The sequence below is a fragment of the Pantherophis guttatus genome, chromosome 12 (genome assembly GCF_059756535.1).
Source record: "Pantherophis guttatus breed Tessera chromosome 12, ASM5975653v1, whole genome shotgun sequence".
NCBI lineage: Eukaryota > Metazoa > Chordata > Lepidosauria > Squamata > Colubridae > Pantherophis > Pantherophis guttatus.
Window position 1 is genome coordinate 25,027,449 of NC_142074.1, and position 278,836 is coordinate 25,306,284.

At 46.1% G+C, this 278,836-nt stretch overlaps 13 protein-coding genes, 1 long non-coding RNA gene and 2 other non-coding genes across 39 annotated transcripts in view; 9 read left to right on the forward strand and 7 right to left on the reverse strand.

Moving 5' to 3' along the window:
- Window positions 1-1,184: 1,184 nt before the first annotated feature.
- LOC148112239 (adhesion G protein-coupled receptor G4-like) lies at window positions 1,185-2,310 on the reverse strand. Its single transcript, XM_087877649.1, has 2 exons — window positions 2,217-2,310; window positions 1,185-1,816 (listed from the first exon to the last, which is right to left on the reverse strand). The coding sequence occupies exons 1-2, from the start codon at window positions 2,308-2,310 to the stop codon at window positions 1,185-1,187; spliced, it is 726 nt and encodes a 241-aa protein (XP_087733775.1).
- Window positions 2,311-8,894: 6,584 nt separating this feature from the next.
- MAP7D3 (MAP7 domain containing 3) lies at window positions 8,895-45,894 on the forward strand. 10 transcript variants are annotated; one of them, XM_034441634.3, is made up of 21 exons: window positions 8,895-9,217; window positions 16,812-16,907; window positions 17,457-17,537; window positions 20,060-20,223; window positions 21,759-21,870; window positions 22,485-22,505; window positions 23,693-23,794; window positions 25,496-25,594; window positions 26,864-26,953; window positions 27,941-28,063; window positions 29,413-29,525; window positions 30,473-30,603; window positions 31,925-32,151; window positions 37,723-37,858; window positions 38,871-39,051; window positions 39,377-39,481; window positions 40,205-40,258; window positions 40,951-41,029; window positions 41,507-41,693; window positions 42,997-43,292; window positions 43,882-45,894. In XM_034441634.3, exons 1-21 carry the CDS (start codon window positions 9,133-9,135, stop codon window positions 43,887-43,889), a joined length of 2,490 nt encoding a protein of 829 aa, XP_034297525.2. In that variant the 5' UTR covers window positions 8,895-9,132; the 3' UTR covers window positions 43,890-45,894. The 10 variants fall into 10 exon arrangements, with proteins under 10 accessions (XP_034297525.2, XP_034297527.2, XP_087733728.1 ...); XM_034441636.3 differs by having other exon boundaries at window positions 37,747-37,858; XM_087877602.1 differs by lacking the exon at window positions 27,941-28,063.
- On the forward strand, window positions 32,877-35,995 carry LOC148112240 (uncharacterized). Its single transcript, XM_087877607.1, has one exon. The coding sequence runs from the start codon at window positions 34,896-34,898 to the stop codon at window positions 35,418-35,420; it is 525 nt and encodes a 174-aa protein (XP_087733733.1). The 5' UTR covers window positions 32,877-34,895; the 3' UTR covers window positions 35,421-35,995.
- A 1,959-nt stretch (window positions 45,895-47,853) lies between the features above and the next one.
- Window positions 47,854-76,540, reverse strand: FHL1 (four and a half LIM domains 1). 3 transcript variants are annotated; one of them, XM_034441640.3, is made up of 6 exons: window positions 76,237-76,540; window positions 53,103-53,284; window positions 52,618-52,795; window positions 51,512-51,681; window positions 50,161-50,347; window positions 47,854-49,615 (listed from the first exon to the last, which is right to left on the reverse strand). In XM_034441640.3, exons 2-6 carry the CDS (start codon window positions 53,256-53,258, stop codon window positions 49,461-49,463), a joined length of 846 nt encoding a protein of 281 aa, XP_034297531.1. In that variant the 5' UTR covers window positions 53,259-53,284; window positions 76,237-76,540; the 3' UTR covers window positions 47,854-49,460. The 3 variants fall into 3 exon arrangements, with proteins under 3 accessions (XP_034297531.1, XP_087733732.1, XP_034297530.1); XM_087877606.1 differs by lacking the exon at window positions 76,237-76,540 and adding an exon at window positions 67,425-67,547; XM_034441639.3 differs by lacking the exon at window positions 76,237-76,540 and adding an exon at window positions 60,856-61,098.
- An 8,011-nt stretch (window positions 76,541-84,551) lies between these two features.
- Window positions 84,552-106,487, reverse strand: SLC9A6 (solute carrier family 9 member A6). The gene is made up of 16 exons (XM_034441641.3): window positions 106,075-106,487; window positions 103,192-103,391; window positions 102,390-102,467; window positions 101,516-101,592; window positions 100,370-100,482; window positions 99,635-99,740; window positions 99,004-99,145; window positions 97,662-97,767; window positions 96,956-97,044; window positions 96,599-96,712; window positions 95,031-95,142; window positions 93,544-93,697; window positions 92,188-92,218; window positions 91,431-91,510; window positions 89,975-90,080; window positions 84,552-88,873 (listed from the first exon to the last, which is right to left on the reverse strand). Exons 1-16 carry the CDS (start codon window positions 106,301-106,303, stop codon window positions 88,601-88,603), a joined length of 2,010 nt encoding a protein of 669 aa, XP_034297532.2. The 5' UTR covers window positions 106,304-106,487; the 3' UTR covers window positions 84,552-88,600.
- A 61-nt stretch (window positions 106,488-106,548) lies between these two features.
- On the forward strand, window positions 106,549-112,508 carry MMGT1 (membrane magnesium transporter 1). The gene is made up of 4 exons (XM_034441643.3): window positions 106,549-106,724; window positions 107,697-107,749; window positions 108,846-108,949; window positions 110,245-112,508. The coding sequence occupies exons 1-4, from the start codon at window positions 106,640-106,642 to the stop codon at window positions 110,405-110,407; spliced, it is 405 nt and encodes a 134-aa protein (XP_034297534.1). The 5' UTR covers window positions 106,549-106,639; the 3' UTR covers window positions 110,408-112,508.
- A 2,344-nt stretch (window positions 112,509-114,852) lies between these two features.
- LOC117679584 (integrator complex subunit 6-like) lies at window positions 114,853-145,771 on the reverse strand. 3 transcript variants are annotated; one of them, XR_004595411.3, is made up of 19 exons: window positions 145,416-145,771; window positions 145,149-145,226; window positions 132,900-133,049; window positions 132,501-132,590; window positions 132,099-132,282; window positions 130,981-131,109; window positions 130,545-130,708; window positions 129,986-130,138; window positions 128,716-128,848; window positions 125,553-125,647; window positions 124,697-124,807; window positions 122,295-122,510; window positions 122,044-122,167; window positions 120,323-120,465; window positions 119,946-120,177; window positions 118,099-118,488; window positions 116,576-116,669; window positions 115,510-115,909; window positions 114,853-115,075 (listed from the first exon to the last, which is right to left on the reverse strand). XR_004595411.3 is itself a non-coding variant. In XM_034441645.3 (18 exons), the coding sequence occupies exons 1-18, from the start codon at window positions 145,524-145,526 to the stop codon at window positions 115,810-115,812; spliced, it is 2,697 nt and encodes an 898-aa protein (XP_034297536.1). In that variant the 5' UTR covers window positions 145,527-145,771; the 3' UTR covers window positions 114,853-115,809. The 3 variants fall into 3 exon arrangements, 2 of the variants coding, with proteins under 2 accessions (XP_034297536.1, XP_034297535.1); XM_034441645.3 differs by having other exon boundaries at window positions 114,853-115,909; XM_034441644.3 differs by lacking the exon at window positions 124,697-124,807 and having other exon boundaries at window positions 114,853-115,909.
- Window positions 145,772-148,546: 2,775 nt separating this feature from the next.
- MOSPD1 (motile sperm domain containing 1) lies at window positions 148,547-156,103 on the forward strand. Of its 3 annotated transcripts, XM_087877608.1 has the most exons (8): window positions 148,693-148,857; window positions 149,449-149,606; window positions 151,294-151,406; window positions 151,577-151,835; window positions 152,311-152,386; window positions 153,311-153,534; window positions 154,155-154,316; window positions 154,981-156,103. In XM_087877608.1, exons 4-8 carry the CDS (start codon window positions 151,682-151,684, stop codon window positions 155,010-155,012), a joined length of 648 nt encoding a protein of 215 aa, XP_087733734.1. In that variant the 5' UTR covers window positions 148,693-148,857; window positions 149,449-149,606; window positions 151,294-151,406; window positions 151,577-151,681; the 3' UTR covers window positions 155,013-156,103. The 3 variants fall into 3 exon arrangements, with proteins under 3 accessions (XP_034297538.1, XP_087733734.1, XP_034297539.1); XM_034441648.3 differs by lacking the exon at window positions 149,449-149,606; XM_034441647.3 differs by lacking the exons at window positions 149,449-149,606; window positions 151,294-151,406 and having other exon boundaries at window positions 148,547-148,857.
- A 1,701-nt stretch (window positions 156,104-157,804) lies between these two features.
- On the reverse strand, window positions 157,805-165,739 carry LOC117679559 (centromere-associated protein E-like). Its single transcript, XM_060683997.2, has 8 exons — window positions 165,478-165,739; window positions 165,211-165,369; window positions 164,224-164,436; window positions 163,331-163,543; window positions 161,971-162,174; window positions 160,696-160,899; window positions 159,491-159,703; window positions 157,805-158,026 (listed from the first exon to the last, which is right to left on the reverse strand). The coding sequence occupies exons 1-8, from the start codon at window positions 165,685-165,687 to the stop codon at window positions 157,931-157,933; spliced, it is 1,512 nt and encodes a 503-aa protein (XP_060539980.2). The 5' UTR covers window positions 165,688-165,739; the 3' UTR covers window positions 157,805-157,930.
- Window positions 165,740-168,086: 2,347 nt separating this feature from the next.
- On the forward strand, window positions 168,087-178,826 carry PABIR2 (PABIR family member 2). 5 transcript variants are annotated; one of them, XM_087877609.1, is made up of 10 exons: window positions 168,087-168,613; window positions 171,265-171,343; window positions 172,276-172,332; window positions 172,811-172,854; window positions 172,933-172,987; window positions 173,175-173,276; window positions 173,394-173,482; window positions 174,332-174,396; window positions 175,374-175,470; window positions 176,781-178,826. In XM_087877609.1, the coding sequence occupies exons 1-10, from the start codon at window positions 168,111-168,113 to the stop codon at window positions 176,929-176,931; spliced, it is 1,242 nt and encodes a 413-aa protein (XP_087733735.1). In that variant the 5' UTR covers window positions 168,087-168,110; the 3' UTR covers window positions 176,932-178,826. The 5 variants fall into 5 exon arrangements, with proteins under 5 accessions (XP_087733735.1, XP_034297541.2, XP_034297542.2 ...); XM_034441650.3 differs by having other exon boundaries at window positions 174,335-174,396; XM_034441652.3 differs by having other exon boundaries at window positions 168,213-168,859.
- Window positions 172,048-172,181, forward strand: LOC117679677 (small nucleolar RNA U109). The gene has a single exon (XR_004595435.1). It is a non-coding gene; the product is annotated as a small nucleolar RNA U109 (small nucleolar RNA).
- On the forward strand, window positions 174,613-174,746 carry LOC117679676 (small nucleolar RNA U109). The gene has a single exon (XR_004595434.2). It is a non-coding gene; the product is annotated as a small nucleolar RNA U109 (small nucleolar RNA).
- Window positions 178,827-191,321: 12,495 nt separating the features above from the next.
- On the forward strand, window positions 191,322-197,953 carry LOC117679588 (uncharacterized). The gene is made up of 4 exons (XR_004595413.3): window positions 191,322-191,394; window positions 194,730-194,795; window positions 195,986-196,053; window positions 196,782-197,953. It is a non-coding gene; the product is annotated as an uncharacterized LOC117679588 (long non-coding RNA).
- Window positions 197,954-204,725: 6,772 nt separating this feature from the next.
- On the reverse strand, window positions 204,726-217,700 carry HPRT1 (hypoxanthine phosphoribosyltransferase 1). Its single transcript, XM_034441655.3, has 9 exons — window positions 217,470-217,700; window positions 213,908-214,014; window positions 211,654-211,837; window positions 210,570-210,635; window positions 209,599-209,616; window positions 209,001-209,083; window positions 207,447-207,493; window positions 206,771-206,847; window positions 204,726-205,825 (listed from the first exon to the last, which is right to left on the reverse strand). Exons 1-9 carry the CDS (start codon window positions 217,512-217,514, stop codon window positions 205,778-205,780), a joined length of 675 nt encoding a protein of 224 aa, XP_034297546.1. The 5' UTR covers window positions 217,515-217,700; the 3' UTR covers window positions 204,726-205,777.
- Window positions 217,701-217,730: 30 nt separating this feature from the next.
- The window catches only part of GPC3 (glypican 3), a 121,116-nt gene continuing 60,010 nt past the window's right edge, over window positions 217,731-278,836 (forward strand). The window contains exons 1-9 of one of the 4 annotated variants that reach the window (XM_087877613.1): window positions 217,731-217,952; window positions 219,338-219,464; window positions 231,110-231,211; window positions 242,950-243,064; window positions 243,987-244,125; window positions 245,325-245,385; window positions 247,092-247,139; window positions 249,616-249,726; window positions 263,825-263,986. In XM_087877613.1, coding sequence (XP_087733739.1) covers window positions 263,878-263,986 — 109 coding nt within the window. In that variant the 5' untranslated portion in view covers window positions 217,731-217,952; window positions 219,338-219,464; window positions 231,110-231,211; ... (4 more) ...; window positions 249,616-249,726; window positions 263,825-263,877. Of the gene's footprint in view, window positions 217,953-219,337; window positions 219,465-231,109; window positions 231,212-241,114; window positions 241,234-242,949; window positions 243,065-243,986; window positions 244,126-245,324; window positions 245,386-247,091; window positions 247,140-249,615; window positions 249,727-254,051; window positions 254,546-263,824; window positions 263,987-278,836 lie in introns of those variants that run through there. The other 3 variants (XM_087877614.1, XM_087877615.1, XM_087877612.1) reach the window with 3 other exon arrangements.
- On the reverse strand, window positions 221,713-232,838 carry PHF6 (PHD finger protein 6). 2 transcript variants are annotated; one of them, XM_034441653.3, is made up of 10 exons: window positions 232,541-232,838; window positions 228,822-229,008; window positions 228,323-228,424; window positions 226,788-226,921; window positions 226,626-226,669; window positions 225,866-226,026; window positions 225,600-225,743; window positions 224,978-225,082; window positions 224,335-224,468; window positions 221,713-223,752 (listed from the first exon to the last, which is right to left on the reverse strand). In XM_034441653.3, exons 2-10 carry the CDS (start codon window positions 228,957-228,959, stop codon window positions 223,623-223,625), a joined length of 1,092 nt encoding a protein of 363 aa, XP_034297544.1. In that variant the 5' UTR covers window positions 228,960-229,008; window positions 232,541-232,838; the 3' UTR covers window positions 221,713-223,622. The 2 variants fall into 2 exon arrangements, with proteins under 2 accessions (XP_034297544.1, XP_034297545.1); XM_034441654.3 differs by having other exon boundaries at window positions 225,866-226,023; window positions 232,541-232,805.

The window sequence follows — 278,836 nt, forward strand, 5'->3', positions numbered from 1 at the left end:
CGTTGTGCGGAGGTTCTCATACGCTTCAGCCAAGATTTGACAGGGGACTCATAAATAAAAGTTTGAAGCCTACAAGAACATTCCCATCAGGGATTCCAAAAGTTCAAAACTACAAAACAGAAAACGATTGAGTCTCCGATATAAAACAGAAAAGCAAGAATTGGGGCAGGAACAACCCGGAAAAAGGAAGTGCCTCTAATATTCCATGTCAACATTTACACAGAAATGATAAGCCATGATCTGCTTTAAACCGTGATTTGTCAAAGAGTCCAGACTTGGTCCCCACATCGTGCTAAGCTGTAATGTTCCTGAACTGTGCCAGTTGTGATTTATTCAAGAACCTGTTCTGCCCCAGCTCCGGATTCCCAAGGATTGTGACACACACCAACGGTCCTTATCAAAGTTATAACGTATCAAAAATAAACAAAGTCCGGCAAAGGTTGGCAACCAGCCCAGAAGACAAGATATGATAAGACACTCACTCTTCAAAAATTCTCTTTAATAATTACACGTTGTTTCCAGCAAGAAATTACTAACTGCTTGCGACTTAAATAGACTAAGGGAGTGGCCAATTATCCTCAAACCTTACTCTCAAGGAGACCTCCTCCTCCTGAGCAGCCACTCCTGCCTTTTGGCAGCCCTACGTGCTCGAGCATTGAGGAGAGGCTCCTCTACTTCGCTCTCTCCACTTGAAGGAGCCCCTGGAGGTTCTGAAGGTCCAGGCTGAGTCTCTGCCTCTGGCACCACATCCTCTTCAGCCTCCTCGCTGTCCGACCCGAGCGCCGGCTGCACAGGCTGCTGACATGACCAGCCTCCTCGTCGTCAGGATCTGCCACAATCCACGCAGGCCGCTGGTGGGCCACAACACTGACATAGAACATTGAATAATGAGTTGGAAGGGACCTGCCTGAGCAGGAAACCCTAGACCACTTCAGACAATTGGGGGTCCTCCAGACCTCTAGCAATAGAGCACCCACAATTTCTGAAGGCAAGCTATTCCTTTGGTTGATCGTTCTCACTGTTCGGAAATATGAATTTACATTTGTTGTATTTTATATATAAAATCGTGGCCAGACGATTTTGGGGCTTTAAATGTGGACTCATCTTTTTTTTTAAAAAAAAATCATATAGTGTATTTATTCCGAATGACAAAGATGAAGGGGGTTTATTTGAAGAGATTATGGCTACTCACCACAACGTTGATGCTGGGCAGACTCTGTCCGTACGTCTTTCAGAAACCAATAATTTTGCCCCCAACTGACCACATTTCCATCTTCGCAACGCTCAAGGTCTTGCTGACCTCTCACGTGATCCCACATCTGGAAGTAGTGCACGATGCCAACGAAGGACGATTGCAGGATTAGTTCTCCGTTATAGTTCTTGTGCAAATGCCCCATCACCAATGTCCCACTGGGCCGAAGACAGCGGTGATGGAACTCTGGAAGGGATTGGTTTACCAGCTTCTTTCCATCCCGGAAGAGCTCCAGGAGATGCCTCTGGCTGTCCCAGACACAGCAGATCTGGTGCATTTTGTAGGCCCCAATGTACTCTCCCAGATCGATGAAGCTGCCCAGGAAGAACATCTGTAAAGTGGAATTATGGAAAGACAGAGCCAGCTCCACCTGGTTAATGTCGGTGGAGAGGCTGCTGATATCGTAGGAAAAGGCTGTCCCGCTCGCCACAGTTTTTTCAGTCTTGTTGAGGTCGACGCACACCGTGAACGCACATAGTCGAGGGACATGCCAGTTGGCCAAGGAAACATATTTGCTTGTCACTCCCATGAAAACCACCTGCTTCCCTTTCAGAGACACGGATTCTGTTTAGGACAGAAGAAGAAGAAGAAGAAGAAGAAGAAGAAGAAGATCTGAGGAAGGGGCATCAATCCCTTGGATCAGAAATCCAAAATTTTTCCCTACCGGTTCTGTGGACATGGCTTGGTGGGCGTGGCAGGGGGAAGGATATTACAAAATCTCCATTCCCACCCCACTCTGGGGCCAGCCAGAGGTGGTATTTGCCGGTTCTCCGAACTACTCAAAATTTCTGCTACCGGTTCTCCAGAACCTGTTAGAACCTGCTGGATTTCACCCCTGCCTTGGATCCTTTGGTTGTGTTTATGAGCCCACTGAAGGGGGAATTTTCAAAAATCATAAAACATTGGGAGAAAAGTGTCTATGAAGAAGAAGAAGCACATCCTGAATTATTGGGAAAACTCATACCTGAGAAAAGGAACAAGGTGGCTACAGCCAAGAAGAGGCTACCGAAGATCTTAGATGGAGCGTATCCAGCAACATCAGACTTCTGACCACTCATCCTTTAGATGAGGTCTGAAAAGCAGAAGGGAAACTTCTCAGATACGTTCTGGAGGAAGAAGACATCAACAGAAACCCTGATTTAACTCCACTGACTCTCTCTACCATCCTGGACTATATTCAACCTCTGACTTCTCTCCACAGCTGATGCCTTCTAGATGTATAAGGCCTGGATGGCCCTCCACAGAGTTCCAGATCTGGGGAGATGAACTCCTTAAACAGCTGAAATCAACCCTTTAGGATATTTCCAAGTCAGTCTGAGACAAGATGTTCTGTGGATCCACCACCAACTTACCTGAGGAAGGAATCATCAAGGAGAGCTTTGCTCCCAGGTTGCAGAATCAAGTCTCTTTCCCATCAGTCTCTGATCTCAAGGAGGAAATTAAAAGATAAATCCTGGACAGCTTCAATCTTCAGGGTCCATCAACAGTATCTCACCAGCTGAGAGGACTTCAGAAAAATTCCCATCAACGTGGCAATCAGCCAAATCAACCCTGCCTCTTTCTCCCTTACGACCTTCCTGATTTGGGCATCTCACTGGGATGATTCCCTCACCATGAGGCTTAGAAACTTGAAGGTTTCCTTGATTTGAAGCAAACGCGGAACATATTTAAAGAAAAGCACCGTGCTCAGAACTGGCTTCCTTGGCTAGAAGTGATCAGCAGGATCTGATGAACTCTGATCTTTAGAACTTTCAATGTCATGGAAATTTCAATAATTTATTGGATCATAAAATCTAATCTTGCTAGAAGGAAAGAACAAAGATTAGATTAACGCAATGCAATCATACATGGGAATGGGAACACGGTTTTGTACGGAAAGTTGTTCAGACACCTGTAGGTCTTTAGAGTTCCTCTCTTTCCCCCGGGGAAAATTGAATTCGGGAACTTTTTCCCAGTTACTGATGGAGAAAAATCTCAAACAACGGTGGGGAAAATGCCATCGGAATTATGAAATATGGGATCCTTTTGCAAATATCGATGTCAACCCTGAAGCTGACCCGACCGGAGCCATCTTGGAGCTTCACTGTTGCCACACTGGAACTAAGGGATAGGAGATTAGAGATAGCTGGGGTTGGATAGCCAAAACAAAATACTTTCTCTTGAGAACCAAGGACATTCTCACACCTGGACTGTGGAAGGAGGAGTAAGGTCACCAGACGACCAGACAGCGCCTTGATTAAATCATGTGACTGTTTGTTTGGGGTTGTGGGAAAACTTTCTCTTTTAATTAGGTGAAAACCATGAGAACCTTCAGAGTCGGTTTTCACCAAATCTGTGCCAATATGATATTTCCAATAAAGCTATTCTTTGAGGAATCCACCTGCTTCGGAGTTTTGCTTGCTATGGATCTATTACTTGGAACCCTGACAACTAAGTTGCAACACTCCCATACAGATAGTCCTTGACTTACGACCATTTTTAGCAACTGTTCAAAGTTACAGTGACACTGGAAAAAGTCTCGCACCTACGACCATCCCTGCCTTCACGTGCTGGAAATCCAGGCATTGGGCAACTGGCTCGTATTTATGACGTTTGTGGGATCGCCATTTCCAACGAGCAAAGTCAATGGGGGAAGCTGGATTCGCTTAACCACGGTAGCAAAAAAAAAAAAAAAAAGTTGTAAAATTGGGTGTGGCTCGCTTAATAGCCCCACTGCTTAGCAATGGAAGTTCTGTTCCTAGTTGAGGTCATTATTCGAGGACTACCCATACTTTTGATTGGGGTGGGAAGAAACATCAGAATGAAGAAAACCTAAGACCCGATTTTACAACCGGGCTCAATTTCCCACTTTTCTTAATTTAAAAAGAGTTCCAAATTCCCTCTTTTATTTAACTTTATTGGAATTCACACTTCATTTTCATGAGTTTTATGACTCGGAGTTCTCTCTGGATCTTTCGAACCATAGATTCGGAAGGTGTCGTTTCTGCTACACAGAGCTTGGCCCTGGACTTTGGAAGGAAGAGCAGTTATCTTTTCTGCGGCCATTATTCTTTGGGCCCGGACACACCCCGTTAAAGACTGCGGAATCCGCAACAGTGGAAAATAATGCCATCATTTTATAGCAAACCACGGGAAATTTCCGTCTTTGAGAAAGCAATACTGGGACTCAGCTCAAGCATTGCTTCTCCGTCTGCTGCAGAAATCAGTGTCCAGGAATAAGTGTTTTTGCACACTTCCTCTGGGAGTCACTGTCGTGCCAAAGAATTGCAGCTTTTGTGAAGATATATGAGTTTTATTAGCTGCACAACTGGAGCTTTGAGCCAGGAAAAATGTATCTCTCTCTCTTTCTCTCTCCTTCTTTTCTCTCTCACGCTCTCTCTCTCCTTCTCCCCTTCTCCCTTTCTCTCTTCCTCCCTCCCTCTCTCCTTCTTTTCTTTCTCTTTCTCCCTCTCCCCCCTCACTTTCTCTCTTCCTCTCTTCCTCTTTACTTCTTTTTTCTCTCTCCCCCTCACTTTCTCTCTTCCTCCCTCCCTCCCTTCCTTTTCTTTCTCTCTCTCCCCCTCTCTCTCTCTCTCTTCCTCCCTCCCTCTCCTTTTCTTTCTCCCTCTCTCCCTCTCCCTTTCTCTCTCCCCCTCACTTTCTCTCTTCCTCCCTCCCTCCCTCCCTTTTCTCTCTCTCTCTCTCTCTTTTGCACAAACCAAATCAAAGGAGAACACTATCTTTTTTAAAGAATATATATTTTTATTAAAAGTTTCTTTTATTAACGTAAGCTATAAATAGAAAGACAGACGATGGAAAAAAGGGAAAAAGAAAGGGGATGGAAGAGACAGAGGGAGGGAGAGGGAAAAATAAATTATAAAAAAAAGAAACAAAAAGCAGTGACTTCAGAATTTTTTCCATGCAGTAAGATACATAATAATAAAGATATAGTATCGGCCTTTTAGTTATGCCAAAGAGTAACTACTATTCATGTCTATAGCAATAGTTCACTTAATTGTCAAAATCCAAAGTTAAACATCTTTTATGGCATTACCGAGAGCCAAATATAATTGGGAACTTTCAGAGGAATGAAACAGTTAGCCTAGTAGCGTTTCCGCTAAAACGAACCTCTGAATTATTTCACTATTTAATTCGGTCCATCATGAACCGTTTGGTTTGTAAGGCCAGTTTTTTTCCAACCTACCATATGTGCCGAGCTTATTTTCAACTCTGCCGGTAGGAATTTTGGGGTTCAGCTCAAAACTACAATAGGGAATATTGGCGTGCAATAAGAAGAATGCAATTCGAGATGCTATTCTAGCGTTTTGAGCAATTAGGACGCTACTGTTCGACAGATGTTCCTCCTTTGAACCTGATTTCATTCCAGTCTGCTGAGTCTGGCACCCATTTAAAAAGCAATGCTTCCTTCACTCACAGCCCTTCGTTAGGCAGTCGTATTAATGAATCTCAACCGGTAAACCAACAGGCAGAGAGGAGTCAATAAACAGTGCAGCAGCTCACAGACATGAAAAGTCATTGAAAATGTGACATTTTCTCCCAGAAGTATATTTTGATGGTTGTGGTGCAGTTTAGAGCAAGGGAAGATGTCGAAAGACATCACAACTAAACCAACTAAACAATTAAACTATGTTTCTTGCAATTAAACTATGTTTCTTGCAATTAAACTATGTTTCTTGCAATTAAACTATGTTTCGTGCATGAACCGGTTTCTGCCTATCGGCTTTTGCAAACAATGGGATTGTTTGGACTGGAGGAAAACCTTTTGAGGCTTGGGGTGTTGCAGGTCCTCCTAATGGCAATTTTTTCTCTCTGTCTCCCAAAAAAATTTCTCCCTATAAACCAAGAACGCTTCTAACATTCTGTATAAAGCAACATCCTTGAGATGCCAAATACATGATTCATTTCCGTTCGGTCTGGTCAAGCTAAATCCGTTTCTTTCTATTCTCTGGATGTAAGCAGGCACGCGCAATTGAGACTCTGATGTATTTGTAAAAACGTATTATATATCAGATCGCTTTGGGAAAAGCAAGATTTGGAACGGTCCTTTTAATTTTAAAGGCCCAGCAACTAGCAATGATTGAGGCCTGGGGGATGGTTTTATTGGATAGGATGGGGAAATTATGCGTCTTTTTGGAGTCCAAGTGGCTGGACTACAGGACCCATCATCCTTGGAGGAGGGGGGGTGTAATTCATCCTGGCTTGATGGGGGGGAATGTGGGCAGAGGCCTCCATAAGGCCTGGGGGAGGGGCTCTATTGGATAGGATGGGGGATTATGGGTCTTTTTGGAGTCCAAGTGGCTGGACTACAGGACCCATCATTTTTGGAGGAGGGGGGGTGTAATTCATCCTGGCTTGATGGGGGGGACTGTGGGCAGAGGCCTCCATAAGGCCTGGGGGAGGGGCTCTATTGGATAGGATGGGGGATTATGGGTCTTTTTGGAGTCCAAGTGACTGGATTTTTATTTTTTTTTTCCTGCCAGTGATGGAGATGTGATTTACTAGGAATGAGAGCCAAACATTTATTTTCTTCTGCCGTGCTGGTGCAAAAGAAAAATGTGCAAAATAGGGCCGCCAGCGCTGAAGAAGGTGTGATGGGAAGTTTGCAAAGCCCAGGATGCCCCGATGATAAATTTAAAAGATGCGTTGGAAGTCCAAGGCGAATCTCCGAATCGAAAGAAAGGAGCAAAATTCTGGGGGGGGTTGGTTGACACAGACGCCTCTTTTATGGCCGCGAACAAAAACGGCTTTGGAGTAAGGAAGCAACGTGACTCCACAAAGCCTCCGTCGGGTTCAGCTGGAGCCGCGGGTGAAGAATGCGCCTTTTATAAGAAGGTCGACACCACGGAGGGACTGGCCTTCCAAGCAGCACGTCCAGTTCGAAGAGATGGGAGATGCTGCCCAATTGCCAGGCAGCCAGAAGGGACAACGTCTTGCGGGTGGGAATCTTAGTACCGATTTACTTTGGGCCAGTTCCAATTTCTCTCCCTCCTTCCCTCCCTCCCTCTCTCTGTCTTTCTCTCGGTCTCTTTGTTTCTCTCTTTCTCTCTCTCTCTCTCTCTCTCTCTCTCTCTCTCTCTCTCTCTCTTTCTCTCTCTTTCTCTCTCTCTTTTTCTGTCCCTCTTCCTCTCTTTATCTGTTTCTCTCTCTCCCTCCCTCTCTCTGTCTCTTTCTCTCTTTCTTCCTCTCTTTTTCTCTGTCTCTCTCTCTCTCTTTCTATTCTCTCTTTTTCTGTCTCTGTCTCTCTTTCTCTTTCTGTGTGTGTTTTTCTCTGTCTCTGTTTTTCTCTGTGTGTGTCTCTCTGTGTCTTTCTCTCTGTCTCTCGCGCTTTCTGTCTTTCTCTCTTTGTTTCTGTCTCTCTTTTTCTCTGTGTCTTTCTCTCTCTGTCTCTCTGTGTGTGTCTTTCTCTTTCTCTCTCTCTCTCTCTCTCTCTTTCTCTCTGTGTGTCTCTGTCTATTTCTCTCTCTCTTCTCAACCTACTTTGCATGATCGTCGTGATTGGGGAAAACAGAAGGAGGGAAGAGGAAGGATTTGGTATGTTTGCCACCTTGAGTTATTTAGAAAGGAATAAAAGGAATAAAAAAAAAAAGGAAAAATAAAAAAATAAAAAATAAATACTATTCATTTATGACTTCTCAATCATTCAGGTCATGGTTGTTGCAAAGGTATTTTATTCCAAAAGGCAACTAGACTTCCTTGGTTTTTTTGCTTTGAAAACATTTTGCTTCTCAGCCAAGAAGCTTCTTCAGTTCAGTTCCATTGACTTAGTGGCCAAAGTTGCAACAGCAAAGAGTGACTTATGACCAGTCCTCACACTTATGACCATTGCAACGTTCACATGACCAATTTTCGGGCACTTGGCAACTGGCAGGCATTTAGGATGGTTGCAACATGCCAGGATCATACGATCATCACCCGTTTGCAACCTATCCAGACCGCCTTCGATAAGCAAAGTCAGTAGGGGAAGCCATTGTGGCTTATGGCTTAGCAACCTTCCATCTACTGTGTTTTATAAACCATCGTGTGTCATTGGGGGCTGATTTGTAGGAATGGAGCCAAGTGACTTACCTGACTTACCTGAAGGTGAAAATGGGGTCTCAGCAGATAACGTAACTTTATCCTTAAGGTTTAATAATATAATAACCTTTATTAATATAATAACCTATAATAACATAACATAAAACATACAATAAAATATTATATATATATATATATATATATATATATATATATATATATATATATATATATAATAACCTAATAACATAAAACATACAATAAAATAATATATATATAATAACCTATATAATATATATATATGTTATTTTATATATATATATATATATATATATATATATATATATATATATATAATTTTATTATATGTTTTATGTTATTATAGGTTATTATATTAATAAACCTTTACTGTCCCTAATAAAATATCCTTAAAGAAGACAAAGGATGGAGCACCCCAGAAAGTTCATGGAGAAAGCGGGAATCGAACCCGCCACCACGAAAGCCCAATTTAAGCGAGCCGCTACGCGCACGCGCGTCGCCGCTTCGGCCAGCCCGAGGGCTCGTTTCCCCCGCTTGGCTTGAGGCGAAATTTCCCCCCCCCTCCCTCACCCCGCACCTCCGAACGCCCGAACGGCGGGTGGGCGCATGCGCTCTCCTCATCACCATCCTCCTCCGCTCCCCCCTCCTCAGAGAAAGGGCTCCGGGGCGTGGCCTCGTGCCGCGCCTGCGCCGTCGCGCCCGCCGCCGTCCCCGCGTCCCTTCGGCAGTTCCGCGCCACCGGCCTGAGGCGGCGGCGGCGCCGGCGGGGGAATTTGTGCCGTTCGTGTGGAGCGAACGAGGCTCCGGTCCGCCTCTCGGGGGCGAAGATGGCGGAGGGGAGCGGCGGAGGGGCGCCTCCCGGGGTCCTCACGCCGCCTCCCTCGACCCTGAAGGGGCTGCGGGAGCAGATGGGTGAGACCCCCCCCGCCCCCCCCAGTCTCCCCCCAATTTTACCCCCTCAAACTCTCTTCTCCCCTTCCTAATTGGGGTGGTCCCCTCCCCCTTCGCATCCCCTCAGCCTCCCCTCCCCCCCATTAACCCCCCTGGACCAATCTGGGTTCCTCTGACCCGGCCTTGACTACAGGACCCATCATCCTTGGGGGAGAGGGAGGGGGTGTAATTCAGGCCGGCTTCATGGGGGGACTGTGGGCAGAGGCCTCCATAAGGCCTGGGGGAGGGGCTCTATTGGATAGGATGGGGGATTATGGGTCTTTTTAGGAGTCCCAAGTGACTGGACTACAGGACCCATCATCCTTGGGTGTGGGGTGTAATTCAGCCTGGCTTGATGTGAGGGGGGGGACTGTGGGCAGAGGCCTCCATAAAGCCTGGGGAAGTGGTTCTATGGATAGGATAGTGGAATTATGGGTCTTTTTGGAGTCCCAAGTGGCTGGACTACAGGAACCATCATCCTTGGGAGCGGGGGGGGGTGTAATTCAGCCTGGCTTCATGGGGGGGACTGTGGGCATAAGGCCTGGGGGAGGGGCTCTATTGGATAGGATGGGGAAATTATGGGTCTTTTTGGAGTCCAAGCGGCTGGACTACAGGAACCATCATCCTTAGGGGTGGGTGGGGTGTAATTCAGCCTGGCTTGTGGTGGCTGTGGGCAGATACTTCCACAAGGCTTTCCGGGGGGGGGCTCTATTTGAGATAGGATGGAGGGGGTATGAATCTTTGTGGAGTCCAAGCGGCTGGACTACAGGACCCATCATCCTTGAGGGCAAGGGGTGGGGTGTAATTCAGCCTGGCTTGCAGGAGTGGGTTGTGGCCTCCACAAGGCTTGTGGGGGGGAATCTATCCGGGATAGGATGGGTGGGCGGTCATGGGTCTTTCTGGAGTCCAAGCGGCTGGACTACAGGACCCATCATCCTGTTAGGCCCCTGTGGGGGGGTTGTAATTGAGCCCTGCTGGAGGTGGTGAGTCTGAGGGGGATTGTGGACAGATGTCTCCACAAATCCTGAGGAGGGGTCTCTTTCTGAGATAGGATCGAGGGGCCTGGGTCTCTGGAGTGCCTGATGGGGCTGGTAGTAAGACATGTCTGGGAGGCTGGCTTAGGAGAGGCTCATGGGGGGTCCCAAGTACCTTAATTTGACACCTTCCTTTTCATCCCACCCGTTTTCGCCCTTTTTTCCCTGCCTTTTCCCCATTGAAAGACCTTTTCCACCCCTGCAACCCCACCCCTTATACTCATTTATCCTAATTTTTCCTCTATTTTATCATCCCAGGAAACCTCCGATCCCTTACCCCAAATTCAGGGCTCTCTCTCTCCCACCCCCTTCATCCCTTCCAACCCCCCCAACCCATTCATCCCCCTCCCTCTTTCCTCTTTCCCAACCTCATTTCTCAGCTCTCTTATTCTCCCCCCCCCCCATGCAAAATGCTGGAGGTTCCCTTTTTCTTGGCTTGAAGGGCCTCCTCTTCCGCCTGGCCTCCCTCTCTCCCTCCCTCCGCCCCTCCACTTTCCTTCCCTTTATTTTGCGGACAAAAGAAACCTTTGCGTTTTGAGGAGATCCAGAGGAGATCTGGAGGTCTTACCGTTTAATCCTTCCACTCTGCCCCAAATATCCTTGGCTTGGAAAAAAAAAAGCATCTGGAAATCTGTTTGCATCCACTCTTTTTTCTCTGCTGCAGACAGAAAAACAGACAGACAGACAGACAGATGAGAAATGATAGAGAGAGAGAGAAATGGATGGATGGATGGATGATAGGAGAGAAATGATAGATGATAGATAGATATGAAAAATGAAAGAGAGAGAAATGATGGATGGATGATAGAGAAACGATAGATGATAGATAGATAGATAGATAGATAGATAGATAGATAGATAGATAGATGATAGATACTATTTCTCATCTATCATTTCTCTCATCTATCAGATAGATTAGATAAATGATAGATAGATAGATAGATAGATAGATAGATGATAGATGATAGATACTATTTCTTATCTATCATTTCTCTCATCTATCAGATAGATAGATAGATAGATAGATAGATGATAGATAGATACTATTTATCTCATTTTATCATTTTATCTATCAGATAGATTAGATAGGTAGATGATAGATAGATACTATTTCTCATCTATCATTTCTATCAGATAGATTAGATAGATAAATGATAGATAGATAGATAGATAGATAGATAGATAGATGATAGATACTATTTCTCTCATCTATCATTTCTCTCATCTATCAGATAGATTAGATAGATGATAGATAGATAGATAGATAGATAGATAGATAGATAGATAGATAGATTGATAGATTGATAGATTGATAGATGATAGATAAGCTATGTACAACCTCTCTTCTCCCCCACCTGCATTTCTGGATTATTTCTGATTTTCCAGGCTTGTTTAGAAATTGCAGCTTTGGGATACAGTTTAATTCCTGCCTGATTAAAGCAGAATTCCTGTTTGCTAATCAATTAATGTGGAGTTGCTGAACAATTCCTTTTCTTGCTGCAGCCCTGATTTCCTGGAAGATCAGACTCCGATCTTAGTTTGCAAGCGTCTTTAACCCTGTGAGGCACCTTCTCACTTCAGGCACGGGGCATAATCACCTGAGTGACATATTTTGATCAGAAAATATCTAGCCGTCTTTTTTTTCTTTTTTTTCTTTTTTCTTTTTTTTGAAGCTTTGCTTTGGCTGTGGCCAGGATGTGCAAATTGCCCAAATTTAGATGTCTTGAAAAGGAAACTATTGAAAGAATACATCTGTCAAGACTTTCTGATCGCTGAGACGGTGATGATTTGGGTTGTGCAATAATACTTGGCATCTAAGGGAAGGGAAAAGGTGCTTCAGAACACGTGGAGTTACAAACATCACACCTACGTGTAGTTCTTTATTTATTTATTCTTTTAAATGGCTTCTAGCAATCCCAGGGCAGCGTGGAAGAGGGATGAGCCCTTCCAGGATAGGTGTGGCTTTGAGAGATCCAATACGCGCCCTGAAGCATCTTTTCGCTTTCAAATCCAGTGCGCAGCCCTGTACATTTCCACCTAAATACAGATAGTCCTCGACTTAACAACAGTTCGTTTAGTGCCCATTCAAAGTTAACAACAGCACGGGAAAAAAGGAACTTAGCAAAATCGATGGGGAAGCCAATTCGCTTAACAGCCGGGTTAACTAACTTGTCAATTGCAGTGATTCACTTATCAACCGTGGCAAGAAAGGTCGTACAGTGGGGCAAACTCTTAAATGTCTCACTTAACTGAAATTTGGGGCTCAATTGTGGTTGTAAGCCGAGGACTACCTGTACAGGAGAGGGCCGCATCCTGTAACACCTAGCTGAAAGGATGCTAACGTGCGGGGGCAAGGTTTTTCCTTAAGGCTACCGTTCTGCCTTCTGATCAGCTTATTAATCTTGCTGTAATACTTGTTAATTGTGCGATGGAAAGGCTGCCGCCACTGCTTACCCCTAATTGAATTAAGGTGTCAGGGTTTTACTCCCATCTCCCAAACAGGGAGCTCAGTCTTAAGAGCAGATGGTTGTGTCTCCATTGTGGTTTTATTCCTGCCTTCAGACTTAAATTGAGTCCAGCCCTTCTTTTCAAAGGCTGGAAAATCTTGGCGACAGACGACAAATTGGAAATTTTTCTTTTCTTTTTTGTGTCTCCGGTGAGAAATGGGGAGGGGGTTGATATTATTTCCATGAAGTCTTCGGCGAAACTGCGTGTGATGAAAAAGTTCTGGCTTGGTTATCCTGGGGTCTTTTTTTATTATTTCATTAATAGTTGCAGAGTGAAATAATGTAGGGTAGAGCCTTTTGGTTCTCATACCGGTTACTGCCTATTCGTGTAGGATGGAATTGAAGCAGATGCCGTGTTTATTCCATTGCTCAAACGTCTCAACTTTGCAAGCAAACTGCAAATGATTCTAGAAGATGGCTTATAAGCCTAAGGGGAGGTAACTGCAGGTTTTACACTGCAGCTAGCCAAAAACAATTATTTTATCTTTCTTGAATAAATAGCCCCTGTTAAATTGTGAATAAGCTTCCAGCAAGATCCTCCTGTCAATCGGGAGACTCACCCATGTCCAATGGGCGTAGAAGTATGTCTCAGTATAGATATTCCTATTTCATTTCATTCCTATTTCTTTGTTATGCCTCGGTAAGGCCCCACTTGGAATCCTGCATCCAGTTTTGGTTGCCACGATATAAAAAAAAGATGTAAAAAAAAAACGATGTTGAGACTCTAGAAAGAGTGCAGAGAAGAGCAACAAAGAGGATTAGGGGACTGGAGGCTAAAACATATGAAGAACGGTTGCAGGAACTGGCTATGTCTAGTTTAATGAAAAGAAGGACTAGGGGAGACATGATAGCAGTCTTCCAATATCTCGGGCTGCCCCAAAGAAGAGGGAGTCAAGCTATTCTCCAAAGCACCTGAAGGCAGGACAAGAAGCAATGGGTGGAAACTGATCAAGGAGAGAAGCAACTTAGAACTAAGGAGAAATTTGAAAGTTAGAACAATTAACCAGTGGAAGAACTTGTCTCCAGAAGTTGTGAATGCTCCAACACTGGAAGTTTTTAAGAAGAGATTGGACAACCATTTGTCTGAAATGGTATAGGGCTGTGATGGCAAACCTATGGCACGCGTGCCACAGGTGGCACATGTAGCCATATCAGTGGGCACGCAAGCTTAGTTCCGGCACGCCAGCTGATTTTCGGGTCGTCTGGGCCCACCAGAAGTAGGGAAACAGGCTGCTTCCTGCCTCCGGAGGGTGTGGGGGGTGGGGAAGGCCTGTTTTTCTTTCTCACCTGGCTCCAGGGCCTCTCTAGGAGTCTGGGAAGGGCGAAAACAGCCTTCCCCACCCCCTTGGAGGTCTTCCAGAGGCCGAAAATGGACCGTTTGACAACATCCGGCTATTTTCGCCCTTTCCAGACTCCTGGAGAGGCCCTGGAGCCAGGTGAGAAAGAAAAACGGGCCTACTGGGCCATTGGGTACCAGGAGTGTGGGGGGGCGCATGCGCGAAGGCGGGGTGCATAGAAATATGGGTATGGCATGCACGCACACGACACATACACCTCGTCCTCCCCCTCCTGGCACGCGATTAAAAGTTTAGCCATCACTGGTATAGGGTTTTCTGCCTGAGCAGGGGGTTGGACTAGAAGACCTCCAAGGACCCTTCCAAATCCGCTAGTCTAGTCTATTCCTATTCTATTCCTATTCCTATTCTATTCGTCATTCTTGAAGAAGCAGCACGAAAAGTTAAACCGCAATCACGGTTTGAACTGTAATGTTATATTGCCTGACATAAGGGAAACGGGCTTATCAAGGAACAAGAGGATCAGGGGTTAAAATGCATGGTACATAATAGAAGCATTATTGAGTGTGTCTCTCTTGGGAGATATGGAGTTGTGGCTGCAGAGTGGCCTCAGAGTGGTTGTGATATGCAGTGCTGGCCTCTATTGTCACAAGGTTTTGGGGTTGGGGTAGTGGAGCCAGGCACATTCAGCAAGTGGTGTGCCTGGACACTGGAGAACAAACATCCCTTAAGAAAAAGGTTTCGGTGGGTTTTCCTGTAAGTGGGGTGAGAGGAAGACAACCCACTTCCACATCCTGAGCCCAGGGAAGTAAAACAAAGTGAGAGGATGATGAAAAGGAACTGTGGTGAAATGTAAAATTGGTTGTTACTGGTTCTATGAGCGTAGCTTGGTGGGTGTGGCTTGGTGGGGATCATGTGATTGGGTGGGCGTGGCCAACTTCTTTTTTTTTTTACTTTTTAAAAGAATTTTTTACTACCGGTTCGGGCGAATAGGTAGTAAAAAATGCTTTTAAAAAGTAAAAAAAAAAAAAAGTTTCCGATGATCGCACGGCACAGCTGTGATCATTGGAACCTTTTTTTTACCTTTTTAAAGCATTTTTTTTTACTACCAGTTTGCCTGAACCAGTAGTTTTTATCATTACCGGTTACTTGGCATTTCAATACTGGTGGCGTTGTAAAAATTTGCATCGAATACATGAAATGACCACGAGTGGATATAGTGCACTTCGCAAAACTCTCAACCGGATACGCATTGCGAACTTTTTGTTTAAAAACTTAACATTAATAGACGTCTGAGTTCAATATCGTGACTTGAAATAATGCAGTCGCTTTGCAGACTTTTAAAGGAAGTTTTGTGAGCAAGATTTATTTTGGTTGGGCTTATTTTGGTCTCTTCAAACAAGCGGTATTGTTTTAGTGGGTACCTTTTCGCTCTCTTTGTGCCTCCACAAAGGAACTTGGTATGAAAATGCAAGCTGTTTTACTTCCCCTCTCTTTGTTTTAACAGAAGTTTAATGAATTTCCTCCTCTGGACAAAGGCAAATCTGGAAAGGGAATTCACTTAAAACAATGCTGTCCTTGGGAATTTTTAAGACCTGTGGATTTTAACTCCCAGAATTCCCCAGCCAGCCAGAAATCTGGGAGTTGAAGTCCACAAGTCTTGAAGTTTCCATGGTGGGACACCCCTGATTTAAAGCTCTCCAGTTACTTGGCAAATGTGAAAATCTAGGAAAAGCAGAAACCAGTCTCTGATTATCTGCTCCGTGTTGCATCCTGGATCCTCAAAATTTCAAACAGGGTTTTTCCACTCTGCTTGCATATTTCCCTTGTCCATTATTACCACCTCTTTTAATTGATTGAAACTTGTAATTTAATCTCCCAGTGTCGTGCAGCTGTTTTATGTTTGGACTCTATACTGGGAGTGAAGTTGGAACGCTTGATTTGAAATAGGAATCTTAAAAACAGATGGAGCGTGAACTCAGTTCATTGCTCTTCCTAATTTCATACAGGGGGGGGTGTCTTTTTTTGAGTGTGGACCACTACACAAGGTTTTTAGTCCTGAATGCTTGGGTACATAATACAACACAGATGTGGATTTTGTAGCAAACTTCCCAAAGGTGACCCAGGAATGAAAAAAAAAGGATAGGTGGGTGTATCTATATAGTGTATATATATATATATTGTGATATATTCGGTGTTTCCAGAACTGCTGTTTAAAAGAAGCCATTGTATTATGAGATTGTCTTTCAATAGAATCAATAGAATAGAATAGAATTCTTTATTGGCCAAGTGTGATTGGACACACAAGGAATGTGTCTTAGGTGCATATGCTCTCAGTGTACATAAGGAGAATAAAATACATTCATCAAGAATAAAAAGATCCAACACTTAGTGATAGTCAAGGTTACTAATAAGCTATCAAATTGTACTAGGAAACAAAGACAATATAAATTGAAAGATACAAGCACATGGTTATAGCAATAAGTGGGAAGAGATAGATACTAGTAAGGAAGAGAAGAATAATAGTAATAAGTAATCAATAAGCAATAAGTCTTAATTTTTTGATCAAGATTGATTCGAAAGACTAGCCACAGTTCAGAGACAGTGGAACTACTGGCCATAAACTCTGGATTTTGAGAGAGTTTCCTCTACAAAAATCAAGATTTGGGTAGTGTAATCCAGAGGACAACGGTTATGTGAATTACGGATTTGTTTCAACCAGGCGTATTTTTCTTAACAGTTGCTGCGGCCCAAGCATTAGCCGAAGAAAGAAGAAACCAAGGTGGGGTTAGCACTGTTTCACTCCAGGCCCCAATAAGTACAAAAGTAAAACCAGGTAAAAAAAAAAATTGTGTTTTTCGTATGACAATTCTGTATTTTGACCTTGGGGGGCAGATCTTTGCATGCAGCTCAAAATGTGCCATTCTTATCTTTAAAAAAAAGTAAAATCAGAAATTAGATGAATGAAAGTCTCCAGTGCCAGGCCAGGAAAAGCATCCCCTTGTAATCTGGGAAATAAGAATACCGGTGTGCGCCCTTTTAATAGCGATGTGTAATGCATGAAAATAAGTGAATTAAGATTTCCTGCAGTGAGTTAGAAAGTACGTTGAAACACAGCCATTCGTGTTGAGCATCATGTATATGTTGAACATGAATGTGCTGTCTTTTGTGCACGGAGGTGGAGGTGTGTCTTTTGTAGGAAATGATCCCTTGTTCCTCCAAATCCATCCAATGTGCTAAAGTCCAGGGGTCCCCAAACTTGGCAGCTTTAAGACTTGTGGAGTTCAACTCCCAGAATTCTCCAGCCAGCATAGTCTTAAAGCTGCCAAGTTTGAAGACCTTTGTGCTAAACGTTTGAATTTCTCTCTCTCTCTCTCTCTTGCAGTGCTGGATGGTTCTCTTTTGAAATCAGAAGAAAGGCAGAGGCTCGCTCGGGAACGTCGAGAAGAGCGGGAGAAACAGCATGGTATGATCCAACTCAGTCAACTGACTTGCATTTATGTCAGTCGCGGTGTCCCAGGGTCACAAGATCCCCTTTGAACGACGTCCTGACAAGCAACGTTAGTGGGGAAGCCAGATTCGCTGAACAGCCGCGTTGCTAACTTAACAACTGCAGTGATTCACTTAACAAAAGTGGCAAGGAAGGTCGTAAAATGGGGCGAAAGTCGCTTAACAAATGTCTCACTTAGCCACGGAAGTTTGGGCTCGGCTGTAAATATCCGAAGCCTGCATTTGGAGCAGCTGATGGACCCTTAACTGAAAAGCCGCCTGAGAATTCTCACCATGGGTGGCATGGATTCCTTTCTCTCCCTTAACAGATGTCTCACTTAGCAACAGAAATTGGGGGCTCGGTTATGGTCATAAGTCGAGCATTACCTGTATTGAATTGCGTGGATTTGTGGCTGAGGCAGCTGGTGTTGGTGCAAAGGATAGGCTTTCTGTGATGTATTTCAATTCGCAGGCATTTGTCTCCTCCTTTCCGACTTCCTAGGATGGTTTGTTAAAAGTCTTGCACACATGCGGATGTGCAAACACAGTTCTAAATGTACAGTCTATTTGGCAAAATGTTCCTAAAGCGCCTTTCATTCAAATTATGCATTGCTGGGTGCATTCCGTCTTTTGCATTTTCAAACATTTTTTTTAACGCCTTGTTAAGCTAAGAACCAGAGCAGCGTGAAGTAACAAACCGGAAGAATAGTTTTATTCCGATGTCAATATTGGTTGGAGGGGTTGCAAATTAAAGCATCTTGGGCTGAGAAAGCCACTTCCATCCTTCATTGGAAGATCAGGAAGGCCCAACTAGGTAACATCATCAGTGCCAGAAGGGGGTGGGAGGAGGAAGAGGACTGTGGGTTCCTTGGTGCTCTCTGAATTTTCTTGCAGACATTTCATGACCCAATTAGGTAACATCATCAGTGCTAGAAGGAGGTGGGACTCAGTACAAAGGTTGAGGCTTCGATTTTCAAGAGCGGGTTGGTGATTGTTCCCGTCGCAAAGAGGAGCTTTCGAAACACGCTTGGTCTCCTTAAAGACTGACACTCCAGATCCAAGGCTAAGCAGAGCTTTGACTGATCACATGGTTCCTGCCATGTGCAGAGTGCTCTTCCCGGATTGCCATGTTCCAGATGCCAGCAACAAATTTCTTCCCATTCCAGTGGGAGATTTGGGACTAAACTCGTGTGCTTAATTGTTGTTGTTGTTTTAAACTTCCTGCAAGTGACCCAAAAAACGCTTTTTAAGAAACCTGTTGAAATATATTTTCTCCTCTCCTGCTGGAGGGTAAGCAGGAGTGATGGAGCAACCCAAATGGCCCCAGGTGTCTTTTGTGAGCTAGTCTTCCCCCATTCTTTCTGTCGTTGCGACTGCAATTCTTTAGAATTGCCTCCGGCCACATTAGCGGAGAATTTCGGGAAAAAAACAATTCCATCCGTTCTGGAAAATCCCAGGTTGAGCTGAGCTGAAAATAAACACCCATGTCCGGAGTCTTCTCTACTGTTGTGTCAGAGGCAGATTAATCAGAATAGAGCTGGAAGGGACCTTGGAGGTCTTCTAGTCCAACCCTCTGCTCAAGCAGGAGACCCTATACCATTTCTGACAGATGGCTGTCCAGTCTCTTCTTTAAAAAAAAAACCCCAGTGATGAAGTACCCACAACATCTGAAGGTTTCTGTTTCCTAACCTGCAGCAACTAATATCACAGCCCATGGTAGCTAATTCTTTGTCCATAGGCCAAGAAGGCCTCTATGAGGTTTAGGGGTTCATGGAAGGTTAACCAACCAACACTTGGACTGCCAGCAGCCTGAATATTCCCTTCAAGGGTTTAATCCCCCCCCCCCGCCCCCGGAAGGAGGATCTGTTTGTGAGACCAGATCCAGACAGTTTGGCTTCCTGCTTCTTCAGTTCTGCACCACTCCATTCCACGCAGAAAAGCGTATTTCCTTCCTATCGCTCTGCAAAGAGAGGCACTTATCAGGATTTGCGGTTTTGGCTTATAGTAAAAATGCATCCTTGGCGTAAAATGAGGCGCTTGATGCTTCCTCTTTTCTCTGTTTTTCCTTGACCTCAAGCAGATAAGGTGGATCCTGGCAAGGCTTGGCTCCAGATGGAGGTGGTTGAACATACAAAATCTGATCAGTGTGATATTCTCTCTCTCTGTCGCTGTCTCTCTTTGTCTCTCTGTTTCTCTCTTTCTGTCTCTGTCTGTCTGTCTGTCTGTCTCTATACTTCTCTCTGTGTCTCTTTGTCTCTCTTTTTCTTTCTGTCTCTTTCTCTTTGTGTTTGTCTTTCTATTTCTGTCTCTTTGTGTCTTTCTGTGTGTTTCTGTCTTTCTATTTCTGACTCTCTTTCTGTCTCTGTTTCTCTGTGTTTCTCTTTCTCTCTCTGATTCTATAAACCTCGGATTTTTGCAATTGCCAGCATAACACATTCCTCCCCCCTTTCTGAGTTCCCTAGTATTTCACTTTTCTGTCCTGTTTGGTGAATTTTGCAGCTGCCAAAGAAACGCAGATACTGGAGAAGGAGAAGAAAGCGAAGCTGCAGTACGAAAAGCAGATAGAAGAGAAGCAAAAGCGGCTGAAGGAGCAGAAGCTGAAAGAGCAGCAGAGAAGAGCCGCGGTGGAGCAGAAGAGGAAACAGAAGATCGAAGAGGAAAAAGTAGCGTTACAGCTTAATGTTGATGTTTCTAAGGGAGGGTCAGCACCGGCCTTGTGCTTGTAGCTGGGACAATGAATAATGACCTCGCTGTCATTATTTCCAGTGTCTCCCTGGTCCATTCTGCATTTGTATCAGTTTCCCTGACAGGTAGTCCTCGACTTACAAGAGTTCGTTCAGTGACCATTTGGTCCTGAAAAAAGTGACTTGTGCCCATTTTTTCACCTAGTTTCCCCTAGTTTTCATCGATCCGTTCCCACTTCTGCGGCATTTCTGTGGGTGATTTTTAACTGACCACTTCAATCATTCAACATGAGCGGTGCGGTGTGGCCTAGAGATGGAGCTCTCGCCTCACAATCAGGAGGCGGTGAGTTCGATCCTGGGTAGAGGCCGATATTTCTCTCTCTGGGCACGTTGAGAATCTAATCTGCTGAACAAAACTCCTCATTGGCGACAGGAAGGGCATCCGGCCATTAAAACACTCAGCTCCATTCAGTTGCCCAGGCTCTACCCTGCAAGGGATTATGGGGTCGTGAAAAGGAGAGGATGACTTTAATCGTTCAACAAGACCGTTTGGTGAGAGGCAGTATCGGGCAGCCTGTGGTTCTTGGTCATATTAGGTGACTAAAAGTTTCCACTGACACGACGACAAAAATGCAGTGGTGTGAGCAATTATTTGCCTGGCCTGGGGAAGATTTGCAGGCAGATTTGAAAGAGGGAGCCTGTATGAGGATTTCCTGTATGTTCTCATATTTGACTTGCATCAAAGGTTGCAAGCCATATTTTCTTTCCTCGGCCAATCAGTGGCATTTCCTAAAAACTTGGTGGTTGAAAATTTCTCCGTGAATTGTTTTCACTCGGGGCGCAGAAGGGAGTCCTGTAAAGCGGAAATCCATCTGATTTGTGACTGAATTAGCCTAATGCTTTTTCCCAACTATGTCAGATTTTTGTATGAGAGTCTTTGCGCTTTAGCGTTCCTTTAAAATAGAACCAATTCTGAACAATTTAAGTATTCTGGACAAATCTGCATTTGGAAGTGAAATCTCTTCCCCCCCCCTCCCCCCCCCAATGCACCTGCTAATAATAATCTTGTCAGGCTGAGGAGAATAAATTTATATATGGAACCATCGTACGGTACTAATGCAAGAAATTATACCAGCGTTTCTCCAGCATGGCCATTTTAAGATGTTTGGACTTCCAACTCCCAGCATGGCTGGCTGGGGAATTCTGGGAGTTGAAGTCCAAACATCTTAAAATGGCCATGCCTGATAAACACACTGAATTTACAGAAAGCACAGAAGTAGGTTTGCTAATCTGCCAAGCCCTCCTGCCACATAGCAGCTGAACATGTGCATCTTAGCACAAAATCCTGTTTATCACCAAGATTACGGCTAATCGGGGTCTCTGGTCTTCAGCTGGTCTTGCATTCCAATTAGTGACTTAAAGTCCTGTAAAAGCTGGTGAATAATCAGCTCCTGCTTTGCTGCAGGCAGCAATAAGTCCTTGCAAACTAATCCCCCCGACGGTTTGATCTATAGGTGCATTACGAAGCGGTGGTCCATCGAACATTGGAACGCAGCCAGCGGTTGGATACGCGGCAGAAACGGTGGTCATGGAGCGGGTCGGTGACAGACACCAGCGGGAAGGCAGGTGAGTCCCTCCCTTGGACTCCAGGATGTCCAACTGGAATGCGCTAAGATTCAGACATTAACATGTTTTGAGCATGCCAGGTTGGGGAATTGGGGGGTCCTTGGCGCTCTCTGAGCTTGGTTATTTTCTTGCGGACATCCTCAATGCTAGAAGGGAGTGGGATTTGTAGGGAGGAGGAAGAGGACTGGGGGGTCCTTAGCGTTCTCTGAGGTGGTTTATTTTCTTGCAGGCATTTCACTACCAAACTAGGTAACATCATCAGTGCTAGAAGGAGGGTGGGATTTGCAAACTAGCATTGATGATGCTGGATCATGAAATGTCTGCAAGAAAATCAAGCTCGGAGAGTACCAAGGATCTTTAACCTTGAGCTCCAAATATTCTCTTCTCTTGGGTTGGGGAATGCTGAGACAGAGTGTTTGGTCTTGGCACACTGGGAGGAATCGAATTCAATATTACATAGTCAAACACTATGACGCCTTTTAAACGCCAGGACAATTAACTTCCCTCCGGTTGCTAACCATTTTAAGACAACCACGTGCCCCATCTCTTATCTCTTTCTTTGAAGAGAGCTGCGATAAATTTGTGACATGAACCTATCCGTTTTTCTTCCACAGAAGCCCCAGCTGTAGCTGAAGGTGGGTTCCCTTGGAATGATCTGCCTGCTTGTCTGCTTTTATTTTAATTAATTTAAACCCCCCCCCTCCCTCCTCCAAAGCATCCTTTGCTTTGAGAATTTCGGAATGGGCAATTTTAGAAGAAGTTTGCTGCTGCTGCTACTATTCTCAAAGCAAAACTGCTTTTCTGCAATGCTCAGGTGTTCAGTTTGCCCCAGAGACATTCTGGGGATCTGACCTCTGACCTTTCTATGTCGATGGCTGGTTTAATCCAGGGATATATTTGTCTTTAAATTTTTTGCACGGTGTCGTGTTTTAGAACTGCTGCTGTCCTTGTGCTGTGATGCTTGTTAACCTGTTTACCTGTCCTAGAAAGATAATTGTACACAATTTTAAAGGATAATTTTATACCAACAGGCATGCCTTTCAGTTCTTTTGATAATCAGGCAATCTGGTCTTCCAAAGAAAAAAATTCTCCTTTTCTATCCTTTCTCTATAAACTCTATTCCAGGAAACCTTCAGGCTTCTAATCCTAATTAATGCTAGATCCTAATTAACACAGCTACAGGCAATCCTTGACTTGAGATCAGAATTTCTGTTGTAAATTGGTATGGTTATAAGTCGAGTCATGGCCAGACCTGACTTTGTCACCCTTTTTAACCATGGCTAGAAGCAAGTTAACCACAACTGTTACGCAGATGTGACAGTCGAGCAAATCCAACTTCCCCGATGGACATTTTGTTTTGCTAGAGACGGGGGTGGGGGGGGGTTGGGGGGGAGATTTGCAAAACACAAATGATGGCAGGATGTAGCAGCCAGTTGCAAATATAAACATCCAAATTGCGATCGCGGTGCAACGGTCATAAGCACGAGACCGTAAATCGCTTTTTCCCTGATCATAAGTCAAGGACTACCTGTAATGCTTGTGGGCAAGGGATTGTCTAAAATACTTAGCAATACTAAGTTACTTGCCTCTGATCTAGCCTGTGATTCCTGCTAGGAACATTTAACAAAATGCTGTAAAATGGGAGAGACTTCCGTGTGTTAAAAAGTCACCTGGACATTCATCACAATTTAAAGACATTCAGAAGCATTACTAGATCTGTCGGTCTCCCTGTCTGTCTGTCACATCCATCTATCATCCATCTACCTGTCTCCTGGCCAAGAAGGCTTTGTCAGAATACTAAAATTATCATTTGTTCCTTCAGCCAGCAAGCGCTCTGCGTCGGCGCTGAACCTCAAACAGCCTGAAACGGCCCTCCACAAACGCCTCTCGTCCTCCGCAGCACTTCTCAATTCTCCCAGCGTAGGTAAGGAGTGGACTCCCAAGACCCACAGTCCTTCCTTCCAAGCCACGGAACTCCTAAAAGTTACCCTCTAAATCCCTTCTGCCCCTTTTGTTAATCCAGTGAGCTCTCACAGCAATGGTGAAATCTTAACTTTTTTTACTACTGGTTCTGTGGGTGTGGTGTGGCTTGGTGGGCGTGGCAGGGGAAGGATACTGCAAAAAGCCAAAGAGCCAGCAATTCACTTAACAAACCCGGCAAGAAAAGTCGCAAAAACGGGGCAAAGCTCGCTTAGCAAATGTCTCGCTTAGTGACATGGGCTCGGTTGCAGTCGTACGTCGAGGACTATCTGTATTGGAGAAATTGGTCTGGCGCAATTGGTCTGCTTTGTGCAGTCAAAGCACCTCAAGTGTACATTAGTAAAGAAGAGATTTTTTTTTATGAACCCCAAGGCCCATGGTGCTGCATCAAATCTTCGAGCGAGCCCACTTTTTATGGGCTGAGCTCAATGGGTTTGCCTAATATAAACCTAGGAATTAACTGCTCTCTGGATTAATTAAAGGGAGTTCAGTTTCTGCATCTTAGTTGTGCCCAGCCTGGCTTAAAAATTATTCCATGAAATTGTTCAAATTTTCTTTAGATCTCAATTTGGTTTCTTCTAATTTTTTTTTTATTTTTTAAATTAAGCTCTTTTACCAATCGTCAAGAAGAAAATAGGCCTGGTTTTAATAGAGAAGCACGCATTTGGGCCTGGTGGTCTCATCACTGTGGGGTCATCGGGACTCTTAATTCCCATTGAGCAGAGGGATTAATGTCTCTCTGTCCTAAAGAATCTCCTTCCTTGATACCGCCTGATTGATATTTGCCAAGCTAACGATTCATATAGATAGATGATAGATAGATGGATGGATACAGATACAGATAGATACAGATACAGATACAGATATAGATATAGATATAGAGCTTCTAAATTGAAAGTAGGGGCCCGATGATGACAAGTTAGAGAGCTTGTCGAAACGTTGCCAAAAAGAAAACTTTTAAAGTGTTGGTTAGGATTTTAGCCAGAGTCTCAAAAGACCTTACAAAGTGTTTTGTTGGGATTTTGGAGGATTTTAAGGTGGGATTTTACCCAGGATTTTAAGTATTTCAATTAACAGACTTTTAATGACGCGGGAAAACACCCGAGATTTTAACTTTTTACATAGATATATAGATATATATATCTGCTCGCAACAGAATACCTTATGCCACCAGGCTTGAAATTTTGGGCTTAGACAACTTAGAACTATGCCAACTTCAGTCTGACCTAAGCATTGGACATAAAATTATCTGCCACAATGTCCTACCTGACAATGACTACTTCAGCTTCAACCGCAATAATACACGGGCAAACAATAGATACAAACTCAAGGTAAACCGCTCCAAACTCGATTGCAGACTTCAGCAACGGAGATGGTCAATGCCTGGAATGCACCACCTGACTCTGTGGTTTCTTCCCCAAACCCCCAAAACTTTAACCTTAGACTGTCTACTGTTGATCTCACCCCATTCCTGTAAGGGGTGTGCATAAGTGCACCAGCGTGCCTTCCGTCCCTGTCCTACTGTCCCCATTTATTCGTATCTATTTCCTGTATTCATAATCATGTTTATACTTACTTATATATGTTATCTTATACATGTTTGACAAATAAATAAAAAAATTTTTTAAAAAAATTTTCCTTGCAGGAACAGCTAAACGGAGTTCATCCCTAAACAGACTGAATAACAAAAGTTCTGTGAGTTCTGAGCAAGGGCTAACCAACGCTTCGCAAGGAGAGCAGAAAGGTGCAGCAAACCAGCATTTTGAGATAAAAATTATTTTGATTTAACGAGAATTCTTTCATTGACGCTTTCATTTAACGTCAGAAATTTTGGGCTTGTGGTTGTAAGTCGAGGACTACCTGTATATAAATAGGGTTATCAAAATAAATGCAAACTGTGTAGGAATCTTTGCTTCCAGAGGAAGGGTTAATCCAGAGTTCAGTTTGGGCCATCTTAGTTGTATCCAACCTGCACAAGTGGCTTAAAAATTATTCTGTAAAACCGTGCAAACTTTCCTTAGATCTCATTTGGGTTTCTACTAATTTTTGTTTTCATTAAGCTCCTTTACAAATCATTACATGGTTGTAATACAAAAGCATGCATTCTGGGCTAAAATGAGCCACAGTGGTGCAGTGGTCAGAGTGCAGTACTGCAGGCTACTTCTGCTGATTGCCGGCTGCCTGGCAATTTGGCAGCTCAAATCTCACCAGGCTCAAGGTTGACTCAGCCTTCCGTCCTTCTGAGATCGGTAAAACGAGGACCCAGATTGTTGGGAGCAATAAGCTGACTCCGTAAACCGTTTAGAGAGAGATGTGAAAGCACCGTGAAGTGGTATATAAGTCTAAGTGCTATTGCTATTTGGGCCGGTGGTCTCATCACTGCACCTGTGCTCTGGGTTTCACTTGAGTTGAAGTTTGTGATTTGCCTTAAACCCGGATTTCTCAACCTTGGCAACTTTTAGATGTATGGACTTCAATTCCCAGAATTCACATATTCAAAATTCAGAAGTTTGGCATGTGATTATGACAGTTTCGTTGTCACAAGTTCATTGGTGACTTTCCCAGCCAGCTTCTGACAAGCAGAATCCATGCGGGAAGCCAAGTTTTCTTAAGGACCACATGATTCACTTTTAACAACTGCGGTGAATCGCTAAACATCTGGGCAGATAAGGGTCATAAAACGGAACAAAACTCTGCCAAAACTCTCTTAGCAACAGAGATTTTGGGCTAAAATTTTGGTCATATGTCAAGGATTTCCTATATTGTAAGACCGTTGATTTAAATTAGCCTTTATTCCGCCCTTGATACTTGAGGATAACCAATCCAAGAAGTAAATACTGGGTGCATTTCTTTCAAACTTGTAGTTGGCGAGCAGAACAAGTAGGTTGTAAGGCAGGATTGTTGCTGTCATTCGGTCTGACGAAAAGATGCTTTTGATGATCTCCTGAAATTGTGAACATCCAAGTCAGCCCGAGCCGCAGTTTGAAAATAATCCGTGTGTTTTGGGCTCTAGGAGAACCAGAGAAGAAGCGGAGTTCATCGCTGAGCAGAGTGAGCAATAAACTTCCCGAAATAGAAAACGTGCAGAAAGAAGAAAAAGCAGGTAGCTAAGAATTGACTCAGTTCGTGATTTCAAAAAGTTGTTGCAAACTGCCCTTGTTATTCGTGAGCAACTTCTGTTCCAAGTTGATTGTTCTCACTGTCAGAAAATTTCTCCTTGTTTCCAGGTTGAATCTCTCCTTGACAAGTTTCCATCTATTGTTCCTTGTCTGGCACTGCCTTTTAATTCTCTTTTTTTCCTTTTTAATAAGGAAATTTATTTATAATAAGAAAAAATATTATTTTAATAATAATAGTTTTTATCCCAGAGTTATAATTGCACTCAACAATGAACTAAAGGGCCACCATCAGTGAGCTGTTGGACAGCATTACTTGGTCTGTTGTGTGGATGTTTGGGTGGTTTAGGGGCGGGGAATTTGTGGTGGGTGGGGGTGTGTTTGGGGGTTGTTATGTGTGTTGGACCTGGTCTTTGGGTGTTATGTGAATTTCGTTGTACGGGCATACTGTGTATACACGTACAGTGACAATGAAGTTCTACTTAATAAGACCTTGTGCCTTGTAGGCAGCTCTTGGCAAGGGTGCTGTTCTTTGTAGTGCCTAATTTTACTTATTTTGATCCCGCCTTTATTCTTTTGATAAACAAAAGGCAGCAAACACAAGTAGTACTCTATCCTCCTCCTCTTTACCCCACAACGACAACCTTGTGAGGTGGATTGGACAGAGAGACCAGGTTAGTCTCTTGGTTTCAAGAAATCAGAAGTCTGGTCGCGCTTTTTCTGACTAACTGGGTTAGTTGTTAAGGCGCTATCTGACTTCTGATTTTGGCGAGCGTGTGTAGGCTTCAGCAGACTGGTCTTAGCTCTGGAATTTGGGTCCTATTTTCATTGATTTATTAAACTTGTGTCTCGTGATGAGACACGTCCTAAGCCTTCTCCCTGGTGTGGACAGCCTTTCATCCAAAAGTGTCCTCCATCTTGCTCTCCTTGGAGACTCCTTGTTGACTCCTACTTCGTTGCTTCCCGTCCTGCAGCTCGCCGTTTGGCCAGCCCCTTGGAGAACACCTCCGTCAGTCGCCTGCTCGCCCCCACCCAGGCCTCTCTAGCCAGGAGTAAGAGCGCAGCCACCTTGTCCGCTGAGGGCAAAGATCCCGCAGGTAACAGCCCGGAGCCATCCAGTATGGCAGGGCTGCTGGGGTTGTTTAGGAGTGGAACCAGATGGGATCTACTGATCTATTCTAACCTTGCCTTTGTCAACTTGCAAAGCATCCCCGTCCTGCTCTCGAGTTGCCATAGGCCGTGGGGGGATGGGAAACCAGTGAAACTGCACAGTAGCCAAAGACAGATGCACATTCCACACTTATCTCTCTCAAGGCTGTATCCCAGGGTTACCTGCAGCAGCCGGAGGGGAGTGACTTCTACAACCTGCGAAATTGCTCTGTTGGCGAATGTGATTGATGACACGCCCTGGGGGGAGGGAGAAACAGGGTCATCATTGGAGTGTAAATTACGTAGGGTCAGAGCTGGCCGACATGAAGCTACTAATAAATAACTGGATTTATTTTGAAGCTTGGCTCCGAGACTCATGATTTAATTAGGGCATCCATTGGAACCTGGACAGCCTTGTTGGGTGTTTTGCCACCAGTAGAAATGGGGACGGAATCAGTTCTGCCCCCTCCCCCAGATATCAAATCTCCTGAATTTGCCCCATCAGGAGCTTTGAAGATTTGAGGCAGATTTTGGGGGTGGAGGGGTGTCTGCTTTCTACCTGGAGATGCCTTCAAGAGCAGCCAACTTGAAATACTTTTTTACACGTGCCTGTAAAGACTTTAAATCAAGCGTGGCAACGAAAGCCATTTTATGGCCTATCAGCTTCTTGACTTGATGAATTCTGTGGGGTCCTTGTTGCTCTCTAAGCTTGGTGGGTTTACTTACCAAGTTACTTACTTGGTAACACCATCAGTGGTAGAAGGGAGTGGAGTTTGCAGAGGAGGAGGAGGACTGTGTGGTCCTTGGTGCTCTGAGCTTGGTGGTTCTGTTGCAGACATCTCATGACCTAAGTAGGTAACATTATCAGTGCTAGAAGGGGTTCTAGCACTGATGGTGTTACCTAGTTGGGTCATGAAACATCTGGAAACCCCCCCCCCCCAACCAAACTCAGAGAGCACCAAGGACTCCACAGTCCTCTTAAGGCTTAAGAAGAAATTTTTAAATGTTTTAATTGGTTTGTGATTTTTAATTTTTGGGCCAAATTTATATATATTTTAATTGTTTTTAATATTTGTATTTCATGTTCTTAATTCTGGCTGTACACCGCCCTGAGTCCTCAGGGAGAAGGGCGGTATATAAATTGGAAATAAAATAAAAAATAAAATAAAATAAAATAAAATCAGCAAAAAAAAACAAAAACCCACCAAACTCAGAGAGCACCAAGGACTCCACGGCTCAATCCTGAGCTGCAAATATTCTCGGCTGTTGATAGATTCTCCCCTCTGTCCTTGTTCAGCTTCCACCACCTTCCCAGCCCACCTCCCCAAAGTGCCATTACGTAGTCGCAGCACAGACCGATTGAAGGGGGCTGCTTCCTCCTCGGAACACGTCTCCTCGGAATCTGCACAGGTAAGTCCACCTTTTGAGTGGCCGGCTGCTGATTTCAGCTTCAGTGATAGCACCAGGACGAGCCCCACGGATAATGGAGACTTCCCTCCCACCCACCCCCAATTCTTTTGATAGGATGGCTTCAGTTACTCCCCCTTGCTTTTGCTGTGTAGCACTTGTAGTGATGAGATAAAGGGTACAATTAAAGTATTAAAGGGGGGGGTCTTGCTTGTAACATTTTTGGCATTGACGTGGTGGCTTGAATGATGACTATTGCAGAGGTTTAAAAAGCCATATTCTACCTCTTAAAAAGGATGTGATGGCTCAGTGGCTAAGACGCTGAGCTTGTTGATCAAAAGGTCGGTGGTTCAGCAGTTCGAATCCCTAGTGCCGCGTAACAGGATGAGCTCCCGTTACTTCTCCCAGCTTCTGCCAACCTAGCCATTCAAAAGCACATAAGAAATGCAAGTTTTTTAGGGACCACCTTTGGTGGGAAGGGAACAGCGTTCCGTGCGCCTTTGGCGTTGAGTCATGCCGGCCACATGACCACGGAGACGTCTTCGGACAGCGCTGGCTCTTCGGCTTTGAAACGGAGATGAGCACCGCCCCCTAGAGTCAGGAATGACTAGCACGTATGTGCGAGGGGAACCTTTACCTTACCTCTTTTAAAACCAAGATTCACTGACAATCCTTCTGTTTCTGACCAGCTTTTCTGCAATTCAATGTATTTTTCAGATAGTCTAGAACTCGTATCTCCCTTTCACCTCCCTATAAATGTGAATTAAAAGAGCTGGGTCTCATTTTTCACCATGTCAGATGTGGAGATGTTTCTATCCAACAGAGTGGAATTTATTCTGTTTTATTTATTCGTTAGCTGAAGCTCTGCAGTGTCTCTCTCAAGAGAAAACCGGTGATGTGACAGAATCTCTCTCTCTCTTTCTCTCTCTCTCTCTCTGTTCTTTTCCAAGAAACCTGAGCCAGCAAAGCAGTCCCCGTCTTCCACAGGGAGGAGAGCTCCTTCACCTTCTCTGCCCAGCTCTAGGCGCTCGGTCTCGCCCGGGAACGTGGGGAAATTCCCTCCTTCTCCAGCAACAATAAGGTTTCTATCCCGTTCGGAATCTCTGCTTTTCCTCCATTGTGCTCAGGATAAAACCAGTCAGTCAGTCAGAATAGAACTGGAAGGGATCTTAGAGGTCTTCTAGTCCAACCCCCTACTCAAGCAGGAGACCCTAGAACATTCCAGACAAATGGAAAACCTCCAGTGATGGAGCACCCATAACTTCTGAAGGCAAAAGCCGCTCCACTGGTCAATTGTCCCCACTGTCAGGAAGCTTCTTCTTAATTCTTGCACCTACTTGGTCCTCCTGAGGAACCCCAAGAGACTTTCAAGAAACCTATTTTTCCTCTTGATTTCATGTTCTCTCCCTAAAGACAGAAGGACTTTAGAGGTCTATGGAGAGTCTCAGTCCTTCAGGTCACAGTTGTCCCAAAGGTGCTTTTTCAAGAGGCAACTGGACTTCCTGTTTTTTCTTCGAAGACGTTTTGCTTCTCATCCAAGAAGCTTCTTCAGCTCTGACTGGAATGGAAGGCTCCACACCCATTTGCACCACTCAGGTGATCCTGAGGACACAGACAAACCTCCAAGCAGCGTCAACGACCATCTAAAACAGCGGTCACCAACTGGTAGTCCGCGAACCACTGGTGGTCCGTGAGAAAATTTTGGTGGTCCACAGAAAAATTATTTGCATTTTTTAAATATTTCACTAAATACTATTTATCATTTTCAAAAAATGCATATTAGTGGTCTGTGGGATTTAAAATTAAGAATTTAGTGGTCCCTGAGGTCCAAAAGTTTGGTGACTCCTGGTCTAAAAGGATCCAAATGACCAGCTGTCTGCAAGGAGTATAAATCCTTCCTTTCCCAACCATCCACTCAGAGCTGAAGAAGCTTCTTGGATGAGAAGAAAAACATCTTCAAAGAAAAACCAGAAAGTCCAGTCACCTCTTGGCCAAGGGTCTCCAGGTAGCAGATTACCTGTGTCCTCAGGATCACCTGAGTGTCACAAATGGGTGTGGAGCCTTCTGGGAACTGTTGAAAGACCCAACACAGTCTACAACACAATCCTTTCAACAGTTCCCATTTGCACTATTCAGGGGACCCTGAGATAAACCTCCAAGTGGCCTCAACGACCCTCTAAAAAGATGCAAATGACCAGCTGTCTGCAAGGAGTATAAATCCTTCCTTTCCCAACTATCCACTCAGAGCTGAAGAAGCTTCTTGGATGAGAAGCGAAACGTCTTCGAAGAAAAAAACAAGGAAGTCCAGTATCTACGAAGGCGGTTTATGAAGGGTCAAGCATTGGGTCAACGCATTTTTTGGCCTTTCAAGCCCCTCCTAATCACTCCCCCTCTCTCGGCAGACGCAGGCCGCAGCCGTCTTCCCTGAATGTCTCGCGGCAGCGGCCATCCTCACCCATGGCGGCCTCTAAACCTGCCCCGATTCAGCGCCCGCCCCTCACCCCGAATGTCCTCGGCGTCACCAAAAAGAAGAGCGAGATGGAGAGCAGTGCAGCCCCTCAGGAGCAGGGAGCCACCGGGGCTCCCTCGGAGAAAGAATTGCCCGCAGGGCCGTCTAAAGCCAAAGAAGGTAAAAAAAGAACTCTTAATATTCTCAACACCCGTGTTACTAGCAATAGCATTTAGACCTCTATACTGCTTCACAGCCACATCTCTTAAGCGGTTTACAGAGTCAGCCCAGGGTCTTTCTTTGAGGGAGGCGGGTGGTTTAGAAAAGAGAAATGCAGTGTGTATAAAAATTGACGTTTTTTAAAAAAATAAATCGGATTTTTTTAAAATTTAAATCGGATTTTTTTTTAAAATCAAATTTAATGCTTTTGGAGTAAAAATCTAAAGATAGTTTTCTATTTAAGGTACATTCATAATTTAGTTTATTCAGAATGAGATGGAGCTTAGTTATGTAGCATGAGGATTTATATATTCTGCAATATTGGGGCTGTCGCTGAGTCAACAGCGGGTCAGAGGAGGAGCTGCTGCGGGACAGAGATGACAGTTGCTCTTTAAAAATTATGATGTAAATCGACTTGATTTAAATCAAATCCATCCTGGTGAAATGTAAAACAAATAAGTAAATATACATTTCTTTTTAAGGATGACATGCCCCCCCCTTCCTGGTCACCATTTCTGAATCTGTCTTAGTACCGGTCTGTTTCCCATGTTGCGCTCAATAATAGAGCCGTGTTTCTCAGCTTTGGCCACGTGGACTTCAACTCCCAGAATTCCCCAGCTGGGGTTGCCTGGACTCCATAGTGGAAAATATAAAATTGAAAATGAATACAGCAATAGAGAGGGATGAAGGAAGGAGAAGAGAGATGGACGAAGGAAGGAGAGAGAGGGAGGAAGGACGGAAAGAGAAATTAGAGTAGAGTGAGGGTAAGAGAGGGAGGAAGAGAGGAGGAGGAGGAGAAAGGAAGGGGAAGTAGGGAGGAGAAGAAGAGGAGAAGAGAAAGTAAGAAGGAAAGAAAAGAGAGAAGTGGTAGGTTTGAGGAGAAAGATTGCTGTACAATAAAAAAAGATGAAATGGAAGAAAGGCAACCCCGAACAAATATAAAGATATTAAGATAAAAGAATGAATTGTTTAAAGAATAAAAGAGAACAAATATGAATAAATAGCAATAATTAGAATTTAAGGGCAAATGAAGATGTTGTTTATGTAAGCAAGCATAGAAACATTGAGACGTGATAAAAGAAAAGGGGAAAAAAAGATTTTTGCCAAAAACTGTAATTGAGTAAAATGTATTTGAATTTGATTAATTGTATAAGATAAGATATGGTCAATACTCTGTTCAAAAAAAATGTGGGGGAGGGGGGGAACCAATAAAACTTGTTTTTTTTTAAAAAAAAAACAGAATTCCCCAGCTGGCATCATCCAACCCCCCCCTCCCCATCCTTTACCCCTCCCGTCCTGAAAAGGAGGCACTCCCCCCCCACTTCCCTGGGGAAGCTCACACCAAAAAGGGTCTAATCCAGGCCACCCTTGGCAGCATCCTTTCACCAAGAGCGCCAGGTGAATCGGTGGCTCAGCCGGGGCCACGTGCATGCGGCGAGAGGTTGCTGCCCCTGCCCTACAGGGAGTCCTTGACTTACAACGGTTCATTCAGTGACAATTCAAAGTTACAATGGCATTTAGGATCGTTTTTCACCCTTACGGCCGTGGCAGCATTCCCACGGTCGCATGATTTATATTCGGATGCTTGACAGCTGTCTCACACTTATGACGGTTGCCGTGTCCTGAGGTCACATGATCCCCCGTTTGCGACCTTCTGACAAGCAAAGTCGATGGGGAAGCCAGATTCACTTAACAACCATGTTACTAGCAAGAGCACTTAGACTTATATACTGCTTCACAGCCATCTCTTAAGTGGTTTACAGAGTCAGCCTGTGGCCCCCAACAATCTGGGTCCTCATTTTAACGTCCTCAGAAGGATGGAAGGCTAAGTCCACCTTGAGCCAGTCAGGATCGAACTGCCGGCAGTCGGCAGAGTTAGCAATAGCACTTAGATTTATATACCATTTCACAGTGCTTTACAGCCCTCTCTAAGCAGTTTACAGAGTCAGCCTGTTGCCTCTCGGTCCTCATTTTAATGACCTCAGATGGACGGAAGGCTGAGTTCACCTGGAGCCAGTCAGGATCGAACTGCTGGCAGTGGGCAGAGTTAGCATTAGCAATGGCATTTAGACTTATATACTGCTTCACACTGCTTTACATCCGTCTCTAAGCAGCTTACAATGTCAGCACCTTGCCCCCAACAGTCTGGGTCCTCATTTTACCAATCTCGGAAGGACGGAAGGCTGAGTCCACCTTGAGCTGGTCAGGATCGAACTCCAGACAGTGGGCAGAGTTAGCCTGAAATACTGCATTCTAACCACTGTGCCACCAAGGCTCTGATTAACTTAACAACTGCAGGGATTCACGTAACCTTTGCGGCCAACAAGGTTGTAAACCGGGACAAAACTCACGTAACAAACATCTAACTTGGCGACAGAAATTTTGGACTCAAGTTTGGTCGTTAGGCCGAGGACTAACTATCGCTTTAAGCAGGCCCCGGGATCCCTTCCTAGCTGCTGAGTCCCACTCGTCCTCCCCTTAACGCTCGTAGGTCTAGCCCCGTAGAGCGAGCTAAGCGTTAAACAGGCCCGTGGGCAGCCTGAGCAGCCCCTGGCTTCAGCCCCCCCGTGTTTTCCTTTGCAGAGTCACCGGCCTCCTTCACCTTCCTTCCTGAATTGCCACCTTGCGTCTTCAGTCCCTCGTCTCCTGCCGCGCCGTCCTTCTGCTCTCACGATGTCCCGACGGCCTCCTCTCTCGGCAGAAGGATGCTATTCGGCTACGATCCCATGTCGCGCCTGGGGGTCTCCTCTCACTCCCTGAACGGCGCCAACCCCAGCCCTCCCCGGGCTAACTTCCCGGGCCAGGGGTCTTCCCCCTGCATCTTCCCGCCTTGCGTTCCTAGCACGCCGAACTCGGGGAGTCCCGTGTCTGCCAAGGGCTCCCCTCCTAATTTTGTGATAGAAGCCAACAGGCACGGCGACGCAGGCAGACTCAGCCCCCTCCATTGCATTAGCTTCCCGTATCCACGCCAGCCCGGCTCGCCCTACCGGCTACCGCCTCCCCCTCCTTTCTGCCGGAAGAATCTCTCCCACCGGCCCATGACGGTGACCACCGACCCCTACGTCCTGAATAAGCTGCTGCACACTTTCCAGACCATGCGGTGCAGCGTGGATAACATCAGCCAGGAGCTCAGGGTGCTAAACACTCACCTGGCCAACCTCTCCTATCACTTTGGGGCCCCGCCCATCCCAGACTATTCTTCCGCGAATGAGCAGGACGACTCGGATTAAGCCAAACGGAAGGCTTAGCTGCTTGCCAGTTCAAGCTCCATTTAGGCCCAGGGTAATAATAATTCTGCTTTGAAGGCAGAAACTTCAGAGGGGGTTTTTTCCCCACACCCATTCCCCTGTCCTCAGCCCACAGCTTCACCCTAGACCTACAGGTGACTAAAGTAACACTTCACCCCTCCATTAATCCCTGCCCTTCTCTTCATCTGCAGAAAATGAGGCAGTAGGAAAGACCGAGCTAAAAGGAGCATCTCCCTATTTAGATATTTATCTATTTATTTATTTATTGGAGTATCTCCGCTCTCTCTTTTTTTGCAATAAACGGTCTCTTGCAATATAGTAGAGCAGTCATTTTTATTTTAAAGATAAACCAACACAAGGGTACATAAATATTAAACCCCTTGGGGTGATCTTTTATTTATCTCGAGCAAAATCTGGAGGATTTTAGAATCGTTGCAGTCCTCGTGGGGGCATTCGTACTTTTCCACCAAACGCTTAACCTGCAGCTTTTTCATTTGTCCCGTGTTTGTATGCGTGTTCGCTTGGGTTAATTTGTATTCGGGGTCAAGGAACAAAAAGAGCATCACACGAAGCCGTGTTTATTGCTTCAAATCTGTAAAGAATGAATGAATGAATGAGTGAATGGGGAGGTCTTTTAATTGAGGATGTGGAATCGTATTTATTTATTTATTGCTACAGAGAGAGAGAGAGAGAGAGAGACTGGTTTAGGGAGGGCCAGCTGGGGAATTCTGGGAGTTAAAAGTCCACAAGACTTAAAAGTTGCCAAGGTTGGACACACCCCTGCTTTAGAGCTATTAAAAAGGCAGATCGTTGAAGAAGAATGGGAAATCGGTGGCCAGAGGAGAATGCCGACCAAATCAAGAAGGCCTTATCACAAGCACAAATGTTGACTTCCCTCTGGATTGTTTTGTGATTCAGGAACCTCCTCGCCCCAAAATAGAACAAAGTTTAGAGCAGGAGTCGGCAACCTTAAACACTCCAAGAGCCACAAAGGTCCTAACCGGAAGCCCCCCCCCCCCATTCAATTCTGGAGCTGACAGGAAGTCCAGTTCCCCCACCATAGAGTCTCCTCCTAGCACGGCGTCCTTTTTCCTCTACCTGTCCTAACCGGAAGCCCTATCAACTGTGGAGCTGACCGGCGACAAGGAGCCACAGCAGAGGGATGAAAGAGCCACATGCGGCTCCAGAGCCACGGGTTGCTGACCTCTGGTTTAGGGTATTATAGCGAGGGGTCCTTGGTACTCTCTGAGCTTTCTTGTTTTCTTGCAGACATTTCAACTAGGTAACATCATTGGTGCTAGCAAGGAGGGGTGTGTGCTGTCAGTTTATATATTCTGGGGTCTTGCCTGTTTCTGTGAGTTTGGGTGGTGTTAGAGATTCTTTCGTTGGGCTGTTCACTGATGGCTTTTTGGCAGTTTCTTGATTGGGGGATTGTTTACTTGATGGTTGGTCTGAAGTTGACCTTGATCTATGCTGTTGGGATTGCTGATTACCGATGGACAGGCAAGACACCAGAATATAAACTGACAGCAAACAGCACTCCTTACTAGCACTGATGATGATGATCCCTAGTTGGGTCATGAAACGTCTGCAAGAAAACCACCAAGCTCAGAAAGGACCCCATAGTCTTCCTCCTCCTCCCTGCAAACCTCCCTCCCTCCTAATGTCAGCGTTCCAGAAAAGAACCCAACTCCAAGTAAAAACTCTGAAGCAAGCATTTTTCAAAGTTCTATTTACTAGAATAGGTAAACTGGGAAAATGGGAATCTGAGAGGTCCGGGTTTTCCCTCAGTAAATCAAAACCCCCAAAACCATCCCCTTCACTCCTCAGCCGATCACATGCTCCATCCGCCCCATCTGGAGACAGCACTCCGGCCACTCCTTCTCCAGATGCAGGATCGCCCTGACCTTGAAGGTATTATAGCGGCTGTCCAAAGGATTTTCTCAGGTGTCCCAAGTCAACCGTCGGTTGTGATCGAAAGAGATGTCCGACTCACTCACTGCTTTTGGTTCCTTTCTTTAAACAATACGATACGTTGCCCAATTTGGGGGTTTAGACTCCCCACCGATCAAGCTGCCTGGGGAATTCTGGGAGTTGAAGTCCACCCATCTCAAAGCAGCCAGGGTTGAGAAAAACTGCCATAGAACAGCGGTCACCAACTGGTGGTCCGTGAGAAAATTTTGGTGGTCCACAGAAATTGCATTTTTTATATTGCACTAAATCAGGGGTCCTCAAACTACGGCCCCTGGGCCGCATACGTGCAATGGTATCTCTTATTTACCAGATACAAGTGGCAAAACTCTTCCAGGGACCACAACCGCTGAAGAAGCAGCAAAGATCTTGGCAGAGAAACGCCGCCTTGCCCGGGAACAGCGAGAGCGCGAAGACCAGGAAAAGCTTCAAAGAGAAGAGGAAGAAAGGTAAGCAAGAGAGGGTTTCCGTCCACCCAGAAAGATTTTAAATCAAAGTTTTTCTAGGGAGATTTAGCAAACAGCATCCTTTGAACCCAATTCCTGATGACCTGGGATAAGAATCGAAGAGGCTAGACAAAGATAATTGAATAAAATAGAAAGGTCCTTCTTTTGCTCCCTTGCAGGTCCTTAACCTTTGGAAATTCTAAATGGCTTATCAATTAAATCTCAGAAATTGCCTCCTTTCTTTAAAAAGAAGCATTCTCTTCTTTGGACTGCTGGCTGGTTGGTTGGTTGGGTTGACTGGTTGGTAGGGTGGGTGGGTGGGTTGATTTGTTGGTATGTTGGGTGGGTGGGTTGATTGGTTGAGTGGGTGGATTAACAGGTTGGTAGGTAGGTTGGTTGGTTGGGTTGATTTGTTAGTTGGGTTGACAGGTTAGGTAGGTAGGTTGGTTGGTAGGGTTGACAGGTTGGTAGGTAAGTTGGGCGGGTTGACTGGGTGGGTTGACTGGTTGGGTGGGTGGGTTAACAGGTTGGTGGGGTAGGTTGGTTGGATGGATTGATTTGTTGGTTGGGTTGACAGGTTAAGTAGGTTGGTTGGTAGGGTTGACAGGTTGGTAGGTAGGTTGGGTGGGTTGGTTGGGTTGACTGCTTGGTAGATTGGTTGGTTGTTGGTTGGGTTGACTGCTTAGTAGATTGGTTAGGTTTACTGGTTGGTTGGTTGGTTGATTTAACATATGACAACATACCCCAAAAGCCTGGGCAAGTGAACCACATCCAAATCTACAATTAAAACAGTGAAAAACATGAAACAAAAGGCAGCAGCCCAGATTCAAAATAACCCTAACCATAAAAACACAACAGGGACTCCACCGACACACCAAGCCCAGGCCTGGGAATAGGAGGTCTCGGTGCTGCCGACGGAGTTGCGAGGCGTTTGCAAACCAGGTTGCACGAGGCTGGCCGGCCTACCCGGCACAAGCCAGCTTTTACCCATCATCCCTTTGCTTTGGGCTCTTAGAATCCGGAAAGAGGAGTTGGCCATCTTAGCCCAGGAGAAGCAGGCGCAGGAGGAGGCCGCCCTCCGGGAGATGGAAGAGCTGAAGAGAGCAGAAGAAGAGGAACAGCAGCAGTTGGCCGAGAAGGACCGAATTCAGAGGGAGCAGGAAGAGCAGGAGAAGCTGGCGGACCTTCAGCTGCAGGTCGGGGTCTCAGCAGGGCACCGTTTGAGGCTTTTTTCAGCCTGCCCCACCCCAACGTTGGGCCACAATGTCCACCCAGGGAATTGCAGTGTATTGCCAAGCGACAGTGGTGGAGTTAAATCTAGGCTTCCCCTCTTGGGTGTGACTCGAACGCAGGACCCAAGTTAAGAATTGGGACCTTCGGCTGTATTGCGCTGTCTTTCGCTGCCGTAACCACCCCTGGCGTAACTTGCTTTCTGTAGCGACGGTCAGTCCCTTTCGCACTGGCTGGGTCAGACAGGCCGGGGCCTGGGGAACTCACCACGACAGTTTTTTCCTCTTTTAGCGGGAAGAAGCTGAGGCGAAGGCCTTTGAAGAGGCCGAGAAACAGCGGCAGGAACGGGAGAGAATTATGCAGCAGAACCTGCAGGAGAGGATGGAAAGGAAGAAAGTAGGAGCGCCTTCTTTCTCCTCCTCTTTTCTTCTCCTCCTCCCCCTTTCTCTACTCCTCCCCCTTCCCCTTTCTCTCTTCTTATTTATTTATTTATTTATTTATTTATTTATTTATTTATTTATTTGGTTTATATTGCCACCTATTCGTCCATGGCGACTCAAGGCGTTTTACAGAATATAAAAAAACCACATTTAAAAAACAGTAAAACTCATTTAAAAAAATCAAATAAATTAATGTAATAAAATCACCCCTGACCTCCCACCCCAGCGACAGCCGATCACACGAGCCATTTAATGGGCCTCCATCCCGCTCTGCGTTCCCCAGGCTCGCTGGCAGAACCAGGTCTTCAGCGCCTTCCGGAAGAGAATTAGGGTGGGGGCCGTTCTAATCTCTCGGGGGGGATGATGTTCCAGAGAGAGGGAGCCACCACGAAGAAGGCCCTACTTCTGGGTCCCACCAGGTGTAGCTCCATTTTTTTGTCCTGCTGCGATTATGGTATCTTCCATTCGAGAATGCCAGGGCACCCGGTTGCCTCCTTCTCCTCTCCCGGTTTGCTCTCTCTCCAGAGCTCTGCGAGGCGGCTGGAGAGGGACATCCTGCTCTTCCTTGCCCTTCCTGTTGGGCAGGGGTTTTAACCGGTGGGCTCTGCTGCCCTCGGAATCCCCCTGAAGCATTCAGGGGTCTGCATTGTGTCCTTTCAATGGAATTTGTCTCCTACAGAGAATCGAAGAAATAATGAAGAGGACGCGGAAGGCCGAACAGAGCGATGCTAAAGTAAGCGTCTCTCTTGTCTCTCATGGGCAGCTGAGCTGCTTTGGACCTTTAAACGTTGCTGGGGTTATTAACCTGCAAGTAGCTCCCCCGAGCCCCACCCACCCTTTGTATTGATCTGCCTTGGCAACAGGCAACAAAGCTGATGCTTTTGAAAGGAAAGGAAAGAGAGGAGGAGGAGGAGAGAGAAAGGGGGAGGAGTAGATGAGAGAAAGGGGAAGAGAAGAGAGAAAGGGGGAGGAGAAGAAAGAAGGAGGGGAAAAGGGGGGAGGAGGACAGGGAGGAGAAGAGAGAAAGGGGGAGGAAAACAGAAGGAGAAGAAAGGATGGGGAGAAGAGAGAAAGGGCGAGAAAAAAGGAGAGAAGAAGAAAGGAGGAGAAGAGGGAATTGGAGGAGGAGATGAGAGAAAGGGGAAGAGAGGAGGAGGAGAAGAAAGGAGAAGAGGGAAAGGGAGGAGGAGATGAGAGAAAGGGGAAGAGAAGAGAGGAGGAGAAGAGAGAAAGGGAGAGGTCTCCGAGGGGCCAGGGTTTCTGAGAGCTCCTGAAAGGTAACGAGAATAATTGGGATTGAGTTGATGGGCGGACTTAATCTCAGGAAGTCCTCATGTAGCGGCCGCCTTGTTTAGCAACATGTGGGGTTGATCTAACATCCCCTCCTGCCCTGCAAAGGATTGTTTTCCATTTCTCTTGCCGCAGAATGAAGATAAGTCGAACGAGGAAGATGAGGACATGGAAGAAGATGAAGAGCACAGCCTGGAAAAGCAAGATCAGCCAGGTAGGGAGCTTCCTTGTCTCTCCTCACCTTGGCAAACTGGGTGTAAACTCTCAGGGTTTGGGGAAGAGTCCAGAAATACAGGTGGTCCTCGCCTTGCAATAGTTCATTTAGTGACCGTTCAAAGTTGAAACAGCACTGAAAAAAGGGGCTTACGACTCTTTTCACACGATAACCGTCGAAGCATCCCATGTGATCAACATTTGGACACATGGCAACTGACTCGTGTGTACAGCAGTTGTGGCATTCCGGGGTCACGTTATCACCTTTTGCGACCTTTTGACGAGCAGTGGGGAAGCCAGATTCCCTTAACAACCGTGGCAAGAAAGGTCACGAAGTGGGGACAAAACTCACTTAACCAGCGTCTCACTTAGCCACATAAATTCGGGACCCGCCTGCAATCGAGCAGTCAAGGTAGTTGAAAGTGTTCGCCACGAGGGGCCCCGAATCCTCAACTCTTTTTTTAACTCCCCCTTACAGAAAAGTCGAAATGCGAGGACTCCTCTCTCGAAGACGTTCCGGAGGCCTTGTGCCATTTTACTTTGCTGCAAGAAGACTCGAAGATGGGAGCAGACGACGTCTTCCTCAATGGGAATAAACAGGAGGGAGAGGAAGAGAGGAGGGAGGATGGGCCCTCCCTGTATTTCGGCCAGTCAGTAGAAACCAGGTAAACGTCTACGGAGGATTCTCTGTCGTCCAGGTTCGTGGTTTTTTTCAAGAGGCAACTGGGCTTTCTGGTTTTTTCTTTTGAAGACGTTTTGCTTCTCATCCAGGAAGCTTCTTCAGTTCTGAGTGAATGGTGAGAAACAGAAGGATTGATACTCCTTGCAGACAGTTGGTCATTTGCATCTTTTTAGAGAGTCCTTGAGGCCACTTGGAGGTTTGTCTGTGTCCTCAGGGTCCCCCAAGTGGTGCAAATGGGGGTGGAGCCTTTTTGGAACTGTTGAAAGACCCAACACACAGTCTACAACACAATCCTTTCAACAGTTCCAAGAAGGCTCCACACCCTTTTGCATCACTCGGGGGACCCTGAGTACACAGATAAACCTCCAAGTGGCCTAAACGACTCTCTAAAAGGATGCAAACGACCAACTGTCTGCAAGGAGTATAAATCCTTCCCTTCCCCACTCTCCTGTCAGAGCTGAAGAGGCTTCTTGGATGAGAAGTGAAACGTCTTCAAAGAAAAAATAAGAAAGTCCAGTCGCCTCTTGAAAGAGCACCTTGAGAAACCAGATAGGTCTGAGGGACACGGCTGGCATTGGAAGAGCGCTAAAAACTCTGCTCTTCAGCCGGATTCCCGCAGAAGGTTATCCAGGTATCTCCACGTAGCTCACAAACGGTTAGTAGCTGCTCAAGAGCTATCCTAAAGAGAGACCCCAGCCCTGAAAATATTTTATTTATTTATTTATTTTTATTTTTATATGCTGCCCTTCTCTGGAGACTCAGGGCGGCTTACAATGCGTTAAGCAAAATATCCCTAAAAATAAGTAAGCCACTTAATTACATACAGGTAGTTTTCGACCTACCACCGGCTGCTTTAGAGACTGTCCAAAGTTACAATGGATCACCTTGAGGCTACTTATGGCTGGATTCAAAGCTCCAGCGATCTCCCTTTTTCCGCAGTGATGCAACCGATTTTCATGGTGCTCGGTACTACCGCCACATTTACAGACACCAGCATCCCACCATCACGTGACTTCATTGTAAAATGGTTTTGCCGACAACCGGCATTTCCTTCCCGCTTTCGGCAAAACGGCCCCCATAGCCAACCATTAATTTGGTTAATGACTGCGACATTCCCTTAACGACAGCCGCAGAAAATAATATGGAGCGACAAGTTCATTGCGGTTGTTGTCATTTTGCCCGGAAAGTCTTGTTATTTTAGGGGGAAACGCAAACCCTAAATTAAGCCAGGAGGAATCTTTCCAGAAACCGGACAATCGGACTGTTCTTCCGTCTTCTCTTCCCAGTATTCCAGCTAAAGGACCGGTCATCGAGAACTCGGAAATCCTGCACGTGAATGAAGCCGATCGCCCCGTGGGATTTATCCCTAACTTTAACGGAAAACCTTCCGCGTGGAACTTCGAAGAAATCATTGATCTCGGGGTGCATCCTAAGACAGGCAGGCTCAGTTCGGAGAGCATGGCGGCTGATGTGCCCGGCCAGAAGTTCAGAGACGGAGCTCCGTTACCAGCAAGCCCAAAGCTGGCGTTTGAGGAAGATGGTGGCATGAATCCCTTGACCAAATCCATCGAGGCGGCATCAGGTAAGGGGCATTGATCGCTGCCGTAAAGATGTTTCTCCTGACCTGGCCTATTTTGTGCGCTAGAGGTACAGATAGTCCTTGACTTAACAACAGTCCCTTTAGCGACTGTTGAAAGATGACAAATGGCACTGAAAAAAGTAAGAACATTTTTCACACTTATGTCCGTTGCAGCGTCCCCGTGGCCACGTGGTTTACGTTCAGATGCTTGGCCACTGGTTCACAGTTATGACGGTGGCAGTGTTCCCAGTCACGTGATTTACATTCGGATGCTTGACCACTGGTTCACACTTACGTCCATTGCAGCGTCCCCGTGGCCACGTGATTTACATTTGAAGGCTTGGCCACTGGTTCACTGGTTCATGACGGTGGCAGTGTCCCCCGGGTCACATGATTCCCTTTTGCGACCACCTTGTCCAGCCAAGTCAAGGGGGAAGCCAAATTCACTTAACAAACAGGGCGAGAAAAGTCGTAAAAATGAGGCAAAACTCAACTTTACAAATGTCTCGCTTAGCAGCATTAATTTTGGACTCGATTCTGGTCGTATGTCCAGGGTTACCTGTACTAAAAGCCGACTCTCACTTTTGAACAGAACTGTGAACACTACAAGCCCGGAAGGCTCCTGACGGTCACGCAAGGATGCACAGGGATCCTCCAGGCAGGAAGGCCTCGGTTTGGGGAAAAAAAAAAAAAGCTGCTTGTTGACTTCACCTCCACGTTTCTCTCCGCGTCACCCGCAACAGCCCCCCCCCGCCCTTGGCCGCCCCGGCGTTGCCCCTCGGAACGTCGCAAAGCAGGAAGGGCGGGGAGTTATGTCGCTGTTGCTTTATCCGCACTCTTTAACGAGATTTTTGCTTTTTAAAAACGAAATAACCCATTGTTCTCCTTTGGATGAATTGTTCCGTCCGTTGCTGTTGGTCCTTAACATTGCTCCCCGTTTTCGCCAGTAAAACACGGCGGTTTGTACCAGGGACTTAACAAGCTAGCATTCGCCCAGGATACCCCCGTCTGCAAGGTAACACACGGTTTAAATCCGATGTATATTTAAACACACACACAAAAAACGGAGCCAATGTCATGCGCTTGTCGCTCTCTCCCTCGCGCGTGTTGTTTCGGGGGAGCGACGGTTACTTCGAATTTAACTTGAATATCTGAAAACGTAGCACCTCACTCTAGAACGAGTCCGTTTTGGGTCAGATCATTTCTCAGCTTCAAAACAAAACAAAACGAATACCAACCTCTTGATTGTCTCGACCAACACTTGAAAACAAAGCGCTTGTTCTAGGACGGACGGGGGATTTTTCAAAACTCAACAGGGCCCCCCGAAGTCGGACAGCGCTCCATTCTGTTGCCTTACGCAGCTCTCTCTGGGGCCAGCCCCCTCCCCCCCTCTCCTCAGTGTTGCATGGGGAGGCTTGATGGAGACCACTCCCAGCGAAGACTGGCTCACCAGCAGGAGGTGGGTGTGAAGAGCAGCCCTAAGACCCAGGGTATGTCTTTGTGCAGGGTGTAAGGAAGGAGAGCAAGTCTAGCCAAGGCCTCCAGCTGCAGGAAACCCCCCCAGACCACATGCTTTTTGGGGGAGTGGGGCAGAACATCTTACCTTATTTATCTATGTTTATTCATTGAGTGCGTCCTAGCAGGTGGCCTTCAGTCGAGTGGCTTTTTCAAGCTATCGCACACCGCAGCATCCCTGTCTGGTTAGCCGAACCAAGCGTCCCTCCTGCTCATTTATTTGCAGGCGTGGAGGTGGCGGGGGGAGAACAAGCCTTGGCAGCCCCCTCTGGTCCCGTTGGGCGGGTCGGTGTCCCGAACCGCTAAACCCATCCCTGCAGTTCTACTGTACGTTGAGCCTCCCCAGACCTGTTAAGTATTACATTTGTGTGTGAACACAGTACCAGTATTAAACCCTTCGAAGGTGCTCGTTCCTCTCTGGGCCGTGTGAATTGCACTCCAGGTTTTTCCTCTTCTAGCTTTAACTCACCGCTTGCCTCCAGCTGAGAGCTTATGTGTTCAGCCCAGCGGCTCAGTTTTTTTTTTTTTTTGTTTTGCCTAGCAAAAGAAGGAATGAAGCTTTCTGCAAACGCGTAGAAAGGAGAACGGTCTTAGGCCCGCGTCCTGCTTCTCTCCCCCACCGACCCACCTCCCCCCAAGTGCCCAATCTCTTCAAAGAGCTGTTCTCTCGAAACGACTGTGAGATCCCCCCCCCTCAAAAAAAACCTGTTCCTTCGCTTGCAAGCCTGCTCCTCAACCCCTTTTCAAGCCCAGATGTTCCCCTTGGAACCATTTCTGGGAATGCACACACCCCTCCCTCCCTCCCTCCCCATTAAATCACCCAAGCCTCTCCTCTCGTCCCCGCAGTCTCCCCCCCCCCTCCCCTCGCCAAGGTTTTAGAATGATTCCCCCATAGAGCAGTGCCTTAGGTGGAACTAACACATATTATTTTTATACGACATCTCTTGGATCCCGACAGAGACAATCGTTCTAACATGCATGCAATGATGACGCTCCTATTTTTTTCTGCGCAAACTGAGGCCCGTTGAATGCTTTGTTAGTTGTATGTAAATACGTATGCACTGTTAATAAACTTTGCAATTGGAAGGGCTTTCCGGAGGCGAGTGGTTCTTGGTTATTTCGGGAGGAAACACCCAAAAATGAATTTGGCTTTTTAAAATAAATAAATATATATATATATTTAAATGGAACTATTATCACTGAATGTCGATGGAGATTCTCCGTCATCCAGATCATGGTTGTCCCATGTTGTTTTCCAAGAGACAACTGCATTGAAAATATTTGAAAGAGGGGTCAAAGACACCATCTAGGTCCAAATTGAACAGCCCGCTCTCAACAGAGGGGAAGGGATACGACATCATCTACCTCCTGTCTACAACACAGTCCTTTCAGCAGTTCCAAGAAGGTTCCACACCCATTTGCACCACTCAGGTGATCCCTGTGGATACCGACAAACCTCCCAGTGGCCTCAACGACTTTCTAAAAAGAATGCAAATGACCAGCCGTCTGCAAGGAATATCAATCCTTCCATTCCCCACCATCCAGTCAGAGCTGAAGAAGCTTCTTGGAGGAGAAGCGAAACGTCTTCTAAAGAAAAACCAAGAAAGTCCAGTTGCCTCTTGAAAAAGAAAGGTGGGGGGAAGCACCTTTGGGGCAGCTATGACCACTGTTTTCTGAGAGCAGTAAATAAAATCAAGGCGGACACCAAGCTTGTGTGGATAGATGTGTTGGCTTCCGTCGTGAATTGAAGGACTTTACTGGAGATAGCAGATGGGAGGGGAGTTTGTAGGTGACAATTGACAATCCTGAACTTGCATCCATTCGTTTAGCGATTGAAGTTACCCCAACATTGCGAAAAGTGACTTATGGCTGCTCCCTGCGCGTAATAACCACCCCCAGCATCCCCGTGGATCAGAATTCAGGCGCTTGGCAAACTGCACGGATTTACGACGGTTGCCACATCCTGCCGTTGGGATGGCCATTTGCAGCCTTTCCGGGGGGGACGAGTCCGTGGGGAAAGCTGGATTTGCTTAACAAACCTCACAAGTTACCGGACAAGTGCAGCCATTTGCTTTAGCTACAAAATAAAAGACGGTGAAATCGGGCATGACTCACATAACAACCTCCTCGTTTAGCGCTGGAAGTTTTGGTTGTAAGTCGAGGACTACCGGTAGGTGGCTGAATCGGTGGCAAGACCAATGGCGGGATGCTGCTGGTTTAATAACCAATTCGGTGAGCATGCGCTCACCTAAGGCGCTGGTGCACAGCGCTAAAAATAGAGCATTTAAACTCAGCTGCTTACCTTCCAAGTCGGCAACGGTAAGTAGAACAGCGAGGGGGGGTGGAATCCGCTGTGCCGCACGATTGAGATGAGCTACAAAGCAGGAAATAAAGGACAGGATAGGGCAGGTGGGCGGGGCAAACTGATGGAGTTACCGGTTCACACAAACCAGTCTAAACCGGCTGAATACCACTTCTAGGCAAGACCCATTTGCTTTTCAGGATTATAAAGGTAAAGGTTCCCCTCGCACATTTGTGCTAGTCGTTCCTGACTCTAGGGGGCGGTGCTCATCTCTGTTTCAAAGCCGAAGAGTCAGCACTGTCCGAAGACGTCTCCATGGTCACGTGGCCGGCATGACTTAACACTAAAGGCGCACGGAACGTTGTTCCCTTCCCACCAAAGGGGGTCCCTATTTTTCTACTTGCCTTGTTTTCGTGCTTTCGAACTGCTAGGATGGCAGAAGTTGGGGCAAGTAACAGGATCTCACCCCGTTACGCGGCACTAGGGATTCGAACCGCTGAACTGCCGACCTTTCGATTGACAAGCTCAGCGTCTTAGCCACTGAGCCACCACATCCCAAACTTCAGAATTATAGAGAGAAGAAAAAAAGGAGAAGAGACGAGGGGGAACATCCCGGTGAGGGTTTTGTGTGATCAGCCTCGTTCTGGATGACGGAAGAGCAAATGTTTGTGCATCAACCAGTTTCAAGTGAGTTGACACCGTATGAATCTCCTGCTCATAACTAGAAAACACCACGCCGAGTCGAAATAAGCAGTAACTTCCTGTTTATTGAAGGAAAGGCCTTGGTACAAGAACAAGAATTGCAGTTTCATCACCCTTATCTTTGAACCTGCCCGGGGAGCTCCTGTGCCACATCTCGGGCTGAGAACAATGCCCAAGTCGACAAAAGGCCCGTTTTGAGGATGAATCAAAGCGACTTGCTTTTCGCTTTCCAGCAGTTAAAAGTATTAAAATCGATGGCTAAATAAGGTTATTCTAAAGTCAGCAGTGGCTGTTCCTGGGAGTTAAAATGCTGGTTAAAATAAGCTACTTATGATGCGCTCATTCTCTGCGCCAGAGGCAAGGAAAAGGGTTTTTTTTTTTTGCAATGTCTCATGTGGATTAACATGGATGCAAACCGAAGAAAAGCACCAAACCTTTGTCTGAACTAGCAGATTGTAGGGTGGAGTCAGATGGCCACTTCGATCTACAGGTAGACCTTGGTTTACAACCAGAGTAGGGGATCAGACTTTTCCTTGCTGAACAAGGCAGTTATTAAATGCCCGGTTTTACAATCTTTTTTTGGCGTTTAAGGAAACCACCACGGTCATTAAGGGAGCTACGGGGTTGTTGAGCGAATCTTGGCTTTGCTTGTCAGAAGCCAGCTGGGAAACGTCAAAACGGTCCCTATAAACGAATGGTTGTAAATCAAGGACTACCTGTATACCTTTCAAGAAAGGTTACTTTCTCTGAAAACTACCTACGAGAAGAGAGTCCAGTTTGCTGCTTCGAGTGACTCAGCACGGACAAATTCAATATTGAGGCGTAGGATGGATATTTGGGTAAAAGACATGGAAATCCTTGAAGCTCTCAACAAACATTTTGTGTTAAAAAAAAAAATAGTGATTGTGTTTACAAAAATAATTTGGGACGAGCACCATCTATTAAAAGGGTCCTTGGACCACAATATCACAGCGGTAGGAACCCAAAGTTAAATTAGCCAGTGAGAAGGCTGTCCCACAGGAGCAGCGTTGTCTCCTCTGTGGGCCAGGAATGTTTTCAATGGACGTCCAAGAGAAGAGAGGTGCCCACAAAGGGGGCTGTAACAAGCTAAGGGCTGGGCACATCAAGAGAAAAAATGGGCACCTCATATCCAGTCCCCCCCCCGAACTTTTGGTTTTCTCCAGCCACCAGATCCTTGCAAGCCTCTCCTTGTTTTCTGTGGCTTTGCAAACGGGGTGTACCCCAGGAAGAAGGAGATGGGGAATTGCTTTGAAAAAAGCAGCCATGTGAATTCACCCTTGCTGAGCTGCTAGCCCCCCTAAACGGCAGATGCACAAAGCCAGGAGCGACTCTACGTGGGATGTGTAAGATGTAGCCCGCCCCTCTACAGAGAGGGCAAGAGAGCAGAGCTCAAGGATGCAGCTAGTCAACCCTTTATTGGACATGACCCGCGGAGGGAATTGGGAGGGGAAAGAGGAAGGGGGGAGAAGAAGAGCCTTAACATCCTTTCAAAAAGCAAAAAAAGGGAGGAGGGAAGCTACAATGCAAATGCCTACAGCCAGGCCACTTGCAAGCTGAAGGGGATCTCCAAGCTGCTGTGCAGGAAAGAGCTGAGCGGTTCCTGCTTCTGCTCTTCGCTTGGCCTTCCTCCCTTACAGCTTCTTGGCACAGTTGGGGCAGTAGACTTGCTCCAGGTGGAAGACAAAAGGCTTGTTGGCCAAGGGGATGGAGCACTTCTTGCAGTTGAAGCAGTACTCGTGCCAGGAGTGGCCTTCATGGCTCACCACGTTGGTGCCTTTTCCAAAGCCTGGAGAGAAGGAGAAGACAAGAGAGCATCGCACTGTTAGGGAAGGGCTCGGGGTGAAATGCTACTGGTTTGGGCCGGTTCGCGAGAACCGGTAGTTTAAAAATGCTATAAAAAAGTAAAAAAAAAAAAAAAGAGGTTCTGACGATCACGTGGCACAGCTGATTGTTGGAACCTTTTTGTTTAACTTTTTAAAAGCATTTTTTACTATCTAGTCGCCTGAACCGGTAGTAAAAAAAATACTTTAAAAAAGTTTTTTAAAAAAAGGTTCTGACAATCGCAGGCACAGCTGATTGTCACAGCTGATCATCGGAACTTTTTTTAAAACTTTTTTTACTTAAAAAATGCTTTAAAAAGTAAAAAAAAAAGTTGGCCACGCCCACCCAGTCACATGACTCCCCCCCCACCACCAAGCCATGCCCACCAAGCCACACCCACAAAACCAGTAGGGATTTTTTTTGAATTTCACCACTGGAAGTGCTGCTTCTCCAGAGGAGGGGAAAACAAGGAGGAACCTGGAATCCTTCAGTGGGTCCTCCGTGGCCTACCTGTAATGGGGTTCCTGCAACCATTGCATTTCTTAGCCACGAAAGATTTGTAGCAGTCCACGCAGTAGAACAGGTCTTCCACCGCGGTGAAGCGTTGTCCACCCAGCTTCTTGGTGCAAGTGGCGCACACAAAGCACTCAGCGTGGTAAGGCTGATCTTGGTAGGAGACGCCTCCGGAAGTGATGGCCTTAAAAATCAACCAGCCAGCAAACAATTAGTGTGGAGTTCGCGGAGTGGAATAAATGTTAGCATTGAGCCCAGAATTCCCCAGCTAGATATGGATGATAGAGTTGGAAGGGACCAGAAGGATCTAGTCCAGTATTTCTCAACCAAGCCAACTTTAAGACTTGTGGACTTCAAGTCCCAGAATTCCCCAGCCAGACATGAATGATAGAGTCGGAAGGGACCAGAAGGATCACCTAGTCCAATATTTCTCACCCTACACAACTCTTAAGACTTGTGGACTTCAAATCCCAGAATTCTCCAGCCACGCTGGCTGGGGAATTCTGGAAGTTGAAGTCCGCAAGTTGCCATGTTTGGAGTTCTGATTAACTAAGGGACTTTCAGCTTCATATTCTCATATTTATTTATTTATTTATTATTCATTCATTCATTCATTCAATTTATATGCCACCCCCCTCCGAAGACCCAGGGCGGCTCACAATACACTCAAAAAATCACTATAAAAACACTTAAAAGTTAAGAACATTAAAGACATTAAAACCCATTCACACCATTCATTGCCCAGATCTCGTCAGATCGCAAAGCGAGATCAACAGCCCCAGGCCTGCCGGAAGAGCCAGGTCTTCACCGCTTTCCGGAAGGCCAATAGGGTGGGGGCGGTCCGGACCTCAGGAGGTAACTGGTTCCAGAGAGCCGGGGCAGCCGCAGAGAAGGCCCTCCCCCGTGGGCCCGCCAGCCAGCATTGTTTAGCTGATGGGACCTGGAGGAGACCAACTCCGTGGGATCTTACCGGTTGCTGGGAGCTATGTGGTAGAAGGCGGTCTTGAAGATAACCTGGACCTGAGCCATGTAGGGCTTTAAAGGTAATAACCAATACCTTGAATTGTGCCCGGAGACCAATGAGGAGCCAGTGCAGCTCGCGGAGAATTGGTGTAATGTGGGTGTACCTAGATGCACCCACGACAGCTCGCGCGGCCTCCCTGCAGTTACGTGGGAGCCAAAAGGGGCCGTGTGGGGACTCCGGGGAGGGGACGAGAGGGGCGGGACCAGCCAGCAATTTAACCACCGGTTTTCCCGAACCAGCTGAATCCCACCACTGGATCAGAAACTGAGAGAGAGGTAATAATTGGAAACAAGAAAAAATGCAGCAACAATGCCCAAGACTTACATTCTTGCACTTCACGCAATTCTTGGCAAACTTATGCTCGTGGCAGGAAACGCAATAGATCTCATCTCCTTTGGGAAAGAAGCTGGCAGTGCCAATCACTTGCTTGCACTGGCTGCAAAGGAAGCATTCCTTGTGCCAGACGGTCTTCTTGTATTCCACGTTCTGATCACCTGGGAAGAGAGAAGGGAAGGTCCAAGATGCAAGATCTCCAGAGCTGTGAAAAAACAAAACCTGGAATTGCCACTAGGTGTCCATCAGATCATTGGTGACGTCCCTGGAGAAGCAGGCCCGTGCTTTTTAATCACAGGGGACTCTCCCACTCCAGAAATTGGAGAGGGGTGGAGTTATTTGCCTGCTTTTCTCACACATCCAAAAATCCTTTGCACTTAGAAAGCCCAAGGGCCTATCGAGAAGGAACGCCAGAAGAAGGCATGGATAGCATCAGAAGATCTCATCCCTGCCTAGAATGAGCAGTGACAGGGCCTCCATGGAGCTCTTCCCATCTAACTTTTCAGGATGCCCAAGTTGGCTTTTTTAACTTTTCAGAGATTCGGGTTCTCATGTTGCACTAAAGCAGGGAAAGGCAATCTACACCAGCTGAAGGACAGTCCAACGTCATGGCTATTCTCCAAATCTGGGTGGAGACAGGTCCCATTTGTGGATGGGGTGTTTTAAGGGGTGCCCTGTGCATCTAGTTTAAGGCCCATTTTGTCCCAGCCACACTCCTAAAACCCAACATGCAAAGGGGGTGTTGTTTGGTCCTATTTACTTTTGGGGCACATGTGGATGACGCCTGTTAATAAATTTAATCCTTGAATGAGACCCTCCAGCAATTCCCAGGTCTATAGGTTATTTGGGGGGGACCAAAAAATAATCGATGCAAATGACAAAAAAAGTTTTCTCAATTTTGGGCACCCAGGAAACCAACCTTAACTCCAAGAGAGCTTACCCTTCCTAAGTCACAGTGGACCAAGAAGTCTTATTAGACCTTCACATGATGGATGAACCAACCCACCTCTCCCCCAACGTAGATTGCTCTGGGATCAAGGAAGGCAAGCCGCCCCCCACCCCCCGTGGAGGAAACTGGCCCCTCCTGGTGCCCTCACCTGCCACAATGGGCTTCAGGCAGCCTTTGCATTTAGGAGCATCCTCGTTGGTGGTGCATTTGTTACACCACACCTTGTTGTTCTCCTTCAGCATGAAGGGCTCGTTCACCAGGGATGTGTAACATTTGAAGCAGCGGAAACAGTTGTCATGCCAGTAGCGGTTCTTGAAGTGCAGCTCCTGCAAGACCAAGAGAGGACGTTTCTGAAAGGGGTCTTTGTCCCAGGGTCAAAAAAGAGAATTAAACAAACCGTACAATTGTAAGAATCGGTTCCAATGTGGTTTATTATAATATCAAAAAAAAAAAAAGTCCATTCAGTAACACACAAGGTCCATCAGCCGACTCAACAGTCAAAAATCTCTCACTCGGACTGCTCTCTTGGTCAAGAAAAAACACACCATTGTCCAAAGGACCCTCACCCAGTCTGTAGTGAGATTTGAGGGGTTGCCCTTTACACTTGGGGGACATTCCAACTTTATTCCCTACCTTGGAATCGGCCCCAATGGGCTTCCGGCACTCGGCACAGGTGTTGGCGCAGAACTTCTCAAAGCACTTGACACAGCAATGGCGTCCTTCCTTCTGCACATATTTCTTCCCGTGCAGTGCGGCGCGACAATAGTGGCAGTCAAAACGCTCGGACATGGTGCCCACGGTGTAGCTGCTGGGACCTGCAGTGAGGCAGAATCAACATGGCAGAGTTGAGGGCCGTGGGAAGCCTTGGGCACCCCAATGGGGGCATTATTCAAAGCCAAGCCATGAAGCCAAGACAACGGTTGTGTCAAGTTTCCGAAAGATGCCCTAATTAATTCATGAGCCATGATCCAAACTTCAAAGGAAATATAGTCATTTATTAGGAGCAACATTCCGGCAATACTGGGATGCAGTTAGGACTGATCCCACATAGATTTACGTTCCCCTATGACCCTGTCTCTCCCCTCCTCTCTGGCCATGTCATAAATCACATTCTCCAATTACCCACTTTGGCTGGCTGTGAAACCTAACACCCTCCTTCTGATTGCGGTCAGAAAAATGTATGGAATTCACTTCAGTTCTCCCTCCCTCCTGCTCATGGCAACTTGAAAACTTTGCAAGTTGACAGGTTGGCCCTGTTGTCACGAAGGGGGCTGGTGCCCGTTGGAAAAAAATGGGCCCAACTGAACCTGGCAATGAAACGCTGATGGCGAGGTTGGACCCCCAAAGAGTCCTGGGAGATGCCACCTTCCCGTAGACTCTTTGTGGCCTATCTGCCCCCCTTTTCCATGTCTGCAGCAGAGACGACATTATGAGAAGGTCCTTCATAAGTCCGGCACTCCAGCTTGTTGGCCATTTCCGTTCTCAGCCCCTGACTCCACTCCACTCCACAGTCACATGGGTTGAAACCAGTGGTGGGTTGCCCCCGGTTCAGACCGGTTCGCAAGAACCGGTAGTAAAACTGGCGGGAGGCTCTGCCCACCACCCGGATGTCATCATCGGCAATCTGCGCATGCACAGAAGCAAGCGTGACCCCTTTGCAAACCTGTAGTAAAGGTAAGTAGAACCCATCCCTGGTTGAAACCTTCACTGTATCTATCTATCTATCTATATATATAGCACAAATGGTATATCCTTTGATTTGGGTCTGTCTAAATACTAACGAAGCTGCAGCTGGTTGGGGTCTTTGCACAAGACCAGCCTTGTATTTTCCTCGTCATGTATCCCATGTTGCTTGTCATGCCGACGGCACTCGCAATTGCCAACAGCAGACACCACAGAACTTCCTGGTGTGATTGTACTCTCCTCGTGACAAGCTTCTCTGGGTGTGACAGGATTAGCTCAGCATGACAAGATTAACATCCTGTGACAGGGTTTTATTTAATTTTTATTTATTTTTTGTTGCTCAAGGAAAATTCATCAGCACCTGGGTTGAGGATCAACCTGGAGGGCGAGCAGGTCCTATCTAGTGAACTGCCCGGCTGTGACTGGGAAGAGGAAGTGGTCCAGAATCCCCACTTTATACTACCGTACTACTACCGTACTTCCCCGAAAATAAGACCCTGTCTTTTATTTTTTTTGAACCCTGAAATAAGCACTTGGCCATATTGCCATGTGCTCAAAAGCCCGATTGGGCTTATTATCAGGGGATAATGTCTTATTTTGAGGAAAACATGGTACTACTACTTTTTTATACTCAGAGGTGGGTTTCAGCAGGTTCTGACCAGTTCTGAAGAACCGATGGCGGAAATTTTTGAGTAGTTTGGAGAACCGGTAAATACCACCTCTGGCTGGCCCTGCCCCCATCTATTCTCTGCCTCCAGAGTCCCAGCTGATTGGGAGAAAATGGGGATTTTGCTGTAATCTGGAGTGAGGAGGGAATGGAGATTTTACAGTATCCTTCCCCTGCCACGCCCACCAAGCCATGCCATGCCACGCCCACCAAGCCACACCCACAGAACCTTTATTTTTTTTTACAGTAGTAAAAAAATTTGAAACCACTGTTTATACTACTTAATACTTTATACTACTTTATAGTACTTTGTACTACTTTATAGTATACAATTTATACTACTACTACTACTACTACATTTTTAGCGTTAAGTGGAGAAAATGAGACAAATATTTTTTTGCATCACCAGAGGGCGCTAAAAGAAACTCCCAGCTCCTTGTCTTCTCCTAATGCTCAACAAAGCCACATCCACACAAGTCAACAAAGCGAGGAGGTTACCTCCATCCAACTGTTTCTGAGTACTAGAGCAGAGCAAAGCTGGCTCTCCCTCAACACACCCACATCCAGGAAAAATGGGGGCAGGACCCAACTGCTGTTAACCACATCCTTCCTCTCTGGTTCATAAGGACCGGAAACTTGATAAAGCTGCTGCTATCATAGATAAAGTTTAAGAAAGGGGAAGTAGCAGAATAAAAAGACTGACAGATTAAAAAAAAAGAAGAAAAGTCCTTGGGCATTAACAGATTAACAGAGTTACATCTTGTGTTATTTGCAAGCACAGAGTTGGGCTGAACTATTTCCCACGGTCTTCCGTGAAAACGATAAGCACATTGAAAGAATAAAAGGGGCAAAGAAGAATGTGGCTGGCTGGAAAAACATGGGAAGTCGCAGCCTCAGGGTTGAGGAAGTTCATTGAATGGTTCCCCCAAACCCAAACTTTGAAAAGTTGGGGATCTCTGAACTTAAGAGCATAGCTGCAAACGTCCTGTAGATGTGCTTCTCAGTCAAGCTTACCAAGGTGCGGACAGCTTCTGATCCCAAGAAATAATTGATGACCTCAGCGTCTGGCTGGAGGTCAGGTTCTAGGAGGACCAAGTCATCCTCCATTCTCTTCATCTGGCCCAAGCTTCCAACCACATTAACCTTGATCTCCCTCTTCCTATCAATTCAGGTGGCCATCCATCACCACCATCACCTCTTCGGTCAAATAAGGAACCCTGGAAACTGCATGGACCATCGGGGTTCCTTCTCTCCCAAGTGCTCTGCCTCCAGCCGATCATAGGGACTGATTTATGCCTTTTCTTAAAGCCTTAGTAAGGCCACACCTAGAGTACTGCATCCAGTTTTGGTCACCACACTTTAAAAAAGAGGTGGAGACTCTAGAAAGAGTGCAGAGAAGAGCAACCAGGATGATGAGGGGATTGGAGGCTAAAACATACGATGAACGGTTGCAGGAACCGGCCATGGCTAGTCTAGAGAAGAGAAGGACCAGGGGAGACAGGATAGCAGTCTTCCAATATTTGAGGGGCTGCCACAGAGAGGAGGAAGTGGGTCAAACTATTTTCCAAAGCACCCGAAGGCCAGAGAAGGAATAATGGATGGAAACTGACCAAGGAGAGATTCAACCTAGAAATGAGGAGGAACTTTCTGACAGTGAGAACCATCAACCCATGGAACAGAAGCTGCCTTCAGAAATTGTGGGAGCTTCATCACTTGAGACTTTCAAGAAAAGATTGGACTGCCATCTCTCAGAAATGGTGTAGGGTCTTGTAGGGTGCAGGGGGTTGGACTAGATGACCTGTAAGGTCCCTTCCAACTCTGTTAATCTGTTATAATCTGTTAAGACTAGATCAGGTGTCTGCAACCTGCGGCTCCGGAGCCGCATGTGGCTCTTTGGGCCCTCTGCTGTGGCTCCCTGTTGGATGACCCCACCCCTCACCCTCCCCTCCCAGTCACTCCTCACCTGGCCTGAGAAGGTAAGGGCGACAGCAGGGGATGGAGAAGTGGCCAGGGCAGAGGCAGAGAGATATATAGATGTGGGGAGAGAGAGAGATGTCAAAAGGGTTTTGTGGTTCCCGGTGTTTTTTAACAACCGGTTCTCTGCCCTAATGACCAATTGGGTAGGCGTGGCTGGGGGGGGGTCATGTGATTGGTGAAAGTGAGTGATGTCGAGTTGGCCACACCCACCAAGTTTTTGTGGCTCCCGGTGTTTTCTTTTCTGTGGGAAACGGGTCCAAATGGCTCTTTTGAGTATTTAAGGTTGCAGACCCCTGGATTAGATCTAGAATTCCAGACGGGGCTCACAGTTCAACAACCACCGTTCCTTCGACCATTCATGGGGTGGCCCCCGGATCGCTCCGGAACAAGCCAGCCATGCACAGCAAGACCAGGGAGGGAAGGCGATGAAAACGGAGCTAAGCAAACGCAGCCAAGGGTGTTAATGGCCAACTCATTCTTTCCCTCCTGCAAGTCTAAAAATAGAGCAATTACCCCATTGTTTCCCTGACTCATGTGCCCTTTCGCTGGATTACTTGGAATTTGGCCTTGCTATATAAAGGGTGTCGTATCATAGCAACCGGTGTGCAGGCACACTCGCCTCGCCACGGACTGGGAAGGGAAGGGCTGATAAGGGGAGCGCCGCACCGCAGGAGGGGTGTGTCCCAGAGATTTTTGCAGGACCCTCCGCAAAAGAATTCCTTCCGGGCATCGGGGCTGGGGGTGAAGACACCACCCAGAGAGGTGGACTTCGTGGTCCTCCAACATGAAGAAGGAGGACTCTGTGTGTGTTTTAAATCCTGGAAAGCACCTGGAGCCGAGTTCACACGTTACACAAATTAAGCGGTGGTTTTGTGAACATCGGTTTATTGAGTTGGCCGCAACGGGGTAGGTTTGCTGTGTGGGTTCAGCCTGGTGGAACATCTTCTAAGGCAGGGGTCAGCAATCTGCGGCTCTGGAGCTGCATGTGGCTCTCTCTGCTGCGGCTCCCTGTCACTCAAAATATGCATCACAACCACCAATGTGTGACACCCGCTGGCATGTGATTTATTGAGTTTTTCAATCCCCCGGTAGGCTAACGGTGGATAAGTCCAAGAAAAGAAAAGTGTCAGAAGGAAACAGAACATTTAATTCAACAACATATGCTAGCTCAAGAAATAGTCAGGCACGGGAAGGGTTTTGTGGCTCCCGGTGTTTTCTTTTCTGTGGGAAACGGGTCCAAATGGCTCTTTGAGTGTTTAAGGTTGCAGACCCCTGCTCTAAGCCAAATGAAAATAGGCCACCAAGCAGGCAAATGGCCATCCTGTTAAAGATCTCTATCGTGGGAATTGAGCTTCTTATGAGATTTCCAAGAAGGCTGTTTCTGCTGTCTGGAATGGTTGATTTTTTTCTTTTTTTATGATGCCCACTGAGATTATGAGTTTTTCTTGTCTGGTATTTTAGCTGTGTTTCTAAGCCACGGGATTTTTTGAAAAAGAAGATTTTAATCGTCTTAGCCATGCCTCTACACGTTTGGAAGAGCATAAGATGTGCGCATGAGATATTTGGGGAGGACAAACTGCAAAGCTGTGCAGACCCAGACTTGATTTACAGTCTGTCTTTGGACTCTCTTGAGGTACTCTGAGAAAAAGAGACAACACTTTCCAAGAGGAAAGAGGAAGGAAGGAAGGAAGGAAGGAAGGAAGGAAGGAAGGAAGGAAGGAAGGAAGGAAGAGGAAAGAAAGAAAGAAAGAAAGAAGAAAGAAAGAAGAAAGGAGAAGGGAGAAGGAAGGAAGGAAGGGAGAAGAAAGGGGGAAGGAAGGAGTGCATGGCAACCTCAGAGAACAAAATATATTCTTTTCTGAGCATCTAAAGATGAAGTATTAATCCTTGTGAGCAGAAGAAGGGATGAAGCAAAGATGCTCACTACACACAGCCCAGGGAACAAAAAAATCCAACTATACATTATACACTATTAATGTTCATGCTAAGACAAGTTTCTAGACCACATGATTGAGACATTTGGTTTGGAAGTGATTAAGGGGGAAGGTGGGTGGCCCTGCAGAAAAGTTAGATCCAGGAAAGCCAGCAGGGTTGATCAATACTCAAATCAATGAATGAAAAGACGCCAATCACTGGGGCCAGGTGCAGAATCCAGAGACTGCTTGCACAAATCAAGAAGAAAGCAAGTTAAATCAAACCGATGTTTATGACCATCGCAAACCAGCATACTCTGGGGCAGGAACACAGTGGTTAAAAGGCAGGCACAGAAGCATAAAACGCACAGAGGGATATCAAACGTGATTTGGAAGACCTATGCAATACGTGGGTCAAATAAGATCAACCCCCAAAAAAACCATCAGCTGCTAGCTGTGAAATGCTTTAGGATAGGAGCATTTGCTGTGCCTCCGTGTTGCTAGTTGGTTGGTGGTTCAAATCTTGGCCATTCAGGTATAGTATTTTACCTGCCGCCCCGTTCGAAAATCCAAAATAAAACATTGTGCAGAAGGCATCACACCCCAACTGTGCTGTGTTGTATACACACCCCGGTTTTCCATTTTAATTCCACACACACACACACACACACCGAAGACCTTTTCTCTTACAAGGTAGGAGGGAAGGAAATCCTTCCATGCAATCTGAGAAAGAGGTGCCTGTTTTCAGAAAGAGGGCCAGCCAGAGAGCAACTCTGTGAGTAAGAGCCTCGGTGGTGCAGTGGACTAAGTGCTGTTAAGTGCTAGCACTTAGCTGCCAGCTGCCTGCAATTAGTGTGAGTTCAAATCTCACCAGGCTCAAGGTTGACTCAGCCTTCCATCCTTTCGAGGTAGGTAAATTGAGGACCCAGATTGTGGGGGCAATAAGCCAGCTTTGTATAGAACAACACCGCTTGGGGGGGGGGGGCGAAAGCCCTAATAAGTATGCAGGCTATTGCTATAATGCATTGTAAGCCGCCCTGAGTCTACGGAGAAGGGCAGCATATAAATTGGACTAATAAATAAATAATAAATAACTAACCAACATGTAAAAAGTTGAATTCATTGCAAATTAACAGTTTTAAGATTAAAATTACAAATTAAGAGTTGGAAGGGACCTTGTCATCTAGTCCAACCCCAAAGCAGGAGATCCTACACCATTTTTTAAAAAACTTTTTCAACATTTGCTGCAATTTGGAATCCTCTCTTTGCTTTTCCCAAATGAAGAGTATTTTATAAGTCTTTCTGCCACAATTGGAATTCTTGGGCCTTTTTTTTTTTCCCCGTCAGAAAATAGGCTCTTAGTTTTATAGATTTGGGGGTGTTAACATACTTTAATATTTTCATGGCCCCACCAGCTGCTGAGGCCATGCGGTTAATTCTTGGATGTCTTAGAGCAGGATGTAAATGAATCCAAATCCTGAACAAGAGAACTTCGGGGATTTTCCACGCCCTTCAACCATGGCTAAGGAATTGGCTTTTATCTGCCTGAATCGGGGCTTTTCTCTCTGAGCCTCAGCTGACCTAAAGTTGTAAACCAGGTAGAATAAAACGGCTGCAGGAAACCTCCCATCCGGCTGACTGACTGACTCTGTCTTAGCTGGGTGCCCCGGTTAAGACAGGACCTCTCCAAGGGCCAGGGGTTGAATTTCGTTCGAGCAAAGCTGCAAAACTTTGAAGCTGCTTCTTCCAAAATCCTCCAGTTGGGCTCGTTTTTCTTTTTTCTTTTTAAAGAGCTGTAGAAGTATTTTAGTTTGTTTGTTTGTTTTTTGCCAAAAGCTAAAAACTATCACAATGCTAAGGATAATCACGGCTGCATTCAATCCCAAAAAGAAATCGGTGCAGAGGGGTGTTTTTTGTTTTTTGTTTTTCTGGCAGCCTTAAGAGCTTCCTACAACTTTCTGAAATCCCCCCCCCCCGGATCCAGGATGGGGAGCATTCGATCAAGGAGGGCCAGGAAGGAAAGGAAACCCCCTCCCCAACTTCTTGTCTCTGGCCATGAAGCAAATGTGCCCCGCAGGGGACTTAAGCAGCTGTGGCTGCATTGTCTATTCCCACTGTGCCACCACCGATTCTGGTGCCCCGTTACCTGAGTGCCGGTGGTAAGCCATGCTGGTGGAAGGGTGAATCGACCTGTGGCCGGACTGGATCGAGAGAAGAGAGCTGTGGAGTGACCTCCCACTCAGATCACCAGCATATACTTAAGGGAGGCTATTAATACGGGGGCCAGGGCTTCCCACACATGTCCACACCCCTCGCCCTGGCCTGTGGACTTCATCCCACTCAAAACATCTTACCATTTTAGGAGATCTCGAGGGAGAAGAATAGAGCCGACGGAATGAAGCGCCCGCAACATATAAATACCTGCCGACTTCAGGCTCCAAAACTCTCAAATGCCTGAAGGAACCTGAGACGCAAGAATTGGCTGCAAAGACCGGCCAGGCTCAGCATCTTGAAGAGGGATGGCTACACCACATAATAAAAAGATTAGTGACGGGGCCATGACAAGAGTCCTGGGACGCTGGCTGTGTGGGAACCATGAGGGGAGGCAGTGGGGCTCCTCAAAGCTCGGGCTCGGGGCCTGAGGGACTCCCCCCACGAATGTCCATGTTGAGATGGCTAAAGCTATTTTCACTCTATTTCGTTTTAGTTTGCTCTAAATGTAAATGAGATGAATTCACCCAAGAGTTTTGGAGGAGCCCAGTGAAAAAAGGGGGATGACTCTGGTAGATGAGACAGAGACATAACAGATGGGGAGATAGAGAGATAGAAGATGGTGGATGAGAGAGAGAGAGAGAGAATGGTGATAAATAAATAATGATGATAGAGATAGATGATAGATAGATGGATGGATGGATGGATAGATGAGGGAAGGAGGGAGAGAATGGTGATAAATAATGATAGATATTAGATAGATAGATAGATAGATAGATAGATAGATAGATAGATAGATAAATAGATATGAGAGAAATGATAGATGGGTTAGGTAGGTAGGTAGGTAGATACTGATAGATACCGATAGATAGATAGATAGATAGATAGATAGATAGATAGATAGATAGATATGAGAGAAATGATAGATGGGTTAGGTAGGTAGGTAGGCAGATAGATGATAGATAGATAGATAGATAGATAGATAGATAGATAGATAGATAGATGATAGATGATGGAGGGAAGGAGAGAATGGTGATAAATAATGATAGAGATATTAGATAGATAGATAGATAGATAGATAGATAGATAGATAGATAGATAGGCAGAGACAGGCAGGCAGACAAATAATGATGATAAATAGATAATGATTGATAGATAGATGATAGACAGACAGACAAACATAGATACATATCGCAAGATTAACTGGCAACAAGGTAGAATACAAACTGAACGTCCATATCCCATAAACACAAGGTGATAACATCTGAAGACATTTGGCCCCCAACTGCTCAGCACAGGCCTTAAAGTTCATCTACTGTGAGTCATCACTAAGATGATAGCTGTCCTCAAAATTTGCTGTGACATCTGAAATTGCCTCTGAGAAACATGGACTTCCAATTGGCCACTGATTAACGGCTTCAAGAGGGCCTCTCAACTCATCCAGGCCATTCTCCGGCTCCCTGTTATTTTGGTCTTTGCCCAGACTGGAAGGGATGCCCACATGAACCCATGCTCTGGGGCCAATTCTGAAACATGACACATAGAAAGTAGGTGGAGCTTCAAAGTGCCATCTAGACTTTTGGGGCCGTTCCCTGTAGACTTCCTGTTTGGGTGCAGCTCTTTAAGTCTTTGCAAACTCTTCCCAAGGTGAGTCCTGGGGAAGTCCTCCAGACTGTCACATTTTACGTGGCTTCATCCCAGAATAATAGTTGGAAGGGACATTGGAGGTCTTCTAATCCAACCCTCTTCTCAAAAAGGAGACCCTATACCATTCCATCCAATTTTTTTGGAAAAACTTCCAGTGATGGAGCATCCACAACTTCTGAAGGCAAGCCATTCCAACTGATTAATTGTTCTCACTGTCAGGAAATTCCTCCTTAGTTCTAGCTTGGATCTCTCTTTGATAAACTTGCACCCATTGCTTCTTGTCCTGCCTTAACCAGAATAACAAGAATTGGAAGGGACCTTGGAGGTCTTCTAGTCCAACCCCTTGCTCAGGCAGGAAACTCTATATCATTTCAGACAAAATGTCTCTCCAATCTCTTCTTAAAAACCTCCAGTGATGGAGCATCCAAACTTCTGAAGACAACTTCTGTTCCACTGATTAATTGATCTGACTGCCAGGAAATTCCTCCTTAGTTCTAGCTTGGATCTCTCTTTGATAAACTTGCACCCATTGCTTCTTGTCCTGCCTTAACCAGAATAACAAGAATTGGAAGGGACCTTGGAGGTCTTCTAGTCCAACCCCTTGCTCAGGCAGGAAACTCTATATCATTTCAGACAAAATGTCTCTCCAATCTCTTCTTAAAAACCTCCAGTGATGGAGCATCCAAACTTCTGAAGACAACTTCTGTTCCACTGATTAATTGATCTGACTGCCAGGAAATTTCTCCTTAGTTCTAGGTTGCTTCTCCCCTTGATTAGTTTCCATCCATCACTTTTTGTCTTGCCTTCTGGTGCTTTGGAGAATAGATTGACCCCCACATCTTTGTAGGAGCCCCTCAAATATTGGAACGCTGCTATCGTGTCACCTCTAGTCTTCTGTTCATTAGACAAGTCCCTCACATCTCAAGGTCATGGCTTGGCCTGCCTGCTGGTTAGGTCTACAGGGTGACACCCCCTCCCCAGTGAGTTTTCCTAGCCAGTGTCTTCTCTAAAGCCTCTTGCTCTAAAAGGGAAAGGATGAGTAAGACAAGGTCTTCTCACATTTCCCCATCACTTGGCATCAGAGAATGAAAACAGTTCCAGCATGGATGAATCATTAGTCACTCTCAGCAAATGGAGAAACCCTGCAGGGGTAAAGAGAGAACGGAAAGGGCATCGCATCTAAACCTTGGAGTAACGTTTCACGTTCAGACAACCTACAAGCACCTTCTTTGACTGTTCAAAGCCAGGAAGGCTTGGGTGCAATTATGGTTTCGTTTGGAAAGAAAGGCTGGGCCAAAGACATTGAGCCTGGTGCTGAATGGGAGAGAAACCCCCAAGAGAAATGTGGATGAAATACAAAAGAGAAGATGGCTTCTGGAGCAGGGGTGGGGCTGCTGGGGGTTCACAGGGGTTCGGGAGAACCTCTAGCTAAGATTCTGTGCAGTTTGGAGAACCCCCAAATCCCCGCCCACCCCACCTCGCCCCTCTCAGGAGTCCCCATGCGGCCTGTTTTGGATGCAGGTAAGTGCAGAGGCTCGGGGACAGTGAAAACCGGGCCTACCAGAAGTTCAGGAAGGCCAGAAATGGGCCCGTTTCCGGCCCCCAGAGGGCCTCCGGAGCCTGGGGAGGCCGTTTTCACCCTCCTACAGACTCGAGGAAAGCCTCCAGAGCCTGGGGAGGGCAAAAACGGCCCCCTCCCTGCCGTGGTGCAGGAGGCCAACTAGGCCACGCCCACCCAGCAACTGGGCAGAGAACCCCTTGCTTAAATTTTTGAAGTTCACCCTTATTCTGGGGTTATCAAGCATGATGACAAAGAGAAGAAGAGGCAGAGTGAAAAATACTGGAGCGTTTCTTTACACAGGAGTCACTCCATCTGGCTCCTTCCTTCTCAAGGGTTCACTTTTCTTGCTTTGGAAAATGTCCCAGGTTTGACCCAGATTAGCAGTGACTGCGAAGACCGTGGGGGGAGAAAGAGAGAGAGAGAGAAGATCGAAAGGTCTGCAGGGCTACGATGCCAGGCTAGAGCTGATTGATGGTCCCCTGTCTTCTCTCTGCCAGGGAGCTTTTAGCAGTGACGTTTCATTGCCACAACAGGTGAGACTTTAGCAGAAGCCGAAGAGAACAGCAAATATTTATGGAGCAGGATGGCGAGTAAAACCAAGTGTAAACCAAACCAAACCAGGATGTGTCTGGTGGATAAGAGCTTAACAAATGCCAGCTGGGAACAAAGAGCTCCTATTTCTCCATTCTTCTTAAATCCTTCCATCAGATCTGAACTTCCCAGAACGACCTCCTGGGAGAGACCCTGTCCTCTTGGCCTCAGCTGCCCCACCAAGTTGTTGGCAAGATGCCTTCCATCATGGAAGATGACCAAAGATGAGGATTCATGAGACTTCTGGGTAATCAAATGAAGGGTGTCACCTGACCCAGATCAGCTCTGACAGCTCTTCAGGGCTGCTCCATAAATGGTTGAACGATCTTCTCCAAGCGGTCCGTGGCTATTGCCTTGGCACCGAATGCCATCCCATTAAAAAAAAAAAAAAATCCATTAAACAATGGCCAACGTGGGCAATGAAGAGCATTGAAAAGATGCAACGGAGAAGATGTTAAAAGTCGGTCTTTGTGAGACACACCACGGCCTGTAGATACAAATACGCTCATGATTGTGATAGACAAAATTGACACCCAACTGATTTTTGTCCTTGGGAGCAACAAAAAAAAAACTCAGGCTTAAAAATAGTATGGAAAGCAATTGTTTCTGCTTGAAAGGCTAGGAGGAATGCCCAGCCGAAAGGCTGTCCTACATCTGGGGAGATCAATTTACAGCATTCTGGAATTCTCAGGGGGTGAATTGTCCAGCTGTTCGAGTTGGGGGAAGTTGAAGCCAACTGTATGGAAGTTAAAAAAAGATCGAGAAGATTGAGAAGGATCACTGTACTGTCATGGCTGGACTAGAGATCCATGTTCAACTCCCATTTCCAGCCATCGGATGACTCTCTCAGCTCAACCTACTTCACCACATGGTTAGGAAAATCAATCAAACGATATATCAATCAGAACAGAGCTGGGAGGGACCTTGGAGGTCTTCTAGTCCAGCGGTCACCAACTGGTGGTCCATGGTCCGCGAGAAAATTTTGGTTGTCCGCAGAAAAATTATTTGCATTTTTAATATTGCAACTAAATCAGGGGTCCTCAAACTACGGCCCCTGGGCTGGAAACGTGCAATGAACATTTGTGTTGCTGCAGAAAGTCTCCCCCTTTGGGGTCTTTTTGTGTGGGTCGGAGGGGGCCCAGAAATTCTGACTTGGGGTCTGCTTCGGCCTCCTGGTTTGGGGCTTTGGGCGAAGGCTGGAGGGAAGCGCTGCTGGTGGCAAAGAGCTGGAGGGCCTCGTTCCAGTGGGACTGCCTCATGGCCTGGAACTGGCTGACCATCTCAGCCCGCTGAGTCTCCAGGTGCTGATACCTGGCCTTGCACTCCCGCAGGTCTTCCCTCTGCTTGGAAAGCCTATGCTCCTAGTCCTCAGTGAGGTGCTTCTACCGAGCCTCCTTCCTCGTCAGATTCAATTTGAACTGAGCTGTTTTGCCAACTCTTTCTCAAGAAAACAGAAGGTTTAATTAAACTACATATGCTAGTTTTGTGGCCGCTCAAGAAACAGTCAGGGACGGGAAGAATTTTGTGGCTCCCGGTGTTTTCTTTTCTGTGGGAAATGGGTCCAAATGGCTCTTTGAGTGTTTAAGGTTGCAGACCCCCTGAACTAGCCAAACCCAGTTCCTGCAAACTATGTTTTAGTCTCCAGACCTTTGATCATCTTAGTTGCTCTTCTCTGCACTTTTTCCAAAGTCTCAACAATTCTTAAGAAAGTCTCAACTGAAGGAGGAAGTCGTGCATGGTTGGAGAAAAGGAGAGATAGAAATCTGGAGCGTGGGGGATGATGGCCAGTGTCCCTCTCCATCTGTCATTGCTCTACGAGAAAAACAAAGCTTTCCAACGACTTGGTGGAGTGGAATCTACTGGAAAGGATTATCCGCAAAGGTTATCCTGCAAAGACTCCGGATGAGGTCTGCTGTCTTTGGCACAGAGACAGACCAAGTGGTGTCCTAAAATTAGTCTTCAGGCCTTGGTCCATCGCCCACCCTGTACCCCTCCAGGAAAACATGCCAAACACACACAAAAATAAAGGCATTCTCAATTGAAGGAGGACCTAATCCCTTTGCAACCCTTTGCCAGCCCAAGGGTTTAATTTCCATGGTGTTGAGAAGACAACTCAACACACACAGAAGGCAGCAACCAGATCGAATGTCCGGGAACTGTTACTCTAACTAGCAGGAGTCCCACCCCCAAAACCGATTGGAGGACTTCAAAGAAGTCAGAATTCAAAGCAGAGTTTAAGCTCTTCATGGGCTGAAATGATATTGGGTTTTCCTTAAAATCCAACCTTTTACAAACTCTCAGCTCTGGATTGTTAAATCTCCTTTTACTTTTATGCAACTCCTGCGTTTGTTAAGAGGCGTTTCCTAAAAAGTTCATCCAGATGCCAGAGAGAGCTGCTTTTGCAAAACCACCTGTGGGTTACCTCGCCATGCTTAACTGAATGCCTCTTTGTCTGGCAATGGATGGCCCATTCCTTCTGCGACCGAAGACACCTCCAGAACACTTCCGTTCATGGTGTTTTAGGAATAATTGGAAGCTCCATGGCTCTTCCTTAGCCCCTTCACCAACTTTCCTATAGTCTGCGCACCAATATCAAATTTATAGAACAAGCCAACCAAAAGTTGTACCCTTTGAGCCAGTAGAGATAAGGCCCCACTTTTCCCCTTCCTCTGTTTCTTATTCATCAACGGTCCACTAAAACTCGCCTTCATCATCATCCTTGAATGTTTCGTCTTCATCCTTGAACGTCTTGCCTTCCTCTTCCCCAGCCGTGCTCCCGTTCATGTGGGCAACTAGAGACCTTCCGTCCTAGGCCACTTCCTGGGATGCTCTCAGGATACAGGAGGAAAGATCTTGTGGTTGCTATGTGCTGAAGGACCACGGAAGTTCTGGCTGTTGCCTAGCAACCTCCCTTGAATTCCAAGCATCTCCCAAACCTCAGAAATGTCCTAATTTGGTGCCCTTCAAAAACATTGGACTCCAGCTTCCATAATCCACAGCCATTCTGGAGTAACGACTTCAGGATTCATCGGAAGATATTTTTATATACCTTATTTTTCGGAGTATAAGACGTACCTGTTTCCCCCCAAAAAGAGGGTGAAAATCTGGGTGCGTCTTATACTCCAAATGTAACCCTGCCCAGCCTCTCAAACGGAGGTTTCAGAGGCTGAAAAAAGCCTCAGAAATGAAGTTTCAGGGGAAAAAAGCCTCCAAACAGAGTTTCAGAAGTTTCAGAGGCTTTTTTTCTGAAGCTCTGTTTCGGAGGCTTTCAGAGGCAGAAAAAAAAGGTTTTTTTCTGAAAGAGAGTTTCAGAAGTTTCAGAGGCTGAAAAAAAAAGAAAGGCACAGAGCTCACAACCAAGGAATCTGTTGCTAAAATTCACTTCTGGGAACAGCTGATTAGGGGTATTCCAATCCACCCGTCAATCAGTTCGGCCGAGCCGGTAGCGGTGACGATGTGACGTCACCGAACCGGTTCTCTGTGACTGGGAGCTGGGCCTTCCCGCCTGCCCCCGGCTTCATTCCTACTTTTATTTCTTGGTTTTTAACCCAGCTGATAGGTGCGGCAGAGTGGATTACCGCACCTCAGCTGGCCAGAAACCTAACGTGCTTGCGATTGCACGCAAAGCGTGCGTGCGAAGAGAACCGTTAGTAACACCGGTTGAAACCCACCACTGCTGCCATGACACCTGAGATGGGACGGGAGCAATGCTTGTGAGGGTGCGTCGTTCAATTGCTTCATTGTCAAGCTTCACACTTTGCAGAAACACTCTGGGTGAAAAGAAACATCTAAACAACAGGCAGGAGGGGGAAACACCCTGAAAATTTAAATGTTTTTCCTCCCCCCAAAAAAGTCACACTGAGTCACCCAGAAACTTTTTTTCATTTTCCAATATACATGATAGATGGGCCTTTGGGTTCCTGGCAGCGGCTCTGTTTAGGTAACAACAATAATAACACAAGCCAGACTTTTATAGTTTAGCGGAGACTTTGCCTCTCTGCATGTCCAAACAGTCTGCGAGGCGGGAAGCGGTGGGGAAACCAGAAGGAAGGCGAAAGATCTCTGCCAACTCTTGCATTAGAAAAAGAAACGCTGCAATTTTTTTCTCCCCTTTTTTTAACCCAAAATTATAAAAAAAAGCTCCTGCATGTTTTTAGCTTCATGCGCAGATCATGTTGTCTCTCTGGCTCCAAAAGTCCAGCCTTCTACATTATCAATCCCCTTGTTAACGCCACGGTACGGATTTATGGTTTAAATTAAGACTTGGCAAGAACGCCAGCCACTCTTAAAAAAAAAAAAAAAGGGAAAAAATTTCCCTATGAGTCATCTGTTTAGAATGGATTTCTTCCTTGGCTCTTTTGACACCAAGAATGTAGATCTCTGGGCTGCGGTGGAGTGGGGGTCAAGGGAAGGGAAGGGACAAAAGGGCACCCGGCTATCGGGGAGGTGTGATTTTTTTCGCACGGCTGAAGGCCTCCGATTGTGGCTGATCACGGAGAATTTGGTTTTTAATTACCCGTAATTTCCAAAACGAGATGGAGTCCATTCATGACCCATGCACCCTAAGGCATTCAATGATTCTTGTTTCTAAGGTATCTCCTGCCAACACCGGTTTAATGCACTGCCTTTTTTTAATTTTATTAATTTTGTACTCTCCACCGTTCGTAAAAATACTCTGAGCTGGGAAAACAATATTACGAAGGGTGCAATAAAAGAGAAGGAACAAAGAAGTGACATTCAACACGGAAATATCCTGGGGGACATGACGGTGGCCACTAATTTAGGAATTTCCCCCTGGAATAGCCTGAGATTTGGCTCCAGGCTTCTGTTCTTGGAGAAGATGTGGCAGAGGAGGGGGTCACCACAAAGAAGGCCCTGCCTGACAGCATTCCCTGAACGACTTAATTTATGGGTGGGGTGAGACGAGACCAGGGGTCGGCTGCTGGGGGTTCGTAGGGGTTCGGGAGAACCTCTAGCTAAGATGCTGTGCAGTTTGGAGAACCCCCAAATCCCACTCCTGGCTGGCCCCGCCCACCCTGCCCCGCCCCTCCAAGGAGTCCCCACACAGCCCGTTTTGGATGCAGGTAAGTGCAGGGCGTGCGTGGAGGCTCAGAGAGGGTGAAAAATGGGCCTACCGGAAGTTTAGGAAGGCCGGAAGTCGGCCCGTTTCTGGCCTCCAGAGGGCCTCTGGAGCCTGGGGAGGCCATTTTTGCCCTCCCAGAGGCTCAAGGAAAGCCTCCGGAGTCCAGGGAGGGCAAAAACGCCCCGCTGCCGTGGTGCAGGAGATCGACTAGGCCACACCCACCATGGCCACACCCACACAGCAACCAGGCAGAGAACCCCTTGCTAACATTTTTGAAGCCCACCCCTGGACGAGACCCCCGCCAGATCATGGGTTACAAGATCAGGCTGGTTCTCTTCAGACGTCCAGCACAGAAAGGTCAAAGACCAACAATTTTTTGAGTTTGGAGAAGAACTGGAATTGCCCAGGTTATTTTTTTTTAAAAAAAGAAAAAAAAGGACTTCCTGGACACTGATTCACTTTTCAGAGATCGCTCACCCATATGTTAAGTTTGACTCCCAACTTTGAGGACAGGGAAATGAGGTTGGAAGGCTTGGAGGCCTCTGAAGGTTTTGGACCTTAGAAAGGTCAGCCTTCCCTAGGGGAGGGCAGGGAGTCACGTCTGGCAGCCGGTGGAGAGAAAAGCCATTCATGGCCCAACCTTGGATGCCCTGAAGATCTCTGGCCACAACAGGTGCCTGCAAAATCGGAGATTTGAGTAAAGATCTTGGGAAATCCTCAGCAACATTTGGGGGGGGGGAGAAAAGAGGCTAGGGATGGAATCAGAACCCCTGATTTCAAAGGACCATCGAAGGTGGATGAAGGAGAAATCTCATTATTTCCTATTTCTTTTAAAAAAAATAAATCAACTTTTTGATTTATATGCCGCCCTTCTCCGGAGACTCAGGGCGGCTTACAATGCGTTAAGCAATAGCCTTCATATTTTTGTATATTTATACAAAGTCAGCTTATTGCCCCCACAAACTGGGTCCTCATTTTGAAGGAGAGACCTCAGGAGCTCTTCCGCAGAAAGACAGAAGCTCAATGCTCCCCCTTTTAAAAAATGAAAATAAAATGCCCCCCACTCCACCCCAAATTCAGTCCTGTCCTCCCCTAACACCCAGGAAGCCTCTGGAGAAACAAAGGAGAAGATAGAAGGAGTCGACGAGTTCATCTCAGCCTGATGAAAAGAGAGAGGGAAAGAAAACAAAAATCAAAACTTCACCCATGGTTTACTCGGACACAAGGCTGGCTGTGGCCTCCCAAACCTTCGACCCGCAGCTGGGTTCAACCAGCTCAATTCAGCTGAACTGGATTCGACAACTGAATTGGCTGCCCGATTTGTGGCTTGGCGTGAGTTGTGCAGGGAAGACCAGGGTCAAGGGCCGAAGAAGATGCGGGGCAGGAGAAGGCCACCCTGGAGACCTCACCAAGCTTTCCTGACTCATGCAAGAGGAGAGGTTGAAGTGTAGTTATCTCCCATCTCCTATCCCTGCCCCAGAGGCGGAGGGGCAGGGCACCCCACCACTGACTTTGGGGGACAGTCGGTGCCAGCTGGTTCAAAATCCCTCATTCCCGGGGTGCGTGTGAATGTTTTGCAAGGACAGCAACTCACATCGGGAAGCAGCAGGCGTCCCCTTCGAGCAGCGATCAGAGCGCCAGCGACCCTCTTCTTGCTAGAGAGGCTCTGGGGTCTGTAGCACGTCCTTTTTTCTCTCCCCATAGAAAGGATTGCAAAGATAGAATCTGGCAGATTTGTGGGGCTGATCTGGTGCCTTATAATTTTACACTGGCTCTGAGGAATGCAAACTATTTTCCCACTCTTAAATCAGATTTATAATTAGAGGAAATCTGGAAGGCTCATTGCAGACATGGAGCCTGGGTTTATTCAGACTCTTGCCTTGGAAATAAAACAGGTGGGGTGGGAGGTGGCTGAACCCCTTTCCCCCCCCTTTTTTTATTTTTCCAACGCTTGGGATGGGGGGAATACAACTGCAGAAATTTAACCCCTGCAGGGTTGAAAATCATGCTGGGAAAGTGTAAAAAAAAAAAATTATTTTACGTGTGCAAACTTCCCACGTTTTTAGAAAAGCAAACCGCATCCAGGTATGGCCAGAGTTGGCTGGGGATTATGGGTACCGGCATCCAAAATCTCTGGAAGGCCCCCCAAGTCTTAATTCCTCTTAATGAAATACAATAGTTCTTATTGGCTATTTGCCTGGACATATGCTAGATGTTTTCTTATGGGAAAAAATTTATTCCTGGGGTGTAAGTTACCCCTTTTACAAGGATAAGCAAGGGAGAAGTTGAATAAATACCATGAAACGAAGGGTTAAAATAACCGCCTATCATTTGGACGAGAAATCAAGAGTTGGGATTAGCAATTTTGGGAATTGCTTGTACGGCTCCAGGGTTCAAAACCAGAGCTTTTCGGGACAAACGCCCTTCGCCCCTCCACATGGGAAGTGAAATAAACAGATTTATAGCAGCTGTTTTCAAGAGAGGCTTGTTATTTGTTCCTCATTCCTGACTTTCTTTTTTTGCTTTCCTTCCCAAAGTCCGTTTTATCCATCGAAAATCCTTCCAGGCACCCGTTTCCCAAAAGGGCAGTTTTGCAATTTGGGTTTTAATCCTCTTCTCAGCTGTGAGGTGAAACGGCCATATAAAAGGGCTTAAGTCAACCTTAGTAGACTTATTAGACTAAGTTTTTGCACAAACTTTTCATTCTGCTCTCTAGCTACTACTCATTCTGCTAAAGAAGCAGGCAAAATCACAAGCTCCCCTTGCCTCTTGTGGCAGTCAGTTCCACTGGTGCTTTTATAAGACAGGTTTTTTTTCTGTGAAACCTGGACTTGGGGAAACTTTATTTGTTGGCCAAAACTTTTAATTCCTGTTCTCAGAACCAGGTGCAAGAGAGACAGGAGGGTCTGTATTATCCGTGATACCTTACCCATGTTCCTGAGCCAACTCAGGTCTTCCCTTGTGCAGGGACTGGGAGGAACAGGAGTTAAATCTGATCTTGATGGCGATTAGATGATGTTATGTTGGTTTAGGAACGGTAGGTGCCAAGGTGAGGTGCACAGAATAAATCACCTCCCCTTGGCATCTTCCTCTTCCTCAATGGCAGCCCCAGCCTTGGAAACCTTGTGTTTGCATCCAAACATTTTGATCTGGATGGATAAATCTCAATTGCTTCATTTCCCAAATAAGCCATGCATACCGGCAACCAACAGAGGGCAGCAGAGGGTTTTTTTTTCCTGAACTAAATTTCTCTGCTGCCCTCCAGTGGTCAATCCAGAAGGCACCTTCCAAAAGACTGAACTCAAACAACTTGTGCAAGTTGTGTGAAGCCAGGGCCTGTACTGTTGTGAAGTTGGGTGTAGCTATTGAGAGGCTCTGGAACCAGGGGTGAAATCCAGCAGGTTCTGACAGGTTCTGGAGAACCGGTAGCGGAAATTTTGAGTAGTTCGGAAAACCGGCAAATACTACCTCTGGCTGGCCCCAGAGTGGGGTGGGAGTGGAGATTTTGCAATATCCTTCCCCCAGGAGTGGGGAGGGAATGGGGTTTTTGCAGTATCCTTCCCCTGGAGTAGGGTGGGAATGGAAATTTTGCAGTATCCTTCCCCTGCCATGCCCACCAAGCCACGCCCACAGAACCGGTAGTAAAAAAATATGGATTTCACCACTGTCTGGAACCCTACTTGGGGGTCTGTCCAGTGCAAAACCCTTTTAATCCCCAGCAAAGAAATTGGAAAGTAATAGCCGATTAGGAACAGTACTCCTGTTTTACAAGGAGTAGTAAACTTAAGCCATTTCCAGCTGTTTCATGGGCAGCTTCCCTGGTCTTTTAAAACCTGTTTTACTAGTATTCAGGAAATGGAAATGACTCTATCAACAAAGTCATAAGGGCAAAATTTATTTGCATTGCCTTCATCCAGAAAAATTAGCCAACAGATCTGGGATTTTCAGAGGGAGACAGTTTGGTCTAGAGGTGAAGGCACCTGACTAGAAACCAGGAGGCAGCGAGTTCTAGTTCTGCTTCAGATATGAGAACCAGCTGGGCCAGTCTCTCTCTCTCTCCCCCCCCCACCTCACAGGGTTGTTGTTGTTGAGAAAATAAGAGGAGGAAGGAATATGAGGTGTGTTCACTGCCTGGAGTCACTTATAAAAAGTAATAAAGGCTGGATAAAAGATAAATAAGATCATAAATATATGATGGCGTAATAAAATAAAGCAGATCTGATTCTTGTTTAGTTTTCAAGATTTTCAAGATAGACAGATCTTTAAGATCTGGTCAACTTTTTTGCAAATCATCCCAAAACGAATACCTGGGCATTTCACACACACACAAACACAGAACTTTTGCTGGCAAAACTAAATCCATAAATTTAGTTGTAGTTGAATCAAGGAAATGATCCAAGCTAGACCGTCTGGGGGATGGTGAAGATTTAGCAGTAAAAAAAAAACAATATAAGGGAAAGAGTTAAAACTTTTGGGACAAATCAGGGTTGAATTTGATGCTGCCCTGATGCCATTAATAAGGTCCAGCATGCTGCCTTATTCTAGAATAATCCGACTATTTATCAAAAGTGTTTATTCTGTGTCCTGGAAACGGGGTTGATTTTGTGAGTTGGGAAATAGCATTGCACTCGTGTGTCTCCTGAAAAATGTCTGCAAATAAACCAGACATGATGTCAACCTTTCTCTCTTTGACAATACCTTGAGCTAAATTCCATCTCTCCTGTTTCATTTATATGCGTTTTTTAAAAAAATGATGGAAGAGTTGTCTTGTTTGTTTCTCGATACACTTTCTGTGAAGGAGATGGGCAGTTTCAAAACTGGATAGATGAGAGAGAGAGAGAGAGAGAGAGAGAGAGAGAGATAGATAGATAGATAGATAGATAGATAGATAGATAGATAGATGATAGATAGATGATAGATAAAGAGATGAGAGAGAGAGACAGATGGAGAGAGAGGAGAGATTAGATAGATAGATAGATAGATAGATAGATAGATAGATAGATAGATAGATAGATGAGAGATAAATAGATGATAGAGATAGATAGATAGATAGATGATAGATAGATAGATAGATAGATAGATAGATAGATAGATAGATACTGTTGTGAATTTGGTCTACCATTTATTTATCTACTTATTCATCTCATTTTTATAGCTCCGGTCTCATCTAAATAATTCCCGGTGGCTCCGATAAAAGCGTGTCACAAAACGTAAGAGCGTGCATAAGAACGAAGTTAGAATTAAAAGATAGGGCTACCGTGTGAAAAGTTCAGAAATTAAAAAGCTAAAAGGGGAAGAGAACAGCCTCGCCACACCAACCGTTCCCCAGGGTTTAGCTGACATTCATGCCAGAGATATCATGGTTCAAACCAGGGATCTGCAAACCATGATTTCATTTATTTGTGTGTGACCTGTGTGTTCAAGTCATATTTTGCCATCTGTAGAACACAAAGCTCAGAGACGTCTCAAAAAGGTGATCACACCCAAATTTAGCTTCTCGGCGTTCGTGCAAGAGACGACAAGTTGAAAGGTTTACGGTGCAAAGACAGATGTTTAAAACCCCTGGCTTCTTATGAAATCAGGATGGGGTTTACTAGCACCTGTTCCAATCAACTTTATTAAAAGACATAATCCCTTGCATTTGAGGAAGCCAACGATAAGCCAGAAAAGTTGGTGCCTTTTAATAAAATTAATTAACGGCAGTTAGAGGCGGTGCTACCAGTTTTCTTCCTGGTCTTTGGCTACTATAGGCTAACATTGTTTGTCTCTTGCAATTTCAGGCCATACCAAACTTAAAAAATGGTCCTAGAAATAAGACCAGGGGTAGGGAAGGATGAAAGTATTATTTTCCCACCTGAACAAAAGAGATTGGCGAAACTACAAAGCATCAGGTCTCTTGACCAAAAGTTTGAGCAGAACCACGAAACAATAGAGAGAGGAACAGATTTCGTGCACCCTCCAGGTTTTGCAAACTTAATTGTGCGAAGCATGCAAAATATGCCCCTTATATTTTCTCCGGTTTTTAAAGATGGGTTAGGAGGACTACACCACCCCAGAAGCCACAGCCCAGCCCTGTGCTGCTATCTGGGAGTTGTGGGACTGGCCGTCCCCACAATGGGAACATCCAAAGCCCGCAGGGAATGGAAAGGAAAGGTTTAATTTGCCTCCTTAGGATGCCAGGGAAGGAAATTAAACGGAAATTAAATCTCCTCTTTTAAGGGGAAGGAAGGAATGCAAGTCTCTTTTTCCTTCCAGCTTAGCCAAGAATGAACTTTGACTCGGCTTGGGTTCTTCCAACTAAACCTCCAGAATGCCTTGCCTTTTCCTGCAAACCCCCTAACTTGCCAAGGGGACCCCCCCCCACACCCCAATCTCAGCTCCTCCACCAGGATGCAGAGGGAGATGCTAGAGTGGAAGGGAGGGGGCCAACTCACCCACCGCCCGGCAGCCTCTTCTGAGCAGCTGTCTGGGTACCAGGAGAGTCTCTGCAGAAGTCGATGTGCAGGAGAGCGAGAAGGCAGGAACTAAAAAGCTAGTAGTTGATACAGGGTGGAGCCCAGGAGGGAGGGAGCCGGGCACGGGGAAAAAAGCAAGAAAGAAAAGGCATAGAAACGAAGCAAGGGGTGGAAACGAATCCAGGGGAGAAGCAACCTGAGAAATAAGGAGAAATTTCCTGACAGTGAAAAGAGTTAACTGGTTGGAACAGAAGTTGCCTCCAGAAGTTATGGGTGCACTCTCACTGGGAGCTTTTAAGAAGAGACGGCACAACCCTTTGTCTGGCATGGTATAAGATCTCCTGCTTGAGACTTCTAAGGTCCCTTCCTCTAAGACAATGTTTCTCAACCTTGGTAGCTTGAAGATGGGTGGACTTCAACTCCCAGAATCCCCCAGCCAGCACCACGATGATTTATTCAAAACGTTTATCTAGAATAGAATAGAATAGAATTTATCTAGCCATCCGTCTCACACACATGTAAGTGTGCACACGCGTGTAGGATGGCAGCCTCATAATGCATGACGTCTACAGGGGCACGTTTTGCCACGGGAAAGCGAAACAGCCCACCAGCAGCTGTGCTGGGGTCCCCTAAGACTCCCCACCCCTGAAAGAAGGGCTAAATATTTCACCCCAAAAATGCAGGGGGGAGGAGAATGGATGGGTTTAAACAGCCATGTCTTCACTGGCTGAGTTTCATAGTTTTTAAAATGATTTTGACACCTAATTTTCGTAGTTCTGTCTCATATCTATGTATATTAAGCCACATAGTGTGGCTGTAGCATTATTATTTATCTTTCTTATTATCTTCCTTACTTCCCCATTATTGGTATTGTTGTTATTATTCTCTCTGTTGCTTTGGTACCAGAGACAAATGCCTTGTGTGTCTACGTCTTCTGGTGGTTGATGGGTGTTGGCCAGAGTCTGTAAAAGGATGGGCTGCTGCCTATAGAAATGTTTTGGATAAATAAAATAGATAAAATAAATAAATAATAAGAAAAATGAATACACGTAAATATACTCTGTTTAGTGACCGTTCGGAGTTACAGTGGCACTGAAAAAAGTGAGTTCTGTGTTCTGCAGACCAGCTGTTCTTCCCAGCTAGCCTATGGACTTCAACTCCCAGAATTCCCAGCTAGTCTGTGGCCTTCAACTCCCAGAATTCCCAGCTAGTCTGTGGCCTTCAACTCCCAGAATGAAGAGAAGAGAAGGGACCTTGGAGGTCTTCTAGTCCAGCCCCCTGCTTAGACAGGTAACCCTATCCCATTTCAGACAAATGGTTGTCCAATCTCTTCTTAAAACCCTCTAATGATGATCTCCTCAGATTGTGTAAATCTTTTGCCTTTTACTAAAAAACCTCCAGTGATGAAGCACCCACAACTTCTAGTGGCAAGCTGTTCCACTGGTTAATTGTTCTCCCCATCAGGAAATTTCTCCTTAATTCCAGGATGCTTCTCTCCTTGATCAGTGTCCATCTGTTGCTTCTTGTCCTGCCTTCAGGGGCTTTGAAGAACAGGTCGACCCCCTCTTCTCTGTGACAGCCCCTCAAATATTGGAAGTCCTCTATCGTATCACCCCCCAGTCCTAATTTTTTTATTATACTAAACATACCCAGTTCCTGCAACCGTTCTTCGTATGTTTTAGCCTCCAGTCCCCTAAGCATCTTCATTGCTTTTCTCTGCATTCTTTCCAGAATCTTTTTTATATTGTGGCGACCAAAACTGGATGACAAACAGATCTTGAAAACTGTTGTTCACCAACCTTTCGGAGCTCAGGGACCACTAAATTCATAATTTTAAATCCCGCGGACCACTAATATGATCTGCCTAATGACCGGCTGGGTGGGCGTGACTAGGTGGTCATGTGACTGGGTGGGCGTGGCCAACTCGATGTCACTCACGTCAACGGGCACCTCGCCGGCCTCTACTCGCCCCTCCCCTCCCGGCCACTCCTCACCTGTCCACCTGGGCTCTTAGGGCCCCAACAGGAAGCAGTTGTTGGAGCTAAGAGAGAGTTGGCAAAACAGCTCAGTTCAAATTGGATCTGACCGAGGAGTCTCAGCAGAAGCACCTCACTGAGGACTAGGAGCATAGGCTTTCCAAGCAGAGGGAAGACCTGCGGGAGTGCAAGGCCAGGTACTGGCGCCTGGAGGCTCAGCAGGCTGAGATGGTCAGCCAGTTCCAGGCCATGATGCAGTCCCACTGCAACGAGGCCCTCCGGCTTCTTCCCCACCAGTGGCACTTCCCTCCAGCCTTTGCCCAAAGCCACACACCAGGAGGCCGAAGCAGACCCCAAGTCGGAATTTCTGCCCCCCTCCGACCCACACAAAAAGCCCCCGAAGGGGGAGACTCTCTGCAGCAACACAAACATTCATTGCACGTATCTGTCCCAGGGGCCGCAGTTTGAGGACCCCTGATTTAGTGCAATATAAAAAATGCAAATAATTTTTCTGAGGACCACCAACATTTTCTCACAGATGACCAGTGGTCCATGGACCATCAGTTGGTGACCTCAGCCAGGAAACTCGATGTAATGTAACTCTATGCAACAGGGAAAGTTGACAATTGTATTATTTTGGGTGCAGAAGGGGCGAGAATGTGGCGGCTGTGCTTGTAAAATCAGCACTCTAAAAACCAACCTTGGCACCTAGAAAAACTGGTCTTTAGTTGCCATAAAAGGCTTGGCAGGAACCAGCTAACCATTCGCTCCAGTTCCTGCCTGCTCCCCACCACATTGTCACAATTCAGACGAATTGACCCACGGCTTATAAACAGTTTAGATAAAATTGCGCTGAAGGGAAGTGACTTCAGCCACCAGGAATTTGGGGTGGGGGTGCGGGGAGCGAGAAGGCCAGAAAAATAAATGCCAGTGGAAAATAGGAGGGGGGGGGCATATATTTCATTGCCCCTGGGTTACAAAATTCCTTTTTTTGAAGAAAAAAAAATCCTCTGCATGAGGATTTAGCACTCGGAAGAAAGTTCTGGTGAAGTTTCTTTCCACTCAGTTTTTGGTGAAGGTGAAACGGTAGAGATTTTCTTAGAAAAAATGTGTTTCAGGGAAGTTGGTGCCAAGGGAGGGAGTGGCAAATGTGCCACTCCTTTTTTTTTTTTTGATTTATATGCCGCCCTTCTCCGGAGACTCAGGGCGGCTTACAATGCGTTAAGCAATAGCCTTCATCCTTTTGTATATTTATACAAAGTCAGCTTATTGCCCCCACAATCCGGGTCCTCATTTTACCTACCTTAGAAAGGATGGAAGGCTGAGTCAACCTTGAGCCTGGTGAGATTCGAACCTGCAGAAATTGCAGGCAGCTGTGTTAATAACAGGGTGCATTAAACCACTGTACTACCAAGGCACTCTTGAATGAAAGGCAAAGGTATTGCACCCCTCTTGGGAGATTAGGGAGCTGGGTGTGATTGGCACCCTCTGTACATACTTGGTTGTCGTTTCTTCCTATGGAGAGGTATCGAGGGTGAGGTTTGGGCAGCCAAGGAGGCTACAGAGGACTGGCAGGCTGGCACCAGGAGGGGCATCGCTGGCAGACTCAGAAGGGCAGCCTGGGAAATTCTCCTCCTCAAGGCATTTCCTTTCTTTCTCTCACCCATCTTCCTTCCTTCCTTCCTCCTCCCTGCCTCTCCTTCTTTCCTTGCATCTATCCATTCACACACTCACTCACTCTTCCTTCCTCCCTCCCTCCCTTTCCTTCCTTCCTTCCTCCTCCCTGCCTCTCCTTCCTTCCTTGCATCTATCCATTCACATTCACTCACTCACTCTCTTCCTCCCTCCCTCCCTCCTTTTCCTCTTCCTTCCTTCTTCCCTCCCTCCCTCCCTCGTTAGTTAACCAAAGATGCAGGATTTTGAAACCAGAAACAAAATTTCCTTAATTTTTCTTTGCCATCCAGGACCTTTCTTAATTTCCATGTTGCCTTCCCATATTTCTCATTTTATTTCCATATAAAACATTTCCTCGCTGCTTTAATGCTTCCGCATAAAGGAGTTGATTCAAACCTGTATCATTTGGTCAATATTTCTTAACTTTAGAGAATGGTCTATGACACGTGCTGGCTGGGGAATTCTGGGAGTTGAAGTCCGCAGGCTGGCTGGGGAATTCTGGGAGTTGAAGTCCACATGCTGGCTGGGGAATTCTGGAAGTTGAAGTCCACATGCTGGCTGGGGAATTCTGGAAGTTGAAGTCCACATGCTGGCTGGGGAATTCTGGAAGTTGAAGTCCACATGCTGGCTGGGGAATTCTGGGAGTTGAAGTCCACACATCTAACATAGCTAAAGTTAAGCAACACCATTGTAAAGGATTAACAGGCTGCTTGCTAAAATTGTTGGACATTTTATAGCAACACTCAAGGGAAAACGGCAAAGATCTCTTAACTGGAAATCCTGTATCTCTAAAGAATGAGCTCAGGTGGCCCTGCTTTTTTAGAAATAACCCTTTTGCTGCATAAATGGTAAAAAGTGATTATTATTTTCCTCTAAAAGAAAATCTCCATCTTAAGTTTGGGAAATGATCGGAGAGGGCGGAAGATGAAGAGCGAGGAGAGACACGGATGGATGCATGTCGCATGGAAGACTCTTCGCTACAGATTTCGGGAGGTTTAAAAAAACGATAATGGTTCAGTTCAACGCCGAGCAAGAAAGCTGGCTGGGATCTTCCAGGCACGTCTCCCTGTCTGGCTAGGATAATGAAGCGGGAGACAAATGAAGATTTGGCTTGCTGTCCAAACAAGAGCTGAGCCGGAGCTGAGCTGACTTGGAAGAGGCTGTTTTATTAGTCACTGATGAAGCAGCTGCAGCCGAGAAAAAAGCTTTATTTGGAAATGTTGAAACTAGAGGAAGGAGGGAGGTGAGAAGCTTTGTTTATTGCAAAACGTGCTCAGAAGGAAGTGACCCTAATTAACCGATTCCAAAGAACTAAATAAGGAAACATCTTTTCTTTTTTTCTTCTTCTTCTTCCTTTCAGCAAGAGCTTCCAAAGCAGACATCCAAGTCTCTGCTTGGGTAAAAAAAACTGCTCGTTTTGCCAAGCGTGAAATTTCTCGGTGGTCTCCCATCCAGAAAGGAACCAAGGCCAACTTGCTCCGTTTCTGAATCCATTTCTCCGGCGCCTTTGCTGCTGCTGCTGCGTCTTTCCTTGCTTAATGCAATCCAGTTTTGAGGCTCCTCCGGCCAAAAACGGTGCCATCGGCTCACCAAACCGGCTGTCGGTTTGCGCGATGTGTCAGATGGAAGTGTGGCTGGCTGGTTCGGTGGCCTGAAGGTTGTGTGTGTGTGGACCCAAAGAGAGGGAAGACCAGAGTTGGTGGCTGGAGAGGAGGAAAGCTGGAGGAGATACCACTTTTGAAGGGCCCCTTCCCAAACCTGCAAGGATGGCTCGGAGATCTGGCAAACCCCGGATATGCCATTAGCTCCATTTGCAGGACACGGTGAACTCACGACTCAAATACTCTTCAGCGTAGCCGGGTTTGTGGATGTAGCCAGAGGTTATGCGTAGAGTGCCTGGCCAACCTCGTCCGTTGGGCTTTGCAGGACATGGCTCTTAAGCATGGGAAAGCATGTGGCGGGACGGTGGCCAGAGAAAGCAGAGTCCGGACTGTTTTAATTTTTGCACTCATGTATCGCAGGAAGAAACGACCTGCGGCTGTTTGCAAAGCCAGCAAGTGGGAAGGGAGACATTTTTGACTGGTGAGCAATTATATTTTGCTTTCCACATTCTCCAGAGGTTAGGTAAAAGGGAAGCGGGGCAAAACATACATCACCTTAAAAATGAGGGTGGGTCACACAAACACCCCACGTTGGGAGACTGCGACCATATATGGCAACTTCTAGCTGGCAAAGGCCATGCCCTCCACCCCCCCCCCCCCCAAGAGTTTGGACCCTTTCCTGGCAGGGAAGGGAAGCTGGATATTTTTGGGAGAAAAAGGCGACTGGAAGCAAAAATCCCTGCTAAGAGAGACTCCTGTCTAAATATTGTGATAAAGCATTCCGAAGTTCGTCTCCCAGCCAAATTCTTGGATTCCAGCATATAGGCATCCATGTGGGAAGTTTTGTTCTCTTGCAATTTGGGTCATAATTCTGTGCCTTTTGTCCTTCACGGATTGATCCTAACCAGGATTTATTCTTCCTTGGAGCTATCGATGGCCCAACACGAGTTTGTATTTTGGAAAAAGCTTCATGCTTCTTCTTTCCCCCTCCTAAAACTAGCTTTTTTTAAAAAAGAGCTGAACTTTGTGAGGTGGTCCCATCAGGGCAGAAGGTTGGAGAGCAAGGAGGCCAATTGGCAACCCAGATTGATGCTGTGTTGCATGTAAACATTTCAATCCCTGCCTTATTTTTTACAAAAGTTGAAGGTAAAAAGTTAGATTTGGGTTACTTTTTTAAGAAAAAAGCCATGTAGCCGTGAAGTCCTTCAGTTGGGGCCATACGTGTTTCCAATTTAACGGGCAGTGTAAATCCAGGTGATTTATAGGTTTGATGGTTCAATTTTTAACACCTGAGCCATCTTACATAGGCTCATAAAGCTAAAACATGCAGAAAAATATCCCCCAAAGAGCCCATTAAAACACACCCAAAGCAATTAAGCTATTAAATGCAATTACCCTTCAAAAAGACCTTGACTGTGTGTGAGATTGGTCTAACAAGTGGCAACTTCAAATCTCAACCAACAAATGCTCTGTCTTGCACATTGGCAAAAAAAATAAATAAATCAAAACATAAAATACAAATTAGATGGACATGACCTTGTAGATGACCCTCACTCTGTCAAGGACCTTGGAGTACTCATTTCTAAAGATCTAAGTGCCAGAGCCCACAGTAACAACGTCGCCAAAAAGAGTTGTCAACCTAATCTTGCATAGTTTCTTCTCTGGGAATATTGTACTACTAACTAGAGCATACAAAACCTTTGCTAGACCAATTCTCAAATACAGCTCATCTATCTGGAACCCACACTGCATATTGGATATAAATATAATTGAGAGAGTCCAGAGATATTTTACAAGAAGAGTCCTCCATTCCTCTACCCGCAATAAAATACCTTATGCCACCAGACTTCAAATTTTGGGCTTAGACAACTTAGAACTACACCGACTTCGGTCTGACCTATGCGTTGAACATATAATTATCTGCCACAATGTCCTTACCTGTCAATGACTACTTCAACTTCAACCACAATACACGAGCACACAATAGATACTGTACAAACTCAAGGTAAACCGCTCCAAACTCGATTGCAGAAAATACGACTTCAGCAACAGAGATGGTCAATGCCTGGAATGCACCACCTGACTCTGTGGTTTCTTCCCCAAACCCCCAAAACTTTAACCTTAGACTGTCTACTGTTGACCTCACCCCATTCCTCAGAGGTCTGTAAGGGGCGTACATAAACGCACCAGCGAGCCTTCCGTCCCTGTCTTAATATTCCTTTTTACTCTTACTCTTTCCATGTATTCAAATTATGTTTATACTTTTACCTGTTGTCTTATATATGCTTGACAAATAAATAAATGAATAAAAATAAAGTCACAAAAAGCCTAACAATATAGCCATTTAGCAGGATTCACACCACCAAAGCTGTCGTGGTGAAAACAACAGGCTAGAAGCCAGGAGGCTGAGTTCTAGTCCCACTTTGGGCCAGTCACTCTCTCCCAGCCCTTAGCAAGGAGGCAATGGCAAACTACTTCCAAAATCTTTCCCAAACGCCAGAAACTTCTCCAAGCGATCACCAGGACTGATTCAAAAGCATCAAAACAAACACAGAATCCCCAGGCTAGATGGCAAAACCAAGTTATTGAGCAAACTAATATGGTTCCAGTAATGTGGCTTAGAGAGCCCATTAGTCAAGAAAGGATAAATAAACAGGCTAAGTCAAATACGTTGCCTCCATTGTCAAAGGACACCCCGAGTTGAAGATCAGAAGAGATTTATTTTCTATTTATATATCTATTTTTCTTTCTTTAGCTAACGCAGGTAATTGGAGAAAACAGTAGAGATCGCCAGATCACACAGCTCGACAAAGAGGCAGTTTTATTTATTTATAATTACGTTACGCTAAGTTATTGTACAGAATCTTGATGCAGCTTCCATTTCCACTTGGCACATCTTCCCTTTTTCAGTGGTGTGATTTATAGCTGCAAGACACAACGTGACTTTAAAAAAACAACAGTAACCAAGTCCACCGATCGAGGAATAAATCACTTTTAAAAACACATGTTCGTGTGGAGTGAAAAACCACGCGGACGCATCCGATTCGAAGAAACTTATTTTATAGGCCCATGATTTCTTTCACAGTGCGAGTAACAATAAAAGACTTGAGTTATCATCAACCGAAAAGAAAGGTGCAATTATTATGCTTAAGGTTATCGTTACAAAGAATGCCACAACTACAGCAGTCAATACCATAAAAAGAGACAATTCAACAGTTAAGTAGAGAACACTAGAACTTGAAAGTACGACATCACCGATGCAGAAGTTGAATCTTTACAGGAGAGAAAAAAAAGCATATTTTGAGGGTTTAACTGATTTTAAACCCACAGTTGGAGTCACAAACTTATAAATCCCCACTGCTGTTTTTGGAGGTCGTGTTAAGAACTGGGCCCCGGAGAAATTAAGCACAAGGGAATTGCTTTTCTTGCGGCATCAAAGAAACACAACACTTATCAACGTCATGTTCAATCTGTGGCAGATCGTGGTTAATCCTGGAGGAACCGCAGTGGGGATCTGAAGGTTCCAGCGTTGAAGGGTTCCCGATTACTGACTGGCCAAGAAACCTGGGATCCACCTCCCAATAGGAGAGTATTAACTCAATCAGCAGTTGAAAACTATCCCAGGCATTCCAAGTCTGGAGTGGTGCAGCGGTTATTATTATGTCTTAACAGCAAACTTGCACAAGTTTGGAGTGTATTATCACTTATAGAAATTCTCAAAGATCCAGGATTTCAGCCTCAGAAGGTTGGTTGGTGGGTTTGTCTGAAGATCAGGTTGCTTTTCCCCAAAAGAACTTGTAACAAACCTTCATTCTTAAATGTAGGTTTCAGGAAAGGATGCATTCAAGGGGTTCCCGTTATGAGGACACCTTTTCAAGAAGATGTTACAAGGATGTCCTCTCCAAGGGAACAGCAAGAACCATCGCCTTGTCTCTTGAAACCAAGAGGTCTATGCCAGGTTTCTAACCAAGAGGCACGGAAACCTACGGTTACATCACAAGTCCTCTCTCAACGCACGTTAGCAAGTTGCTGCTTTAAATAAATAAGAAAACGTGTGAGGTGAATAGTCTTACGGGAATAGTCTGGTGCTGCACAACTGCACTTGAGGATAAAGGACGCACAACCACGGAGTTGGGCGTGGGGACATTTCCCTCTTTTGTCCAGTTTAAAGGCAGCAAAGCAGAACTGAAAAAATGTGGATTCCCTTGGGATCTAGGATCTCCCTAAACTTCTCAGCTCCACTTTTAATTGATTACATGCCGATAAGACATCAAATTTAGACACACAACCGAAAATTGCCAAGGATCTTGTTTTACTTTTGGTCTGGGCAAAGGTCTCAAGCGGGACCATATGGGGCTTTCCAGATGTTTGTTGAAGTACACGTAACAGGATGGGCACAACCTTCAACCTTGCCGATGTTGGAGGACTCTAATTCCCAGCATGCCACCCTCTTGGCCGTGACATTTGAGGCTGCTGGGAACTGTAGTTCCACAACATCTGGAGGACGCAAGGTGTCTTTAGTCAGGATTTACAAAAAAGAAAGAAAAGAAACTTAAGTGTAGAAAAGTGTGCAAATCTTCCAAATTGGAGAGGACAGAGCAGAAGAGGGAATCCACTGTATGTCTCCTTGACAAAATTCTACATTTTCTGATACAGAAGTCTGCAAACTCCGTGACTAATCAGGCTACACAAGATCATTAGCTGTTGCTTAGAAACATTTGAAACCGAAGAGTTATCACACGAACATTTCTCATATTATTATTATTAGCAATAGTACTATTAATTATTATTATTTTAACATCGGACATTAAGATACAGACATTATATAGAAGCACAACATGCATTCACATATATTTAATGACGTTCCTGCATAGCAGGAAAAAAAATAATAATAAAAGACCTAAAAGAGAGGAGAAGGGGGGAAAAAAATCTTATTTTCCAGTGCAGTGAAGCTTTATACTTCTCAAGAATGGGGTGTCACTACAGAATTGGGGTGACTCAAGATGGGTGGGACCCAGTGAAAGCAGAATGGAACTAAGAGGAAAGGAGCAGGCAAGTCCTCAAAATTGTTCTGAAGGAGACTTGAAGAAAGTTAATTCAGACGTGGAACTTTTGGAAAACGAAAAGTTAATCTGTTTTCATGGCTGAAATGGAATTGATTTCTTGCTGGACCAGAAGAAGGACTTGGAGGCAAAAGTCCAGCACAGCCAATCTTTAAAGGTTTAAAAGGATGAAGCAACTCGGTTTTTCTCTTCCATAAATCTTAGCCCAAATGTTCTCATTAAAGAAAATGAAAAAATAAAATAAAATAATAAAATAGCCTGCTTCCAGGGCACAAAATGGTCACAACATTCCACAATTTTTGGAGCGTGTTTTTCCTCCTTTGGTTAGAGGAAAGCATGCCTAGCTGCACGACATTTATTTTAGGATGAGAGATTTCTCTGGTGATTGATTGACGGAGGAGCTAAACTAGACTGCTGCTCGCGGGTCGTGCTAATCTAAAAGAAGGATCGAAACGAAACCCGTTTTTAAAATGGGATTAAAAAGCAGGGACCGTTAAGTCGCTAGAATAAAGCAGGGCATTTAAAAAGTTCTTTCGAAATTCTAACGCGAGAGTTGGCTGTGTGTGTGTTTTCTGCTAAAGAAGAAAGCGATGAGGTTCAGCCGGCAACCGTTACCAGATCTGCCGGTGTACCTGGAAAAGATGCAATGAAAATCCTCAAAACGACGGAAGCAGAAAGTTAGAAGGAAAAAAAAAAAATCTGAATAAACTGAATGTAAAAATCAGTAGGTGGTTCAGAGCTCTTTCGTAGGCAAAGGAAAAAAAAAATAAGGCCAAGAAATAAGCCTTATCGGCATTTTTCTCACTGATTTGTAAACGATGAGACAAAAATCTTCCCCCCCCCCATTATAGACACACACACATACGCATTATCGTGCAACCAATACCAAACAGTGCAACTATACAAATGGACGGATGTTCCAAGTATCTTTAAAAAAAACAAACCCAAAAACCCTGTAGAATCTCTACCTGCGTTTTTTTTGAACAGTCCCAAGTGCTACTGTTCCAGCTGTTTCTTTTTTTGTGTTTGCAGATGTGCACCCATTAAAAAAAAAATCTGCAGCCCCCACCCCACCCCCCCAGGGGTTTCTAGAATAGAAAGCTCAAAACTAACTGGGTGCCTCCCACCTGCTCCGGAAGCAGCGTGCTAATCCTCTGCACGAAAATTAACAAAACGGTAGCTGTTTCGGTACTCCCGTCCTTCGGTCCCTCACCCTAATGCGATGAGATAAGGCGAGAGAAAAATTAAAAGCCAAACAATGATAAAATGATCCACCTTCGGTGTCCGGAGGATAAACCTTCTGGCCTACCGGGACAACCAAGGAGATTGTACCTGTCCACACACACAAAAACTTGCCAAGTCAGAAGCTTGTTAGGTCCACAGCATCCAACATCTGGCTGATTCTGCCTTCAGTGTGGACAGCCAGGCGGCCACAACAGAAGCCCCCTGGACAACTCTCTCCAAATCATCCGTCCAACATCCAGAAGATGTTCTTCAAAATAAAGACTTCAAGCAATCCCCTTCAGTTTTTCTTAGATCTTCTGCCTAACTGCAGCTTGGCCACCTCGCCTAAAGTTCCCCACTGCTCAAATCTTTGCCCCTCCTTCCTTCCTTCCCTGGCATCAGCAAAACGGGCACTGGATGGTCAAAATCCAACCCAAAAACAACAACAACACATCACTCTATAGAACCGGAAGGGTTGTTGCAAAGCTGGCCTCCGTTCCCAACTGTGGCCCAACTGTATCTAAAACAGTTCCGCCGCTATTTGGTGCAAGTCCCATCGATTTCCCAGGGTTGTTTCTAAACGCACAAAATCAACCGCTCGCTCCCTTTGCACAGATAGCGGATGTTTCTCCTGACACCGTATCAATAAATCGTATTTATACAGCTCAGACGTTCTGAGACATGCGGTAGGTTTTGGGGTCATCGATAGCCAGGTTTTCGTCACCATCATCTGCGGATATTTTTGTCGTCGTTTGTTCCTGTGGTTCCTCTTTCTTGGACTCCCCGTTGTCTCAAGAAACCGATCTTAGGCCGGGCCGTGGCGAGCGTTGTCAACCACGCCGGAAGGAGGCTCGGAGTCGTCCATGGGGAGAACGAGGCGTGTCCCCCGGATGACCAGTTCGTGGTCTCCGAAGGCCAGCTCCTGGTCCAGCATGTCCTCGGAACCGTTTCCAGCCACCCGCCTGGAGGCGCCCGACGGCAACGAATCGGAGTTCCCGCTGGAATCCCCGTACGTCAGACTGATGTCTCCATCGTTCAGAATCAGATCTGAGTCGTCGTCCTTCAGCTGCTCTTGATTCTGGAGGAGGAGGAGGAAAAGGAGGAAGAATTGGAAGAGGAGGAAGAAAAGGAGAAAGAACATGAGGAGGAGGAATAAGGGAGAAAGGATGAGCGGGAGAGGGGGAAGGAGGAAGAATTGGAAGAGAATGAATGAGAGGAAGAAAAAGAGAAAGAACACAGGGGAGTAAGGGAGAAGGAAGAGGAGTAGGAGAAGAGGAAGAAAAAGAGAAAGAAGACAGGGAGGAGGAAGGGAGAGGGAGGAGGAAGAATTGGAAGAGGAGGAAGAAAAGGAGAAAAACATGAGGAGGAGGAATAAGGGAGAAGGGACGGAGAGGGGGAAGGAGGAAGAATTGGAAAGGAAGGAATGAGAGGTACAAAAAGAGAAAGAACACAGGGAAGAGTAAGGGAGAAGGAAGGGAGGAGAGGAGGAGAAGAGGAAGCAAAAGAGAAAGAAGACAAGGAGGAGGAAGGGAAAAGGGAGGAGAGGAGGGGAGAGGGAGAAGGAGAAGGAAAGGAAGGAGAAGGAGGAGAAGGAAAGGGAGGAGAAGATTGATGGCTTTATTAAACAGTAGAAGACCAAAAAGGCTTCCATAAGAGAGATGGACAACTTCTTAGTGTCAACAACCACGTTCCCTACTTTTTTTTGCAAGATAGGGTCGCAATCTATGGGATGGCATTGTGAGGGGAGAGGTTTTATTTTGAGAAACAAGTTTGGGGGCCCTTTCAATTATGGAAAGCCGACCTTTCCATTCAACGCTACATTTGGGGTTGGGGGGGGGGTGTCTGCTGCTCATTTAGAAGCTCTACAGTTGAGGGTGAATCCAGAAGGAAGCCTGAAGAGCTTTTGAGGCTGGAAAAGGGGTTAATCGATCAACCTCAAGAAGGAAAAAGCCCACCTCACCACCCAGCAGAAGTTAGAGACCACTTCAGCAAAGGACAACCCAAACCACGTCCTCACCACTTCCCCGAGGTCCTTCCCTCCTTTTCTGGACGTCAACTCTCCAACCAGAAAGAGGTTTCGCCCGGCCCACCTCAGCAACAGTGAGCAGGCCAAGAGGAATGCACCGGTGGGCCAGGGGAGGTCCTTCAGGTTATTTTGGGGGGCATGTCCTGGACTCACCTCGTAAGCCTGCGGACTCGTCAAACACCTTGCAAGGGGTCCGCAGCAGCTGGGGAGCGTGGTGGTGAGGGGGGGACCGCTGTGCGTCAAGAGAGGTTTTAAATAGCTGAGGAAGGGGGTCTTGGTTAAGGAGGCGTCTCTATTTTCGGAAATAGTATATTTTTATCTAAAACCAAGGGACACGGTGGCTCAGTGGCTAAGACGCTGAGCTTATCGATCGAAAGGTCGGCAGTTCAGCGGTTCGAATCCCTAGTGCCGTGGAACAGGGTGAGCTCCCGTGACTTGTCCCAGCTCCTGCCAACCTAGCATGTAAAAGCAGGTAAAAAAAATGCAAGTAGAAAAACAGGGACCACCTTTGGTGGGAAGGTAACAGCATTCCGTGCGCCTTTGGCGTTGAGTCATGCCGGCCACATGACCACGGAGACGTCTTCGGACAGCGCTGGCTCTTCGGCTTTGAAACGGAGATGAGCACCGCCCCCTAGTGTCGGGAACGACTAGAACGTATGTGCGACAGGAACCTTTACCTTTTATCCAAAACCAACTCGTATATGGTTTTTCTAGCACTAACTCTGCTACCCATGTTTCCCCGAAAATAAGACCCAGTCTTGCTTTCTTTGGGGCTCCAAAATAAGCACTAGGGTTTATTTTCGGGGGGGGGGGTGTTTCTTATTTTTATTCCCCATGCACAGGAGGCCCACGTCTTCTGCTTGCTGGTGGCAGAAAGGACTGTGAAGTGGTTTATAAGTCTAAGGGCTATTGCTACTGCTATTATATTAGGCGCATGCGTAAAAAAAACCCTTTTAATTACCTTTTCTGGCCACGGACCCCCAAGATTAAAATCATAACCATTCTTTAATCCTTCGCTGACCTCCTGTGATAACACCGCCCCCTCCCTCACCAGGGGTTGGTAGGCCACAGGTTGAGAGCCCCTGCCATACAGGATTCCTCTACAAATTTCCTCCCCTGTTTTCCCACCTTAAGTCGTCACAACTACTACTATGGTTTTGGTTAACAGTGGGATACAGAGACTGGCAGAAAACCAGTCTGGCCCAACTTCATTCTAAGAAAAAAGTAGCTTGCAGGAGCAGGAGGATAACACTTTGGCCCTGAAATTATAGGTTGCTCGGTATAAGTTTTGGTTTCAGGTTTCTCAAAGGTTTGTTGCTAGTGGCAGGGGCTCGGTCACTTCTGGACACAGCAGAGAGCTGGCCTGGTGTCAAAACTCGGGGGTGCATGGGATACAGAGACTGGCAGAAAACTAAAATAATCTTTTGCCCCTGCAGGCATGGCACATACGACAGGCCTATCGTTCTGCATTTCTTGGTCCTGAGCCCAGATAAATGGCCACGAGAGACAAGAATGCACAGCTGAGGAAGGAAAGGCGCTTCGGCCCTCTCTGGCTGCAGATGCAGGAGCTTGGGTCCCAGGATCACCCGCTGGTCTCTAGGAAGGATACTTATGGTCGAAGTTGTACCAGACTCGGAATAGCCAGGCGCTCTCGGCTCTGGTGCTTCGCCCCTCGATTTCTGGGCCGCCCTGGAAAAGAAGGAACGCAACAGGATCGTAGTGGGGTTTGGGGGCGGAGAGCCACAACCAATGTCCAGTGGGGTCTTTATTTCCTGCGGTGGGTTGTTTATTGTCTGATGTTTGTGATCTGGATTGCGTTAATCAAAAACCGGGAGGAATTTAAAGATCTGTAGTGCTTCAACAAAGTTCTGGCAGAATCCTGGCATCAGGACGCAGGGGAGGCTGGTTGGAAATGAGATCTTTTGTGTGTGTGTGTGTATGTGTGTGTGTGTGTGTGTGTGTGTGTGGGCATATGGATAATGGTTATCTTTTGAGAGCTGAATGCAACAAAATTTCATTTTAATGTATGCTAATTAATGTACATTTAAAGTGACAAAGTTTCTATTCTATTCTGTTTCTATTATTTCTATTTCATTCTATTCTATTATTTCTATTCTATTTCTATTATTTCTATTTCATTCTATTCTTTTATTTCTATTCTATTTCTATTATTTCCATTCCGTTCCACTCCACTCCACTCTATTCATTTTCTATCCTATTCATTTTCTTTATCTTGAAAGCGCTTGGCACTCCAGAAGTTGAGTAATGTCTCAGGCGTGATCCTAATCATTGAAGCCTCGGAAATTCTGATTTAACAACTGCAAGAGTGAGGGAGTGATGACGGAGAGAGGAGGAGAGGCACTTACCACATTATCTTGGTCAGCATCGACACCAACCCTGCAGGGAAGAACACACAAGGACGATTACACTCCCTGTTCAGACTGGGGGAGGGGGAGAGGGGGCAGAGCTCTCTGGCCATCCAGCCGGCACACAAACCCTCCCCCCAAAAGGCTTTGAGGTGTCCGCCTGTAAATACGACCATTGCCCCTTCGTGCTAAAGTAACAGGCGGGCATGGGTAAAAAATTGTGCAAAGGGAAGGAAGGCTCAGATGTTGGGAAAGGTGGAAGGAAAGAGGAGAAGGATGATGACCAGCAGGAAAACACAGGGCACAGTTACAGTGGCGATGGGGCAACGTTAGAAGGTCTGAAGGACATTGTGTATATTGTTATATATTATATATTATGATTCATGTATGTTAAAAAAATGTTAATAATAAAAAAATATGAAAAAAAAAAAGAAGAAGAAGGTCTGAAGGACCAGGTTGGGGACAGGTCATCTTGGAGAAAATCTAAGGCTCAACCCTGAGTTGATGGTATATAATTAATCCACCTCTTCTCCATCTGATGACAGATGGCGGTGCACAAGTGGGTAAATCTAACATCTCTGCTGAGATATGAGCTGTGCTGGTATTCATGAGACTGCACTTTTTTTTTCTTTTTTAAAAAAATATACATCCATATTGTATGTGGACAATGTTGATTCTGGGCATCGTTCATATTAATCCAAATTACAATAACAAGATTAGTAATCTGTATCACATTTATCAAACTTAGGCGATCCTCATAATATTATTTAAACTTAAGATGCCTAACATCTATGAACCTCTAATCTTTCTATTATTTTTGTTTATTCTATTAAAATATACGTTCTAATAGTTGCCCTATCTAATTTCATTTCTGCCTCTATCAGTTTACAACAAGCCCCCTTAATGTTTAAAAGGCAATTCTTTCTATCCGTCATCTCTTCTCCCCTTTAGCGTTTCAATTTTTATCCCTTTTTTTTTTTTTTACTGCATTCTTGGGAGGTTGGCGTGGTTTATTCCTGCCTTCTCACGCTCATCACCCAGAGCAAAGCTGACACCCAGTGGCTAAGAGGAGTCTTTTCACAACTGGTTGTGGCCCCACTCAGTTTGCACGTGGGTTTCTGAAAGGACACCTCACGCAACAGCAAAAAAAAAAAACGCAATTGCAATTCACTCCGTTGAAGCTAGCACCTCCCTTAACCCGGAAAAAGACATAAACCAACTTGCTCAAAATTGCCAATTATCCGGAAAGTGGCTTTGACTGCTGCTCTTTTTAAACCCACCACGTACAGGATGTCCCGCCCAAATTACGCAATTCCTCTCGCAGCTGAGGAAGAGGGGAGGGAGGGTCTTGCTCACCGAATGTGCAGGCATGAGAGCATCGTGGTGGTGCCACCACCGAAGACCCAGACGGTGAAAAAGACGATCAGCAGAGTCGTACTGAACATCACCTGCCGCGCGTAAGTGGCTGTGTCCCGGATGGCCAAGGCAAACGCCATGGCTCCCCGCAGGCCTAAGAGAGAGAGAGAGAGAGGGAAAGAAAGGATGCATGAAATTTCCCTAAATGTGGCTGGCTTTTTATCTGGGGGTCCCCAACCCCCCCAGGCCGTGGCCCTTTTGGAACCGGGCCGCACAGGCGGCAGGTGAGCGCTGTCAGTCCTGGAAGCCATCTTTTACTTTGGATCTTCAGGGCTGCCACATTTAGTGCTGTGGGGAACTGGGAGGGGGGATTGTATGGAGCTGGAGAGATATATAGTCAAAATAACATTCTTTTCTCCGAGAGTCAAGGACATCTTGCCCTGCACCCGGCTGTGGCTGGGCGGCATCTCCAGTTGGGACGGTGCATTGATTGGACCGTGTGATGGAGATGTGGGTGCTGGGGCAGGGGCTTGGACTTTCCTTTGGGTGGGGAAAACCTGGAAGCTTTCAGATCTGGGTTTTCCCAGATGTGCCAAGATGACATCTCTAATATAATGGAACTTTGAGGAACTTCTAGCCTCGGAGTCTCCTTTCGTTGGGGGTGTTCCTTGGAACCCTGACAAGCGCGCTCACATAAGCAGCTGCATTGGCACGAGTGGCCGCCATTCGCGTGCATGCGTGAAGTTCCATTTGTGCACAAATGGAGTTGCACACGTGAGCATGCATACCTGCCGCTCACACGGAACCATTTCCTCCGCTCTTCCCCCCCCCCAGCCCTCGGTCCACAAAGCTAGAAAGGTTGCAAATAATCTCCTTGTCTTTCAAGTAGGCATCATGTCTCCTCTGGCTCCCTTATCCTCATCCGTTTGTTTCCTGAAGGCAATTTGTTCAGCCCGATAAGAAGTATTTACCTGGCCCTCCCTCTTCACGCCAATATAATCTTATAAACCGGAAGGGTCCCATTCTTCCTCTCTATAAAGGTAAAGGTCAAGGTTCCCCTCGCACATATGTGCTAGTCGTTCCCGACTCTAGGGGGCGGTGCTCATCTCTGTTTCAAAGCCGAAGAGCCAGCGCTGTCCGAAGACGTCTCCGTGGTCGTGTGGCCGGCATGACTCAACACCAAAGGCGCACGGAACGCTGTTCCCTTCCCACCAAAGTGGTCCCTATTTTTCTACTTGCATTTTTTTTATGTGCTTTCGAACTGCTAGGTTGGCAGAAGCTGGGACAAGGAACGGGAGCTCACCCCGTTACGCGGCGCTAGGGATTCGAACTGCTGAACTGCTGACCTTTCTGATCGACAAGCTCGGCGTCTTAGCCACTGAGCCACCGCGTCCCTTTCGTCTCTATACTAGCCTCCTTTCCTTCTTGCAAGTAAGTGTGCAATTATTTATGGCAACCACGTTCAAAGGAGTCCAAGGGCCACTCACCAGCAAACATCATCATATGTTGAAAGTTTGTTCCGATCTTGTTTCGCCTCCCCAGGTTAAGTAGGAAAGAGAGGGGATAAATGTTTGCTGCTCTTCCCAGGAATACCGCCAGCTAGATTCATGGCTGCATTAAGGAAATTATTTTCCGATAGAAGAGAATATTTGTAGCTCAGGGTTGAACTGGAGGGTGTGTGTGTCCCTGATGTTCCCTGAACTGGGTGCTTTTCTTGCAATTGTTTCATGACCCACCTAGGTAACATCGTCAGTGGTAGAAGGGAATTGGGTTTGCTCTCTGTATACATACAATCTAGCACTGATGATATTATCTAGTTGGGTCATAAAACGTCTACAAGAAAACCACCAGCTCAGGGAGCACAAAGGACCCCACAAATTATTTTTTCTTTTAACTCCACTTTAAAATTATACTGGCTATTTAACTCGGTTCACAGCAGCTTAGACTGTCATGGAAATGTCACAATCGAGGTTGACTTCTTTACTTCCTCACCAGGCAGGTGAGTTAAAAACTTTTCAGAGCCAGACATGGCTTGCCACTAAAAGTGCAAAAAAAGCCCGAATGAGCTTTTGTCTTTTCAGACTGAGCCCAGACACGCCAGTTGGTAAAGTCTGACTAGCAGCCTAAGGGCCCAATTTCCTGTCAGCTGACACAGGTTACAGATACTTCTCACCAACATCCAACAAACCAGGATAAAACAAAAATGGTGTAAACATGCGAACTCAGTGGGTGGTTGTTTTTTTTACTTCTAGTCAATGCTTTTTTCCCCTTCCAAAGAGAAATTCTGAACGTGAGAACTGGAGTGTTCATTATTAAATTATCTATATCGTTCAGTGCTGAATTTACCCAAACTTTTTTATAATTTATAATTTAAGTTTATTGTCATTGTAAATGAGCCTTGGTGGCGCAGCAGACTAAAGTGCTGTTAAGTAACACCAGCTGCCTGCAATTACTGCAAGTTCAAATCTCACCAGGCTCAAGGGTGACTCAGCCTTCCATCCTTCCGAGGTAGGTAAAATGAGGACCCGGATTGTGGGGGCAATAAGCTGACTTTGTATAAAAAAAAGGGGGCCAAAAGCCCTACTAAGCAGGTATATACAAAAGTATGAAGGCTGTTGCTTAACGCATTGTAAGCCACCCTGAGTCTCCGGAGAAGGGCGGCATATAAATCGAACCAATAAATAAATAAATAAATACTTATATACACAGTATACCCATACAACGAAATTCACATAACACCCAGAGACCAAGACCAACTCACATGACAATCCCCAGACACACCCCACCCACCACAAATTCCCCACCCCTAAACCACCCGAACATCCACACAGCAGACCAAGTAATGCTGTCCAACAGCTCACTGGCGGTGGCCCTTTAGTTCATTGTTGAGTGCAATTATGGCCTTTTTTTAATCCTGTTTAATTGGGAGTAATAATCACTTATTCTGCTCGGCAGTTTTCTTTGTTTAACCCTCCTTTTCCAGACGGTTATCCTACACAACCTAGGTGGCTTCCCCTCATATTTTTTTAAAAACAACAACAACAAAAAAGGATACAAAAGCCCCAACCACAAAGGTTGGATTAAAGACGTGGTTCTGGAAGGTGAACAGGGTGAGTCCCATGTAGGAGAAGATGAAATTCTCCGCCAGGAAGTTGAGAAGCTCAAACAACTAAAATATTGGGCAAGATGAGAAAGCAATGGTAGCATAATCCTTGGGATGACGACGACCCAAATATGTATTTAAAGTGACAGGGAATTCTTCAAAGCGTGGGCAGCACAAAATAGATAAACCAGCATTACATTTATTAGATTTATAAGGGGGAGGACAGTGGACAATTTTTTAAAAAATTATTGCAACTGTCCTGGGTTGAGGGAGGTGTCCCTCCCTGGCCATTCTGGTCCAAGGCCTCACCTGTTTTGTCCTGTGCTGCGATTCTGTGGACAAGTTGTTGTAGGTATAGTGAGCTTGAGTGATGCCACAGAACAAAACGGCCACCACACCTGGGGGACAAAATATGGGATGAATAAAGGAGCCTGCAGCACCCAAAGCCCATCTCCTGTTTTTCTTCAACACAGCCCTCTTTTTAATTATGGCTTAGCATGATAGGTGAGTGCTGCACCGGCATAAACCTAATTTTAGGGCTTGGAATTGGCTTTCAGCCGGATCTGAACAAACTCGGGGGAAAGCTAAAAGCTGGCAGGATGCGTGGGTCCCAACAGAAACCCGTAAGTTTGTAGTTATGCAGAATATTCCTACAGGTGAGAGCAATCAGCCCCAAAGGGTTGATAATGACTTTGTTCTGTGTGGCGTAAGCAGCTCCACCCATTACACCCCACTCTCAGGCCGGAAAGCACCCTGCCTGCCCTGGAAACATCTCAGAGGAAACTGGAGTAACTGAAGACGAGGAGCTGCCATTGTATCCCAGATGCTCAACTCCTCTGCTGAACTGTCCCCAGGGGTTTTGGGGAGTGGGGGAACCTTTCAGGGTGTGGCTTTTTCAGCCTCAGAGAAGGGGCGTCGCTGCCAATTTTGGCAAGGATTTAAATCTCACTGGGAAATTTCCTGGTACCACTCCACTCAGGCGGTACAAGGCAGAGGCGCACTGCCACTTACTTACCGGTAAAACCACACGCCTCGGCCAACAGGAACGTACTCCAGGACATCAGGAAAAACAAGCCAGTTTCCAGCAGGTGGAACTCGTGAAGTTTGGTAAACTTGGTGACGTGAAGCTGGAAGTAGTTAAGGGAGAAATCTACAAGAGATTTCTGCAGATTTAAAAAAAAAACAACACAACATTCCAACAAAACCAGAGAGTCCCCAAATCAGGGAAAAATATGAACTGAGCAAACTTGAGGGGTTCAAGCCACCCCATAAATACATCGGCAAAACTAAGGAAAAGGTAAAGGTTCCCCTTGCACATATGTGCCAGTCGTTCCCGACTCTAGGGGGCGGTGCTCCTCTCCGTTTCAAAGCCGAAGAGCCAGTACTGCCCGAAAACGTCTCCATGGTCATGTGGCCGGCATGATTAAACGCCAATGGCGCATGGAATGCTGTTACCTTCACATCAAAGGTGGTCCCTGTTTTTCTATTTGCATTTTTTATTTGCTTTTACATGCTAGGTTGGCAGAAGCTGGGACAAGGAACAGGAGCTCACCCCGTTACATGGCGCTAAGGATTTGAACCGCTGAACTGCCAACCTTTTGATCGAAAAGCTCGTCTTAGCCACTGAGCCACGTGGCGTCCCTATCGACAAAGCTATGGCTTGTCAAATATTGGGTCTTTTTGCTTTAATGCTCTCACCTTGTAATCTAGGGGAGTAGAGTGCAAGTTATGGACCCCTGTGGTCTGTTCTTGAAATGTTTCTGCCCTTTACATTCAAATGGCTTAGCACTGTTTGACTTAATTGGTCCTTAATTAAATCACTTGACAATTAAGAGAGCTTTATAAACCCAATAAGCAAATACAAGCCAATAGGGCAATTCTGACTGGCTGAAATGGACATGATTTAAAATATATATATATTCGTGCTCCTGGAAGCACGAAGCCGAGAACACCAGCCTGAAGATGATGAATGAGACTTCGTCGAAATGTCGCCAAGACACTTCCAATTTTACGTGGGAGAAGACCCGAATAACCAAAGACCTACACACACACACACACACACACACACACACACACACACACATATATTTCTACAGTTTAGATATTTGTGGCCAATCAAGTTTATGATAAATGCGTTAAAGCTTGAAGTCTGTTTCTGAAGAAAAGCATCGTGCTAATAATAATTAAATAACACATCGGTAAAAATTTGAGTTGTTTACAGACAAACCAGTCCAGAATCTTGAATTCTTTCACTGGGGGGAACCTCCTTACTCTGCGGATTTTTACAGCCTCCCAAGCTGCAAACCTTCTCGCTCAGAAACAAAAAAAAAAGTTTCCGACAGACAAAGCAAGGATATCAGAGCGGTGACGACACCGGTGGCAGCCCCCATGGCGAACGATCCGCTGAAAATCCCAAGGAAAATCCCGATGGATTTGAACATGGCGGTCACATCGAAAGTGTGGCTGTTGTCTCCGGCGGGCTGGTAGGCAACGATTGAACTGTGGGAAACACAGAATATAGACTTCTTAGCAGGAGGCTTTGTGAAATATTCCACAGATTGCAGGAGTCAAGAATTCTTCTTCTTTCTATCTAGAAGAAATCATCATCGTCATCGTCATCCTTTAATGACCCCATAACCCCTTGTGGGGTGGAATCTGGGAAACTGAATGGAGCTGAGTATTTACTGGCCGGATGCCCTTCCTGTCTCCAATGCAGAGGTTTTTTTTTTCAGCAGATATATTCTCATTGTGCAATTCAGCTCAAAACTGGACTCCAGAGTTTTTCAGGATTCTGTATGGTAAGTGCACGTCAATAGGCCAACTCTATAAACCGCTTTATAGAGAGGGCTGTAAAAGCATTGTAAAGCAGTATATAAGTCTAAGTGCTATTGCTACCATTTTTTTACAAGGCACAGCAGCTTCGCAGATGCTCCCTAACTTGAGCTGCCTCTGCCAGGGAGAGGGACGGGAAGAAGACACACGACTTACGAACACAGCACAATGGCTACCGCATCGTTGAGGACACTCTCTCCAAAGAGAAGGGCGTAGAGCTCAACATCCACTTGAAGTTCATGGAATATGGCGAGGACCGTCACTAGCCAAGAAAAAAAGAAAAAAAAAAGCGAAGAATTTGCTAGAATCCCAAGTTAGCTTACCGTATTATTTATCTGGCAACATCTCAATCTTCAAAATATGACAGAGATGCAAACACCCATGTAGAAAGAACCAACAAACGTTTATAGGACAGGATCCAATCTGGGTCGGTCAACAGGACCAGAAGTTTTGTCTTCCGAGCTTTTGGACTCATAGTGGAGCCCATCATCTTCAGGGAACTTCTCTCTATCTCAGAGATGGGCAACTATGGCCCTTTTATGACTTGTGGACTTCAATTCCCAGAATTCCTGAGCTAACATGGTTGGCTCAGGAATTCTGGTAAGTGGGGGGGACGTGACACCCCCTCCCGCAGCCTGTTTTCACTCCCAGGAGGCTTCTGGGAGGTCTACTAGGCCTAAAATGGGACGCGGAGGGGCGTGTCCCCCCTCCCGTGGCCCGTTTTTGCTCCCAGGGGGGTGCAGGAGGCCAAGTGCTGCCTGTCACACCTCCTGGCCACGCCCTCCATGGCCACGCCCACCCAGCCAGTCATTAGGGCAGAGAACCGGTTGTTAAAATTATTTGAATCCCACCACTGTTGACAAGGGTCCCTGGTTCCCGCCTACAACCTACCAGGATCCGTAGCGGAGGCGATGGCCCCGAAAAACAGGCAGTCGGTAAAATAGAAGTCTCCTCCAAGCTGCCCCATCACTTTCATCAGCGCGACACAGCCGTACATGATGGATCTGTTGAACACGAGAGAGTTGGCATCGTCGGCACCATGGCAAGCTCAACCTCAGCACAGGCAATCCTCGACCTACAGCCACAACCGAGCCCCCAAATCTCTGTTGCTGAGTGAGACATTCGTTAGGCGAGTTTTGGCCTCCGTTTTATGGCTTTTCTCGCCATATTTGTTAAGCGAGTCACCGCGGTTGTTAAGTTAGCAACAAATCTAAATTTGTCAGGCGGGTTGCAAAAATTTAATTAATCATATTTCTATGCTGCCCAACCCCCTAGGGACACGTGACCCCGGGGACACTGCAATCATCGTAAATGCGAACCAGTTGTCAAGCATCCAAAATTTAAATCACGTGAAGATAGGGGATGCTGCAACCGTCAGCAGTGTCAAAAGATGTCCTAACTTTTTTTGTTTTTTGGTGCTGTTGTAACTTTGAACGGTTGCTATATGAACTGTTGATTGTTGGGTTCACATGCACACCAGAAACCCGGAAGCGGAACAAGCGACACCGTGCGTGTCAGATACCATGGCTCCGTGTGTCACTTCGGGCACACATGGCATAGGTTCACCATCACAGCCCTATACTATTTCAGTCCCGTCTCTGCTTAAAAAAATCTAGAAGGACCCACTTCAAAGCGGTTTAGTGATTGGGTTGATCCGTAAACAATTAAGATTAACCAACCGTAGTTCATTCCTATGTTCAATTCTGTGCAACGGAATCAAAAACTTCTCATGGGCACAATGGACAAGAGGGAGAATCGCAGAACTCTGCAAACTGGGTTTGTTTATCAACACATTCAAACCAGCCTGGAATTGCTCAGCTTCTCATTTTTAAAAATGCAAGGCGGCCTTGCCTTGCTCTTGTTCGTTTTTGTTTGTGATTTAAGACTGCGCCTGTTTTCATTGCCGATCTTTCTTGCCTTATTGTTGTCATGGTTTTAACCTCTGGCATTGCAGCTGCTCACAGAGAAACTGTTGATTAGGTAATATGCAAAGGATGTAAACAGGGAACAATTTTTAGAAGCAGTAGGAATTCTCACCCTATCATAAAACAGGAAATTGCTGTTCCAAGAAATGCATATGCTAAAATGGATCCAAGGTTTCGGAAGAAGTGACGCTTAAAAAAAAAAGAGAGAGAGAGAAAAGAGAGAAAGACTTTTGTTACTTTAAATGCTAGGAATGACTGAGCCAGAATGACATGGCAATTTTTCTCAAAGTCCCACTGAACCCTCCCTAAACATACAATTATTTCAGACAAAGAGCAAATAACAGCCAATACGATTGGCTTATCTCTCCAGCACTTAAAATGCCTTTCCAACTAAGATGTTTTATAAGCATACAATTACTCATTTTTTTCCCTAACATGGGGAGAAAAATCTACGTTAGGACAGATAGCCCTGCCTGTAGGCACTTGGTGTCTGGTTACAAATGACTGATTTTGGAAAGATCAGAGGCACATTTAGCCTGGAATTTTTTTTTTTTTTCACAACGTACTATTTCTTTATAATCCAATTTTATTTTTCTGGCGGAAATTCTGTTCTGGTTGTATTATTATTGCACTGAAAAGCAGGGTATAAGAGAAGGCAATCAAAGGTTTGGATTGCAAAGGATAGACTGCTTAAAGGGTTTATTTTTTCTTGTATGCATGCACTGGCCTACATTGTACAGGTCCTGGATGGAAAAATTGGGTATGTAAAAGATTATTTCTCCCGTTTCAAACCGTTCCAAAGCAGAATCTTAAGGCGTTCAATCCAAGAGAATCCAGTGAGCTGACCTCATCCAAAACAGACTGAAGTTGTCCTCAAAGACAACAGCAGAGTAGCAGGTGGATGATGTCTCCTTTCTGTTCTTCTCAACAAGTGTGTTGCTACCCTGGATAAATTTTAAAGAGGATCAGAAGGAACAGACACCTACCCGTTTTAAGCTATATCCAGCATAAAATATAATGGGAGGGAGCAAGATATTGAAGAATACTTCAGGATCAAAAGTTACCTGTAGGGTATTAAAAGAGAGAATCAAAGCTTCACAAAAGACCCAACTTCAATCGGTGCAAAGTAAAACTTATCATTTGGTGAAGCGCATTTTCGTTAAAAACAAGAACTGGGCCACCTTTTAGCACAACTGTTCTGCATGCCAGAATTTTCAACTTCACAACCGGGAGGCATTAGTTGAGTTCACACCCACCAAACTTCCAGAATCGAAACAGCACAGCCTGCGTGGGCAGTCACTGCAGTGTGGCTCTGGGGTACACAACACAGCGGAATAATGCAGTATGTCTGTTCCAAAGAGATCTGATGAATATGGGAAGGAAGCCCCTTTTATTTGGCCGTGGAAGGACAGGGCCTAGTTTGCCTCATTATGACTCTTGAATAATTACAAATGGCTGACCGCACACAACCTGTGCCAGTTTGCCTCTTCCAAAGGCCAGACCCACCCAAAGTGGCAAGTTGCAACCCAGTAATTCACATTTAGATTTAAAGCAAGGTGCGAACACAGCCATTAAGGGATTTCTTGAATAGGCAAAATGGAAAAGTTTGAGGAACAGCAATCGGCCCAGAGAAGCAGCAGCAGAGATGCCTTCAAAAAGTCTATATATATTTTTTTCCCCCAGACTCCTCTAGAAACCTGGGAAAAAGCTACGGCAGAATTTCAACCGTGTTTTCCTAGAACCCTCGATCTAAAAAAGTGGGAAAAGTGAAGAGGAAAGCGAGTTTACCTTCCGCAGCATTTCATTATCTTGAACATTATTGAGTTCGTGGGAACTGATTTCCCCCTTCAGGGTGTACTCATAAAACTTCCCACTCAGGTTGACCAGCAAAGTAGCTGGGCTCGTTTGCATTGGGCAGCTTAGGGTCACATTGTTGATATCACTGGGAATGTGGATGCCGTAGCGAAGGATGACTCCCACCAGAACTCCTGTAAGAAACAGAGGACTTCAGGTTTGCTGGAGTTCTAGAGCAATCCGGAGAGGTTCAGAGTTCAGATCGATACATTCTTAGCACCCTCCTTTCACCGACTGTCAGAAGAACTCCTCCAGCAAAATTGGGGTGAAACAGAAGAATCAAATGGCGCCTAAAAGGAATAAATTCAATCCCTCAAATCATGCAAAGCCTCATCAAAATAATTCAGAATTGCACTGCCTGTGGTGACACACCAGCGTAATGTGTGGCCTGAATGTTTCCTAGGTGCTGTTGAAAAAACTGGGTGCAATAGAGTGGCAGCAATGAGGGTAGAAAGAGAAGAAAATATTGAAGATTCAAGCCCCCCGATGAATTACGGTGCACAAATCAGACCATCAAGATATGAAGGAAACTGAGAGATCATCTAATCCAACCCCTGTTCATTGGGGAAAAAAATTCTATTACTACAATTGTAATGCAACTTAAAATAGGGATGTTCTCGTCCGTCAGTTTGAAAGGAGCAGCAGCAGATAAATTTAAATTTTTCCTTTATCTCCATTGCGCAATCTGTGGTTTCTCTGAAGCTTTTCAGTTCAGTAAATTTCCCAACACTCTTCTTGAGATCAGCTTCAGTTAAGAAGAAATGGCAGCGGATCTCTTGAGCAACTTCTAAAAGATTTGCCAAGGCATGTTGCAGAAAAAAAATCCAAGATGTGCACCTATATTACAGGGATCTGCCATGCTGGGAAAAAAAATTTTTTTTGGCCAGGTTAATCTAGACCAGAGGTCTTCAAACTTGGCAGCTTTAAGACTTGTGGGCTTCAACTCCCAGAATTCTCCAGCCAGCATAGCTGGCTGGCTGGAGAATTCTGGGAGTTGAAGTCCACAAGTCTTAAAGCTGCCAAGTTTGGGGACCCCTGATCTAGACTCTTGGATTCAAATAGCTAAACAATAGGACAGCAACCCAGTTCACACAACACTGTAAAATGTAGTTTGTTAGCATACGGACAGTCCTCGGCTTATGACCTCAATTGAGCCCAAAATTTCTGTTGCTAAGTGAGACATCTGTTAAGTGAATTTTACCCCATTGTACGACCTTTCTTGCCACACTCGCCAAATGAATCACTACAGTTGTTAAGTTAGTAACACGGTTGTTAAGTGAATCTGGCTCCCCCATTGACCTTGTGAGAAGATCACACAAGCTGATCACGTGACCCCAGGACACTGCAACCGTCATAAATATGAGTCAGTTGCCAAGCGGCTGAATTTTTGATCACGTGACCCTGGGGATGCTGCCATGGTTGTGTGAAAAAGAGTCATAAATCAGTTTTTTCAGTGCCATTGTAAATGAACTGTTGTAAATTGAAGACTAGCTGTATTGAATGGTTCCCACACTAGCAACGTTAACTGCTGTCATAGGATTCATTTCACCAGTTAAAGTGCTTTTTTAAGAGTTATTGCATTGTCTTCTATTGTGTTTGGTCTTTGACCCTAAATACATTTTGATCCATTGATATTTGGTGATTTATTTCATTAAAAACTACGCCTTAGCAGCCGATCTAAACACAGCAACTGAATATTTTTTGGAAATATCTCCGTTTTATTTCCTGTTAATAAAACAAGATTAAATAGGAGAGAAAAGAGGGTTGTTACTGTCCAGCATTTTGCACATTAGAGCCGCAATCTCAGCTCTTCCCTGAAAAAGATCCCTTTTGGATGGAGGATATCTACTCTGCACTTCTTTTCAGAGGATTCTTGCTGGTACCACGCTGGACTTATAACTCCCCCTGGCTGTGGATCATGGGAGGGAAAAAAAAATCCCAGATGCGTGACCTAAATCCAGGGATTTAAATGGTGCCAGGCAGTGGTGAAATCCAAATTTTTTTACTACTGGTTCTGTGGGCGTGGCTTGGTGGGCATGCAAGGGGAAGGATACTGCAAAATCCCCAATCCCACCCCACTCCAGGGGGAAGGATACTACAAAATCTCCATTTCCTTCCCAACTTTGGGACCAGCCAGAGGTGGTATTTGCCAGTTCTCCAAACTACTCAAAATTTCCGCTACCGGTTCTCCAGAACCTGTTCCGAACCTGCTGGATTTCACCCCTGGTGCCAGCCAGGGTTTATGAAGTCCATTGGGAGTTGGGGAGCCGATACATTTCAAATATCAAGCATCCCACTCCTTTTAACAGGTCAGGCTCTCCCAAGCAGCCTCCCCCTCCCAACCACCACCATTCAGCCAACGCTTTCGTAGCCGCCCCCCACCCCCAATTCCAAAAGAGGGGAAAGGGGCCCCAAGTTGACCCTTTTCTTTCTATGGGGGAGGAAAGGATGAAAAGCACAACCTGCAAAAAACATTTTCCGCCTTCGTTTCACTCCGGAGACCCCACAAAGCAATGCCAGGTTGGGGTTCAGCCCCCCACCCCACCCCCCGTTTCCCAACTGAGCAGGACTCCCCAAATTCTCTCTCTGAGGAAGGGGGGGTCACTGGGGGAGCCTGGGAATCCTCCCCCACCCCCAACCCTCCCCCTCCCCTTTTTTGATTGAGGCTGATCCTCCCCCACCCCCCACTCCAACGCCTATGACACCCCTCCTCCCTCAGCCAACGAGGCTTCATTATTCCACGGGGGGGGGAGAAAAGCCAAGCGGGGGGGTGTCTGGGGGGGTCGGCAGGGGATGATGGGCTCTGTGGCCGCTCACCATAGATCATGGCCAGCCCGGTTTCGTGGAGGAAGCGGGCGCGGCGGTGCTTGAAGAGCCAGATGGTGAGGATGGTGAGGGTCAGCAGGAGGATGAAGACCAGCAGGTTGGCGCTGTCCTGGCGGTGACTGGCCTCGGCCACCAGCTCTTCCTCCAGGCCGCCAGGACGACCCCCGCCCGCCCCGGGCCCCGGATCCAGGCCCAGCACCAGCAGCAGCAGCGCCGCCATGGCTCCGCTCGCGGTCCTATTCGTCGTCGTCCCCCCCCCGCCCCCGCCCCGGTTCAGCGCCTCAGCGGACCCGCGACGCCCATCATCCCCGGCCGAGCGTCGGCCCCGCCCACACGGCTCCTTCGGTTCGCTTCTCCTCCTCCTCCCCGTGCACCGCGCGTGCGCGGGAGAGACGTCATGGCGGCGCGCCGTATTTCGGCGGCGCGCTGTATTACGTCATGGCGGCGCGACGGCGGAGGCTCCTCCTCTGGCTCGCGCGCTGGCTCTCCCCGCGCATGCGCACACGGCGCCCTCGGCGGCTGAGGAGAAGAGGAGGAGGAGGAGGTGGAGAGGCGGATGATGGCGGCTGCCTCTCTCTGGAAAGGGCTGGTCGGGGTCGGGCTTTTCGCCCTGGCTCACGCGGCTTTCTCCGCCGCGCAGCGTGAGTGACCCGCGTGGGTGGGTGAGGGGGCTTTTCTTCCCCGACTCTCCCTTCCGAAGAGCCCCGGGGGGCAGAAAGGGGAAGGTGGAAGCCCGACCGGGGCGGTTGGGCCTGAGGGGGGGGAGGAAAGGAAGAAAGAGCCGGGCTCTCCCCCCATCCTCCGCAGCTCCCTCACCTCACGAGGATACACAGGATGATGGGAATTGTAGTCCCGGGGAGGTGGGGGTGTAAAAGGTCATCCGTCGCAAAGGGGTCTGCTGAATCCTGGGGGGGGGGGAGGAAGGGGGAGAAGAGGAGGGAAAGTATTGGTGGAAGGAAGGGGGGAGAAGATGGGGAGGGGGGAGAAAGTATTGGGGGAAGGGAGGGGGGAGAAGAGGAGGAGGGGGGAAGGGAGGGGGGAGAAGACGGAGAGGGGGGAAGTCTATTGGGGGAAGAAGGGGAGAAGAGGGGGAAGGGGGAAAGTATTGGAGAAGGGGGAAAAGTTTATTGGGGGAAGGAAGGGGGGAGAAGAGGGGGAGGGGGGAAAGTATTGGAGAAGGGGGAAAAGTTTATTGGGGGAAGGAAGGGGGGAGAAGAGGGGGAGGGGGGAAAGTATTGGGGAAGAAGGGGAGAAGGGGGGGAGGGGGAAGTATTGGGGGAAGGAAGGGCTGCCCCCTCCCCTTTAAGGCCAGGAGGATATAATTGCGGGGAGGGGGGCAGCTGGAGCCACCCCTTATTGGAGCGCTCAATATGGGGGAGAAAATTGTGGGGAGGGGGTCTCCCTGCAGGGGAATTTGCACAGAGAAGGGGGGCATGAAGGTCCTGGGCTTCCCTGCCTTCTCTCTCTCTCCCCCCCCTCCAACCCCATATTTTAAATATGCTTTTCCCTCTGCATTCCCCATCCTGCTCCCCCCTTCACCCCCCTCCCGTTTTGGCCCAGTTGGAGGGGGGTGAGATGAAGACGGACACTTTGCCTCCTTGTATTTCCAACAGATCGGTCCTATATGAGACTAACAGAGAAGGAAGATGAGACGTTGCCTATAGACGTAAGTGGTCCCTGGCCTCCTGCTTTCCGTTATAGGGCACAAGCCCCAGAGTGGCAGATTGGACCTTGGCGTACGGGTAGCCCTCAACTTAGGGCCGCAATGCAGCCCACAGCTTGCGTTGTTAAGTGAGATGTTTGTTAAAGGGAATTTTTGTCCCGTCTTTACGACTTTTCTCGCCACGTTGGTTGGTTGAATGAATCCCTGCAGTTCTTAAATGAGTAACACAGTCCTTAAGTGAATCTGACTTCCCTATGGACTTCACTTGTGAGGAGGTCGCAAAAGGGGATCGCATGACACTGCAACTGTCAAAAATAGGACTCAATTGACAAGCATCTCATTGTAAATCACGTGCCCATGGGGACATGAGTATGAGAAATGGCCATAAGTCACTTTTTTCAGTGCCATAACTTAGGTCACTAAATGAACTTGTTGTAAATCGAGGACTCCCTACAAAGGAGGAAGGGAACTGAGCTCAAAGCCCGAGCTGGATTTGAACTGGTGGCTCTTTTTTTTTCTTTACACCCTTGGTAGGGTGGCCAATTGTAGCATGTGGTCTCGGTGGCAGGAATGAAATCGTCCAAATTTGGCACTTTCCTCTGCCTTGAAATCATCCCTCTAGGAATTCCTTGTTGCCTCCCGTTGGTATTTCGCTCTGGTTCAACTCCCAGAGTAAACAGCCTGATCTTTCTGGCATTTGGCTTAACATATCTTCCGCCTACTGATCCTGCCCTCATTGCATTCTTTCTCCTGGCTTTTTTCTCAGTGTTTTTGATTATTATTATTTTTTTTACCGACTTTGAACTGGTCAGGAGTGCTCAGATTGCAAACAGCTCGATGCCTTTGCCCTAGAAATCTATGTCTTAATTGCACTAAAGGGAGTTCATTTACTTTTTCTCACGTTTGCACACAGTGAGCATAAGAAGGCATTCCGTGTCTCAAACCAGATCTTGGTCTACCGTATTATCCTTTTTCTAACCCTGCTACATTTGAGCTCAAAAAGGAGAACTACCTCGAATACGGAAGCTTCGGCACGAACTAAATTACGGTGGAGAGGCTTCCTGAAAACGCTCAGCTGTCGTTTTTCGTCTGTTTATAGATCGTTCTTCAAACTCTGCTGGCCTTTGCAGTTACCTGTTATGGGATTGTGCATATTGCAGGAGAATTTAAAGACATGGATGCCACTTCAGAGCTAAAAAATAAGTATGTGCCTTTCTTTTTCCTCCTCGATTAGTACTACTCTAATTACATGTCTCCGATTGTTATTGTGCTATTTCAGGCCAGGTAGGAGAGGACTCTCACTCTTCGGCTCAAAAGGGAAAACGAGTGTTGTTGGCCAGATGCCAACAAATAATGTCAGGGGAGATGAAAGGCTCTGCTCAGTGTCTTCCTCAGAGAGAAGAGGATAACATGGGGCCTCCTCTTCATAATTCTCCCCCGCCCCCCCTCAGAATAGTTCTGCCAGGGGTTATGGGAGCTATATTGTAGGGAGAAAATTAACCATGGAATCCATTAGACACATGTGAGAAGCGCATGTTGGACCTGTGAGGGAAAAACTATTAACAACGAGTGAGAGGTTGGTCAAAGGTTCAGTCAAAGGTTCAGTCTGGAGGGAAAGGGGCTGGTGGTTTACCGAAGAATAAACGCACAGATTTCATGAAAAACGGTGACATTTTGACTGGATGGTATGAAACTTTAAACCAGAAAGTCTTCCTTGAATTTGGGGCTACTGCTATTACTTATTATTATTGTTCTTCTGAGAACAAGAATTTAGGACATTTGGAGCGAGACTCATGTTGTCATTTTTCTCTTTTCCACTAACCCATCTGCCTGGCTTAGCTTCATTTACAGGCTAGGTTCTCAGAACGGGTGAAGAAAAAAAAAAAAAGCTCATTTGCCAAGTGCGCACTGTCATTTTAGGCCCTTTTAGAGAAAGTTTGAGGCCAATGGTCTCATTTGGGAATGGAATTACAGGTAGCAGAAGTTTGGGGAAATAAACCTACAGTATCTGGATTAATAGCAAGCCTTAGCTAGCTAACAAGTTGAGTTTGTGCACATTTTGAAGCAGGGCCAATTCTGCAGGCTAAGTGCCTGAACTTGTCAAGGCTGACAAAGGGTATGGGGAAATCCGTCGTAGGATTGTAGAGTGGGAAGGGATCATAAGGTCCGGCCCTCTGCAGTATGCAAGCAAACCAATTAAACCGTCCTTGCAGAAGTGGTTCTCCAGAACCTTCCATCGATGGAGAAGCCACCATCTCTGTAGGTACACGTGTTCTTGGTCCCAAGCAGCGATCCCCAATTTTTTTCTCTCTGCTGCTTAGGATATGGCAGTAATGTTTTATCTTTCAGGAGAGACAGGTAAGATTTAAGTTAAGTGTGTCCATGATATTTTTAAAATCAAATGTCTAAAATTCTCTCTGAAATGATTGTCTGATTGCCAGTTACGATAACTGTTCTCAACGTTAATTCCGTTCTCTCCCATTTTCCTTTTGTTTTAGGACATTTGACACATTAAGGAACCATCCATCCTTTTATGTATTTAATCACCGGGGCAGAATGTTATTCCAGTCCCCAGACACTCTCCACTCTTCCTCCAGCCAGGATGTTTTGTCATCCAGCACATCACTGAAGTTGCGAAAACTTGAACCTCTGCACCGTTAAGAGAGTTTTTTTTTTATAGACGATTCTAAAAATAGGACACTGAGCTGTAATATTGGAGCTGGATATAAACACTTTTTTTTTAATTTCTGGAGCAGTATTTATATTGATCTTCCAGGCTTTAGAGTAATGTGCGTGCACGCCTGTGTTATCTACACACAGGCGTGCGCACACATACATGAATATATTAAAAATATATTAAAAGGACTTTTGAACACTGGTCACAACTAAAATTGTGAATTGGCAAACCATGAAAGTGACTGCTAAAAGTACGCAGTGAAATAATGCATTTTACCTTTCATTAAAGCACTATGGTTAACTCGCTTCTGGATTATCAAAATCTGTGTCACCAAATGCAGATGGAGGTTTTAATGGACTAGATAAGCACAGAAAAGGGTATGTTGTATTATTTCCAGCAGAGTCCCTGACACGACGTGGTAATTTCTGCATCTCGTTTGTGGGTGGTGTATGTGGAATATCTGGCCAGCAGAGCCAGTCAGGATTAATCTTTTACAAGTAGGAATTTAGCCAACATTTTGCCAAAGGGGTATGGACTTATCAGTTAGCCATTGACTGCAAGTTCCCCGAAATGCTCAGAGATTATGAAAAGTGTATGCTTTTTGAGAAGTCACAATGAATGGCCAGGTCTTAGGCTAAGCAGGACACAGAACTGAATCAGCTGCAATCCATCCACTTCTGTCATCAAGCTCTTTATTTATATCATCAAGGTGACAGGCGGCTGGGGAAGACTTAGGGAGGAAGTGGTTTGACAGCATGCAAACTCTGCAGGCGGGAAAGACTTAGGATTGTGTCTTGTAATGATTTCGTGATTTTTTTTTTTTGATAGTGCCTTTTGATTTGGCTCCCACTCGTACGTGCCGATAAAAACAGGATGAAGGCAGATTTGCCCGTAGGGTTGCCGTTTTGAGCAACTGAACACGTTGAACTTGTTTTTCCACTGTGTTACTTCAAAAAACAAAAAACAAAACCCTAATTGATGCGATCACCGGACTTCTTCCAGAATTACCCACTTTGCAATATTTTGGGGGTGGGGAGGGCATTCCCTTCGGCTCTGGCTCAGTACATGCTTTGCTCCAAGCTTGATTTTTTTTTCTTCTTCACGGAATGTAACCAATTTCAAAATTAGCAACTCGAGATGTAGAGAAGTTTGAATGTCTCGTCTTGGAGCGCATTGCCCCGTGCGTCTCCAGGGATGAAAGTCTCGGGCTCCAAATGGGTGAGAAGTCGGGTGTGCTGGCGGTTAAAATAAAAATGCATGCACTTTGCAGAGCCTGGGATAGGATCTTTCCCTTAGATCAGTGTTTCTCAACCTTGGTAGCTTGAAGATGGGTGGACTTCAACTCCCAGATTCTGGGAGTTAAAAGTCCACCCATCTTCAAGCTACCAAGGTTGAGAAACACTGCCTTAGATGGCAAACCACTCCAGGGCAGGACTATACAAAACCCAGCAGCTTTTTTTAATCTTATCTTAAGAGAAAAACGGTGCTCTGGCCAAAGGATCACAATGCCAGACTTGACTCTTTCTTAGGTGAAACTTATCAGACATCTGTAAGGCAGTTGCAAAGCTCTGTTGGTCACCTTCCTCCTAATATCCTAGTATTAAGATACCTGCTCAGAGTAGCTGCCCGTTGGTTATTATGTGTCCCCCCCCCCCTTCCTTTCTGGGCGATTGTTTCTTCTAGCAGGTTTTTAATTGTCTTGTATCCAAGTAACTCTCCAGCCCAAAATTCAAAGCAATTAGGTGGGCAGTTCATAGGGATCGTGACAGCCAAAACAGCTCTATAAAATGCCAGTGATTTGCCCATGCAGTGTTTGCTGTTTTAGTATACGCTGACGGTTTTGCCAAGGACTTGCGAATTGTGCTACAAAGAGGCAGCCTTTTCTCTCCAAAGCCCAGGATCTTTCCATGCGTTTTGTGCTCTGGATTTTGCACTCTTGTTCAAGCACCTTCTAGGTCTCTAAAACTTGCAAGGAATAAACAGGTTCCCTTTCACTATCAGTGGTTATTTTACAAATGTGCAAATTTTGTTTCTTTCCCTTTTTGGTCTTGCAACGTCCAATAAAGAACTAATATTATTCCAAAACAGAGCCTAAGAATGATTTTTGCAGACGTGGTTTTTTTTTACTGGTGTTTTTAAACTTCTGAAAAGGGTTCTTTAATCTGAAGGATTGTGGATTTCTCTGGAGAGGTGAATACTTAGGGGGGGAAAAGCAGATTGAATACAGTGATCCTCCAGTGAGTTTTGGGGCTCCTAAACTGGTTCATTACACCCCTTAACAGTTCAAGAAAAACATCAGGCAAGAGGGAGATGATTAATTGATGCACGGAATGGTTATATCCCAACATAGATTTTGCCACCACCTATCTGTCTGGCATCTGTAAATAAGCCCTTAATTATAGTCCCCCAATTGGGGTGCATAGGGGATCATCGGGCCTAATTCAAAGGGACATAAAATTGAAAATGCCCACTTCCAAAACTTTCCACTGTTTCTGAAAAGACCAAAAAAGCCTTGCTTGATCCATGCGGTTCTTGGCTGCGCAGGATGGAAGCATAACTCTCAGCAGTTGGGACTCCACATCTCTTCCAATCGCAAGGCAGCTTTCCATTCCTCTCCCCAGAGACGCTGCTTTGGTGCAGGAAAACAAGAGACGCCGCACAAGTCACCAGAGATGGGTTGTATTTTTAGTACTCTCAGGACCATTGTGCTACTTTCTCCCAGCGGGCCTGCAGGGGAAATTCTGCCTCAATTTAAGGCTGGAAGCAGGCCTGCCAATATGATCAACAGTTTCTGCAGGCAAGCTAATTTTTTTATTTATTTTTTTTTGCCTGCAGCCGTCAGGTACTTTTGCACCTGATGCAACACGATATTTCAGTTCCGAGCAACACCTACGCCCAGTTAATTCCCATTATCCCGCGATGAACTACTGGAAGTGAGAACCCAATTTAAACATCTAGAACCTCCCCAAGACACGACGTTTCTAACTATCCTCACAAGTGGAGCAAAAGCAAACATTTCTTCAGCCTGTGCTCTACTACATTAGGGGTCCCCAACCCCCAGACCTCGGTCTATTACTGCAGGCGAGCGCACACGCTTCATTTGTACGAGCGGCAGGTGTGCTTGCCGGCCACTTGCACAAATGGAGCTGCGCGTGTGTATGTGCTTGCCAGTGCAAAATCACACACACACACAGACGAATTTGCAAAGCCGGAAAGGTTTAGGAACTCTGATCTCCATGAAAATCAGCGTTGATGCTTACGTTTCCAAATTGCAGCTACGAAGGAAAGTCTCCAAAATTTAGCCACGCGCCCTCAGGATGTCTGCAGGCAACAGCATCCCATAAGCGTGGGCCGGTTACGCTCAGGAAGTCACCATAGCCTGCCTCTTTTACCATCCATCCCATCACTTCCTTATCCGGACAAGAGGGGTGGATAGCGGGGTTGCGTCCCAGTTGTTTGGAATGACAATTCCCAGCTCCCCTGCAACGGGTGAACGCTAAAACCTCTGGAGCGCACCAAGTTCCCTTGTTGGACAAAGAGCAAAATAAACTGCTCAGCAACCTAAAGTTGAAGCTGGTTGTTGACAGGCTGAAGTCTAAAGAGACAAAAGCAGTGGTGGGATTCAGCCAGTTCGCACCTATTCGGGAGAACCGGTTGTTAACTTTCTCAGCAGAGAACTAGACTAGAAAGTTTACTAGAATTGGAGAACCGGTTGTTGGAAGAAATCTCCTTTTGTTTTTTTCCACTTTACAGGACTAATCCTGTAGGGAAGGCAGGAAGGAAACATTCTGGTGTTTCTAGCCTAAACTGTATTGCCCTGCTTACAGAAACTGCCCCTGGTTAACCTTTATTACATTGTAACAGCTAAGGCGAAGCGCACTTCGATGTGAGTGATGGTGAGTTGGCCACGCCCACACGGTCACATGACCACCGAGCCACGCCTACCCAGCTGGTCATTAGGGCAGAGAACCGGTTGTTAAATTATTTGAATCCCACCACTGGACAAAAGTCACCCACTCGGGCCTGCTCCGAAGCAGGTAGATGGGACACCACGGCAACCTTGAGCCATTCGGTTCAACAGGAAAAGCTGGAAGGGAGAGTCACGGAGGCGCAGAGTTTTCCTCCTTTCCAAGGTATTTTTTTTTCACTGACAACTGGCACGCTAATAAAAAAAACAATCCCCCATTCAGATTAGGCACTCCTTAGAAAAAATCATAAAATGATTTTTATTATGTACAAGTGCTCAAAAAATCCTCTCATATATATATATATATGTATACATATATGTATATATATGTGTATATATATATATATATATATATATGTATATATATATATATATGTATAGATGTCTATATACACACACACACAAGCACGCCATTTGATATCTCAAATTAAGGATCTGTTAAACAACACTGTCCCAAAATAATTTCTTCTGGTATGAACATTTAAAAAGTAAAATTCGTGTGGAGGGAGGGGGTGGGAGTTCTTTTTTTTTTTTTCCTGGCTTTTGTTTTTTTGTTCCTAAACCCCGAGTTTCCTTTTAAGCGCCTCCAAAGCCAAGTCCACGAGAAGAGTCTCCGTCCTCCTCACCGAGATGAAAGAGAACTGAAGCCTGGACCTGGGGAGCCTCGGGCGCGCTTGCAGAACGTCTGCAGACAAAAGAAGAAGAAGAAGAAGAGGAAGACTGAGGTAGGTTGTAGAGTGGCTACCACAGGAGCAGCAGCAGCAGCAGCCAGCCAGTCCGTCCGTCCCAGGGCTCTCGAGAGGGTCTCCTCAACCCAGGAAGAGCAACGCCTGTCAATCCAACTGACCCTGCGACCTGGGCTGGCTAGCCGCATCTCGTGGGAAAGGGCCACCTTCGTGCCCGTAGCGACAAGACGCACTACCACCACGGAGGGCCTTTCCTCCTCCTCCTCCTCTCCTCTCTTTCCTTTCCTTTTGGTTTTTTTTTTTTTTTTTTTAGGACAAAGGATCGCTCCGACACAATTGCAGAGATAACACAGGGGGGTGCGCCATTCGCCCAGGGTGGCCTACAGCAAAAGTGTCTTACAGCCAAGGGTTCAAATGAGTAAATTCTCATCACCTGCAGGACCCAGGGGGCGGCACTGAGTGTCTTTCTTCGGCCCAGGGGCAGATCAGCCCTCCGAAGGTGGATGGGGAAGGAGGAGCCACACACCTCCTGCGGCAAATTCCTCCGGTGTCCGGCCAAAGAGGTGCCTTAAGCGTAAAAACATCACCCTGCTTCTTCTGAGACGCCCACAGAAAAGACGCCCGCCTGCCAGGCTGGCACAGGCAGCGGCTGCCACGTCCTCTTCCATTCCTCCACGGCACAGCGAACTCCCATCGGCCGGTCCCTTCCGTTCCTCTGGCCGGCACGCTATTATTATCTACTGTTGACATGATTAATTCGGTTGGGAAGGCTGCTGAATTCTATTTCCTCTAGTATTCTTTCTAAGTGCTGAATTAAGACCCGTTTTTTAAACCTAAAAAAAAAAAAAGAAAGAGAGAAAAAGAAGGGAGGCTGTTTATTAACGGCATCGCATTCTTCTTCCACAGTGTGTCTGAACAGACAGACAGACAGACGGAGCTTAGTGTTTCTACAATGTAAACCAGCAACAGCTTCCCATCGCCCGGTGCGTTCTCACAGGGAGGGCCTACTTAGGGTGCCGTCGACTAGACAATGTTGGCTGGCGGCCCCCAGAGGTAGAGCTTTCTCTGTGGGCGTACCCACCCTTTGGAATCAACTCCCCCGGGGGCTCCGGTTGGCCCCTGACCTTTGCACTTTCCGCCACAAACTAAAGACATGGCTGTTTAAATCGCCCAGCCTGGACTGATGGGGTTTGATTATTTTAATGAGTTTTAACATATGTTTAATTTGTATTTTAATATGTTTTTATCTGGTTTGATTTTAATTGTTGTGAGCCGCCCTGAGTCCTATGGAGATAGGGCGGCATACAAATCAAATTAAATAAATAAAATAAAACCAGCAACGGCCAACAGCTTTGATCTCTTGGGAAATAATAAGAGGTCCATCTGCCCCTTGGGAGCCCCTACAGAAAGGAGCACATTTTGAATATTCACAAACTATGTAAAGGAGCCAGGCAGTGAAGTGAAGTCTTTCTGTTTTAGCAGGTTGTCTTGATACACACCTTGTTGCTTCTTTGATAGCAAATTCAATGAAATATTTTTGAACCTCTACAGGGCCTTGTATTTCTTCTAGGAGAGAGAAGATTTTTTCATAATCTACAATTTCAAAAAAAGACAAGAGGGTTAGATTAGAATTGGCAGACACTCCGAATGTTTTATTCCAACTCTGCCACCAGCCAGTTTAGCGAAATTCCCACCCAGCCAGCACTTCTCCTTTTCAGTTTCCAGAGTTGCCTTGAGAACGGCAATACTCTCACCATCCTTTCTCCTTCTGCCTTGTGTCTGCCAGTCTTGAAAAGATACATAAACTGTTCCCAGGACTGACCGAAAAGCAGAATAAAATGTCTTTAAAAGAAAACAAATTGGACTTTTGTGATATGAATCACTCTCCTAAACTTCCAACATAAATCTGCTATATCTGACTAGCATTGTTATTTATTTAGTGTATAATGAGAACGTGATGAACAGAAGTAAACATATCCACACAACTTAAGTAAGCATCATTGTTCAACAGTTGGCCCTCAACCTTTTGAGCGCCAGGGACTGGTTTTGTGGAGGGTGGATTTTCTGTGGACTTGTGGCCTAGTTCCTGGCAGGCCACGAACCGGCCCAGGGATTGGGGAGCCCTGAGTTAAAGGATCTGGAAAAGTTTAGCCTACTGAAAAAGAAGAGATGGTTAAGGGGTGATACAAAAACATTATTCAAACATCGAATTATCGGATTATCACACGGAGACGAAGTGAATTTAGGACAGAAGCTGTAAGATAAAACTACAAGGTGATTCAGGCTAACCATCAGCTGACTGTAAAAGCTAGTGATGTGTTGGTTACACCTGTGAAGATTCAAACAGAAGCTGAAGGCTCCTCTCTGAGCCATGTTCTGGTGGACCCTGTGCTAAGCAAGGGACGAGACTAGTAAACTTTCAGATCCCTTCCAGCTCTTAGGCTTCTAATTTATCACTCTCGGATACAGCACTCTTCTGTTGCTCTTAGGTTTAATGTACTGCTTGTTACGAAGCTCACCTTCAAGAACCTCAACTCTGCTTGTTGGCGAATGTGTTTATCAAGAACGGAGCATGGACAACTTAAGAGCTTCAGTAATAACTGAGATATGTAAAATTCTCCCTGTCCTCCCTGCCTGCTAAAACTAACGGATTTTCTTCCCAGCTCGTTGTTTTGAAGGAGTAGCGGAACATACGCAGTCCACCTGCCTCTCTGAAGAATAACAAAGTTGGAAGGGACCTTGGAGGTCTTCTAGTCCAACTCCCTGCTCAAGCAGGACAGCCTAGACCATTTCAGATAAATGGCTCTCCAGAAAAAGGTGTCTCTTCTTAAAAACCTCCAGCATTGGAGCACCCACAACTCATCTTTGTTGCTCTTCTCTGCACTCTTTGCAGAATCTCAAGCATCTTTTTTATAACGTGGTAACCAAAATTGGATGCAATATACCAAGTGCGGCCTTACCAAGGCATTATAAGATCATAATTCGAATATTGCATCCAGTTTCGGTCTTTCTAATCACTTACTTCTCCCGGGTTTGCGAACTTCCTTCATAACCTTGATTTTGATAACCTCGTTGTTCCCTTCAAACATATTGGATGTTATTTTCACTGAATTTGGCACAGTTCCAGAAGCTGGCTCCACCAGTAGTTTTTGGTCTTCGGTGGACATATTGTAGTTTAAAGGGCCCCGTACGAGGGAATTGACCACAGGTCTATGGTCCAGTCCATCTTCCCCAACACAGTTCAGTTCACCGGTCAAAGAGTCCATATCGTTTGGCAGGTCTTCGTCCACCACAGCAGCCGGGGATGGAGGAACAAGATGCACCAAAGGTCCGTCCCCTGGTTTGTCCAGCAGCTGGAAATTCTCGGCTTTCTTTTCACCGTTGCCATCTTGAACCGTGTTGCTGTTTGCATCTGTAAAAGAGAGAAGGCTTGGCGCTGAGTTTCAAAGATGGAAGGCACTGAAAAGAGTTACTAAATGATCACAATCACCCTCCAAAAATGGAACAAAGCTGATGGGACACAAACTCTTAACAAGACAGGTCCTTTCAAATGTATTCGGAACCCTTGAATTCCAAATGCGTGGCAACTCAAAAAAGTGACGAAATTCTACGCTATGGTACAGGTGGTTTTTCACTTGCAACAGCTCACTTAGTGACCATTCAAAGTTACAACGGCAGTGAAAAAAAGGAGGATTTTTCACACTTATGACCACTGCAGCATCCCCACCGGTCATGTGACTGGTATTTGGATGCTCCACAACTGTCTCACTTTTATGACAGTTGGGAGTGTCCTGGAGTCATGCGATCACCTTCTGCAAAGCAAAGTCAGTGAGGAAACCAGATTCACTTAACAACCGGGTTACTCATTTAACAACTTCACTTAATGAATGCGGCAAGGAAAGTCGCAAAATGGGGCAAAACTCACTTAGCAAATTTTCTCACTTGGCAACATCGATGTTGGGCTCAATTGTGATCATTAAGTCACAATTCCCTGTGTTTTAACTGCACCAGGATTTCTGGGGAAAAACTCAGCAACTACACAGGAAAGATATCCTGATAAACACAGCTTCTTTGCAAAGTTTATTAGTCTGGGTGCCAATTCGGGAGATTTTTAAGCCACTAGTAAGATTTTTAAGCCCCAGACAACAGCAGGCCAATCAAAGAAGGAAAATACCCCAATTAACACATCCAACCCAACTTTGCTAGGAAAAGGGTGTTCTGTGGCTTTGAACAGCAGCCTGAAAAGCTGATCCAGGTAAGTCTCTTTCCCTTCCTGTTCTCCTGCAGAGCACACCTGAATTAGGTGAGCCACCTGCTGGTGAATGCAAGAAAGACCGGTGATACACACTTTTCCCCCCCACTCATAAAAACGTAGGTGTTTTCATTCAGGAAATGCGTTACACCTCCAACGTTCAAAAGTATCATTAGTATGTACAGTTTCCCTGAAAACAAGCCCTACCCTCAAAATAAGCCCTACTTGAGCCTGTGCAGCCACTGTCCACTGCAGCCACAAGGCGAGGCAGGGTGATGGAGGAGCTGCCTCATGCGCCCCGAAAATAAGCCCTAGTACTTATTTTGGGACCCAAAAGAAAATAAGACCCAGTCTTATTTTCGGGGAAACACAGGTATGTACATGTCTCTCTTGTGCAGGTCCAAGGAAGTGCCTACATTGCATCTCTCTCTGCCTTGTCTGCACCCTGCAGTGCAGAAAGTCTACTCCTGTACCAGCAGAGCCCATCTTTCAGGGAGGGTTACAACAAGGAGGGCACAAAGAATAAAAGGTCAAAACTCTTGGCATCTGGGCAACTGCATTTATTTAGTTCTTTAGAACTTTGGTGCCGCCCATCTGGTCTAGAGGCGGTTTTATACCTTTATAAGCAGGCGTGGTTTTAGTATTTAGGTTGGATGGGGGCCCGGTAGCCGAGGGCGACCCCTTCCCGCCAACGTGGTTGGCTACGACGGGCGGCGACTGTGGCCGTCTTAAGAGCGGGGACATGCTGCGCCTTCTCTTTAGGGAGGCTGGCGTGTTGGGCTCTCCTGGACGTTTGACTTTGTTCTGAGGACCGGCGACGAATTCATCCGCTTCATCGATCATCATTCCCTGAAAGGGAGGGGAAATAAAAACACCATCAGTATAACCCACGAAGAACGACAGGCTGCGTCTCCTGCGTCGACTCCCTGGGGTGAGGAAGGGGATGGAGAGTTGAGGGTTTGGCCAGAGCCCCTGCCCCACCCCTGCCGGCTACCTTTTTATCCTGCTTGAAAGGGTTTCCGAAAGTGTGAAGCCTTTTGGGCTGGTCGGGGTCAATTTCTCGAAGGGGAGAAGGCATCATCTTTAGGTATTCCTGGTAGTTCCCCATCTGTGCTACAGGAACACTGTGAAGGCAATCTGCAAGACAAGAGCCAGGTACCTCGTTGGCCAAAGAGTCTGTATTTTCTAAAGTCTCCCCCTCTTCCCCCCCCCCCAAAAAAAAGCTTATGGCTGCGGTAAGAATTTCTCCACTGGAGAAGAGCCGCATCAAAGAAAACCGTGTATTGTTAGCATCTCCAATAACCTGTTTCCCAACATCATCATCATCTTTTAACGATGCCATAATCCATCGCGGGGTGGAGTCTGGGTAACTGAAGGAGCTAGCAGAGTATTTTAATGGCCGGATGCCCTTCCTGTCGCCAATGCAGAGTTTTGTTCAGCAGATAGATTCTCATCGTGCTCAGAGAGAGAGAAATATCTGCCTCCACCTAGGATCGAACTCACAGTCTCCTGATTATGAGGCGAGAGCTCCACCTCTAGGCCACTGCACCACTCCAACCTTTTTCCCAATATGATGCTCCCCAAATGAGGAAGCTCAGCTCTCAGTACCGACTGAGAAAGCAGCAGCTACGGTTATAACACAGCTGCAAATGTCTTAGCCTCAAGCTCCACCGTTAAGAAGACTTTCCAAGTTATCCATTCTTAAGCCGATGAGCAGCTACATCAGTCGTTTTTTCCTTGGGCACGTCCTCCCATTTTTTTAAAAAAGCCTCCGTCCCCCAGGTGCTGAAAAATGCAGACTGATCTCGAGGCCAAGACTAGCCGACAGAAAGCATCTCAAGGTAGTCAGTCCTTTAAGAGTTCCCTTGATTTGCAACTTCCAAACTTTTCTTTTCTTTTCTTTCTTTCTTTCTTTCTTTCTTTCTTTCTTTCTTTCTTTCTTTCTTTCTTTTCTTTCCTATCTATCTATCTATCTATCTATCTATCTATCTATCTATCTATCAGATTTATATTGCCGCCTATTCGCCCATGGTGACCCAAGGAGGCTTACAGAATATAAAAAACCATATTTAAAAAACAAACTCATAAAAAATCAAATAAATTAATGTAATAAAATCACGCCTGACCCCCACCTCCCGCCCCAGCGACAGCCAATCACACGAGCCATTTAATGGGTCTCCATCCCACTCTGGGTTCCCCAGGCTCACTGGCAGAACCAGGTCTTCAGTGCCTTGCAGAAGAGAATTAGGGTGGGGGCCTTTCTAATCTCTGGGGGGGGATGATGTTCCAGAGAGAGGGAGCCACCATGGAGAAGGCCCTTCTTCTGGGTCCCACCAGGTGTATCTCCCTCGGGGATTGGCCCCCAAGATTCCCTGTCACCCCGCTCTGAATGGTCGGGTAGATGTGACCGGCAAGTGACGGTCCCTCAGACCGTCAACTATTAAAACATTTCCTGGGAAACAAGTCCAAAACGAAGAGGCAAAGCATTCTCCAATTCAAACTGAACATAATCCACAGCGCCGCCCCTCTGAATTACTCCCAGGAACACGCCTGAGCTCTGAGATATAAAGCAGCTCCTTTGCAAGCACACGGCCATCCGTGTTCAACCCTTGATCCAGGGTTGGGAAAGAGGCAACCAAGGCTGCCTGGATTATCTGGAGGCAGACGTAAAAAAGCAACCCCTCTGCATTCCCAGAACTCCACGGGAATCCTTACCTTCGTCCTGGCCTAGAATGAACTTGTGTGTTTTCAACAGGTTAGTTCTCATCCGGGTCAGCTGGTCTAAAAGGCTGCGACGAGGGATATCGTAAGCATTGCGGAAGGCCTGTGGCTTTAGATCCTGGGTTGGGGCAAAGAACACGATGGATTGGCTTTAGTGTCTTTTTTTTTTTTCTTCCACTTCTGAAAAGCCGGAAGACCCAGAGTCAGGAGGCGCCTGCTTCCTTCAGATCTGGGACCAGACTCACCTTATTCAAGAGTCCTATGTGGAATCCAGCAAATTCCTTCACGTTCATTTCAGGCAGCCTCAGGGGAGAATCGCCCGAAATCCCTTGAAGCAACTGCTTGAAATCCTTGCTCTGGATGAGGGACAGGCCACTGGAATGACTCTTCACTTTAATGCCTGTCTCTTGCGGGGGTTTCTTACCCACTGACCCTATTATCCGCTCCGACTCTATTTTTGTCTGCAATGAAAATCACAGTGCCCGTTAATGACGGCCCACAGCCCTGGCGACGGTTTGTAGCATAAAGCAAACGCCCGACACATCGAAAGACAAAGTCTGCCTTCCGAGTGTCAGGGAGTTTCAATATTATTGTTTTTTTTTAAAAAAAAAACTGCTTAAAACAGGTCCTTCTCAAGGATTCACAGCATTTTGCTAAAACACCCATCGCAATCATTTGTCGAGGTCATGCAAGCTTTCAAATTACACCATGGGGCACATTTCTTAAGCAATTCTGACGCATGGATGGCTTAAAAGCCTGCAAAATGGGAGGCAGGAAAGCCAATGGAGAAAGTTTTTGAACATCAGGTAAAGGCAGGAGGAAATGTTACCATGGCAAAGAGATTTTCATTGGCCAGAGCTCTACAGCCTCTGCTGCAAATAATCATGTTTGCCACGTGGGCTCTGCGCAGCTTAAAAACTTGCACGCCTGGTTTTATATTAGTCCCATAAAGGCTACTGCACTGCAAAAGGGATTAAAGGTTTGTGCAGAAAGGGCCAATACTTCAAAGAAAACGGCAAGCAATTTAGAGCATTGACCCAGAACCTCTGTTGAACAAAGTTTTGGACAGATCAACCTTCTCACCCAAGAAGGCACAGCAACAATTTCCTCTAGATTCCCCTAAAATACATCCTGGTCTCCTGCCCTTTGGGTTACAGCTCCAGTTTAAGCAACTGAACTACAAATCATACAGCCCTTTGGCCAAATATAAGTATATACACTCGAAAGAGAATTTGTATAATTTAGAGAGAGAGAGAGAGAGAGAAAGAAGGAGGGAGGGAGGGAGAAAGAGAGAGAGAGAGAGAGAGAGAGATCAATAAGGCATTATCCCAAATTGGACTTCTAGAGAATTAACTGTTTGGGTTTAGAAGCACACAGCCATATCCGGCTTCCAAGTATTTTTATAGACTCTACGTTGAATTTGAGGATTTGTTTTCATCACACATTCTGGCTTTCTCATGTAACTACTAGCAAAGATCATGGCTATCACAGGATAAACAGCAAAATTTAAGTCTACCCTGCCCAAGTGTTCCTTTCTCAAGTCTTTAGTGGCAATGTTACTCCAAGTACGGTGCAGCATTGCATCCCATAGAAAAACCAAGGAAATGTGATAAATTTCAGCTACTTCAATCTAGCTGCACCTTTCAGCTTTTTACCTCCTAAACTCTACAGGAAGCAAGTTGGGATCCTGAAGGCCTCTCTTGAATATCCCAAGATAATCTGAATGGTTTGGGGGAGGGGGGATAATTCTTAACATCATCTAGTTGGTAGGCAGAGTTCTTAACCAATTACTCAAGTTATTCAAAAGAAGCAAAAGGGAAGAGGAGATTTCTAACAAGCCCGCTACCTCAGCCATCCCTGCTTCCAAAGCAATAGAGCTGAGGGAAAGAGAGTCACCTTGTGGACAGTTGTTTTGACCTGCAATGTTCAGGTTTTCCCACAATGTTAAGTTTTTCCAATGGGAAAATTTTCCCACTCTATGGGAAGATACTTCCAATACCATTCTTTAAAGCAGGGGTCTCCACCCTTTGACGACTTGTGGAATTGGAACTCCCAGAATTCCTCCCCGAATGAGGCTGGACTGATGAATTCTGGGAGTTGAAGTCCACAGGTTGTAAGGTTTGGCGACCCCTGCTTTAAAGCATCAAGGCACCCTTTAGTGTTTTCCCCAACCCATGCAATTTTAATACACAACTCAAATAAAACCCAAAGACTTCTTGGCATTTTTTAAATACTCAAAGAAAGGGATCATTTGGGGAAATTCCCTAGCCTCAGTATTGTGATGTGTCTAGTTTGGTTTTGTTTCTTAAAGAAAAAAAAAAAAAACAGTTCCTATGTGGCCTCCAGGTACCAACAGCACAGAACAGCTGCTGCATTTTCAATGCTGACAATGCTAATGATTTACCACCACAGCCCAGTGAAAAATAAACAGCCATCCTAAAATTGTTTGTCCTCCTCTATTTCTTGTGTTACGGACCCAACCACTGCTTACTGGAGATGCAAACAGGTCTTTAACCTATCTCAAAAATAAGGGGGGAGGGGGGAGAGACATTCCTTGGGTGATTTATTTATAGAACTAGAGCAACACACACTAAAAAAATAATAATAATTAATGTACTTCTAATTTCAAAGGTTTTGTCGATACTACCTGTTGGCTGAGTTTTTTAAGGTAAGAGATAACACTGTAACTAAGTCCACAATCTAAATTATCTGATATCAGATTTGGAGCTCCCATCATCCTTAGGGCTTTCTTTAATGGCTATAAGGAAAACAAAATACACAAGAGTAAGAAGAGAATCAAATCTTTTTTCTTTCTTTCAAGAAATTGTTTGTTTGTTTGTTTGTTTTTTTAAAAAAAGTCTCAACAGATCAGTACATGTGAAATTAAGGCACAGCAGAGTTGGTGCTCCAGTATGCCGTGTTTTATTTTTATTTTTATTTTTTTTTTGGAAGCATGGATTCAAAGTCGTACATTCCAGTCGTTTAAAGCATCTCATTGTGGGTGTCTGGGCCACGGAACCAACCTGGCGCCCCCACCAGTTAAGAGCACAGAAGCTGGAGACCCTGATTGCCGGGATGATGCAAGTCCACAATGAGGCATCTTGCCCAAGCTATCCAGGTAATTCCATATTGCCCACCTAGTTTAATCAGCTTCCCTCCCACCTCTGGCTCAGCCAGATGCAGGGTTAAATGCTACCCTCTCCCTTGCTTATACTACTAGCAGTAGTAGCCCGGAGATCTGAAGTTAATGGACCCAGAAAGGGTGAAGGGGAGAAGGAGGGAAGGAGGGGGCTGAAAAATAAACCCCCCAAATCGGATATGCTAGGCGACAATTCCAAAACGGTTTTTTTTTTTAAAGGGGGAGTACTAAATTGCAAGCATTAAGAACTTCGGAACCCTGGCATGCAAGTCGTTTTACTCAGAAGACATGCAAAACGGATGTTCTCTCAAGGAACAGCCGTCAGCGGTTCGTTTGGGCCCATAAAAAGGACAAAACTACATACCACTAAGTAGTAAGGAGGCATGGTTTTTATGTAGCTCTCCAATGCCTGTCGCCACTTCAGATTTGGCTTAAGTTTGTGAAACTTGAAAAGGTCATCTGAAAAGAGGAGAAACAATCCAAGTTAAAAAAAAACTGCCCACCAACACTTGGACGTCAAAGTAACACAACTATTTCCTGAGCCACGACATTTTTCCCTTAAGAACCAAGATCCAAAGGGATGCCAAATCCCAATGTTGGAACTGACAAAAAGATATTTTTGCTTCTAAAGACACACAGAACGCGATCGTATGCTCCAACTCCATCCAGGGTTACCACATAAAAGTAACACGTCTTAAGAAAAGACAATTTGGCCTAGGTGTGAAGTCACTGGAGCAGGAGCAGGACAACCTGAGCTCTAATCCCGCCTTGAGGCAGAAGACAACGAGATAGACCTTGGACCATTCACTCTCTCAGCTCTCTAGGAAAAAAGGAATGACAAGCCACTTCCAAAAATGTTGGAACTGGTTGGACGTGTCCATGGAGCCACCAGTAGTCGTGTCTGACACAAAGGCAAAGGGGGGGGGGGAGAGAAATTGTGTTACTTTAGTTTGAGAGCTCTGAGGTAGGCCGGGGCCTGCTTCAAAAACGGTTCAGAAGCAGTGCTTCAAAGCAGGCCAAAACCCAGGACTTTTTCAAAGCTCTTTTCAAATTTCGGTCTGAAATTATTTTTCCAAGCATGCCATACAGCCTAAAACGGAAGCCAGGGTCTTTTCCTCAGCTTTCGGTGCAGTGTGTTCCCTTGCAAGCTTGAAGCGAATGGGATGGTGGGTACTCCCATGAACTGAGCAACGTTGATTGTTTTAAAATAGGTAACTAAGCAACAGATGGAATTCCTGATAAGCTCTTACTCAACTTTTCCTGATAGAAAAGGGACCTCAAACAAGCCATCGGGAACGTGTTACTTTTGGGAGACACAACTGGGTGGAAATTCTTCTTAGAAAATTCAACAGTTACTTGACAAAGCCAATCATCTGCCCCCAGCTAACTATCACCCCAGACGCGAAATCTCCATCTCATGCAAATCTGTAGCCTTCAACCGAAAACTGGGAAGGGCAAGTTAGAGAAGAGCCTTCATTTTAACATCTCCGTTAAGTATCTTTGCCAATCAGGCAAAGAAAAATATTCTCAAATTTTAATATAGCAAATATAACAATTGACAAAAAAAAAAAGTGGCAAGGAGCAGACAAAATCTGAGGAGCGGTCAAATCAAATCTATGTAGTTGGAAGCCAATAGGGATAATAAAACAGGAGCGATTTATCATGTAGGTTTTTTCACCTACACACATAAGTATTTGGAAAAAAAATATTAAAGAAGAATATCAAAGAGTTCCTGCTTTCTTTGACCTACAGGAACAGAGCAAGGTCTGAAGCAACAGGAAATCTCAAGTAAAATTATATACCCCCTCAAAAGGAGGGAGGAATAGAATCTCTTATTTACCAGCAGTTCTCTCTCCAAAATCACTCTTTCAAAATATACCCAAATGCACAATGTAGAGCACAAGAATAAGCAGAAAGTGGCCTTCTGAAATGGGAAGGCCAAAAATAAACTAATCCACAATCCATCTGAATTTTTGCAACGCTTTTGTTCCAAGGAAACAAGAGTGCTCAGAGGGATAAAAAAAATTTTTTAGGAAGATACTCAAAAGACTTAATCAGCAAGTAATTCAGTTGTGCTTCTGGATATATTCCTTAACTGAGGCAAGAAAGAGCACAAGGCAGACACACTTCCATTTATCATTCCCCTGTTTGCAAAAATTACCCAACCACAGAGCAAGCATCTTGACTGTGAGTCATGCAGCCTGGGATCTCCACCCTGCTGTTCAACATTTAGTCAGCTGGACTGAAAAATAAAGACCTAAAAAAATGAGCACGTGAAGCGAGGTACAGATGTTGAAAAAAGAATCAGCCTGACGTTTGTTTTCGGTTGTGAAAACAAGTGGCCGACAGAGAGAGAGAGAAAAAAAAAAGGCAGAGCTGTCAAACTTGTCAAGTGCAACTAAGAGGCTCAGAACTAGGTCTCTGTCACTTCCAAGGCAGGGAAATCCATGCACGTCTGAACCACAAGGCCGGGGACTTAGAAACGGAGCAGGACAAGGACTGGTTATTGGCCTGCACAATGAGCCAAGAGTCGGAGTTAATGGGCAAAGCTGAAATTGGGCTCAGTGACAAGAAGGAAAGCAGCACACACACAATCCCCGAGGTGTTTCCTTCCACAGCATTCACAAGTCAGAAACTAATTTTATCCTTTTAGGCAACGGCTAACCAACGGGATCTGCAATGAGCTCAGCTGGCACCTGAAAAAGGACTCGCGTTCTAAATTTGGGGGACAACTTCCGTAGGCAAAATGCTTACGTGTGAGTTGCCATCATCATCACTGCGGCAACTCTGAAGAAGAGGCTATCAAGTTTATACTGGGAGGAAGGATACTTGGGCACCTAGAGGCCATCCAGAGGCATTTGCGTTCAAACAGGGAGCCTGGACTCGGGTTAAAACGAAACGGGCTCCTCTTACCCAGACATTCTGCCTTCGGAACCAAAAACTGAACACGCAGCATGGCAACCTGGGTTTCCACGACCGAAGAGGTCGGGATCCAGGCTAATATAAATCTTTGTGAAATAAATCCACCCAGAGATAAGGTGCTTATTTCTTGCAAAAGAAGGGAACAGCAAGCTCGGTTTTTTCTTTTCTTTTCTTTCTTTTTTTTTTCCGCGTCCCCGATATTATTATAAACCCTTGGAAATTCTGAGCCCAAGTTCTCAAATGGAAAACAAAACACAGGGCTTTTAATATACATGCTGCTGCAAGAAATGTAGACACCACAGCCTGAAAAGAGGGAAAAGAATGGAGGTTGAACCTTACTCCAATTAAGGAAGAAGCTACGAGTCTAGGAGGTGAGCAGCATCAAACATGCACTGGCTGCAGGTGGCTCTCCTCCTCTGCTGCAGAGAAAAAAAGGGAGAGGGGGGTGTAAAAAGCCTCTTCTCCCAACGTAGCAGTTTGCAACACTTGGTACCCATCCCGTTTAAGAAAACGGCTGGCAAACATACAAGCACGGACACATATAGACAGACGTCGGGACGACCTTCCTACGATACGGGTGGGCAGGCGGGCGGGGCAGCGCTTACCGAGCAGAGGGAGCAGAACGGGATAGTTGTAAGGCATCACATAGAGATTGACACAGGTCAGACTGGTGCTGGCCTTTAAATAGCCAAAGGGGTGTCCGAGCTCGCTGTATTTTGCGCTGCTGCTCACGAAGACCTAGGGAGGAAGAGCACAGGGGAAGGGAGGAGAGTTAAGACACACCGGGCGGGACAGAGTGGCTGCGGCTTGCTATTGAAAAAAATAAGTGGTAAAAGAGGGGTGAACAGTCTGTATGTTGGTGAGATAAAAAGTTTGCCCGTATTTTTATAAAGAAGTAACTGCAGCTTCATGTCCTTTGATTTAAATGTCTGGTTTTTCTCCAGGGAACCGATAGCTTTCCCAGCACTGTGCTTGAACTGCAACTCCCAAAACACCCACTCAGTATAGCCACTGATGGCAAGGAGCGTTGTGCTCCTCTGTATCCAAAAAGGATCAGATTTGGGGGAAAAACATGATATATATATATATTAGAACAAAAGTGGCCTAGAGAGTTTGTTTCTCAATCTGCCCTATTTATTATCAAAGCATCACTTCATCATGCTAAGATTAGGGCCCTTTAATCCTAATTAGCCCACAATCTCTTTTATAATCACCTGTCAAACAATTCTCATATTATCAGTTGTCATTCGTGTTAACACGAAAGACAAATGCGGCTTTTCCTGAATTCTGGGTCCCAGAGAGGGTTTAATCATTTCTTTTTTTTTCTCTCTCTCTTTTAAACTACGTTGCTGGAGAGATATGTTACAGTGACCAATAAGGCTGGACAAGGGAGTGGAGAAACTGTAGAAGAGTTTCAGGATCCAGGTAAAAGACAGGGGACTGGAAGGGGGGGGAAAAAGGGAGATAAAATACATTCCCTCCACCCCTGCAAGTACTGTAGGGAGAAAAATGAAATTTTCCTGCCAATCCACTAACATTCTTACCACTCAGCAGCAGGCAATTCCACACAAAACTTGAGTGTTACCTGTGAAATGGATTATTACAAGAAGCCTGCGTGTGAAATGTCAAGGAAGGCTACCCATTTGCCTGCTCAGAATAGTATGGATGGTCTGAATGGCAGCCGGAAGAGGATGCTCTCTCCCTCAAAATCTTCAATTACGCCAAGAGTAATAAGGATTGAATTGGGGATCCTCTGCAGGTAACCCAGCGGTACCCAGCGAAGGACCGGACCAATGGGATTGGTTCGGCTTGTTTCCAAACCTTTTTAAATCTGTACGGCGTTAAAGGATCTGAAGAAACAGATCGCGCAAGTACCTGCCAGCACACATGAGACAACTTCCGTTCCAAGATGTATTGCGTTAAAGGCGACGGTTCTAGTTCGTACTTGTCAAATGGCAGTTTGTCAATCACCATGGGTTCGCAATCCACGCAGGAGAACCTCACCACCGGATGAGCTGTGCGAGGGGGCTGGAAAGGATGGAACAAGCAAAGAGTCAGAAGCGCTGCCAAAGGTTCAGTCCCAGCCCGTTCCAAAAAGTACTTAGGGCTAACCATTGTAGCTTAAGTCAATACATACATTCAGAGGTCATTACCAACTTTTTTTTTACAAGGTTCCTAACAAACCTCTATGAAGTTATAAAGTAAACTAGCACTGATGCCATTCAGTGTTTTTATTATGCTCAAGGTCCTTCACAGGTGATGTTTAAACTATTGGAAAGTCAGGTTTGTAGTACTTCCAGGAGATGGGAATGGATCTGAGGGACGGGACAACTCTAGGCCCTTTCAGACGAGCTTAGAACCTGTACTAAGAACACATCCGTTAGGATGTTGTCTCAACGAAGGGGCCCAGAATCCTCAGGAGTATCTTACATACCAGCGTTGGTGAATTCTGATCAGGCCAAAAAGATTCAGGAATTGGCCAATGGCCAACAGGCACCCCCGTTTTAGGGTTTGGACGCACATAGATGAGTTTATGACAGCTGTGCCATGACTGAGAACCGAAGGAATTGACAGGCCTTGTGGCATCCACCAGTCCATCTAAGATCCAAGGAAAAACAGCACAGTAAGAAATAGGGAGCATGAATATGATCGCCAGTTCTCTCTACACTGGAACAATGCAACAAAATAGAGGTTATAAATATTAGTGCAATTTCAATTTAATAAATTGGAGCACCCATCCAAAACCTAATTTGTATCATTTGTGTGAGTTCAAAGTCTTGGGGGTTTAACAGCCAGGTTCCTGTTTGAAGTAAGCAAAGATCCTTCAACCAAGACCTATTAAGCTGCGGGTCTACATAAAGCTTTGTTACCTTCCCCAATGTGAGGAGGATCTGGTCCCGATTTTTCAAAATTAATGACCACACCACTCTGAACCTTCTGAGCAAGGGATTCTAAGCATTGGTTCAACATGCGCTGGGTCCGAACACAATACGAGCGCCCTGGAATACAAAACAAGGAAACAGACAGGTTTTAAATCAGGCAAGTTACAAGAAACGTACTGCAGGCTTAAGAACTGAAGGAAGAGGGAGGCTGCATGATTTCATTTAAAGGTACTTCGGGGGGAAAAAAACTGGACTTGGAACGCTTTCAGAATCGAAGGAGGTGGTCATTTTTATTCCCATTTGATCCCAATTCTGGAAAGTTTTATATGGAAAGGGGAAAACAAGAATGACAAGGGAGTACCATGCTCCCTTGTTGACAGCATGTACAGCGGTTTTTAATTTGGTAAGGGATGTTTTTAAAATGGCTTTCTCTAATCGTATCTCGAAAGAAAAGTGTTTCTAGGGCCAGAAGGCAAAGTTTTATACGAAGAGTGCCTTGGATGTTCATGACGCTTCTTCTAGAACAGTGATGGCTAACCTTTTTCGGACCGAGTGCCCAAAGCGCGCCTGAATCCCCAAATGCAATGCGTGCGTGCCCCTGCATGTGCTCCCTGCGCCCCACCCCCCGTGCATGCATGCCAGAGACCCGAAGACCAGCTGGCTGGTGGGAGACGCTCGGGCACGCATGGTGGAGCTGAACTGGGGCGATGGCTCATGTGCCACCTCTGGCACGCGTGCCATAGGTTCGCCATCACGCTTCTAGAACAACCAAAGAGTATTATTAACAGGGACCTTCAGAGCAATCCAATCTTTGTATTTCTCCCATAGCTTGTTATAGTGACAAGTTTGACAAGGCCTTCAGAAGGGCAAGGTTTACTAGGAGATTACAAAATATAAAACCGTCTTCATAAACTCAACAAGGACCATTGCTATGGAGCTGCTGCACAGATGTTCCCAGAAAGCCAGCAGAGATTGTGGGGAAGAGAAAAGCCAAGGCACAACCCACAAGAGAGAACAAGTTGAACCAACTAAGGTTCAACCTTGTCTGCCCTGGCTAGAATCTCACACGGGGTTTCCTAGACTGCTAAACTGTGAAAGCTGGCTACCTCCAGTGACTTCACACATCTGTGTGATGGCAGACTCATCTGTGGGAACGCTCCCTAGCTGCTCGGGTTCCACTGAAGGGGCTCCGGGCAAGCGCAGCACGAGGGCAAACAGCCGTTGATCCCAGCGAAACGGTTCTTTGGTTAGCTCGCTACCAGGCAGGGGAGAATTCAGAGGCAGATGGAGCTGTAGAAAGAAGGAGAGAAACGTTTTAGCTAAGAGTCTGCCAGGACTCCACAAGCAAAGGTGGCCAAAATCACAGAGAGAGAGAGCACCACGTGAACAAAACAAACAATCCTGCATTTTTAGTAAGTCTTTGATTCCTTTATAAAGAGAGTGTTGACATTTTAATAGCAAACGTGCCACGTTCAGAGCATAGCAATTTAGTCGTATACCTTACTTACCTCCTCTTGAACAGAAGAAGTATTTGTCAGCTTGTTTCCATCTGTGATGGTAATTAAAATCGACGGCTCTAAAAAAAAAGGATTCCTCCCCTGCAGAAAGGAAGGGACAAAATGCCCAAATTAACACCTTCAAAGAATCAAAGAGGGTGATGCGTTCGTTGTTGAACTTAACCCCAAGGAGAGTCCTTACCCCAAGAAAAGAGGAACAAAAATACTGAATTTTTGTTTCTGGCTAGGAGGGGAGGGAAAGAGTTCAGTCTCCCTGGACAGGGTGAGGGGTTTCCCAAACGGCCCGTAGAATTTATTTTAAGCATTATCAGTAACCGCTCTGATCCCTTTTACACAAGAGCTCCTTTCAGATGACCAAGCGAGGGAAATTCAAGGCCAGCATCCCATTACCTGCCCGTAGTTGTCTATTCCAGAGACTAATCTGTTGAGGTTCAGCAGGTCAAAGGATGATCGCAGAGCCTGGCCCAGGGTGGTCAATCCGGACGCTTGAAGGTTTTTCAGTTCGTTCATGAAAGTGGCATGGTTTTCCTTCCATCCAGCCTAAAGGAGGAGCAAAGGCCACGTTTACTTTGTGACGGCCAAGAAAAAAGGGCTTCAAAACAAGTTGTTACTATTTTACTGAATAGGCGCGATGCAAGAATGCAAGTGATGAGGAACAATTCATTCAGGTAAGCACTGGATGAGCTCAGCTGCCTGAAGGACTCCAGTTCCAGGCTGGCCTTCCACTGCCCCCACTTTACTGAGAAGGCAACGTGGCACACCTTCCTTTTCTGCCGTTTCAATGGCTGGCAGCAGCATCTTTCAGATCTCATTCCAATAGGTTTAATTTAAGTGAATGGCTACAAAGAGCCTTTGAATCACGGCTAATCTTTTAAGGGCTACTACATTGAATTGCCAAGCGTCACTGGGCAGGGAACATCCGCCAAATAAGCCATTCTATTTCATAGTCAAGAGTCCTGGAGAGTAATTTTTTTTCACCCCTGGAAAAAACGGTAGTAGAATATGGGAACTTTCCCAGGCTTTTAATTTTTTTTTGGTGGAAAAATAAAGGAACGTGGCCAGATTGTTATCCGAAGCCTCGGAATCACTGGACATAATTTCACTCTCTGTGAAAAAAGTTCTATCGACATCACACAATTTTCCTCCTTAGCCTCTGCCATGTTCAGCACATAAAAAAAGACTTTTTTGTACCCAGATATCCACCGGTTGGAGAGCCATTTTTTAAAAATTCCAGAGCGAAGTTACTTATCAAATAGATGTGAGGTATTTAACTGCAAATCCTCCTTCTCCCAAGAAACAGGTCTTCTCAGCATGCCAATGATGAACCTGTTCTAAGCTTTTTGTTCTCAACTTGCAAGTTGCTGTTAACATTTGCTGGAAACATTACAAAAGATTTAGGAGACAAGCTTTTTTAGTGGCTGCCATGATCTCATCTCTCCACACCCTACAACTCACCATCTTCAACTCTAGCCCTGTTTAAGATGCAGAAAATGTGACTGAGCAAAGTGTCGCAATTCCCTATCACTCTACTGTCAATACCCAATTTTAATCTTACAAATTAGATCTTTGGGTCTAAAACATTTTCCCAATAAAACTCTCAATGAAGGATCCACTAAGTGAGTAGCAAAATATCCCCAATACAAAAGCAGCAATTAGTGGCTTAACAAAAATTTAATTCACTAACTAAGAGCCACCCAAATAAATATAAATATCAACTTTAAAATCCAGGAGTGTGATAAACCGTTATTCTCCGGAAAAGATCGTTTTGGTTTAAATACTAACCAAGTCAAATTAATATATTATGGGCAGCAACTTAATACAAAAATGTGTACAATTTCATTTCAAGAGCTAGACAATGCACTGCAAAACACTGACCAAATTAACGGAGTTTGCATTTTTAAACCATTTTTAACATTTTAGTACAAGACCCACCTAACTAAGGAGCAACATCTAGCCAACTTTAGCTGGATCTTGAAATGCTAAGGGCAGTCAGACATGGTTAGCACTTTCATTGGGAACGCCAAAAAAGCCAAGAGCTCAAAAGTAGCTCTTGAGAAGTAACCCATCTCTCCAAAATGGTGATACCAAATTACTGCATTTTTGCCCCCCATGGAACAAGTGTGGGAAACTGAAGGCCGCTTTTGAGAGTTTATAGAGAGATGAAGTGGTGTGATTCAGGTATTGGACCACAACATCAGATCTAGATTGTGGCTCAGGTTTATTCAAATTTACACAAATGCATCTCGGCGTATATATTTGCAGCTATTAAAAATCTGAGTAACCACAGCCTCATTACTTGCAATATTCTCAATACATCATGTATGTTCCGGATACCTGACACCAAGTACACCATATTACACCAGGGAGGTTACTTGATGCCACACAACCTCCAGAGGGGCTGGAAAGGTGGTATGATCACAGGGCGTTTAGAGAACCAACTGCCCTTTCTCCCTCCTTCCTAGATCATCAGAAAAAGCGATGAATAACCTGCAAAATAACCCAGTAGATAATTCTCCCAAATATTTGTTCTGAACAGATAGAAATTGAATTAACCAATGTATTTGCTCAGTCGTGAATGCGTGAAGGCAGGATATACTGTAGATCAGTGGTCCCCAACCTTTTTAACGCCGCGGCCCGCTGAGCGCGCGCAGGGGTGGGGCCACGGCCCAGGAGCTTTTGCGCACGGCAAAGTGCGCAAAAGCGGCCGGGGGACATGAACGCTGCAGCGCAAAGGCTCCTGGGCCGTGCGCTGCAGCGTTCATGTCCCCCGGCCGCTGCGCGGCCCGGTGCCAGGTACTCCACGGCCCGGCACCGGTCCGCGGACCGGGGGTTGGGGACCACTGCTGTAGATCACTCCTGATCCCAGTTTTTGGGTACGTCTAGTCTAGTGGAAAGAAGGGCTGGGGGTGACATGATAGTAGGGTTCCAATATTTGAGAGGCTGCCACAAACAAGAGGGGGCTCAATCTATTCTCAAAGCACCTGAGGGCAGGACAAGAAGCAACAGATGGAAACTAATCAAGGAGAGAAGCAACCCAGAAATAAAAGAGAAATTTCCTGATAGTGAGAATAATTAATCAGTGGAATGGCTTGCCTCTAGAAGTTGTGGGTGGCTCCATCATTGGAGGCTTTTAAGAAGAGACTGGACAGCCATTTGTCTGGAATCGTATAGGACCTCCTGCTCAAGGATTGGACAAGAAGACCTCCACGGTCCTTCCCAGCTCTGTTATTCTGTTATTCAATGCTAGCTATTTGTCTTTTGTTACAATCAACCCCTTATGCGAGAAAAACAAACTATAATTCACCCTTTTAAATCCACTGCTGCAGCCTAACAAGAACCCCTACCCCGCCCAAAAAAATGACATCTGTTAGAAGCTGGAGCCCTGCAAATGAAGAGACAAGTGTTCCTTCCAACAGAGAAAAATAACCACAGAGGTGTGCCTTAAGAATGACACACTGAAAAACAAGGAGGGGCATGATTAACTTGGCAAATTGCCAGAAATCTCCCCCCCCCCCACTTTATCCCAAAGGGCAGTGGTTGGGCCTTGTGAAGATCCAATTTTCATTAGACCTTGATGCTCCAAGCAGCTGTATCTCCCTAGACCAGCCTTTGCTGGCTGGGGAATTCTGGGAGTTGAAGTCCACCAGGCTTTTGCCAAGGTTGGAGACCCCTGCCCTAGACCAAGGTGTCCAACCTTGACCACTTTAAAACTTGTGGACTTCCAACTCCCAGAATTCCCCAGACAGCCCTGCACAGCTGTCTGGGGAATTCTGGGCTTTGAAGTCCACGGGTCTTAAAAGTGACCAAGGTTGGACACTCCTGCCCTAGACTAACCAGATGGCACTCAGCAATTAAACCACCACCCAAAAAAATAATAATAAATTGCCATGGGCAAATTTTTACCCAATGGCTCTTGGTACACGGTGCTCTTTGAAAACTCGCAAGCCAAGTTTTGCAACCTTTCATTAAAAACACCACACCCCGATGGAGTCACACACCACCATGGCAGCTAATTCGAGGAACAATACAAGCCTTCCACATCATACTTCCAAAGGTCAGAGAGAGAGAGAGAGAGAGGAGCAGAAGGACCTGTTGAAGAGGTGTAGGGGAGGTGCTCCCTCTCTGCAAACAAATTAACATAAACAAAGGATTTAACCAGAGACAGTCCCTGCCTTAAGCCAGCTGAAAAGATTCTACCATGAATCGTGGGCAGGAAATTTCGTCTTCAGCTCACATTTTTTAAACACATTCAAGTATGGCCAGACTGGCTCATAAGCAATGATTTAAATAATTGAAATCTCCTTTTGAAGGTCTTCTATACAGGTGGTCCTCTGACTTATAACCATTCGTTTAGTGACCCTTTGAAGTTACAATGGCACTCAAAAAAAAGGGACGCTGCAGTATCCCCGTGGCCACGTGATTAAAATTCGGATGCTTTGCAACCAAACTTGTATTCATGTTTGCAGGGTCCCAGGGTCCTGCAATCCCGTTTTGCAATCACCTTCTGACAATCGGCAAGGTAGATTCATTTTATTGCCATGTTACTAATTTAACTGTGGCTAGAAAGGTTATAAAATGAGGAAAAACCCAAATGTCTCACTTACTCTGTAATTTTTGTAAGTTGAGGATTATCTGCACTTGCTAGGAATGGCCCTAGAATGGTTGTAGAATAGCGGGCTACAATTTATGTAGATTCTGCTCTTAATGTTCGCCCCTAAAGGCCTGTATCTAATTCATTCAACCTGATAACATTTTTCTTCACTTATGGACTAGAACATTTTGTTGAAGTTACTTCCACAAAAAGATGTGGAGACTCTAGAAAGAGTGCAGAGAAGAGCAACAAAGATGATTAGGGGATTGGAGACTAAAACATATAAAGAACGGTTGCAGTAACTGGGTATATCTAATTTGATGAAGAGAAGGACTAGGGGAGACATGATGGCAGTCTTCCGATATCTCAGGGGCTGCCCCAAAGAAGAGGGAGTCAAGCTATTCTCCAAAGCACCTGAGGGCAGGACAAGAAGCAATGGGTGGAAACTAATCAAGGAGAGAAGCAACTTAGAACTAAGGAGAAATTTCCTGACAGTGAGGACAATTAACCAGTGGAACAACTTGTCTCCAGAAGTTGTGAATGCTCCAACACTGGCAGGTTTTAAGAAGAGATTGGATAACCATTTGCCTGAAGTGGTGTAGGGTTTCCTGCCTGGGCAGGGGGTTGGACTAGAAGACCTCAAAGTCCAAAATCAGTGATTTGGGAACAATTCCTGGAACGAAGGAGAATCTACATGTGTCAGGATAAGGTTGCAGGATCCAATCTGGGCCGGTCCCTGGGACCAGAGCTTTTGTCCTTTGAACTTTCGGACTCATGCTCTGAAGATGGGCTCCAGTACAAGTCCGAAAGCTCAGAAGACAAAACCTGGTGGTCCCGGTGACCAGACCAGATTGGACCCTGCACAACTGTTGGAAGACAGTACATCCCAAAGACTCCGTCTGCATTTGCCAGAAGAGCTGCTACTCCACAATGCCTTAGGCCTGATTCTGTTTCCCGGTACCCAGAAAGTTGCTCTCAGAACTTAAATTTATTAGGGAGGGAGTGATCGGGAAAACTGCATTTGTGATGGAAGGTTTAACCGTCTCCACAGGCTGCAAACCCCAGGGAATCCCAACACACGTGGCGATGAGGTTGAGAAGAAAAATGGCTAACTGTAAAAAAAAAAAAAAAAAGGCTAGGCAAACACAGATGATCGTATTTCTAATACCTAAAGATAATTTTTCTCATCAGGAAACCAAGATTTAGAACAGAACAGAATAAGAGTTGGAAGGGACCCTGGAGGTCTTGTAGTCCAACCCCCAGCTCTGGTTAAATTTAGTACCGTCCTAGGCGAGATTTAATCTTCTCAAGCAGCCATAAAAGTAAATGTATGTGCATTAAATTCTTAAGGCAGGCAAAACTAGGCTTTTGGGAAGCTAGTATACTGAAAAATCATATGCAATTCTAAAATGAATAACGAAGGGGATGAGCTGCAGGGTATTAGCCTTTTTGGTACTTCCTGCCCCACCTGGCTTCAGATTTGACAAGATATTTAAAATGTATTCCACCAAGTTAATTTATTTTTATCTTATTATTCCAATTCTATAGTTGCTCTCCTTTTATTTTTAGAACTGTCCCCGGCCAGGTGTTATAAAGGTGTAAGGGACACTAAAATTAACATGTTTTGCTTAAGTGTCCAGAGAAGGCTAAATTGTTCTCTGCCGATGTTAAGGAATGCTTAACCAAAGCCATTTTTCAAAATTGTGATGTGAATTTACTCCTGGACCATCCCTAAATTCCATCAAGGGAGTCCACATGCAATTCCATATCTGAGGGTTCCCGAGTTTTAACAACGGCTCACAACTCACTATTTCCGATGCCACAACCTTTTACAAGTGCAAAGGCATGTATTTTGGAGGAGTTACGAAACTCTCCAAATTGGTCACATGTGACAAGAGTTCTGCTTTGTGTTCCTCGAGAAAGAAAACATCCATTTGCCATGAAGGGTTAAAAGACACTAAATTCCATTTTCAGTTGCCACTTACATCGAGAACGTCTACTCCATTTTGAGGCATATAAAGGCAAGCAGCTTTGGAAAAAGAAACAGGAAGAGCCTTCCTGACCAGAGTGTCACGAGAAGTTTCCGATGACAAGATCCGGAGAGACTAGCCAGAACAAGTCTTGCCAGCAGCCAGCTCTTCAGAGCAACAGATGACGTAGGGAGACCCAGAGGTGTGAACCAAAGCCAAGTCAGAGAACTACATGCACAAGTTTGCGTTGGCACAATTACATGCAGCCAAATGCAGATGTCTTGGTTGCTTCCCTCCATTCTTAACATCTGCAAAAGCCTTCAGTTGGATTTCTGGTGACCGGTTAAACCAGGGATCTGCAACCTTAAACACTCAAAGAGCCATTTGGACCCATTTTCCACAGAAAAGAAAACACCGGGAGCCACAAAACCCTTTCCGTGCCTGACTATTTCTTGAGCGGCCACAAAACTAGCATATGTAGTTGAATTAAACATTCTACTTTCTTCTGAAACTTTTTCTTTTCTTGGATTTATCCATGGTTGGCCTACCGGGGGTTGAAAAGATCAATAAATCGCATGACAGCAGGTGTCGCACATTGGCGGTTGTGACGCATATTTTGAGTGATAGGGAGCCTCAGCAAAGGGGTGAAAGAGCCACATGCGGCTCCAGAGCCGCAGGTTGCTGACCCCTGGGTTAAACTGTGCGCTTTCTTCCACAGCCCCCTCTATTTCTCTGCCATGAACTGCTAAGATTATCTGTAGGCATTTTTGTTCTGCCAGACCCATTTCATCCCCATTTTAAAAGTTTCATTCAACTTTTAAAATTCTGAAGCCGCCCACCAGAAACACAATATTTCACAGGGAGAAGGGAAAAAAAGGAGAGAGCTTCAACCAGAGAGAGAGATTTAAAGACCATGGATTAGTTCTTCATCCAATCTGGAGGGACCTACCAAAGGATTATTTTGCTATTCAGGCAATACAAGGCGGAAGGGCTACTCAGAGATACTGGTATTTTTTTTCCCCTATAGGTGTTTCAAAATTCTAACTAAATCTCACAGGGATGTAAGACTACTTGGGGAAAACAATGCAGCCCTGCAATATGGAATTTCGATCGCTGGGCCATTCCAAAATTTGGTACAGATTGTAGACCTTTTGGTGCAAGCAGATAGTGAATTCAGGAAAACAGATACGAAGATGGAGAGGGGATGTTTTTCGGCTTTCTGAATGCTTGTTTACGATGTGGGATTTGCCCAACAGCTCTAAAAATCCAAACAGCCTTCAAAATACAGGGTGCTCCATTTCTATAAGACAAAACTCGTGCGTGAAAAAATAAACTGAAGAGCAAAACCTATACGCAGAAGCTGAACAGCTTTTTGCCATGTTGAGAATTATGGTCTCAACTCATCAAAATAAAGAGGATGAGTCAATGAGATTGACCTGATTACAGATCTGTTTTGGGGGATTTCTTAGAAGATGAACTCAATGGTGCTATTTGAGAGCTCAGCGACAAATTAAACCCTATATGTGGTCTGAATGGAGACCCTTCTTAGACCCTGTGTCCCACAGGCCAAAGATCATCACGAGTCAGACAAGAAAGAAGGGAGCGTCTGGTTCTTTTGCAACGTTCCCTATAAGCCTGCAATCAGCCATCGATTACACTTCTTTCTTAAGGATCACTGCTCTTTATAGCCCGTCCAATGTAGCTGAACACTTTACTTGGGAAATGTAGGTTTTATGAAAAAGCTGGCCTAGAAGTTCTTGAAGTCAACTCCTTCTCTTATTGGTTAGCTTTGAAGTTATCCTTCTTACAGATTAGTTATCGGCGCTGCTACAATAAATATTTGCACTCACTCAACTGGACTGTTAAGTGGCAGAGGAAGCAATGGCCAAAACTAAAATCTAAGATGGGGAATGGTTAGATTACATACCTATTGGCTACCTACATTGCCAACCACAAATATAGCCTTTACACCTGATAGAATATGTGTAGCTCAGGGTTAAGTTGTGGGGTCCTTGGTGCTCTCGGAGCTCAGTTTGTTTTCTGGCAGACGTTTCATGACCCAACTAGATAACATCATCAGTGCTAGCCTTTATATCTTCTGGTTCACTTCTTTCAATAACGTGGCTGCAGGATCACAATTAATATTTAATGCAGTATCCTCAGCAACTAATTATGATTTTGTCTCTGTAGCGTGTTCATGTTTGGTATTTTTCTTCTATTTCCACCACCAACAGCACCAGAGACTTTGTAACGGGCTTTGCAAGAAATTTATTCTCAATCCTAATTTACAGGATTGTCAGCCTAATCTGGGACAAGAAGTGCCATTTCAATATCTTTGGCGTTCTGGGAGATCGCTAGAAACCTCAATTTAGTAAGGATTGGTGCAAAGCAAAGTTAAAGAGGACTGTTTAAGAACATGGGCAAGAAAAGGAAAGTGTGACTGAGATATTTTCAATGTTTTAAGGGAGCTGATTGTACTTTTTTTAAAGTGTATCTTGTTTCCAGGAAAAGTAGAAATGCTTCCCTTGGGTTTCCTCAGTTCAACTTCAGCCATGGGGCTCAGTAGGTGGCCCTGAGCAACTCACTTTTTTCTGACTCTCAATTCTTCTTGAAAGATGGAAGAATGGCTGTAAAAATAACAATGCAAACCATAGTGAAAACGTCTGAAAACTACAAAAATATATACCGTTTCCAGAATGGCATGTGTGCCCCTTTGACGAATTCCAGTCTTATTTTTGGCTGACAAAGATAAATTGTTTCTGACGAACGATTAAGAAATCAAGAACTCTCAGAGCATATTTCAAAGAGAGCTACTGAAATGGACAATTATTCTTGGGATACATTTTCAATATGTTTGCATTAAGGAAATAACAAAGAGATGCACAATGGTAGCTGAAATTGTAACAACGGGCACTCCTAGTTGTTTGAAGCAAGCTTTAAGGATATAGAGAAAATTGTTTTCTCTGGAGGCAAAGTGAAAAGAGACAAAAGACAGAATCTTCTCCTCAGTGGTGTCAGAAGAAAATGGAAACCTAACTTCCAACAAATTTTTTGATCATTTCCTGATCAATTCACAGTAGACAAGCGAAAGGAACAGGCTTCTGCACCCTGTTCCAAAAATTAAGGATACATTGTCAGTTCAGTTCAGATTCCATTTTCTCTTACTGCACAGGTCCAGAGTTTTAAAGATTTTGAAAATGCTACCAGACAATTGTTTTATTTTAGTTCTTTGGGAATGTGGCCAACGGGCAGTATTGCAGACCCGTTAACTTTGAGACCCATTTTTATCAGAGGGTCTTATGGCAACCCAAGCAATTTTAAGCTTTGTATAAGAATGAACATAAAAGAAAATGGGCTCCTAGCAGGGAATCCTTTTCTCAGAAAGAGGAAGCAAACTTTACAGCTGATCTTCAACCAAGGAAACTGAAAGGAATTCATTCACAATACTTAAGACTGAAGGGCATGACGAGAAGAACAATTTCTGTTTATGCAGACAGAGGTGGGATTAGCAACAAGGAAATTGGGAGGAGGAGGAGAAACTGAAGAACTTTCCCAGAAACAAGGCTGAAGCCTTTATGGCCCTGCCAAAAGGAAAAGATGACAGAAGTAAGGGGAAAGGAAAGCCACAGAACTGCTCTAGGTCTCCTTCTTCCGTCTGTTAATCAGCTGGCTACCAGAGGGGATGGAGGCGGTCTCATGCCCCATTGCAGTTACTCTCTGGAAGTGAAGGGTGTGGAAAGGAATTGGAAAGCTTTGAAAAATGATCTGATCAGGAGCTCTTTTTAAGCAAGATGGGAGACAGATTGTTGTTTGTACAGGTGCTTGATTGCCATGTAAGGATAAAATAGGCCCCTATCTGGAGATTAATATCTAGGACTGATTTAAAATGTAACTTAACACAATTAGAGTCATCCTTATTCAGTTCAGGATTTAGGATGGTAGAAGTAGTGGGGGAAGGGCAGAATTTCAAGGCAAAAACTACTTTATCGTATCAAAAAACTGTACCCTGGCACAGAAGCCAGATTATGCTTCCGAGCACCTGTAGGGAGTCTTATTGAAAGTGAATTTAATTGTGCATTTTTATGATAAAAGTGTTGCTGTTTACGAGCACGACGAAAGACCACCTTCCGGGGAAAAATAGGTCAGAGAAATTTTGGATTTTTTAAATCTACAGGTCAAGCTTTCCCCATCTGGAGCCCTCCTGTCTTAAGCCATAGTGAGGAGGAGATGCCTTACATGGAGGCTCAATGGAGATGCTTGAGGGGAAAAGATGTTTTCTATGAATACAGCAGGGACACCATGAAGATATGTGAAGGAAGGAACACTTGTTCATTTGTTTGGTTTAGAGGAGAGTAGAAAGAGGAGATGGTGAGTTTTAGTCCCAGCTTAGCCATGAAAGATGGCTGAGTGACTTTGGGCCAATCACCAGGTGACTATGAAATCTAGTTGCACCTTCGGATGACGCTGGGCCAATCCCTAGGAGACAGCGAGTTCTAGTCCTGCCTTACCAACGAAAGCCAGCTGGCTTGACTTTGGGCCACTCCCTCTCTCTCACGCCAAACCACCTCACAGGATGGGGAAAACAGGAGGAAGGTACATTGGACACGTTTGCCAGCTTGAGTTATTTATAAAAATAAAGGTGGGATAAAAATAAGTAAAAGGTGTGGGGACACCTAGAGAAGGCAAAGAAGCCAGAAGTGAAGTGCTCTCCTGATGAACTCTGATGCTCCTCTTCCTGGGGTGGCTAGGATTATTATTATTATTATTGATCATCACAATCAGCCAGATGTTCAGACTGGATTTGGCATTTTCGTCTACCTATAGAGCAATGGTCACCAACCAGTGGTCTACAGACCACTGGTGGTCCGTGAGAAAATTTTGGTGTTCCATAGAAAAATTATTTGCCTTTTTATATTGCACTAAATACTATTTATCTTTTTTAAAAAATTCGTATTAGTGGTCCGTGGGATTTAAAATTATGAATTTAGTGGTCCCCTGAGGTCCGAAAGGTTAGTGACCCCCACTATAGAGTCCTTACCAAGGACCCACGATTATTATTTCTATTGCTATTATTATTATTATTATTACTGGTGGTATTATTTAGACTGAATCTAGCCCTGCAGAGGTCAAGAGAGAAAGATAGATAGATACGGTGTTTCCTCGAAAATAAGACCCTGTTTTATATTTTTTTGAACCCTGAAATAAGTGCTTGGCCTTATTGTCATGCACTTAAAAGCCTGATTGGGCTAATTATCAGGGGATGTCTTATTTTGGGGAAAACATTAGGTAGAGATAGATAGATAGATAGATAGATAGATAGATAGATAGATAGATAGATAGATGGGACCTAAGCAACCAATAACCCTTAGACTTCTATACCGCTTTCCCAGTGCTTTCCAGCCCTCCCTAAGCAGTTTCCAGAGTCAGCCTCTGGTCCCCCCCAACCCTCCGGGTCCTCATTTTACGACCTCCACAGGACAGAAAGCTGAGTCCATCTCCAGCTTCCTGAGGGGCTCGAACTGGACCTGCATCCTTTTTTTTTTTCCCCTTGGCATCCTCTGCACCCAGGTGACCTTCAGGGACAGACCCTCCCAGGGAGAGACAACCAAGCCCCCCCCCCTCCCTCCCTCCCCCCCAAGGCCAGCCCTGTGTGTGTGTGTGTGTGTGTGTGTCGGGGGAGGAGGGTCGTGTGAAGGGCTCCGCGTGTGCCTGGGAACGGAGCGGCAGAAGCCCCCTCCCCAGGCGGGAGGGAGGGAGGAGGGAGGGAAGGGAGAGGAGGCGGAGGGCCGCCGCGTGGTGGGGCGTCGGGCGGGCCGGCTCTCCTCCTCCTCCATCTCAGCAGCGCCCTCAGCCTCCCTCTCTCTGGCTGGCTCGCCCGCCGCCGCCGCCGCCTCCATACAAAAGCAAAATGTCCGCCGCCATCTTCGCAGGCAGCCAGTCAGTCAGGGGCCGCCTGGCCTCTTTCCCTCCCGGGGGTGGGGAGGGGAGGAAGGAGGAGGAGGAGGGGGGGAGGGGGCGAGGGAAGGGGCTGCTGCTGCCGCCCCCCCCTCCTCCTCCTCCCCCCCCACCCCCGCTTACCTTGATGCAATAAGGCGCCTCGTCGAAGGTGACCAGCATGTACCTGTCGCCGCGGCTGGCCGGGTCTCGGGCCCTCAGCTGAGGAGAGAGAGAGAGAGAGAGAATTGGGGGGGGGGGAGAAGAGAGAAGAGAGTGAGTGTGTGAGGTGAGATGAGGGAGGGGGGGCGCTGAGGGAGGGAGGGGGAGGGAGGGGAGCCGACACGCGTTGGCCGGTGTTACGTGTGAACGTGCTTGGCGGGACGCGCGTCAGGCAGGCCCGGGCCCCACCTTCATGAAGAGCTCGACGGCGCCCTTGGCCACGTCCAGGTAGCTGGTGCCCAGATACGCCCGCTGGTTCATGGAGGCGGACGTGTCTATGAGGAAAAGGAGGATCGGCATGGTCCGCGAGAGCCCCGCGGCGGCCAAGGGCGAGGGCGCCCCGCTTGACGCCTCGCCTCCTCCTCCTCCTCCACCTCCTCCACCAACAACGCGCTCCCCGCTCCTGGCTCCGGCCGGCCTCCCCTGCCCTCCCCTGCCAGCGCTCCGCCTGAGCGACCCTCCGCTCCGGCCGCCGGGAGTCACTGAGCGGCTCCCAACTTCGGCTCGCTCGCTCCCTTGCTTCGGCGGCGGCGGCGGCCGGCGCCGCCCCTAAGGGGGAGGGGCGAGGAGGGGGGCACGTGACCCCCGGGCGGCCTCCCGTTGGCTGCCGATTATGCCGAGATTTGCATAGGGGGCGGGGGGACCGCGCTGCGGCAGGCAGGGCGGGGAAGCCGAGCGGCGCTCCGAGGGCCTTCGGGGGCATGATTGGCAGTCGGGGGAAGGGGCGGGGCCAGGGACGGCGCGGCGGCGGCTGCTCTGCTCAGCTCCGCAGAGGGGTCGGGGGGAGGGAGGGAGGCGGACGCGGGTCCCGGTCGCTCGTGGGGATGCTGACTTCGCCTCCGCGGGGCAGCGAAACGGGAGCCCCCGCGAGTCTCCGGGGCTTCCCCTCCCGAGTTGGGGGATCCGTAGCTCCCCGCAGTTGAGGCGATCTCCTCCGGGATCGGGCCCTTGATAGGATCGGGCTGCGCCCCCGGAGCCAAGCCGAACGCCCCGTTCCCCCCCCCCGCAGCTTCTGCTGCCCCCAAAGGCCCGGGAGCCTCGTTGCTTCTCGGGCAGTGCCGCCTCTGCCGGGGTCTCGAGGCCGGGAGACCCCCGTCCCTTCCCTCCCTCCCGGCACCGCTGCGCCAGGTTGGGCAGGTCGCAGCCTTGGGGGCATTTCAGGGGGTCTTAAGGTTCACACACTGCCGAGCGCGCCTGGGTTTTGGGACCCGTGTGAAATGCAAAACCAACCGCGGCTTTAAATGCAGGGTCGGTGGTCCCTGCAATTAGCCCTTCCGAGCGCCTCGATCCAGGCTCGGACAAGTCAAAACTCGTTGGGACGAGCCTGGCTGATAAACCGGCCCGGTGGCCCAGCCGCTTCTCCCCCAGATCGGCTCTTGGAAGCAGACGAGGCTAAAACGTGGCTATTTCGATTGCTTCTTCAACCCCCCCCCCCTCCCCGAAAGCTTTCAAGGTGGTTTGATTTGGAGGCGCTCCCATTCTTGCCTCCTTTGTGGGAATGGCTCGTTTCCTGTTTTGCATTAATGCCAGGTCCGACTGGAACCAGCGACATAAAATAAAAAGATTCTTGCCCTTAGAAAAATCGACTTGCGGCTCCTTTCAAAAATAGGTACCCCAGACCCTTGACTCGAACATAATTGTTTTGTAAACATACATGCCAACTGTACTGGAGCAAAGGAAAGAAAAATATTTTGTTTGGGGACCATCTATTCTCAACATCCTTTCTTTTCTTGTTTTTGTACTCCTGGATCTTTGCCATTGGTGAAAAGCCAAGCTGTTTGGGGCAGTGTTAAATAGAGAGGTATAAATATATATATATATATTTATCCTGAGCTGGGATGGGGGTAAAATTGGGAGTGATCTAAATAAATCAAATAAAACCTAACATGGGGCTTCACCGGTGGGGCAGAGCAACAAAGGGGAAGCTGAGCATTAGTCACTTCTAATCAGTAGATGACAAAAATGTAATCCTTATCTGGGGTTAAAACGGCTTCCTTTAAATAAATGTCTTGTTCTAGGGTTGGATGGAATTTCCCTACCCAGCAAGAACAAGGTGAGAAAAACAAGGCACCAAGCAATAAAACAAAAAGCTAAAATTTCGTTAGAGGTATAAATGCTAAATTAAAGTCTGGTTTCTCTTTCATAAACACCCGCCAGACAGGAAGTGGATAAATGAAAGGCAGCAATTGTGGAGGCCAATCTGACAGTCTTCCTAATCCTTGTGTCCCCCACCCTCAAAATACAAGTCTTAAAGAGAATAATCTAGCGCTAAAACCGTGTTTACCTGTAGCTTGTCTTGAGATTACCCATAGCTGGTATCCGACTGCCAAACCTGACCTCCAACATTATGCCACCTGCTCCATCATCGTTTTGCAGAAAAATAATTTGAGAAAAATTTATTGAGAAAAAGATGGGAAGCCATTCAGGTTTTGTTGTTGCTGTCAAGAGAGATGACTTAATTCTCATTTTTGGAATAGCTTTTCGTGGTGCAACAAGAGTGTTCTCCCTTGGTAGAATCACTTCAGCACTTCTAAGGGGAGTGATAACAATTTAATTACTGTTGGCAGAGCTGTCTTTATAATGAGATCAGTGCAGCTTTCTCCATAATGGGACTTTTTCAGCTTTGCAGCAGCTAACTGTTGCAGAACTGGGTGAAAACTGGGAAGGTTGTTGGGGCCGCATCATGTGCTCGGCCCAAACCAAGGGAGGCCTATTGCAAACCTGCATATGAAATATATATATATATATATATATATATATATATATATATATATATATATATTTCATTGCTGTCTTATTCGTGGCTGGGGAATCCTGGGAGTTCAATGGGGAATTCTGGAAGTTGAAGTCTTAAAAAAGGTTGGGCACCCCTGAGCTAAGCCAACGTGTGGCTCTTTTGGGGGTCCCCTTGGTTAGAGCTGTGAATTGTGGATGGGCTTGGCAGTTGCAACCCAGTGGGAAGCCCACCGTGGCTTATTCAAGACATCCCAGTCAAGCCAACCAAATCAATGCATGAAGGGGAAGGATTCACTGGAAAAGGCGGATCTCCTGTTTGGAGATCCGAACATTTGCAGCCTGGCAAGGCTCCCTTCACTCCCATTCCTCTGATTGCAAGGCCTTTATGGACATTACGTGTCTGTTTTTCAATAACCCTCCCCCACCGACCCAAATGAACCACCCCTCCCCCTCTTTCTCCTCTCCCACAACAGCCGTTACAAATGGCGGCCCGGCCAGCCTGAGAGCCGAAGGGCGCATGCGCGGGCTTGGCGACCGCGTCTCCGGAGCCACCGCAGGAAACGGGCTCTGCGCGCGCACGCTTCATGCCATCGATTGCGGGGTGGGGAGGGGGGGGAAAAAAGAGAGAGGAGGCGGTGACGCTAAAGCGTTAGTCGCCGCGCAGGCGCAGTGCCTCTAGGTCTTCCCTCCTCGCTCAGTCCTCCACCTTCCCGGCGTCCTTCGGTGGCCCCGCCCCGCCCCCCGATGACGTCAAAAGGGGGGCCGGGGAAATCGAGACTGGCGAGCCGGCCTGCTGAGGAGAAGAAGGCCCGGAGGTGGCGAGGCGGGACGGCGGCGCTTCCCTCCGCGGTTGCCGCCCACAGACGAATCCGGGACGGCGAGCATGGCCGGCGGGGTGAGCGAAGGGCTCTCGTGAGGGGCGGGGCGGTGGAGGAAAGCCCCCTCGACTCGGAGGGTCGTGTGAACGCGTGGACGCGTGTCAGCAAGGAGGACCCGTGTCGGGGCTCCTCCCAGCCCCAAAAGGGAGGGTGTCAGAAATGGAGGGGCGTCCCGGGCCGGGGTCGTTGGGAAGAGCGAGGCCTGTCGTCATGGGGGAGGAGGAAGGGGAGGAGAGGAGGCTTTTGGGGTGGGGTGAATGTCAGTCATTTAAAGCCGGGGATGGGGGGGAGGGCTAAGAAATTGATGCCCGGTTGCTGGAACGGGTCTCCCCTTTTTAGGGGCTGGGGTCCTCAAGATTGCCTGTGCCTTAGCAAGAAGTGAATGGGTTGCAGCCCTATTTCAGGATAAAGTGGGGAGGATAAAGTGGGGAGGGGGCCTGCAGCCCCCATTTCAGGATAAAGTGGGGAGGGGGCCTGCCTGAACCTTCCCTGGAAGCAGATAGTGGGATTGGGGGGGGGTGTTGTGGGGAGGGGGCTGTGCCTGGATGGACCTAGAATCCCCTTGTTGTTCCACCCACCCACCCACCCCCTCCCTCACTCCGTCTCAGGTATGTCTGAAAGAGGCCGAGGCTGCTTCACAGTCCCCGGATTTGGGAGATGAGCCGAGAACAAAGAAATCCAGGCTGATCTGCCACTTCAATGGTTTCCAGGAAGCGGATGTCCAAGAAGAGTAGAATGATTCATAAACATGGAATCAAAACCATCCGTTGGTCACTTCCTGCCTTCTGTTGGTCTTCACCCCGGAGTGGGGGAAAAAAAACATGTCTGAACTGCCTGTGAACTTTATAGAGCAGTGTTTCTCAACCTTGGTAGCTTGAAGATGGGTGGACTTCAACTCCCAGAATCCCCCAGCCAGCAGCGCTGGCTGGGGGGTTCTGGGAGTTGAAGTCCACCCATCTTCAAGCTTCCAAGGTTGAGAAACACTGTTATAGAGATTAATTGAAGTCAATAGCACTTGGACTTATATACCGCTTCACGGTGCTTTAACAGCCCTCTATGAGTGGCTTACAGAGTCAGCCTATGGCCCCCAACAATCTGGGTCCTCGGTTTATTGACTTTGGAAGGATGGAAAGCTGAGTCAACCTTGAGCCAGTCAGGATCAAACTGCTGGCAGTCTGCAGAGTTTGCCTGCAATGCTGCCTTCTAACCACTGCACCACTGTGCCCAATGATGTGACACCCCCCCACACACACACATCTTATTGCTGGAATTTAGCTGGTCAGACAAGAATGAAAAATAATTTATTATCTTGATAGGTAGGTAGACAGATATGTAGGGAGAGATGGATAGGCAGGCTGCTGAAGGAAATTAAACAAACTTCCTATGTTAAGACTACACGTAAAGTCATCATGTGTATTATAACAACATGGAAAGAACACAACACATAATTTACTTAAGTAAATAAGCCAGAATAGAGCCAGCAGAGGTACAGTACTCTTGAGATCTTAACAGGAAAAAGGTATAGAATAAAATATAGTGATAATCTAGATGAATGTTAGTGATTATCCAAAAATACATAATCTAGACCTTCAGTGAGATGGCGATGTGTGAGCTGATAATGTTAAATTTTTTATCAATTATCTACTTTCACGGAATACTTAAGGAGCAAGTCTGTTAACGCTTTCCATTTGGATGCTTTGGGAGATTTCTCTTGCTTCTAGATAAATGAGGTTTTGTTTTTAAGTCACGCTAGGAAGAGAAGGTGAATGTTGGTTCTTTTGCTTAGTGGCATTCAAATTCTCATGTTCTTCCTTGCCTTATATCTCCAGTGTGACATTGGCTGCCCGCAAACATCATCTTCCTTCCTGTCTTGGCCAATTCCCCCAGATTTTTGAGGGGGGGGGCTATATTCCATGCAGGCATTCCATCTGTGTTGCATTACTCAATAGGTAGCTGCCAGGGCTATAAAGGGGCCGGACTCTGGCCTCCAGGACTGCCTGCAGTTACAGGTTTACCAACAGTTTGTGTGTTGGGGGAATGTGCTCCTCCTTTTCAGTTCATTGGCGGCTTCCAAGTGTAGGCAGTTTGTAGAAATTGTCTCCAACATAGTCACTGACTGGAAAAGTATTCAGGGATATTGAAGCCACGTTTGTATTATTCGTGTATTTGTTGATGTGCAGTATATTTGGGGATATCTTCTTTCTGTAGGCTGAGCTCTTATTTGGTGCTCTAAATGCAATTCAAGTCTGCTTCTGGCATAATAATGTAGATTTGGGGATTAAAGTCTGACTTCCTTAAAATAGGTCGGATGAGAAAAACACAAATTGCCAATATCCAGGGTGGTGCCATTTCAATAGATGGGTTCACTTTAATTATTAGCTTTTCCTGGAATCCTTTATTTATGCAGTACCAGATAGGGGGTATTTTTCAACAGTCTTGTTGTGTTCTTGCAGGCTGGCAGGCTTCCAGAGCAGACTCGTTGCTGTTTCTTTTGTGTTTGAACGAAGCTGTGCCTCTAAATGATCAGCGGCACCTAAAGAATCAAGTCCTAATAATTACAATAATGGTAGGCTTTGCTTTCCCATCCCATTTTCCTCTGCAGGTGTTCAGTAACAGAGCTCAGTGTGCAGCATCCCCAAAGTTCAACCTGAGGATTTTGCTTCTGCCTTTCACTCTACAGATGACATACCCGGAACAGCAGCAGTTACAATCGCTGTCTCCTCCCTCTATTTGCAGGCTTATCACAACGCTCTCCGATTCTTAAGTCGCTGCGAACAAGAAGTCTTTGGAGACTGAGTTACCCTAAGTGCAGAAGGAACGGGAAAGGAGGACTTGGTGCCAATGCAGCAGCAAAAAAGACAACCAGAGTTAGTGGAAGGGAAACTTCCCGTCTTTGTGTTTCCTACCGAACTCATATTTTATGCCGATGACCAGGCGACGCACAAACAGGTGTTGACTCTCTACAATCCCTATGAGTTTGCCTTAAAATTCAAAGGTGGGTGTTGAAGCCTTGCTGGGGTGGGGTGGGGGGTGGAGAATGGGACGGGACCAAATTGTACTGAATGTTTAAGTTATAGAATGTAGGAGAAGGGTAGAGAGTATGAATCGCCACTTAAGATCAGGGCATGTATCCAGAAGTGGGTTTCAGCAGGTTCAGACCAGTTCTGGCAAACCAGTAGAGGAAATTTTGAGAGTTCGGAGAACTGGTAAATATCATCTCTGACTGGCCCCGCCCCCATCTATTCTCTGCCTCCCAAGTCCCAGCTGATCGGAAGGAAATGGGGATTTTGCAGTAACCTTTCCCTGGAGTGGGGAGGGAATGGAGATTTTACAGTGTCCTTCCCCTGCCACGCCCACCAAGCCACGCCCACAGAACCGGTAGTAAAAAAAAATTGAAACCCACCACTGCATGTATCTGAATCTTCTGATTGCTGTTATGGCCTTTTGCTAACTGTTTCCTTTCATTGCAGTTCTCTGTACAACTCCAAATAAATATGTCGTGGTGGATGCAGCCGGTGCAGTGAAGCCTCAGTGCTGCATTGATATGTATGTAAACATTGTTTCTTGGCTTGCTGCGTAGTAGCTAGCAATCGCCAAGCCCCTTCCCCACACTTCTTTAGTCTCAATGCTTACTGGCGCTTGTCCCGATAAATAAAAGTTATAGTGTCAAACTCAAGGTCCGTGGCCCGGATTGGCCTGCAGGGTGCTTAGATCTAGCCTGCGGATCCGGCCCTCCTTTATTGCTGGCAGAAAGTTGTAAGAAGCTGTCGCAGCTGAAAACGGAACTCGGGAGCCCATTTTCACTGGCAGAGTGATCGGGCCACCACAGGTGCCCCCGACATGAATGACATCAAGCTGGCCTGCCTCCCCCCTCCCCCCCGAGGTCAAACAACTCTGATGCGGCCCTCAATGAAATAGAGTTTGACACCCCTGTTGTCAGGTTTCGATGCTATCTCAAAATAAATGAATTTCCAAATTGCTGATCTTTAAGGAAATTTTCTGTTTATTGAGCATAGTGATCTGTCCCTGGATCTTTCGACGTCAGCACTGACCTTGGCCCCCCAAGCCCTCCCTTTCTGATCCCCAATTCTCTGCGTCTCATTGGCTATCTTCCAAGCCACTCTCCTCATCCCATCTCCGTCAGATCATAGGAATGTCCCCCCCCCTTCCCATCTCCGAGGAGACAGAATCTTCAAAGGAATTAAGTAGGCAAAAGTTCAAGCTTCTCCTCTCCTTTTCATATGTCAGCGCTGGAACGCTGACACCTGTAATAGAGCAATCCCTTGGGGTCTTGTGGGTAGAAATTGTACACATCCTTGTCCCAGACACTTTAGCTCCTACAAAATCTTATGAACGGTGGTGGCGGAGCATATTTCTCCTCTCCTCTCCTCTATCCTCCCCCCCCCCTCTCTCTCTGTGGGGAATCGGCCTGTAACAACCACGAGTTTTTCTCCTCACCCCCTTTTGCAGAGTGATTCGTCACCGAGATGTCCGACCTTGCCATTATGGAGTGATCGATAAGTTCCGGCTCCAGGTCTCTGAGCAAAGCCAGAGGAAAGCCCTGGGAAGGAAGGAAGTGATTGCTACTCTGCTCCCCACCGCAAAAGAGCAGCAGCAGAAGGAAGAGGAAGAGAAGAGGCTGAAGGAGCATCTGGCCGAAAGTGTATTTCTGGAGCAGACTCTGTGTCCTCCGGGTAAAGGAGCCCACCGCATCATTACCTCAACCAAAGGGAGTTTTTGCCTCCCCTGCATGGCTTCTGTCGCCCCATTGAGCAGTGAAAATGTCTGTGCTAAGATGCCATGACGTGGTATGCAGCCCACTTGGAGACCCAAGGTGCACTCAAGGGCTCTTGGGGACATGTCACGTCCATCATGAAGGGGCTTTTATGGAAGTGGGCCAGTTGTTTCTGATAAACTCACAATCAAAAAAGAAAGGCAGTTTCTTTAACGTAAACACACCCTTTTTTTGGGTGCACTAGTTGGGCACAATGCCAAATTAGATGACCCATGGTAACACGGGTGTCCAACCTTAGCCACTTTTAAGATTTGTGGACTTCAGTTCTCAGAATTTGCTGGTTGGGGAATTCTGGGAAGTGAAGTCCACAAGTCATAGAGGGGCCATGATTGGACACCCCTGATATAACCGGACAACATAGTAGGTGTGGAATACAATGTATAAATGTTTTTGCTGTTGGAGTAGCGGTCATGGGCATGAAGATGCAATAGAGATTAAAAGGAAGAAAGCTGGAATGCTACGAGATTCTGTAATCCTGATTTTTTTTTTTCTCTTTGTTTTTTTTCCCCTTTTCCCCAGAAAATAGAATTGCCTCATCGGGGCCTAGTTTACTCACCGTCTTCGTGGGAATCCTGTGCATTGCTGCTCTTATGCTTCCCACATTGGGAGAATTGGATTCCCTGGTGCCTCTCTACCTCCACTTGAGCGTGAATCAGAAGTTAGTCGCTGCTTATGTATTAGGTATGCGGCTCCTTCTTGCTTTTACGCGGGTTACGGGATATGTGCAGCGTTCCTGATTTGTGGGAGAAACGCCATGCAAAAAAGCCAAGATACAAAATTCCCAAGATAAGATAGAGAGTCTTCGACTTACAACCCACAATTGAGCCCCAGGTTTTGGTTGTTAAGTGGGTCACTGACTCGATTTTATGGCCGTTGTTACGCCAGAGGTTAAAAAATAAATCGTGTGGTCATCGAACAAATCCAGCATATCCAATGAGCGCTTTTTGGGTGAAAAGTCACAAATCGCAATCGTGACCGCTGGATGGTGCAGCCAATCATCAGTGGGATCCTATTGTCAAGTTCTCAAATGCAATCAAGTAATTGAGGTGGGGAGGGTTTGTGGGGGGGGGAGGCACAGCAGTGGTAAGTTCAAGGACCGGTCGTAACTCTTGAGTCCATCATAACTTCGAATGATCATTAAACAACCAGTTGTTAAGGGAGAACTATTGTCAATGTTGATATATGGGTCACTTTGTGCCAAATTTCCATAAATATAAATATTGCTTATAATGTAAATAATAATAATATTTACATATTATTAAATATGTAATATTTATATATTACATTTACATATTACAATGTAAATTTAAGCTACAGTTGACCAACATTTCCTTCTTTTTTTCAGGTCTCATCACCATGGTTATCCTAAGAACATGAGTGATATTTTAATGGGATGCGGAAAGTCTTTTTTTAAAGAAGGTGTTATAAATTCACGTCATGAATGTGAATTGCCTTTGACTCGCATTGGGCTCCTTGAGATGCTATGGAAAAACCTATTCAGTGATTTACAGTATGGGGTTTTTTTTCCTTAAAAGAAAAAAGCAATGTTTTAACTATGTTTAACCGAAACGATTCAAGCCTTTGGCTACGCTTCTGTTACGGAACAGCTCTAAAACGCTCAGCGATGAAACGAATTCGGAGCGAATTTTTATCTTTGCATCCACCAGGCGGAATTCTTTTAACGCAAGAAACGTTCCTGTTGCTTTTTTTAAAATAATAATAATCCAACTTGCCCACCTGTTGTTAGATCGTCATGAACCTCCCCCCAGTAGACGCGCCTCCAATGTTAATTCGTCTTCTCCTCTCGTGTCTTGTGTTGCCATTCGTGCGAAGTGACTTTTTGTGTAGCGCTGCCGGTTCTCCAAGATGGCAGGTGGTTATTCGGAACGGATTACCTGAACGGTGAACATTTGAATAAAAGGCGGGGGCAGGAGGCATTGTGTTTACATAGCAATCTAGTTTGCTGACAGATCCTTCACCGGGGCAAGAAAACGGGACTGCGCTAGCCATTTCTGTCCAGTAGTTCCGTGGCCTCCCGTTCCTTGCCATTTGGGCTCACCCAGCTCATTTTTTGGCCAAGGTGTTTTTAACCCACCGCCGGGGTGGGATGCAGACTAACATTCCCTTAACTGGTGCCGCCGACCTCATTACGCATCCAAACTTAAGACAGTGCTTCTGCCTCCTCCTTCCTCCTCCCCTCTTTGCGTGCAAGATGTGCTCGGTCTCTGCACAAAAAAACAAAACCCAGAAACTGACTTTGAGAATGAATGCTTCTTGCATTATTTTGTCCCTGGGAATGAGTGATTGTCCACTCGGGCGCCTTGTCTAAGGAAACACCTTGTTTTCTTTCTCGGACCTGGTGGTTCTGTTTTTAATCCCCTCCATCCTCGTCTTTTTTTCTTAAAGGTCTAATGCACTTTGAATATGTAAGGAATGTTTTTGGAGGATTAAAACCTTTGCACCCACTCTCCCATGTTGTTGTGGATTGCTTCTTTGTGTGCTTGGAAAGAATCGGTATCCTGAAAAGGATGGGGGAAATTATTATCGCAGGTTAGCAGAGAAGGCTGTTCTGCCCCAGCTACGGACCACAAAGAACGCAGCACAAAGTCCGTACAAACCTTAGTTTACTAATTAAGGACTACTAATGTGCTTTCTTAGTAGTTGTTCAAACACAAGTACAGTTTAAATCAGTTTTTTCTGAACAAGGGCTGTTCATTTAACTTCATTAACAGCCGACAAGAGTCCAAGAAATAACTCAATTCTGAGGCACAGTCTTTCAGATAACCGTAAGCTTACTGTGGTTGGCAGACTGCCCAGAAGCAATTTGCAGGAAAAATGAGAGAAGCAAGAGCTGATCAGACGTTTCTGGAGTCAATACGCGAAGGAATATGAACGAAGTTGTTTTCTGCAAATTGCCTCATTCGTCATTCCTTAAATAGGCTAAGGGAGTGGCCAATTAGCCCCAAGCCTTACTCTCGAGGAGACCTCCTCCTGAGGAGCCATTTCTGCCTTTTGGCAGCTCTGCGCGAACCAATAGCACCAGGATTTGAATCCCACTACTGGTATGAACATTTACAATGCCAGTAGTCCTCGACTTATGACCTCAATTGAGCTCAAGCACTTAAATTAAATTTGCTTCATTTTATAACCTTTCCTGCCCCGGTTGTTAAATGAATCGCTGCAGTTAAGTTAGTAATACAGTTGTTAACATGAATCTGCTTTTCCCATTGATTTTGCTAGTCTGAAGGACGCAAAAGGGGATCAGGCTGATGACCCTGAGAACCTGCAGCCGTCAGTTGCCAAACATCTGAATTTTGATCAACGCTCAACCAGTTGAACTGCTGGTGGAGTCGAGCCTGCCCATCTGACCTTGAGCTGGCTCTGCCGTCTGAAATCGTCACAATTGTTTGTTTTTTTTGACCAGTCCTGGTGGTTTAGCCAGAGCAGTGAAATCTTACCCCATGTCAACACTAGATTGGAACTCCGTGTGAAATTCCTTCACATGAATTGCTCAAGAGATCAGGTTTACTCAGTGATGAAATCGGGGAGCCTGGCTACGTCATCCCGTGGTTTTGTTTACAACTCCGGGGAGGAGTTAAGGGACATTTGGTCAGCCCAGGTTTTCTTTTGCAACTGAATAAAATCTCATCTGGAGAATTTTCTGGGTTTTTTTTTTTTTTTTAACCTCTTCGGAAGTTTCTTGCAAACAGTTCCCGGAGATTGAAGCACAAGCTACACCAATCTCTACTGGATGCAAATCGGTGGCATCTTGCTACGCCTTCGAATAGGCTCATCTCAAGAAAGCAAGGTTAGCTCAATATTGGCAAAATGAAGAAATAACACGAGACGAAGAGATAATTAGGAAGATAACTGGATTGTGCAGAAATGGACAGACTTCCACTGAAGATTAAACAGAAAGAATATGCAGAATATTATCATACATGGAACTTATTCTACCTTAATCTTAAACATGGTTGGGAAAAAGGGGTGGAGAATAAGAATGTAATCTGTACTGCTAAGGAAATAACCCTTAGCCTCCAGTCCCTTCGTCATACTCACTAACATACTCACAATGTTAGACCCCTTGTTTTTGCTCGCCCCATCAAATCTACCATAGAGGGAAGGACAGCCAGCCCAATTAAATGCAAAACAAAAATGAATGCCTTTATTCTAAGAGGCTTATAACTTATATATACAATAGGTAAAAATTATTTGTAGAAAAATACATCATTAGCTAAGTCAGCTCTTTGTGGAATAGGTTCACCTTCCATTATCTTCCATAACTTCTTTTTTTTTTATGCCTCCTGTTTTGAGAGGTTGGTTTTTGCAAGATGCGACATGAGGCCTTTCAGTTCCTGCCTCTCAATCTTGGCTGCTCTATCCAGATGGTCCTAGATGAAGGGATGGTGAAAGAGAAGCTTCTTAATGCTATTTACCCGAAGTGGTCACAGAAGACTCCACAAATAAGGCTAAGCTCAAGACTTAAGATTTTGGGTCGTCAGCAGAGCCCAGAATGGGAAATTCGGCCTCCGAAACGGAAGATTTAACCACTATAGGTCGAATAAATGGAGTTCTACATGAATTTCAAAATTAGAAACATGCCAGAAGAGGCTCTGCTCGCCTAGCACACTCCGCTATAACCCTTAATAGTGAACCCGACACATCATAGTTTTAAATTGGGGTATTCTAAATTTCTGGGGTTTTAATTGAGCCAAATTTATTTAATCATTTTAAATTTTAATTGCTGTTTTGTCTTGTGTTTTTAAATAGGCTGTACACCGCCCTGAGTCCTTCGGGAGAAGGGCGGTATAGAAATAAAATTATTATTATTATTATTATTATTATTATTATTATTATTATTATTATTATTATTATTATTAATCTCTTTAACCAAGTTACAGCAGTTAAGAACAAACCAGGAAGTGGCCTATTTTAGTTCTCCCACAACATTGTAGGCTAGGGCAGAGTGTTACACACATTTTCTCCAACCCGAATTTGTGGTTGAAGAAGATGTCATGTAAACACTGTCTTAAGACCCGAGGCCCACATTTTAAATTTGGAAACTTCCATGTAGGAGATGACCAGGCTGAGCCTGAGGGTGGCGTGAAGCATGTCATTGGTCTCTAATCCCTTCGCACCCACAAGAAACCTAAGTCCAGCCCACTTTGAATTCCATTGGTTCTTATCTCCCGCCAATTTGCTAGAACCGTTAGTAGTTCAGATCCTTGTAGACAGTTTAAGTTTCCAATAAACCTTTATATTCATTTGAACTGCCTGGATTTCCCCAATTTTCCAGCGCTGGACATTCCATTAATAGCAAGCATCGATCAAGAGGAAGCCAACCGCCAACCCACAAGTATGTAGTAGATGTTTAAGCCAATGGCTTTGTACTCTACAGGTTGGTCAGGAATATCAGGATGGTTCTGCAGGTCTTAAATTTTGTCAAAGAGCAGCATGGGGAATGTGCTGGAGCAAGGGTCAGCAACCTGCGGCTCTGGAGCCGCATGTGGATCTTTCATCCCTCTGCTGCGGCTCCCTGTTGCCGGTCGGCTCCACAAATGATAGGGCTTTTGGTTAGGACAGGTAGAGGAAAAAGGACGCCGCGGTAGGGGGAGACTCTATGGTGGGGGAACTGGACTTCCGATCGGCTCCAGAATTTAATGGGGGGGGTTCCAGTTAGGACCTTTGTGGCTCTTTGAGTGTTTAAGGTTGCCGACCCCTGTTCTGGAGGCTCGGAATCAGAAGTGCAGAACAAACTCCCCAAAATACCTCCCGGGGGGTCAGGACATAAGCATGTAGGCCCATGCTAAATTATATCCCCTTCCCCTCACGGACACAAGGATGGAGAGAAATACCGTCATCTGTTTTTCTATTAAGCTTAAGTTTTCTCCAAGTTTCTTGGCTTCCTCCAGCTCCTGGTGGCCTGTAGTGTCCATCTCTTCTTTGAGTGCCTTCAGGTCCTTCCGCCATCGTTTCGATCGCTCCTTGCAGGATTTCATGGCCACCTCTGCTTCCTTGAAGTAGCAGACGTGCTTGGCTGCCACCTCCCGCCTGGCATTGGCAAGATACTGGAACAGATTGGATTCATCACGCCTCTTGAAGGGAGCCACACATATACATTTTATCCAAAAACCCTAAACCAGTTCTAAATCCTAACAAGCCGGGTTCACACAAGCGTTCTTTTATCCATGGTTTAAATAAGCTATCATGGAATGGAATTGACTCCGCCCATCACAGGTAGTCCTTGACTTATGGCAACAATGGAGGGCAAAGTTTCTGCGGTTACGTGAGACATTGAGTTTTGCAACACGGTTGTTAATTCATTTTTATTTATTCTAAGTTGTAAGTTAAGTGAATCTGGTTTCCCCGTTCACTTTGCTTGTCAGAAGGTTGCAAAAAGGGATCACATGATCCCTGGACACTGCGACCGTCATAAATATGAATCAGTTTGCCAAGCGTCTGAATTTTGATCGTTATGATTATGTAAAGGTAAAGGTTCCCCTCACACATATGTGCTAGTCGTTCCCGATTCTAGGGGGCGGTGCTCATCTCTGTTTCTAAGCCGAAGAGCCAGTGCTGTCCGAAGACGTCTCCGTGGTCATGTGGCCAGCATGACTCAACGCCAAAGGCGCACGGAACGCTGTTACCTTCCCACCAAAGGTGGTTCCTATTTTTCTACTTGCATGTTTACGTGCTTTCGAACTGCTAGGTTGGCAGAAGCTGGGACAAGGAACGGGAGCTCACCCCGTTATGCAGCACTAGGGATTCGAACCGCTGAACTGCCGACCTTTCAATCGACAAGCTCAGCGTCTTAGCCAGTGAGCCATCGCGTCCCTTATGATTATGGGGATGCTGCAAAATTTGTAACTCTGAAAAATGGTCATCAATCACCTTTTTCAGTGCCGTTGTAACTTTAAATGGTCTCCAAATAAACTATTGTAAGTCCAGGATTTACCTGTGTACCAGACCCAAACCAACCACCTTAGGATGCCGCGGGATGAATGAACCACACCTGTGTATTGTTTTGTTTTCTGAAAATGTTACCGGCAAAGACGGTTACCTTCAATTTTGGCTTCAGGTGTTCTAGAATATTACGGAGCTTTTTGATGTCATTTCTAAGTCCCTTTTCAAACTCTTGGATGGAGAATGAAGCGGAGCATTTTTCCAGGTATTTCTTCCCTTCCTTGTTATTTTCCAGTTGCCGGGCCTTGGATTCTATTCCCAGGAGTTGCTCTTCCAGACCGCAAAGATCCTGGGAAATATTCTGTATGGGAATACAACTTTTTGTATTACTTCAGGTATGTTTGCGATGTTACGACAAACAGCAGTGATCACACAGGGGTCATTTGTCAACCCTTCCGCCTTGGTGTTACTGGAGCCCGTCGTTCACACACATTTCGAGGAAGCCACACACCACCATGGGGTGTGAAATGACAGATAGGAAGATAAGGAAAAGAACAAAATCGAAATTGAAGTGGGTGATTGTCACTGCGTTTTTGTATTTACCAGCTGAGCTCATATTTCTGGACTGTCAGACTTTCCGTAGCTTGCCAAAATTTCTTATCAGTAAGCTAACTACGCATGTCCGCATTCCTTTCTTTCTACTTCACACTTTTTTTGTTCTCCTGCCAAGAAGTCCGACCACAGAGAAGTGGCCGGCAGGAACGTTGCCAAAATGTAATTATTTAGATTAGTAAGATTTTTTATTTTCTTTATAACAAATAAATGAGTTTATTCTTAGAAAAAAATATCTTCGGGTTTATTTTCTTGCAAAAGTATGCTTCAAGGGAAAAGCCTCGATCCACGTCTCTAAATCAAGGTGCCATTACCCAAAAGCAGAATGGGATTAATTAGCGCCCTGACAGTGATGAATAACAAGAGTTGAAAGGGAACTTCGAGGTCTTCTAGTCCAACTGTCTGCTAAAGCAGGAGACCTTACGCCATTTCAGACAAATGGTTGTCCAGTCTCTTCTTCAAAACCTCCGGTGATGGAGCCCCCACAACTTCAGGAGAGTCCCACATTGAGGCACCTCTCATTCTGCTAACCTACTGCTTGTTGTACACACTACAATTATGTAGGTTCACACAACACACTCGGCCAAAATCCAAAGCAGGCCACATCTCACCCAAACCTGGATTTTATGTTTCAGACTCTAAAAGCAATCAAAAAAATTACTTAAGATTATGAAGAACCTCATCGACGGATTAGTCACGGATCCTCCCAATTCCTTTCTAGCATAGGGACCTCCAACTTTCTCCCCTCCCCTTCAGGACAAAAATGAGAAGGGGAGGGGTGAACTATCCATCCTCCCTCTCTCCTCTTTTGGAAGATTACCTCCAGGAAGATGTCCAACCTCTGTCTCAGGGCTGGGATGTCCAGCTGCTTGAATTCGGTCCCGTAGCGTTCGGATTTCTTCAGACTCTGAATCTCAATCAGCAACTTGAGTTGCTTCAAGTTCTCGTCCAACAGATCAGTGGTGAATTTGGAGATGCTGACATAGTATTCTTTACACTCCCGGTACCATTCGGCGAAGTAGTACTTGTGGGAAGAAGTAAAACACACAAACACACATCCAGTCAACCGTTCCCACATCACACAAAGCCAACCTTGAGGGATCAAGGAGACACCACACTTTATATTTTCAGGACAGGAGTGGTTGACTCAAAAGACATTTCACAGATTGGGCAGCTAGTAGTTTGGTAGGATATGAAGTTTATATGAAGGATTGTATTTCAATCTTCACCTTTCTGGATTAAAAGGATTGGAAACGCTGCTATTAAGTTTCTGCAAGTATGCGTTAGGAGTGCAGGTATACATCTAAAACTCCTGGCAGCTCTCAGTCTGTGGTTCTGTATCATGGCAAGCTTTCTTTTAACAATGGTTTGTCAAAGAAGCCACACTTGACCCCATTTAGTGAAATCATAGTTTATAAACCACAGGAGAGAATATATTTTAAGGCAGGGAGCTCCAGTCTTGGCAACTTTAAGATTTGTAGACTTCGACTCCCAGAATTCCAGAATTCTGGGTGTGTTCAAGTCCACAACTCGTTAAGTTGTCACTGTTGGACACCCCTGCTTTGAAATGAGTAACATACACACTGCACTAATAAAGCACGGGAAGTCACTGCCACAACAATCGGCAATGACAATCAACTCTTTTGATCAAGCTCTTTTCAATAAGGTGAGACATTTCACAAAGGATTAAATAGAATGTATATATATATATATAAAAGTGAAATACCACTCACGCATCATCACAAAATTTCCAGAACTGTAAAGCCTACAAACTTGAAATTTGCCACGTATGTTCCTCTTGGCTTCTAGGTGCTCACTAAGAAAAGATTTTTCAAAATGACCATCAGAGCGTTTCCTATATTATGATTAACACGCTCTGATGCTAAGGAGTTCTACTCCCCCTCCCCACTTGAAAAGAAATCTGTTCCAAATGCAAAACACAAGCAGAGGAGAGGAGTTTCAGTTTCAGTTTTACTTTCAGATACAAGGCCATCAGCTAGGATCCTGAGAAGGCCAATAAATCTGGTGAACAATGAACTGGAAAAGGAAGAAAATGACAATGCCACTGTAGAGAAAAGAGTCCTTCTGTTTCCATCACTAATGGACAGAATTAAGGCATGGACCATCAACAGAAAGGTCCTCTTTTCCTGCACAATGCCCAGAGCTTCAGTGGACAATACCTCAATATCAATCAGCACGGAGTAAAGTTCTTCAGTTGCCTGCTCAAAATACCCTTGAAGTTTGAGAACGTTGGCCGTCTGAACATGAGGGAGACCAGAAAGTCCTTCAGCGGCCACAGATTTCATGCTCTCCAGATCCCCCTTCAAGTTGAGAGCCAGGAGGGCGATATTGTCTCTTTTCTTCTCCATTACGGGAAGTTTACTTAACACCATCTGAAACAAGGGGGTGGGGGAGGATATAGACTCACTAGGACAGAGGTCTCCAACCTTGGCAACTTTAAGACTTGTGGACTTCAACTCCCAGAGTTTCTCAGCCAGCTTTGCAAGTCTTAAAGTTGCCAAGGTTGGAGACCCCTGCATTAGGAGAACCAGTTGTCTCTCCAAGTGGCCGGCTAAATCCAAAAACTTTAGACCTTTTCAATCCTTCAACTAAGGGAGGCAGCCCTAGTTGGTCACCCAGAGACAAAAGTTTGATTTCAGAGGATTTACTGCTAGCTGCTTTTTTCTGTTCTTTGACATTTTATTAATCCCACCCCCCCATTAGGCCCATGATTAGAAAAGCAGCTGAAAGAAGAGCGAAATAAATATTTGAAAGGTTTGAGTTTCAGAAATGCCATTTCAAGGAGGGGGGGAAATATCCCATTCAATAGGATATGGGAATTTTGCTTTAATATTCTATTATCTAGAACAGGGGTCTACAGTTGGCAACTTTAAGACTTGTGGATTTCAATCCCTGAGAATTGAAGTCCACAAGTTTCAACTCTGGGAATTGAAGTCCACAAGTTTCAACTCTGGGAATTGAAGTCCACAAGTTTGGAGAGCCCTGATCTAGAATTAGAGGAAAAGATAACGTTTCTCCAAAATTCTTCTGCATGCCCATAATTTCCTCCTACCTTCTCAGTGAATGTAATCAATAACCGGCGAAGATGGTCATTCTCCATCCTCAGACTGAAGATGGTTTGCCAGAAGTCCATCACCCTTCTTCTGTGATAGGAGTTGTCCAGCATTACTTCTTGAAGATTTGTCTGTAGTCTCTTGTTTTCAAGGATCAGCCCCTCCTCCTCCTCAGTTATTTGGTGGGCTTGTTCTGCTGTCACCATCTTCACCTACCGAGACAAGATTCCAGAAGGCAGCAAACAGGTGTAGCCTCTACAGTACTTCCTACTTAGGGTGGGTGTGCTTAGTGAAAGTGGTGAAAATGTAGGACAGCATGGCAAAAATGGAACAAGGAAAACATGGCAAAAATGAACTAAACGAGGGGGTCAACCTGTTCTCCAAAGTCCAAACCACCTGAAGGCAGAACAAGAAGCAATGGATGGAAACTAATCAAGGAGAGAAGCAACCTAAAACTAAGGAGAAATTTCCTGACAGTGGAACAACTTGTCTCCAGAACTTGTCTCTTCAGATGTTTGCTGCTCAAGAGTAAGGTCAACTTCATTAGGAACATCTGGCTAGATTTGCATTTGATACCAAACCACAACTGACAAATGATTCATCAAATAAGCTGAGCTGGAAGGATTCGACATTAAACCAGAACCAAACATACCCCATTACGGTTGAGGGAAACAGAAGAAAATAGCTAAAGAGTCAAGAAGTGGAATGGTTGAAGGCATCTACTGCTGGAGCTGGTCAACTCAAAGTAGTTGAGAGACATCCAAGTCAAAGTAATGTTTTCCAAGCACTGCAGCATAAGACCTCCAGTGAAGACATTTTACAACAGGGCTTTTTGACCTTGGCAACGTGATGATGGGTGAACTTCAACTCCCATGATTCCCCCCCTGGAGAATTCTGGGAGTTGAAGTCTACCCACCTTCAAGTTGTGCTGTACAGTTTTGTAAACCCATCATATCTACTCTGAAACCTACCTACAATGTTCTTACCTTTTCACCCAGGTCAGCCATTGGTGAAGCCATCATTTCCTGACCCTTTGGAGAGTGAGGTCCCTTAGCCAAGAGAGACTCCTTGGCTTCCTTTAAGATTTCACAGCAACCTTTGGATGACTCAGCGGTAGCTCTCACGTGATCCTGCAGTTCCAGGTTCTTTAACAACCCAAACAGAGAAACATGAAGGCATCAGTCATTCCCACCTTTCTTCCCATCCAATGTTAAGATGGGGTTATTAAAAAATATACATATTTCGTTACTCACTGCAGCAACCGTTTTCTCGATGGTCTTGTAAAGACCGTGCATGGTACTATTCAGAGTGTCTCTCTCGGCCTGAAGGTCCTCAACCAAGATTTTCAGGGAATCTTTTTCCTTGGAAACAGCCTTCAGATCTCCTTGGATGGTTTGGATTTTCTGGAGCAAATCAGTTTTCTCTTGCTCCAAAGCCTCGATTTTCATCTTCAGTTCCTCCATGTTGTCTCAATCCTTCCAGGTTTCTTCTGTCAAGTCAAGAAAATTGGGAGAGGTCCGGGAACTTCTCCAATTGTTCAACTGGAGATTTTATTTTAGGAAGAAACAGGTCAAATCCATTGGGTACACTTTTGGGATAAACATTCCAGCATTGTTTCATTTGATAACTAAAAGTGTCTCTTGATGATAAGGAAATCCCCAAGAGGAACATTGTCTCTACCAGGGACATAGAAGACACTCTTAGGCCAACCATAGTTTCTCATTACCTTCCCCTCACAAAGGTTATAGTCTTTCTCCAGCCCAACATCTACTAGTATATTTTGTACACTGGGATTACAATCATCGACTTCACAGATGTCTATGGAGATTCTCAATCATCCAGGTCATAGTTGCCCCAAAGACGCTTTTCCAAAAGGGCTTTCTTGTTTTTTTTCCTTGAAAACGTTCCACTTCTCATCCAAGAAATTTCAGTTCTGAATTCTGTAGAAGCTTCTTGGATGAGAAGCAAAACATTTTCAAGGAAAAAACAACCCCAAGAAAGTCCGTTGCTTTTGTAGGGGACAGCTGCCTTACAGCATTCTAGGAACCTTCATGGAATATAGTTTTATACCTGAAATCAGTGGTGGAATTCAATTTTTTTTTACTACCGGTTCTGTGGGCGTGGCTTGGTGGGCATGGCAGGGGAAGGATACTGCAAAATCCCCATTCCCACCCCACTCCTGGAGGAAGGATATTGCAAAATCTCCATTCCCACCCCACTCCTGGGGGAAGGATACTGCAAAATCTCCATTCCCACCCCACTCTGGGGCCAGCCAGAGGTGGTATTTGCCGGTTCTCCTAACTACTCAGAATTTCCACTACCGGCTTTCCAGAACCTGTCAGAACCTGCTGGATTTTACCCCTGCTAGGCCTCCATAACAATTTATTTAATTTTAACTGGGTGTGTCATCTTAAGCAAAGTCTTAACAAAACATGGTTTACAGTTGAAAGTTGCACAGACCCACTTAATTATAATATATATATATATATTAAAAATGCTTCAAACATATCTTGGCACCATCTGTAGACAAACACCTTCAAGAAGAAATAAAAAGCACAGTGAGGTAGGAGGTCAGTCACCAATTCCACCACTAACCCAAATATAGTTTCTCTGAAAGGTTTTTGGCAACTTTGTGGAAAATGAAGATTGTGAGATTGTGTTTTTTTTTTTTTACTTACCAGCTTAATAAAGAAACACCTGCTCCAATTTTACAGGATAAATCCACCCCAAATGTCTCTTTCCTTCCTTCCCATCTCTGGCTGGCTAAGGACCCAATTTATACCACTAACTTTTTTTTGTGGGAGGTCCCGAGAAGGACACAGGTGGAGAGAATGATGGGCTTGGATGATTTGACAAGGAGTGAACAAATTCTCCTTCCTGAATCTTTTAAGGAATGGCTTTGGGGAAAACTTGTGATGGATCCCTTTTGGAAAATACAGTGTTTTCTATACACCAGAGGACAAAGCATTATGTGCAACTGTAGCAGAGACTTTGTGATATTTGACAGTAACATTTTATAACTGCAGGGGGAATTTATAAGTCATTCAGACGCTGACAATTGTAATATATAAATAGGTTTTCCTTTTATCTTTTTGGGGAGTTTCTTCCCTCCTCCTTTGCTTTCCCTATTTATTAGGATGTGCTAATCCTATTTTTTTTTCCCTTTATCGTTTAACAAACTTGAAGATTTTTAATTGCGGGTGTTTTCTGCCCCCCCCATTTTATTCGTGCAAGTTCTAAATAAAAGTTTGAAAAAAAGGGACAAACCACAGTTTAGCCATGGTTAAGCCCAGGCATTGTGTGTTCATCTATGTTGTCAGGCTTCCTTCCCTATGATTTGATGGGGATGTGACCCAGAAGACGAAGCCTGCTCCTGAGCTACTGTACACGTGTGAACCAAGCCCCTGTGGTCATGACTTGGGACCCAGGTGCGAATCCGACCTTTTTCCCTTTCCAGGTAGGCTACCTGCCGTTCTTCTTCTATTGAGCCGCACCGCTTTCGCGGACAAACGACAAGCGGACCCTTCAACTCGAAGCATTTTTTTTTTTAAGTTGGGGGAGACCCGCACTAAAGCCCAAAAACGCTGTAGGGCAGGATTCGAACCGGCCACCTAGAGCGGGCTAAAAAGAAGAAGAAGCGGGGTGGGGGGGGAATAGACCAAAGAACGTTCCCGGACCGCTCTCGCTTAAAGCGCTCCTCTGATTGGCTAATCGGAACAGAGCGAGGCCACAAAGTAACCTGCAGCGCAGCGAATCAGCGCCTCCCCTGGCGGCTCGGCCAAGCGTGATTCGTCGTTCTTTCTTTCCAGCTCCACCCACCCCACCCCGCAGGGGAGGGGAGGGGGCAGAGCATCCCGCCCCGCGGCGGCCCGAGCGGCAGTCGCGCATGCGCAGGACCTCCGAGCGGCCTACTCTCCTTCGCTTCCCCTTTCCCCCCCCCCGACCGCTACTGCCACCGCCTTGGCAACCGCCGTCACCGCGCAGGCGCGGGCAGGCGGGCGGGTGCGCGCGCAGCCCCCTCTCCTTTTCCCTCAGAGAGCCGCCGGGCGGGCCAGGCCGGGCCGCGGCCACGAAGAGGCAGGGCGCCGCCGCTGCCGCCCCGCGATTCCCTCGGCATGGGGCGCCGCCGGCGCCGGGGCTGCCGAATCCCGCTGCACCGCCCCGGCCTGTAGCCGGGGGAGGCGGCCTGAGGCCTCCGTCGAGTCCCGCCGCCGCGCCCCGCCGTCCCGCCGGGCATGAGCCGGGCAAGCGGCCTTCCTCCTCGCTGAGCGCCGCCCTCGCCATGGCCCAGGCCGAGAAGATGGAGCTGGACCTGGAGCTGCCTCCGGCCGGGAGCGACGGCGGCGGCCTGAGGCGCTCCAACAGCGCGCCGCTCATCCACGGCCTCAGGTGACTGCAGGGCCCATCCGCCACCGCCGCCCTGCGGGGTGGTGGTGGTGGGGGGGAAGGGCAGAGCCGGGCAGGATGGGCTCTGCAGTCCAGGCGGAGGAGAAGAAGAACGCTCGCCCCGGCCGCCCTCTTCGCTGAGGGGTCGGACTACAACACCCATGCTTCCCAGCCGTGCCGGGTTGAGGCAGGATGGGCTTTTTTCCCCCCTCCTCCTCCTTTCAAAGGGCGCCAGGTTGGAGAAAGCAGGTCTGGAAGCGCCCTCCGTTCCCCCTCTTAAATGGGGTTGTATCTGTCCAGATGTTTGAAAAAGGTGGATTTATTTGAGTTTGTGGGGTCCCTTTTAAGGCAGGGGTGGGCAACTGTGGCCCTTTTACAACCTGTGGACTTCCAACTCCCAGAAGTCCTTTTTTTTAAAAAAAAAAATTAGATCTTTATTAATTATTTACAAATAAAAAAACATATAATGTAATTTTCAGACAGATATCAGTTATATATAGGTACACAACACAAGACATAAAGACAACCACAAAGAAGGACTAACCGGGGGTCGTATCGAACCCCCCCAGATACTTATTAATAGTTACATCCCAGTAGATCCTTTTGTTCAAATAGCGTTGACTATTTTAAATACCAAATGCTATCTCATTATAATTAAGTATATATTTAATACTATATTACTATATATATATAGTAATATATATATATAAAACTATAATACTATATTTATTCTATGTTTGTCCTCTTCTTTAGCCATATATACCAGCGTTCCCAGTTACTGTAGTATATGGATTCTTTTTTGTCTCTTAGGATATACGTTAATTTGTCCAATTCGGCACAATTCAATATCTTATTTATTGTAGATTGATCTGATGGTGTATTTGCATTTTTCCAATGCTTGGCAAGTGCCATTCTCGCTGCTGTTGTAATATGGATGAATAGGTGCCGGTCTTGTTTGCCCACGTCTTTTAGTTTGGCTCAGGAATTCTGGGAGTTGAAGTCCACAGGTCATAAAGGGGCCATATTTGCCCACCCCTGCCTTAAAGGGTCTCTGGGACCGCCAGAACACACAGGAAGGGCCTCTCTGGATTGGGGAGACCTCCAGGTTTTGTGGGGGTGGGGGTGGCAGGTGGTGGTTGTTTTTCTCAGGAAAACAACCTTGTAAGAGTGCCGAGAAGGATGAAAAATCGATATAAATCTGTAATTCCCTTTTTTATTATTATTTTGGGTCAGCAGTCGCTAAACTTTTTTTTTTTTTTGGCCATTGCCCCATCCCTTTCATGCACCACCCGCCCTCAAAATTCAGCCAAGTAATTATTTAATATTATTGATTGATTGATTCAATTTATATGCCATTCATACTTTGGTATATATCTGCTTAGTAGGGCTTTTGGCCCCCCCTAAGCGGTGTTCTTTTTTATACAAAGTCAGTTTATTGCCCCCACAATCCGGGTCCTCATTTTACCTACCTCAGAAGGATGGAAGGCTGAGTCAACCTTGAGCCTGGTGAGATTTGAACTTGCAGTAAATGCAGACAGCTGGCGCTACTTAACAGTACTTTAGTCTGCTGCACCACCAAGGCTCTATTACATAGATTGACAGCAGCCCGCATAGTCTATGCGCAAAATTGGAAGAAGGAAAATTTGCCATCAGAAGAAGATTTAATTAGAAAAATTTTAGAATGCGCAGAGATGGACAAATTAACAAAAGAACTCAAGGAGAAAGAGGATACAGAATATTACACAGTGTGATGTAGGTGGTATGAATGGTTGGAGAATAGGAAAAATGAGAAAGGAATAAAGGAGAGAGGGGAGAAAAAATGTTGAAGATCAACTTCCAATGTAGAAGAAATAAAGAAAGATGGAAAATAATTGTTGAATAAAACAGTTAAAATATGTGTAAATAGATGTAAATAGCAAGAAAGGATCACTTCGAAATAGCTGTAGGAAAAAGTGATATGTATATAAATGTTGTGTGTTTGTGTCTTGTTTTAATGTATTCAAAATAAAAAACTTTTTAAAACAAAATTCAGCCAAGTGAAAAGGATGCAATGACGTTTTAGAAAAAGTGGATTCATGGTGACAACTCAAGGAAAAGAGGGGGGGGTTTCCCCCCACACCTTGCCAAAGAAGTACAGCTGGGAAACCTCCAAAGAGTAATAAAAGATTAAAAAAAAACCAATAATGATGATAATGTATAATTAAAGCAACAAGGTTTATAATAATGTGGCACGTTGAGATGGCCTAGCTTGGTCTAGATCAGTGTTTCTTCACAACTTTGAGAGATGTGGATTTCAACTTGAAGAATTCCCCAGCTGGAGTGACCTAGATTTGCAATGGAAGTTATCAAGATGTGAATCTTTCCCTCCTGGTGCAGAACCACAAAATTAACCAATTCTTTGGGTATCTGCTCAAGGGTTAGGGAAAGGCAGTAATGGGAATATAACGTACGCATTTATGGCACTGGCAATTGATATGGCACCCTGCAGAAACAGTTCTAGCCAAAAGGACAAGTGTCTTCCTTTGCAGCACTTAAGGTGTGTAGTAGAAAAAGGCCACAGACTGAAAAAGGATGGAAGGTAGATTAATGGTGAAAAACAAAGGGATGGAAAAACCGTTGCAGAGTTGTAACAATTCTGCTTTATTTCTTTCCAGTGATAATTCGCAGGTTTTTCAGCCTTATGTCTTACGAACCCGCAGGAACAGCACAACAGTTATGAACCGGCATAGCATGGTGAGTGTTTGGGAGGCACAGAAAGATTTTGGACTTTATACATTGGGAAGGTGATTGGAATTGAAGGACCCCATATGTCAAGGCAAGAGAAGATCATGCTGAAGGCCGAGCTTTAGTGACTGGTATGGGTTGATCCCCTAAGAGGCAGCAGCTAGGTAATGCAAGGGTCAGCTTTGCAGATGGGAGTCCCCTGGAAGTCTACTGTAAGGAGGAATTAGGTTGCAGAAGGGATGGGGATGGAGCCAGGGCAGCAGGCTGGTTTTGGCATAAGAATAACAATCTCTCAATCTTCCTGGAGACCGAGAAATTGGCCTGTGGATGTATTTTTGAATGTGCACATACAAGCACTGGGAAACGCAGGATGGGCAAACATATAATCCTCTTGATTTCACATGTCCAGGACCTAGAATGAAGTTGTCGGCTACATCCTCAGCAGGTGCCCTTCCCAAAGGCTGAGAAATCCAGAGTCTGCAATTTATTTCAGGCTTTTGGTTGGGTTCAACAGCATCAAAAATGCCCCTCTGGATTTTAAAACACATAGTTAACTCTGCAGTTGTGGTTTGCTCTGCCAAAACAAGTTGTGTTGCCTGTTTTGGCAAAAAGCGTTTGAGTTAATGCCCTTTCTTAGCAGTTAAAATACACAGAGCAATAGGCTTTAGTTTGTCATGCATTGGTCATTTTGGAATGTGGGTATTGGCGTGGTTCTGCATGACGGAAGCTGTTAATTCTTCTGCCTTCCAAGGAGAATGAGTATTCCTTCAGTGCTATAAAACGAGGAGGTTTCAGAGCCGCCTACCTTGAAGCACAGGCTGCGTGGTGGTATGCTTCTCCAACATGAAAATAATGCTCCTGAAAGGAAGGAGGTTTTGTTTTGCTTGTGCTTTTTATTTTTGCTGGCTTTTGAAATTAATGTCTTTTTTTTTTTTTTGCAGCTGATATCATCATCTCCGATCCGTATCCCTAGTAGTCGACTCCATCAGATCAGAAGGGTAAGTGAATAAAACAGGTTCCTTTCTTCCATGAAAAGAATATATCTCGGGTTTCTCTGCAGATTCTTTTTTAACGGATTCAAAACATAGCTGCACGATGACATTTTTGGCAACCTAAATTGAACATCACACTTACTCCAAATGTTCTCTCTGTTAGAGCTTTCTTATGTGAAAGCACACACACACACCCAATCCCTTCAGACTGCAGGGATCTCCCGCCTTAGCAACTTTACAACGTGTGGACTTCAACTTGTGAAGCTGCCAAGGCTGGAGATGCAAACGCAGCTTCCAGTTTACACCTGACATTGTGACTGCAAGCAGGCAGTGCTTTGTAGAAGGAATATTCTCACACCCAAGCGATGGTTCAGCTGACCATGTTGCTCCTTTCCACTCTTAACTACACCCTATAACAAAGTGCCAGTCAATTTTAGGCAGAAAGGTACGAGCCCCTGAGACATTAATTCTTCCTCTTCCTCAGGAGGAAGGAGTGGACCTGATGAACAGAGAAACAGCCCATGAAAGGTAGGTGTGATTCAGATGCTCTCTAGAAGTGGCGCCTCTCGTCCTGCTGTGGCACTGATGACCCTTTTTGTGTTTTAGGGAAGTGCAAACAGCAATGCAGATAAGCCAGTCATGGGAAGAAAGCTTGAGCCTGGTAATCTCTTTATACAGATGTTTAATATTTTAATTCCACTCCTTCACTTAACCAGTGAACGTAAGGAGCAAGACAGGTAGCTTAAGGGGAGTGGCCGGTTCACCACTTGGCTTTTCCTTAGAACGGCTCAGCTTTTCTGGTTGCCACATGCCACGTAAACCATAAACGGGATGCTTTGTGTTCCCAGAGCGACAACGACTTGGACAAATCTGAAAAATCTTCCTCTCCAAAGAGAATAGACTTCATTCCTGTTTCTCCTGCTCCTTCACCCACCAGAGGTATAGGAAAGGTAGGTCAGAGAGATCTGGAGAAGTTCCCCTTCCCCTCATGTCCACGGATCACGCTGATGAATTTCTCATTTCTGTCTTTTCAAATCCCATGCACATTTTCTGCTTTTCCTTCCTAGCAATGCTTCTCACCGTCTCTGCAAATGTTTGTGAGCAGCAACGGATTGCCTCCGAGCCCTATTCCTAGTCCCACGAGGAGATTTTCAAAGTGAGTTGAAGTGTTTGAAGTGTCGAGGCCTTCTTAATAATAATAGTTTAGTCGTCATCAAAAGGTCCGCATGACATTCCTTGAAATGAGGGTGAGGAAACTCTTTCTAGGCAGTGCAGTGGAACAACAAAGCTGCAACTTGCTGTCTTTTTCTTAAGTGTGACTACAAGTTCACAAGAACATCTGTCTCTTGTAGATGTCTCCTTTGTCAGAAAAGTTTGCAAAATGATTCATAAACAAATTATTCTGCTAGTTTTTGTTTGGTAAGTGCCAGAATGGTCTCGGGCAGTTGCCGTACCCAGTCAGCAGGTAGAACTAACAAGACAGGAATAGATAATGTAGGAAGGTAGAGGAAGGTCCAGGACGGTAGAAATCTGGAAAATCAAGCTTTGCTTTTTCAAGAATTATACTCCATCAGGTATCTAGTTTGTGAAACATAAGAAACACCTCAGTCAGGTGTAAATCTATAAACCTACTTCAGTCACATATAAATCTAGCTTTCTTTTGTAAGAATTAAACACAGTCAGGTACTTGCTTGTGAAACTTAAAGAAACGCTACATGTATCTTAACTTTAATTTCTTTCTTGGCCCCTCTACATGTCCTCTATAAGAAATCTTGTCCATTCTGTCCAGATTAGTTGCTTCCAAATGTACTACAACTCCCAGAAATCTTTGGTTACATTACTTTTTAAGGCTGGCAAAAAGTGGGGTCTTCTATTTCTGGAGTTCATACATAATTATAGTCTTAAAACAGACACTGATCTTAAAATAATTCAGGGGTGTGTTTTCCTTACAACCTTCAGAGTCTTCAAACATCCTAGAAAGATAATACTCTGACTTTGATTTTAGCAGGAGGAGTCAGAGTCCAATCAACTGTATCAGGCCCAGCGTACTTGGTCCCATTAAAAGGAAAGGTATGTAATGCTTCCAAAATATTGTCCAGTACATCAGATATTAGACAGCACAAGGATCTTCCCCCAGCTGGTCGTTGCTATATATTTAGGACAGAGAGCCTATTTAATCGATCACTTCCTGCTGATGGAGTGATCTCAATTTACAGAGACATCTGTGTGAAGTTCTTGGACACAGGCTGATATATTTGACCACAGAGAATAACCTCCCTTGTATTTCCGCGTGATGGAAGTCTATCATTCTTCTATGTTCTAAGGAGAATGCATATTCCTTCAGCGCTATAAAATAAGGAGATTTCAGGGCCACCAGCCTTGGAGTAAAGGCTGAATGGTAGTATATTTCTCCTACATTAAAAACACGAGTCTTGAATTTTGCTCCTGTTTTACATGGTCTCTAGCTGATTCCAGTAGGGCTGCGAAAGCAACCTTCCACAAATCTGCTCAGCAAGAAGCCGAAAAATTTTTGGATTTTGGTCTTGGATCACACAAACAAGAATTCTCAAGAGAGGGAGATGGTTGTTGACAATCTCTCTCTCGCTCCCTAAGCAGAAAATAGAAACTTGTTTATCCTTTTCTGCTTGATTAAGACGGGGGAAAAAACCCTGTAAAAGATTGGATATAAACTTGGAATGTTGTTGGAGCTTGCAGGAGAATTTCTTTGGAAAAGAAGGAAGGGTTAACCCTCCCTCCTTTTGAAAAACAGCCATGTACTCTGGGTAGTTTGCCAAGGCTTATTTTTCAGAAGGAGACTAGGAGGGACACTTCCTACCTGCTAAATGTCAAGAATAAGGCACCCTTTATGTGTTCATAGCACAATTCTCCCAGTTCGCTTTGTTCTTAACAAAGCTTTGATTTTCTGTGCTGTACTGATATTATCTCTCTCCCGTGGCAAAGCGTGTCCATCTGAAGTAGATGATGGGACAACCTCTCTTAAAAAGCTTCCTTTTCAAATTTAATAAGAACGGCTTGAATTCCCACAGGTGAAATGGAAACCGAAAGCCAGCCAAAGAGACTTTTCCAAGGAACCACGAACATGCTTTCCCCTGATGTCACCCACCTGACTGACCTCAGTTCATGGTAAATTATTTCTGCAGAAAGGTTGCTTAGAATATGCCGCCTTCTTACGAGTGGGCTGCCAAGGCAGTTGTGGCCTCTGCTCCTTACGGTTTCATACAGCGTGCGTAATTTTTATGACCCATACTGAGAAATTCATGGATCAAGCAAGAAGAATCACCCTGAGATTTAAGAAAGGGCTACAAAGTGTTGGCCAGATGTTTGCTTCCAGGACAAAAGTTCTGAAATTCAGTCAGTGGTGTTTCTCAGGCTGAACTGGGACACCGTCTTGTCTGATCCTCTGAAAAGCTGCCACCAGTCAGCAGCTTCCATTGGGGCAAAGTGTTGATTCTTTGAAGTCCTGTCTTTTTGGTGTCCGTTATGGTACCTTAGTTTCCCACTTGGCTCCTCGAGCAAGTAGGAACGAGAAAATAAATCCGACAACTGCAGAAGTTTAGGGTTGCCAGTTGAAGAAATTTCTCTGCCTTGTGACTGGGGTGAATCACAAAACCAATCTTAAATCTGGATGGTCAGTCCCATCTGGGGCTGGGATTCCAGCATCACCCCCCACCCCTGATTTTGCAGTGAAATAATTCACACCATGAGATTGAGGTGACCTGCTGGAGCTCCTGAATGGATTAAATGCTTCAGAAGCCGTTCAGTCAAACTTGTTTGAGCAAAGGAAAAAGTGAGTTGCGGGTGCATAAAAGAGAAAGAGAAGACAGGGTTTGTGTATGTAACATTCTGGAAAGAAGTCTAGATTGAAAAGAGAAACATCCGATTTTTTCCCTCCACCTCCTGTCAGGTCTCAACTCCGAGTAAAAGAAGAGGCAAACTTAGTATCCTTTGCAGGTGTCAAACATGAAAATCATTTGAGTGATGCTAATTAATTTAAGAGATAAATAATATTTATTTAATAATATGAGCCGCGGTGGCGCAGTGGTTAGAATGCAGTATTGCAGGCTACTTCTACTGACTGCCAGCTACCAGCAATTTGGCAGTTTGAGTCTCACCAGGCTCAAGGTTGACTCAGCCTTTCGTCCTTCCGAGGTGGGTAAAATGAGGACCCAGGTTGTTGGGGGCAAGAGGCTGACTCTATAAACCGCTTAGAGAGCGCTGGAAAGCAGTATATAAGCCTAAGTGCTATTGCTATTTAATGTAATGTTCCTTCCTCCCTCCCATTTACTTCTCCAGTAAGGGGCTGCAGGCATCCCTGACAATTACTCTCCTTCGGGATATTGTTTAAGGGCTGTTCTGCAAAAGGGCAGCTGCCCCATCCTTTTATTCAAAGTCTACTTGAATAAAACAGCATGTTTTCCCCTATTTCTTCCCAGTTTGTCTTCGGATATCCTGGATGGGAGCACCAGCAGCATCAGCTCTTCCTCCGACTCCTTGGCCAAAGGCAGCACCACCACCGAATCGCCCCTCGCATGCTCCAACTCCTGCTCTTCCTTCCTCTTGATGGACGACCTTTCACCCAAGTGACTTTTCCCAGGGCGGGGTCGACGTCTGTCCATTCTCTGTCCTCTCGCTCTGCATACGTGCTGAGAAAATCCACAGAAAATAAATCCTCCAGGACCTGAGGATTTTAAGTACTGAGTGGAAATATGAAAGCGACTTTAATTCTTAGCAACTTCTCCGACTGGTTTTGATGATCTTTACTCTTTCAACCGACACGTCAGGCCCTTAAGGATAGGTCTTTTTGGCTGTCTGGTTTTGCAGCTTTTTGTTTTTAAATCCAACCCGATATTTTACCCGTATCTGTTGAAATCATTACTATCTTTGCTTTCAAAGAAACCGCAATGCTTTTTAGAATTTTTCAAGACAAGCACCTAATTTATATTAGTGTGAAAATGGTAGGCGGGGAAGCCTTTCGCTGTTGCTATCATGGTCGTGGGTTCTGGAGGTAAAGGATGGGGGTGAGAGAATTGTTAGAAAACTGTCCTTGTTCAACGTGCTTTTTTTTTTTTTTAAAGAATAAGCTAGATTGCTCTAGAAATTCATTTAGGGGGAAGAAATGAACTGTTTCTGCTGGACAACGGCACATTCTGTGCCCCCTCTCCCCTCCCCTCCATTCACAATACCCCTAAAGAATTATTTCATAGTAGGAACTTCTTTATTTCTCAGTTGCATCTTCTACTTTTTCGTTTCCAGAGAAGAGGAAGAGGTTGCAAAATTGCCCTTCGTGGTTGAAGCAGCAGCGGCTGCCGCCGTCGTCACCTCTGAGAACCAAAACACTTTGTGAAGGCTGGCTCCGTTGCAGCCGAGTATCCGTAGCAGACGGAGGAAGATTTAACTCACCTGCTGTTTCTGGGCTTGTACAGAGATGGCTTCCAAGGCTGCAGGGATGACCAGTTGCAAAAATATTTTTGGGGGGGGAGAAGGGGAAAGGGGCAATTGTTTGGGCTATCAAGTAGAATATGTCAAATAGTCGGTGTCTCCCGCGGCACTGAGCAACGTTTGTGCCTTAGGAGACCTAGTAAAAGAATGGAAGAATGTAAGCAAAGGACCTGGGTGGAGAGGAAAGGCTTTAAGGGGAGGGGGCTCGTACCAGGTGCTTCTGTCCTCCTGCTGCTCTTTGGTGGCTCCTGAGGGGCTGGAAGGGGAGAAGATCTTCCCAGCTCTTCAGGGTCAGGTTTGCCTGGAAGGCAGCAGCCACAAGGCAAGCTTAATGGCCAGGAAGGCTCCCTGTTTGTTGGGCTCGAAACACTTGTTGGTCTGTAAGGAGCTTACCTTTAAACCAGGAGGCGGGATAAACCTGTAGTAGCTTAGCTCAGTTTGGGCTACAGCAAATGGTTTATTTACTTCTTGAGATCTAACCAGGCTTAACCAACAGAAAAGAGATCCACTTGTAATCTACTGTGTTATGCTATTTATTATTTATAACTGTAAAAAAAAAAAAAGTCTGGTGTTGAATTATAGTATTTTTTTATGATTGAAACCCTTTTTTATGTTTTGTGAGTGCTGGCTAGTCTGTATTGAATAGGCAACCTTGTCTGCCAAAAAAAACCCCCAACCCAATGTATGCTTCCCTTTTTGAATGTTTGTGAGTATCCACACGCTCTTTTTGTCAAAATCCAAGTTTGGGGAGGGGGGTTTCTCCCCCCTGCCCCCTTTGGGTAAGATAATAGCACTGAATTTGACATGGGATTGTGCTGACCTGCAAGGCACAGGAATCTGCCAATGTTTGCCTATCTAAGAAGGGGAGGGGGAAAGACCCATAGAGAAAGACTTTCATTTTCCGTACTTTTAGCATTTTGGTTTTGAAAGTGTTTGTTTGGAATTGTAATAAGTACTACATTCGGGCAAGCTGTGCCTCCGTTATTGTGATCTCACTATGGAGAGTTAGTTTCCCCACTTCCAATAAATATTGTAAGATATTCACTGGTACCTTTCCTTTTTAAGCAGCACGAATCCTTCCGTGAACCGCGTATATGCTTCTACGGACACCTGTTGCTACTGCTTATTTGGTACTTGAAGCGTTGGGCAGGGGATTTTTATCTGTTGTCGTTTTTCTCTTCCAATACTTTTTATTGCTCTTGCTCTTCTGTTTGAAAAATAAGTTCAATGCGAAAGTCATTGTGCAGTTTTGCTGTATCTCGCATTCAAATGCCATTGTCGGCAGAAAATTCAAACTGCCTATTTTTAGTTGGTTTTTAATTCCTTTTGGTCTCTCTGGGTACTCCTCGACTTAAGGACCACTGCAACCGTCATAGAAGTGAGACAGTTGTCAAGCATCCAAATATCAGTCACATGACTGTAGAGATGCTGCAACGGTCATAAGTGTGAAAAATGATCGTAAGTCACTTTTTCAGTGCCGTTGTAACTTCGAAAGTTCATTAAGAGGACTGTTGTAAGTCAGGGACTACCTGTATTTACAAGCATCAAGTCTTGAAAACACTTTGGCTTCTACAGCTATTAGAATGTGCCTGAATGACAAAGCCAAAATACAGTGTGATCTAAATTTCAACCTTTTTTTTTTTTCCTGTTATTTGTCTACAATCCTGTCAACCTTTTCTCGAACCTCTATTGTGTGTCTTCAGCCAGGAGCTCTCAATTCACAGATCCCCTGCTGATATTCAGTGCATTGTGGAATTGCTGGCAAAAATTAAAGAAATTAACATGGTTTCAGCTATGCACATTATACTATATATAATAGGTAGTCGTTATCTTTATGACTATAATTGAGTCCGGAGTTACAGTTGTAAAGCCAGACATCATTTGACTGGACCTGATTTTTCAACTTTTCTTGCAGCTGTCATTAAGCAAATCCACCCAGCAGCAATTTTTTGCCAGAAGCGCGGGGGGTGGGGGTGGGGTTAGGGTTAGGGTTAATTGTAACCCCCCAAAAAATTGCAGTCACATAATTGTGGTACACTGCAAACCGCCCTAAAGGTCTGTGCGCCTATTGTCCCTTTGAAATTGGGTCATAAGTAGCTTTTGACAGGTCTGTCACAACGAGTTGCTAAACAACCGATCCTAAGCTGAAGGACTATCTGTAATACGAGAACCAAGCAATAACTTGGCCTTGTATCTGATCCATTTCTGTGGCCACAAGAGGGCACAAAACAAGTTGAAAATAGCTTTAAACATCTACTGTGTCGTATACGTTGGTTTGAGAAAGTGGTCACCAGAACAAATCTTGTTTGCACCGAGGGAACCATAAAATGTTGTGTGTTTGCAGCGAACCCTCTGGAAACAGCCTCGGAGAGATTGTGGTTGTTGGCAACTGTTTTTCTTGCTACTGTGTTGTGGGGTATGCTATGTGAGTTTGTCTAGCCAGATGCATAAGCAGACCTAATTCTAGAATTTCAGAGAATTTGTTTCCAACATCTTTTACTTCTCCTTCCTACTGAGCTGCATTGCGTTGGCTTGTTTTAGTTACCACTGGAACTTCAAAGCTGCAGTGACTGACATGCCATCAAGTCACTGTTGATTCTTGACCAGATAGGTAAATGTTCTTCAGAATGACCTGGTCCTTCCTGGTCTTCTAATGGCATTGCAATTTTCATCTATGTCCAGCTAATCCTCCTTCCTTTCTCCCAGCATTAGAGCTTCTCCAGAGAGCCAGATCTTCTCAGAAATGTGTCCTTAGTTGGATCATTTGAGCCTGCCTGGATTGATAATCCTGGGTCAACTTGTTGGGTGACCCATTGGTTTGCTTTCTTGGCCCTCCGAGGTATTCTCAGAAGCCTTCTCCCAACACCCAAAGTTTAAAGCAGGAGTGTCACTAGTCTCCTTCCTCAAAGTCTGACTCTCCCTTCCACAGGATTAGTTTCCGTGGAAAATTGTTCACAACAATAAGGTCGCTCTGACCTCGTTTCCAGTTCTGCTTGGCATCGAAGGACAATAAGCTTAATGGAGGTGGTCATCTTCGTGTCGTTGTGTCATGACTGGCATCTCCACCTCCAGGTTTCCTCTCTTTTCCCCTTCGGTTTCTTTATACTAAAATTGGGGCATATCTGAGGCATACAGTAGTGGCCAAAATTGTAAGTCCTTTTTTCAGTGCCATTGGCGACTTTGAAGGGTTGCTAAATGAATTGTTGCAAGTCAAGGACTACCTGTAGAAACTCGGTGATGTTTGCCCCGTGCACCGTTCCTCCACAGCAGCTGTGCTCCTAATGCTCCGTGGCCTTCCATACCAATGGGGAATTTTGCTTTCCTTGCACCTCATTCTTCCGGTCTGTTGTATGTCTCTTGCAGAAGGCTTCTCCAGAGCTGTCCGGCTCCAGAAATGTTTCCTAAGCAGGCTTATCTGCAGCAGGACCAAAGCTAAATTGGGAGCAACTGTACCACAGCATCTTGGGCGTAGAGTCTCGCACAAGTCAGCAATTTTATCATGGATGATTCATGCTTTTTCCAGCCATGCCTTTTCCTCTCTTGCTCGCTCCCTCCCTCCCGCGCTGCAGACACCGGTCCATCTGTTCAGGATTCTCCCCTTCAGGGGAAGTTCATAATTGTATGTGTGTGATAACAAGGCTTGAGTTACAGAAACGAAGTCGAAAACCAGCCCCGTTCCTTCCACCGCCGAATTCTCCCTCTAGCGGCTTCTTCCTGCACTGCCGCCATTCCTATGAAAGGTCCCTCCCGGGCAGGATTCCCTTGCGATGTCATTTCTCAGCTGGCCCTTCAGAAGGTAAGGGTCAGCTTGAAGAAATTGACTATCCCAGTGGTGTCCAAGCAAGCGTTACCGATCAGCAAGCCACGAACGAGGTTGGCATTAGCCAAAAACGAGCGGTTAAAACGCAGGAAGTGGGTGGTAGACCACAGTGACGTCACGCAGCTGGTGGTGCTATTTTTACTCCCCTGGGTAATTGTAAACTCAGAGCGAAAGGTAACAGGGAGAAGGAGGAGGGATTTGAAGGGATGGGAGATGGGGGCATGAGGTTGAAACGACAGGCCAGTTTTAAGCCAGGGGGTTGCTTACTTGAGGGAGAATCTAGAATAAAATGAGTTGGAAGAGACCTTGGAGATCATCTAGTCCAGGCCCCTGCTCAAGCAGGAGAACCTATACCATCTCAGACAAGTGACTGTCTAGTCTTTTCTTAAAAACCCCCAGTGATGGAGCACCCACGATTTCTGGAGGCAAGCTGTTCCACTGGTTAATTGTCCTCGCTGTTAGGAAGTTTCTCCTTAATTCTAGGTTGCTCCTCTCTTTGGTTAATTTCCAACCATTGTTTCTTGAAATTTGCACGCATCTGGTAAAGAAGGAACGGAAGTCATCTAGATGCATTAGAAAATTAGGTTAGTGGATCTGTATCAAGACTCGAGTCAAAACTCAAGAAATCTCGGTTGAACCTACGGAGGGTTTGCAAGTCCCCATTGTTCCTTGGGGAACAAGCTTCTGCTTTACAAGTGGGGTAACCCTTGAGTTGTTGCGTTTTTCCTTGAAAACATTTCGCTTCTCATCCAGGAAGGCAAGACGAGAAGTGACAGATGGAAACTAATCAAGGAAAGAAGCAACCTAGAACTAAAGAGGAATTTCCTGACGGTGAGAAAAATCAACCAGTGTAAAAAGCTTGCCTCAGAACTTGTGGGTGCTCCATCACTGGAGGCTTTTAAGAAGAGACTGGACAACCATTTGTTCTGAATGGTATAGGCAGTGGTGGGATTCAGCCAGTTCGCACCTATTCGGGAGAACCGGTTGTTAACTTTCTAAGCAGTTTGGAGAACCGGTTGTTGGAAGAAATCTCCTTTTGTGTTTTTCCACTTTACAGGGCTAATCCTGTAAGGAAGGCAGGAAGGAAACATTCTGGTGTTATTTCTAGCCTAATCTTTATTGCCCTGCTTACAGAAACTGCCTCTCCGGTTAACCCTTATTACATTGTAACAGCTAAGACGAAGAGCCCATCGACGTTGAGTTGGCCACGATCACATGACCGAGCCACGCCTGCCCAGCTGGTCATTAGGGCAGAGAACCGGTTGTTAAATTATTTGAATCCCACCACTGGGTATAGGGTAAGGTGGTCCAAACTTGGGAACTTGTAAGACTTGTGGACTTCAACTACTAGAATCCCCCAGCCAGGATGGTAGTATAGAGTCTTGACCAGGAGGTTGAAGACCTCCAAGGTCCCTTCCGACTCTTGTTATTCCGTTCCAGCTACTGAAGAATTGAGAGCTGAACCGAAGAAGCTTCTTGGACGAGAAGAGAAAGGTCTTCAAGGAAAAACAAAACCCTGTTGCCTTTTGGAAAAGCACTTTTGGGACAACCATGATCTGGGTATCTTGAGAACTTCCACAGACACTTGAGTAAGTGTTTTGTCTCTGCGTGTCCCACCAGTCGAGAGATAAGCAGCTCCACTTCAACAACGCCTGGCCTTGATTCCCAACTGCTGAAAACGTGCAACAAACCGATACGGAGGGAGGCCGTGGACTCAGCCTCTTTCCACGTTTTTTTAAAATTTTATTTACGGGCTTGTGGGTTTACGCACCCAAGTTCTATCCCGGTGGACATCCTGTTCGTTCGTCACTATCTTGAACCCATCCACTTTGCAAACGCTGACCTCCCTCCAACCGTACACTTTTAACTCTTTTTTTTCTTCTTCTTTATTGGTTCGATTTATATTTATTTATTGGTTCGATTTATATGCCACCCTTCTCCGGAGACTCAGGGCGGCTTACAATGCGTTAAGCAATAGCCTTCATACTTTCGTATATACCTGCTTAGTAGGGCTTTCGCCCCCCCCTCCCCAAGCGTTCTTTTTTTTTATACAAAGTCAGCTTATTGCCCCACAATCCGGGTCCTCATTTTACCTACCTCGAAAGGATGGAAGGCTGAGTCAACCTTGAGCCTGGTGAGATTTGAACTCGCAGTAATTGCAGGCAGCTGGCAGCTAAGTGCTACTTAACAGCACTTTAGTCCGCTGCGCCACCAAGGCTCTTCTTTTTTCTGCTGGAAAAGTGCAGGTAACATTTATAAGGTAGATCAGGCAGCTTGTAAGGTCGCCTCCGTTTAGAGCATTGAGAAAAGGGATGTTTTTACTATAGACGAGAACTCTCGGAAAGGGGCTCCGTAGCTTATTTTTCTCTACCCCTCTCGGGTGCAGGTCAAAAGTTTAGCCATTTAAAAAAAAAAACAGAGTGCATCCACCACACACCATTGTATTTTTGGCTGCGTTCACCACCGTCTCCAGAGGTTTCTGTTCATAATAAATATAAATATAGATTTCCACGGGCTCACAGCTGGTGCAGAAGTCAAAGTTGACTGGATCTGCAGGCCAGAGGAAACGGGAGGCTGCAAGTGGAGAGCACACACCTCCCGGGAGAAACGAAGGGCACGAATGAATTTTAAAAAGCAATGTTGAAGGCACCGGACTGTGTGTGTGTGTGAGACTTCTCAGGATCTTTGTTTTGTGGTTTTCCCTCCGAGTAAGGCTGCAACTGGCGGGTTTTTAACAAAACGGCAGGATGAAGAAGGAATGTTTTGGCCTTAAACGGACCCAGGCAGGGGTGGGATTCAACTTGCTTTCCCTACCGGTTCGCAAATGTCAGCATGTGCCCAGCCTCAAAAACGTGCCTCAATAGGATGGCATAGAGCAGAGGTCACCAACTGGTGGTCCGTGGACCACTGGTCATGTGTGAGAAAATTTTGGTGGTCCGCAGAAAAATTATTTGCATTTTTTATATTGCACTAAATCAGGTGCTGGGCTGAATACGTGCAATGAATGTGTTGCTGCAGAGTCTCCCCCTTCGGGGTCTTTTTGTGCGGGTCCGAGGGGGGCAGAAATTCCGACTTGAGGTCTGCTTCGGCCTCCTGGTGGGGCTTTGGGCGAAGGCTGGAGGGAAGCGCCGCTGGTGGCAAAGAGCCGGAGGGCCTCGTTCCAGTGGGACTGCTTCATGGCCTGGAACTGGCTGACCATCTCAGCCCGCTGAGCCTCCAGGTGCTGATACCTGGCCTTGTACTCCCGCAGGTCTTCCCTCTGCTTGGAAAGCCTATGCTCCTAGTCCTCAGTGAGGTGCTTCTGCTGAGCTGCCTCCTCGGTCAGATCCAATTTGAACTGAGCTGTTTTGCCAACTCTTTCTCGTGGTGGCTGCTTAGTTCCAACAACTGCTTTCTGTTGGGGCCCTAAGGAGCCCGGGTGGGGAGGCGAGGAGTGGCTGGGTGGGGTGGGGCAAGGAGAGGCCAGCGAGGTGCTCCTCGATGTGAGTGACATCGAGTTGACCACGCCCACCCAGTCACATGACCACCTAGCCACGCCCACCCAGCAGGTCATTAGGCAGATCATAGTAGAGGTCCGTGGGATTGAAAATTATGAATTTAGTGGTCCCTGAGGTCCAAAAGGTTGGTGACCCCGGCACACCTGCGATTTCTGCTACCGGTTCACACAATCCGGTCCGAAGCGGCTGAATACCACCTCTGGACCCAGGGGAGGAAAATATTTTTCTGGCTCAACCTTTAGTAGGACTGGAAGAAAAGCTGACGTTTCATTTCCCCCATTCGTTTCTGTATCCGACAGGTCCTTTCATAATTGGTTTCATCGTTACGGCTCCTCCATCGTTGAAGCGACAAGGTGAAAATGGGCATGATTGTTAACGTCGGGACAGAGACGGGATGACAACGCAGGAGCCAATGGGGACATAACACAAGTCACTGGTTTAAGTCTAGTCTTCACTCCCTATAAGTAGAAATGAGATCGTTGGGCCTTAAAACATAATAGTATTTCATTTAAGCTCAGTAAATCTTACAGAGATGAGCTTGGGACAAAATAAACATGGTAATCTTTCAATTACTGTAAGACTCCTTATAATTGGAAAACTACTTTGGTATATTGGCGTGGGTGCTGGTCTAAAAAACAGGAGACAACAGTTCTGAGTTCTAGTTCTGCCTTTAGGCCTGAAAGCCAGTTGGGTAAGTTTGAGCCAATCACCAGGAAATTCTGAGTTCTAGTCCCGCCTTCGACATGAAAGCTGGGTCGGTGACTTTGGGCCAATCCCTCCCTCTTAGCCCAACCCACCTCACAAGGTTGTTGTTTGTTGTGGGGAAAAATAGAAGAATAGTATGTTGAGCTGAGTAAATATTTTTTTAAAAAAAAATGGGATAAAAATCCAATACTGCTAAATTAGCACAATTTAAAATAAAACACTAATAAACTTAATGGATCCCCCACACTCCAATTATATTAAGCATTTTAGGAATTAAACCTTGGGAGTGACAGAATATGTTATATTCTAGAAAGCTTTCTAGGGAAATCTATCAGCAAACGGTGACTTACACAGGAGGAGAGCTTTTCTACTAATTTTGCAAAGGCGAGTAAACTAAGCTGAAAGAGATCTAAAATTAGGATCACTATGACACAGGTAAGAGATTAATTGGTATTGTTGTTGTTATGCTCAGTCAGCTAGATGTTTAGACTGGATTGGACAGTTTAATCCAGAGGTCTTCAACCTTAGCAAATTTAAGACTTGAGGACTTCAACGCCCAGAGTTCCTCAGTCAGCAAACTGGCTGAGGGATTCTGGGAGTTGAAGTCCGTAAATCTTAAAAGTTGCCAAGGTTGGAGACCCCTGGTTTAATCCAACTACTGAGTCCTTCCCAAGGAGAATTGACAGGCAGCTTTGTTTGATGGTGTTCAAGATCTTCTCGTAGGATGTCAGTTGTTGCAAGCAAAGCTGCCTTTTGCAATTGACGGAGGGTGATTTTTGTCAATGCCGCTGGGGTTCGAGTGGTGGCTGCAGGTATCTTGGCGTACCCTCACTTTGGCTTTCTTTTGCCACAGTCGTCCTACTTCTATTTTCCGATCTTGGTGTTTGGTGACTTCACCTCTTCTCTTCTGCTTGTGTTGTTATTTATCTCTTCACAACAAACGGGAAATCACCCTGCCAGTTCTTTAGCTGGTGTCGGCCTTCGAGGGCAGCAATAACTTTACTTTTAGCCGTTTTGGCAAGTGGCATGTCTTGAATTGCAGGGAAGATAAATTCCCAAAATTGCAATGAGCTAGAAAGCCATTCCTGACACAAGACAAAATAACGTGCAACCTACGGACAAAAAAGCATGTGCAGATAATTACACCATTTCAAACAAACAAGCACCAAAGCCCATTTGCGTCGGTCGGGGTGCGGGGGAGATTGAAATTAGGTGAAGCTGCACAGAAACATTCTTTGGTTTTAATTCACGTTAATCCCTCTGAGGCAAAGTCTGAATTCTTCCAAAGCAGGAAGATAACAGCCCAAACAGCCAGCAGGAAGTTGTTCCTTTACTCAGTTTCGTGTTTAGCTAAATAACATCTTCCTCTTTTCTTTTTCTTTTTTTCTTTTTCCTCCCTCTGGTTTTTGACGGCAGAAAGAAAAACAACTGGGCGGCCAGATCATCTCGAAAAAGGAAGTTAGAAGAACAGCAGAGCAACCGGAGGCCGGCTCCTCGGTGGCTTTTAACGGACAGAATAAAAGCCTTAAAAAGCAGGAGATTTTGAGTTGGGGATGGGAAATCAGGGAGGGCTGGGAAATAAAATTTGCACGGGGTAGAAGAAGTTCCTCGCTTTTGCTGATCGGGGAAGAAAAAAAATAAGTTGCACAACCACAGCCTTATCAAACCGTTTTCCTTACTCCTTCCATTATGACTCACTCCCAGCCCACAATTTATCCGTGGAAGTTATTAGGGAAGGACCTTCCCTTCAGCAGCTACTCCAAAAAAACCTGCAGTTTTCAGCATTTCACCCCCTACAGAAGAGATCGCGGCAACTACTGGGGTCTCGGCACCTGCAGCGTGTGCGTGAAGCAGTTCGCTGCTCTGGACAAGGACAGAAATGGTGTAGGGTCTGCTTGTGGGCGGAGGGTTGGACTAGATGACCTACAAGGTCCCTTCCAACTCTCGTTAATCTATGTTCAGCTTTTGGCTTTAGGTCCTCAAAGGTTTCTCAACCTCAGCCCCTTTAAGAGGTGTGGACTAGGAGTGAAATGCTACCAGTTTCCCCGAACCGGTAGCGATGGCAGCGGGTGGTTCGGAGAACGGGTAGCGATGGCAGTGCGAGGCTCCGCCCACCCACCTGGTCGTCATTACTTCCTGGTTTTAACCAGGAAGTAACCTGTTTTATACCCTCTGCACATGCGCAGAGGGCCGTGCGTGCATGTTAAGCGCATGCACTTCCGAACTGGTAGGGAAGGTAAGTAGATTTCACCCCTTGTGTGGACTATCAATTCCCAGAATTCCCCCTCCCCTGGGGAATTCTGGGAGCCAAGGTTGGACAATCCTTGGCATAGGTGGAGTTGCCAACTGAACATGACCCGAATCCAGGACACGAAGCTGAGCGAGGAGAAAGGCCAGTCTGGATGCAAAAGAGATGCCAACTCATAAGAGAAAAGAGGCCGAGCCGAGTTGAGTCCAATTGCCATTACAAGCTACTCCTCGGCGTACGACCACAATTAAGCCCGAAATTTCTGTCGCTAAGCGAGACAGTTATTGTGAGTTTTGCCTCATGTTACGACACTTCTTGCCATGCTTGTTAAGTGAATCACTGCAGCTGTTACAATTAGTCACACGCTTCCTCATTGACTTCGCTCGTTGGAAGGTCGCAAAAGGGGGATGGCGTAACCCCAACCGTCATAAATGCGAGCTGAGTTATGCAGAGCGTCTGGATTTTGATCATGGCCATGCTACAATGGTGGTTAAGTGTGAAAAATGGTCCTAAGTGACTATTTTCAGTGCCGTTGGGTAACGGTCGCTAAGCCGAGGATTACCTACACAAGGTTTTGCCGTCCGGCCGTGTAATGAAACGCCTTCCTTCTCAACGGCCTGGTGGCCGGGTTGCTTTTGAGCTTCTGGGCAGAAGGACCCAACCGCCTCGCTGCCCCCTCCCCCATTTCCATGCCTGGGCCAAGAAGCAGGAACCCCATAATTAAAAGTCGCAGTGGGAAAACTCCAGACGAACCCTCCTGGCTCCGGGACGTGCTCCAACCCAGCGGCCGTCCACCGCAACACCACAACACCCAGATGGACAAACGTCAATCCATCATCTGTTGTGGGTTTTCGCTTTCCCCCCCGAGGGTAACGTGTCGACTCAGCCATTAAAGCGGTGGATCTCACACCCTTTGGGGGGCACCAGGCTGGGGAACCCGGCCTGGAACAGAAGGGAGGGGGCTCTCAAGGGGCAACCAAGGACAACCCCATCCCTTTGCCTCCCCCCCCCCTCCACCGTGGGGAGAACACACAGACAACATCTTCTGAATTGCTCCTTTTTCTTTTTCTGGACCTGTCTTGAAAGGGTGTAAAAACAAGCAATTCTTTTATAAAAAGAAATCCCATTTTATGGGAGGAAAAAGGCCTGGATCCTGTAAAATTAGTCCATTTGAGGAAAAAATGGTTGAAAAAATCTTATTAGAGATTCTCAGTCCTCCAAGTCCTGGTTGTCCCAAAGTAGCGTTTTTTCCCAAGAGGTAACTGGACTTTCTGTTTTTTTGGTTTTGGTTTTTTTTTTCTTCGAAGACGTTTCGTTTTTCTCATCCGAGAAGAAAACTTTTTGGAACTTTTCAACTTTTTTAAAAAAAAATTGATTTATATGCCGCCCTTCTCCGGAGACTCAGGGCAGCTTATAGTGGGTTAAGCAATAGCCTTCATTCTTTTGTATATTTATACGAAGTCAGCTTATTGCCCCCACAAACTGGGTCCTCAATTTACCTACCTTAGAAAGGATGGAAGGCTGAGTCAACCTTGAGCCTGGGGAGATTCGAACTTACAGTAATTGCAGACAGCTGGTGTTAATCACAATGCTATCAGTCTGCTGAGCCACTAGGCCCTTTCCAACTTGGTTGGAAAAAAGCTTTTCCCTGTGACGCAGGACCAAGCAGTTTGTCGAGGGACCATTCAAAGTCATGACGGCACTGAGAAAAGTGTTTCTCACACTTACGACCGTTGCAGCATCCTGGTGTGTGTGTGTGTTTGTGTGTGATGTGATCAACTTTGTGAGCCTCTGACCAGCGAAGTCAAGGGGTAAGACAGATTCGCTTAATAATCGGGTTTACTAACTTAAAATGGAGTAAAACTCACCTAAGAAGTGTTTCACTTAGCGACAGAAATGTTGGGCTCACTTGTGGGATGTGGAAGATTGCCGGCGATGCAACGCCTCCCTTCTCAGCAGCCTTGTCGCTGTGCCACTTTACAAGTGATTGTAAGTGAAGGACAAAGTATATAATGCAAGTCAACAAAGAGGATTAGGGACTGGAGGTTAAAACATATGAAGAAAGGTTGCAGGGTATATCTAATTTGATGAAGAGAAGGACTAGGGGAGACATGATGGCAGTCTTTCAATATCTCAGGGGCTGCCCCAAAGAAGAGGGAGTCAAGCTATTCTCCAAAGCACCTGAAGGCAGAAGAAGCAGCAACGGATGGAAACTAATCAAGGAGAGAAGCAACTTAGAACTAAGGAGGAATTTCCTGACAGTGAGAACAATTAGTCAGTGGAACAACTTGCCTCCAGAAGTTGTGAATGCTCCAACACTGGAAGTTTTTAAGAAGAGGTTGGATAACCACTTGTCTGAAGTGGTGTAGGGTTTCCTGCCTGGGCAGGGGGTTGGACTAGAAGACCTCCAAGGTCCCTTCCAACTCTGTTATTCTATTCAAGTATTTGGGGGAAGGAGCTTCACGGGTCCTGAATGCTCACACCGCAGGTAGGCATTTCCAGCCCCTTCCTCTATTTAAACAGGAGGATTTGCCCCCAAATTAAACCCCCCTAGACTTTCCCACGAAGAAGGCCACTGCTTTAAAGCTCATCCACCACAGGCCACCCTGGGCTGGGTGCACCCCTAGGCGCTGGGAGTTATTGCACATCTGGAACGAACAGCTGCATCAGGCATCCTGCAGGGAGAGAGAGGAAAGCAGCCCAGCCGCCCCGCAAGACGGGAGGGGAGCAGGAGGGGGAGGGAAGTCGGCAGGGGTGGCTGTGCTTGTGGGGTCATCGAGGCAGCCACGGACGCCATCTTGACTTTTTTGACCGTCCTGAGGGAAGGAGGACGAGGATGGAGGCGCGAGGTCCGCTTTTGAACCGCAGGAGCCGGCTGGGAGCCGCCCTCCCCAAAACTCGGATGAATCTGGAAATCCGGACTTGTCTTTCTCCGGACCGGTGGAGATTTAGCCCCGACCCGGCTTTCTCCTCGACCGGGGGCTTTTGCCATCCCTTCCTCCAGGTTTCCCGGACCGTCTTTGGCCGGACGCCTTCGGGGAAATCGCCGCGCTCAGCCGGGTCCGCCCCGCCGGGGAAGGCTCGGCCGTTGCTCTCCTCGCACCGCCTGCCCTGCGCCCGATCCCGCCCGCGCAGCCTTGCCCCGCGCAAAGTGCCCCGCGCAGCCCTCCTCCTCCTCCTCGACCCCCTCCCGGCCCCGCCCCCAAGCCTGGGCGGTGCCTGCCCACCGCCCCCCCTCCCCTCCCCGCCCCCCCCCCGTCCCAGCAGCCTTTGCAGGCGCTACAATGAAATTTGCAAAGTTTTTTCGATTTCGGCGCCATTTTCGAGTGGACTCGGAGGTGAGGAGGGAGGGCGGGGAAAAGAAGGGCGCCCCGGGCCGGGGGGGCCGCGGGGGGAGCCCTAAAAATCGCCAAAAAATCCCTAAAAATCCCCCCGGCCCGAGACGAGCCCGGGAAAGGCGCGGGAAAAGCGGGAAAGGCGCGGGAGCGGCGCTTGGGCGGGGGAGGAGGAGGAGGAGGGCGGGGGAGGGGAGAGGAGGGGGGAGGAGGAGGCGGCGCGCGCGCGCTGCCGGGGGGGGGGGGAAAGAAACGGGGGGCAAACACCGGCCGGCCCCCCTGCTTTTTTTCCCCCCCCCATCTCGCGGAGCCACCGGGGAGGATCGAAATAGAGAGGAGGGGGGGGGAGGGTCGCTTGGAGACCTCCCCCTCCCCGCCCGTCAAAGTGGCCAAACTTTTCTGGCGGGGCGGGGGGAGGGAGTTGAGTCTGAGGGGGCCTGTTTTTTTTTTTCCCGGGGGGGGTCCGCAGAAGGAGGGGAAGCCCCCCCCCACGGTGCCACGGGTGGGGGGGGGGCGGCGCTGCCCTGCCCCGAGGGCGGGATCCGCCCCCCCCATCTCCCCCCCCTCAGGAAAGGCCGCCACCCGCGCCCCCTCCTCCCCCCCCGCCTCAGCCGCCGTCTCCGCTTCCTCCGCCAGATACTTTTTAGCTAAATATGGATACAGCGCGGAAGAAGAAGAAGAAGGAGAAGAAGAAGAAGCGGCGGCCGGGAAGAGTCTCGTCAGCCCGGCGGAGCCCGGCAGCGCCTGCGGGGCTCGGGGTTGGGGGTGGGGGGGCAGCGGCCGTTGGGGAGGGGGCTTTCTCGGCCCCCCCCGACCGGGGTCCCTCCTGCCCAGCCCTCCGCCGGCCGCTCCCTCGGGGGTGGGGGGCGGGATAGAGGCTCCCGGGGTCCTTCCTGGAAAAAGACGCGCGTGGCGGAGGGAGGGAGGGGAGGAGAAGCCTGTGGGGGGGGAGGGGGGTCCCCTCGCAGCTTGCAACCGCAGCCCCCTCCCCGGATTAAAAAAAAAAAGAGGGAGGGAGGGAGGCGGGCGGGAAGGGTGGGGGGAGAAAGGAGGGGAGGGGAAAGTGACAGGGGCCAAACCCGGGGAGGTTAAGGGGGGCTTCGAGGCGCTTCCCGCCCCCCGCTTCTTTCTGTCTCTCTTGCCTTGCCTTCGCTTTCCCCCCCCCCCCCCGCCTTCAACCCCCGGCCCCGAAGGAAAGGTGGCAGCCCCGGCGGACGTGGAGCCGGCAGAGCGAGAGTTAAAAGTGATGCACCGCTGAATATATATATATATATATATATATTTTCCCTCCCCTCCGAGGGAAATCAGTTGCAGCAAAAAAAAAAAAAAGACTTTTCTTCCCCCGCCCCGGCCAAAAAGAAGAAAAAAAAAAAAGTTTCTACCGAAGCAAAAAGTGCTTGCAAAAAAAAAGGAGAAAAGACGTTTTCAATTTGCCTGAAGTTTAAACGTTTAAGAGAGAAATTGCCAGTGAGAAGATGGTTTCATTTCACTTTTTTTTAAGTATTTAAAATGGTGTTTTGTTTTTTTTTTCCCCCACTTTTTTAAAAAAAGTTTTGGAAATGTAAAATGCCATAGTGTTTTCTGGGGGTTTTTTTGGTCCGGGAGATTGGAATAAGTGGGTCGAATTCAAAGTGGTCCTTTTGCAACGGAAAAGTGGAAATTTGTTTTGGATTTTAGAAGAGCTGTTTTAAAAAAATTTTGAAAAGGCGCCGAACGCTCACAATAAACTCTATTTTTTATATAAAAGTGCATTAGTCTTAAAAAATACACAGCATATGTCTCTAAGTAACTAATTTTTACAGCGTGCAAGTCATTATTTCAAAAAAAATAAACAATTTTAGAAATTATTTTGCCCCGTATTAAACTTTTTGTCATTTACATATTTTATTTTACAACCATTGATTGAAATGTAATTTAAGAAACTGATTAAAATAATGCTACCATGAACTAATATAAACAAGGTAAATTTTTTAAATTACAGAATTAATTTAAAAATATTTGTTTATCCCTTATGAAGCCTAATTTAGATTTTTTAAAATTGTTCCTTAACTTTGCTATAACTTAAAAAATTTTTTTTTACAAAACGTGCAGTTCTATATTTTCAAACGTTAATTCTTATTCAATAATTGATTTTTTTTAAAGCAGTGTGTGGGAAATTTGCAAGATCCCAGATTTAATCTAAAAATGTCGACATTTTCTAAAAGTTTGGACTTTTTAATATACATAAAATCAATACAAGTCTCTTGCATTTCGCTATACTTTTTTTGTTTGGTATTTTTATACAGGAAGTGTAAAAAGTAAAAGGACAGAGGAACTTCTACATAATAAACAGTGCGCAAATATAATATGGCTGGTGATAAAAAAATACAATTTAATCATATGCATGCAGCAGCTAGAAGAATTTTGAGTTGTGGAGGAATATTTTTTCTCCTCTCTGTGCGGCTCTTTTTAAAAAAAATGCAGAGTAAAAAAGTGTGCAAAAAAAAAAAGGGGGAGAAACCCTCTTGTGTAGCTATGACAGGAAAGACCCTTAAAGATTAGAGTCTGTAATTGTCTAATTTTGCAGTCGTTGCCGGGTGGGGTAAGAAACAAACTGCCTTTTTGAAATCCTAAATCATAACTTTTCTGCTGGAAAAAATGTGCAAAAGGGGCGACAGATCTTAAAAAAGATAATCTGTTGTGCGGATGGGTGTTTTGTGTGTGTGTGAATGCATTTGCGTGCTCACATGCAGGTCCTATTAAATGGGTGTTTATTCTGGTCAGACTTTCTACTTTTCTACCGTCCTTGGTTTGAACAAATGGTGTTTTTAAGAGTTTGGTTTTTAAGTCTGCAATGCAGTCTTTAAATCTAGAGGAGGCGACACTGGTCCAACGGAAAAGCTCCAGGGAGTTTAAAATACTGTTCTTCGTCAGCACTTTTGAGGGAAAACTTTTACTGGCATTCTAACATACAGTATTATGGAGCCTTCCCTTCCCTTGTGCTCCATTTAAAAGAAGTAATAAAACTTCCTCGCATGAAGTGGGAGACTGCAAATTCTTCCTCCTTGCAAAAGTTTAAGAGCTGTGCAATAAGACGGGTTAGTTAGAGGAGAGTTTGGAGACCAGTTTATCAATAAGCTAACCCTGGTTTGTTTCTAAACGATCTTTTCTGGGGGAAGGGATGCGTGTGTGATTTAGACCCAGCGGTTGGTGATGAATTAAAAAAGAGGATGTGTTTTGGAGAATAATCTGTATTTTAGAAATTATTTATCACTTGTGGAAGTTTAGTTTCAGTGTTTAAGCTTGATGCTAGTTGAAAACATAATTGTGATACTGTTTGTTTATGTTTATTTTTAAAGGTGCTATCTTGTCTTAAGCAATGTTGAAACAATAAAGCAAGGAGATTGTTTTAAAATTTCACTGGGGTGAGTGTTGGCTTCTAAATTTTTCTATTTCTGGTTGTAGGTCAGGCAGATTATTCTATCGAGATTTTTTTCCCCCAAAAAAAGATAGTGACTTGGTTAAGTCCACTCAAAATTAATATTTTTTTATTTCACTCCCCACTTTTCACATAGGATTGTTTTCGGCTAGGCTTTTACTGGAGGTGTTCATTCCTTGTACACAGGGAAGAAATAGATGAAATGTTCCATGAATATATTTTTTAAAATTCATGCTGAAATAGACAATTAGGGCACAATTCAGTGCCAGGAATCCGTTGTGCAATTACACAATTCAGGAGGTTTTCTCTTGGGAACAGTTTTGCTTAGTTGCTATCACCCCCAACTCCTGATGTGCTTTTCCAGCATTAGTTTTGTGGGGGCCACTGCAAATTTGAAAATAATGTTTGTGGCTTAGCACACAGTGTAGGCTTGTGGTTAATTCATTAAGCTTATTTAAATAAACCAGGCTTCACATGTGTGAATCCAGTCTCTTAGTTTCCTATGTGTAGGTGTGCACATTGTGTCTCTTAAATATGAATTAGATTCCACAGATTAGAAACACAATTGTTGTGAATCTGCCCTCAAATGTCACTTAATCCAGTAAGAATCTTTTTATAACAATCATCCATACCTAAAAATGTGTTGAAATGAGATGCAGGCTATGTTGGTTTCTGTTTATTCATTATCTGTGTCTTTGCTTATTGCAAATAAACTCACAGACGAGCCACAAACTTCTCAAAACTCAACTTTCACTCTGCTACAAAGGGAGTTATTAAAATGTTGGTTGGACGAGGGTGTGTGAGTAGGATGTGATAACTTTGAAAGTCCTTTGTGACTCGCGAAGTGGGGCTTCCGACAAATTTCTTTCTAGGCGGTTATGGTAGACTTTTTTTGCTACATCAATGTCTCTCAAGCGTTGGTGGCTTTAAGATGGGTGGACTTCCAGAATTCTGGGGGTTGAAATCCACCCACCATAAACCACCAATCTTGAGAAAAACCCTGTGCTACAAAGTTGGAAGTTGTCCCAAGTTGCTCCCCTTTGCTTGCTTGGCTGAAGAGCCATGGGCTCCATAACTGTGAAGATAATCTGGATTTATCCCTGTTCTGTTTTCACAGATGACTTTTCTTCAACCCTTCAGCTGACTTCTTTTTTGGGTTTTCTGTTTTAATTTCAGGCATGGTTTCTTATGCATTAGCTGAACCTCCACAATGGAGGAGGAAGACACCGGACAGACAGTTTTGGGTATGTTGTTGTTTCCCTTTGCTAGATTAACAGAGGGGGAAGGGAGGAAGGCCAACATTGTCTGGTTTATTACTCTGTCCAGTTTATTACTTTGTCCGTAGAGGTAGCAAAAGAATGTGTCGGCCTGCAATTTGATGATTGCGACTTCAGTAAATGCCTGACCTACAAGCCGTTAACAGCATTCTCCAGCCAGAACATTGTGCCTTCTTTCCCACAGAAGTCTTCTCTAGCTCCTACATTGGTTGAGTGTAGTAGCCAAAATGAAGTTGGGTCTCTACATGGTCTCTTTCTTAGCAGTCCATAACCCTGGTTGCGTGCTCGTCTTCAATCTAGTCCAACAGCTTCAAAATGCCATTCATAGAAATAATAAGTTTCTCATGGTCTTCCATGGACTCTAATGGGGCTCTAAGAAGATAGTTAATCTCTGGCTGGGATTTGGTTCCAGATCCTGGATCCAGTGGCCTTGTTTCTGAGAGGGAGAATAAAATCAACCAAAAAGGCCATCAAAGAATGGAAGCGATCAGATTCCATCTTTCTCTGAGGGTACGGGGGTTTTCCCCCTTGCAACCAGTATTTGGGGGAGGAGGGTTTTCCCCACCTAAAAATTAGTGCTCATGACTTCCTCTCGCAGCTCAAAGGTTCGTGAGCTTTTGCATTCATGGCTTTTATCTAAAATACGCATTGAAACCGTTTATAAGACCTTTGCTTTGTGGGGTTTGATGTTTTAGCTCCTGTTGCAACTAAAGGCAAATCACTCCCAGGAGTTCTCTTTGCGTTGTTTTTATTCGTCGCAGGTAAGTTGACACAGGTGAGTAGAATGAACAGAGGTTTATAAAAGAGCCGCATAGGTTGGTTCAGAGCAATCCTCTCCCAATGGCAGCTCGTGGCTGAATTGGCTGGGAGGTTTAAATTCCCCACTTGTCTTCTCTCTGCATTTCAGGCTTTTAGCAAAAGCAACAGGCACCCCTAGAAAAGAACTTTTTTTTTAATTATTTTTAATTTTCTTTTAATACAAACATTTCATCTTTCATTTAAAAAAAAACTTTGTGGTTGCTTCTATTAGTTGCTGTGAACAGGAACTGCTACAGGAACATGGGGTTTGTGGTACCCATGTGGGCAGTGGTCTGAATGTACCATCAGATCTCTCTTCAGCTTTCATGGGTTAAGTCCTGCTAAGCTGTGGCAGCATTTCTGTGCTAAATTTCCAGGCAGGAGAAAAAGCATTATAACTGTTGCCTATAGTCCATACAAACATTCCTTAAATCATACCTGTCCATAAGGCAGTGAAAACAGGAGTCATTTTCTAGTGGCTGTAATGATGTCTCAAAGAAATATGATGCCATTTAGATAAACAAATTAATTTGTTAAAGTCAAGAATACTTACAGTTTGTTTCACAGCCTACAAACTTGGTTGCTGGTTGTGATACTATTGGCATTTTATATAACTTTCCATTTCTAAGGATTTGGTTTTTTTTTTTTAAATGAACTCTTTAAATGAGTTTAGTTTTCTTCTTAGCCAGTCATGTGTTTTAAAAGCCTGCCTTGTAGAGCATGTTCATGGAATTACTGAACAGGAAGGGATATCTAAGATTATAATGCATTTATATGAAGTGTGGACAAGTTGGGTAATTTAAAACGAATAAAGGAAATTGTGAGCATTTTAGTCCAACTCAAAGTACTTGGAAGGCTTTAGATCAGGCAAGGCTGCAAAACGTGCTGTATATCTTAATGCATAGATAAACTAAGAATTATTAAGTAAATGAAATAATTGGAGGGATCTGACCTTCAGATATATAAAGTCCTGCAGTTAAAAATCTTCACAGGACTTATTTTAAAAAAAGAAACTGCTAACTATGCTTATAATATATAAGTGTTGGTCCATAACAAATAAAATACAAAATCCATAGTTGCCTAACCTTTTATCAGAACATACCAATAAATGCTTTTGTGACTGACAGCAGTGCATACCAAATAAATACGAAGGTTGATGGAAATCAGTTTCTCAAATTGCTTGATTATCCGACTTAGATTATCTGTACATTTACGCTGGAGTAAATTAAACTTGCCCTGAATTCACTGTTTGAAATGCACCACTGGCTACTGCTGGAACAGGTGCATTTTAGAGGTGAATATAGGAATTCTGGCTTGGCGAAGACCGATTAATTTGGGAGGCAAGGCATGGAAAATCCTTAGTTTGCCTAAAACCCTACAGACTGTGTTTTCCCATCTGATGCAGCCAATGGAACCATAGTTTTGAGTTCTCCCTGAGTTGTTCAGAAGCCAAGAATTTGTTCTCCAAACACTTTATGAGATGCTGATTGACGTTCTGTTGTTGCTACTTGTTCCGTTGTGACTTCGAACCCTTTCTCCCTGTATATTTGGAAGTGGGGAGGGAGGGGGGAGAGAACGGGACCTGCTGACATCCTGCTTCTTGGATTGCTTTCAAACTCGGCTTCCTTGGGGACCCTCCTTCAAATGGCCAACCTTGAGGTGATGTAGCAGCACGACATGGTTTGTAGAGAAAAGAAGATACAGACCGTTCTGGGCTGCCTCATGACCTCAAGGACTCAAGTCGAAGAGAAGCCATCATCCGCCTCAGGAAAGCCAAGACCGTCCCAAACTTAGCTTACCTGGCCAGGTATGTTTCAGTATGAATACTTGGAGCGGGTTCTTGAAGCATCCGCCTTATAACTTTCCTTTTCCTTTCCCACCTCAAAAATGAAAGAAATAGGGGAAATGATTTCAGCATCACCCAAACCGTGAGCGTCTGAGGTCTTCGCCTCTGAATCCACAATTTTGGGAATGAGATAGAATTGCAAAGACAAAATTGAGGCCGTGCTGCCTCTGAAGGCAGGGGTTTCCAACCTTGGGGACTTTAGGACCAGCTAGCTGGGGAATAATTCTGGGAGTTTAAGTTCACAAGTCTTAAAAGTTGCCAAGATTGGATAGCTCTGCTCTAAGGGCATTTAAAAGTAGCTAGCATCCTTCCTTGATGTTTTGATTCCTAGCAGTATTAAGCTCTGAATAGAATAGAATAACAGAGTTGGGAGGGACCTTGGTGGTCTTCTAGTCCAACCCCCTGCTTAGGCAGGAAACCCTACACCACTTCAGACAAAGGGTTATCTAATCTCTTCTTAAAAACCTCCAGTGTTGGAGCATTTACAACCTCTGGAGGCAAGTTGTTCCACTGACTAATTGTCCTCACTGTCAGGAAATTTCTCCTTAGTTCGAGGTTGCTTCTCTCTTTGATGAGTTTCCACCCGTTGCTTCTTGTCCTGCCCTCAGGTGCTTTGGAGAATAGCTTGACTCCCTCTTCTTTGTGGCTCTGGATTGCATGCTGCTAGCAGAATAACACGTTTCCTTGAAAGCACAGCTTCAAACTCATGAGAGCTACTCCCAAGTCAAAAAGAGACAAGATTTCAATCTAAATTGTCTTCCAAAATCCCCTGACTATGATCATTCCCCCCCCCCATCTTGCAGCGCTCGGGCGACATCACAGCCCTCTGTTACTCCCAGGGAGGGCTGCAGAAATGGAAAGATCTGTCTGCTATGCTGTAGCAGCACGTAAATACTGGAGTTTAGGATGGCCTCCAGTATTGCTTTGCTGCTGTAGTGAAGCTGGCACCTGCTCCGGGAAACTGGCTTCCTAAAGCGATGCAAAGAGCTTTGTTCATTGTCTGCTGGGTGAAAGTTTTAGGATGGGAGTTGTGATTCTCCCCAAATAAACCAACATCCCCCTCGCCATATTTGAGGAGAAAACATTCTCCTTCCATTAGGGTGAAACAAGGGCAGCATAGCCTAACTCTAACCCTAACCCTAAAGTCTTCAGTACTCAAAAATCTAACTCTCCTGTTAGAAAAATTAGAGAGCTGCAACTCCGTGGACTTGCAAAGATAAATGAGAATATATTTGTAGGTCAGGGTTGAACTGTAGGATCAGTTCTTGGTGCTCTCTGAGCTTGCAGATGTTTAATTACCTAACTAGGTAACCTCTTCAGTGCTAGAAAGGAGTGGGATTGGCTGTCTTTTTTTATACCAATATAACCCCACTTCCTTGTAGCACTGATCATCTTCCCTAGTTGGGTAATGAAATGTCTGTAGGGAAAAAAAAAACAAGCTCAGAGAGCTCCAAGGACCCCCACAAATAAGCAAATTGAAAGCTGCTGATTGTGGAAAGAGAGTCTATGTATATAGTAGTATATATAGTGGCATATGAATATCGTATAGTCCAACTACTATTAAGTGTTGTGGCCTCTAGTAATCAGCAAGGGTGGGAATCTGTCCCTGGATCTTCTGTGGAAGAAGCCCACTGAATCAGGAAGTTGATAGAAGCATCAATGGTGCAATTTAACTGATTGGATTTCTGTATCATACTAAACAGTGGCTTATTTAATTAATGCTTTTTTTTTTGATAAAGCATAATTGGATGGGTTTATATACTAACTGACGGTGCATAAATCATATAATGAAGTGATGATTCTGGGTTTATTCCTCCAGAGTTTAGGGAGAAAAAAGGATGACAAGATTTTCTAGTAAAAGTTATTGCGGGGTCTTCTTGGTGCCATACCATTTTATAAAACGAATAATTTGTATTAAATGCCTGGTGTGAATCAACCATTGTGTGATTGTCCCGTATCTGAGGCGAGATAATTGGATGCTGCTGTCTTTGATTGCCCGCTGAAGTCGTCTTTAAAACTGAAGGACAGACAGAAACTCTAGCTTTGCACATTGAAATAAGCCACAGCTTGCCGAGGTTTGCAGGACAAGCTGAACCAAGATTGACTTCTTATAACGAATCCGGGCCACATTTTAAGACGAAAAGTCTCGTTTTTGCTTATCCAGGTGTGTCAATTTAGCTTCCTCTAAAAAAGACTGAAACATCACCTGGAGGGTAAATTAGACCCCTGCAAATTGAAGAGGTAGAAAAACAAATCGGGAATCCCGCGGTCTCTTTTCAGACGGAGGAAAACGCGGGTTTAATCAAACGGGCTCGTCTGAAAACGGCCGCCGGGATTCCTGCTATTTTGAACGGCGTCTCCTACAATCGGGAGATCTGAGAATAAAACTGCCGCCTTTCTGGGGAGTCCTTCGGGGGGTGGTCGAGGCTGCCGTGGCTTTGCCCCACCCAGGCTTCCCCCAGGGCTGGAAAGGGGGCTCGGAGCCCCCGATTGCTTCGGAAGCGGCAAAGCGCTTTTTCCCCCCCGGAGAGAATTGGTCGAGGGCGGGAGGCACAAAAGCGAGCGGAGCGATGGGGCGTTCAGACAGCCGAGAGCGCATCCCCCGGAGAGAAATCGGGGAGGGGGCCGAGGAGAGGCTGGACCGTCCCGAAGCCTTGCCTATTCCCGACCGTCGGGGCTCCCGCGGCTGACGGAGCCGTCTGGGTCGGTTTGCAAAGCGCGCCGGGCCGGGAGAGGACACCAAACCTCTGGTTACACCCCCCTCCCCCTGGGGAACGTGGGGCTGCTGGCCCCGTTTCGTTTGCTGGGCTCGAGTGGAGCCCGGACGCCTCGTCCGCTTTCCCCACCCGCGTCCAGCCTTTGGGACGAGGTCTGGCCTTGAAATCGCGGGGCTGAACGAAGAGGCAGGGCGTCTCCTGCTTGAACAAGGGGTCGGACTAGAAGACCTCCAGGGTCCCTTCCATCTCTGGCTTCGTTCTTCCCACCGAGAGAGGCGAAGGGCCAGGAGGCTTTTCAAACTGGCGGCCCGGGCTACAATTTTGCCCGACGTGAATGCTAGGAAGCCGGGCGGGATGGAGGGCGTTTGAGCCGAAGCTCGCGGGGTTTCCTGCCCTTCCTGGGCCAATAAAATAACGAAGCAGCCCCTCGAGTTTGCAAGGCTGGCAGGTGGCGGTGGGGGGGCAGGCGCCCTTCCCTAGTGGTACCCTCGGGCCCATGCGGCTGGGCGCTCAGCTGCGGCTGGCCTGCGGAGAAGAGGCGCCGTCTCTCGGCCGCTTCCGCGTGGGTGGGGGGGGGGTCTCCTGGGAAGCGCGTGTCCGCGACTGTCGTCCCCACCCCACCCCTCCGCCGTTGCGCGTCTTTTCGTTCGCCCCCGCGAGTCGCTCCGTCCCGGGGAGAGGCAGGAGGCGCGCTTCGTCGGGCGGCCCCACCCTGCCCTCCGCCAGGCTGGGCGCGGCTGGGCAGCCCGGGCCCGTTTCCACCCCACCCCCCCGGCGCCCCCTCCGGGGATCAGCAGGGCAGAGGGAGCCCCCTCCCGGGACAGGGTCTGGCCGCCGAGGGCGCCGTTCGCCAGCCCGCCGCTGACTTTGCGAAACGAGTGGCGGTTTAGCCGGCCTTGCGCTTGTCTGCCTGCCGGCCGGCGGGAGCTCAACCGCAGCCCGGGAGAAGCCTCGTCGGAGCTGCAGCGAGAAGCGAGTCTCGCCTGCCGACGCCGCTTCAAATGAGGGGATGGGGGTGCGGGGGCTTGGGCTTGCCCCGCCCGGCCTACCTCGCAGGGGGCTCGTTGGGCGGTGGGAAGGAGCGCAACGTGCTGTTCCTGGCGGAAAAGGGAGGTAGAAGCGCAGCGACAATTGAGGAGGAGGCTGGTTTCCCTCTCCGCCCCCCCCCCAAAAAACACAGGCAGGGCTCGCCAAGCTTCCCCCCCCCAAGTCTGGAGGGCGACGCCGTTCGCCCCGCGTCCTGGGGAATCCCCGACTCCCGTCCGCACAGAGGGCGACGCTGGCGGCCGGGCTCCGTCTCTTCCCTTTGGGGCGTCGGGAGGGAGAAAGAGGGGCCCGCCACCGGGAGCCGGGCAGGAGCTTCGGAGAAGGGAGCGGACCCCCGGCCCCATCGCCGGCAGTTTTCCTCCTGGTCTCTACTGGTTTCCTTGCACGGGACCTGGCTGGAGATCCGGGGAAACTTGCGGGAAACCCAGAGCAGGGGCCCTTGATTCTGCGTAACTGTCCGCGTAAACGGATTCCCGTTTTCCTGTTCTGCCTTGGACACAAACCAAAAGACCTCACCTGCCAAGGTGCTTTACTTACCTAACTGGCCAAAGACAAGAGATCGGACCGCTGTCCCAAAGGTGTTATTTTCAGGAGGCAGCTGGACATTCTTGTTTTTCCCTTTTGAAGACCTTTCGCTTCTCATCCAAGAAGCTTCTTCAGCTCTGACAGGACAGTGGGGAACGAAACTAGACTATCCTGTCAGAGCTGAAGAAGCTTCTTGGATGAGAAGCAAAACCTCTTCAAAAGGGAAAAACTGAAAGTCCAGCTGCCTCCTGAAAAAAACACCTTCGGCACCACCGTAACGCGGAGGACGGAGAATCTCCAGACGATCTCTGGTGCATCATGCCCTGCAGCAAAGTAGAATTTCAGCATCAGAGCTTTTGCGAAAGGGGCAGATTCTGCCCTGATTTTTGGTCTAATCCTGCTGATGGTGGCATGAAACAGGAATACGAACTGGCATTGACAAATACATACATCGCGAACTCCAAAATGTAGAACCATCCAATATGTAGGACGTCCACTGTTTTCCGCCTATAATGCAAAGGCAGGATTCGGTCCTCCAGTAAGTAGCTGGGTTTTTTTTGTTTTTTACTTAGCGTGAAGTGTGAAGCTATTTGTTCTCATTTGTTATGTTGTACAAACCCTTGAGATTTCATCAATAAAGACTCTTTTAAATAAACCAAAACCAGATCCTGCAATGGTTCTTAACCATGGTTTGAGAAGCGAATCGTGGCCTGCCCCATAGGTGCTACTAAGTCATGGGTCACATTAGGCCCCAAAGTAACCGCACTGATTTAACACAACTGTGAGCATTCCACACTTCCAGGCGCAAGGCAAATGGACCAACGGGTCAAGTGTGTGTGTGTGTGTGTGTGTGCCAGAGCATCGCTAGAAGATTCTGAGTTTTCTTAGTGGCAAGTCCATGCCAACATCTGCCTGGTGAGTGAGCCACATCGTATGCATCTCCTTTTAATGTGATGCTGCGGTTGAAAATGTGCTCCAGCCCGAGGAACACCAGAGGTCTCCCTTCTGCAACCAGCAGCGGAGAAAATGAAAACCCTTAAAAACGTATTTTAAAATCACCATCCTGAACTGGGGCAGAAGAAAACAATGGAAACTTCTTTCATGGAAGGACTAAAACGGCCCCTAAAATTTTTAGGCACTTGTAAAATTTTTTAGGGGCATCAGAATTAGTGTGTGTCTTGTAACCTCCAATGTAAAAAAAACCCCTGAAACGCAGGCAGGGATGAACTGGGAAGTCATGGGAAGAGGGGACTCATTGGAAAAGATGTTGGGAAAAATTCAGGACTAAAAGGAGAAGGGGGAGATGGCAGGGATGCAATGATCATGAATTTGGGCAAACTGGGAGATATTGGAGGAGGGGGAGGGGGTTGGCAGGCTGTTGGGTCTATGGGGTTCTGAAGAGGCAGGCACAATTTAGGAACTAACAACAACTGTGATGAACACAAGGGCTCCTCAGTCTGCAAGGGGGGTTTCTCAGAGGAACTGCCCGATGCCAACTGACTTTGCCAGAAGCCAACAGCGTTTTCCCAACGGGGCCAATCATTGCTCATGCCCCCCCCCTTCCCCAAAGAGGCCAGAATTCTTCCCTGAAATCATTGCTCTGGGATGAGGATGGGGAAACTGAGGCAGGGAGGGAGGGAGGGAGGACAGCCGGTGATTGCTTTAAGTATACGGTGGAGCCAGCTCACAGCTGCCTTGGCAGCCTCTTTGGAGAAACAGCATTTTATTTTTAAAGTACATCCGCTTTGTGCACCTCGAAGGGTCCGCGTTACAATCATGTTTTGTTTTGTTTTTTGTCACTGGCACAAAATACAAAGACGATGGGTCGGGTGCGAAAGGCAACGCAACTCAGCTGATGGAGGAAAGAATGAGCGAGACACAAGCTTGTGTGGGGAACTTGTGTGTTGCCGGCTGGATGGAAGCAGCTTTTCCTTGGATCAGCCTTTAGCCAAAGGACGCCAGCGGACAACGGTTGCCCTCGAATCCTGAACTTTCCTTGACGTGGTTGCATTGCATTTCTTCCCCCCCCCCGCACCCAGACCCAAATAGACCCTTTCCTTTTAACTCTGCAAGAGGCAACTAAAGCAACTCCGAGCAGCAGCTTCGCAGAAGAGCATCGATGCTCCTTTCAAGGATACCAAGACCATCCGAAGGTGCTCCTTGTGCCTCTTTCCCAGCACCCACCACCCCTGGAACAGCAACCCCGTTATCACGCGCCCCCCCTCCCCAAAAAATCTCAATTACATTCCATTACAATATAAAACTTAAATTACTTGTTTTTTTAAAAAATATTACTAATATAGATTTCCCATCTTAAAATGCCTTATACATTTACAGTACTTATAACTATTTCATGAGTGGATGAGGTTTTTTTTAAAAGGGGTGGGTGGGTGGGTGGGAGAGAAAGAGAGGGGGGGACGGAGGGGGAGAGAGAGAGAGAGAGAAATGTGTTTTTCTTAAGGGAGGGGCGAGGAGGAGGAGATGCATAGTGCAAATTTAAAAAAGGGGAAAGCAGAAACTTCCTTTGACTTTCCAAATGTAAATGAAGAAGATGAGTTTCCCATGCTGTACATGCAATAAGTTATAGCAAGCGATTATGACGAGAGAGAGAGAGAGAGAGAGAGAGAGAGAGAGAGAGAGAGAGAGAGAGAGAGAGGGAATCACTCCACAATCCGAAGCTGGTCTTTGGGCCAAAAGGCAGAGAGGGAGGGGCTGGAGCTCAGCTTCACGGTCTCGCTGCTGTTGGGTGAAACCGGGATCACGCCTTGTATTTCTGTTTCCCGGTCTCGCTGATCACGCAGATGTGCTGAAAGACAAGGAGGAAAAGGCTTCCGAATTCATAATAGCAATAGCGCTTAGACTTATATACCGCTTCATGGTGATTTACAGCTAGCCAGCCTGCCTGCCTCCCTCCCTTCCTTTCATTCGCATTTAGCAATAGCACTTAAGACATATATAAATATACACACATATATATATATACATTTTCTTCCCTTATCATAGGCCCTTTATGTGTATTTCTCCTCAGCCGTGTATTTTCCTACGTAAACCAAGGTTTTCAAAATGCTGCTCAGTGAAATCACAATTCACTAGTTCTAGTCTTTTCCAGACAGCAAATAAGCAGTTTGCTGCCCTTTGGGAGACTAATATAGATCTATTTCGGACTAATTAGTCCTCATCAGTTAGCCACACCCTCATCACACGTTTCCTCCCCACAGAGGTCAAGTAGTTTTAAAATCTTGGTTTACGTAGGAAAATACCCGGCTGAGGAGAAATACACATAAAGGGCCTACGATAAGAGAAGAAAACAAATACTTGACCTCTACGGGGAGGAAACATGTGATGAGGGTGTGGCTAACCGATTCTGACAGTTTCTTTGCCAAGAAGCCACCTCAGGTTTTACACACTTTTGTCAGTTTGCTCGGTACCAAACTGTGTGGGAAGCCAGAATCAAAATGGGAATCAGACTGGAGAAGGCGGCTTGAGGGGCCATAAGACTCTGGATGTTCCTACTCTTGTTGCTCAAGAAAAAATTCTGTTCCTGCTGTTTCCATTCATTCATTCATTCATTCATTCATTCATTCATTCATTCATTCATTCATTCATTCATTGACTTTATATTGCCACCTATTCGCCAATGGCGACTCAAGGCAGCTTTTGACCCTTTCCCGTTGCTAAAAGAAGCAGAATAAAGGCAAGGGTGAAGATGTTGTTGTTTTTAAAAATAAGATAATCTGTGTTAATCACTTACATTCAAATCTCTGAAGTATTCGTTATAATCTAGAGCGTATCCAACCACAAACTTGTCCGGCACTTCAAAACCAACAACTGAAAAGAACCACAATAAAGCAGAAGGTTAAACTTAGGCAGGGGTTTGGGACAACCGTGTTAATAATATTAATTATGATGCCACTTTGCGTTAACTGGAGCGGTTGGTTAAGAGTGCTGTGGCAAAACGGCACGGGCCTTTTTAAAATAAAACCAGGTTTGTTATCATAAGGCAGTAAGTTAAACAGGTGCCTTTTCCTAACGTCACTCGAAGTTCCATCGTGAGTAAAAGAAGAGAGGAGGAAGTTGGAAGGGCTCCCCAAAATTAGAACGAATGCACACACTGTGACCCCAATGTTGTTAAGCTGAAATCCTAAACATAGTCATTACGGAGTAAATCTCTTTTAAACAAAAGGGGACTGAGCACCGGCTTACACTGTTAGCTGCTTTGGCTTAGTTTTGCCTACACACCCACAGTCAACAGCTGGATTTTTCAAGCCACAGAAAAGCTGTTCTTGTAAGCCAGCTCCGTCTTCTGCCACTGGAGCTTCTCCTCCTTAACCAGTTTCAGCCCATTGATTTCTGGTTTCAACGACCTTCCCTTCATACCTCTAAGATTACACTCCAGATTACACTATGCTCACACAAGAGTCACTTACAATCAGGCCGGTATCCTACACTTCGGGGTGTCCTTTTCACCAACAAGCTGTCAAAAAAAAAAAAGCCAAACCAAAGTCAGTTCATATAGGAGCAAAAATTATAGGCAATCGGTACATTCCACACCGGGTTTGTTCTAGCTTGGCAACCTGTGGGCTTCAGCTGCCAGAATTCCCCAGCCACCTGGGAGTTGGAAGTCCACAAGTCTTAACATTGCCAAGGTTGGACACCTCTGAGCTCTGGTTTACGTTCTGTCCTTCCTCACAGGTGCAGCCAAAAAAAATAAACAGCCAATCGAGAGAGCCAGCAGGACCCTTCTGATGAAATTCTCCCGAGTTTTAGGTATACACCAAGGCTGTTTCTTGGCTCGGGTCTCAGCAGAGGAGCCGAGGAAGAACCGAAGGGCCACTGCTGCCTCCTTAAGCAGGGCAGGACGAGAAAGGGGAAACACTGCCCCACTTCCTCCCCACATCAGCCTCTGCCTTGCTGAGAATTTGAGTGGCAGGAAAGAGCGAGTGGCCCACACACGCTGCCTGATGCATTTATTTTCCACAAGCCTCACAAGTAAGAGTGCAGGTGTGTGTGTGTGTGTGTGTGTGTGCGGGTTATCTACTGTACAGAAGCCGGTTCAGTGGCTGCTTGTCTGCTATCAGTGCTGCATGCTTGGTCAAGGTCAGAGCCCAACCGACACTCGGAGCAGCTTGTTATGGGCAACCGAAACCGGCAGTGAGCAGCTTTATCAACCGTGCCGTTTCTGGTTCGGATCAGCAGTTACACTTTTCTTGTGAAGTGGCAGTGGATCAAACGTCCTTAAGACAGCTGAGCAGCTCTGCTGGCTCAAAGGAGAAAGCCGTAAGAAGCCAAAAAAATCAGTCTCTGGTAAGACAGCCAGATTGGGAAATGGACTTTCTTCGTGCATGGCCTCCTGTCCTGACCCATGCAGGTCCTGAACAAGGCTTCCTCCAATCTCCCTTCATGTGGGGAGGGGTGGGGGGAGAAGCAGGTGGCTTTCTTAGGGACACCTTAGCCCCTCTCATGATTCTGGGCCGTTCTCAAAATCACAGGCCCCGAGAATGGTCAGAGAAGTTAGGGGTTCTCCGACTGTAGAGAAGGAAGCCCTTCCAAAGGGACTTCGGTTCATCAGCCCGCAAGACAAGCTACTTTACAAGTCCATGACAGCAAAGCCAACAAAGATGAAGAAAGGGTCCGGAAACAGTACATAAAACAAGTTATAATTTACCGCAGCTTCTGGAGAGAGAATGTGGAGGCCGCAGTGATCGTAAATGTAAAACATAGGTCTTTTGAGAGCTGCGTGTGAAGGACACTGATAGTCCCTCCCCCAACCCCAAATCTTCTGTTTAATTAAACTGTGGCTCACTAAAGCACGCCAACGAGTCCACGTTGCTAGGCTCAGATTTTTTGTAAGGAAAACGACTGAGGTCCACTGAGCAATGGGTATGTGAGCTGAAATAGGGATCACTTCTGGCTGCTTGTTCTGTCCTGCCTGGGGAGGGCTTTCAAAAGTGACACGGGGGCAGTGAAGGGTAACCTCTGACCTTGCTACTTTGACCATCTTTGGGTTGTACTGCTGGAGGAGGGACAGGAGGGTCTGCATGGTCTTCCCAGTGTCGATGATATCCTGAGGAGTAAGCAAACAAAGGGATCGATCACACACCAACTTATTTTGGAGGAAAATTACAGCAAAGTATATCTTGTTTGGATGAGTGATTGGCCAGATTAAAATTAATGCTGCATTGGGGCACATTATGCCTAGAAAAAATAAATAAATAAAAGTGAATATATCTATAAAGGAGATAGCTTCGGGGCTTAACATACATTACTAAAACTTGATCAAGTGTCTTTATAGGGCCTTTTACAAAGGCAGGTAAACTTTGACGTGAATTATTAATGTGCATTTGGTCACAAAGAGAGTTAATAAATCTTGTTTCAACAAGAACGTTTCAACGGTTTTCGTCATCCCCGTTTAGGAAGGACGGGAAGAAATGGATAGGTTCGAAGTTGCCTTGAAATTTGCAACTGGAAGAAGATTCTAATCCACACATCTTACTCAGACCTTGCGAGGAATCAGCGAAACGCAAGGCAACGGCCCCCAAAACATACATAAAGGTAGTAACTGCCATCTGAAGTACTTACTTCTACAATCAAGACATTCTGAAAAAGAAAAGACAGAACGTTATCAGTAATTTTAGTTCAGTTTTTAACCCCCAACTTCTATTTTTTTCATTTTTTAAAATTAATTAACTACCACATAATTATACGTAAATGCCCCATCTATAAAACAGGCCAGGAGAAAATGGGTACAAATTGTATCTGGTGTTTAAAATATACGAATTATTAAGAGCTCATTAGTACATTCTTTGGGCCTTTAAACAATTAAGTTCAAACATAAATGTCTAACCACAAAGCAGCAAGAATTAAAACTAGGAAAGACACTGAATTAAACGCCTTAGGAAGCACATCTTAAATGCTTTTAGTTAGCTAACATTTTTGAAGTGGTTTAAGTACTTTCGCATGGCCAAAACTAACAAATGTTTTTCAACATACATCTAGACTAGAGAACGACTTTTTAAATCAGGAACTCTAGGGCTGAACTTAGAAAAGGGATCACTTGAGACATCTGGAAGCCTTTGGGAAAATCCGCTCGAAGTAATGTCTGTTTCTTTTTGATCCCAGGATCTGGTGTTCCAAGCAACAGTGATGTGGGCCAACATAGGTACCCCTTGTTTTAAAGAGTGCATGGATTTAATTTTTCTGGCTTCATCTCCTCCCTTTCCTAAAGGGACAAGAGCACCATTTCTTGTTTATAAAAATGTCTACCCTGCTCCCCTTGCCAAAGACACCTGGAAATCATCGCAATTGCAGAATTTGCTGGGGCAGAAGGAACCGGCATGATTAGCTAGCAAAGCTTTCTGACAAAGCCAGGACTGCAAGGGAAACTTGGCAATGTTTTCCACGGAGGTTTTTTTTTTTTTTTTTAATGAAATGCTTTCACACCTTTAATTGCATTTCATTTTAAGTACATTTTGCTGATGAACGGGGCACGTGGCATTGTATATCCCTGTTTTCCAGAAGCCTCCGTATCCATGTCTTCTTTTGGGACGTACCTTCCCAGTCAAGGTTGATAAGTCATCCCCGCCAATTACTTTTATATCGCCAGTTGACTGGTCATTCTACGTTTCGTCAGGAAAAAGAAAAGAAGAAGAAGAAGTAAAGCTGTTATTAATACTACAGAAAACTCCAGGAAAGGGGAAAAACAAAAAATTGAAACTTTTTAAACATTAGCACGCCTGTGGCTTCATCCCCCTCATAACAAAAGGAAAAGTCGTGTTTTCTTAGCTGTGATGCATCCTGCAAACAAGATTTTTTTTCCTTGCCTAATCCTGCAGGGCCTAATACATACATACATACATACATACATACATACATACATACATACATACATATGTATGTATTACACACCCCAGCCAATCAGAGCACAGCCAAGCCCACATCCAATCAGAGCACAGCCAAGCCCCCAACCAATGAGAACGCACTTCCACCCAATCAGAACACAGCCAAACTCCCACCCAATCAGTTCACACCCCCACTGGAAGTTAAAAGGAAGAAACAGCTGTGATCAAACGTTGCTCCTAGAAGCACGAAGCCGAAAACACCAGCCTGAAGATGACGAATGAGACTTCGTCGAAACGTCGCCAAGACACTTCCAATTTTACGCGGGAGAAAACCCGAATAACCAAAGACCTACATACAAACACCCGCGAAAACCTCAGAAAACACACACACACACACACATACACATATATATTCCAAAGTAAGTCCCACTCATTTAGATGGGGTTTATGCCCAGGGAAATGTGCATGTACTGCTCACAGAGAGGCAGTTTTTCTCCTTCTGTTGAGATTGTTTCTCACCCTCAACCTGAGATGTTCCCCCTGGTTTGCTTTGAAGCAAAAAAAAAACAAAACCCTATCACTGTTCATCCATGATTGGACTGCATGTTCACAGTAAGATTTGAAGGAGGCTGAAGGAGCATAAATTGTTTTCAAATTACTGCCTGTTTTTTTTCTCCGGTTTCGGGGGAGGGGGGAGGTTTGCCACCAAGGAAAGACCTGAGTATTCTAGGTGTAATATTGTAGGCCTCCGAATTCTAACTAACCATAAGCCATGAATACAAAAAGCCTGACTTACACAGTAGCTCTTCAGGCGGATGAAGTCGACGGTCATCGGAATGGACTTGTCGCTGTTCCGATTCAGGGCTTTAATATAATCCAGTAAATCGGCAAAAAATTTGTAGCCTCCCTTCAGCACACAGAGAGCAACGATGTGGTGGCCCCCCATGGCTTTCATAATTTCCCGGGCTAACCTCTCCGTCCTAAGGAAGAAAATAAAGAAATGAGATTTACTACAAGTACTCCTCCGCTTAGGACCACAATCGAACCCAAAATTTCTGTTGCTAGCCGAAACAGTCGTGACCAAGTGAGCTTTGCCCCGTTTTACAACTTTTCTTGTATCGCTGCAGTTCAGTTAGCAACACGGTTGTTAAGTGAATCTGGCTTCCCCATTGACTTTGCCTGTCGGAAGGTCGCTGCGACCGTCATAAATGTTGAGTCAGTTGCCAAGTGCCTGGATTTTGATGACGTGACCCTGGGGATGTTGCAACGGTCGTAAGTGTGAAAAACAGTCGTCACTTTTTTTCAGTGTTGCTGTAACTTCGAACGGTCACTAAATGAACTGTTTTAAGTCCACGACTACCTGTACAGAGACACTGGGTGTTTGCACGCAGGTTATCCAGTGGCTTCAACCCAGTTTTAGGAAGCAAAAGGTGGGAAGACAAAACAAACACGGCTTCCATCTGACAGTGAATATGACTATTGAGCAACGGTTGGTCGATGACATGCCTGCTTTTTCTCACTTGCCAAGGTTAATCTAATCGTGGTGCTGCCAAACAGCCTTAGTTCTTCTAGGGAGCTCGTGCCAAAGCAAATCTCAGCCTCCAGATAGCGACAGCACGACCTACAAAAGGGGATCGGGCAGCGAGATTTTTGGAAAGGAAACAGAAAGGAATTCACAAAGCAAAATAGTGAAACGTTTTCAGACTGGAGAGCCATGCTTCTTTCAAGGTATGGCAGAAAAGGAGACCACTATACAGTAAAGCCTGCTATGCATGTTACATTATACACCTGCTTCATTTACATCCTGCATCGGGGGTGCGTGGGTGTCCAACCTTGGTCACTTGTGGACTTCAACTCCCAGAATTCCCCACCCAGAGAAACGTGGCTGGCTGGGGAATTCTGGGAGTTGAAGTCTACAAGTCTTAATAAAGTGGTCCAAGATTGGACACCTTCAATTTACATTTTTATATATTTTTATTTTTATATCTATCTATCTATCCATCCATCCATCCATCCACCCTGTTTCCCCTAAAATAAGACATCCTCTAATAATAAACCCAATCGGGCTTTTGAGCGCATGCACTAAAATAAGCCCTTCCCGAAAATATTTAAATGTACGTGCAGTCGGTTCCAGCCATTTCCTCTGGTTAGGGTTAGGGAGACAGAGCTGGAAATCAGGTAAGACAGCAAGAGGATCCCCGACTTGTCCCACACGCCCCAAAATAATAAGACATCCCCGAAAATAAGGCCAAGCGCTTATTTCGGGGTTCAAAAAAATATAAGACAGGGTCGAACATTATTTATGATAAGAAAAAATGACTAGGCAGCTGCAGAAGCTGTATTATATTTGTCCAGATTGCTAGGCATCTGCTTAGTAGGGATAAAACCAAAGATTAATACTGGGGGCATTTTTAAACGTGTCAATGCCTGCCATTTGTGGCGGAGAGGCAGATGAACCTTTTTTCATTATCATGGATCTGGTAAAAATGTCTCAAGTTGCACCTAGCAAGTCCCATCTTCGTTCCAGGGGACGGCGTCCTTCGCAGGTGGGGTCTCCTGCTAATGTTCCTTGACTAAATTTATACACACCGTCAGTTGCCGAGGAGTGAGCTTGGCAACTTTTCATCGGGGAAGTTCCTTAAAGCAAGCTTGCACAGGTAGTCCTTGACTTACAATGGTTCATTTAGTGACCATTCAAAGTCAGAATGGCACTGTTGAAAAAGTGACTTATGACTGTTTTTCACACTTACGACCATCCCTATGGTCACGCAATCAAAATTTGGACACTTAGCAACCGACTGGTATTTATGACAGTCACGGTGTCCCGTGGGGGAGGGGGGGTTTCACGCTTAACAACCGTATCCCTAACTTAATGACTACAAGTGATTCATTTGGCAAGAAAGGTCGTAAAATGGGGCAAAACTCACTTAACAGCTGCCTCCGCTTAGCACATTTCAGCCCCCGTTGTGGTTGCAAGGCGAGGAGCACCTGCCGTCGCTTGCAGGGAAGGAAACCTGCATTTCAGAACAGACTCTGGGAGTCAGACCAACCTGTCCATGATGAGTCCGTGAGGAATGTAGACTTTTTCCAAATCATCCGCGTAATGTTTGGGGATGCAGAACAAATCCAGGTCGTAACCTTGTTCGTCATCTCCAATCTAAAAGGGGGGAAAAAAAACAGGGCGAAGTCAGAAGTAACGCATGATGCATCTCTGCGGAGACCGGCCACATCAGAAGCCAGGTTTGCTCTGGGTTTTCTCCCCATCCTGAAGCCATGAACCGGTGGGGGTTTCATGCTTGGCATTTGGGGGGGGGGGGAGTGGGGTGGTGGTCAAAAACCTCAGGGTTGTGGCATTTGCCCCTTTTCAGAACCATTTGATTCTTCGAGACAAAAGGGCAGCAGATTTGCTGCTGCAGGCAGTCTGGACAATTCAGGTTTTCATGTGAAGGACAAGTATCATTTAAGAAAAAAAATAAAATTCCTGCCGGGAAAGAATGCAGGGTATGGTCAGTAGAGCAAGCAGGGGAGGGAGCTAGGCAGGCCACAATTTCTGATTTCATAAAAAGAAGTGTTTACACAAAAGCAGCTTGGCGCACATGGCATTAAAATGCTGGCTGGCAAGGTTCCCTGGACTAAAGTTTAATAACTGTTTTTGACGGTTGCCATTCTCACTGCCGCACCTTTCCTCTATGAAACAATTCAAAAAAGAGCATCCAGATACTTTTTGGTCCTGCCACCCAAATAAGCTTCAAAAGAAGCCATTTCTATTCGTGGCACTGCCAGCCTGTTTTACTTAACCTGGAACTCAACATCCCGCAGAGAAAATGCACCAGGTGGACAATGCTCATCATTACAATATGTGAGGAGCTGCGTTTTCGTTAAAAGCGTATTTCAGAGTGCAGATAACATCTGGTCAACAGAGTCCCCAAGAAAAGCTGCATCCCACAAGAGACAGCATGTTTTACTGAAAGAGATAAGTGAGTTTGCAAAAAGATTCCATCTTTGGGACCCCGGTGCGGTGAATATCTTTTGCAAAGAATCCAGATGCCTGCAAGGCAGGGCTTATTCAGAATCGTTTAGCAAATTTTAATCATTTTTAACATATTCCAAGCCATGATTTAGGGCATCAAAGAGTACCGGACAAAATGCAATTCTAACATATTAAAACCAAAGACGTTTTGGATGCCATTAAAAAAAAAACAACTTTCCCTTTTAAACCGAAGCAAGCAGCGTTCCACTATCATTACAGCTATATTTCAGTTTATGCAAAGCATGTGCTGGAAGAGCTCCCCGTACCAATAGTGAGGCTTACACACCTGATTTTCTTATCCAATATTGTGCGTGCCAATATGTTACTTGAGCACCAATGTATAACTACAGAAGGAACTCTGTAGTTATATCTCTTGAGAAATGCTCTGCAGATCCAAACAGCCAGCTAGGCTGCAGAAGCAAATCAGTACTTTTAGCACTCTCTGGAAGAAAGAAATGAAGCTAGAGCGCTTCCTCCAATTCTTTTTAACGAATGCAAGGCAGGCTCAGGCAGATTGGCTAAAAAGCAGGTCTGAACCCAGAAGGGTTTTCGAGGTCAGTTCAAAAAGCAATACAGAAACTGCCATGATTAATAAGCAGTAAAATTCCGATTACTCTGGGGTTTTATGAACTCTTACATCACATCTTCTTTCGTTATTAGCATCTTTCAAGGTCAGTTTGCTGTCTTTTCCACAGCCATGTGCTCTTATCTTCAGTTAAAAAGAAGGAGCATGAAAACAATAAACTAATAAAAACCAGCTTGGAAGTTTACAGAGTTCTACTTGAGGTGCTTTGATAGGAGGGAGATTTTCCCCCCAGGTTCAAAGCTCTAGGTTACTTCTACAGATTTAACCGAACGGAAGGGAAAATCAGATCTATCACACAGGAACATCATCTTCTCTGTCCTTTCATCTTAAAAGCAGAGTCTGGTTACGATAAATGTCTTCTCCTAACCATTAACCTATCTGCTAGGGCACAAAAAACGCAGGATAAGTTTATAAAACCTCCACTTTATAGCTGATATTTTTCTCTCCTTATCAAATCTGCTGGAGCAGCACCCATACTTCCTGTAAGCACCCCTAAAACCCCCACGTTATACCTGTTATCTTTCTCTCTGTATCAAATCTGTTTGAGCAGCGCCAATACTTCCTGTATCCCCCCCACCCAACCAGTTAAAAAAAAGAATAAAATCAAAACAGAACTTCAGGCAGGAAAAAGAGCCCACTGACAGATGAGGAAGCACCAACGTCCAAGATCTAACTTGATCTCCTGTATTTTCAAAAAAATGGCTGCATTATTTGGGTGGGAGGGTTTGCGATGACCAAGGGATCCTCCTTTCTGCCTTTTCTTAATTCCTGAAGATTTGGGGCCTTCAGCTTCCCCACATAAGCCCCCCCCCCCCCAAGATCTTTTTCGGTGAAGGATGGGAGGGGTTTCAACCAAAGCAGACCCAGATGTATTTTCCAAGCCTGGAGCAGGAAGTTACTCATCTCAGCATGTGCCTGATGAAAGGCGGCAGTGGCCGCAGCTGCCCGTGCCTGTTTGCCAGGTACGATCTGATCCACCCAGGGACACGCGCCAGCCAGCAGCTTTCCAGGACTGTGGGGAAGCGGATCTTGGGAATCTTTTCTGCAGGGATCTCTCTTTATTTTTTTAAAGCATCGCCCCTGTTCAGGCTGCCAGGCATGCAAAAAACTTTTTGGATTTCCTCTCCTGGTTTGCTCTCAAGGACAGGCGGGGGGGGGGGACGACCCTGCTGGGCATCTGGGTGCCACCCACCCACTCACACCCACACAACCCTCGTCTGGCTGAGGCCTTTAAAAGGACACACCAACACACACCGACAGAGGGTGGTGGCCATTATAAACACTCCTTCTGGCTCCCCTCCCTCCTAACAGCCTCCCTTTCCCAATGGCTCTCTCCAGGGGTGGGGCAGAGCCCCCCTCGCCCCCCTCCGCTGCTGCTTGTTCAGGGTGCAGCTGGCAAAGCTGGAGGGGGGACACAAGACCCCCCTCCTGGCTGTTTGTGGGGGGGGGAGGTCTGATAAGGTCCCCTCTGTGCCCTGTCGGCCCTGAAGACCCCCCCTCCGCCCCTTGGCGGGTCTCCTTCTCCTCTCCCCCCCCTTTTTCCCCAAAGGGATGCCCTCCCCCCATTTGGAAGGGTCTGCCAGGGCACAGAGGGCACCTTGCAGGTCTTGGCGCCCCCCTCCCCCAAAGATGGCCTTCTCCTGCTTTCTGCTGACCATCCCTTCCCCCCACCCAGGCATAGAGGGCAGGGTCCACTCTTTTGGGGGGAGGGGGGGCAAAAGCAGCAATGAATGGAGGCCCCCAGGGTGGATTTGATCTGGAGGCGCTCTGGACATGCCCAGAGACCCCTTCGCCGGGGGCTTTGGCCTCCTCCCTCCCAGCAGAAAGGCCTCCCCAGGGGTAGAAGGTGGGTGGGTCTCTTTCTCTTCTCCTCCCCCTCCCCCACCAACCGAAAGACCCCCCACCACCACTTCCGCGCGCCCTGTTGCCAGGCAACGCAGCCAGGGCACCCCCCCTCCCTCCCCCCTTCCCTTCCCCCCCCCTCACAGGCCCTCACCACGATGCAACTGCCTCCGCCGCCACCCCCGCTGTTTCCGGCCATGGCGGCGGGAAAGCGGCCGCCGCGCTGCTCCTGCCGCCCCGCAAAGCAGCCGCCGGTGAGGAAAGGATGGGGGCGGGGGGGGGGAAGGCGCAGGCCACGCCCCGCCTGGCCACGCCCCGCCGAACGTGCGCGAGCGGCAGGCAGGCAGGCAGGGGTCGAGCATGGAGTGGGGGGAGGGAAAGAGGGGGAGTGGGGGCGGGGCTCGCGGGCGCCCCTGGCGGCCAACCCGGTCGGTTGGTCGCGAGGAAGGAGCGGCGGTTCCCGCCAAAGCTGGTTTTACCTCAGATATAAATAAGCCGCTCGGAGTCACCTTAGTGGCGGCGGGGGAAGAATGGGCGGCATAAAAACAAACAAACAAACAAACAAACAAACAAACAAACAAATAATAAATACAAATAAAATGAGAAATGAAACGAAACGAAGACACTGGCTGTATAGGTAGATAGATAGATACCAACCATACGCTAAATAAATAAATAGATAGATGATATAAATACATGATGGAGAGATGATAGAGAGGTAGATATTAGATATAGATAGATAGATAGATAGATAGATAGATAGAATAAATAAGAGTATTATAAATTATAAAATGAGAAATGAAATGAAACGAAGACACTGGCTGCATAGATAGATGATATAAATACATGATGGAGAGATGATAGATAGGTAGATATTAGAGATAGATAGATAGATAGATAGATAGATAGATAGATAGATAGATAGATAGATAGATAGATAGATAGATTGATAGATGATAGATAGATAGATAGATAGATAGATAGATAGATAGATAGAAATAATAAAAAAAATAAGAGTATTATAAATTATAAAATGAGAAATGAAATGACACCGGCTGCATAGATAGATAGATAGATAGGAGAGAGAAATGATAGATAAGAGAGAAATGATAGAATAAAAAATATTATAAATTAAAATGAGAAATGAAATGAAACGTAGACACTAGCTGTCTAGATATCTCTGTCCGACCCTTTCCCTAAACCTGGTTCACCTCAGCTAATCGGGGTTTGGGGAAGGCGCCTCACCCCCCCCCCAATGTGGCTTAACAACAAGGATAATAATAATAATAATAATAATAATGAAATAGAGGCAGCCCCCCTCTTCCCTTTCCATATAGGCCGGTTTGTTTAATTCTGGTTTTGAAGGTTTGACATGCTTTCATGGTTTTTTTTAAAAGGAGGATTGGGGAAATGTGTCCTTAAAGGATAGGGATTTATTTATTTTTAGTTGTATTCCTTACAAATAACTCAAGGCAGTGGATATCTAAACACACCTTTCTTTTCCTATTTTCCTCACAACCCTGTGAGATGGGCTGAGAGAGGGAGGACCTGCCTAAGGTCACTCACCTAGCTTTCATGGCTAAGGCAGGACTTGAACTCACAGCCTCCTCCTTTCTAGCTTGGTGCCTTAACCACCAGGCCAACCTGGCTAGCTTTGCTGTCTCTTCCCCTTTGCCAGACTCAGGGTCCCGACTAGGAAACCCTGTCGGAAGATCTCAGAGCTGTTAAGAATTAAAAATCCGTTTCATCTGGATATGAGTTTGTTCCAGCAAGGCAGATTTAGTGGTCTAGGTGAATAGAGGGCTATGAGATTGGTAAAACAGAAGAGTGCAAGCACAAAAAAAACCTTCCAAAGATAGAACTTTTTTAAAAAAATCTTTGTGCTGCTCTTCTGAATGGCGGATGCCTGAAAATACAAAGTGCCATTTTTTTTAATTAACAAAAATAAAAGTGCTAAATTGCCCTTCTTTATGAAAGACATTTGACCTGTTGCTTGTACTGCCTTTTGCTTTATTCTTGCAGAAACCGTTGGTACTGGTTGCGCGTGTGTTGCTATGGTTCTCTTGGCGTGTGCTAATTTGCACCCACTTGGGAGAACACCTGTGGGCTGCAAAACCCATTGATGGGGACTCTGTCCTTTGTTCAGCAGGTAAGACAAGAAGGGCTTGTTAAATAGTATCTGTGTTTCTGGTTCCAATGGTTGCATTGGTAATTCAAGGCCGTTAGTCAACAGGAGGATGAATCCTGCCATCCTTCTAAGTTTAAATTTGCAGAGTTTGCTTGCCCTGAGATTGCTAAATCAATGAATGCAGGATCTAAACAGGCAAACTTCTCTCTTTCCAGCCATACGTGGACGAACATGTGTTATATTTACCCAAAGTTCTCTTCCAGATGCCTCCATTAAATAAAGTGGTGATATCCTTCAAATTACTCATTGATACTTACATCATTGTTACCAGATGTGCTGAATCATTACTCTTTTATTTCCTAATATATTTTGGCAACTATCTGTGTTCTAGGTCTTATCTTCATTGTTATCTGCTGTCTCTTTGTTCTCTGCCTATAGCATTTTGCTTTTGGAGAGATCTGAAATGTAATAAACTTGTAGTTATCATCACAACTTCTGTGCATTCTAAAGAATAAAAATGACAGCCTCTATACAGTATGGAATAGAACACATCTCTTATGTTTCAAGAGCGAAGCCCTGTACTAATGTGGCTGATAATTCAAAGAAATAAGGAATTATTTGGAGTACGATGACACATATATTTTCAAAAGATAATTGTTTTTCCAGCAGAATGAAGGCATAAATCAGACTTTGTCTGAAACCCAGAAAAGCCACTTTTCTTTATATGCCCATGACTGCATTTAAAAGAAAACCTGGATTAGTTCTAATCCCGTTTTAAAAAATGCAACAGAAGCAGAACTAAAGAGGTTTTTTAGGCATAGCCAAAAATTACAGGTATTTCTGAAACAAGTGCAACACTATCATTTGGTCAGAAATAAATCTTGCCATATTTAGGATGGCATATTTCAAGTGAGCACAGGATTACAATACATGCCTTACGAGCAGGGACTTCTACCTCACATACTTCCTCTTCATCTCTTGCCTCTGAGATAAATTTTAGACAATAAACTTTTTAGAAGCAGAGATGACTTTTTTATGCTTCTAAGGACCACCCACACACGCACACACTGATAGCACTATACAAATGAATATTTACAATAGTACTGAAGACTTGGTGGGAAATAAGAGCAAAGTCTGTGGAGTGGGTACAGTAGACTGAGTTCCGTTCTTCTGTAAGGCTCTTTTGTCCCAGAAGCAAAAATGCTGCTTCGGACCCCAGTCCAGGAAGGTATAAAAGCAGATTTACATCTGCAGCAGAACTTAATGAGTGTAACATAGCTGAATATACAACATGCTTTCAAAAGATGCCTGTAGAAAATTCCCTGCAAGCAAAAATAAATAAATAAAAATACAACAGGCAATGAACTGAAATCAGGACCTCTCTTCTGAATCCAACAGAATTTACTTACAAAGTTTTACATATGGCTGCAAATGATTGATATTTACATTTTCATTGCATCTTTTCCTCTTTAAGTTATATATGTAGGAGTCTTCCCCCATTGCACCCTCAGCAAAGATTTGCTAGCAGTGAGTTGGAAGGGAAACTGTTCTCTATGGCCTTAAAAGCAGCGTCTACTGAAGACATCATCTGCATGTCCTGCAGATTTGGTCCGTCCCAGACATCAAAAGGCTATTGAGCAGACTCATAAGAGGACTCTTACAATTGTTAGGGTGTGTTGTGCCTTTCATTCTGGCAACTCTGGTCTACTCAGAGGGATACAGAAAGCAGTGTTACACCTTTTATTGTGAAAGGCCATTTTTGTTTTAAAAGCAAAACATCAGTAATGAAATTCTAATATTATTTCAGGCAAATAATGGAATCTGATCATTTCAACACTCTGCCCTTTTATGAACTTTGCTATGTGGAAATCTGCTACAGATTGAAATAAGACTGGAAACAGAATTTCCCATTGAAATGGCATATATAACATCATCCTATTTTTAACTAAGTCCACAAGGCAGAGTTTCCATAGCTGTCAGCTTTTCTCGTGCATATCAGAATTAAACAGGAAGTTACAATGAGTGTTCATGGTCTTCACATCCAGAAGAGAATGTTCTACCGATTAGTCCTTTTAAATAAATGGAATGGAAATGGGAACTCCCACTGTGACTTTTTAAGTATGTGAATCAAAGAACAAAGTATAGATGTCTGAGAAATAAAAATGAAAGGAGAGTAGTGAGATCCTACAAAAGAAATGCAAAATCTTTACACATTTAAAGAACACAACGCAACCCATTCTTTTGAAAAACTGCACAGCCTGCTAAAAAATCTATTTCAGTACAAGTGGCGCCTTTAATTTTGAAAGTTACATTACAAAATAAAAAAAATTGGTCAATGGCATAAGAGCAATTAACAGATTTATTTTTATACACAACTTTCCTACTAAACTGCATTCTTCCAGGAAGTTTTCAAACCCAAATGGATTGAATTCCAACTTGAGAGCCTTAGAGGTTCTATACACAATAGTTGAGTCCCTCAAGACAATGAAATGCATTTTTTTAAAAAAAGCAGACAAAAGGTTAAAAATAAAAAAAATAAACAAGACTTCATAAACAAAGATATCACAGAGTTTTTTTTTTTGCAGTGTCAACTGCTAGTGAATGTTCTTAGCTTTTCATCCAACTATCAGCCTGTTCCAATCTGCTGGTTTAATCTGACATTTGAGAGATAAGAAAAATATCCGAAGAGTGAAATTGGCAGTTTGCTAACAAGTTTAACTTTGTTTTTAGAATAGGTTCAACCAAAACACCTGAAGCAATTACAAGAAATATCAGGATTCTATGACGTCAAAACTGGGATGTTAAGACTTAACATAATTTCAGCCATCCTTGCAGGTTAACAGCACTCACTGATCTGCCAGGAAACTTTGATGAAATATCAAAACATTCTCATATAGTGGTCACAAGACACAAAATAAATACTGACCTCTTACCTCAAAAACAAAAACAAAAAGACAAGACTCAGTGTCTTATTTCATTCTTCTTACAGCATACAGGATCTGTATATATATATATATATATATTTGGACAAAACTTGTGTTCTACACAGCACAGAGCACTTGAGGTATGATGTCCAATAGAGGGGATTAAATTCCGAAGTGAGCATTAAGCATAACTTGGAAATCTAAGAGAAATGGGCCAGCACTGAACACTCCCAGAAGACAACACCTTGTTTTCAGTTATTCCAGCCACAGGGTTCAAATAAAAGGAGACGGGAAAGAAAGAATGAACCACCTCAGCCTTTTGGTATAACTCTCAAATCTCACAGCTTACAGTCAGCAGCGGCCGGAGCGGTCTCCGGGCAGTACAGTCCTCCCAAAGTAGAGCCACGCCAAAGATTCAAAGCAGGTGTCTGGAGCTGAGAATTGGTTTTTTGTACATTGGCCATTTTGCAAAAGGGATCAGTTCATTGCCTTCTGGTTTGCTTCTGTAATTTGCATGGGAAGGAAAATGTAAAATGCACACATTCTACAGCCGTGCTATCAAAACAGGCACATCCAATTTGTAAGTAAAAACTTCTGACGGTCGCTGTGTTCACAAAGCCACTGAATGTTTTCCAAATCTGAGAAATTTAATTCCAGGTCCAGGAACAGAATTTACTATTACAACATCTGCCACAGCGTTGACATTGTATAATTTACATCTCACTGATACCGTGTTTCTCTGTGTTTCTCCAGGCACTGCAGATTACCTACATAATATTGACATGTGAAACAACTTCTGCTGAAGGCTCATCATACATGTGAATTTTTCTGGCAGTTCAAGGACATTTCTAACAGGCAGTAGAAAAAAAGTTACTAAGCATTAAAAAAAGGTTAGTAGTTATGGATGTCTTATTCATTCCCAGTTTAACTCAGTCACTTGAAACCTACTTAATAGATGATGAGGAAAAGATAAATTTTAAAATAGTCGAGAATAAAAGCATGTTACCGATGAACATAACAGCAATATTTATTGACCGATGAGTGGAGTCTTCTTTAGAGTTAGATGAATTTGAGAAATCTCCCCAGTTTTTGTGCCATGGGGCTCCAGTTTTTTTTTAAAAAAAATAAAAATAAAACAAAACCAAAAACCACTTATTGGCATATGCTCGGCTTAAAATGTCTTACCACTAACAACAACTACATCAATTGTACAGTGGTATCTCAGGAGGAGGAGTGGCAGGTGACAACTTCATAGCTAATTTCCATTGAGCTGCTGCTGAGGAATTGCACTATGATCAGCTACCGACTTTGCGCGGCTTTTACTTTCTCGCTCCTCATCCTCTTCATCTCGTTCGTCATTTCCACTATGGTTTTTACAATAAAGCCTGGAGAACATGTGAGAAAGGGATCTGTTATGGCAGTTTAACCAAGAAGCTGACCTGGCAGCCTGTAATCTTAGCCAAGGCACTCCCTGGCCTGGACTTCATGCACCAGGCTGCTAGGTAACCTGGGTTGGCACATCAAGTAATGGCAGTTTATTCAACTTCTGCTTAGATGAGGCATCTGCTATACATAAGCCCCAGTTCTCAACATCAGCTAGCTGGGAAAGATTCAGTTAACAGCTTGAAAGGAGGAAACACTGATTTTATTGCATTAAAAGCCACAAATTGAACTCAGAAACAGTCACAAAAATGCAGCACAGTCTCCAAGAAACATGTTGTTTCATGTCCTATGTCAATCCTAGAGCAGCCCATGTTTCTTAACTAATCTAAACAAATGTAAGACAATCTCCAGCAAGTATGCTTTCTAGGCCTTGACCTGAATATACTTCCTGATTTATAACTCCTTCAGCCGATTCAGCGCACCATTAGTTTTTACCAATGTCCTAGGTTTACAGATTTTTTTAAAAGAAAGAATAATGTAGCTACCCAGAATCAAACGAACAGAGAGAAGTAGAACTCACTTACTTGTAAATGCCCCGTGACATGTTTTCAATGTATTTTGCTTTGTCCTGTACTCCACAATGGTAATGGTAAGTCTTGATACAAGCTTTAATTTCACATCCAATCGTAGCGCCAGACTGACTACAGAGGGTACACTTCTGTCATGAAGAGAGAAATAACAAGAGGATGAGGAGGTTGGCAAGCCAGCAGCACATTCAATTAACTTTTTGGCAAGTTTACGATTCAAATATAATTTTATGATAAGAGTCAAGCAGTTATTTTTCCCGAGGGCTGAAATGCAAACAGCACGAGATGTGGGGTGCCCAGTCTAGAGATCTTGTGGGAAAGGACAAAACAAGCATGCTTGCATGAAGTAACAATGCTCAGAGTTCCTCTGGTAAGAGAGACTACTGAGTCAAAAGGTTTTAAAAGCAGAGTTGGGCAGACACAGCAAGGGAGCTCCAGTGGTCTTTCCTCCAGGCTGAAGGTTATAGCACAGGAATAACAGCAAGACTAAAATCTCTGCCTAACCGCCACTGTTACTGGGCCAAATTGGTCATGTGCGTGCCGTGAGAAAAAAGGGAAAAGGGACTCCTACAGGCATCCCTCAGATCTATGCATGAGACAAAACAGGTGGAACATCGTGTTTCAAACTGGAAGGGCATACCATTCTTTTTCCGCGTTTGATTTCTTGAAGTACAGTTTTAATATCAAAATCACCAAACTCTGCCCGGGAAGTTGTTGTCAGTTGCACAGTACCAGAAGAGAACAGCTGGGAAGAAAAAGAGGCATAAGGCTTCAGAAGCACAGCTGGAGCTTGGCTGAGACAAAAACTAGGGACAGCTCTCGGACCAGAAGGCTTGACTAGGGAAAGGGATCCAGAGGGGAAGCCTGCCAGGACCCAGATGCTATGCAAGACTGGAGGACCCATTTCTTGAGTGCCTCCCAATCTTCTTGGCAACAGTCCTTTGGTTTGATAGTCAGACGCTGAATGCCATGTCCCCCAAAAGCCTAATTGCTTACCTATTCCCTGCTTACTACCGAATCAGACAAACACGTAACACTAAGCCATATTTTAACATTACAATTTTTTGAAGAGTTAGAATCATAACATTCTAATTCAAGGTTAGTGTAATAATGACGGAGCCTAACAAGGATAGATGAAATATTTTGGAAACTGCTGGCTGAGGAACTCTGGGAGTTGAACTCCACAGTTCTTAAAGTGCCCAGGTTTGATTTAGGACTACCCAATGAACCAGAAAAAGGGAAGACAACATTCTACTTCTCACCATGCACTTGTAATGTGCTGCTGCCTTTTTGGCATTGAATATATGAAGCTTCCCTCTAGCTTCATTTTCTTCTTCACCTGCATGACAGAATCCACATTTAGGTTTTGTATCATTGGGACTGCTTCTGTGGGGTGATCTGTCTCTCTGAAAGAAAAAGACTTTTCTAAAATAATATGCCAGAAAAACAAATACAGTTTCTAGAGAAGGCAACTGAGAGAGAAAGCCTGGTACTTCTTTGAAGGGATTTTAACACACAAACTCCTTACATAAGAACTGCTTTCTACGTCATCTGTGCCGTGAGAAGAGGTTGACCGAGCATCTTCCGACTGCCCTTTAAGGCTTGTCTTTCTGGGCCTTCCTTTGCGCCCCCTTTTTTTGGGAGGAGACGGATCCAGCTCATGTTCATTGAGACCTTCTTCTAAATCTGCTGGGGGGGGGGGGCACAAACACAGAGACAAGCAACTTGAACGCTTTGACTCGTGATTCAATTTTGTAGACACACTAGAAATTCTGGGAGAAAAGCAGCCCCATCTCAAAACAGCAGCTCCATTTCACCATTAAAAAGACCAAAGGCTGCTAGGAAGAATATTACAACTATCAAAGAAAATATTTTATTATATCCATCCTAATTTAGAGGGAAGGCTATTAATGCCCATATCCCTCTCTCTGCTCACTTCCTGTATTGCATCTGAGCCAAAAATTAGAAATTGCCAAAGCAACCCAATTCATCTTTCATCTCTCAACATTCCTTGCAAGCACTCCTCCACAAGTCATTGGTCTTAAAATGGGTTGACTACAATTCCCATCCCTCCCAATCCGTTCAGTTGCTGGGGATTACAGGAACCCTAGTGGAGTGTATCTGAAGGGCATAAGGTTTGGGGAAGAACTCTCTAGAAAGGAATTTTAAACTGATACAAAGACAATGCTTGTTTTCATGACCATTCTTGACACTTTTCATGGAGGGAAAAAAACCTGAGCGTTTGATCCAGAGAGCTAAGAACCATCACAAACTATGCATAGCTTTACCTTCAGAATTGTGTGGTACTTTCTTGTGTTTTCGACATAATATCCTAGGAACAGAACACAAGAGAAAAACCAAGTTACTTAACTATTCTGGGGCTTTAGCCAAAATGGCAACCATTTAAAAAAAAAGAGCTGGATCCTTTCAATTTCATGAGACATACTCACATATATATGCCTTGCGAAGGTTTCTCTCGGATTTGTGCTTGATCATGCAACGCACAATAATAGTGATACGTCTTGTGGCAGGTTTTTACATCACAGCCAATGGTTGCCCCTGGACAATGGCATAGGGAGCACTTCTGAAAGAAAAAGGAAGACCGCCCCATTACGGCTTCTGCTCTTCCTGTGGACAGCAACAGACGGGGTGAGATAACCCGGCTTGCCCTTTAACTGCTATTTTAAAAGGCGAGCAGGGCAAGGCTCCAGTTACAGCCCCCAAATGAAAAGCGGAAGAGCATCTTCAGAAGCCGGCAAAAACATTCCACAGCTGACCTTCTACCTAGTAGCTGGGAGATAACCACACGGAACGTCTGGCACAATTTAACCTTCTGGTAACTATCTGGCCAAGGACCACAAGCTGGAATTTCTAAGCTTCTTCCATCTCTGGATCAATCTTGAATGGGCTGGTAACCCAAATCACTGTCTCAAGGTCTCTTCCACTGAGATGAAGATAGTAGTTCCCACTTCACTAGTTAACAGCGATGATTTTGATAGAGCCAAAATTGTACTGTATCTACCAGAAGAGACTGACTGTGTGTTCCAAAACAAAGCAAATATTCTCTTTCTAAGGGTTTGAACTCTTTTGACAAGACAAAGGACAACGTTTGTGTGCACGAGGTCCCACATTTGGCATCTCTGCTCAGAGGAATCTCAACTTTTAGCCCACAGTCTTAAAAAGCCAGTTAACTCAGGGTTCTTAGCTAGCAAGACCACATAGTTTCGTGTGTTCATCATTAGGCATTTCACGTGCACTGTCTCTCCACACGTGAGTATATATTAAACGTTCTGCAGATTACTGCGAGATTATTCCACTGCTTAACTGATTTGAAAAGCCATATTATATTAGTGGCAATGAGGGATTTAACTACAGTCTGCTGATAAATTGTGTAAAATCTCACATGGCCTGGATCCCGTCACTTTCATGATTGCCTTTGTCTACAGTCTGCTCCACATTCATAGATGAAGATATGAAGGGGGTTGTAATTTGCAGCTCCATCACAGACATATTTAACATCAAGCTTTAATCATGCCTTTTTGGTGGAGCAACTTAGGAGACGAGCTAAAGCTAGCACCTCCCTGGGCACAGCTTGAAACATCTCTCATATAAAATGCTCTAAACCACCTAGAGCTGCAGGTACAAATTGGCAGCAAATAAAAGTTTAAAACAGTCTATCCTTTTCAGAATTATCGGATGACTCAAGGACACTTTTGCTCAGGAATTTTCTGTTTTATTGACCATATGATAATACAATACTCCCAATTCTTTGAAAAGCAACTACAGAACTTCTTCTAAGCAGAAAAACAGCCTAAATATCCATTTCTTCCACATGACTGGATCTCTACACGCATAGAGTTCTTACAGTTTTATTGTTTGGATTGGGGAAGGTTTGTGCAAGGACTACCAAGGCGAGATTTTAACAATGAACATCCTTAGAACATTCCATGTCTAAGTTCTATTACTACCAACAATGCTAACTTACCAGTTTTGTGCCTCTCTTTATTTCTTTCTGTACATCTTCAATGGAAAAACCTCCAAGACTCTCGTTATCAGTGTGTGAAGACACCAGAGCAGATGAGAAAAGCTAGACATACAGAAAGACATTACTCAGAACCCTGTTATGATCTTGCAGATTGGAATACATTCAATCCAACATAGGTGACCCTAGCACAGGAAAATCTTTGTCACCGTTGCAAAAGCATATGAGATCTTTTTGAAATTATGTCTGTCTCTCATGCTTCAATGTAACGGACACAATGGGCAGTCTGGTCCTCCTAGGGCTAGGCTAGGAATCAGAGATAACAGCTCGACAGAAGTTAAAGTCACATGAACACCAGCTAGGCTAAAGCATAACGAAGAAAGGCTCATGCTAAGAGCAACCACAGAGGCCTCTGGGAGAAGAAAGAGGCAAGGAAGAATTATACACCTCTTTCCTCCCCTGCAACCACCTGTGCTGGACCCCTCTCGCTCGTGGGACTCACCATACATTTATGATGGGCTGCCACCTTCTGGTTTTCAGAGAGCAACAGCTGCCCACATTCATCTTCTTTGTTGGATCGGCAGAAGCCACATTTGCGCTGCCTTCTGGGGCCCTTCTTCTGTCCAACGGTACCCGACATGGTTTTTAAAAAATGGCTTGAAGGACACCACTTCAATTCTGGCTAAAAGCTAGAAGAAACAACCAATAGAAATGTTACTTTTATTTACTGAAGTGCAGGGAAGCTCCTCAGTATCCCTCATCAAAGCCAGCTTTATCATTAAGCAGCACCCAAAGGGAAATAGGAAAAGGTGTGACTCCTCTAATAGACCTGCATGCTTCCAAAAGTGTCATTCTACAAGGGAGAAAAAACTGTGACTCAGTGAAAAACACCAATTCTCCAAAGGCGGCAGCCTGCAAAGACGACTACTGCAGCGCAGGAGAGGAGATGTCATGATCTTTGGGCTCTGGGAACAAAGCTATCCAGCCTTATTCTAAAGTTCTCTTCTTTTCAGATTTTCTGGAAGCGCCCTTTGTATCCACATTCTAGAGAGTGGGAAACTGAAAACGAATGTACTGAATATGGGCATTCTTTGCATTCAAAAATAGAGCCTCAAATAGCCCATTTACACATCAGGAAGTTGGCTTGCTGCCATGTTACAAACATTTTTAAAGGAATAAAAATTAGTGGAAAATTTCTCCCCCAAACAGGAAAAAAATCAAAGCAAAATCATTCCATATCGCGATGTCCCAACTGTGAGTATCTGATTTTGGATCCAGACACATCCAGTAGGGCTGCAAACTGCTGATGGCTTCCTTCAATTTTCTGGGCGACCCTCCCCATAATAATGCTCTTGGATGGCACATAATTCCATGCCTTCAAAGTGCATTAGGTTGAGGAAGCCAGAGCATGGCTCTGGTCTTGGTATCCAACCTAAGACTGTTACAAGGTCACAGCTTGTTGAGAATTGTAAACAGCTTCTATTAGCCATATAATCACTTCTGGAAATTGCTTAGAAAAATGACTTACCAATGCTTGTAATCCATATTGTCTACCTTCCTCCTTGAGAATGTGCAGAATATTCTATTTTTTTCCACCAGGAAAAAAATATATATCAGCATATAGCATTACCATTACTTTTCATACAGAAAAAAATTATAGCTTCAGTTGCCATTCTGGAATAAGGGTACTTGTTTTGTTTTGAACAGCAATTAATGTTTTTAAAATAACTCTACATAGCCTTAGTTTACTGGCACCAGGTTCTCCGTGTTCTTTCCCAAACCTACTTTGTGAATGATTTGGGTCGTAGCCCAATATATCGGAAGGGTTCCAGATAGGAGAACTTGAATACATTCGGATAAAAATAATTAATCCAGATGTGGTTTTGGTACTGAAAGCTCATTTGACAAGTTCTGAGCTAACAATGGTTTAATGCTTTTTTTAAAAAAAGCTTAGCAATGTTTTCCTCGCTGTGGCAACACAGCCTCACCATCACTGTGCGATGCATATTAATGTGACATGAATTCCAGAAATGTTTCGCATACAAACCCAAGCCTTACCTTCTCACTCGCAGCACCACTCAGAACCCCAACTAAAGACATACTAGACTGGGTCCTTCTATAGGGCCACTGAATTCTAAGCTGAGGGCCTCCTTCTGACTTTAGCTTTGGAAAAACGGGGCTGCCTAGGGAAACAAGACTATCTTTGGTGTAAGAGGCTTTCTCCATAAGAAGGCAAGCTTGGTTCCCCTTCCCCCCAAGTATCAGCCGCATGGTACGGCCTTCGGATAGCCTCCACTGCTTTCCGAAATGGATGGTTCCAAAAGCAAGGGAGTGGGGGAGAGAATGGTCCTAAAAAGACAGCTCCACAGCAGCCGGCTTTATTCAGCCCCAAAGGAGGGAGGGAGGGCAGCAGTGATGTCACCTAAGCTGAGGGTAAGGAGGGAAATTCAAGAGCTGGTCCACATGCTGGCTACGTCTGAGCTGCCAGGCAAACCCCAGCACGTCCCTTTTCCAAGAGATTCACGCTTCCTAGATCTCAAGAAGACCAAATACCTGGAGGAAATCCAAGGTACTGAGTTATAGGCAGGCTCTGAAACATGGGTTTCTTGGATTTGCAACCACAGTTGTGACTGTGGAACTTTTGCCACAATAAATGCACTCTACCAACCTCATTTCAGAAATGTAGAGCAAATAGCTAAAAATAATATTGTTCAGTCTATAAATAAACACTGTAAAATCTGTTCTTCTACATGGCTAGTTTTGTCATCCCACCCTTAACATCTCTTTCAGGTCTCTCGATTGCTCAGATTCTCGACCACGGACTGCAGTTTGAAGGTATAAGAGACAGGGGCCCACGGCATCACCTTAGCCCTAAAGACTTGCAGAATACAGGTAATGACAAAGCCAATTCCCCCCCTACCCAAATAGGATGTTGGACACATAGGGTAACTGTGTGAAAAAAGACCATTAAATACCGGTACATACTTTCACACCCTATGCAGCTATATAGGTGCCAGTGCAAGACCTCCAATGATTAGCAGGGTCATTTCTTGAATTAACCAGCAATGGGGGGGACAAGCATCAGAAGTCGAATGCCAACCTGGCACGTTATTCAAAGGGCCTCTCGGTCAGCCCACAGAGCCTGCCCACAACACTCTCTCACCCCTTGCCCCAATTTCCTACGGCCACCCAGACCTAAGTCAAAGGTCTCTTGTGGGTTTGGGCACAATCTTTGGAGAGCCCAACGCCTTCCTTCCGCGCTTCTTCCTTTGCAGTGATACCCTCAACTAAGAACGCAAAGGTGAGCTCCCGTTGGCCTCTAGGAGAAGAGAACAAGGCCACTCGGACCCTCACCTGCAAAGGCGGGAACCAGGATAGCACAGGTGCCTTCCTTTAAGCGCTTCAATTACAGAGTTTAGGAGAGACCTAAGATGTGGGAGGGGGCCGTAGTAGTAAAACAATAGATTTGGAAAGGCTTCCCCCTCCCTCCTTCCTTCCTTTTCCTTCCTTCCTTCCCCAAAGGCACCACTTCAGCACCGGAGACTCCAGTTCAGGAGGGAGATGCCCTGGACCAGCAAACCAACCTTGGCCTCCTTTCCCATTAGATCCGCCATTGGCTCACCGTGCCAAGCGGCAGATGCTGCAAGGTTGCCCCAAGGGCCCAGCTCTGCCAATGGGCCCTAAGGTCCCCACCCCGGATCCTGGGTCCCCACCCACTCAACTCGGCCCTTCCTCTCCTCCAGGCTGCCTCCCACCCCTGCAAAGCAGCCCCCAGGGAGGCGGGGGGGGGGAGGAGAGACTCGGTGCCAGCCAGGACACAGCAGAGCCCACCTCCCCGCAGGTAGGTCTCTCCCCCCCACCCCGCTTAGCTTGGAAGCCCCCTCCCCAGGACCCATCAGCCCCCTCCTCCTGGAGTCAGGGGAAAACGGCGGGGCGGGGGGAGGCAGGGCCCCCTTTTCTTTGAGGACCCACCAGCCAGCAGGAGCCTCCTTGGCAGGATCGGCTTCCCCACCCCGGCCCCTCTCCCCGGGGCCTGCGGGGACCCCTTTCCCCCCTAGCAGCAGGAGGGGCTGGGCCGGCCACCCCGCGGGGCCGGGCAGGGTCGAAGCGCCCCGGAAGCGGCGGCCCTTCCCTCTCGGACCCCTGCCCCCCCAGGGAAAGGGGGGAGGGGGACGGTTTCCATAGCAACCTGCCGGGGTGGCGTCCGGGCGTGGGACTCACCGGGCGGCGCAGGCCGAGGACGCCGGCGCAACCGGGGGACTCGCGGGAAGCGCCGCTCACAAGCCGACCGGGACCGCCGCCGCTCGCCCGCTCCCTTTCATTCGGAGGGGCAGCAGGAGAGGCGACGCTGCGCCGCGGAGCCTGACGCCGGCACGCAAGGGACGTACGGCGCGCCGCCAGCGAGCGAGCGAGCGTCGGCCGCGCTACCGGCGTCCTGCGTCACCCCTCGACGTCGCCTCCTCCCTCTTCCCCTCCCCTGGCGGACGCCGTCGTTGCGCACGCGCCGAGGGAAAAGGGGAAAAGAAAGGGAAACGCCCCCTAAAGGGAGGGGGAGGGACGGTCGGAGAGGCGCGTGCGCAGAAGGCCGCGCGACGGTTGGGATGAGGCCAACATCCTATCTCGCGTGTGGAAGGAGAGTCGCGCGTGCGCATTTGCTTTCGCTTCGCGGGAAGGGTTGAAGCGGCGCTTCCACGCAGCCGCATCGAAAAGGAAGTAGGCGCATGATGAGGCTGCGAAGCAACTGGGCATGCGCTAAGATTCCTCTTGTTAATTTTTTTTTTTATTCATTCGGTGTCGGACTGCTAATTCAAACGCTTTCCAATCAGCCGGGAATTTAAATGATTTATTTAAAATATAGTTGTTTCATTGCTTTGAAAAACAAAACACGAAAACCACGCGCCCCTTTACATAGGTATGAAAAGTGATGAAGTCCCGCGGTGTCTGATGCCACATATGCCGGGCGTGCAAACACGTGTCAAGGGAAAACCGGCGGATTTAAAACTTTTGCGGGCTTTTTGCGCTGCAAAGCAACGGCGTCTCTCGAGCTGCGGAAGGGCTCCCCCTCCTGGCCGAAGGCGGCCATGACAAGCAGACTCCAAACACAAGAAATGGAAGAAAGAAAAAAATAAATAAATTTAAACCTCCAGGAGGTCATCTGTGGAGATTCTCCGCCATCCAGGTCATAGTTGTCCCAAAGGTGCTTTTTCAAGAGGCAACTGGACTTTCTTTGTTTTCCCTTGAAGACCTTTCGCTTCTCATCCAAGAAGCTTCTTCCCATCATCTAGTCAGAGCTGAAGAAGCTTCTTGGATGAGAAGCGAAACGTCTTCAAAGAAAAAAACAGAAATTCCAGTTGCCTCTTGAAAAAAAGCATCTTTGGGACTCCGGGAGGACTTTCTTCCAGGCTTTTTGCTGGCTTGGGAATTCTGGGAGTTGAAGTTCACTTCTTCAAGTGGCCAAGTTTGAAAAACACCTCTTATTCTACAGGATTGACATGCAAAGTAGCCACATAACATGCATTGGATGCAAACCCGTCTTAACTTTCCACCTGACAGCATCTTTAAAAGCAAATCTGGTTTCCCAGCCCTTTGCAAATGCTCACATGACACACCGAGGCTAGCTTCCACCTGCCACGCTTGGGCTTCATGAGAAATGGAAAGGAGGATTTCACCACTGGCTCAACCTTGTTTTCCCTATTATAAGCCACCTTCAAAGGAGTTGTAGGAGGGGGGGAGGATTGCTTCAAGCCAACAATATGGATGCTGGAAACAGGTGTATAGAGCCGGTGATGGTTTTGTCCATTTCCAGCAGCTGAAAACCCCAGAAGGTTCCAACTCACAGAGCTGGTGTACATTGGTGTGGGACCACAATCCCCCAAATCTTCTGCCTGCAGATATCTGGACTTCAGCAGAGGGAGAAAAGCGTTTCCTTTGGGTCAGCTCAAATGCTGAGCTGATTTATTAATGGGGATTTTAGCAACAGATTGGTAGAGATTGGTTTTTCCTTGCGGTTTTTAGAAACTTCCCATCTACTCTTGCAGACTTTACTGGGATCAGAATTTCCATTGCTAAGCAAGGGGGTCGTGAAATGAGTCACACCCAACTTGCTCTTTCAGCCATGGTTGTTAATTGAGTCATTGCAGTTGTTAAATGAATCACGCGGTGGGGAACTCTGGGATTCCCTAAACCATAGTTGGCACTCAGACCAGGATATCGTTCGCCATCCCTTGCTGTTAATCACGCACCAAAACTGCAAAATTGGCCATAACGTTTTCGCCATGGGTCTTCCCAAATAGCAGGAATTCTACGTGAGCTTGTGGGTGTGGAAATATTCTACTCAGTCCCTCATCAGGATCATGTTATTCTTACACTATGATTGGAAGAGACAGAAAACCAGGAAAGCAAAAGACTGCTGAAACCTTGCAAATGTTTGCCAAACCCAATCCTCTCTCTGGCTTTCCCACCTTTGGGAAGCTTTTAAAAGCCAGCCCTTTGCTCTAAAATCTTTCAGGGGCCGGAGACAAAAGGCTGCCCTCCTGCTGACCTTGGAACTGGGTGACCATTCTGCGCCAGAGGGACCAGGAGGGGATGAAGGCAGCCTATTGACCGGCCCATGGCTGGTGCCCCAAAGAGCCAGAAGCACACAATGAAACCCCAGCTGCCTTTGTGTCCCGATGACGGTCAAGAATGGACATCCGACATCTCCTTCCACACCCTTTGCTGTCTCTGTACGGCAAAATAAGGAGAGGGTCACAAAAATCTCTTTTTTCACTCTTTTTGTAATATTGATTTAGGACAAGAACATTTGCAGCAATACCTCGAGAAATGGTCAGAGCGAGTTTTAGGTTGGGAAAAAATACGGGGTGGCCTTTTCTGGGGCGTAAAACCTCTGAGAAATAGATTTGTGGCGACACTCTGGTGCTTTGAAGGGTTTCATTTTGAGAAGGGGGTCTTGGAAGGCGTGTGCTTGGGAGGTTGGCATTCTCTGGGTATGTAAGATTGAGAAGGAAGCCTTTATTTTTATTTTTTTTCTTTGTGTCAAAGAAACAGAAAGAAAACACTTCCTTGTGGAATAGGCCACAATGGATTGTGTTTTGGTGACATAAAAGACATCCACTGTGGTTTTAAACTGCAATTACTGGGAACATTCTGTCAGCCGCACTAAGTAGAGCAAATCATGAAATTATCTTTGTTGAAAGACTAAACTACCTTGGTTAAGATGGCCTCCAAAATAGAATAGAATAGAATTCTTTATTGGCCAAGTGTGATTGGACACACAAGGAATTTGTCTTGATGCATACACTCTCAGTATACATAAAAGAAAAGATACATTCGTCAAGAATCATAAGGTACAACACTTAATGAGAGTCATAGGGAAACAGTCAATATAAATCTTAAGGATAGAATCAACCAAGTTACAGTCATACAGTCATAAGTGGAAGGAGATGGGAATGATGAGAAGATTAATAGTAGTGCAGACTTAGTAAATAGTTTGACAGTGTTGAGGGAATTATTTGTTTAGCAGAGTGATGGTGTTTGGGAAAAAACTGTCCTTGTGTCTAGTTGTTCTGGTGTGCAGTGCTCTATAGCGTCGTTTTGAGGGTAGGAGTTGAAACAGTTTATGTCCAGGATGCGAGGGGTCTGTGGATATTTTCCCAGCCCTCTTTTTGACTCGTGCAGTAGACAGGTCCTCAATGGGAGGCAGGTTGGTAGCCATTGTTTTTCCTGCCCTTCTAATGATCCTCTGAAGTCTGTCTCTGTCTTGTTGGGTTGCAGAGCCAAACCAGGCAGTTATAGAGGTGCAATATGGGGAGTCTTCAACTTACAACTGTTCATTTAGCAACTGTTCAAACAGCTCTGAAAAAAAAGTGACTTATGACCAGTCTTCACACTTACGGCCATTACAGCCTCCTCAGGATCATGTGATCAAAATGAAGGTGCTTGGCAACCAACCTGTATTGACAATGGGGGCACCCTGGGGTTATGTGATTGCCAGTTGCTCCCTTCCCTTGTGGTGACATAGTTCAAAAGCACACCAAAGGTAAAATAAATACTTCAATTTTAATTCTAAAACAGAACTGACCTTGCTTTCGCCCAGAGTGAAAACAAAAAGTAATATCTAACAATAGTCACAATAATAACAAAGTTGGAAGGGACCTTGGAGGTCTTCTAGTCCAACCCCCTGCTTAGGCAAGAAACCCTCCACCACTTCAGACAAATGGTTATCCAACATCTTCTTAAAAACTTCCAGTGTTGGAGCGTTTACAACTTCTGCAGGCAAGTTGTTCCACTGATCCATTGTTCTGTCAGCAGATTTCTCCTTAATTCCAGTTTGGATCTCTCTTCCATTGCTTCTTGACCTATCTTCAGGTGCTTTGGAGAATAGATTGACACCCCCCCACCTTCTATGACTGCCCCTCAAATATTGGAAGACTGCTATCATGTCACCCCTTAGTCCTTCCCTTCCTTAAACTGGACATACCCAGTTCCTGCATCTGTTCATCTAAAGTCTTGGAGGCCATAAATGTTCCCCTTCTTTGTTCTACAACTTGCTGCTTACTTGGATAGCAGCATAAGAACATGATACATTACAAATGGCTGGGATTTTTTTTTGGGGGGGGGTGCTTTCTACCCTGCCTGAGCCTCTGTGCGGTTTATAGGCTGTTAGAACTGGTGTGTGTTTGAACCATCCTTGCAAATTACCAAATGCACCGCTTTTGTGTTCTGCCGCCGTCCCCTTCCCTTCCCTTCCCCCAACCCCCCTTCCCCACACACTTCCCCCAACCCCCAGCCCCACATTCTTCATTGCTTACAACAGAAGGATGCACTTTGCTTGACCTTTGAAGCCTCTGACCACTGGGAATTCAAAAGAGTGGAGACACCAAGAGGTACCATTGTCCGGCCAAATGAGCTTCTCCGAGGGGCAAAGCAGCTAGATTCCACAATCAAATCCCTGTTTGCTGGACCATTTCCATGAAAAAAGCAGGCCAGATAAATGGAAGATTCTCCAAGGTTCTTAAAGATGCAAAATGTCTCTCTCTAAATCCAGGGTAAACAAAAGAAGGAAGGGAAGGCTGACTAACTGAGTTGTGACCCTCCACCACACTCAGTTACAAGACATGGGGAGGGGGGGAAGTCCCGCATTGTTTGGGGAGGGGTACTTTCTCAGATCTACAAGCAGGAAAGGCCAAAAATTCCTTGCTGAAATAATCTTCTGCTCCTGGAGACAACCCTCAACTTCTTCGCAACCCTCATCCACCCAAGCTCAGGAGAACTTGCTTAGAATGGTCTTCAGCAGGGCTTGTAAAGTTGGTAGATGCCTTCAAATTGAAGGGATCCCATTGAATTCAAAATACTTGGTCTACTTTTAACATAGTTTAATGAGCTCATCTACCCACTACTGTTTGTAAACATAGTTTGCTAGCTTAGCACGTTGTCCCAAGTGGCCAAGTTTGAATCATGGAACACAAGAACAGTCTTTATCTGGTGCACTGGTTCCTGGTAGCCTTCTTAAATCCCATCCAGGGCAAACACTTATGTTTTACTATTTATAAGGATTTCTGAAGAAAATATTGCCTATTAATTTGTGGAGAACCAGTTAACTTAAGTCCAAGGAAGAGCAGCACGTGGCATGTTTGCAGGGCGAATCAAAGCACAATTTCCCCATATTGGGAAAAAAATTGTGAAAACAGAAGTATGCTTAATGGTGTAAAAGTGTAAAAGTGACATCTTGGCTACAACATGGAACTCTGTTGCAAAGATAGGGAGAACAAAATATACAATAATAACAATTCAACCACGGCAAACATCTGAGTTATAATAAACACACACAGCCACAGAAAAAGTGACTCCAACTTTTGAACGTACCCACTTTACACAAAATACAGAATATTGATTTTTTTTGAAAGTGAAAAGGTTGTTAAATCGATTAGAAATGGGCTTATTTTCCAACAAAATTGCAGACAGCAAGTTTCATAAATTAACATGCAACATAAACGTATTAGTTACATCACATCTCTAAATATCACATCCACATGAATTGCAAGAGAACTCTCCCAAAATTGCACTGATATTCTAAACAAGTTAAAGTAGCCTTTGATGGTATCAAAATATTTAATAACTTAATTTTTGTCTGCTCATGGCAATGTCTGCATACTCATTTGAGGGTGAATCAGAAAAATAACAAGAGCAGGAAAAGGACACTAAAAATCTGTGTGGGAGTTGATTTTTTTAGAATGGTCCCATTTTAGACTGCTCAGAAATTAAAAATAAAAGCTGAGCAGAAATGTATTAGGGTGATCTTTGTTTTAGGTAAGACTATCCACTCTTCAGTTTCACCACCCTTCAAAGTCACTTCCCCCCCCCCCCAACTTGGTCTTTCAAGGAAGAAGTGAGATTCAAATAAAGTTGCAAAAATTATCATTGTTCTCCATTTTTTCCAGAGAAAGGGTCTGCCTTTATAACTTTTACAGAAATAAAATCTTTGTGCTTTTCTGGTGTAGAACAGAGGATTTTAATATAAAGCATTTAATTTTCCTGGTGAACTTTCTAAGTTATTTGACGAGAGATGGGAGGCTAGGTTTTACATTCTTTATAAGGATTAGTAAAGAATAGAGAGAGAGGGATCTGTAGCTGTATATTCTAAATGACTACATTGTTCCATCAATTAAGATACTGAGATTATCAATCCTTTATTTTCAAAGGTTTTCTTTTCTGGCCAAGTAGTTCTTAAGACACTTTACACACTAACTATAGGAAATATATATTCCCAATGATCTTTATCTGATCCTTGTAAATGGAGAAGGATTAGGGCACTTCAATTTTGGGATTTAAAAGTTCTCAAAATTCTGGCATCTGGGATTGTATTAATTTTTTCTCTTCTAATTGATGAGTGAACTCAGATTTGGGTAAATGTATCTCCAAGAGTTCTTTAAGGACTGGAGGAATCTAACTTGGAAAAGAGAAACACAAAAGAGCATTTTTGTTCCTGCAGATGTATGGATGAAGGAGCAAAATGACATTTCTACCTTGTTCTTTCTCTCTTTAACCCAGAGCCTTTGTTGAAGGAATCTTGAATTTGGGGCTTAAATTGGCCCCTTCTTTTGTCAAATATTCCCAGTGAAAACCCAATCAGGATGCAGTTGCCCAAAACTCTTTGTTCTCACCTAAACTGACTTTAGAGGGTAAAAAGAGAAATTAAACAGTGGAGAGTAACAGCTAAACAAAAAGTATTTACATAAATGACATAATTATTTACTGATTTCCTTGGGAATTTTTCCCTCTTCACTTAAAAAAAAATATCAATAGCTAGAATGAAGAAATGTATTATTTTAGGAAGATCTCCCTTCTTTTTAATTTCATTTCCTCGTTTTAAGCAAGTTTTCCTTGTCACTTTATTTCAAAATCAGATGGAAGCTGCTGCTCCCTCAGGAATATCGTATTGAGCAACGTAGACTTTAAAAATAGACTGATTTCAGATTATTAGGATTATTTGAAAGGAGTCCAGCTGCAACTTTCCAAACAGAAAATATGCAGTTTTCAGAACTCCCGAGTCGGGGTTACCTACCTCACAATTCTTGTTGACAAAGAGATTGTGAGATACTTTTCACTTTTACTTTCTAATACTTACCGGCACCATGTATACATATACATATAAACCATTCTTTAAGCTGCTATCTATGGGCTATGCTGCTTTCGTCCCGCGTCTCTCAGACAATGACTACTAAAAGAAAGCAGAAACCTCTCTGTGCCCACGTTGTAGGTCTTCTATGCGCCGCTCACAGGAACATTTCCTTAGCAGCGGAACTCACAGGTTTATTTATTTTTTTATTTTTGTCCTTTTAATTTTAAAGATCGCTGGTGCCAATTCCCCCGGCAAAAGGCAGCGCTTTCCTTGCAGGATTTCCCTGTTGCAAAGCTCTCTTCCCAAGGCAGAAAAGCAGCTTTTCCCTCGGTGGGAAGCTCGGAGGGGTGGTCTGGGCAGGGGGAGGGGAGGTGACGGGGTTAGCAGCGCTTAGCTTTTAGCCCCAGCCTGACCACAAGGCTGATTTTAAAGGGGGGGGGGTTTGCAGGAAGAGGTCACATGCCTTTTGCAGGACCGCGGCTCTGCTGGGGGGGCGGGGGGCGGAGGAGAGGCCGAGGGTCTCTTTTGTTCTGCCTTTTGGGGAGAGGCCATGGGGGGGGGTGTCGGAGAGAATAACATGGGCTTTCCAAGGGGGGGGGTTCGAATCAATGCTTCGACCGGGAGGGTTGCAAAATAAAGGAGGGGAAGTGGAGCGGGCCGTTTCTTCTTGCAAACGGTGGGTTTTTACGCAAAGCGAGTTTGCGCGCTTTGCGAAGGATTCCGGGAGAGCTCATCCCCTTACGGGACCCCGCACAATTGCTCCATGGGGGAGAGGCAGGATCGCTTCGCTTTCCTCCCAGGAGCTTTGGATAGGAAGCGCTTTTCGCTCAGACGGAGAGGAAGAGATGGCCAGCAGCGCAAGTCAGGGGCGGGATCCCGGGGAGCCGTGGGCGCCCTTCCTGAGCTTGCTTGCTTAGGATCGGGGCCCGACCTGCGGGAAATTCGGAGTGACTTCGGCTTCCCCCACCCAGGGGGGCTCGAGTCCTCCCCTTCATCCCGAGGCCAGCCCGGTCCCCTCCAGGCATTTAAAGCGCTGCCCGCCCGACCCAGAAGGCGCAGCCGGAGGGGGCTGATCCCGTCCTGCCATTGGCTGAGCCGGGCGGGGCCGCGGCGGCAGGACACAATTAATTATGCTAATGAGCGGGGAGCGGATGTGCGCCCTCCCCCTCCTTTTCTGGGGGCTGGTTGGCGAAAGGGGGACGCCCCGCGCGGTCACATGACCGGCTCTTCGCGCCACTTTCGTAAATCTGCCTTTTCTCCCCCCAATTCCAGCCTTTCGCTCCGGAGCTCCAAGGTAACGTCCTGCCTTCGCGCGCTTCTGCCCCGCCGCTGCTCCCTCCGGCCCTCGGCCGACGGGGCGGCGCTGCACCCGGGAGGGCCCGCCGGGGAGCACAAAGCACCTGTAGGAGTGCGGCCACGCGGGGCGGCCCCGCCTGCGCCTCGCCCCGTTGCAGCCTCCCCGCGTGGCTGCCCCCCCCCCCGAGGGTCCGCGGCCGCGCGGGGCGATTCAGGCGCGGTCGGTCGGACGGCGGAGCCCCCCGAGACCCCTTTTGGGCTGGGGGCTCCCGGGCACCCGCCGCCCGTCCTTAACAAAAGTTTTTGCAGTGCGCTTAGTGCACGCCGGGCGCGGGGGGGGGGGCGCCGCTTGCGCCTCTTTTGCGCGGAGGGGCGGGGGGCTTTGCTGGCGGGGAGGGAGGGGAAGGGGGCGCGTGCACGAGGCGGGGGCGGCGCGGGGCCCGGGCCACGTCTCCATTGTTGCGCCCTGCACATGGCGGGGCGGGGCGGGGGCGGCGTGCCTCGGCCCGTCTTCGCTTGCCCGGCTAAGGGGGAGGGGGGGCCGCGGGAGGGGCAGTGCGCATGAGCGCGCCCGCGAGGCACGCCGGGGCTGGTAGTTCCCACGCGGGCACCACGCGCAGGAGGAAGAGGCACCGCCGCCCCGGGACCCCTCGGCCGCCGCTGACCCAGCCGAGCCCTGCGCCCCGAAGCCCCGGGACGCCTCGACGCCGCCGCTGCGCCCGGGAGCTCCCTCCAAAGCGCCTTGGCAAACTTTTGCGGGGCGCCGCCGGGCTGGGGTCCCTCGTGGCGGCGGGACAAAGGGCCCCTCGGAGGTGGGCGGGGGGGGCTCCGCGGACCAAGCCGCCTCCGCAACGCCGTGCGCACTCCCCCTCGGGGGGAGCAAGGGTGAGTGGGCGGGGGGGGTCTTCCCGAGTGAGTGGTCAGAAAGTCCGAAGTAGGAGGGGGGCTGCCGGGGGGGGAGCGGCGGGCGCCCGGTTGGGCCAGGCAGCCCATTGGGGCGGGGAGGGGAGGCTGCCCGGGCTTGGCGCGTTTTCGGCTCTTTGAATGGAGGACTCGCTTTCCCAGAATGCTCCCGCCCTCCCCTTTCTCTTTAATCGCGGGCGGGAGCGCGCCTCCACGCGCGCCGCCGGGTCCTCCCCTGCACGTGGTGTGCCGTGCAAGAAGCGGGGAGGGGGGGGGTTGGGAGCGCTCCCCCTCGGCGGGGGCGAAAGTTGCAGCTTCCTCGCGGCGCCCGCGGTCGCCCTCTTGCAAAGCTTGGGGCGTGCGGGGCGGCTTTTGCATGGGGCCGCGTCCCTTCTCCGTCCTGCCCGGCTGCCTCTTCCTTTTGCAGCCCCGCTTTGAACTTTTTCGGGCTGTTTCAGACCTTGGCAAAAGTTGCTGGTTCCCCCCCCCCCCCCCCCAGACGGGAGAGCGCGCAAAGTCGCCTTTTTCACTTTCAGCCTTTGCAGTTAGGATCCTTTTTGCCCGAAGGGGTTGATGGGGGTGTGTGGAGATTCCTTCTGGGGAGGGCCAGGAAGCTGGTCTGGTGAATTTGGACCCCTTCTGAAAAAGGAACATTTCCACACGTGCTTTGGGGAAGAGCAGGTTGAAGGTGCTCTAAGCCTGTTGAAAAACAAGAGTTGGGGGGGGGACTCGGTGCTTAGGGTTTAGAGGAGGTATTTTGGATCCCAGATCTAACTTAAATCTTTCATAGCATCTTCGTTTCCACCCACAGAGATGTCCATGTTCTTGAGTAGTTAGATGAATATCCAGCCTTTTCTCCAGAAGACCCAAGAGAAGTACGTAGCTTGGCCTCCTCCACTTCTCCTCCACCACAAGAACCTGATGAGGTAGGTTGGCTGAGGTAGGAGACGCACCCCTAAGTTTCAATGGGTGAAGGTAGACCGCAAAGATGGGACCCACCTCCTGGTCTTATCCTGATCAGTTAGGTTGGCCCATGTTTATACAGAAGAAGTGAAGGATCTCATGAGGTTCTCCTTCCAAGAGGACCTCTTTGAACTTCTCTCCCTCTCGGCACAATTGGTCCTTTCCCCCGGTAGAACCTCAAACCCAGCTCCAGCATAATCTTTTAAAAAGGCAATTTTGCTGCCTCCATTTTGAATTCATAGGGCACAGGAGTATCAGAGGATGAGCTGGTGGTGGCCCGCTTCCATGATTAATGTTAAATTTGTCATGCTTTTCCAAGAATGGGAGTCTTATCAACATATTGCTAATATCAGTCTTATATCAGTCATATCATGCATCATATACTCCTTGTTGATATCTGGATCCTCTCACATTTCCCCCCAAATAAAATAGACCAACCTACTTGTGCAACTTAATGGTTAATTGATGACCATCCTAGTTGAAGTCTACCTTCTTAAAGGTTCTTGATTCCCTTGATCTTCTTGAAGGGGTCAGTTTTGAAATGCTGCCTATAATGGGAATTGGTGCATATCAGTTTATAGTGGACTTTGTGAATTACAGCAATTAGCAACTAGAAACTCCAGGATCCCGTGGTTTCTCTTGTGGAGAAACATTTTCAACCTCTTTGTGGTCTGTAACACCATTGACATTGCAACTGGATTGAGCCCTCTGGAAGCTGAGTTAGGAATGAGTGAGGAACCTCAATAAAAACCGGTTGAGTTCAATGAGCTATCAGTCATAACAATAATTGAGATGATCAGGATGAGTTCTGCCATGTTTTGTCATCATTGTGTTCATTAATGTATTGCATTTCTCTTTGTTCCTGTCCCTTTTTTTGTCCAACAGCTACTTTTGACAGGACACAGCAGCTCTCCTCAGAGGAAACCCTCCCGAGCAGTGGCCCTTCGTTGGCCAAAGGAAGATGGCCAAGAGCTTCTGGACTGTGAGGCAAGCCATTGGTGGCACAAAAGTGCTTATAGTGCAGGTAGTCAATGATCTCTACTGCAGTGTTAGCACTTCAGTGACACAATGGTGCGGTGCGCAGGATGGGTTTTCCTGGTAGAGCTCCAGCAGGCCATGGTTGGGCTCAGTCATGTTCTCCATCCCAACCTGGAGGCCCAAAAGTTTCTTGTGCTAAGGTGCATCTAGTGCAGTTAGTGGACTAGCTTACAATCTACTGCCCTGAGTGCTCCTTCTGGCACACGGAACTGGCACCTGGTCAGGCTTTATAGGGCATTGCCCTCAGCAGGTAAAGAGAACATCTGACCCCTAAGCTTCCATGGGTGAAGGTAGACATGAAGATGGGTTCCACCTCTGGTCTTAACCCTGATCAGTTAGGTTGGTCCATGTTGTACAGAAGAAGTGAAGGATCCCATGATGATCTCCTTCCAAGAGGACCTCCCGGCTCCATGTTCTTTTGAAAAAGCATTGTGCCTTTCAGGAAATGGGCAGTAGGGGTGGCTGGAAGGAAGTTACAGTGTCCCTTACTTCAGATTGGATTCCTGGTCCAGTTAAATCGGACCACGTCCAACTCTGCAACCTTTTCTCCCAAAGTCTTGGGTTAGATCCTCCCAACTCCTACAAAGCTCCTTCAGTTTAAGCAGGGGTGTTCAACCTGAGCCCCTTATGGACTTCAATTCCCAGAATTCCCCAGGCAATGTGGCTGGTTGGGGAATTCTGGGGGTTGAAATCAACAAGTCTTTACGCGGGCCAGATTGGGCACCCCTGCTTTTAAAAAAAGACGCCTCCATTCAGATGGGTTTGCACCAGAGCAACCAACTTGTTGCATTGAGTGCTTTGGAGGTAGGGGATATTGCATGATGCTCTTCCTTCATGGCAGCTGTTTGTACCTGTGCTGTTGAGAACATGGGGATGTTCTAGATTAACCAAAGGGTTCAACATGGAAGAAGGGTGGTTTCACACCAGCTCTCCGTTTTATTGATAGACGTTGATCTGCTGCCAATCAAGCTATAATTGATTAGCCATATTCATATGCCCTGCGTAAACACGTTGGCTGGGGAGTTGAAGTCCATATGTCTTAAAACATGCTACCTGGAGAGTTTTAGGAGTTGAAGTCCATGCAGGTGACATGTTTGAAAAAAAACCCACTACTTTATATCACGGGAGTAGTTCAGCACACGATTCCTTGGATTTGCTTTAACTTAAATAATTATTTTCATTCAGTGGTGGAAATACGGCAAAAAGGAGTCAGAATGAACCGTTTGGCAGAATTCACTCTCTGCAGGTAATAGCTGCAAAGCCCATCCATGGGAAAATGTTGATGAAGTCCTTTAAACATTCTGGGAAAAAAATGTCTGTAAAATTTGAGGGAATTGGCCGAGACGGAGAGAGAGAGAAGGGAGGCTGCTAGTTCAGCGGGCATTTAAAACTGGGTTTGGTCAACCTGTTCTCTCTGGAGGTTTTGGACTGAAATTCCCATGCTCTCTTTCGAGGATTGGACTGGATTTTGATCAGAAATTGCTTGGAACCTCCTCATTTGGAGAGTTGGGAACATGGTCTCGATGCTGTTTCCCAGACAAAAGCACATTTTTTACATCCAAGCTTCCAGATGTGGCTCAGTTAGACACCTCCTCATTTACTGAAGTATAAGAAGGAGGAAGGGGGTACTGTAGAATCAAACTTGCAAAATTCTGTTCATTAGAGCCCCTGTCAATCAAAGTAGTTTCGGCCTTCCTAGGAAGTTGACTTGCTGCTCTGGTCTACCTGGTGAGGCTGGCATCTTGGACCCACCTTGCTAGACTCAAACTTCTGGCCAAGTCCTGCTTCCTCAAAACAAATTGGTGCCCACTCATCCTTAGCTCATCCCGGCTTCTGGATTGTTAGTATTCAAAGCTAGCGAACTGTTCTTGGAGAACCTCTACTCAAAGGGGTTCGGAGATGCTCTCCTGGCCCAACCGTCTTGTCCGCAAGGGTGGTTTTTTTTTAAATTTGATTTATATGCCGCCGTTCTCTGGGGACTCAGGGCGGCTTACAATGCGTTAAGCAATAGCCTTCATACTTTTGTATATTTATACCAAGTCAGCTTATTGCCCCCACAAACTGGGTCCTCAATTTACCTACCTTAGAAAGGATGGAAGGCTGAGTCAACCTTGAGCCTGGCGAGATTCGATCTTACAGTAATTGCACACCCAGTCCATCCTGGCAGGGCCAAAGTGCTCATAGTGCAGGTAGTTGTGGAGCCAAATTCTACTGTAATGTGGGCACTTCCAGTCCTGCCGGATCCTGAGCTCCGTGGCATCCTCTGCTTCCGGAGGGGCGGTGGCCGAGAAGAGACTCCCGTGCTGGCCTACGGTGGGTTTTGCTGGTTTGCATCTCAGCTTGACCTCTGTTGCTGTGCAAATCCATGCAAAACTGACGGTGGGGCAGGTTGTGAGAAGGAGGTCCTGGAGAGAGAGAGAGAGAGAATGCGTCCTTGCGGAGGCCGAAGGAAAGGCTCTTCCTCCCTGGGTTGGGATCAGTTGTATTACTCGGACATCTCTGAATAGTATTGCACTTGTCCCGGCCTGTGGAGGGCGAGGGGAGGATCGACCCTGCAGGAGGAGGCAGCTGGCACCAGCCGAGGGAGGGCGAGCGAGCTGGTTGCCCTGGCAGGAAGCTGTGTGTTGCTGTTGTCGGGTGGATCACGATGCAATTTTGATTAGATTAGCAGGAAGGAAATTGCACGGTATCCATCTGTAAACCGCAGGACCTTCCTGGCTCTGGCGAGTCCTGGGGGGTTGGAGGGGGGGCAGGATTGGGTGAGGGAAGCAGAAGAGGCTGGCATAAGGAAAAATCTGGGCCCTTGAGGGGTGGGGTTCTCTTTGCAAAATAAAATAAACAGATTTGGATACCTGAAAAGCTGTTTCCTTGCAAACTTCTTGAGCTGGAATGGTGTGAATGAATAAAGGTGGTTTTGTTCCCTGCTCGGATTGTTTTTCTCCTTCCATTCAGAGAGTTTGGCCGAGGAATCTCCCAAAGGAAAACGGAAAGCTTATACAGGTAATACTGTTGCTCGCTTACTGACCATTCAGATTCAAAATTCTGGCTACCACCTGTGGCCACGTGGCAACATTTTGGGTGCTTGGCAGCTGGCCTGCCTTTACAGCCATTGGGGTCCTGCAGCCATAAATGCAGTGTATGACTTCTTCCCCAGAAACTGGCGCTTGCTTCTGATTTCCAGCAAAAATTGTCCCATAACAAATGATGGATTTGCTTTAATGACTGCTGCAAATCTGCCCCCCTCCCCAATGCAAAATTGTGTGCAGTCACGTGTTGACTCGCTCAATGACCATCTCATAATTAGAGGTTCAATTGCTGTCGTAAGTTGGGGACTACCTGCAGTCAACCAAATACATCAGCAAATAATCAACCTGGTAAACAGTTGGGGAAATTGCTCATCCCCTCACAGGACATTAGAAACGAGGAGGAGGCTCCATTTTGTGATTCAGAGGTGCCAGTTGGCTAAAGGCTGCTTCACACTAGGTGTGGGGCAGGGAGCTTCTGACACTAGAGATAATTTGCAACTGAAAAGGAACGAACACAACTTTTAAGGGGAACCGTCAAATTAAATCTAGGACTGAAAGCCAGAAGATGCTTCCAGCTAATTGGACTCTGAAGTCTTCATTGGAGCCTGGATGGAAAGATGGGGTGGCTTTGAGTTCAAGAGCTGGAGGCTGCGGTGTCCCCAGACCTGTGAAGCAGCTGCAGAGAAGACGTGAGCTGTGCTTGCTTCTGAATTGTACAAACCAGCTCTCATCCTTTCAGCTTTCAATAAACCAGCTTGGCTTGCATCTTGAAAGACCAGGCCGGGCCCTGCTGATAGAATTATGGAAGGTGAAGTTCAATCAATGAATTAAAAGCTCATTGAAATGGGTGGCACTTTGGCACGCCTAGGAGTCGCCATAGGGCCATATCCTTGCTAATGCTGTTTTTGCAACTCTTCGTCCCATATTCTGGGATGCAAAAAGGAGTTTTTGATCTGATTCAGGTTTGGGTTTCATAAATGAAGTAGCTGCCGTTTTTTTGTTGCCCCTTAAGTGTGTGGGGATGAGCTGGAAGTGAGACCCACTGAAAAATAGGGTATTTTGAGTATGAATGATGTTTAAGGGAGCACCTGAGTGCTTAGCGCAAACATTAACTATAACTAATGCAATTTGGACAGCTCCATAAAGTGATAGACTTAGAACAGCTTTATTCTCACTAAGTGTACACTAATCGGCATACATTGAAATGAAATTTCGTTGCATACAGCTCAGTGGGTCTCCACCTCCAATATACATGGCATAAACATGACATGGAGTAACTAGTAACTAGTTCATCTTACATTCTGTACTTTATTAATGCAATTACAATGGTACTTTGGTACTCATTGTTAAATTGGTTCCATGAGGCACAATGAGTACCAAACATTTTTCGTATGAGGAATAATGCAGTGAGTCACAAGGCAATCGGCACAAATTCTAACTTGTGTGTTGACTACCAGACAATATTGGGACAAAATTTTTGCATCAAAAGTGTTGAGTAGCAATTTTGATGAGTTTCGAAGCACTTGAGAATCAAGATCCCACTTTAGTTTGGATGTAAGTAAACAGATTAACCAGATCATTTTACGGGATATATTTTATATGATAACTAACCTGCCCTCCAGTCAGGCTATCCTGGGCTAAAACGGGTGTCGGCGTGTTGTGTGAATTCGGCCACGGAGTCCCCAGCCAGCCTCTTCCAGCCTAGCAGGTGTGAACCAGCCAATTAATCAACCAATGACATTTTGGAGGCCTTTCTGGGAGTCAGCTGAGTTAACATAAAAATCTGTTCTCCTGACCATAATAATGAATCTCTGTTCCTGTAACAGATGTTTTGACGTTTCACTTGGGGATCCAGAAAGAAATGTCACATTATTTCGGTTTCGGTTGCAACATTTACATTTCCAAATATATTTCATCTGCAAATGCAGTTTTTTTCCCTCTTCTTTTTAGTCTGCCCGACTGGCCAGAGAGGAGAGGGATTCAGTCCGGTCTTTGTCTTCAGCTAATTATAATTCAGTGTGGCTAAACTAGCTAGCCTTATTTTAGCTCCTGTGTTGTGCAAACCCGTTTGTGTGCTGCTTAGGCTGTGAAAATGGGGTTAAACTGAACAAAGCAGTGCTCTGTTAACTATGGCTAACCGTGTGGGAACCCAGTACTGAGGGTCCATTCAAGAATTGACAGAAGTAACCGAACTATTCATTTCACATAGTTCACTTCCACGATAAGAGCTGTGATGCGCGAGCTCAACTCGTGCCTTCTTTGCAGAGATACCTTCTGCAGATCAGTCACGTGCCAAAGCAGCAAGGACGCAGACAAGGGTTTAGCAACTTAAGAAGAAACAAACCATGGTTTGTGATTTTCAAGACACTGAGCGGACTGAACATTTCATTCTCTCTAGCATCGGCCGACCCCCAAACCTCGACTGAAGGACAAAATGCTCTTCCCTGCAGGTGGAGAGAGTTTGGATGCCGCTTCACATCTTCGGCCGGTGCCTCTGTGCTTCTGCTGTGCCACTCCTGGGACCCAGTTGGCCTTCTCCCCTCCAGCCGGGTTGGGCACAGGTGAGGGGGCTGACTTTTTTTACCTGTGATTACCAGAAGTACAAGCTAGGATCATCCTGGTGGAAAAGAGATCTCTTGAGTGTTTTTTTTTTCTAGTGAGATCGGTCTATCAGGGCAAGTAGCCCGGGTTCGAATCTTAGAAGGGTATGGCTAACTAGCTGATGAGAGCTAAATAGTTCGAAACAGATCTATCCTAGTTTCCCCTTCAACACATCTGTGTCTGCAAAGTATTCTCTGAAAGGGCTCACTTGGAAAGTACTTAAAATTGTAGTAAAGGAAAGGAAGGAGGGAGGGAGGGAAGGAAGGTAGCCTCTAGATCAGAGGTCAGCAACCTGCGGCTCCGGAGCCGCATGTGGCTCTTTGGTCCCTCTGCTGTGGTTCCCTGTCAGGTGATCCCACCATTGGGTGGCCCCGCCCCTTGCCCTCCCCTCCCAGTCACTCCTCACCTGGCTTGAGAAGGTAAGGGCAACGGTGGGGGATGGAGAAGCGGCCAGGGCAGAGACAGAGAGATACAGAGAGTGGGGGAGAGAGAGAGAGAGAGACATAGAGAGATACAGAGAGAAGGAGGGAGGGGAGAGAGAGATATGTCAAAAGGATTTTGTGGTACCCAGTGTTTTTTAACAACTGGTTCTCTGCCCTAATGACTGGCTGGGTAGGCGTGGCTAGGGGGAGTCATGTGACTGGTGGAAGTGAGTGACATCAAGTTGGCCACGCCCACCCAGGTTTTGTGGCTCCCGGTGTTTTGTTTTCTGTGGGAAATGGGTCCAAATGGCTCTTTTGAGTATTTAAGGTTGCAGACCCCTGATCTAGATAGATAAATAGGTGGATAGGAAGGAAGGAAAAAGATGGGATGGAGGGTGGGAGGAAGGAAGGAAGGAAGGAATATAGATTGATGGATAAATAAATAGGTGGATGGAAAGGAAGGGAGGGAGGGAGGGAGGAAGGAAGGAAAGGGAAATGGGTGGAAGGGAAAATAGAGAGATGGAAATAAGGAAGGAGAGAGGGACAAAGACAGGAAGGAAGGAACATCAAATCAAGATCAAAAGGAACCCTAGACAGCTTAGCACCTGGCCTTTGGCAATGGGCGTTCAGTAATAGTTTTCCCTCCAGAGCAAACTTCTGTTAAAAAACTGCAACAGTTTCTCGGATCCCAGAAGTCCACACCCCTCTTAAAAGGTTGCCATGTTTGAAAAAAAACACTGCCCAGGAGGAACTCTGGGTGGGTGGGCTCCTGCCCTCCCACCGGCTGCTAGCTCAGCTGCCTTATCTTTGTTTCTGCCAGGAGTCCATTCCGAAGGGTCATTCCTGCTTTAAAAAGCTTCAGATAAACTTCTAACCTTTTGACCATTTCGCCTCCATTTCCCAGGCGTGTGCTTTTTTGGGGGAAGGGGCTGGCGGGGTCTTTCTCTTGAATGCAAAACTTGTGCTGTAGCTTCTAAAGGAGCAGCTCTTTTGGCCCTTCTTTTTTTCTTGAAATATCCCAGGGAGTTGCTTCAAAAGAATCCTCTCCTGGGCTCTCTCTGCTCCAGGGGGTGGAGAAGGCCTGTCTGTCGTAGAGGATGATAACACACTTCCTTTCTTTTTTAACATTTTTATTATCTTCTGCGCAGAAGGTTTCAGCAGGTTCTGACCAGTTCTGGAGAACCGGTAGCGGAAATTTTGAGTAGTTCGGAGAACCGGTAGTAAAAATTCTGACTGGCCCCACCCCCATCTATTCTCTGCCTCCCAAGTCCCAGCTGATCGGGAGGAAATGGGGATTTTGCAGTAACCTTCCCCTGGAGTGGGGACGGAATGGGAATTTTACAATATCCTTCCCTTGCCACACCCACCAAGCTACGCCCACCAAGCCACACCCACAAAACTGGTAGTAAAAAAAAATTGAAACCCACCACTGCTTCTGTGGCTGCATTACTAGCTGGCCAGGCCTGATTTAAAGATGAGTGAAGCCTCAACGCACCCTCGAGCAGAATTAAAATACAACCCGAACGGGACACTTTTCAACTTCAATCTTGTTGTGATGTGGATAGAACATATATTGTCAGGGCAAAGAGATCCTCTGACTCGTCTCCCCGTCTCTGGCCACTGGAAGAAGCATTTTTAAGTCATTTTAATGTCTCTTTTTCTCAACCTCAGCCACTTGAATGCCACTCAACCTATGGGATTTCAATTCCCAGAATCCTCCAGCCAGTGTGGACTTCAATTCCCAGAATTCTGAGAGTTGGAAGTCCACACATCTTCAAGCCTGCCTCCAACTTCTGCTCTGAAGGTGCTTTTCACCTTTTCCTCGCTCAATCTTTGCACACCTGTTGAAAAGAATGAAGAGGCCTGTGAAGTTAACACTGAATTTGTAGGTGAAAGGAGGAAGAAAAAAAAAAAAAAAGGAAATCCAGGGGAATTTGGTGTCACGTCCTAGCTATGGTTTACCAGCTAACCAAAATGGGCTTGGCACAACGCACTAAGCTACAAAACCTGGTTTCCGCCAGAGGCAAAACAACCACTAGGTGGCGGTATTGGCATGAGCCTTCTATTCACCTCCTGTATCATGTAGTATAATCAACTGACATTGCAATTCAATAGCCTGTGTAAACCCCAATAATCGGCTTTACTTCAGTTAACCACGATTCAGTTAGCCTTGCGAAAGTTGGTGTCAACCAGTGGAGGCAGGATTTTTTTGCACACGGATGCAACTGCGTCTTTTGTGGAGTTGCAAAGGGACTCAGGACCTCAAATATCCCGCTTAGGCCAGCAGTCAACCCAAAGTGGACACCTTGTCATTTTGCCTGTGGACACCTGTCAGCTGCCATTCCTGCAGTTCGCGTTCCTGCAAATTCCTTTTAATTGAGCAGCCCTTATTATCATGAAGACGGGCACTTTCCTGGCTTTAAAATGTGAACAACAACAACAACAAAACCCCCAAAATCCAGCTTGTTTCATCTTCATTTCATGCCTGGTTTGAATGCAAACTACCATGCGCTTCCCAGACAGACGGGAAAGCTGAAGAGAGATAGGCGACATTGGGGAAATAGCGGGGAATATGCTAAAATTTGGGGATTTGCAGCTAGAAAGAAAGGGCAGGTTGTTGAGCGGAATGAAGAATAGCGTGGCAACTGCTATCACTCATGGATGAACCGACAGTTCTCTCTTTAGCTGGATTCCCCAGAAGCACAAGACTGCGAGATGCTTCTGAAAAAGTATCGTCTTGCCATCCACGGCGCTGTTTTACAAAGAGATTTAACTCCAGGGCTCCGAGCCATGAGCTACGGCGGGGTGTTAATGCTTATCTGCGGGTGTGAAATCAGTTTATAAGTGAGGCTGCCCGGATCATTTTAAAAAGGCACTCGGAGTCAGGCTTGGAGAAGGCGCAAAGGCCCCCAGGCGCTCGGTGGGAGCCTTGAGAGAGAATCCATCCGTCATCTTAAGCACTTTTGAAGTCTCTCAATTTCTCCCTAGGCCTCCAAATCAGCCTTTTCTCAACCTTGGCGACTTTAAGGCCCACGGACTTCGACTCCCAGAATTCCCCAGCCAGCTCTATCTATAAGTCCACAGGTCTTAAAGTCGCCAAAGGTTGGGAAACGCTGCTCTGAATTTAGAAAAAGCCTTCAGAATTGGCGAGGGAATTCTGGGAATTGAAGTCCACAGGTTTTAATGTTAGCGAGGTTGGACACCCCTGATCTAGAAACTTAAGGCTTCCCTTAGTTGACTGGGGGATTCTGGGAATTGAAGTACAGAAGCACCAACTGCCTGCAATTACTGCAAGTTCAAATCTTACCAGGCTCAAGGTTGACTCAGCCTTCCATCCTTCCGAGGTAGGTGAAATGAGGACCCGGATTGTGGGGGCAATAAGCTGACTTTGTATAAAAAAGAAGACCGCTGGGGGGGGGGGCGAAAGCCCTACTAAACAGGTATATACGAAAGTATGAAGGCTATTGCTTAACGCACTGTAAGCCGCCCTGAGTCTCCGGAGAAGGGCGGCATATAAATCGAACCAATAAATAAATAAATAAATTAACCAGTGGAACAGCTTGCCATCAGAAGTTGTGGGTGCTTCACCACTGGAGGTTTTTAAAGAAGAGACTGGACAGTCACTTGTCTGTTTGAGAAGGGGGCTGGACTAGAAGACCTCCAAGGTCCCACCCCCAGCGCTATTCTACTCTAAATTCTAAATCTATTAGGGAGCACCTGGAGACCGCAGGTGAGATGCCTGGGGGGATGCTTTGGGGAGGGTGGAGGGGCAGATGGCCGGGACTCTCCTCTTCCTCCTCCTCCGATGCTCTTTTCCTGATTGGGGAGTGACGATTCTCTGCCCAGGCCCTCACCGGATCCCCGAAGTTCGGCGGGCCTCCCTTGGCCGACACTGCTGGTGGAGCCGCCCTTCCCAGGGGCAGTCTACCGCAGAGGGAGCGGCGCGGTTAGAGACCCCCCCTCCTCGCCCCGCGGAGCCAATGAAGAGCGAGGAAAGTTTGCGGGGAGCCAGTCAGGGCTGGGAGGGGGGCGGCCCGGGCCAATCCCGGCTCGGCTCGGCTCGGCTGCTGTGGCGGTGGGGCCAGTCTTGCTGGCTGCTCCGGCAGCGGCTGCAGCGGCGTCTCCGCTCCGGCTTCCCGCTTGCGCCGCTGGGCTCGGGATGCGCCCGGCCGCCGCCTCCAGCCCGCGATGAGCGACGGCGGAGCCGCTGCAGCCGCTGCCTCCGCCTGGCGCCTCTGCGCCCTCCTGGCCGCCGCCTTGCTGGGCGCCCGGCCCGAGCCCACCTGCCAGCGCGTCCGTTCAGCCTTCCAGGCGCTGCAACCCGGCGCCCGCGGGGTGCTCGACAGCCCCGGGCCAGGTGAGCTCCGGTTGGGGGCGGGTGGGGGGGAGGAGGTTGCAGCCCGAGAGCCCCGCTCGCCTGGCCGGAGAAAACGGGGATGCTCTTTTCCTTCCTCTTGCCTGCCTGCCTGCCTTCCTTCCTTCCTTCCTTGGGACTAGCGCCTTTATTTTTCACCGTCTCCCCTCCTCCCCCTCCATCATGGGAAAGGGCTAGGCAGCCTCACTGGCTAGAAGGAGACGCGGGTTAGTCCGGCGTCCTGTGTCGTGTGAACGCAGCCCAGAAGCTGCCTTCCTTCCTTCCTTCCTTCGGACTAGCGCCTTAATTTTTGCAGCGCGGTAAAAGCGGGAGCTCAGGGATGGAGATGCGCCCGGGCTGCCTGTAATGGGGCTGGCCGGTTCTCCCTCCGCTCGCTCGCTGGGCGCCTCCGGGGGATGTTGGGCTTGCTGATGGTTCCTTCTTCTCGTGCCTTCCTCGCGCGCTCGAGCTGGGCAGAAGGGATGGAGGGCGATGGAAGAGGGACCCCCTCCCCATCCTCCTCCTCCTCTTCCATGGGAAAGGGCTGGGCAGCCTCTCTGGCTAAAAAGGAGACGCGGGTTTGTCGGGCGTCCCGTGTCGTGTGAACGCAGCCCAGAAGCTGCAGGGGTCCCTCTTGCCCTCCTTCCTTGGGACTAGCGCCTTTATTTTGCACCGTCTCCCCTCCTCCTCCTCCTCCTCCATGGGAAAGGGCTGGGCAGCCTCTCTGGCTAAAAAGGAGACGTGGGTTAGTCGGGCGTCCCGGGTCGTCTGAACGCAGCCCAGAAGCTGCAGGAGTCCCTCTGCGGGCACGGCACACGGGGTCGGTCCGGCGGTGCGGGGTCTTTGCAGGATCTAGCAGGCTGGACGTTGGTTTGGTTCTTCCCTACAGCATCTGGGTTTGCAGGTAGATTGCTCTGGAATAGGGAGGCACTCCTGAAGTACCTTGGCATAGACATAGAGAGACTCGGGATGGAGTGTTCTTTTATCTCCAGTTTAGGTTTTTGCTCCAATCCTGCAGTGGCCGTTGAGGGCTGGCTAACCAGGGTTAAGGCTGTGCTGGTAGACTCTGCCTAAAACTGGGGTCTCCAACCTCGGTAACTTTTAAGACTTCAATTCCCAGAATTCCCCAGCCAGCCAGCCGAAAATCTCAGTTTTGCCAAGGCTGAACCAGATACAGGAACTGCGTGGCATCTGCAGCAATGTGAATAATTTTTGGGCTGCGGAAGTCTTATTTCTCTTAGGCTCTGCTTATGTACTTGGGAGTTTTCCTTGGGATTTAAAGGTGAAGTGCTAAATTAGATGTACATTTTTATTTAAAAGTTAAACAAAGAGTAAAGCTTGCATAAATCCTCCAGTGTGTGTGTGTGGTGGTGGGGGGAGGTGAGATTGTCTTCCTGAAAGGGGAAAAAAAAGGAGATAAGTCATGAGTTATTCTTGCAAAAAAAAAAAAATTACACTATATATATATTTTTTTATGGAAAAGTCTGCATGCTGCAGATAATCCAGTTGGGACATATGGATCGGTTTGCCAGACTTGAATGCTCTTTTGAAGTAGGCTTAAGCAGACTCATTTTGAGAATTACAAAGTGTTCAAAGATAACGAAAAACAGCAAAAGATGAGGGAAAATTTAAGATGCCGGGCTGTTGCTGTTAGGTAGGTCCTTTGCATCTCCCTACAACTTAACCGTAGCTAAATGCTAACATCTGAATCCCTCCGGCAGCTGTCAGGATAGGTTGGGGTTACAGTTTCCAAGATTGCCAGCCAAGGAGGAGAATGATAGCCTATCATATCCTGGGTGGGGGTACCAATTTGGAGAGCCTCGGTTTGGAGAAAGAGGTTGAAACCTGTCTCGCTGTTTGAGAAAGTTGCATCACATTCTCAAAGACTCTTCCCATCCTGCTTACAATCTTTTTGGATTGTTGCCTTCTGGCAGAAGATACAGAACAATTAAAACTCGGACCACACGTTTTCTGAATCGTTTTTATCCCAGAGCTATAATTGCACTCAACAATGAACTAAAGGGCCACCATCAGTGAGCTGTTGGGCAGCATTACTTGGTTTGTTTTGTGGATGTATGGGTGGTTTAGGGGCGGGGAATTTGTGGTGGGTGGGGGTTTGTTTGGGGATTGTTATGTGTGTTGGACCTGGTCTTTGGGTGTTCAGTGAATTTCGTTGTATGGGTATAATGTGTATACACGTACAATGATAATAAAGTTGTTATTATTATTATTATTATTAAGGGGTGTTTGCAAAGCAAGGATGTGATTTTGCATCTTATCTGGACAATATGTACCAAGAAAGAAATTCAGCCTGAAAGTCGGAAGGATAGGTGATTTTATTTTTCTGTTTACGGGGTGGGGTTGATGGCAGATTTCTAATGGGAAGGTGAGTATCTCTATCGAAACACAACTCTCTGGTCTTTCCATGAAAGCTGATCTGGAGAGGTAAGAATTCAAGAAGAGGACAATCCCTAGAAGATAAAGCCAGCATCTCAAATCGGCCTCTCTCTCAACCTCTTGGCAACTTGAAGAGTTGAGTGAACTTCAACTCCCAGAATTTCCCCAGCCAGCTGTGCTGCCAAGGTTGAGAAAGACTGATTTAAATGCTCAAAAACTCCCAGATCAGCTTGCCAGGAGTGATGGTGGCATTGTTGCTCTCCAGATGTTGCTTAGCTAAACATCCCCTGTTAGGCAGTCGCCCGAGGACTCTGCAACCTCTGCAGAGCCACAGTTCCCTGATGGAGATTAGAGCCAAAATCTTCCCTCCATCCCCAAAGCAAATGTCAACATTAACAAAGAAATTTCCGAACCAATGAGGTTCCATTAACCGTCTGGCTGTGAATTTTTGAACTGGGACATTTCCCATTGCCTCCTAGGGGCGCCCTACAAACACATGCATTGCAGTAGTCAAGGTTTGGATAATGGGGATGGGATTTTGCGGGGGGTGTTAATCCCGAGCAGTGCAACAGCCATCTCCATGCTTGCTATTTGGCAAATCCACCTTGGTCCTGCAATGAGAAATTATATATATATATATCCCTAATGAGAAGAATGGCTGGCTGGTTATTTCTCTCCTCCAACTGCTCGTTTCTGGAGATCTCAGTAGAGTAATTACACTTTGATGATTGTCTCCTTTCCAGAACGGGCTTCATAAATCCTCCGTAATCAGGGAGGCGTCATGGTGACAGGGTGGCCCAGCTTCCTGTTTATTGCTCACTCGGTCTCCGTCACTGCCACCCTGGCTCTGCCTGCCACCTCCAATCTTTTTCTCTGTCCTCCTCTTCCCTCACTGGCCACTGACCTCAACTCATAGTGAAGAGAAGGACCAGGGGAGACAGAATAGCAGACTTCCAACATTTGGGGGGCTGCCACAGAGAGGAGGGGGTCAAGCTATTTTCCAAGGCCGGACAAGGAATAATGGATAGAAACTGACCAAGAAGAGATTCAACCTAGAAATAGGGAGGAATTTTCTGACCGTGAGAACAATCAATCCATGGAACAGAAGTTGCCTTCGAAAGTTGTGTGGGCTTCATCCCTGGAGGCTTCCTAGAAGAGACTGGAGTGCCATCTGTCAAAAATGGTGTAGGGTCTCCTGCTTGGGCGGGGGGTTGGACTAGATGACCTACAAGGTCCCTTCCAACTCTGTTTTATCTATCTATCATTGGGACAGTGATGAAATCCAATTTTTTTTACTACCGGTTCTGTGGGCATGGCTTGGTGGGCATGGCAGGGGGAGGATACTGCAAAGTCTCCATTCCCTCCCCACTCCTGAGGGAAGGATACTGCAAAATCCCCATTCCCACCCCACTCCTGGGGGAAGGATATTGCAAAATCTCCATTTCCACCACACTCTGGGGCCAGCCAGAGGTGGTATTTGCTGGTTCTCTGAACTGCTCAAAATTTCTGCTACCAGTTCTCCAGAACCTGTCAGAACCTGCTGGATTTCACCCCTGCATTGGGAGCCTCACAAAAGCATTTGGTCACCTTCGGATCAGGTGGATCTGTATATTTATACAAAGTCAGCTTATTGCCCCCACAATCTGGGTCCTCATTTTACTTACCTTAGAAAGGATGGAAGGCTGAGTCAACCTTGAGCCTGGTGAGATTTGAACTTGCAGTAATTGCAGGCAGCTGGTCTTAATAACAGTGCTTTAGTCTGCTGCACTACCAGGGCTCTTTCTGATTGTTTTCCAGCCCACAAGAATATTGGAAGAAATTGTTTAACCTTGAATTTTGATGATTAGACTTGTTTGTAATGCTAGAAGGTCTGTTTTATGATGGTTTATTGAAGCTCAAAGGGGTCATTGATTTTCAGCTTTTTATCCGTGTGGAAGAAAGTCAGAATTTACTTTTTTCGACATCTTTTCCCCTCTTTTGTTGGCGCTGCCCAGTTTTGCTTTGTCTGAGCCCCTCTTCCTTTTAAATTCTTTTTCTTTGGTATTCTACACCTTTTTGAAACTTTGAAATAAAGTTTTGAAAAAAAAAAAAGAATATGGGAAGGAATTCTGCCTCCCCACCCCCCGGGGTGAAATCCAACAGGTTCTGGAGAATCGGTAGTGGAAATTTTGAGTAGTTCGGAGAACCAGCAAATGCCACCTCTGGCTGGTCTAAGAATGGAGTGGGAATGGAGACTTTGCAATGTCCTTCCCCCAGGAGTGGAGGGAATGGGGCTTTTGCAGTATCCTTCCCCTGGAGTGGGGTGGGTATGGAGAATTTGCAGTATCCTTCCCTTGCCACGCCCACCAAGCCACACCCACCAAGCCACACCACACCCACCAAGCTGGGCCCACAGAACCGGTAGTAAAAAAAATTGGATTTCACCATTGCTCCCACCCATCGGTGGGACCCAGCGCACAAATCTGCTGAAAGGATCGGGAGCATGGTAGAAAACCATCATAGCAATATTCTTCTGGCCTTGTTGAATTTCGGTTTGTGTCATGACTGAGACACAAAATGAAGGCACAACGCTTAAAGCAGATGTTTGCGGGTGACTTTAATCTTTTAAGGGAGGAACCAGGAAAAAGCCAAGCGGTAGGTGCTTGCAGGTGGTTCTTAAAAACCTCTTTTCTTACGGAGAGAGCCCATCAAAAGCCCTTCGCCCCAAGACATGGACCGTATTTCGTGGCCATCACTTCTCCAAGCCGCCCCGCCAAAGCTTTATAATCTGTTCATATTAGGGGATTATGCAGGAGGACGGTCTTATCAATTTTGTGCAAGGGTAGCCTAATGATTGCTCAGTACCGGTTTTCCAGCTTCCCAGATAATTTAATTAAAGGAGGCAAGATGGATGCCGCTGTAGTATTTTCTTCGTTGTATTGATAAGACGATTAAATAAATGTCTTACAAGATTACCGTAAAGCGGTTTCATTTCCATGGCCCGTCTTGCTTCTCTGCATAGCTGTAGTTAATTTGCTGGCAGAGTTTGTTCCAGGTGGACTGGTTATCCTTACAGTGCGCCGCTTCTTAAAGAATATTTATTTCTGGGGATTTGAGCTAACGTTCCCTGCTCTGTAAATTCCAGAAATCTGTTTGGAACTGGTAGGATTCAGGCTGGGTTGAAAGCTGACCATCATTGGATTTTAACTCCGGGTGTCTCAGCCTTGGCCGCTTGAAGAGGGGTGGACTTCAGCCCCCCCAAAATTCCCCAGCCATATTTAATTTAATTTAATTAAAGGTCAGTAAACGGAAAGACCTTGGCCTCGGCTCTTGGAAGGAAGTGATCAGGGCAAACCCATTTGAAACATCTCACCAAGCAAAATGCAGCGTCTCATCCAGACGGTTGTCGGGAGTCAACCCTGACTTCAAGGCATATTAAATTTTAATCCTGCTTGTATCTACAGGTAGTTCTTGACCTACAACACTTTGTTTAGCGACTGTTTGAAGTCACAGTGGCACAGAATAGAATAGAACAGAATTATAGAATAGAATAGAATAGAATAGAATAGAATAGAATAGAATAGAATAGAATAGAATAGAATAGAGTAGGAGGTCTTCTAGTCCAGCCCCCTGTTCAAGCAGGAGAACCTATACAATCTCAGACAAGTTCTACAACCAATCAATTTTCCCCAATGGCTATTTTTTGCTAAAAATTTAGAATAGAATAGAATAGAATAGAATAGAATAGAATAGAATAGAATAGAGTAGAGTAGAGTAGAGTAGAGTAGAGTAGAGTAGAGTAGAGTAGAGTAGAGTAGAGTAGAGTAGAACAGAACAAGAGTAGAGTAGAGTAGAGTAGAGTAGAGTAGAGTAGAGTAGAGTAGAATAGAATAGAATAGAATAGAATAGAATAGAAGTAGAATAGAGTAGAGTAGAGTAGAATAGAATAGAATAGAATAGAATAGAATAGAATAGAATAGGAGTAGAGTAGAGTAGAATAGAGTAGAATAGAATACAATAGAATAGAAGTAGAGTAGAGTAGAATAGAATAGAATAGAGTAGAGCAGAGTAGAGTAGAACAGAATAGGAGTAGAGTAGAGTAGAGTAGAGTAGAGTAGAACAGACCAGAATAGGAGTAGAGTAGAGTAGAGTAGAGTAGAGTAGAGTAGGAGCTGGAAGGAACCTTGGAGGTCTTCTAGTCCAACCCCCTGCTCAAGCAGGAAACCATATACCATTTCAGTGTCACGAAGTAAGGATTCTTGGATTGTTTTGGTGCAGGTGGGAGGAACCCGAAGCCCCCGGGGAGCACTCGGAGGGCCTCTCCATACTCAACGCTCCTTCCGAAGTTAGCGCAAGCAATGCACTTCCAGCCTCCTTCTCTTTTTGCTCAGCAGTTTTTGTGTCTTCTGGTTTACTGGGTAATTGAGTTTTCGGCTTCCAATTATTTCAGGACCATAAGTTGCTCTCTTGATAGCAAAAAAAGAAAAGAAAAGAAAAGAAAAAAAATGCCACCCTGGAAGTCTCCAAACGGTAGGAACCTGCTCCAGGCGATTGCTTTCCTCTCGGCGACTGTTTGCGACTCCTTTTCTTGGCCGAGGGATTAATTTTAACAACATTCCAAAGTGCAATTTTTGCAAGCCCTTCTTCCCCCCACTCCTTCCCTCCTTTGCTTTTTTCCTCGCGGCTTCGGGAAGTCTGTTTATGTATTTATGTACGTAATTAAAATAGAATGGGAGCTGTAGACCCTGGCAAATTAGAAACCGCTCTGTTTTTATGGATGGATATTGGTAGACTGGTGCCTTGGCCTCTTTCTTGGTCTCGTTGGCATATCTAGAAACCTCCTCGTCCTTTGGATCCTTGGGGGATCCAAATCTTTGGCAGAAGGTTCTGGGGTGTCTGTGTGTGTGTGTGTTTGTGATCTGTCTGAAGGCAGTTTGCAATCTCCTTGAACAGGTTCTCAACTATTCGGTGGGAAGCAGAAATGGCGATTCTGTCAGCTTTCTTTCTCTCTTCCTCAGTTTTCAATTCATTAAGCTTAGCAACTGTGGTGATTCACTTTAATAATCACCATAAAAAGCTTCTTTCCTTCCATTGATCCATCCATCCATTCATTTTTTTCTCTATTCTCCTTCCTATTTCCTTCCTTCCTTCCTTCCTTCCTTCCTTCCTTCCTTCCTTCCTTCCTTCCTTCCTTTCATCTATCCATCTTTTTCTCTATTTTCCCTCCTTCTGCCCATCCTTTTCTCTATCCCCCTTCCTATTTCCTTCCTTCCTTCAATCCATCCATCCATCATCCTTTTCTCTATTCTCCTTCCTATTTCCTTCCATCCTTCCATCTATCCATTTTTTTCTTTATTTTCCCTCCTTCTGTCCATCCTTTTCTTTATTCTCCTTCCTATTAACTTCCTTCCCTCTTTCTTTTTCCTTCTTTCCCTTTCTCCTTCCTATTTCCTTCCTTCCTTCCTTCCTTCCCTCTTTCTTTTTCCTTTTTGCCTTTTCTCCTTCCTATTTCCTTCCTTCCCTCTTTCTTTTTCCTTCTTTCCCTTTCTCCTTCCTATTTCCTTCCTTCCTTCCTTCCTTCCTTCCTTCCTTCCTTCCTTCCTTCCTTCCTTCCTTCCGCTGTTTCATGTCTCCAAGGTATCTGAGAAGGCCCTTGATGAATGAGTCCTGGGCTTCACTGTCATGTGCCGCAGCCACCCTCCCCTCTCCCAAATGGGAGCGGAAGGCAGAACAATTTTAAGAAGGACCATTAAACAAAGGAATTACCTTGGCGGTTGACAAGGAAAATAGTTCTCTCTGGAGAGTTTTCTGAATTGGATAAAACGCTGAAGAGGGAAAAGTGTGTGTGTTTTGGCTGGCTTCCTAATGCCGCCTCCAGCCTTTTCCTCCTCTTGGCCCAGCGCTGGCAATAGACTACTCTGTGTGTAGCAAGGTTTGCAAGCAGGACCAACATCCCCGCTCAGCCTGGGAATTCAGAAGGAGCCTTGTCTGAAGCTGCCGGGCAGGGTGGAGCAGGGCAACCTCTGGAAGTTCAAGGTGACCTGGACCAAGAACTTCACTCTTTTTTTAAAAAAAAATTGATTTATATGCCGCCCTTCTCCAAAGACTCAGGGCGGCTTACAATGTGCTCAGCAATAGCCTTCATCCTTTTGTATATTTATACAAAGTCAGCTTATTGCCCCCACAACTGGGTCCTTCCTTGCTAGAAGTTTCAGCTCTCTCACTGTTGTGGTCCACCAGCAGCCTGCGGAGCTGGCAGTGGAGTCGGAGAGTGAGGAGGCTGGGGAGGACCATGGGCCAGTCCTGGAGTCAGGGGAAGGCCCGGATGAGGGCTCTGTGTCAGAGGCAGAGATGGGGCCAGGGCCATCTGGGAGTGATGCACAGACTCCGGAGCCTCCAGAGGCGGACATCAGAGAGGCAGAGGAACAGGAGGAGCCTGTTCCTAGTCCACGCATGCACAGAGCTGCCAGAAGGCAACAGGAGCTAAAGCAAAAAGGACGACTCAGGAGTACGGCCAGGAGATGATTGGCCCCTCTCATAAGGCTTAAAAGACCAGCAACGGCTCTTGGGCTCTTTGTAGGAAAGCAACATTGCTACATCTGTTTTCCAGTCGGCGTCTCTTGTTTCTGAACTTCGTGGGGCTTTGCCGAGAAAGGCCTCTCGCAGGGTGTCAAAGAAGATAAAGGTTTGGGATGAGCCCGAAGTACTTTTTCTGAAGTTGTTTTGGAATTAATTTGGACTAAACTGGGAAGGAAGTAATTCTCAGCTGTTATAATAAAATAGTTTTGTTTGAGACTAATTATGTCCTGTAATGACTAAGTGAGCCTACAAACCTTGCCAGATAGAATGAGAATCCCCCTGTCCAAAACATATATGCTAACCCCTCCCCGGTCTCTGTCTCTACAGGGTCAGATTTGCAAATATGCATCCCCAAAGCTCTCACCTGCTGCTCCCGCAAGATGGAGGAGAGATACCAAGGCTTGGCTCGTTCCAACATGGAGCAGATTCTCCAGACGGCCAGCATGGATTTGAAATTCCTCATCATGCAGAATGCGGCCCTTTTCCAAGGTAGGTGTGGTGCACAGAGGATTTGTGCTCTGGGATTCATGTCCAGCGGGTGGGGTGTCCATTGCTTATGGATTGTGGGTTCAGAATTGATCTGACCACTTCCAAAATAACAGCATGTTTTTGTATATAAATATAGGGTGGGGGGAGGAGTCCTTGGTGGCAGATGGAGAACCAAACCCAGCTTCTCCCCAGCTCCTATTTTGCGGTATTTTCCTGCTGCAATCATGGAAATGCCACAGGGCCTGAAAAAATCTAATAATCTAATAAAGTTTGCTAAGTGAACACAGTAATGGACACGCCTGGATGGCATCTCGCTAAATGCCAAGCGACTCTCCCCGATCTTCATCAGCAAAAAGTCTGATGCAGCTTCAGCGGGAAGGAAATTCAATTTGGCGCAGGAGAACATCGGTCGGACTTGGCCCTGTCACTCAAGCGGCCCCTGCGTGGGGCTGATGGAAACATCCTGAAATGAGTTGTGAAGGGCCGGCGCAGCATGTGTGCGCGTCATACGAATGGGTTCGGTGACATTTCCATACGTGGCATGAAGCGCAAGAAGTGGGGAGGGAGGAAATGGCCAGGCTGACAAGAGCTGTTTCTTAGCAGGTGAGCGGAGACCTTTCCGATTTCCTGGTGCAGCAAAAATAGCTGCCAGTTGAGATGACACAGAGGTGGGTTGAATGGGCCAAGGTTCCCCCCACAAAGGGTTCGTGGAGTATCTTGATCTTCCATCTGTTTTGTCTCTTGAGATGACCGGTTGGGAGCTTCTTCTGTTAAGCCAGGTTCTCAACCTTGACAACTTGAAGATGGGTGGGCTTCAGCTTCCAGAATTCCCCGCCCATCTTCAAGTTGGGTGGTGTCAACTCTGAACTCTAGCCTGACTGAGGCCATCTTGGAAGCTTCAGTGTTGCCACAATGGTGCTGACGGATAGGGAAGTGGGCGGGGAATAGAGATAACTGGGGTTTTGTAGCCAAAACAGAATAGTTTTCCCTGAGAACCAAGGACATTCCCACAGGTGGCTGAAGAGGAGAGGAGTGAAGTTTCCAAGCAACCGGACAGCACCCTGATTGGACCATGTGACTGATTGTTTGGGAAAGGGGGGAAAAAACTTTTACTTTTAATTAGCTGTAAACCGCGGAAACTTTTAGAGTCGGTTTTCACCAGTCTGTGCCAATATTATACATCGAATAAACTTGTTCTTTGAGGAAACTGCTTCCCTCAGAGTTCTGTTTGCTATGGGCGTATTACTTGGAACCCTGACAAGTAATACATGCTTGAAATGCTTCCAGAATGGTGGTGGATCTCCATATCATGTGTCATCATCACCATCTTCCTAGGAGCATTTCGTTCCTTAACAGGAGCATTTCTCAACCTTGGGCTCCTTGAAGATGGGTGGACTTCAACCATCTGTCAGTTAAATGTGGCCAATTCTGACCCCGCACACATTCAAGTTATCTTGATTGAAGCCGTGGTAGCGCAGCACCGCGGTGGTGCAGTGGTTAGAGTGCAGTACTACAGGCTACTTCTGTTGATCACCGGCTGCCAGCGGTTTGGCAGTTCGAATCTCACCAGGCTCAAGGTTGACTCAGCCTTCCATCCTTCCGAGGTGGGTAAAATGAGAAGCCAGATTGTTGGGGGCAGGAGGCTGACTCTGTAAGCCACTTAGAGAAGACTGTAAAGTGGTATATAAGTCTTAAGTGCTATTGCTATCTTGAATCTCTTTGGTGGCATTTAAGCAAGGCACCTTTTCTCTGCATCTGGTAAAAGTTGGGCTGAATTATTTATTTTATTATAACAAAAAAGAACATATGAATTGTATTGGCTTTTTTCTTGGAGGGGGGCTTGAAATTTGCAGGATAAAGAAAGGGTCAGCCTTCCTATCTCAGACGTTTCCTTTTAGAGGAGAGGGGAGTGTTTCTATTTTTAAATGCAGGGAGCTATCAAAAGAATGTTCACAGCAAGGGGAAAATGCCTAAATTCTAAAAAAAAAAAAGGAAATAAAAGGGGAATCACAAGATCTTCTCTGTTGATATACTGCTTTGTGCCTTAATCTGCTTAAACTCTTTTCATCTATAAATTGGAATTGGTTACATTTGTACGATATGCTGTGTCAGGATGTATAAACCCATAGTAATTTCTGAGCTGGATAATTCCTCGTCCTCCACTTCCTCTTCTTTCCTCCTCCTCCTCCCTTCCTCGCTCCCTCTCCCCGCTCCTCCTCCTCTTCTTCCTCCCCCCTGCTAGCTGATTCTTTTTTTCACAGGGTCTTTTCAGCGGAATGGTGGCTTATCTGCTCTCCCTCACTCTGTTTTCTGTGCACAGTGAGACAAACACAGTATCAACAAACAAACAGAATCGGGGAGCAGAGAGGCAAAAACTATATCTTCCTTTTCCTTGTTCTGTGTAACATGAGAGTGGAAGGATTTGTTACTCCGAGAGTAACGATATTTTGAGGCCAGTTGCAAACGGAAAGTTGTTTTTTTTGCTCGGCTGGAAGGGACATCGAATGGCTGCGTTGCATTTTCAGTGAAAAAGAGAATGGAAGCAGAGATGACTTCAGGTGGGCTGCAGACTGGTTTGGAAAGATTAGGGTGAAGAAACGGCGCGGCTGAAGTGCCATCTGTTTGTTTGAGGATAGCTTAAAGAGAGTTGGGCAATTCCCATCCAGTCAAATGGCATCTTCCCGCAGTCTATTTCCTACTGCAGCAGCAAACTCCCGTTTTCTGTAATTACTTCTCTAGGCAAGAATTATCTTCGGCAGTTTTAAGTCTGAATACATTCCGAGTGCTCAGGAAACACTATAAAAAAAATTAAAAAAAAACGCGGCCAAGTGATTTCACTAGGCAGCTGCAAACTTCGTGCGTTACCTTCCAAAGCCGAATCGATGTTGCCACCCTCCTTTCTCGGCTGCTCCTCCGCTTTGTCTGCTCCCCTTCCCTGCCACATACCCCCCCACCCAGCATTTCCCCTGCAAACGTGTTTGCTCTCTGGGCTGAAAGGGATTAAAGGAGGAAATAAATTCTCTTTTGTCTATGTGCCGGAGTATTTACAAATGCAGAGAAGAAAACAGTTGGTAAACATGAGGAAAGCATAGCAAGCAGACCAAGTCAAGGACAAGACGGGTTGATATAAAACAAACATTCCCTCATACCCCCCCCCATACCCTCCCACTCCTGCGATGGGCTTGGCTTTCAAAGCCCCTGTGAGATGAAACGATAAAACAGGCAAGGTTGTTTCTGAGGCTGCTAGAGAGAGAGAGAGAGAGATGAGCTTTTCCTGAGCCCATTAAGCTGTCAATACCCGCTGATTCTACGTCCTTGCTGACAAAACCGGGGCGGCTGTTATTCACCCTATTGACACTTGCCAATGATGGAAGCTCCATCCAGCCATCCGTAATGGTGCCAGGTGCCTCTGGAGGAGTCGTATTAATCTGTCTCTCAGAAGAAATGGCTGAGGGAGCCAAGGGCCCTGCGTCCTGGCACGTGCAAGTCGAAAATTGGCTTCGGCAACGAAGGCCGAATTCACGCCGAGTTTGTAAGCCGGGCTTTGCGAGCCTTGGCGATGGTTGAAGACGGAGCTTTGAAGTCTTCCCTGGTGTGTCAGTTCCTATTTATGCCTGTAAAATTTATGTCTGATGCTCAAAAGTCTCCCTCGGTGGGAATACGCGGGACTTCTCGTTCTTCCGGCTTCTCTTTCCCGAACGATGCTGCGAATTAAGGAGAAACTTCCTAACAGCGAGGACAATTAACCAGTGGAACAGCTGGCCACCAGAAGTTGCGGACGATTCATCCTTGGAGGTTTTTAAAGAAACGATTGGACAGCCACTTGCCTGAAATGGTATATAGGATCTCCTGCTCGAGCAGAGGGCTGGACTAGAAGACCTCCAAGGTCCCTTCCGGCTCTGTTCTGAATTCTAAAGGTCCCAGTTCAGTGGTGAAATCCAAATTTTTTTACTACTGGTTGCGTGGCTTGGTGGGCGTGGCAGGGGAAGGATACTGCAAAATCTCCATTCCCTTCCCACTCCTGGGACCAGCCAGAGGTGGTATTTGCCAGTTCTCCGAACTACTCAAAATCTCCGCTACCGGTTCTTCGAACTGCTCAAAGTTTCTGCTACCGGTTCGCCAGAACCTGTCAGAACCTGCTGGATTTCACCCCTGTCCCAGTTCCCTTTCTTCTGATTTCTTCTGGGCCGTGGTGCCTGCCGATCTTCATTTTTCCTGGCAACCCTCCTGTAGCAACAGATGGGCCTTTTCAACCCTTGCCCCTCTGAAGCGCCCCAGGGAGATTCTGCATGTCCAGCCGAGCCCCCACTAGCCCAACCCCAGGGACGAGCCAGCCCGAGTTCCCCCCATTTCTGCAAATGGAGCCTTGGACCAGCCCCTGCCTCCCACAGCCCCCTGTGTGAAAACACACAGGCCCTCAGGCTGGGCAGGGTGTGATTGTGTGTGTGTGTGTGTGTGTTTATCTAAGGTGGAGCCTGGAAGAGACGTGAGACCACTTGGAGGTCGGCTGGCAGCAGCGCCAAGGGACGGGCAGCTGATCTTCCGTCTGGCTCTCTAATCAAAGCTCTTGAGGGATTCCTGAAATGCCGGAAGGGAAGGGGAGCAGGGATCGTCCAGAGGGGCCTGGGTAGTCTCTGCCTGCCAGAGAGGAGGGGGCACGGATGGGAATGAGGGGTGGGGAAACCACGGCCGCCTTCCTCTGAGCTCAGCCCCTTATTTCTGCAGTTTTATTGTGGGTTTTTTCCCCCCCTTGACATGCCAGAAACCATTTTGCTCTTTGCACTTTTAGCGTGTGCGGCTCATCCTGGCGGATTTCCCCCAGGGGGTCTTTGGTTAGGGGGCTTTTCATACCCGTCTCCCTGTCTCCATTAAGCAGCCCCCTGGATAAGCAGCTCCTGGAGGGAAGGGGAGGGAGATCAAGGCTCTGGTGCTCCTGGAGAACATTTTCCACAGTCTGGTTCTTTCAAGAAGGAAGAAGATGCTACAAACTGCTTTTATTAAATCAGGGGTTCCCAACCTAAAGTTTCTTTTATACAAGAACTTCTTTTATACAGTCATTGTCACCAAGGGTATGCGTGTTACCGCTCTGTTTTTGGAAATCGCGAGACCTGATCATCCAGAGTTTGTTGAAGAAACCACAATGGATTGGGTTTACACAAGAAGCCAGATCCTAAGAACCTCAAAGACAGACATGGGGTGACTCGCTAGAAATAGGGGTAACAGTGACACTGGGGGTGTTTCCCAGATCGATGCTACCACTAGATGGCAATCAAGAGCCAATCTTATTATTTTTAAATTTTTATTTTTCCAGTTTAAAAATATTAACCATCCAAAACCATTTATTTGCTCAACCGGCACTTAGAGTTAAACATGGGGTGCTAAATTCTACCCGTTCCCTTTGGGAAAATACAGTCAAGTGGGCCAGAATGGCCGCCTCCTTCCTCATTTTCTGTGAAAACGCACCTCGCTTGGGCATCCAGCGTGGCCCTTCTTAAAGATGCTTCCAGATAAATTTGCAAAAGGGTTGGAGGGAAGAGACCAGAAATTCAACAAGACACGTTTTAGTCCTTGATCTGGTTTTCTACTGTAGAACGTTAGCACTCACCCCTCTCTTAGAAGAATGAAATATTTTAGGAAATATTAAAAAGGCAGAATATTATATTTCCCCTAAAAGAGAAATGGAAATCCTAAGGGAGACAGAAACTCAGCTTCAACTCACTGCCCCCAGCAGATATTTTGATGTCCATTGAGAAGGACTGGGCCAGCCTATCTACAAAACAAAAGACCTTCAGCTGCAGGGTGATGGGATTGAGACATGACCCTCCAAGACATAATAGGATTATCTAGCAGCATTGTGGAGTCACCTGGGGACATTGCATCATCCTCCAAGCTTCAACCAAACCTAGCTCAGACAAACATGACCCCACATGGCCCCATGGGAGTCTTGACTACAGCCAATAGAATACATTTCTTGCACAGGAACAGGAAGCTCAAGGGCAGGGCCCAAGAAAGGGTATAAATAACCCTCACTCTCCACTCCATGTGGTCAGCTGCACCGGGACCTCAAACCCATGAGGTCCTGTCCATCAATAAACCACCTTTCCAATCAGCTTCCATGTTTCCTGTGTTATTCTCCCCGCTTGGATCTGAACCAGATGGAAGTTTCTTTCAACACTACACTGATGTGTCGAATGTGCTACATCTGCAATTTCGTAGTTTAGCAGCTCCGCGATGGGGTGCATTATTTGGGGGGCACGTTGACTACGGCCCATCCTATCTGGATGTAGCCTTCGCCTATGATGGTTTTTTAAATCAAATTCTAAGTTCTTTGCCTGCTGCGCTATTTCTAAATGAAGGGTGGGGTCTTTAAATTGCTGTCTTCAGATTAGCCTCTCTTTCTTTCTGTGTCGGAAGGCATTCATTAAGTTTTATTCAGAACCAAGTTGAGGACCCAGTTTGTGGGGGCAATAAGCTGACTTTGTATAAATATACAAAAGAATGAAGGCAATTGCTTAACGCACTGTAAGCCGCCCTGAGTCTCCGGAGAAGGGCGGCATATAAATCAAATTTAAAAAAAAAAAAAACCCCGAGAAGACGGGAGAAACAGGTTGTAAGATTAGAGTTCCCGACTGCAAATCCCCACTTTTAAGTATATTTTCTAAAGCCTGGATTATGATAAATGGTTTTCCTCCGATGGAGGGCTGTAGTGACTCAATTTATTGCAGCAATTTTGTTACCCATATGCAGTAGGATTTGCAAGAGAGGAGTGGGGGAAAATACGAGCTTTCCTCCCAGCCTTTCTGCACTTCCTTTCTCCTTTCTCCTCCTGTTTTTTGAAGTTGCTTGCAAAATTAAATGCAATTTTTGGCTTAGCAGCTCCATGAGAACTGGCAGCCCTTGGCCTTCAAATCTCAGGGTCAACCTTGGCATCCCTTCCTGAAAAGATTCCGGTTTAAATAAAATTATCAGGAAGGAAGGAAGGAAGGAAGGAAGGAAGGAAGGAAGGAAGGAAGGAAGGAAGGAAAGAAAGAAATAGGGGGAATAGAGAAAAGGATGGATGGATGGATGGGAGGGAGGAAGGAAGGAAGGAAGGAAATAGGGCAGTGGTGGGATTCAGCCAGTTTGCACCACTTCGGGAGAACCGGTTGTTAACTTTCTGAGCAGTTTGGCAAACTGGTTGTTGGTAGAAATCATTAGGGCAGAGAACTGGTTGTTAAATTACTTGACTCCCACCACTGAAATAGGGAGAATAGAGAAAAGGATGGATGGATGGATGGATGGATGGGAGGGAGGGAGGAAAAAAGGAAGGAAATAGGGAGAATAGAGAAAAGGATGGATGGATGGATGGATGGATGGATGGATGGATTGATGGGAGGGAGGGAGGGAGGAAAAAAGGAAGGAAATAGGGAGAATGGAGAAAAGGATGGATGGATGGATGAGAATTGTTAAGCTGTAATGTCAAAATAAGAATAGATGTATATGAAGAATTCGATGGTAAGCTATAACTATTATGGCACAAAAAAAATTGTACTCAGACGACACATTGACTAATGAACGATGAAATGTTTGTTTTAAAGGGGAAAAAACTTTTACAAAAAAAAAAAAGAAAAGAAAGAAAAGAAACCTTGGCTCTAACCCAGGGGTCAGCAACCTGCGGCTCTGGAGCCGCATGTGGCTCTTTCACCCCTCTGCTGCGGCTCCCTGTCACTCAAAATATGCATCACAACTGCCAATGTGCAACACCCACCAGCACGTGATTTATTGAGCTTTTCAGCCCCCCCCCGGTAGGCCAACCATGGATAAATCCAAGAAAAGAAAAGTTTCAGAAGAAAACAGAAGGTTTAATTCAACTACATAGGCTAGTTTTGTGGCTGCACAAGAAATAGTCAGGCACGGGAAGGGTTTTGTGGCTCCCGGTGTTTTCTTTTCTGTGGAAAACGGGTCCAAATGGCTCTTTGAGTGTTTAAGGTTGCAGACCCCTGCTCTAACCAGTGACTGTAACCCAGGATGTTTTCTTCAGTTAACCGTGGCTAGTCTGTGGCTAACTCTGATGGGTGAATTCAGGATTGGTGAATGGCTTTGGGGAAGAAAATGTTCAGTCTCATTTTGAATACTAAAACTCCGTTTTCACAGTCCTGTTTCTTTTGAAACACTTGAAGTTTGTGGAGAGGATGCCCCTGGAATCTGCGTTATGGGTATTGAGGGCACCAGTGATTTTTGCCTTGTTTTTTTTCTTCCTCTCTTTGCAACCGAGATTCCGCTCTCCGAAATACCCCGTTTCTTCGTTTCTTTTTCTTTCTTCTCCAAAGGAGAAGCAATCCAAAAGGGTCACGCGGCATTAATAGGGAGCCGGCTCTCTGATTTTCCTCCACTTCTGCCTTCTGACATTTCCTGAAAGTGAATGATATTTCCAAAAAAACCCCAGGAACTTGGCTTTTGCTGAGGAGGAAAAAAAAATCAATTATGTTGGCACCTTCATTTTCCCCAATCGTGATTTTTTTTCCCCCTCCCTCCCTTTGGTTTCCAGGACAAGCTCCTTATGGGGGAAAAAAAAAATAAGGAGAAAAAAGAAAGAAAAAGATGAATAGGTGACAGGAGCTTTAACGAGGTTTGCATTGGGGTAACAGGAACTAATTAGGGATTGATTATCTGCCTGGCAGTCCAGAGAGAAACGAATTCATTTCTGCTTGCTAGAAAAGAATGCATCTTTTTCAATTATTCTTGCAAGCCTCTTTTTTTTAAAAAAAGAAAAAAAATTCAGAGTTTCATTTGCATCCCAGATTACTCTTTTCTTTAATCACAATGAACAGGGTTCCCCCCCCCAACTTGAAAGTATTTGCGCTAAGTAGAGCACCCATGTCGAAAGGCAGTGTATCTGACACCCAGGCTCCGCCGGAGAAGGCAACGAGCTGCATCCTTGTTTATTTTCCTACCCCATTGATGCGGATTTCTAAAAATGTGTGTCGGGGAAAAGGACGGGCCTTGCAAGAAAGTCTTGCGACCCCAGGCTAATGAGAGGCTGTGAGAGAATGAGACGGGGTGTATAATACGATTCTCAGGGCTCAATAATTTGAAAAAGCAATTTACTTTGATCCGGTGCCCGGAAAGCAAGCGATAGTCTTCTTTTTCATCAGTTAATGACAATTTAACAAGTAGCCAGGTATAATAGATTTAAAGCGGGAGCCGAGGAAACATGAAATTGATGGCCTTCTCAATCGGATTAAAAGAGGAGCTGAGTAATAAGAAACCTGAGGAATTGGAAGGAGGCGGCAATGGCTGAGGGAAGGGTTACTGGAGGCGGACTCCATTATTAGCCATAAAGATTAAAAATACACAGGAATCGGTCCGTTTCCATCTCCCGCACGATGGGAGAAAAACCGTATTTGTTGAGAGGGACGATGTCCGTAGGGAAGGAGGTCAAAAAAGTCAAAATGGCGCCCACAGCTATGCAACCAAAGCCTCGCCCTTTTTTGTCTGCACTGAAAAAAAGGAGGCGGGGCTTTGATTGCGGCTGCCATCTTGGCTTTTTTGGGGGCCTATGTTTCTATAGAACCGGTAGTAAAACCGGCGGGAGGTTCAACCCGCCAACTCCGACGTCATCAAAATGCTTCTGCGCACGCGCAGCCCCATTACAAACCAGTAGTAAAGCTAAATAGAACCCATTTATAGGATACTATAAAATCTCCATTCCCACCCCACTCCAGGGGAAGGTTACTGCAAAATCCCCATTCTCTCCTGATCAGCTGGGACTCGGGAGGCAGAGAATAGATGGCGGGGCCAGTCAGAGGTGGTATTTACTGATTCTCCAAACTACTCAAAATTTCCGCTACCGGTTCTCCAGAACTACTCAAAATTTCCGCTACCAGTTCTCCAGAACTGGTTAGAACCTGTTGAAATCCACCTCTGGAAGACCTCCAAGATCCCTTCCAATTCTGCAGTTCTGTTATTCTGTTCATCTGAACTGGGTGGATGGCGTATCCTTCTGAACCCCATTCAGATTTCACCACACCACGATTAAAACAAAACACGGTTTCAGGTCCTGTAGTTTTAACACCGCTGGCTCAGCTTTCTTTAGTGGGGTTTGTGTTAGGAATCTCAATGGATTTTGCTTGCATAAATGTTTTGCATGTCAATAACATTCTTTTGAAATGGGGCCCCCCACCTCAAATCCCTGGGGTGCATTTCCAAGATGCAAGGTGTGTGTGTGTAGGGGGGTAGGGGTTGCAGCTACTTTCATCTGTAGCTGGATTCATTGGGGGGAGGGGATCATTTTGTTCCCCCTTCCTGCCTTTGCTTGATTTCTCCCCTGCCCAGTCTGTCCCCTGGCAAAGGGGAAGGGTGGTCTCTGTGAGCCGAGGAGGGTGACAGAAACGAAACCATTAGCCTGGTGTTTAAATGCCAAAGGGTCTCAGTTTCCTTAATGACCCCTTTGGCGCTGGGGGGGGGGCAGGCGAGGGGGGGGAGGAATGCTGAGTGCTTTGCAGATTTCTAAAGGGGATCCCAGCTCTGATAACATCGTCCTTTGCCTATTCAATCTGCAGGCAGATAAAATCTCCTCTGGAATTAAAATGTTAAAAGCCAGGCTGAGATTTCTATCTTGCTGGGAGAAGGGAAGGAGGGAGGGAGGGAGGGAGAGGGGCTGTCTGGGGTCTTTAACTCTTGGAGCCTTGCAAAGTATTTAATAGGCATTCGCTGAGTGCTCAGCCAGAGGTCTCCCTCTTCATGCTGATATGCCTTCAGGGGTTGGGGTCTTTGCAGTGTGAGCCTGGGTTGTGTCTCTCCACCTCTGCTCTCCTTACACATCTGTAGGATGAAATAGAGCAGGGGTCTCCAACCTTGGCAACTTTAAGCCTGGTGGACTTCAACTCCCAGAATTCCCCAGCCAGCTTTGCAAAGCTGGCTGGGAAATTCTGGGAGTTGAAGTCCACCAGGCTTAAAGTTGCCAAGGTTGGAGACCCCTGAAATAGAGAACCAGGGAGGGGGGGATTGTGTAGCATTGGGCCCAAAATGGAAAAAGAAAAAGAAAAAAAGTCATCCAAACACAAATTGGCATGCTTCTCTTCTGCATGTCAACCGGAAACGTGTCACACATCTTTCTCGATTGTCATTTGCAATTTGCACGGAACCAAACGGGTGAGTAGATTTACTTCCAGGAAAGGGACGTTGAAGTCACCTCGTGGACCATTTGGGGTTTTAGACTGGAGAAGCAGGCTTTCTGGAGAACAGAAGAGAATATTGATAGCTGTTGTGACCTAGGCTTACTGAGGAAAAGTGTTGTGTGAATTTACCCAATTACTGTTTATTCGGTAAACCACGACTGAGTTAAACACAGGTTGATCATGGTGTACAGTACGTACAGTATTAGGCAGGGGTGAAATGCTCCCGGTTCGGCCCGATCCGGTAGTGATGACAGCGGGTGGTTCGGAGAACCGGTGGCAAAAATCCCGCCCCCTCCCCCCATCCATGCCCAGAGGCTTTTTTTTTCTTTTACTTTTAAAAGCATTTTTTCTTCGGCCGAAAAAATGCTTTTAAAAGTTTTTTTAAAAAAGCTTCTGATGATCGTGCGGCTCAGCTGGGATCGTCAGAGGCTTTTAAAAGCGTATTTTAAAAGCCTTTTAAAAGCCAAAGAGTTTGTAGAAAAAAATGCTTTTAAAAGTTAAAAAAAAAAAAAGTTGGCCACGCCCACCCAGTGACATTACCTCCTCCACACCCCAAGCCACGCCCACAGAACCGCTAGTAACAAATTTTACATTTCACCACTGGTATTAGGCAATATATATCATTGATATATATCCCTCCTTCTCCCTCTTTCTCTCTGTAAATAAAGTCCTGAGCAGGAACATGGTGAATTTTAGTGCTGTAATTTGCTAGAAGCAACTTTTTTTCTTCTAAAAAAAAAAAGAAAGAAAGAAAGAAAGACATATATTATGGGATGTTCTGAGACCTGCCTCGTAAACTCTCTCCAGAGTTTTTTGTGTCTGTGTTAAATGGACCGGATTTTAAGTGCTTTTTCCCTCCCGGCCTCGTTGCAATTGGAACGTGATGGGAGGTCCATTCCTAAATAATGAAAAGCCGGGGTTTCCTTCCGGGCTGCATTCAATTAAATTGGGCAGAGAGGATGAGCCGCTGTGAAGTCCCTGACGGAGTTTCCATCTGGGCCCAGTGCTGAAACGACATTTTCGAACAAAAGCCTTCGTTTTTTTCCAAAGGTTCTTTCGGTCTCCCTCGGAGAGGAGCAAAATAAACATTGGCAGGAGAAAGAAGCAAAGTTGCAAACCTGTCGTGGTGCCATCCTGGCTCCTTCTTTCTCACAAGGCCCAAAGTCAGGAGTCTCCCAATGTGACTTGTGGACTTCAACTCCCAGAATTCCCCATCTGGGGAAGGTCCACAAGTCTTAAAATTGCCAAGGTTAGAGACTGAATTGCTGTCAACCTTCTACCATTGAGCTAAGCTGGGTTTTATAGGAACGGTGATTTGTTGAATATGCCACAATGGGTGGGCTCCTTACGGCACATTTCCGCGGCTTCCGTAGCTTCCATTTTCAAGCTGTGCACAGAAGGCTTTCCGTGGGCAGCCATGTACGACTGCAAGACCTCCTGTTTGTAAGTCAGGTTGACGTCTTAATGTGCTGTAATGCAGGTACTCCCTGACTTACGACCGTAACGGAGCCTGCAAATTGTAGTCATAAATTGAGAACTTCTTGTACTCTGCATGATCATTCGATAACCAGATGTCCTTAACCCTTTTAATATTTTGGTAGATTTCCTGCTGGGACACACCTGCTTTACTTTTGGTGTGCCCATCACAGTCTCTTAAATTGGGGGTTTCTCAACCTTTGCCAATTGAAAACGTGTGGACTTTCAGCTCCCAGAATTCCCCAGCTGGCAAGCGTGGACTTGTGTTGTGGCCCACCAGTGGCCATCAGAGCTGGCAGCAGATTTGAACAGTGAGGAGGTTGGGGAGGAACATGGGCCAGTCCTGGAGTCTGGGGAAGTCCCGGACGAGGGCTCTGCGTCAGAGGCAGAGAGGGGGCCAAGGCCATCTGGTAGTTCTTTGCTGCTTCTGAAGTCTCCGGAGTCTGACATCAGCGAGGCAGAAGAACAGCGGGAGCCTGTTCCCAGCGTGCGCAGAGCTGCCAGAAGACAGGAACAATTAAGAAAACAGGGTCGACTTGGGAGTAAGGCTTGGAGATGATTGGCCCCTCCCATAAGACATAAAAGAGGAGTGACCGACTGGGATGTGAGCTTTTGCAGGAAGCAATTAGTTCATCTGATCGGTAAAAGCTTTGGGAAAGTTCTGTTTGACTCTATGCTAAGTTTGTGTGGCAATTAGTTCTGTGGCAGCATTCCAAGGGAGATAAGGTGGGTGTTTATAAACACTCCTTTGAAAGACTGTTTGAGAAGCCTTTCGGACTGGGAATGACAATAATTCACTGCCTTATGAATAAAAGAGGTTTGCCGGGACTAAGATTGCGCTGTATACTTTCTAAGGAAGCCTAGGTCAGAACAACTTCAGCTCCCAGAATTCCCCAGGCTGCTTAGCCCACTGAGGAATTCTGGGAGCTGAAGTCCAGACTTTTTCAAATGACCAAGACTGAGAAATACGGCGGTGTAAAATTGTGCAAAAAAGCCTCCCCTCTCATCCCCTTGGAAATTCAGCATTTCCTGAGAGAAGCTGGCTTCTAATGGCCCCTGGATTTTTGAGGCAATTACCTCTTGGAGCCATTAGCGATGACAGCTCTTCCCAGAGAACCATTTCTTGGAAATGCAGGTTCCGGCAAAGCAATTTATTAAGTCCACCCCTTCCATTAACCAGGGAACCTGCCCAAAGGGCCAGTGGAGGTCTGCTCCCCGGACTGCTTTTCCATAAAATATTTGTCCTTGAAGGAACTTGGAAGGCAAAGAAGACTCACAACAGTTGAGCCACTCTTGATATTTCGCTTAAGAATTGATCGAAAGCCGCACTGGTGCAATTTACAGAGAGTCCCCCTTTGTGCACTAGTCCAGGGGTCTCCAACCTTGGCAGCTTTAAGACCTGTGGACTTCAACTTCAATTCTGGGAGTTGAAGTCCACAGGTCTTAAAGTTGCCAAGGTTGGAGAGCCCTGGACAAGTCTAGTGAAGAGAAGGACCAGGTGGGACATGATAGCATCCTTCCAATATTTGAGGGGCTGCCACAGAGAGGAGGGGGTCAAGCTATTTTCCAAAGCACCTTTCTGACCGACAAGCTCAGTGTCAGCGTCTCAGCGCTGACATAGAAAAGGGAGATAAGCTCTGAACTTTTGCCTGCTAAATCCCTTTGAAGCTCGGTCTCTGTGGAAATGAAGAGGGGGGAACATTCCTGTGAAATGACGAGACAAGAAGTCAGGAGAGTGACTTGGAAGATAGCCAATGAGAAGCAGAGAATTGGGGATCGGAAAGGGAGGGATTGGGGGGCAAAAGGTCAGTCTTGTCCGCATCGAGTCATGATCCGGTTGCTGTACTCGAATAAAGAGAAGATTTCCTTAAAGATTAGCGGTTTGGAAATTCATTTATTTTGAGATAGCATCGAAGTCTGACACTCAGTGTCTTAGCCACTGAGCCACCTTAGTCATCACCTAAAGTCACTCAGGTGAGACGGTGGTATAGAAATTTAATAAATAAAAATACATAGGCATATGCAAATGGGAATAGAATGACTGGGTGCCTAGCTGTAGGCTTCAGCCACATACAATGTGTGGATCCCGCCAATTCGTTCAGTCCAGAGGCTTAGAATGGGGATGCTTGGATTCAAGAATTTCAGTGTTTTAGGACCGCTGTTCCCATCATCCCCTGCCTGTCCCATTTGGAGCATTGCATTCCAGCGTACATCT

What these genes read in the sequence shown, in the direction of transcription:
- FHL1 (XM_087877606.1), bottom strand. Translation starts at nt 67,503, where the DNA reads ATGAACGGGAGCACGGCTGGGGAAGAGGAAGGCAAGACGTTCAAGGAT. An exon ending in ATTCAAGGATGATGATGAAG is followed by an intron (nt 53,285 to 67,424) that starts GCGAGTTTTAGT and finishes GCCTCACTGCAG; the next exon opens with GTCCCAGCAGCTACACCGTG. An exon ending in TTGCAGGAACCCCATTACAG is followed by an intron (nt 49,616 to 50,160) that starts GTAGGCCACGGA and finishes CCTTCTCTCCAG; the next exon opens with GCTTTGGAAAAGGCACCAAC.
- LOC117679559 (XM_060683997.2), bottom strand. Translation starts at nt 165,687, where the DNA reads ATGGAGGAACTGAAGATGAAAATCGAGGCTTTGGAGCAAGAGAAAACT. An exon ending in TCGAGAAAACGGTTGCTGCA is followed by an intron (nt 165,370 to 165,477) that starts GTGAGTAACGAA and finishes GGGTTGTTAAAG; the next exon opens with AACCTGGAACTGCAGGATCA. An exon ending in TGATTACATTCACTGAGAAG is followed by an intron (nt 163,544 to 164,223) that starts GTAGGAGGAAAT and finishes CCCTTGTTTCAG; the next exon opens with ATGGTGTTAAGTAAACTTCC.
- MOSPD1 (XM_034441647.3), top strand. Translation starts at nt 151,682, where the DNA reads ATGCAGCAGCAAAAAAGACAACCAGAGTTAGTGGAAGGGAAACTTCCC. An exon ending in CCTCAGTGCTGCATTGATAT is followed by an intron (nt 152,387 to 153,310) that starts GTATGTAAACAT and finishes CCCCTTTTGCAG; the next exon opens with AGTGATTCGTCACCGAGATG. An exon ending in AGTCGCTGCTTATGTATTAG is followed by an intron (nt 154,317 to 154,980) that starts GTATGCGGCTCC and finishes TCTTTTTTTCAG; the next exon opens with GTCTCATCACCATGGTTATC.
- PABIR2 (XM_087877609.1), top strand. Translation starts at nt 168,111, where the DNA reads ATGCGCAGGACCTCCGAGCGGCCTACTCTCCTTCGCTTCCCCTTTCCC. An exon ending in AGAGAAACAGCCCATGAAAG is followed by an intron (nt 172,855 to 172,932) that starts GTAGGTGTGATT and finishes TTTGTGTTTTAG; the next exon opens with GGAAGTGCAAACAGCAATGC. An exon ending in GGGAAGAAAGCTTGAGCCTG is followed by an intron (nt 172,988 to 173,174) that starts GTAATCTCTTTA and finishes TTGTGTTCCCAG; the next exon opens with AGCGACAACGACTTGGACAA.
- HPRT1 (XM_034441655.3), bottom strand. Translation starts at nt 217,514, where the DNA reads ATGGCCGGAAACAGCGGGGGTGGCGGCGGAGGCAGTTGCATCGTG. An exon ending in CACGGACTCATCATGGACAG is followed by an intron (nt 211,838 to 213,907) that starts GTTGGTCTGACT and finishes TTTCTTCCTTAG; the next exon opens with GACGGAGAGGTTAGCCCGGG. An exon ending in AATACTTCAGAGATTTGAAT is followed by an intron (nt 205,826 to 206,770) that starts GTAAGTGATTAA and finishes CTTGTCTTTCAG; the next exon opens with CACATCTGCGTGATCAGCGA.
- MAP7D3 (XM_034441633.3), top strand. Translation starts at nt 9,133, where the DNA reads ATGGCGGAGGGGAGCGGCGGAGGGGCGCCTCCCGGGGTCCTCACGCCG. An exon ending in TCTCAATTCTCCCAGCGTAG is followed by an intron (nt 23,795 to 25,495) that starts GTAAGGAGTGGA and finishes TTTTCCTTGCAG; the next exon opens with GAACAGCTAAACGGAGTTCA. An exon ending in CCGAACAGAGCGATGCTAAA is followed by an intron (nt 40,259 to 40,950) that starts GTAAGCGTCTCT and finishes CTCTTGCCGCAG; the next exon opens with AATGAAGATAAGTCGAACGA.
- LOC117679584 (XM_034441645.3), bottom strand. Translation starts at nt 145,526, where the DNA reads ATGCCGATCCTCCTTTTCCTCATAGACACGTCCGCCTCCATGAACCAG. An exon ending in CGTTCTGCTCCCTCTGCTCG is followed by an intron (nt 125,648 to 128,715) that starts GTAAGCGCTGCC and finishes TCCTCTTTTCAG; the next exon opens with ATGACCTTTTCAAGTTTCAC. An exon ending in TGCCTCCTTACTACTTAGTG is followed by an intron (nt 124,808 to 125,552) that starts GTATGTAGTTTT and finishes TTTTCCTTATAG; the next exon opens with CCATTAAAGAAAGCCCTAAG.
- LOC148112240 (XM_087877607.1), top strand. Translation starts at nt 34,896, where the DNA reads ATGCTATTCGGCTACGATCCCATGTCGCGCCTGGGGGTCTCCTCTCAC.
- MMGT1 (XM_034441643.3), top strand. Translation starts at nt 106,640, where the DNA reads ATGATGGCGGCTGCCTCTCTCTGGAAAGGGCTGGTCGGGGTCGGGCTT. An exon ending in GGCTTTCTCCGCCGCGCAGC is followed by an intron (nt 106,725 to 107,696) that starts GTGAGTGACCCG and finishes TATTTCCAACAG; the next exon opens with ATCGGTCCTATATGAGACTA. An exon ending in ATGAGACGTTGCCTATAGAC is followed by an intron (nt 107,750 to 108,845) that starts GTAAGTGGTCCC and finishes GTCTGTTTATAG; the next exon opens with ATCGTTCTTCAAACTCTGCT.
- LOC148112239 (XM_087877649.1), bottom strand. Translation starts at nt 2,310, where the DNA reads ATGAGTGGTCAGAAGTCTGATGTTGCTGGATACGCTCCATCTAAGATC. An exon ending in CACCTTGTTCCTTTTCTCAG is followed by an intron (nt 1,817 to 2,216) that starts GTATGAGTTTTC and finishes TGTCCTAAACAG; the next exon opens with AATCCGTGTCTCTGAAAGGG.
- PHF6 (XM_034441653.3), bottom strand. Translation starts at nt 228,959, where the DNA reads ATGTCGGGTACCGTTGGACAGAAGAAGGGCCCCAGAAGGCAGCGCAAA. An exon ending in CAGCCCATCATAAATGTATG is followed by an intron (nt 228,425 to 228,821) that starts GTGAGTCCCACG and finishes CTGTATGTCTAG; the next exon opens with CTTTTCTCATCTGCTCTGGT. An exon ending in TCAAACGCGGAAAAAGAATG is followed by an intron (nt 224,469 to 224,977) that starts GTATGCCCTTCC and finishes TCTTCATGACAG; the next exon opens with AAGTGTACCCTCTGTAGTCA.
- SLC9A6 (XM_034441641.3), bottom strand. Translation starts at nt 106,303, where the DNA reads ATGGCGGCGCTGCTGCTGCTGGTGCTGGGCCTGGATCCGGGGCCCGGG. An exon ending in CTGGATATAGCTTAAAACGG is followed by an intron (nt 101,593 to 102,389) that starts GTAGGTGTCTGT and finishes TTTTTTTTTAAG; the next exon opens with CGTCACTTCTTCCGAAACCT. An exon ending in CGAGGCGTGTGGTTTTACCG is followed by an intron (nt 97,045 to 97,661) that starts GTAAGTAAGTGG and finishes TTTGTCCCCCAG; the next exon opens with GTGTGGTGGCCGTTTTGTTC.